A 202067-nucleotide genomic window follows, 5' to 3' on the forward strand; every position below is an offset into this window, starting at 1 on the left:
TTCATAGACTTTCCCCTTCAAGACTACAACCCTACACTGATTCAGGGCAAGAGAGCATTTGGGGCAAATGTCCCAAAATCCGTGAAAAGCTAAGACAGCAGAGAGCTGAGCTTGATTTCAATAACCGAGCTGGATTGAAGGCCAGGGCCCAAACACAACTCAGAAGAGGAGGTGCTGACCAGAGTAGCTAAGCGCCCCTATGTTTTGAGGCATCTCCAAACCAAACAATGTCTGAGGCAGACTACAAACCTGTACCCAAAGGGGGAGCCTGGGGCAAATGCAGACAACATCAGTTAGATGAGCATCCAGCAGGATGGATGTGTCCCAAATGCTGAGCTTCTCTTGAAGAGGCTGTTAGGGTCACAACGGTGGCTGCTGAGCATGTTGTAAAAGCTGGCCCTTGCCTGGGTGCCTGACTAGGAACTGGGTTCTTTTAAAACCCCCCTCTAGTTGTGGGTGCTGAGCATTTGAAAGTCTAGTCATAGGAGCAGGCCAGGCTGCTGTTTTGTGGGGACCCTCCCCCACTTTCTCACTTTGCAAAAAAATGCACAAGAAAGTTGAAAGTTTAAAAAACATCTTGGGGGTGGGGTGGGTGGGGGGCTGTGTCTGGAACTCCTTGTCCAAATGACCCCACGTTTGTACCACAGGCTCTGCCCCAGGCCCTGAACTAGCATGCCGAATTTCCAGCCAGTCTACACTGTGCATGTGGTTTACAGAGAGTTTTGAAAACTAAGCTTTAAACAGAAATCTTGCTGCCCCCTGCTATGAAGGTGCTGTTGCTCTTGTAATAATAAACTTGGTCAATTGTATCTTCTCTTGTATAAGGTGATGTACTAGCCTTGGGAGACACAAGATGGGGCTGTTAAAATGGTCTTACAAGGGGCATTTAACTGAATGCATAGGTGGTTAGATCTTGGAGATATGCTATGTTAATTGTGGTGCAGGTCTTCTTTTTTTTTTAAGCGGAGCATGTCATCAGTAAAAGGTTGTTCATTGCCAAAGTCACTCAAAATTGTTGCTTTGCTGCAGTGCTGCTATCGAGAGGATACACCCCCCTGGAAACTAACTTATTTCTTCATGTCAAAAAAATGACACCAGCAAACTGAGACACTAGTATCTCTAGCAATTCAGTAATGTGCCAAAGGAAAGAACGCTCTTGGAAAATGCTGGCTAATGGCTTCGTTCCTGCCTGCCGGTCCCCGTGCTCACTGCGCACAGAATGTCAGTAAACACAATGCCTCTGTGTTGGAGGGGGAGAGGCAGCGCTATCATTTGCTGAGCTTAGGGAGGGTGCTGCTCAGAAGGGAAAGGCCTTGTGATCCCAGCTTGACAAAGGCAGGGACAGGAGAGGTGGGATGGGAGAGTTCAGGGCAGCTCAGCTGCCAGGAAATTCATTCCAAAATGAGGACATCAAGAAGAAAAAGCCCAAGAAGGGAAATCAGCAGAGGCAGCGGGAGAAGATCAAAGTGAAAGAACTCCTTTGCAAGGGCAGGGAGTCAGCAGCCACGGCTGTCAGCACTGACACCAGGGGACTTATCAAAACTCAGGGTGCTTTCTGCAGCCTGGAGTGAAAAATCTCTTAGCTCAGCCACATCCATCTGTCCAGCCTCTCCTCCCAGAGAGGCGGGTGTCTCTGACAGGCACTTTGCAGAGGGGAAACAAAAAAACTCCAAGCTTCCAAAAATCAATTTCTTTCCTGGCCTCCTGTGCAGTGTGTGATGGGAATTTTAAAAGAGGCCTCAGCTGCCTGCTCCCTGGGGTGTTAGGCATAGGGCTCTGCTACCTGCTGAAACTACACTACTTCCAAATGCAGTGTCCTCCTCTCCATGGGCCTGCTTGTCAGGGCTCCCTGGCTGCCACCATGCTGAGAGGGAAGGGTTAGGGATGGTGAAACTGGAGGTCCCTGGCCTCAGCAGCAGCTCTACCTCAGGAGAGCAACTGAGCAGGCTTGGGGGCGGCGGGCTCTGTGTCTGGGCTGTGTGTTGGAACAGAAGACAAAGCTTCAGCAGTGGCCAGGGCAGATCCCTCTGGTCCTTGGGCAGAGCTGCCTGAGGTGCAGTCGTAGAGAAGACTCCACCACCAGAACCCGGAGACAGTCACTGACCCAGTCTCACCACCCAGCCACAGCCCCAGCCCCAGCCCCACAACCCAGTGACCCAGCAACAGCAGCACTCTGAGCCAGGCCGCTCAGCAGCTACATTTATTGGTGCTGGTGCCCCCGATGTGCCAGGAAATTACCAAGAGTTCCCTATTACTCCTGGCTCCGAGGAGCTCACAAGGCTGAGGCTGGGGGAGGGGAATACAAGGGCAGTTCAGATACCAGGGATATAGCATCGAGAGTCGCAGAAGAGGGTCTAACGAGGACGGAGCAGGGCCTTGCAGATGAGTTCAGGCGGGTGAGCCCCTGCACAGGGAGCTGCAGTGATGCACACAACCGAGGGGACTGGGCGAGAAGCCGGCGACTGGTGCCCAAGGCTGGGAGTGTTGGCGGAGTTGGGGCAGGGGTGGGGAGGGAGACTTGGCGCTCACTAAGAGATACGAACAAATAAAATTTTTTTTTCATTTTGTCGAACGGGTGTTTTCTGTGGCAAGAAGTTTCTGTCTGTCTAAGGTGCTTCCCTGGCCACATCATGGCCGTGAAGGAGCGCCTCACAGCCTTAGTGGATTTCTCTCACACACCCATGGATGCCAGGCAGGGCTGCTGTCTCCATGGGACAGATGGGAACCATGGCCCAGAGGGACCAAATGACTTGCCCAAGGTCACACAGGGAGCAAGGATCTGAGCCCAAATCGCCCAAGTCCAAGGCTGCACTCAACCCATGGCCCCATCCTTCCCTCCTTGCTGGCCCGCTCTGCCTACTGCTGGAAATTCTTCTCCGCCCCTCCCCACACTCCATAGCTCATTTCCTTTCAATGACCCACAAATCTCCAGCTGTCCACTACTCACCATTGTCACCTACTTGCTCACCTTGAGCCAGATGCCTCCCAGAGACCTAGGTACCCCACTCTCCAACCTCCATAGCTCATTTCCAACCTCCTGACATCAGTGGGAGCCATTGACTTCAGTGGGCTTTGAATCAAGCCCTTTGGGTCTGTGACATAAAATATAACATGCATTACAAACTCAGCGAGGTTCCTATGAGAAAGAAAAATAAAATAATGAATTCTTTTCCACCCCAGAACTATTTCTAAAAGATGCATTGGTCCTGGAGTGGCCTTGATTAGAAAATGCATTATCAGTACTGTTATTAATTATTATTAGCAAATTGCAATCACGTGTTGTCACGGAGTCACCAGGCGATGCTCTGTAACTGCTCCCCACCAAGCCAGGCAGGACTTCGGGGAGCCTCCTCTCCTTGGAGAAGACTTGTTCAGGGCAAGAAGCTCACACGTCTTCACCTCCTGGGTCTCTCCTTGGAGCATTCAGCATCCTCTGCCCCTCCGTGCGCTTTCCACAGCGAGCCCACCCCAGTGGGGTCCTGGGGAAGCCACAGGGTCCTGCACGCCCACTTCGCAGTCAGATGTGACTCTCAACCAGCCAGGAAAAAAGAGGTTTATTTGATGACAGGAGCAGGGTATAAAACAGAGATTGTAGGTACCGCGAGCTGGACCCCTTGGCCGCGTTCATTCTAGGGGGCAGTGAGCCAGACCCCCACGTCTGCAGCTTCACTCCTCGTCCCCAGCCTGCTCCAGACTCCAAAACCCCTCCAGCCCCTCCTCTCTGCTCAGTTCCTTTCCCAGGCCAGGAGGTCACCTGACCTCTCTGTCTCCAACACCTTCAGTTGGCACCTTTGCAGAGGAGGGGCCCAGGCCATCAGTTGCTAGGCAACAGTGCCAGGCATTTAGGTGCACTGGCCCTTTGCTCTGTAGCAATCACACACCCTTATTCCACCACCTAGATACTTAAGAACTGCCATGGGGACACTGAGGCACCAACACCGTATTCAGAGAAAACATTAAGAACATTCCCAGTTCGCCACATGTGCACACATCATTTACCCGCTTTCTTAATAGCAACATAGAAATTGTGGTCAAAGAGGATAAATATCTTACATTTAAAAGTCTTTTTGCTGCAGCTGTTGAAGTTGCTTTAGTAGAATAAAGTGTGGTGGATATTAAAAAATGATGGGAAATAGAAACAAAATATTCTAAATATCTGATATTAATCAGTGCTGCACAAAGCTGTGAATTTTCATGATTAAAACTCCTCAAGGATTTCCATCCCTTTCACCTGTACTGCATGCTCAGTTTGCCACAATGCTCTGTCTTGTTATTTTCATGAACATTTGGTGAATAGTAACTGTTTGAAATGAAACAGTAGCTAAGCTTTCCCCCAGTAGCTCTAATGTCTCAGACTTGACACTGGAGCTAGTGATTCACACTGGTTGCTCCGTAGCCTGTTATCCTGCCCCAGTATGGTTATTTGTATGGGGAAAATGAGCTTTTTCAGCTTTATGTCCTTTTGATAATTTATGAACAAAATTAAAACTACTCTCGTGGTTTGGGCCATAGGCTCCCTAGAGCGAGGCAGCGCTCCTCAGTCAGTCTGCAAGCTGAGAGTTCGCTGCCTGGAGTGTGCCTCCCTTTCTGGAGAAATGCTAACATAGAGACCTCCTTAAATGGAACAGCAGCAGAAGCAGGAGTCATTTAAAACTGGCTGAGCCAGGGCCCTGGAACATATGCTGCAGGGAGCAGCCTTACCCTGGCCCCAGGGCAGCAGCGTGGATGGTGTTGGGTAGGCCTTTTCCTTCTCTAAAGTCCACGCTCCTGAGTTGACTATTTGCTGAGCCTGAAGTCCCCTCCTGCAGGCCTTTGAGATTTTGTAACGAAAGAAACTGACACTGTCACAGAGCTTACATGCAAGGTGTGGATGTGTTGCTGGGGATTTACTGCTGCTGCTGAGATCAAGATCTGGGTCAGGAGGTTGGATCAGGCCCCCATTTATTCGGCTTCACTGTTGCTGTCCCAGAATCAGAAGGTCTAACCCCCTTGCCCCCTCCCCCGCGGCAGTGCCAGTTGTTCTCTTGCCTCAGCTGAACAGCACACTTGTCCCTGCACCTTTGCGGCGTAGCTTGTCCCGTTGCAGTGATAGTCCCTAGTGCAACTTTAGACGCCCCCAGCCCACCTTTGCTTTTCGGCAGCTGTGACGAATGGGGAATGTTCTTACTGTTTGCTCTGAATACTGTGTTGGTGCCTCAGTGTGCCCTATGCAGTTCTTAATATCTAGGTGGTGAAATAAGGGTGGGTGATTGCTGCACAGGAAGGGGCCAGTGCACCTAAATGCCTGGCACTCTGTCTCCTAGCAATTGATGGCCTGGGCCCCTTCTCTGCAAAGGTGCCAACTGAAGGTGTTGGAGACAAAGAGGTCAGGTGACCTCCTGGCCCGTGAAAGGGGCTGAGCAGAGAGGAGGGGCTGGAGAGGGTTGTTAGTCTGGAGCTGGCTGGGACAAGGAGTGAAGTACAGATGTGGGGGTCTGGCTCACGGCCCCCCAGAATGGACCCGGCTGAGAGGTCTGGTTCGCTGTATCTACAATATCTGTTTTAGATCCTGTTCCTGTCATCGACTAAACCGCTGTTTTACTGGCTGACTGAGAGTCACATCTGACTGCAAAGTAGGGGTGCAGGACCCTCTGGCTTCCCCAGGACCCCGCCTGGGTGGACTCGCTGTGGGAAGCACACGGAGGGGCAGAGGATGCTGAATGCTCCAAGGAGAGACCCAGGAGGTGAAGATGTGTGAGCTTCTTACCCTGAACAAGTCTTCTCCAAGGGAGAGGAGGCTCCCCAAAGTCCTGACTGGCTTTGTGGGGAGCAGTTTCAGAGCATCGCCCAGTGACTCCGTGACAGCAACACATGAGCCTTTCTTTCCCCAAGTGCATTCAATGATGCGCAAGGTTCGTTCTCACATACAAGACCTGCTGCTGCCCATATGTGCCCTTCTGCGGCTCCCTCCTTCAAGGAATCCTGTCTAGGGCAGTGCCAAGGAACCTACACACTTAATCCCCAGAGTGAGGATTGTTCACGTGTGTCAGGTTAATGGGGACAGGGAATATTGGTTTGCCTGGGTTTAGTTTAGAGGGCACTGAGGCGTTTTCACTGTCTTTAGTATTTCCAGTCTATGTGCCATTAATTGTTGTAATGCCTCAGGGCATCGAGGCCGGGATGCAGGCCACCATGGCTGGGACGCAGGGCACCGAGACAGGGCAGCGTGGCTAGGATGCAGGGCACCAAGGCAGGGCACCATGGCTGGGATGCAGGGCACTGAGGCAGGGCACTGTGGCTGGGATGCAGGGCACCGAGGCAGGGCACCGTGGCCTTGATGCAGGGCACCGAGGCAGGGCACCATGGCTGGGATGCAGGGCACTGAGGCAGGGCACTGTGGCTGGGACGCAGGGCACCGTGGCCAGGACGCAGGGCACACATCATAGAATGTATGTTGTTCTTGGCCTGTCATATGTATTGTGATGCAGTAGGGACTGTCTGTGTGGGGAGTGGGAGAGCAGGGGAGGACTTTAGGGGATGGACGATGCCAGGGCTGTAACCTGAGCTAGGTAAGGGAGGGGAAAGGTCAAACACCTTTGCCCGGGAAGGGGAACAAAGGAAGGGAGTGGCAGGAGGGAAGCAGTTTGAGTTTGGGCTTGGGGCTGTGTGGGTGGAATTCAGGGTATCCTAGCTAGGATCCAAGCACCCTGAAAGCCCAGAAGGACTCGGTGGAGGGGTCCTGACTGTGCCTGCAAGCCCTGCTGTAACCTGTGTTCCTGTTGTCCAATAAACCTTCTGTTTTACTGGCTGGCTAAGAGTCACTGTGGGTCCCAGGAAGAGGGGTGCAGGACCGGACTCCCCCACACTCCGTGACAACTGGTGGCAGCGGCGGGAGATACTGGACCCTGTGGACGGCGCTTCCTGCAGTAAGTGACTGGGGAGCAGTAAAACGAAGGGGTGGTTAACCCCTGGGAGTGTGTGCCCAGTGAGAAGGACTTTGCAGTAACAGGGTCCCCCGGGGGATTGCAGCGAGCGGTCCCAGGGGCGGAGGAGTCTGCAGCTCGACCCTGGCAGAGAGGTGGTGACCTCACGAAGGGCTGGTGCACTAGGGGTCCCCCTGGAAACTGTGGGGAGCGGCGAGCACCCCGGCCTGTGAGTGGCCAGCAGGAAGATGTATGCCAAGCGGCGCAAGTGTGACCTGGTGGAGCTGTGTAAGCAGAGGGGGCTGCACCCGGGGAGACGCACCAAGGACCAGCTGATTGCCCAGCTGGAGCAGGGAGACCGCATGAATGAACGGAGCCCTGTCTCTGAGGGAAGCAGCCGAGCAGATGCAGCGCAGGCACCAGTGACTGTCCCTGCTGGGAGTGGTCAGCCGGCAGACGAGGGCTTCCCGAGACCCCCCCTTCCTAGGCGTAGAGGAAGGGCGGGGAGGAGCCCAGTGTCTACCGAGGGCACCGTGACACCCCCGGCCAGCAGGGGAGCCTCACGGCGAAGCTCACCCCCCAGCAGGGGATCCTCCCGGCAACGCTCGGCATCCGTGGAGCGGATGCGGCTGGAATATGAAAGGGAGCTGAGACGGGAGGAGCTCGAGTTAAAGAGGCGAGAGCTGGAGGAGAAGGCGAAACAGCGTGAACATGAGCGGGAGGAGAAGGAGAAACAGCGTAAACATGAGCTGGACCTGGCCCGGCTGAGGAGAAGTGAGGCCCCGGCTGCGGTGAGTGAGGGGGGACCCAAGCCTACAAAGAGCTTTGATAAGCACTTGCTGCCCCGGCGTAAGGAGGGGGAGGACATAGATACCTTCCTGACGGCCTTTGAGAATGCCTGCGAGCTGCACAGGGTTGACCCTGCAGACAGGATCGCAGTTCTCACCCCCTTACTGGACTCCACAGCCGTGGAGGTGTACAGCCGACTGAAAGGGGTGGAGGCAGGGGACTACGAACTGTTCAAACAGGCCCTGCTCCGCGAGTTTGGGCTGACTCCTGAGATGTACCGGAAAAAGTTCCGGAGCCAGCGTAAAACCCGTGAGGTCACATACCTACAACTGGTCAACCGGGCGCAGGGGTATGCTCGCAAGTGGACAGCTGGGGCCCAAACTAAAGAGGACCTGCTTGACCTATTCATACTGGAGCACCTGTACGAGCAGTGCCCGTCCGACCTGAGGCTGTGGTTGATGGACCAGAAGCCAGAGAACCGGCAGCACGCAGGCCAGCTGGCCGACCAATTTGTGGACAGTCGGGCAGGGGATGGCAGGGAGGAGTCTCGAAGGAGCAGGCCTGCCTCAACGCAGAGAGAGAGTCATCATGGGACCTCCCAAAGGGGGCCTATGGAGAACCCCCCCAAAAGGGGAACATCCAGCGGCAGGTCCCTCCGACCCACTCAAGGGGACCCACGAGATATGGGCTGCTATCGCTGTGGCCAACAAGGTCACATACGGGCCCAGTGCCCCAAGCTCAGGGACAGACCAAGCCGACCCAACCCGCAGAGGGTGGACTGGGTAAAAACCCAATCGGAGGAGGGGCTACATTCCCAGGAAAGGGGGGTTGGCAACATACCACCTGTGGATGCTCCCGGTTCCGGGTTTTTGGTTTACCGGGTGGGCGCGGGGCTGCCCCTCCGGAAAGAGTGCATTGTTTCCCTGGAAGTGGATGGGAGGAAGGTCACTGGGTACTGGGACACGGGCGCAGAGGTGACGCTGGCCCGGCCCGAGGTGGTGGCCTCAGATCGGATGGTGCCCGACACCTACCTGACCCTGATGGGCGTGGGCGGGATCCCATTCAAGGTACCCGTGGCAAGGGTACACCTGAAATGGGGGGCCAAGGAGGGCCCCAAGGATGTGGGGGTACACCAATATTTGCCCACTGACGTGTTAATGGGAGGGGACCTTGAGGACTGGCCTAGTAACACCCAGAGTGCCCTGGTCGTGACTCGTAGTCAGAGTCGGCAAATGGCACTGCTCCCCGACAATGGGGAAGGTACTCGACCTGAGGTGCAGGACCCTAACTCAGGGAGCGGGGAATGCCCAGGGGCACGGTGCAGAGAGGCTGCGGCCTCAGACCCAGCCAGCAAGAGAGAGCCGGTCCCCATTCCTGTCCCAGCTGCTGAGTTCCAGGCCGAGTTGCAGAAAGATCCCTCCTTGCGGAAGCACAGGGACCGGGCTGACCTTAGTGCGGTACAGACCGTGAGGAGAGGTTGCAAGGAGAGGTTCCTGTGGGAGAAGGGGTTCCTGTACCGAGAATGGGCTCCCCCAGGGGAAGTAGAGTCATGGGGGATCAGGAGGCAGCTGGTGGTTCCCCAGAAGTTCCGTCACAAGCTGTTGTACCTGGCCCATGACATCCCTCTCGCAGGGCACCAGGGAATCCGGCGCACCAGGCAGAGGCTGCTACAGAACTTTTACTGGCCTGGGGTCTTTACCCATGTCCGACAGTACTGCCAATCCTGTGACCCCTGCCAGAGTGTGGGGAAGGCCCGGGACAAGGGGAAAGCGGCTTTGAGGCCTTTACCCATCATAGAAGAACCTTTCCAGAAGGTGGCCATGGACATAGTGGGACCTCTCAGCAAGACGACCCGGTCAGGGAAGAAATACGTCCTGGTGGTGGTGGATTTTGCCACTCGCTACCCCGAGGCGTTGGCCTTGTCCTCTATCGAAGCAGACACAGTGGCAGATGCGCTGCTGACAATTTTCAGCCGGGTGGGATTCCCCAAGGAGGTCTTAACGGACCAGGGGTCCAACTTCATGTCGGCCCTGCTCCGGTCCTTATGGCAGAAATGTGGGGTCCAGCACAACTGGGCCTCAGCGTATCACCCCCAGTCCAACGGGCTAGTAGAAAGGTTCAACGGGACGCTGAAGATGATGCTAAAAACATTTATGAACCAGCATCCGCAAGATTGGGACAAGTACTTACCTCACCTGCTGTTTGCGTACAGGGAGGTACCCCAGGAATCTACCGGGTTTTCACCTTTCGAACTGTTGTATGGAAGGCGGGTGAGGGGGCCCCTAGACCTGATGAGGGACGAATGGGAGGGGAAGGCCGCTCCCGAGGGAGAGTCAGTGGTGGAGTATGTCCTGACCTTCCGGGAAAGACTGGCCGAGCTCATGGGCCTGGCCAGGGAGAATCTGGCCCGAGCCCAGAGGAGGCAGAAGATCTGGTATGACCGCACAGCACGAGCCCGTACCTTCGCCACCGGGGATCAGGTGATGGTTCTTATCCCCGTGAGGAGAAACAAACTCCAGGCCGCCTGGGAAGGGCCCTTCAAGGTTATCAAGCAACTGAATGAGGTAAACTATGTGGTGGAGCTGTCAAACCGGGCACATCACCGTCGGGTGTACCATGTGAACATGATGAAACCATACTATGACAGGGGGAATGTGGTGTTGGCCGTGTGTGGACATTGGGAGGGGCAGGGAGATGACCCCTTAGTGGATCTATTCCCTGGGACAAAAGCTGGTTCCCCCCTGGAGACGATTCCCCTCTCTGAGCAACTGACCCCGGGCCAGCACGCTGAGATCAGAGGGGTGCTGCATCTGTACCGACAGCTGTTTTCCAACCAGCCTGGACGCACTAATTTGACTGTCTACCGGGTGGAGACTGGGTCACATCCCCCTATAAGATGCTCCCCTTTTCGGGTCACTGGTAAAACTGCCCAGGATCTTGAAAGAGAGGTCAGGGACATGCTGGCTTTGGGGGTGATCCAGCCGTCTTCCAGCCCTTGGGCCTCGCCAGTGGTGCTAGTCCCCAAGAAGGATGGGTCAATCCGGTTCTGTGTGGACTATCGAAAGCTCAATGCCATCACCGTATCTGATGCCTACCCTATGCCCAGGCCTGACGAGCTCCTAGACAAGCTAGGAGGTGCTCGGTACCTCACCACTATGGATCTTACCAAAGGCTACTGGCAAGTGCCGCTGGACGCAGATGCCAGGCTGAAATTGGCCTTTATCACCCCTCTGGGGCTCTATGAGTTTCTGACCCTGCCCTTCGGCCTCAAGGGAGCGCCAGCCACCTTCCAGCGCCTGGTGGATCAGCTACTGAGGGGGATGGAGAGTTTTGCCGTGGCGTATATTGACGACATCTGCGTCTTCAGCCAGACCTGGGAGGACCACATGTCCCAGGTTAAACAAGTCCTAGACCGACTCCGAAAGGCTGGGTTAACAGTAAAGGCTGAGAAGTGCAAGGTGGGGATGGCTGAAGTATCTTACCTGGGCCATCGGGTGGGGAGCGGCTGCCTGAAGCCGGAACCAGCCAAGGTGGAGGTGATCAGAGACTGGCCTGCTCCCCAAACCAAAAAGCAGGTCCAGGCCTTTATTGGGATGGCGGGGTACTATCGAAGGTTCGTGCCCCACTTTAGTGCCATAGCCGGCCCCATCACTGAACTATGCAAAAAGGGGAAGCCAGACAAGGTGATCTGGACTGAGCAGTGCCAGGAGGCTTTCCGGGCGCTGAAGGAGGCTCTGGTTAGTGGCCCAGTTCTAGCAAACCCAAATTTTGACAAACCCTTTATGGTGTTCACTGATGCCTCAGACACGGGACTGGGGGCAGTGTTAATGCAGGAGGATGAAAAGGGGGAGAGACACCCCATCGTGTACCTGAGTAAGAAACTGCTACCCCGGGAACAAAGCTACGCGGCCATCGAGAAGGAATGCCTGGCCATGGTGTGGGCCCTTAAGAAGCTAGAGCCATATCTCTTTGGGCGACACTTCACCGTGTACACCGACCACTCTCCCCTGACCTGGCTGCACCAGATGAAAGGAGCCAACACCAAGCTCCTGAGGTGGAGCCTGCTCCTCCAGGACTATGACATGGACGTGGTCCATGTGAAGGGAAGTGCCAACCTGACAGCGGATGCGTTGTCCCGGAGAGGGGACCCTGAACTTCCCCAGGTCACTGGGCAGAGTGACCCCGCTCAGTTCAGTCTCGAAGGGGGGAGAGATGTGATGCAGTAGGGACTGTCTGTGTGGGGAGTGGGAGAGCAGGGGAGGACTTTAGGGGATGGACGATGCCAGGGCTGTAACCTGAGCTAGGTAAGGGAGGGGAAAGGTCAAACACCTTTGCCCGGGAAGGGGAACAAAGGAAGGGAGTGGCAGGAGGAAAGCAGTTTGAGTTTGGGCTTGGGGCTGTGTGGGTGGAATTCAGGGTATCCTAGCTAGGATCCAAGCACCCTGAAAGTCCAGAAGGACTCGGTGGAGGGGTCCTGACTGTGCCTGCAAGCTCTGCTGTAACCTGTGTTCCTGTTGTCCAATAAACCTTCTGTTTTACTGGCTGGCTAAGAGTCACTGTGGGTCCCAGGAAGAGGGGTGCAGGACCGGACTCCCCCACACTCCGTGACATGTATTAACACAGGATGGGGATGGTTGCAGTTGCAGCAAGACCCTAATCCTGGCTTACCTGCCCTTGCCACATGTCCCAGCTCAGACTCGGCACAGGAGAGCTTTGGGAAGGGAAGTACCAAAGCTGCCTCCAAAATAAAGATCCAAGCGTTGATATTAGACTAGGCCAACATGAGCCCTCACCTGGCTGCTGCCTCATGCTCTGGATCGGCTTGTTCCACTGCGGTGTCTCCTGGTTGGGCGGGAGCAAGGGGGAAAATCGGCTCTCTGGGGCAGAGCCCAGGGCCCGTCGCACCCGCCTGGCTCTCTCGGGCATGGCACTCGGCTCATCGCACCCGCCCGGCTCTCTTGGGCATGGCCCTCGGCACGTCGCACCCGCCCGGCTCTCCGGGGCAGGGCCCTCAGCCCATCATACCTGCCTGGCTCTCTGGGGCAGGGCCCTTGGCCCCTCGTACCCGCCTGGCTCTCTCAGGCCGGGCCCTCAGCCCATCACACCTGCCCAGGTCTTTGGGGCAGGGCCCTCGGCCCCTTGTACCTGCCCGGCTCTCTGTGGCCGGGCCCTCGGCCCATCGCACCTGCCCAGGTCTCTCGGGCAGGGCCCTCGGCCCGTCGCGCCGGCATGGCTCTCTGGGGCATGGCCCTCGGCCCATCGCACCCGCCCAGGTCTCTCAGGCAGGGCCCTCAGCCCGTCGCGCCCGCACTGCTCTCTGGGGCAGTGCGCTCTGCCCGTTGCACCTGCCCAGCTCTCTGGGGCAGTGCCCTCGGTCCATTGCACCCGCCCGGCTCTCTCGGGCAGGGCCCTCGGCCTGTCACGTCCTTCACTGTAGCTGTGTGTTAATTTTCTGCTGTTTCCTTGCTCAGTGTTTTGAGCTGCACACCCCTTCCTTGAGCCAACAGGCCTCCACAGTAATGAGCCAGGAAGGCAGCTCCTAAGAAGCTAAACTTAGAGAGGGGTGTGTATGTGTGGGGGGGAAATGTCAGGAGTGTAGTGAGGAGCCCGGCAGAATGATCATGGCTCTGAGACAGCGCTCTCCAACAGTGGCCAGGGCCAGGACCGGCGCTAGAGTTTTGAGCGCCCTAGGCAGACGGCAATTTCTCTGCCCTGCGCGCTGGTCCCGCTGCTCCGGTGGAGCTGCCGCAGTGGTGCCTGTGGAGGGTCCGGTGCTCCGTGGCTACGGTGGAGCTGCCGCAGTGGTGTCTGCGGGAGGTCCACCGGAGCCGCGTGAGCAGCCGACCGTCCACAGGCACGACCGGCAGCTCCACCCGAGCTGCGGACCACTGGACTGCCCGCAGGCACCACTGCGGCAGCTCCCCGGGAGCTGCCTGCTGCCCCCTCCGGCGGCGCCCTGACCCAGGGGACACCCTGGGCTACCGGCTGCCGCGGCGGCGCCCTGACCCAGGGGACACCCTGGATTGCCGGCTGCCGCCGGCAGCTCAGACTCCCTCTCTGTCCCAGCAGCAGCGGCTGCTCAACCATTTAAAAAAATTTTGGGGGTGCTTTTTGGCGCCCTCAAATCTCGGCACCCTAGGCAACTGCCTAGTCTGCCTAAATGGTTGCACCGGCCCTGGCTAGGGCAGAGGGACATATGGCCATGGGAATCTGGCAGTGTCTGCTAGCGCTTTGTGCTAGAGAGCAGACGGCGTCAAGGGCGAGGTTCCACACTGCTTCGCTGCACTGATTCCTCTGTAAGGGCAAAGCAGCTGCTGGCTGAGACCCCGGCACTCACGCCGCTGGTGGACAAGCCTCTCGCAGCCCAGCTGCCAGTCCCGCAAGTTTACTCCTCCCAGCATCATGTCTCCCTCCTCCCAGCTCCCAGGCAAAGTGTCACATCAAAGAACGGAGCCTTTTGTTTATACCCCGTTTGAAGTGCTCCTCATTTTCTGTATTCATGCAGCGGCGTTTGGCTCTCCTCTCCCCGAATGAACGCTTAGTGCATTGCTCTTAACTGACTGGAGACCTCCCCTTTTAATCTTTTATTCATAATCTTCTTGCAGCTCAGACACAGAAAAAACATGTAAATTCAAAACCTCTGGGAATTGAAAATTTCATAAGTGCTGTTGACCCTTCCCTGGCAGCGCAGGATGTGAGCGAGAGAAAGGAATTCTAATGCGGCACCTTTCCTTTGGCTGAGTTAGAGGGACCCAACACTGACGGGTGCTGCTGGCCTCACTGTTCCACACACGCAGGGAGAGCAGCCAGGAGGGCTGGAGTCAGACCATCCCTCCAGGGCCAGGGACTGCACACACCCCTGAATACCTGCTCCCTCGCATGCACACTCCCCTGCTTGCACGCTTACCTGCTCACACAGATAATCACGCTCACATCCAGCTATGAGTGTGTGCACTTTGTCACCAACACATGCATACTCCCCTGCACATTCACCTACACACAACCCTGTTCTGCACACTTGCCCTGCTTACTGCTTGCACTCACATGCACACGCGCATACAGGCTAACAGTCCCAAATGCATCCTAACTTGCAGGCACACTCCTTCCCTCACACAAGCTCCCTTCAACATGCCTGTTCACTTGTATGCATGTTGGGTTACACACTCACCCTGCTGCATGCTCAGCCCCACAGCCATCTACACACATACACCATTTGCACTCACTCACTAATCTCCCCCAGTCTTTCGCACACTCGCACACTCAGGCTGACTTGCTGTCCCTTCACATGTGATCTTTTATGCTGAACCCTTGTGTGTAGTTGTGAAGGCTGGTGGGTGCCTCTGTATTAAATGATTAATACTGTATGTGCAATATGAGTGGCCCATTGCTGGAATGTAAAGGATGGTTTCTGGCTGATTATCTGGAGTTAAGGCTTGTCTCTCTCACCAACAGATGTTGGGCCACTAAAAGATATTCCCTCCCCCACCTTGGCTCTCTCTAGGTCTAGGGCGTTAAGTCAAAAGGGATTGTTAGGAGAAAGAAGCAGGAAGCAAGTCAATGCCTAGAGATAAGATGCCTCTGGGGTAAAAACCTTCATGGTCCTTCAGAGAACAATAACTGGGCTGTGAACTGGGAGAAACTGCCTGCCTTGGGACCAACCACAGAAACAAGGACAGGTATAAGCAGATTGCACAGGGGATGCAGGCAAAGGGGTACATCAGGGATACGCAGCAGTGCCGCGTGAAAGCAAAGGAACTGTTGCAGGTACCACGAGGCCAGGAAGAATGACAGTAGATCTGGTGCTGCCCCACAAGCCTGCTGTTCTCACAATGAGCTTGGCAGAAACCCCACCAGCGCTATGCAGACCACCATAGACACACTGAAGGAGCCAGAGACCCCTGCTGTGAACACAGAAGAGGAGGAGGAAAGGGGCTACAGCCATCCTGCGAGCCAGGACCTCTTCAAGACGCCACCAGTCTAGCCAGCCCCACCAGTTGTGCTTGAATGAGCCTGATAAAGAGGCAGAGACCTTCGGTAAATGTGAGTGCATTTTTCCTTACACTGTTTACATGTAAAGACGGGGCTTGGCCCATCCCCAAGTTAACAAGACACAGGTGTTGGGGTTTTTTATTGCTTTACTCACACGAAAAGAGGAAGTGATGCAACAAACAGCGGTAGTGTTGGCATCTGCTTTGCATTCCCCTGTTGGCTGGGGCGGGGCAGAGTAGTTTATGTACACCTAGGGATGACTCTTTACCTTCCTGAGAGAACTCCAGGAAACGTTCAAGGAGGAACTCAACCATACTCTGTAACTTTCCTGAAAGTTTCTAGGGACGTCAGCCTTATTTCTTCCACCACGGTGGGATGCTTTCCCACACCACTGCTTGACAAGTTTGGCTGGTACCATTGCAGTAAACAGGCTAGCAGCATACAGGCCTGGGGAGCTTTGGGATGCGAGTAGCAGCTGTGTTCTCTGTGGCAGTATGACCCTCAGGCAATATCAGCTAAAACCACCACTGCCTGTGGCACACAGTGCCCACATCCAGTGCCATTGCCCCATACTGGTGACGACCTCCAGTCTTGTGAATCCCAGTGATTTTCAAGGTGTGGCGCTGCTCGGTGTCACCACACTGATGCTTCTCTGTGAATCTAGTGCAAGGAATTTTCAACCCAGTAACTCCCAGGGTGTCACTCCAGTGGGGGTGGCCCCAACCAAAACTGCAGCGTAGACAAGGCTCCAGCACGCTCAAGACTTTTTCTCATCGTGTTTTCTGGGTTAGGCGGCCTAGTGGTGAATGCCCAGCCCCTGGCTCCACACTACAGCCTACTCTAGTGCTACCACTCCGGAAGCTGCACCCTCTGGGAACTGAGTCCAAAATGACAGATCAGACACATCCTCAACCTGAGGGGTTGGAAGCCTTTCCCTGCTCGGCCGAGTCAAGCCTTAATCCCTGTGATCCCTCCAGTTTGACTAAAGCTCAACTTCAGCTTGGTGCATGTCCTTGCTTTGGCAATTGGGCACAATGTTAGCAACTGGGAAATAACTCCAGGGTGTGGCTCTGGCCTCTGCTCCCACACCTGCAATTGCCTGAGGCTCTCCAGAGCCAAGTATGTTTCCAGCCTGGGGCAAAATGGGATTATGAGCTTTCAGAATGTGTGTATTAAAACACTGATGCCCTTTGAGGAGTTCTGCAGCTAAGAGTCAAGTCTAGCGACATTTACATCATCGAACTTATTTAAGGGAAAAGTCTAAGGTAATTGTATCTATGGAGCCAGCTTTTAACCAGTTTAATTGTTAGAACATTGCTAGTGATGTTTCAATCTCCTAACCGTTAATCTTGAGTAATCTTCTCGAACACCCAGCTAAGTGTAAAGCAAAGAGGGTATCTGGTGCTCCTTGGCAGGTGGGCTGGTGTGTGAGCAGATAGGAATAATATCAGTAACGATCAGGCAGAAATTGCCCTTTGTTCACTTTAGCCACCAAGCGTGTTTGACCTCAGAAAGATTTCATAAAACTGACACAAAGAAGAGGCTTGTGGGCACGTAAAGCCACATGGGCGATGTCACATAGGACTGCTGGGCTGTTTCAAAGTCCTGTACCACAGTGACCAAGCACCTTAATAATACTGCTGGCGTGCAGGGGTTTGTACAATTAATGACATATCCCAGCTTAGCTTGCATAGATGGCAAAGCAAATATAATGGGGTTGCCTGGTCAGTACCTAAGAATGGTACTATGCATTACTAGAGAAGGAAATCTAGTTCACCAGTGAAAGAATGACTTGCCTTGATGCCTGGTTATCACTGGAACACGATGTCCCTGCTTGGGACACAAACTGCCCTGGGGCCAAACTCGGTGAGGTGCTGGCGGGTGCTGGCTTCCACTCTATGAAAGGAATTGAGTTGGGCTGGGAGACTGGGCGTGACGCTGCCATGAACCTTTTCCCCTTTGCTTCTGGTCCATGGTGGTTTCAGTATAGTAACACTAGAGTGTTTGCAGGCTGGAGTCCCTGGCTTTCTGCTGGGGATGCTCCCAGGGGGGTGGGAGGGGATGCTGATTGCTGGGGATAGAGCTTTGGGAAGCATGGCAGATTGTTATTTGGGTGCACAAGCATCTCCATTTGGCATTATAAATATGCTGAGGGTTCTGTAGGTGCTGCTGGGTTGGGAGGGTCTGTCTGGTTGGACAGCTGGTGCCCCACAGCAGGACTGATTTCAGGAGACCCATCTACAACCCCTGGTTTGTTTCTAAGCAAGTAGACAACATACCTGGCCTGTGTGTCACTCCTTGAACTCCCCCAACCCTGAGCCCATGCAGCAAAACATCTGTTCCTGGCTGATTAATTGCCCGTCCCTTCCTGCTGCTCAGAGATGTCCTGACAACATAGGGAAATGGCAGAACAGGTGACCTGAACCTGCCAGGCCCACCTGAACATACAGTCACCTGGTCCCTTTGCCCTGCGGCCTGGCTGGCCCTTTCCCTGCAAGAACATTGGGACTTGGATAATCTGAAAAATCAACTGTCTCTTCTGGCTTCAGCGTCCAGTGGGGCCTTGCTAGTTGGGAGATAAAAACACATCAGGAGCCAGCCTCTCGGCCCCTGGTGGGCTAGCCCTGGCCAGGAGTCACAGGGACCTCTTAAAGAGGGGGAAGGAGAATGGTAATGTTACAAAACTGGAAACTCATGTCCCTTGTGACAAGTGGGGGTTTGGGGAAGGGCATTTATCTAGTGAGTGGCTATTAGCATGGACACATTTGTTTAATTCTCAGAGGTTAATAATAGTGTAGCTGTGCAGAGGGCTCTGAATAGTATCCCCATATAACCCCATGGAACCCTCACCCTGCGCGCTGCACGCTTAGCTGTCAGCCAGGTACAGTCTAACACACGTAAGCTCCTCTGGGCAGATGCTTGCTTTTGGATTGAACGCCTATGGTGAAACCCCCTACATGTGGCAGAACGTGAATGTCGGCTTCAGGAATCGATGCAATGTGGAAGTTTAACAAACACTCTACCGCAAATCTCTGCTCCCCATTTCCTGGGGCGAGTGATGCTTTTGGTGGGCATATGAAATATCTGCCTTTGACATTTTCACCATGGTAAGGGTGGTGAGCAGCATCTGTTCACAATAATGGTGCAAGGAAGCATATGCTTCTCATGCTTTAAACACACTGGTCCCTTTTTGCCCCTTCAGATCTACAGATTCCTGCGTAGCAGATCCTGGTGGCTCTCTTCTCCGTTATAGCATAGCTAAGGTCACAGGTTCATTGCCCAAAGCAGTTAGCCTGCCTTTAGTTTGGCTATTTAGAACGATTTTTGAATTTGCAGGTGGAGCCGAGTATTGTGTCTGGGTAGATCGGCAGTATCCAGAACCTACAGAAAACTGAGGAAGGCTATGATTCAGCCAGGACTGCAGATGAAATTGAGCAGATTTACTGTAGTGACTCCTTGGGCCAATGGCTCAGCATTAGTGCTTGAAATAAACCTGTTGCTGAGGTTATTCTAGGCTATGCCTGTGTGAGCCCTAACAGGAAATGTACATCCTGGAGTATTTTGCTTTTCCGTTGTGCGTTGGTCTCTTTGTCAGGCCCAGAAAGGAATTGCTGCTCTATTCCTGTGGGGCCTGTTGTAGTAACTGGGCCTACAAACCTACCCTCCTTGTGGGTCCAGCTGGAAGAAGTGAGGGGAGTTCAGAAGATGGCAGAGTAACCGATACAGCAGGTGGTGATGGGAAAAGGTATGACAGGGAGACAGCCAGACAGACTGAATGAGTCCAACCCAAGCACTGTGGTCAGATCATGCCTCGTAAACAGGAAAGTGCGGAACTGGAAATCAGTGAGCCAAAATTGCCATGTCAGAAACTAGGTGACACTGAGCTATTGTGCCCATTACTTCCTTTGTGGGGCCTTAAAGAAAGGGACTTAGGGGAGAAAAATTGGCTACTGAAGCAAGCTTCACCATCATGGCTGCCTCCCCCACCATCTCCTGGGACCCAGGGCCTTTGTCCTCCTGGTTCTCAGAGACGTCCTGACCAGACCTGGCCAGAGAGACTCCTCCATCCCACCTCCACCCAGGATGAAATGGGATTGGCCTATCACAACAGCAGCAATGACACTAACTCTTCTCTTCCCCACCCAGGCACACACACACGCACACACACGCATGTACTCACACAGATACGCACAGCCATGCACTCTCACACTATGCACACACCCACATCACACACACTCATGCTACACATGTGCATGCACTCTCACACACATGCTCATCCATCCATTCACACTATGCACACAGGCATGCGCTCACACACACATCCATAGTCACACTATGAACACACATGCACATTCATGCTATGCACACACATGCACACTCGCACTATGCACAAAATGCACATGCTTGCACTCATACACACATCCATGCACAGGAATGCTATGTACAAACACGCACATGTGCTTTCACTCACACACAAGTATGCTATGCATACACATGCACATCCACACTATGCATTCACCCACATACATGCATACACATGCTGTGCACACACAAACGCACCCATGCATACTATATAACTCATATTGGCTTTGCCGCCCCCCTCCCACCAATTTCAACATGCTCCTCCAGCAGGTAAGCTGCTCACAGAATCTCACATGTAAAATAACCGAAAGACCTGCCCTGTGCGTGTAGTCCTGTGTGTGCAGTCCTGTGTGTGCAGCACTGTGTGGGGCCAGAGAAGGGCACAGGTGCTGACTTCTCTGGGCAAGTCCGCTCGGGCAGCCCCATGCTTGCTGGAAGGAATGGCAGCAGCAGCCTGTGAATCCCTTAGCAGCTCCATCAGCCCTTGTAGCCTGGGAGAGGAGCCCAGCATGACACATTTGTCAATAAGAGACAGAGAACTGGGCAATACGAAGAGTTTTATTGTCCGGGAAGAGGTGCAGACTCTGACCATAAAAGAAGGGCAAGGAAGAGAGAGGCAAGGGCCATCTAGCAACCCTCTGTCCCTGGGGATCAGGGCCCATCCAGCAACACTCCTCTGCCGGGGACCAGCACTTGGCCAGCAACCCCCACCCTCTGTCCAGCAATTCCCATCCCCAGGGGTTGGGGCCATCCAGCAACCTCACCCCCTGTCCCTGGGTACCAGGACCCATCCAGCAACCCCCGTGTCCCTAGGGACCATCCACCAACCCTCTGCCCTCCAGGAACCAGGATCTATCCAGAACCTCCCCACCCTTATACTTCCCATGTGCCACAGGGCGGGTAAGACCCAGCCAGCACCCTCCCTCCAGGTGTCCCGTGTGCCGCAGGGGGGGTAGGGCCCAGCTAGCACCGTCCCCCCGGGCATTCCGTGTGCTGCAGGGCGGGTAAGGCCCAGCCAGCACCCTCCCTCTGGGGTGTCCTGTGTGCCCCAGGGTGGGTAAGGCCCAGCCAGCACCCTCCCTCCCGGGCGTCCCGTGTGCTGCAGGGCGGGTAATGCCCAGTCAGCACCCCCCCCCAGGCATCCCGCGTGCCCCAGGGCGGGTAAGGCCCAGCCAGGACCCTCCCCCGGGGCGTTCCGTGTGCCGCAGGGTGGGTAAGGCCCAGCCAGCACCCTCCCCCAGGCATCCCGCGTGCCCCAGGGCGGGTAAGGCCCAGCCAGGACCCTCCCCCGGGGCGTTCCGCGTGCCGCAGGGTGGGTAAGGCCCAGCCAGGACCCTCCCCAGGGGCGTTCTGTGTGCCGCAGGGTGGGTAAGGCCCAGCCAGCACCCTGCCCCTGGGCGTTCTGTGTGCTGCAGGGCGGGTAGGGCCCAGGCAGCACCCTCTGCCCTGGGAGTCCTGTGTGCTGCAGGCGTAAACTCCGAGTACACAGCCCCTAGGATTGGCGCGTGAGTGGTCTGCGTGCACAGAGGGTGGAATGTAACTAGAACCACATACTGAATCTGGCCCTTGTTCAGAAGAGCTTCCATAGGAAGCAGTAGAGTGCCCATGACATAGTCTCAGAGTAGAATTGACATGTAGATGCCCTGGATAGAAAACTCAACCAAGCCCGGGAGGGTTCAGTTTAGCCAGGATTATTGCAGACTGGAAAATGGCTTTAACCCCTTCCCCCACATCCCACCATCCTCCAGTTTATCTGGCGCTGCTGGAAGGCGACCTCGGGCCAAATCCTGCCATCACATGTGCTGATGTAAATCCAGAGTATCTCCATTGGAACCAACGGAGTGACTCTGGATTTCCTCTGCTGTCGCTGAGAGCGGACTCCGGCCTCACCTGCGAAACGGCAGCGTGGGTCCCAGACGCACGAGTAACAGCAGCGCTTGTCTCCCCTGCCCCAAGGAGTGGGGTCCCCCAGTGAGCTCCGGCTACATGCCCCCTTGAAGAGGCTTGGCAGCGCCGCCAGCCCCTGGGCTGGGCTTTCTGTGCTTTGAGACCATTTTTGCATGTCTAAAGTCCAATGTAGTAAAACAGCTTTGAACACGGTAGAAAATCATATTTACAAAGGGGAGCAAGAGGCCGGTTTTCCTCTCCAGCCTGCGCCAGTCCCTCCGCTTCGAGCACGTCTCTCCTCGGGGCAGCTCGACTCGTCCAAGCACCTCAGCGCACTGGCCTGCTGCCTTCTGGGGGCACGCTCACCAGCAGGGGGCGCAAGCAGGGAGCTGGCAAAGCTCCTGTCCGGGTGGCCTGGAGAAGCCCTCACCTGCGGGGCAGCCAGGATCTGACAGCTGAGCAGAGCCTTGGGCGGGGGCATCGCAGCTTGGCGTGCTGCTGGGAGCGGTGCCGCTGGTGACTGTCTGGAGGGGAGGCTTGGCCAGGCACTCTTAGCACAGCAAGGCAGACTGGCTGCCGGCAGCCCCTGGTTGTTTTTAGGCAACGTGAGAGTTCAGTAAACCCCCCTTAGAAGACATGACAGGACTGTGAGAGAGGATGCGGCCCCTCGTGCGACACAAGCCTGCTGGCCTCTGCTCTGTTGGGGCTCGGGGAGGAAACCTGAGCGTGTAGGCCTAAGACACATGCTCTCCCCTGACCCTGGTCTGCCTGTGCTAGGTTCAGTGCTGGTGCATTCAGGAAGTGGTGACTTCCTAGCTGGTTCCAGGTTCTCCTTTGACAGGACTTCTCACATCTCCCTGAGCACGCGCCAGTGCTTCTGGGCCCCTCTCCAAGGAAGTCTTGTCCGCTCACAGCACCAGCAGAAACTACTGCAGGAGGCTCAAGACTGTTCAGTCTTCCAGTGACCCTTTCGAGAGCAGTGGCAATGACCCTGGTAGCTTTGTGGAGGGGCTGGTCTGGAGGTCCTGGGTAGAGCAGGCACTTTGCTGTCTCTGCCATGCAATGATGTGGGGAGCCTTGCAAGGCTCAGAGATCCAGCTAAGCCTCCAGGCAGTACAACAGCAGCTCAGACACAGTCAGCAGCAACACACGGAAGAGACTTGCCCGGCTGCTCCCGCCATCGCTGTCAGTCAGTGCAACTCCCTTTGCAGGACCCAGCCTGAGCGGCGCGCCCCTTGCTGGGGCAGGTCGGTAGTGCTGCCCCCTTCTATTGCACAGCCCCTAGCTAGGCCATGCTAGGAGCCCCGGCCCAGCAGGGACACAGGATGGAAAATGAAGTGGCCTGCCCTGCTCTGGAGGCTGCTCCTACCCTCAGCCGGAGGAAGAAGCCAGCAGATTTAGCAATGTACCTGGAAAGCTCTTCCCCTTTCCCTTGGGAGCGCAAATCCCAGCAAGGCAATGGAAAGCCACAGAGGCTCGAGGTTCTGGCTCGGTGCTTCTCCCGCCGGCTTTGCCCGCCACTCTGCCAGGATCAGTGCTTTTGGAACGCCAGCTGCTGGGTCTGGGGAGCTGATGATTAGAGGTGCCGCCTGGGGACACTGGTGTTCAGCAGCTGAGACCTCATGATCTGGATGCTGCTCAGGATCTTCTTCTGGTGCCCCATGAGGGTGATCCCCAGGCTCCGGACGTCACTGTGAAAACAAAGGCAACGTCAGACCCCGGCTCCCCGTGCTGCAAGCCAGGCCAAAGGGCTCCCTCTCTACTGACTCAGTTGCACTCGTCTGCCAGCAGTGGAACTGCCGTTGTCTGGTCCTGAGGGGCTGACACGCTGTTCTCAGGAGTGACTGGCTATCAGTCTCCATGGCTCACCCCAGGGCCACTGCCCCCGCGCCGTTCCCAGGGGTAGAGGGAGGCAGAGGGGAAATGGCTCCTGACACGCTAGGAGCAAGCAAAAGCGATGCTCTGAAATTGGAGCTGCTCACAGATCACCCAGTCAGACGGACAGACAGATGGCCAGACAGCCCTGTCCACTCAGCAGCTTCTCCGATGTGCATCCCTTCATTCTGCAATCATGTGCAATGGTCTCACACTCGCTGAGCTTCCACTGTGCAGCCTCCCATCCAACCCTGCTGGACACACCATCTTGTCACACATGGAGCCCTGTGCATCCACGCATGCACACATACAAGAGCCCCGTGCACCCACGCATGCACACACACTGAGCCCCGTGCACCCATGCACGCACACACATAGAGCCCCGTGCACCCACGCATGCACACACAGAGCCCCGTGCACCCACGAATGCACACACACAGAGCCCCGTGCACCCACACACGCACACACACTGAGCCTCGTGCACCCACGCATGCACACACATAGAGCCCCATGCACCCACGCACACACACACACTGAACCCCGTGCACCCACGCATGCACACACATAGAGCCCCGTGCACCCACGCACGTGCACACACAGAGTCCCGTGCACCCACGCATGTGCACACACACTGAGCCCCATGCACCCACACGTGCACACACACTGAGCCCCGTGCACCCATGCATGCACACACACAGAGCCCTATGCACGTGCACTCACACAGACACAGAGCTTAGCATCACCTTGGTGCATTGGCTCAGGACTGACCCATAAAGAAGAGCACCCAGGAGAGAGGCACCAACGCCACTTCCTTTGGTATCTGGATTTTCTCCCCTCCAGGTGCTAACTAGGCCTAACACTGCTTAGCCTGTAAGATCTACAGAGCCCAAGGTAGGAGGGCAGCAGACAGTGATGGGGGTGACGCGTGGTGTCAGCACATCATGGCCTACATCAGTCACTTCTCCCCCTTCGTACTCACTCGATGTTCATCCGCATCACCATCCCCAGCGAGGAATACCCGGCCACAGCAAAGTTCTCCCGATACCGCCCCAGTTTGATGGACTCCAGCCAGTCCTCCACGGTAAAACAGCTTGTGAAATCAAAAAGGCCTCTGTCAAAGGGAGTTTGGGTGAACCTTGAAGACAAGAGAAACGGCATAAACTTAGCGCTAAGGGGCAGATCAGCAAGTGGAGTCAAGGTACCGGAAAAGCAGCCATAGCCCAGGCTATGCAGCAGGGGATGGCAGCCTGATGCCCCAACACTATTCTACCATTGCACAATTACTGTTCTCCACGGCTGGGGCCCTCTCTGGTCAGGCAGAGCCAAAGAGAGGGTTGCGGGAGGGGTATCCACAGTGCCAGGGCTCAGTATTGTGTATGCACTTTGGTGCCTGGGTGTATTTTGTGTGCACAACTGAGCTTTGTATGGAGATGGGCTGTGGATGTGAATCCAAGTGTGTGAAATGCAGCTGCTCCACTCACGGCTGAGCCTGTTTTCTTCTCCTGGCTGGTGTTATCCAGGCCTGTGGCCATGACTGCGCTGAAGCCATAAGCACCACTCAGGGTGGGAGGCTAATGTGCCTCATTATGGTTATGGCCTGGATTGTGTTAGCCATAAGCTCTAGCTTGGACGGCGGCTTTAAGTAGTTCTCTGTGGCTCTGATCCATCCGTTGTGTTGCCCATCACTGTGGCATGTGAGTGCCTGATGTGGCCGGTGCCAGCTCAGAGCCTGGGCTTGGCTCTGTCTCGGACTGTCTCACCATGGCAGTGAACCAGCTCGCTGTCCGCTCTGGCTTGGCATGAGGCTCTAGATAGAGAACAGGCCATAAAGTGGCCAATGTTAGCCAATGAGAAGCCATTGTTGTCATATCTGGCAAGAGAGTCTCTCACCGATTCACCGTAGCTGTGATGCACTGGCTGATGCTGTTGGGTGAAGAGTCTCTCTAGCTCACCACGGCTATGAGCAGAAGGTGCTGAGACCACCTGCAGAGCTCTAACTGGCTCGTTTTGGCTGTGGCCAGCCTTACCGGTTCCCCGTGGCTGTGGCCAGCCTTACCGGTTCACCGTGGCTGTGCACTTGAGATTCTCAGGGTTGCGGATGAGCTTGTCCAGGATGCTGACAATCTGGGAGAAGCGTGGCCGCTCGCTGCGATCCTTCTGCCAGCAGTCCAGCATGAGCTGGTGCAGGGCTGTAGGGCAGCCCATGGGGGCAGGCAGGCGGTAGCCCTCCTCCACTGAGTTAATGACCTGAAAGGAAGGTTTGCTTGGGGTGAGACGCCCTGGTTCTTTGCTCCAGAGCTCTGTGGAGCCAGCCACAGACTGAAGCTGGCAAAGCAGCTGCAGGAGTAGCTCAAGCAGCGACCAATGGCCACTGGTGGTAACAGGCATCTGTTCTCCGGATGTCTCTCGGTGAACACACCAGCCCTCAGGCTGCCTGGCTCTTTGCGCCAACCCCCCACACTCGCCAGCCCCCTCCCTTCCTTTGTCTTATTCATCTCGGCAACCCTCTAACATAACCCCACTAAAGCACATAAACGACATGCAGCGGGGCGGGGCCACCCAGTGACGAGGACCCCCAGTAACACCCAGTGGGGCAGGGACACCCAGTAGCATCCAGTAACACCCAGCAAGGCGGGGACCCCCAGTAACACGCTGCAGGGCACGGACACACACTATGTGGAAGGAAGGACTGCAAACACATTGATATTTTCACACAGGGTATTTGACAATCCCCCTTCACGGCTCGGCTGAGCTCGGTGTTGAGGCCCCAGGTTGCTCCTCCCAGACAGTGGAAAGTCTCAAGCTCCATTCCCGTGGGGTTGCAAGGAGAGGCAGCATTGCCTTTTGCCCAGAGAACTACACTCTGGCTTTGGACCCCTTCCCCAGTGGCCTCCATCTAGCCGTGAGCCCTCACGACCACTCAGTTAACAGGAGGTGCCGCCCCAGCAGAGGGAGGGAGGGAACCGGCCTGATACCAGCCCAGCCGCAGGCAGGACGAAGCTCACTTACATCCCTGTTGGTCATGTTCCAGTAGGGCCGCTCCCCGTAGGCCAACACCTCCCACATGACGACGCCGTAGCTCCACACATCGCTGGCTGAGGAGAACGTGCGATACGCGATGGCCTCGGGGGCCGTCCAGCGGATGGGGATCTTCCCCCCCTGAAACACAGAACACAGGGTAACTGTCTGGACAGGCTCCACCCAGGACAAAGAGCTGGCACCTGGGCAGCAAGGCCATTCAGCAGTTATTGCGGAGAGCCAGAGCTGGGCCTCACGGCTCCAGAGCAGGAGCTGGGGTCAGGCACGCATGGGGAATGTCCACTCGCATCAGCCTGGAGCCTGCCATTGGCATCTCCGTGACTGTCAGCATGCCAGTCTGTTAGAGAGACCCGCCATCTCTGAATCCTTTGTGCTTTCAAACACCATGAAGTCTCCCGGGTCTCCCAGCAAAAAGCTCCCAGGCCTGATCTTGCTTAGCCTAGTTCCCTGAGGCAAGGCTCTCCGTTGTTTGAGACCAAACAGGCCCCAATCCCTGTCGGTGCTGAGGATCCAACCCACAGCCACTGGGTACCACCCAGTGTCAGCCCTAAGAACCAATGGACCCCAGGCGGGGCCCTTCCCAGTGCTGTAAGACTGAGCCTAGAACAGGCAGCTTCCCACCCATGCCCTAAGAACACCCCCCAGCTTTCTGGGTCGGTGACTGGCACCAGCAGCACTGCAGGGCCTGAATGTAAATGGTCTCCCTCCCTTCCCTCGCTGGGCGGAGGAGCTCATCTAACTGGGAAGGGCATGCGGTTCCTCCTCCCTCCTGTGAATTGTTAGCAGCTCCGTCCTCTCCTGGGCGTTGTCTACACTGGCAAAGTGGGACCCATAATTCACTACCAGTAGCAACAGCAGGCAGGGCTCAGGCATTTCCACCACCGTGTCAGCTACGCCAGCTCAGAACAGGGTTAGACAGAAGACACGCTGAGCCCTAGCCTGGCTGCGCGGGTGCACTCCGAGGCTGAGCGATGAGTCCTGGCTTCGCCAGTGCAGATGCAGCCCTGCCATACTATCACAGGTAACTCTGGAGCAGTTAGCAATGGCAGCATGAGAACACAGGATTGGCTTCTAACAGTAGACTCTGGGCAGGCGCTGATGCTGAGCAAATGTGTTTATTTCAAATATGACCTGACCCCAACCGTGGTAAAGCGGATGAATTTTAAATACCATTTCTTGCCCCTGCATCGGGCTCGAGACCGGACGTGCACCCATCGCTAGCACCGCTGACGCAAAGGTGAATGGAGTGTGTCTGCCCAGGACATCTGGAAACCCTCAGCTAGTGACTCACTCAGTGGCAAATGCCCATGTTGGGTAAAGTTGTCCTAGTCTACCCTAGAGTGCAGGGCACTCTAGGGGCAGGTGGTAGATCTGGAAACTGGAGCAGGATTGACAAGGGCCAATGACCAGCTCAGGGCTTGTGTCATGTGACACATCCCAGCCCTGCCAGGATAATCTTGTTGTGTCACCAAGGCCGAGTACCGACAGTTTTGCTTGCACGCAGGACTGAACCTGAAAGCACCGAGAATTTAGCCTGGCTGCTGGAAGGTCTCTGCCCGCAGGTGTCCCAGAGAGCTGGCTATAAGGAAGACAATAAAGCAGAGAGTGGACTCATATTTAGACTCCTGAAAGCCTAGACTCTGGGCCCCTTCTTCCTACCGCTCACTGAGGAACGAAGCCTCTATCCAGAAGGTGTCTGGTGTGGTGCTGCAGGGTGTCCTGCACGCAAGCCCAGCAGGGAAAACAAGCCCGGAAATTATTAGACACTGGAGGATGCATGTTTATCCCGGGGGAAGGAGCAGCCAAACACAGAGATCCTTGGCTTCTCGCTCTCCCTCCTACTTCCCCGTTGGGTGGCTTTAGGCAAGATGTGAAAGCCCAGACACACACACACACGATCTACGTTAATAGTACGCTGTTTAGATTGCAAAGTCGAGCACTCAAAGGTTAAGAAATGTCAGCATTACAGTTACACACGTGGCCTTAATTCTCCACCTTTCTGTGTCCATCCTGTGCAGTGAATGAGGATATAATATGTGACCATGTTCCTTGGCCAACACTTCAGGTACTGGAGCAGGAAACCCTCCAGAGCTGAAAGCATGAACTAAATAGTTAGCATTTGTAAAGAAGAGCTGTAACAGCCCCATACCCCATGGGGGGCAGGCGCAGAGGGGGACACATGACACAGACTGGCACTGACCAGTGGGTTACATATGGAAACAGGGATCAAAGTGATGTTGTGCAGGCAACTGTAAATTTGGCATTTCCTAATTTTTGCGTGCTTGACTTTGTAACCTAAATCAGTGGCTCTTAACCTTTCCAGATAACTGTACCCAGTCAGGAGTCTGATTTGTCTCGCGTACCCCCAAGGATCGCCTTGCTTAAAAACAACTTGCTTACAAAATCAGACACAAAAATACGAGTCACAGCACACTAGTACTGAAAAATTCCTACTTTCTCATTTTTACCATTTAATTATAAAATAAATCAATTGGAATATAACTAGTGTACTTACATTTCAGTGTATAGCATATAGAGCAATACAAACAAGTCGTATGAAATTTTAGTTCATACTGATTTCTCTAGTGCTTTTTATGTAGCCTGTTGTAAACCTAGGCAAATATCTAGATGAGCTGATGTGCCCCCTGGAAGATCTCTGCGAACACCCAATGGTACGTGTGCTCCTGGTTGAGAACCACTGATCCAAATTATGTTTGTTGTAGCTGTGTTGGCCCCAGGATATTAGAGAGACAAGGTAATTGACTTGTATTGGTCCAATAAAAGATATTACCTCACCCACCTTTTCTCTCTAATCCAGGGATGGGCAACCTTTGGCACATGGCCCATCAGAGAAAGCCGCTGGTGGGCTGGGATGGTTTGTTTATCTGCAGCGTCCGCAGGTTCGGCTGAATGCAGTGCCCGTTGGCTGCGGTTCGCTGTTCCGGGCCAATGGGGGCTGCGGGAAGTGGCGTGGGCTGAGGGATGTGCTGGCTGCCGCTTCCCGCAGCCCCCATTGGCCTGGAACAGCGAACCACGGGCAGTGGGAGCTGCGCTTGGCCAAACTTGCGGATGCTGCAGGTAAACAAGCTGTCCCGGCCCACCAGCGGCTTTTCCTGACAGGTCGCATGCTAAAGGTTGCTGATCCCTGCTCTAATCTAATGTATGTTCGTTTAACATAGTTCTTGTTTGTAATTTCAAGATTTTCTTTAAAAGAAAAACCAAAACCTGTGATGTATAATTGTGTCAACCCAGCCATCCCACCATGCAGCACCAGCAGGATTTGAACCCTGAACTTTCATCGTTACTGTAACACATACAGACCACATTACCCACTGTACCTGCTATATGAAGAGAAGGCTGCTAGCTCAGAGGGGAACGGGTGGGCTCTCTCACCCCTCCCATGCCAAGAACCGATAGGCTCCTGCCCCATGTGGTGCCCTTAGAGTGGGGGATGGGCTCCTACCCCATGTGCCAGGTCAGGGAAGGAGTGTGGTCAGGGTGGGAGCCTTGTCCAGCTCTCATCCTCATTCCCAGCACTCCTGCTGCTCTGGTGGAAGCCGGGGCTTGTCCTTAGAATGTTTGTGCTGAGTTACTATTCTGGCAAGCTGAGCCATTCAGGCCGAGAACGGAAATGGTGATTTTTACGTTTCTGTCTGAGCCAAACCTCAACAGAATTTCATGGAACAAGCAAAAGGCACATCTCTAGCTCCAGTGCTTTGTCCCAGCAGAATGTCAAAGGCCTGCAACATATAATGGAGGGGTAAGGGTGCCTCATAAAAAGGTCACAAGAATCTTCTATACCAGAAATGTTAGGTTACCTAAATCTGGGGGTCACTGCTAGCTCTTCTTAAAATAAGAAATCCTTTGCTCCAGCCAGCAATGGGACTCAATAACTTTAAACAATTTTTAAACTACTGAACCAATCTACTTCAAACTCAGCTTGTTCTGTTGATCTCACTGAGATTAAAACATCAGGCCAAGTCTGAGACTGTATGTACGTAACAGTGTGGCAGCATTTGTGTGAAACTCCCTGAGACAGATGAGCTGTTACCTCACCCAGTTACATAGGAGATGGGAGGAAAGAGGAGATAGGGTATGAAGAGAGTGATTTGGGATTCTGCACGGTGTGTGGACTGTAATTGAGAGCAGGCTAGGAAAGGTGCCAGCTCACACTGTGCTGTAACTCCCTTCACGGACGGCTGTATAGAAAATGAGTTTGTATTATATGAATTGTCAGATCATTTATAATGGTCTAAGGGGCTCCATATTTCATGGCACCAGCACAAGAGGGTGGAGCTAAGGCTGAGCTTTATGACTTGGCTTCAGGCTGTGATTTCTCTCCCTGAAGGGTGCGTGGAATGCCTGCTGTTCTTTATGACTCAGCACAGAGAAAGAGGCAGGGAAAGCGCAGAATGTACCGTGGTGGTATACGCAGCATACGGATCATCCTCGAGGATTCTCGACAGGCCGAAGTCGGACACCTTGCAGACCAAGTTGCTGTTAACAAGAACGTTACGGGCAGCCAGGTCCCGGTGCACGTAGCCCAAATCAGAGAGGTATCTCATGCCGGCACCAATGCCCCTCAGCATGCCCACCAGCTGGATGATGGTGAACTGCCCATCATGTTTCTGGAGAGAAAACAACCCTGACATTATTCCTGGCCTCTCGCTGGGCACCTGACAAACACTGATTCTGCATGGTGACTTGGACCTCTGTGACCTGTAGGGCCAGACCCCTGTCCCCATTAAGGTACACTCAGCTCACCTGTTGCAATCTGTAATGCCCCCACACTTGGGCTCCAAACCCAGACACCTCTTGGAGCAAGTCTGGCCAGGCCCGAGGAAATGAAGGACAGTTTGTACTCCTGTCACCTCCAACCTCCAACCCTCCACTCTTCCCACTGCATAGGCCTGGCAGATGCTCCTGTGCACCAGCAGCAGGGGTCCTGCCTCTCACACTAGGATGCTCTGCGTGAGACCGAGTGCAGATGCCTTGGAGCTAGTGTTCCCTCAGTGCCTGCAGCTTTTACTCAGCGGTCACAGTGGTCATGAGGCCGCAGTGCGTGGATCAGCCTGTTCTTCTCCCTCATCAGCCACTCAGCCCTGAAGACATGTGCAATGAATAAAAATTCAGAGGAGCTGATTACCCGGAGAAAGGAATCTAGTGAGCCGTTCTCCATGTATTCGGTTACAATCATTACCAATTTGCCTGTAGGAGACAAGAGAGGTCAAGTTAATAGAGAAGTCACCTTCCTCTGGGAGCCCTGGTACCTGCCTGGTTCAGGGAGGGAAGCAAATCCAGGGCCACAGGGACAATCAAGGTGTCCCACAGTCCTGCAAAGAGCTGGTGAGGTCCCATCCTGGTGCTGTGTGTGAACCATGTCAGTGTGTGCATACAGCACTAACACAGCCTACTCACACTCATGCATCCTACTCACACTCATGCATCCTACTCACACTCTCTGTACAGGCGCCATTGTTGTTGCTAAGTCAGTTTCATTGTCTAAATGAAATTTGCATCCCATTACCATAATGCTTTGCATTTCAATGTGCCTTTTAAAACTATAACTTCACATTACAATTCAATACGATGCGGCCTTTAAAATGAATGCTAATGGGTAGTGCTTCTCCGAATCCAATAACCCTGATCTCCGTCATTGGGGTGCAGAGTGGAGTGGGGTGAGGGGAGCCACTACATGTGATGTTACAAAGGACCCTGTCAGGTGTCTCATTTCACCTCTCTCATATGAATGTTGGAAAAGCCCCAAGTAGCAGCATTCTCCTACCAGGGGTTTGAGCTGCGGCCAGGAATAAACCCTTCATTTCTCTAATGACATTAGAAGGGAAAGGAGAAAAGCAGCAGTCCTGCGAGTGACAAGCTGTCTCCCTTTCAAGATGCTAATCGGGAATGTCAAAAGGAGAGAATGTTGCTGGGCTGAGGAGCTGGCTCCTAGACTCTAGAGCCTGAAGCTAGCAGCAGAGACCCTGGCTCATGGTAGGACTTCATTCTGAGCCTGCTGGCTTGTAGCAATCCAAAGGCACTTTATTGCCAGCTCCCAGGAATTCGGTGCTGTATGTGCAGCCCTGAAAATGAAGCCCTCAGAGCAGGCAGAGTGAGGGCAGTGTCAGGGCAAGCTTCGCCCACGCACTGCCACCTGCCTGTGCCCACCCAGTCCTTCGGCAGGGGCCCCCTAGGAACATGTCCCTCTGGTAGGCCTGCCTAGCAGCTGTCTCTCTGATGTGGCATCGGCCTGTTGGGAACCATGGGAGCTCCCACCCCTGAGATGTTTACCCCCATGTTTTGGACACATTTCCTATTGGCCATCTGTGCCCCATCTCCTTAAATTCCCTCTGTAGTTCCCACTGGATACAGAAGCCTCCATTCCGGTCCAACACACTTCAGTAGCATTGCAATAGTCAGTGACACGGCTGCCACATTCCACCCCAAAGGCGGCTGCATTTGGGTTTGTTATATTGGGGATCCCTGGGGATGAACGGGGTTAGCAAAGTGAAAGGCCCCCATTAGTGAGATTATATGTTGTGCAGCAGCTGACTGGCCTCTCAGTTGTAGGAGGTCTCTGCCAGACTTGGGAGAGGAAAGCACTTCCTGAGGGCTCTGGCTGTGAGATCAGCTTCCCTTTTGTTCCTATGGTCCTGCACTGACTATGTGACTGCCCTCTCTAATGCGCTGCACTCAGAAACGTACTCCTGGCGACCACGCCCTCCAGGTGGATAATGTTGGGGTGGTCGAACTGCGCCATGATGCTGGCCTCGCTCAGGAAGTCCCGTCTCTGCTTCTCCGTGTAACCTGCTTTCAAAGCCTTGATGGCCACGGGAAGCTCCCTCTTCCCTGGCACTTTCAGGTGGCCATAACACACCTCCCCAGATTCTCCTGCAAAGCAAGAAAAGACAAGGGAAAGAGCATAGCTTCTCAATTCACTGCAGCCTCCTGGCACCCCACCAATTCCGCACTCCTTCTGCCACCAGGCTAAACACATGTCCAGAGCCAGCAACTAGGGGCCTGTTTTCTAGAGCCAACAGGAAGGCTGCAGCATGGTCCCGTGCTTGGGAAGTCAGGACTCCTGGGCTCTATTTCCTAGCACTGACTCGCCATAAGGAATCATTGCCTGGCTCGGTGCCTCAGAGGCATAAAGACTCTCACCCACCTTTGTGCTGGCATAGCAATGATGAGGTGTGCTAAGCACGTCCTATGACGAGATTTCCAACTTCCCTCACAACAATGTGGGTACAAAGCCAGGTGAAAAGCAAGAGCAGGGCTGGTTAGTGAGAATTCCCAGCACCTCCCAGGCAGCTCTGAGCCTGCGCATCCTGGCTGGTTCTGTGCAATTGCCAAGCAGGAAGGCACTCAGACTTTGTGCACCATTGGCCTACCATGGGTGTCACCAGTAGCTGACAGCTCGCTCGCTCGCCCTCTCTCTTGTGTGCTTGCCTTCCAAGCCCCTATTCTCAGCTGATATCACTTTTCAGAAAAAAAAAAATCAACATTTTTGCTGAAATGGCTGAAGTGTCTTCTCAGCCCAGACATGAACTTTGGGGGTGAAATTCAAGGTAGCAGCAGAGGAGATACTCATGCCTGGACAGCCAAACCTTCAGATGGCACAAGTCAGTGTCGTTCCATTGGCTGCAGCTGAGTTACAATGATTAACACCAGCTGAGCATCTGGCTCCGGACGGTTCACTTCATATGTTAAAAAATTCTGCACGTGCTTTTTGTGCTCAAAAAGCTACGGAATGGCTCAAACCCTCACTGAGGATCATCATAACGCTCAGCACGAGCTGTATTTATTTAGCCCCTTGCGTCTCCAGAGTACTGCACAAACATTAGCACCATAGCGCCAGGGGAAGAAATGGGTTTCTGAAGGAAGTTTGAAGGGTGTGAAATGCACAGAGCCAGGGCACTCACCGGACCCAATGACTTTCTCAATTTTAATCCTGGAGGCCTCGATCTCTCGTGTGAACTCGTGCACGGCTTGGCAGGGGTCCTCATACATGTGAGGGTCCACGTAGAACTTTGACGCGGGGAACTTCACTGTTAGAGTTCAGCGGGGAAAGAAAAAGCGAGATCATTCCAACAGCAAACAGTAATGCCCTCTGGGAGCCAGAGAGGCAGCAGGAATCCAGGCCCCAAAAGCAGTGATTCAGACTCCTTAGGGCCAGATACAGCGGAGAGATACCCCAGTGGGGGCCTGTTCTCTGGCACCCAACTCCAGGGAAGCTAAATTTCCCCTTCAGAACACAGATCTCTCCAGACCAGCCCAAGGGCCCAGATACCCAGAGGGACAAGGAAAATCACCTGAGACCAGGAGTAGCTGGCCCAGAACTCAGCCCTTGCTGAGGCTTGGGAGGCAGAGAACAGCTCACCCCAGACACATCTCCATGTACTTACCCTGGCCATTCTGATAGTGCATCTTCTCCTCATCTGAGTCCTGGAAAGCCTTGCTGTAACCACAGTGCCTGCCATGGAGACACAAGAGGCAGAGGAAAGACTCCTGACACAGCAGCTCTGCCTCCCGTCTCACACACACTCAGCTGCGGGTTACCGGGAAGTGAGCAAGGCGCAGTACCAGAGATTCACTCAGAAGCTGAGCTGGAGCTGACAGCAGGGCACAGAACAGCTGCACTGCGGATCTTCACCCCCACCTCCAGCTTTCGATTTGCCCAGACCAGGATATTTTGTGTACCAGGCCCACGGTTCAACAGCAACCAGCTCAGAGAACACCAGCCCATCCAGCCCCACGTCTCACAACGATCACCTGCTCTGGGTTTGTCCGCTGCACGTGACCTGTAGTCTGGCAGCCCCTCTGGTCAGCCTCACTTTAGGGTCCAGACAAGGTGTTTTTGTGGCTTCTGTATCTCCAGACCACACGTTACATGAACCTGCCTAATGACACTGTCACTGCTGAGTGTTTTGAAATACCGATGTTTCATCCCACCCTCGCTGGCCCACCCAAATCAGCAGAAGTTCACATGATTTGGAGCAGACAAAATCAAAGCTTAAGAGTCCTAATATATGAAATCCATGTATTTAACATTTGCAATCTCGATCAATAACAACACATATTTGACTAATAGGGGCACACGAGGCAGAGGGCTGGAGGTACAGCATAGACCTTAATTGTCATTTGAGACAGTGACTACTTTTTATTATGTGAAAAGTATTCAACAGATCATAAATGTATCTCAGGTGTCGGCAACCAATGGCACGTGTGCCAAAGACGGCACGTGAGCTGATTTTTAACTTCTGAAAGGTTGCCAACCCCTGATGTATCTAGTCAGCAAAATGACAAATATAATAATAATTGTAACCAAACACCGCATTTTGGAGTCATTATAAACGATTACTGGTGTTCTATCTCATTCCAACAACAGTTGAGCATCCCAACGTGAGTAATACAGGTAATATACTACTTGTCATCCCTGTTTTCATCTGCAAATGCTAAAGCTGATTTTGTCAGGTTATTACGACACTCCACACCTCCAGGGCATGCCCAGAATACGGTTCCTGGCAATCTGGCTCATAGATTTACAGGATCCATTACTCTTGATTAACTTCAAAATATCTGTGCACCATTGTCTGGTTCTGTTTTTGGAAATGGAGACTTCGAACTGTCATTGCGTATCCATCCATACTGCAGTGCACCTGAATATGTGCTCGTTTGACATTTCCTATAAGTGCTTCCCTTGCTGGTGGTAAGGAGCTGAGGTTTTCGTTTTGATATGGTACCTTTGCCAGTTTTCCCTGCCCATGATTTCTGCCATGCTTCTAACATGGGGGCACAGTTTGATTGTCTGTAGTGTGCAGCCAGGAATTTGGGTGCTTGTTCAGCGTCAGCAGGCATTGTGGCATTGATGTCACCCAGCAGAGAGAGGGAGTACCCAGCCTGCAGAATTTTCAACAGAGTAATTCTGATGAGGCCAAAACAGGAAGCTACTGTAGCACAGCTTGAGAGCGCCCGGACAGCTAACAGCCCTGGTATCGTGTTCCGGCGTTGCTCTGCAGTAGCATGGATGTCTATTACAGCTCTCTCTTGGACGCTGGGTTCCATAATCACTGAATATGTTAGGCTCTGTTCAAGGTAATGATGCAAGAGTAAGAGAAATACGTCAATGTTATCCGGTAATACCGACTTTTCCAACACTTTCTCTTTTGCTATCATCACTGTTTGATGTCTGAGGATGTTCTTTGCTGCCTCATGTGAGGTGGCCATATCTCCTCTGTTGACCACCACATATCCCTGGTTTATTTCAGCTCAGGTATTTTCTCTGTTTTTAATAATTCTGCACAAATGATGCCAATCAAACTCTTTCTTACTTTCATTAGCTGTCAAGACAACTTTCTGTGGAGGTACCGATGCATTTGTCCTTAAATGATGCACTCTGCTTGCTCCTGTAGCTCTGCTCCATTTTGTGACTCTTACTGTGCTGAAGGATTTGCACCTGTCTGAGACAAGACATACATCACCTGCTGCTAGCTCGTGTTCAGTGTAGATTCTGAAATTTGTCACAAAATCCTCGATGATACCACGTGCTGGCAAGTGTACAGCAGAACCGTCAGTGACTGTGCAGAGGACTTCTTAGGAAGGATGTCTAGCTGACATCTCTGTCTGCAGCTGCTTGTTTAGCTTAGATTTAACCTCAGCAATCCCGTCACCAGAGGCAGCGAACGTTGATGTCGGTACAGGAACCAATCACCTATCAAAACATTCTTGATCTCAACCTCTCATGAACTTGCTTGTAGGCCTTCAGTAAATAAGCTCAGCATCAAATATCTTGGTTGGACCAACCTGCGCATTTTGCACTGCCAGTGTCTCTGCTCCCCTCGGTATTGTGTCACAGAACACTGCGGGGGGGGGCGGGGGGGCAGCCATGTTCCGATTCTCGCATTTGGAAAATTCCAGCTGTAAGTGAGTTGTCTACACTGACGGTTGTGCCACTCTACCACCGCCAATATTTACTATGGCCTCTGAGTGCCTAGTGGCGTTTAAGGGATCAGTGCATAGGTCTAGCTTATGACTTCTCTGAATATTGCATCTGCAGCAATCCTCGACTTCATTTTGTCTATGTGGATCTCCTGTATTGTGTTTGGTGTGTGGTGAGTGTTTAATTTATAATGTATTAATGTCTATAATTGTCCAGTAGTTGAAAATTAATTTGCATGAGTGAAGATGTAAGAACTCGTTGTGAGCATGCTCACAGAGTACAGGAAGGATATGCCTTCGGTCTCAGTTTGGGGGAGAAGGGCGTGTACTAGACGGGTATACAGCTAATACCAACAGACAGCACATATGTACCTCCAAGCTCCAGCAAAAAACATGAGTGTGCGGTTTTCATTAAAAATATTTGAACTTCAATGAAAATGAAGTTCAAATATTTGAACTGGCTTATCCCACTGCCACTGGCTTGGGATAAGCGCTCTTATTTCAAAATGCTCAACAGTGACAAGGTATCATCAGGCAGTTTCTTCCAACTTAGGGTCTTGAGATTCAGAATCCACACAAAAAAACCTTACTCCAGGAGTAGTCGATTATTTTTTGTCAAAGTCTGAATGTCTTGGCCAAGGTACAGTCACAGTCCAGGTTCCAGAGAAAATAATAAACAAACCAACAATGGTAATAAATAGATGTAAAGATTTCAGGGAACGTTCAAAAGTGCCTGGCAGTCCAGATTTGGCCCGTGGTCTGCCTGTTGACTGACTACCCCCGCCTTATACTGACACTAAAACACGGTACTAGCAGGTGCTACCAGACTCCTGCTTTCCCAACAGGCCTATTGCAGATCAGCTCCAGGTCCCCCTTCTCGTGCGTCATGCTTCTGAGGGGACCGGGAGCCCTGTTCTTGTCTATCTGAGCTAACTCTCCCAGGACCACTCTGGTCTCTTAGCGCGGTGGTTCTCCCAAGACATTTTTTGGTGGCCTTAGACTCCGGCCACTGTGGCTGCTCTGACAATTTTTCCTAAAATACTTAATTAACTTCAGGAAAAACAAATAAATATGCACATATCCATGTCCAAATCATTGTAATTTATCTATGCAGGGTTTTCTTCAGATTTAGTAATAAAACAAAGTACAGTGTCTCTATTCTTTACTGGACCTAAACAGAATAGAAACAAAATAAGGTGCTTTGTACATTCTTCTCTTTTTTGTTGTTGTTTCTTTTGGGTTTTTGGTTGCTGTTTTTTTTAAGACTTGCTAGTTAAGTAAGTCTGCTCCTGTGAAAGCTGACATACTCAGCCCTGGCAAGCCAGCGGACAAATTAAGCTCTGAATGGACAGGTGGGTAGGCAAGCAGTGGGGTCCAGAGGCAGTGGAGGGCTGGGGAAGGCAGCGGGGGCCATGGGTGATGGAGGGGCGGTGAGCCTGGGGCCATTTGAGAAATGCTGTCTTAGAACATTGCCTTGGTTTGCTTCCTGCTCCCTGCCATTCTGTCTCCGCCACCCCTGCTCTCAAAGACGCTCCATTCCCTGTCAGGCAGATGGAATAGAATCCCAGGTGTGGTGCAAACGCAGCCTCTTGCCCCAGCTCTAGGGGGAGCCAACATGAAGTGTCTTTGAGTTCAGCATGCAGTGACCACCACGGGTCTCCTACCTCTTCTTGCAGATCAGAACCACCAGCAGGATTACAAGGCCAGTTATCAGGGTCAGGCAGATCCAGATGATCGTCATGGTGTCGTACCTGAGAGCTACTGGAAGAGAAACATCACAGAAGGGGAACTCAACGCACATGTGCTTGGTGTGAGGCACCCGCTAACCCACCCTCTGTGAATGTACATTCCATAATATATAACACTCTGTCTCATCGCCAGACCTTCCACTGAGGATCTTGACAGGAAAGGAATTAATCTTCCTGTCCCCCAGTGCAGGGACCTCCTTACAGATGGGGAAACGGAGGCATGGAGCTGGACCGGCCAGTGTGGCACAGCAAACCCATGGCAGAGATGAGTGCAGAACCCGGTAATGCTGGCTGCCACTTCCTTGCGCTAATCATTGCAACGACGCTTCTCAAGGCGCAAGGAGCCCTGGGTGAATTGTTCCCTCTGTCTGACAGTTGCAGTGTCACTCTTCTCCCCACAGCGACTCGGCAATTCCTGCAGGGAGCAGCAAGCACTGCAAAACCCTGCCAGGGTTCCCGTGACCTCACTGGGTTGCTAGGATTTCTGGGGGCATGTCCTGTGGTTCTTTGTGCTGCAGTCAGTTGGGACGCTCTGTGAGTCTTTCCCAGTGCATTGTGGGAGAACTTGTCTGTCCTTCTGGGCACAGGGCAGGATTGTGGGAACGCCCTGGAGGAGTGTCACACTGCAGTGATTTCACCTGCATCCTCCCTGCAAAGCGCAATCGCACTGCGGGAGGCCACTTGTCCGGTTTGCAGCCAGACAGTTCTCGTTTTGTGGAGCAGTGGCCCTGTCTGGGAGGGACACAGCACCACACATGCCTTTGTCCAGAGAAAACGAGAGAAGGAAACTGGATGCAGGAGGACACTGGTGGGAACAGGGGTGGAGGTGGCATCTCCGTGCAGAGTGATGCAGCCAGGGGTGGACCCACACAGATGGGCAAGTGGATGCAGACGATAGACGGGGGGAAGTCCTGTATTCTGGAGATGTGTCAGTGGTCACCTGAAGGTCAGAGGAGTTTGTGTGCAGATGGTGGGCTAGCTCTGCAGGGAAGGCAGACCCAATGAGGTCTCTTCTGCCCTTCTCCTAGTATGCAGTGTAGTGTCCCAGGCCCAAGATTTCAAATTGCCCCCACCCCCAGCTTTCCTTCCCCATCTCACACCCGCTTACACTGTCATGTGCCATTATCCATTTCCAGCTGCTCATAATCACTCAAGCAAACCTCTCCATTCAGATGCCAGCTGCTGCACCAACATCAGTGCCTGGGACTCCCAGCCTGGCTTCCAGGACAGCAGAACCACTGCTCCCTTCTGACTCTGCCCTCAACTCCCCATTTGCTTACTCCTCTCCCTTCAGCCTCCCACTGACTGTGCGGTGACTCTCGCTCCGGCTGAAGTCCAAGGTAAACAGCCCACTGACCAAGTGCTGTGCGACTGGGTGCTGCACTTTAACCCTCGCGCCCATGCACACACGTCCGCTCTCTCCCCACCCTCATCCTCTCATGCACTCACTTGCTTTCCCGGTCTCCACCTCCACCATCTGGCTGAACCTCCCACAGCCAGCAGAGGTCCGGGCCCGAACCTGGAAGATATAGCGGGTTGCAGGCTTGAGCCCAGAGACAGTCGCACTTGTGCCTTTGGATTTTAGCGTGGAGTAACTCTGCATTTCCTTGTCCTATTGGAGAGCAAGGCAAAGATCTCACTGAGACAGTGCAGGGACTGGGAAGGGGCCTGGCAGTAACCCTCTCGATGTGTCTGGCTGGTAACAGTAATTACATCATGCAAACTATAGCCTTTGCTATAACCCCGGTTTAATGCACCCTGGCCAGGCTGCGAGGGCTGGACCAGTAAATCGCTGTTACCTTCTCGTAGTACTTGACTTCGTACTCCAGGATGATGCCGTTGGGTTGGTCCGGCTCATGCCACAGCAGCGTGACGCTGTTCTGACCCGTGTTCTCCTGGCGAAGCACCACCACCTGGGATGGGGCTGAGAACGCAGATGACAGAACATCAGAAACTGGACTTGTCTCCAGGGACAGAGCGAGCCATGCTGCAGACTGGGAATCCCTGGATCTTTGGAGCCTGTTCAGAGTCCAGCCATTGCCCCAATCTTGGGGTCCCAAAGCAAACACCCAGAGGGCAGCCCAGCTGTCTAGCACCCTCCCTGAGAGCAGGACCTTGCTGTCCATTTGCCTGGGGCCCTGGCACAGCACTGACTCGTCAGACTCCCCCACATTAAAGCACAATCTGTCCCAGAACTCCATTCTGCTCCCTAGTGAGGAGGGACAGCAACCTCCTGCTGTCCCAGGCCATGGGCACTGCTCTCTCTGTTTTGGATTCACAAAGGTAGAACAGATTCACAAACCTTTCTGGTCAATAGGCCCCAGTTACACCCTTGCCAGCCCAGGCCATGGCACCAGAGTGCAGAGGAGCCTAGCTGGGCTCAGAGTGATTGATTTCCTTTTCAAGTCTGTCTAGCTAATCATCGGCCAGGCCAGGCTATGTGCCAGTGGCAGGAAGAGCCCTCTACAGGCACAGCTGGCATCCTCGGGCCCTGGGCGCACACACTGCGGCTGCCTATCATTTCACTCCATCGTTGTGGATGGATGCCGGGAGGCACAATGGAACATGCCACTGTCACAGAGGGAAAGCACACCAATGAAGGACTCCAGTGTCATGGTGGGTGGCTGGACCATTCTGATCATCCAGTCTGACCTGCATAGCTTAGGCCAGAGACCCCCACCTAGGGATCCTGCATCCAGCCCTGAGCACTGAAATAAGAGATGTCCACTCTTGATTTAAAGAACTCTAATGACAGAGAATCCACCACATCCCTAGGCAAGCTGTTCCAGAGGTTAATTAACCCATTTCCACATTGAATGTATCTAGCTTCAGCTTCCAGACACCGGACCTTGCTGTGCCTTTGCCGGCTAGAGTACAGGGTCCCCTGCTTGCAGAAATCCTCTCCCTGAAGAGGGGCTCACACGTGGTGATCCAGAGACAATGTGTTATGGTGGGTGCATGAGGCCAATGATAATGTTCTACCCTTGTTATGCTGGGTGGGTGGAAGAGTGGGATATTCCTCTTTTCATTTGGGTGGGGGGCAACAATAATGGACCACCCCATTGTTTTGTTGGGTGGATGGGTGGGTAGCAATCAAATATTCTATTTTTCGGGGCAGCAATAATGGAATGCCCCATTGGTGTGCCAGGTGGGTGCATCGGTAGTCCTAATGGAATATTCCAGTTTTACGGATGGTGAGGGGTGAGCAGTAACATTACACACACAGACACCCCCTCAGTGCTGTGGTGTGCAGCTGCAGGGGAGCTGCATTAGTGTTTTAGCTATGGACCAGGATGCATCATAACACTGGCTACCTGAGAGGTCTGGCTACCTTGTGGCCTGTGTCCCCGGGAAGCATTGTCCCATGGCATCACTGCAAAGGCCGGGGAACTGAGAGCAAACAAGGGGGAACCTCATCATCCTGCCTGGCTCTGCCTGCGGGATTCCCTGCCCAGGCTTCCAGCCTGTCAGCAGACAGATAAAAGGCCAGAGAACTGCATGTTGATCAGCATTAACACTGTAACCACGCAGGCTCCGAGTGGGGGCCAGGAAGGAATAGCTCACCCACCTTCAGCATTGCACGATTGGCTAGCTCATTACAGGAAAAGGGCCTTGCCATTTGTAAAGCCTCAACTTGCAGCCCCTGCTGGAGGCACAATACAGGCGAGGATGGGGCCTGTGGTGTCTGGGCACTGAAATGGTAACTCCAGGTAGCACTGGCTGCACTATTCCCATGGAGAAAAGGCACTGTCGTTTTTACCTCACTGCAGCTCATGGAGGTCAGTCCTGGGTGAGGCCTCAACTAGCCACAGTTTGCTGTGGTGCAGTAAAGTGCATGTTTTGACTGGGCTGCTTGGTGCCTCTTGCTCTAATGCACACACAAAGAATGAGTCTGTGCAGCTAATGCCTTTGTCAAAGCTCCTCGGGACATTCCTCACATGTTTCTTCCTGGCCATGAAGTTGACCCCAGGGATCAGTCTATAAGCTGCCCAACTCCCAGCTTTTGTACTGCTACCACTGGATTGGTTAGATCACAGTATAGTTAAAGCAGCACAAACTGTGTGTAGACAGGCCTTGGGGAACGCTGACCCGGAACAAACATTCAGGGAGCGTCCAGACTGGCCCGTGTGACCATATTAACTAACTGGAAGTGATGCAAGGTCAGAATCCCTAGCGAAGACATAGACAGTGGGGAAGGTGGCCCAGCCCCAGGAAGCCCTGCTGGGCACAACAGAAGGCAAGAGTAGTCAAAGCAATCCCCAAGGGCAGAGCACTGAGGCTCCGCACTCCACAGCAATCGCTGGCACCCCTGAACTCAAGGGATTGGTGAGATTCCCCAGAGAGCTCAGCAAAGATTGATTGACTGGGCCTAGCTAGTCCAGGGAGTATGGTTTATCTGGCACAGTCCCCATCTGGCCCCTCTCCGGAGTGCTGCTCTGAGTGGTGGAGCTGTCGGGATGACTGAGAACGATCATTGACTATTGCACTGAGCACGTCTCTCCACTTTGCAGGTTGGTGCCTCTTTTAAATTGCAGCATCCCTATAAACACCTCCAGCCACACGGCTAAACCTCTGTTCTTTCCAACCAACCTGTTTCTGCTGCTCCCAGCTGCACCTGTTCTACGAGAAAAGCTAACAAGGGAGCATTCATTATCTGTCTATGCAACCAGTCATTGCAGGCATTTAGTGCCCGTCCCCTGAGCATCGGTATGATAATGCTGGGACGGGGCCGGCAGGAGGGGCAGGGAAAGGGGGGATGTCCTCTGGGAGGGTCAGCTGGGAGCCTGGGCAGCTGCAGGAGACAGTTTGCAATAAAAGGCCTTGTTCCCCTTATTATGAGCTGACCCAGGCAACTCCTTTGACTTCTCTGGAGTTATTCCCAATTGACACCTGTACACGAGAGCAGAATGAGTCCTGGTTTACCGGACCCACTTACATCAATATAACTACGTTAGTCAGGGGTGTGGATCTCTGAATGACGTAGTTGTACCGATCTAGCCCGCGGCGATGTAGATGGGACGGCTTCTCTGGGGGAGGTGGAGTACCTGTGCTGATGGGAGCTCTCTGTCAGCATAGGGAGCGTCTCCACCAAGCACTTCAGCAGTGCTGTTAAGCGTAGGCAAGCCCTGAGGCTCCTCATCACATAACACTTCCTGGGCTTGTTTGCAGCTGGGGAGCACAGCTGGAAATGCACTGGAGAGGGGCCCCAGGGTCCTGCTCTGAGCCAAAGTGGGGAACTGCTTCCTGAGGAAAGAGGTTGTTTCTCAGCAAGGGATTGGAAAAGACAAGATATGCATGAGAGAGACTTTCCCAAACAAACAACACAGGCACCTGCCAGCTGCTGGCCCTTGTGTGAGATGGGAAAGGAGCACTAGACAGAGCATGAACTTTTGCGTGCCCTTTGGGAAGGGAGGCAAGGAGCAGGCCTAGGGGTTCATGTTCCACTTAGTTTCCTTGCCAATAAACAAATGTCCGATGTGCCCCCGTGTCCTGGGGAAATGGAGCAGCCTAGCGTGAGCCACAGCGGAATGGCCAGGGTGTTGGGGACGTGGCGACGAAGCGGAATGTGACAGGTTGAAAGCGAACTGAAGAAGATTAATTCCTCGCTCACCCAAAGCATGCGTCTGCAGACGGCGGCTCAGCGGTGAGCCTCAGGCAGCCCCGTCTCCCCAGCGCCGCTGCCACCTCGGCTGAGGAGACAAGGGCCATTTCTCACTGAAGCCTGTCTGGAAGCTATCATGGTCACCATGACAAGCCAGCATTTGTCACAGGCTCCCCACTCACAGTGACCATGGCTAACTCCCCTTCTGAGCGTAGGGAAAGCCAGGGCGGACTCAGATCCCTCGGGGGGCCTTTCGGCAAACGCTGACCCCCCTTGGGAGAAGGTCCAGCTGGGCCCAGCATGGAGTGTTCACATCAGTTGCCATGGGCCAAGCCTCCTGGGGGTATCTGCTCCTCCTACCTGCCTGGTTCGTGGTGATGTTGACAACAGCAAATCTCCTGGGCTCCAGGCTGAGGTGGGACACGCCGTTGACCGCCTCCACCCAGAAGGAGTAGTTCATGTGGGCCATGAGGTTGGCCACGGTGAGGGCAGCCTGCCCCAGGCTCATCTGCTGGGGAACAAAGCGGATCCCACTGCCGCACGCCTCGCACTGGCCCAGGTCCCACGTGCAGTGCCTGCAGACCACGTTGTATGTGATATCAGTGCGCCCCCCCTTGTCCAGGGGTGGAGTCCACTCCAGTGTCACCGAGGTGCCATTCACACTGGAGACCAGGTTCACAGGAGCAGAGGGGGGCCCTGAAAAGGAAGCAGACATTCATCCAGATTGGTGGGGTGCTGTGCTCAGGGGGGGGTTAAGGGGGGAGAGAAAAACCCATGGGAAGGTGATGTGATCTGTGGGAGAGAACAGAGTGATACTGGCTGACTAGAGGGTGACTGACATGCCCTGGGTGTGTGTGTGGGGAAGGAAATAACAACCGAGATACAAGCTGATCTGAGGGTGCCATGCCCTGGGTGTGTGTGGTGGGGGGGGGAGGAGGGAGGGAAGGAAATAACACAACCTAGATACAGGCTGATCTGAGGGTGTCATGCAGTGTGACAACCTGACTAGAATAGGGTTGTTGATAAATTGCAGAGTCAATTACTTGATCACACTTTGGTTTGTTATGACGAATACTCAAGAGGCTAAATGACCAATGTGTCAGGTTTATTAATCTGGTACAGGAAGAGGTTCTGTACAATACCAGTCTCCGAAGAGCAGCCTCATGCAGCGCTGGGGCATTCACCTCATGCAGAAGGTGCACTCCCCAAGTCACACATCGCAGCTGGCAATATTTATGTGATGATTTTACAAGTTACATGCTGCTACAGTCTAAGCCAGCAGTTTGTCCCACTTCCCTAACCTGCTATTCTGTTCCTTCCTTAGCTTTGTTTGGTACACTAGCATCCCAGGTACTGGTCCATGAAGGTACTTCCCTAGCTGGTACAAAATAGAACAAATTGATGTTTCTGGATTTTGACAAGTTTCCTACCCATTTATGCCAAATGCTTACTTCAGCAAATGCAAGGACTTATGGGATACTCAGCATATGCGAAAAGGATTACTGTATGGTTGGTTTGGGCTATATCACTGTTACAATATTTGTGCTGAATGTTACAGCTCTGTGCATCCTAATACACATGTATGTATATATGGTGCAGATAATGCATTTTATTGATATGATGTATATTTATAGGCTAGCCAGCACATTTTAGCAGGACCCCTACTTGTTGCCTTGATAATTGTTATTGTCAAGGCGACACCTTTGCCAAATCAATGTATAAATTAGTGGTGAGGGGCCTTTATATGCGATTTAAAGTGTTTTAACAAACTCCGTTAAGTGGCAATAGATAATTAACACAGCTAAAAGTAAGATACCTTGTAACGCAAACAAAGCCTTAAAGGCAACCGCTATCCAGGTGTGGGAAATCAGTATTTTAAGATCCCCATCATGAATAAGGTTATTCAAGGCTTGTTCTGCCTTGTGCATGTCACTGCTAATCTGCATGTGTGTGGTTTTGTCTAGTAATGTTTTTAAATTTTAAGTGATTAATATGCACATTAAAATGGGTAAGTAAGTTTTAACTTCATTGGTGCTCACTTTGGATAATAGATTCATTTTGAAAACTGGGATAGACATTATTATAGTGTGTCCCAGAGTGCTAGGTACATGAGGGATAAAACAGAAATGTGGAGTAGTGACTTTACAAGTGAGGCCTCCATATATAAACTTCTTGTAATTAGTTACTACACGGTACTGTCCGTCCATGTTATAGGTTACCCTTCCTGCTGATTAACACCCGCTGGGAAGCTTGCCTGAGCAGGAGATAGAAGTGGCCAGCTTCTCTGCCTCATACTAGGCTGAACCATTGTGACTGCACACACGAGTTGAAATGTCAACAGCATCCTTGGCATAACAAGCTGTGTGAGCAAAAAAAAAAATGAAGAGTCCTTGTGGTATCAGATTAGGCCTGAATAAAGACTGGGAGTGGTTGGGTCATTACAGAACCTAAACTTAATTTCCCGAATACCAATTTCTCCCTACTGTTACTCCCACCTTCTTGTCAACTGTCTGTAATGAGCCGCTCTCTTACCACTTTAAAAGTTTTTTTTCCTTCTTTGGTATCCTTCTGTTAATTGATTTATCTCGTTAGACTGACCTCACACTTGGTAAAGCAACCCCCATTCTTTCATATATATATATATATATATACACACACACACCTCTGTTCCTGTATTTTTTACTTCATACATCTGATGAAGTGGGTTTTGGCCCACAAAAGCTTATGTCCAAATAATTTGTTAGTCTCTAAGGTGCCTCAAGGACTCATTTTTTTTGCTGATACAGAGTAACACAGCTACCACTGAAAGCTCTGTGAGGCGCTTTTCAGGTTTGCATTGCTGCATGACACACTGCTAGTTGACAGAGCTCATTGTTTCATGTAGATGCTGTCTTCCAGATAACCTGCTGAATGATCAGTAACCAATTTATTAAATATTCCTGTGTCAGGCTCCAATATTGGCAGTGAAACTAGAAAAGAAATGTACATGGAACCAGGCACTGAGCAAGATTGTTTTAACCACACATTATCTCCATTAAGATACCATGTTACTCAAGCCAAATTACGACTGGTACTTAAAGGGAATTTGTCTACATGACTCAACGCACTGCTGGTTAGCCATAGTTTTTGTTACACACTGAGGGCAATACTAGTTAGCTGTTCATCACTAATGAGGTCAGGCAATTTTCCTTCTTCAGTGTTTCCTAATGAGTTGGCTGTGGTAGTTACCATGTAACTCCCATAAGCAGTAAAAATAATGTCTTTACCACTCTGTTTTTTCCTTGCCTTTATATCACTCGCTGCAATTAGTTTGTTAACTTCCTTTGTGTCTCATTAAACAGTTTAGCAATGTGTGCACATTGCAGATCAAACAGATAGCCAGAGTCAGAGAATCTTGAAATTTAACCAATCATTCCATCTAGATTTTGGAATCTACTGTTTTGAAAGATACCAGACTATGGAATAGTCTTTTGCCCACCCCTCGAGTTTTGTGCATTCCTGATAAGGTACTATTATACTAATTAACAAAGTAGTATACAGAAGTGATATATTTGCTTTTACACAGTAACCAAATTTAACCATATTTCACTGAGAAAGAATTAAAACTATAGGTATATGCATGAACTCACTTTTCTTAATAATATACAATTTAAACAACAGTTAGACCTGGCCCAACGAGTGATGCGTCTTTATAATGTGTCTTAGTCGATTTCATACTCAACTGTCCACGTACAGGAGGTTGAGGTGTAGTCGACCAGCCTGTTATTTATACCACACTTTATCTTCTTCTTCTGATGCCCAGGGGTTTCTTCACTGTGCACTGATATTTCCTGGTGTCTCTGGTCTATGGGATGCACCCTTAAATAGCTTCATTTGGTTTGTTACAAGGAAGGCGCTCACAGACCCTTCACTGGTTTAGGGGGAAGCCAAGATGTCTCAGGCAGAACCTCTGTTTTCCCTCCCATCCAGGTGCCCCTGGCAGCACATTGGAACAACAGGGTCAGCACTGACACAGAGGAGAGAGTCCGTCACCCACCCTCCACCACAGCACCCCCATGCCAGGCCCTACTTGAGGGGAGAGCACACCCCCTACTCAGTAACTCACACCATTCTCTGCTGCCACTAGCGTGGCTTCCCAGCCACGGGTTGGATAAGCCTCATGTTGCTTAGCTTGGGAGAGCCCAAGGGATCACTTCATCCCGTGGCACAGGCTGCAGATGAAGATGTGCTGGCAAAGCAGTGTAGGGTGTTTGCCCATCAGCAGCCAGCCCCATGCCTGGCTTGCACCCATCTGAGCACTAACATGTCACAGACTGTCCAAGGCCACTCAGCAATCCGGCTGCCTCTCTGGGGGAGCCTGTCCTGCCATGCAGTGGGTTTGATGTGACTGCTGCTTCAGCGGGTGCTGTTCGCTGATATGTCACATGCAGAATCTGAATGAAAACCGCCTGCATTCCACAGCAACATTTCAGCGACTCCTCATCACATCCAAACGTTCCCTGGACAGCACCGGAATTGCAAAGGGGACAGGATGAGCTGAGTGGGAAAGTACTTCTTATCTTGACGTGAATGGAGACAAAAGCAAACACTTTAGGGTATGAGTCAGGGAAAATGAAACAGAAAAGAGTTTTAAAGTATATTAGGAACAAAAAAAATCCTAACAAAGGTATTGGTCCGTTACTAGATGGAAATGGTAGAATTATCAATAATAATGGAGAAAAGACAGAAACATTAAATAAATATTTCTTTTCTGTATTTGAAATAAAACAGATGCTGTAGTTATATCATATGATAACATTCTTTCCATTCCACTAGTGTTTCAGAAGCTACTAAACATTAGACATTTTTACAGCAGCAGGTCTGGAAAACTTGCAACCAAGAGCTGGCTGATGAGCTGGGTGGACCAATCATGTTGATTTTCTGTAAGTCTTTGAACACCAGGGAAGTTACACAAGACTGGCAGAACATTAATGTTGTACCAATATTTAAAAAGGGTGAAAATGGGATGACCTAGGTAATTATAGGCCTGTCAGCCTGACATCAACCCCAGGTAAGATAATGGAGCAGCTGAAACAAGACTCAATTAATAAAGAACTAAAGGAGGGTAATATGATTAATGCTGATCAGCATAGGTTTATGGAAATAGATCCTGTCAAATTAACTTGATCTCTTCTTTTAAAAATGATTTCAGATTTGGTTTATAAAGGTAATAGTGTTGATGTAGTCAAGTATCAGAGGGGTAGCCGTGTTAGTCTGGATCTGTAAAAGCAGCAAAGAATCCTGTGGCACCTTATAGACTAACAGACATTTTGGAGCATGAGCTTTCGTGGGTGAATACCCACTTCTTCAGATGCTGTTGATGTAATATATTTAGACTTCTATAAGATGTTTGACTTGGTACTGCATAATACTTTGATTAAAAAACTAACATGGCCCACATTAAATGAATTAAAAGCTGGCTAACTGATAGTTCTCCAAATGTAATTGTAAATGGGGAAATCGTCACTGAGTGGGTATTTTTCTAGTGGAATCCCACAAGGATCTGGTTTTGGCCCTATGCTATTTAAACATTTTTATCAGTAACCTGAAAAAAAACAGAATCATCACTGATGAAGTTTGCAGATGACATAAAAAATGGGAGAGTGGGAAATAATTATGAAGACAGGTCACCAATATGGAGCAATCTGGATCCCAAGCAAACAACGTGCATTTTAACATGATTAGATGTGAATGTATAGCTCTATGAACACAGAATACAGGGACTCTGAAAAGTATTTGAGGGTCATGATGGATAATCAGCTGAACACAAGCTTCCAGTGTCGCTCTGTGGCCAAAAAGGCTAACGCTATTCTGGGATGCATAAACGGGAATCTTGAGTAGGAGCAGAGAGGTTATTTTACCCTTTATTTGGCATTGGCATAACCCCTGCAGGAATCCTGTGTCCAGTTCTGATGCCCACAATCAGGGCCGGCTCTAGCTTTTTTGCCACCCCAAGCAAAAAAAAAAAGAAAAAAAACAAACCTGCGCGGCAGGGAACCAACCTGCCGGCCGGCTGGAACACCAAAAGGAGGCGGAGGGGGGGAGAACCAACCTGCCACGCAGCTGGAGCAGCAAATGGGGGGAGGGGGGCTGGAACCAACCTACCTGCCGGCCAGCTGGAGCAGCAAAGGGGGGGAGTGGGAAACCAACTTGCCGCCCAGCTGGAGCAGCAAAGGAGGGCGGGGCAGGAAACCAACCTACCTGCTGGCTGGAGCAGCAAAGGGGGGTGGGGGGGTCAGGAATTCCAGGAAACCTGCCGGCCGGTCGGAGCAACGAAGGGGGGGTGTGTGAAACAACCCCCCCGGCCGGCCAGAGCAGCAAAGGGAAGAAAAAACAAAAAAACAAAAAGAAAAGAAAATACTTGTGGGTCGATGGGAGCGTGGGTGCAGGGGGACTCCCTGCAGACCCTGGGCAGCGGAGTGCACACCCCAGCTAGTTTGTGTTACACAAGAGATCAGACTAGATAATCACAATGGTCGTTTCTGGCCTGGGAATCTGTGGCATTCACATGCAGAGAATCCATGTCATTCACATGCAGAGAGACAGGCCCCATCTACACTAAGAAAAAGAAGGGTTTAAAACACGACAGCTTACATGCTTTAAAATCCTTGTGAAGTCAAGGCACATTGTAGCTTTGACATGTGAGCTATCCTGACTGAAACACACACCGTTATCCTATTGCAGACATGCCTCCGGGACAACACAAACACCCCTGGGTACACTCACAGCACTCGCCCCAGACATGCACAGAGCATGGCAACTCTCCCATTGACTCCAGTGGGGCCAAGACTCCAGCCCGACGTTTCTAACACATTCACCCCTAAGGTGTCGAGGGCCCTCTTGTCCCACAGACACATACTCCACTTTCCACTTGCATGGGAATCTCCCTCTGCTGCTGTAGCCAGGCTGATTCGGGTTCTGTTCCCTGCGTGCTGTGGAAAGTGGGCGGGCAGTCCGAGGCAGATAGGCAGGTACTTACGCGTGCAGGCCGCAGATGGGGAATCTTGTGCTGCCCGGTAGTAGCTGCTGTCACAGCGGCACACCTGTGCAGCCCGGCTCTCTGAATAGCTGTGCAGGGGGCACTTGGCACACAGCTGGTCACCAGGGGCTGACTTGTAAAATCCCAGCTCGCAGGCTAGAGGAGAGGGGGAAAGGAAGCAGTCAGAAGGCAGCACCCAGTGCAGACTCATCCACTGGCCTGGTAAACCCCATATCTAGACACTGAGCTCAATGTCCCTACGGGAAAGATACTTGCTCTGTGAGAAAGCTCCACTCCTGCCCCTCCAACCGGACCTCCCAGCTCGCTGGCTCTTCCCTGTCGCTTCTAGAAGCCCTGGAGGGCCCAGTGGCATGGGCTTCTGAGTCCCCACATGCCTCTGCATGAAACTGACCCAGGCTCCTGACTGGCTCTGCCCTGCTGCTGGCTATAGTGGCCTCCTAGTGCTGTCCACCAGCTGCTGCTTCCCAGCACGAGGCAGGGAAGCAGCAGCACAAAGTAGGCAAGACACCCAGGCAAGTTGAGGGCGGGGAATTCATTCTCTGCTAGAGGAGGAGGAATGGCCTGCCCAGGACTCTGCTACTTCTCACCATAGCACCCCCTACAGGCCTCCCCATATGGTTCATGTACCACATGCTGGGTAATAATATGAGAGGCCTTCATGCTCGTAAAACAAAACTAAACTATTAAGAGAACTATTTCCAGCAGTGCAACCAGTGCAGCTGACATTCCAGCCATGTGCACACAGACTGACTTCCTGGGGCCTCCCCCAAACTCTGCCCTCCTGCTGCAACCTGGGCTCCTCCCTCCAAGTTCCAGGCAGACTTTTACACCTGGCACATGGAGATTGGCTAATCCTTGTTGATTAAATGCAGAACAATATTTTCAGTGGGATGCAGCTGAGCTGTATACCCTGGGCTGTGCTGGCACTGCAAGGCAAGGCAGAGGGACAGCTGGGAGCTTTGGCTTCTCTTCCTCACCAAGGGCAGACAAGCCTGTGTGGGAAGGAGTAGAATTGCCCAGGAGAAGCTGTGACGATCTGGGAAAGTTCTTAATGTTTTCTCTGAATACTGTGTTGGTGCCTCAGTGTCCCCATGGCAGTTCTTAAGTATCTGGCAGAGCAAAGGGCCAGTGCACCTAAATGCCTGACACTCTGTCTCCTAGCAACTGATGGCCTGGGCCCCTCCCCTGCAAAGGTGCCAGCTGAAGGTGTTGGAGACAAAGGGATCAGGTGACCTCCTGGCCCGGGAAAGGGGCTGAGGAGAGAGGAGGGGCTGGGAGGGGTTGTTAGTCTGGAGCTGGCTGGGGTCAAGGGTGGAGGGCAGACCTGGGGGTCTGGCTCACTGCCCCCCAGAATGGACCCAGCCGAGGGGTCCGGTTCGCTGTACCTACAAGCTCTGTTTTAGACCCTGTTCCTGTCATCGAATAAACCTCTGTTTTACTGGCGGGCTGAGAGTCACGTCTGACTGCGAAGTGGGGTGCAGAACCCGGTGGCTTCCCCAGGACCCCCCTGGGGTGGACTCGCTGTGGGAAGTGCACGGAGGGGCAGAGGATGCTAAATGCTCCAAGGAGAGACCCAGGAGATGAAGCTGTGTGAGCTTCTTGCCCTGAACAAGTCTGCTCCAAGGGAGAGGAGGCTCCCCAAAGTCCTGCCTGGCTTGGTGGGGAGCAGTTCCAGAGCATCGCCCGGTGACTCCGTGACAACTGGTGGCAGCGGCGGGACGTACTGCACCCCGTGAATGGCGCTGCTTGCAGTAAGTGACTGGGGAGCAGTAAAACAAAGGAGGGATAATGAGGACCAGGTGTGCTGAAGGCTCAGAGAGGCACGGTTTCAGGGGGCAGTTAACCTCTGGGAGTGTGTGACCAGCGAGAAGGACTGTTGGAGTAACAGGGTCCCCCTGAGGACTGCAGCCAGCAGTCTCAGGGGCGGAGGAGCTTGCCGCTCGACCCTGGGAGAGAGAAGGATTTTTGCAGTAGCAGGGTTCCAAGGATTTTTGCAGTAGCAGGGTTCCCCGGGGGGATTGCAGGAGCAGTCCCAGGGGCGGAGGAGTCTGCAGCTCGACCCTGGCAAAGAGGTGGTGATCACGAGAAGGGCTGGCACACCAGGGGTTCTTCCTGGAAACCATGGGGGAGCCAAGAGCACACAGGCCTGTGAGTCCAGAGCCACTTGGGAACGGTGAAGTGATGGCCTATCACCATCTCCTTGAGAAGGACATTGTGATCCTGTGCACAAAGAGAGGGTTACACATGGGGAAATTCACCAAGGCACAGTTAATCGTGCAGTTGGAGGAGAAGGACCGCTCTGAGGAGCAGATTCCTGGCCCAGATGGGGCTACAAGAGGATCTGAGAGCAGCTGGAGCATCAGCCAGGCATCCCCGGGAGTCTGGTCCCCAATCAGACGAGGGTCTACACGACTGGGTTCCCCATCAGGAGATTGGAGATGGATGGGATGGGAGCAGAGCCTGAGAGAGCGAGAGGACCGTGAGAGAGAGCAAGAGCCCGAGGAAGAGCTGCAGGAGAAGCAGCAGCAGCGTGGACTGGTGATGGTGGATCAGAGAGACATAGGGGGCTGCCCAGGGGTTAGTGGGGAAACACGCCTGCGGGGGCGAGACCCTGGGACAGAGAGAACTGTGGTGGTGCAGCCCCAGATGCTGAGGGACTGTGGGACCTGGGTGAAGTTCCCTGGGGTGAAGCCCCTCGCCCTGCCTATGGCCCAGATCCCTGTGCAGACACAGGAGGGGTTGGGCTGGCTGGTCTTTGGGGTTCTCCAGGATATCGGCTGGGAGGCCCTGTTGGGGGGTGACTGTCTCCCCATGGGACAGGATCCAGGCCCCGCTCCTGTAACGGCTGAGGGTTTGAATTCAAATCCAGGGAACCAATTGGCTAGGATGGAAATGGTCAGTGAAAATGCAAATGACCTGGCTGGCAGGGGGGAGGGGCTGCAGGGCTCAGGATACCTGCCTACCTGTAACCAGCCCCCTGGGGCTGAGTGGGAGGGAGAGAGGCTCCCCGCCCCCTGCACACCGGAGAGGGGGCTCACGCTGGCTCTGATGCTGTGACCAGAGCAAAGAGCTCGCTGCCTGCCCCCACTGGGACTGCAAGGGCAGTGCTGAGCACAGGGGAAGCTGAGACCCCAGCTGAGTGTGGGAACACCCAGGCAGGGCAGGTCAGCTGCCAAACAGGTTTGCCTGGTGCAGATGTGCTGCTGGGAAGTGATTACACAGCAGGGAGGGAGCTACCAGGGACAGGGCTCAGGGGGGCTGTGACTCCAGGCCCAGCCAGCTAGAGGGAGCAGGTCCCACTCCCTGCCCCAGCTGCTGAATCCCAGACCGAGCTGCAGAGGGATCCCTCCTTGGAGAAACTGAGGGAACTTGCTGGCCAGAGCGCTGCAAACCCCCTTGGGGAAGGCTGCAGGGACAGAGTCCTGCAGGAGAAGGGATTCCTGTACCGGGAATGGGCTCCCCAAGGGGAAGTAGAACTGGGGGGAATCGGGAGGCAGCTGGTGGTGCCCCAGAAATCCACAGGGTTCTTCCCGTTCGAGCTGCTGGATGGGAGGAAAGTAAGGGGACCCCTGGACCTGAAGAAGAAAAATTGGATGAAAAAGGGGAAAAACCCCCAGGGGGATCTCTTCCCTAAGGTGGAAGCCAATCTCCCCATCAGGTGTTTCCCATTCAGAGTCACTGGGAAAGCAGCCCAGAACCTGGAGAGAGAGGTCAGGAACATGCTGGCTTTAGATGGGATCCAGCCGTTTTACAGCCCATGGGCCTCACCCGTGGGGCTGATCCCCAAGGGAGACAGGATGATCTGGTTTTATGGGGACTATCAGAAGCTTAAAGCCATCACAGTGTCCGATGCCCACCCCATGCCTAGGCCTGGGGAGATTCTAGACAAGCAGAGGGAGATGGAGAACTTGGCCCTGGCAGACACTGATAACGTGCATCTTTAGCCAGACCTGGGAGGAACAGGTGTCCCAGGTGAAAAGGGGGATGGGCTGCCTCAAGGAGGTGGGACTGACCTTAAAAGCTGGAATGTGTAAGGGGGGACGGCAAAGGTGTTGTGTCTGGGCCACAAAGTGGGAAGCAGCTGCCCAAGCCCAAAGCTGGCCAAGGCCAAGAGGGGGGCTCTTAAGTGCTGGGAGAAGACCCCGTCCCAGTTTGAACCCCAGAGGTATTGGGGTAGCAAAAGGGTTCAAGCCGCATAAACCTTCCTACATGCGGCCTGCAAGTGCCATCAAGCACACCCGACCTAAGGGAGGGCGTGAGACTGGACTGTCCTGGTGTAACTCACACCAAGGAATGGGAGAGATGCTGGGGCATCCATGGGAACGTTGGTGGGTTCGAACTTCCCCAGGTCACTGGCTGGAGTGACCTCGCTCAGTTCGGTCTCGAAGGGGGGAGAGATGTGACGAACTGGGAAAGTTCTTAATGTTTTCTCTGAATACTGTGTTGGTGCCTCAGTGTCCCCATGGCAGTTCTTAAGTATCTGGCAGAGCAAAGGGCCAGTGCACCTAAATGCCTGACACTCTGTCTCCTAGCAACTGATGGCCTGGGCCCCTCCCCTGCAAAGGTGCCAGCTGAAGGTGTTGGAGACAAAGGGATCAGGTGACCTCCTGGCCCGGGAAAGGGGCTGAGGAGAGAGGAGGGGCTGGGAGGGGCTGTTAGTCTGGAGCTGGCTGGGGTCAAGGGTGGAGGGCAGACCTGGGGTCTGGCTCACTGCCCCCCAGAATGGACCCAGCCGAGGGGTCCGGTTCACTGTATCTACAAGCTCTGTTTTAGACCCTGTTCCTGTCATCGAATAAACCTCTGTTTTACTGGCGGGCTGAGAGTCACGTCTGACTGCGAAGTGGGGGTGCAGAACCCGGTGGCTTCCCCAGGACCCCGCTGGGGTGGACTCGCTGTGGGAAGCGCACGGAGGGGCAGAGGATGCTAAATGCTCCAAGGAGAGACCCAGGAGGTGAAGCCGTGTGAGCTTCTTGCCCTGAACAAGTCTGCTCCAAGGGAGAGGAGGCTCCCCAAAGTCCTGCCTGGCTTGGTGGGGAGCAGTTCCAGAGCATCGCCTGGTGACTCCGTGACAGAAGCTGACAGTAGTTCTGGGGTAACAGGTGATGGGAGGAGAGGGAAGGAGGGAGCAGAGGAGCACAGTAGTTCAGGGCCAGTTCTAATCCTTTCCCTCCTTCTGCAAAGCGTGTCCTTCCAGCAGCTCTCCCTCTTCCCAAAGCTATGGTCAGCTTCTCCTGAGCAACTCCTTAGAAACATGGAGAGGGCAGCAGGGGCCTGAAGCTGTCGGAGAAGGGTCTTCTCCCTCCCCCTCTACCCCCCCACCCTGCCTCAGCTGCTGCTCCCCACCCTGACGAGTATGGGACAGTAAGCCTGACTGAGCTTCAATGTGCCATGAAGCCTGCCAGATAGCACAATGAGAGCTCTGGCCGAGAGAATTAGGGTCTTATCCCAGCTCTGTGTGACCCGAAGCAAGTTACTCAGACCCTAATTTGAATGCCTTCATTTTTGTGTGCCAGGCTTCATAGAAGATTAGGGTTGGAGGAGACTTCAGGAGGTCATCTAGTCCAAACCCCTGCTCAAAGCAGGACCAACACCAACTAAATCATCCCAGCCAGGGCTTTGTCAAGCCTGACCTTAAAAACCTCTAAGGAAGGAGATTCCACCACCTCCCTAGGGAACCCATTCCAGTGCTTCACCACCCTCCTAGTGAAATAGTGTTTCCTAATATCCAACCTAGACCTTCCCCACTGCAACTTGAGACTATTACTCTGTCATCGGGTACCACTGAGAACAGTCTAGATCCATCCTCTTTGGAACCCCCTTTCAGGTAGTTGAAAGTAGCTATCAAATCCCCCCCTCCCACTCTTCTCTTCTGCAGACTAAATAACCTAAGCTCCCTCAGCCTCTCCTCGTAAATCATGTGCTCCAGCCCCTGAATCATTTTCGTTGCCCTCCACTGGACTCTCTCCAATTTGTCCACATCCCTTCTGTAGTGTGGGAAACAAAACTGGACAGAATACTCCAGGTGTGGCCTCACCAATGCCGACTAGAGGAGAATAATCACTTCCCTCGATCTGCTGGCAGTGCTCCTACTAATGCAGCCCAATATGTCCCATTAGCCTTATTGGCAACAAGGGCACACTGCTGACTCATATCCAGCTTCTAGTCCACTGTAATCCCCAGGTTCTTTTCTGCAGAACTGCTGCTTAGCCAGTCAGTTCCCAGCCTGTAGCGGTACATGGGATTCTTCCATCCTAAGTGCAGGACTCTGCACTTGTCCTTGTTGAACCTCATCAGATTTCTTTTACCCAATCCTCCAATTTGTCTAGGTCACTCTGGACCCTATCCCTACCCTCCAGCGTATCTACCTCTCTCCTCAGTTCATCTGTCAACTTGCTGAGAGTGCAATTAATCCCATCATCCAGATCACTGATAAAGATGTTGAACAAAATCAGTCCCAGGACCGACCCCTGAGACACGCCACTTGATAGCGGCTGCCAACTAGATATCAAGCCGTTGATCACTACCCACTGAGCCCAACAATCTAGCCAGATTTCTATCCACCGTATATTCCATTCAGCCAATCCATACTTCTTTAACTTGCTGGCAAGAATACTGTTGGAGACCGTATCCAAAGCTTTGCTAAAGTCAAGATATATCACATCCATGGCTTTCCCCATATCCACAGAGCCAGGCTTGAGGCATATCAGTTACGTGCCTGAGGGGCTTGGCTTGGGCAATGTTGCAACTCTGGCAATCTCATCGTGAGTCTGGTGATGTCTGTTGTTTTCCTTAAAACATGGCGGCACATGGGAAACTGAGATTTCATTTCACAGAAGAACATTTCCAGCCCTCCTGGTGGTAGGGAGAAGCTGGAAAGCATGACCTGCGTATGCACACACCGCCTCCTTTCCCCCCGGAAGGCAAAGAACCAACAATTCTTCTCTTTGGAAATCTTGCGAGTCTTGAGCAAATCCGGTGGATTTTGGCTCATGATTTCTGATCATCAGGGCCTGGCCATGCTGCTCCAGGCACCTATGTCTGGCCTTTGGCCTTCACCTCTCTGTGCCTGTTTGCACATTGCAGAGGCCAGTATGCATCTTCCTCCCAGCTCCACTGCCCAGCTGTGGGAGATGCACTCACTCATGCCCCGAGCTGGCAGGGCTTGTGCATGCAGCGTTAGTGAGGTTGCTCATCCTCTGGATTTGTGCTTTCTGACCAAGGAGCCGGAGCTGATCTCCCAAATTAGGGGTGGTGAAATCAAAGCCAATTTGTCACTGCATGCTGCTCCCACTTATCAGCTCTGGAGAGACAGCTAGCCAGGAAAAAATGGGAACACAAAGCATGACAAATTTTCACTGAGCAGGCATTGTAATCATTTAGAATTTAATGTTGTAAAGAAATGTTAATTACCTGTGGCAATGATTCACATTTATTTTAGATGCAGTCAAGGGGAAAATTATGCTAAATTACCACTGTTTATACATGCTCCGTACAAAACACAGCACTGGGCCAGAGCTGGTGTGAATGCGACGGTGTCTTGGCTGTGACACAGGTCAGACATTCAGCCAGATCCATATGGCTGCTTGTCATCACTAGGATGCACAAAGTCCCCCGAGCAGACCAGGGAATCTTGGTCAATGTCTCTGATGGAGCCAGGACATGTGTAGTGGACAGTTCCTGAGCTAGGGTGACCAGACAGCAAATGTGAAAAATCGGGACGGGAGTGGGAGGGTAATAGGAGCCTATATAAGAAGAAGACCCAAAAATCGTGACTGTCCCTATAAAATCAGGACATCTGGTCACCCTAGCTTGAGCAGGAGTCCATGTAGTAGAACACATGGATTGTTCTGTGGGCTACATAGTCCTCCCGTATCTGCATTGTGGGCGACCGTGTAGATAATGACTGTGTCCTTGAGCTGGCACCTACTGGATCAAAAGCATGTTACGATACCTATTGGGATGTCCCATTCTCACAACCCGGTCCTGCTAGGAAACGCAGGATCATAGAGTGTGGGAGAACAGACTCTCACTCAATGATCAGAGGTGAGAAGAACAAATCAGCAGGGAATTGCCATTGGGTAAAAGAATTTAACAGGCTCCACAGACATTGCTCTAACACCTACAGAATGCATTAAAGAACGAGATCTCATCTCTAGGTTATTTAACCCACCCTGTAGCAGGAGAAGAATTCCATAGAATGGTCCAAAACAACTTATAGCAAAGTTCTCCTGCTCTATACAATGCTCCTGGATATTTCCATTTCAGGAGAACCCTCTGGGAAGTGGTCCAGGAGACCATGGGGATTTATTTTGATGTATATCAATGCTGCCCAAGGTGTGCCGACAGACAGCTGTAGGCAAAGAACATGCACAGGGTAGCATGGATCAGGAGTCACAAAACACTCTTGTCTGCTCCATCGCCCCGCCCAGGATATCTCCTCCCACATACACTAGGTCAGCTCACCCCTTCCTGGACTCGCAGGCAGGCCTAGCAGTGTATCCTAGGCTGGAGACCAGTAAGCTTGGCTCTAAACTGGGGCCTGGCAGCCTAGCTGCTTCCACTGAGCTGAACTGCCATAGGAGGAGAAAGTGAGTTCCTTAGGTCACTGGGACAGGAACTGGGTTGAATTCCCTGAGTTTCCATATATCCCTAGAGTCTGATGACCTGAGGCTGCCATGACCAGAGCTCAAGGGACACTGCCAAATATAGTCATTAGAATCCTTAAATGATCACATTCTGCTCCCTTCCTAGGGCGGGGAATGGCAGCACTCCAGTATCCATTACTGAATATTCACGGAAAGCCAATGTCAAGTTCTGCTGGGCGCCCTCATGCTGAGAGGTTTGTTCATCGAATGGAGAGTAGGGACATCATGTGACCTAGCTGTCCAATCTGGTCAAAAGAGCTTGAATTCTATCTTTCTGCCACTAAAAGAACAGGATTGTGAAAGAGCTACAATTCGATCCCAACACACCCCTCCCTCCCCATGGACGGCCCTCCACCTCTCGGAAAATCACAGTCTGCCAAAGCAGAAATATTCACCCAATAAGGCGTTGTGAATTACAAGCCCAGCTCTAGCTTAGATGCAGTGCCACAAAGTCAGGGCAGGACCTGGGATGATCACAGGGAGCAGGGTAATTAGAGCAGTGGGGATGAGAGTGAGGAATGTTTATGTGGGTCCCCTTCCTCCTCTACTCACACACATACGCAAGCATGGAGCACATATGCATGACAACCCTCAGGGTGTGTGTAGGAAATCTCTAACCCAAAGTGCCTCTGCCTCAGGCTCTCAAAGCACATACACGTGTATGAAATATACACTTGCTTCCAAAGCCATAATCGGCCATTTTAATGTCACCTGTAAAGGGAAATCATGTCTTGCTAATCTATTAGTGTTCTTTGAAGGGGTCAACAAACATGTGGACAAGGGGGATCCAGTGGACATAGTGTACTTAGATTTCCAGAAAGCCTTTGACAAGGTCCCTCACCAAAGGCTCTTACATAAATTAAGTTGTCATGGAATAAGGGGGAAGATCCTTTCATGGATTGAGAACTGGTTAAAAGGCAAGGAACAAAGGGTAGGAATAAACAGTAAATTTTCACAATGGAGAGTGGTAACTAGTGGTGTTCCCCAACGGTCAGTCCTAGGACCAATCCTATTCAATTTATTCATAAATGATCTGGAGAAAGGGGTAAGCAGTGAGGTGGCAAACTCTGTAGATGATACTATCTTGAGCAGTTAGTTAAGACCAAAGCAGACTGTGAAGAACTTCAAAAAGATCTCACAAAACTAAGTGATTGGGCAACAAAATGGCAAATGAAATTTAATGTAGATAAATGTAAAGTAATGCACCTTGGAAAAATAATCCCAACCATACTACAATATGATGGAGGCTAATTTAGCTACAACTAATCAGGAAAGAGATCTTGGAGTCATCACGGATAGTTTTCTGAAGACGTCCATGCAGTGTGCAGCAGCAGTCAAAAAAGCAAACAGGATGTTAGGAATCATTAAAAAAGGGATAGAGAATAAGATGGAGAATATCTTATTGCCCTTATATAAATCCATGGTACATCCACATCTTGAATATTGCGCACAGATGTGGTCTCCTCATCTCAGAAAAGATATACTGGCATTAGAAAATGTTCTGAGAAGGGCAACTAAAATGATTAGGGGTTTGGAACGGGTCCTATAAGAGGAGATTAAAGAGGCTAGGACTTCTCAGCTTGGAAAAAAGGAGATTAAGGGAGGATATGATAGAGGTATGTAAAATCATGAGTGATGTGGAGAAAGTGAATACGGAGTTATTTACTTGTTCCCATAATAAGAACTAGGGGCCACCAAATTAAATTAATGGGCAGCAGGTTTAAAACAAATAAAAGGAAGTTCTTCTTCACACAGTGCACAGTCAACCTGTGGAACTCCTTGCCTGAGGGAGGTTGTGAAGGCTAGGACTAGAACAGGGTTTAAAAGAGAACTAGATACATTCATGGAGGTTAAGTCCATTAATGGCTATTAGCCAGGATGGGTAAGGAATGGTGTTCCTAGCCTCTGTTTGTCAGAGGGTGGAGATGGATGGCAGGAGAGAGATCCCTTGATCATTACCTGTTAGGTTCACTCCCTCTGGGGCACCTGGCATTGGTTGCTGTAGGCAGACAGGATACTGGGCTAGATGGACCTTTGCTCTGACCCAGTACGGCCATTCTTATGTTCTTAAAATGATACCAACATCACATGGCTTCTGCTCCGCGCGTGCCACCACAGTGATTGGAATCGGTGGCTTTGCTTCTGGCACAGCCCATCCACACATCCCAGCCTGGTGCTGCAGCTCCCTCTCTCCACATCCCAGCTCCTGACGCCTCCTGGCAGCCGCTGCCTGCACTGGGAGGTCTCTAGAGCTGGCAGTCTTGTATCAATAAGAGAGAGTGTGGGGCAGGATTTGCCAAGCCATCTGTAGCTTGGGCCATTTGTTTACCTCCTGCTTATCCTCTGGGAACAGAATAACATCTGCTAATAAGCTGGCAGGGTAGCAGAAATGATAGATGAACCTGTCAAGGAAATGACAGCCAAGGATCAGCCATGCTACGTGTCCAAGTTGGTGTTGATGGGGGCTAGAACTCTGCCTAGGTAAGCGATTTGGAGAAGGCAAGGCAGCTTTGGCAGTGGCGGGAAGCAGAAGTGCAGCCTGCTTGGAGTTCCTGGCTGGGGTCCTTCCATTTTCTGTTCTCTTCAGGAGCATGAAGGCAGGCTGCAGTCAAGAGATGTGTGTGCAGGAGTAGGGGGTACGGCCAGGAGTAGCAGCGACGCTGGGTAACCTTCTTGTGCTCAGCACTGGGAGCCAGGCCTCAGGATTGCTCCATTCACTGGTCATGCAAGGAAGCAGCTAATGGTGGAAGTCAGCAATGGACAGGACAAAAAACACTTCCCATCTCTAGGGACTCAGGGCTACCATGGGCACATGCCAAGTGCCTGCATAGCCCCGGAAGGCAGTTCTCTTCCAGGGATTACAATGGCATCAGAGAACATTCCTAGTGCTGATATCATTCCTGGAAATACACTGGGATTGACGGAAAAAAAACAAATGGCACAAAATACTTTCCTCACCCACTGGGGCAGGAACCCCCCAGTCATGAGAAATGCCACTTGGTATGTATCAGAGGGGTAGCCGTGTTAGTCTGGATCTGTAAAAGCAGCGAAGAATCCTGTGGCACCATATAGACTAACAGACATTTTGGAGCATGAGCTTTCGTGGGTGAATACCCACTTCGTCATATGCATGGTATGTGTGTACGTGAGACAGACTGGCATGGAAATGCCACACAGACAACCGAGCTCAGCTGCCAATCTGCTTTTCTTCTGCATTTCAGAAGCTGCTCGAACATGGCGTCAGGGACATGGCAACGGAACAAACTCTCACAGGACCCAGAGAGACCCAACACTGATCAAAGGCAGCAACAAACCCCCTCTCCAAATGCAAACGCTCCATGATTGATCCACGCGAGGTTTCTGGGAAAGGGACATGGAGCACAAGGAAGAAATTTGTGTTAGATGGAGTCCTGTGTGACATGGCTTTGTTGAGTTAGTTGGCGTTGCCTGTGTGCACCTCCAATAATTCAGGTGTTGATTTCTGCACCTTGAAGCTGGCTGCTCCCTCACACCCACAAATATGGTTCCTCCTGCTCCTTCCAACCCATGAAGTCAACTCTTACTGCTTCCTCAACCCAACTGTCATCACTCCTTCAACCCACCACTGCCATGCATCGCCACTTCCCTCAACCTACCACTGCCAGTTGTCGCCACTTCCCTCAACCCACCACTGCCAGCCGTCACCACTTCCCTCCACCTGACACCGCCAGCCATCACCACTTCCCTCAACCTGACACTGCCAGCCGTCACTTCCCTCAACCCACCACTGCCATCAATCGTCACTTCCCTCAACCCACCACTGCCAGCCATCGCCACTTCCCTCAACCCAACTGTCATCACTCCTTCAACCCACCACTGCCAGCCATCGCCAATTCCCTCAATCTGACACCGCCAGCCGACACTTCCCTCAACCCACCACTGCCATGCATCGCCACTTCCCTCAACCCACCACTGCCAGTTGTCGCCACTTCCCTCAACCCACCACTGCCTGCCATCACCACTTCCCTCAGCCTGACACCACCAGCCGTCACTTCCATCAACCCACCACTGCCATCAATCGTCACTTCCCTCAACCCACCACTGCCAGCCATCGCCACTTCCCTCAACCCAACTGTCATCACTCCTTCAACCCACCACCGCCAGCCATCGCCAATTCCCTCAATCTGACACCGCCAGCCATCGCCACTTCCCTCTACCCGACACTGCCAGCCGTCGCCACTTCCCTCAACTCGATACTGCCAGCCATCGCCACTTCCTTCAATCCAACACCGCCAGCCGTTGCCACTTCCTTCAACCTCTTTATAAACAGCCCTTAACATAGTTGAAAACTATTACTAGGTCCTCCCTCAGTTTTTTTTTCTCAAGACTAAACACGCCCAGTCTTTTAACCTTTCCTCATAGATCAGGTTTTCTAAACCTTTGATCATTCTTGCTGCTCAATATTGGACTCTCTCCAATTTGACCACATCTTTCCTAAAGTGAGGCCCCCAGAAGTGGACACAATACTTCAGCTGAAGCCTCCCCAGAGTTAAGTAGAGCAGTACAGTGACCTCCTGTGTCTTATGTAGGACACTTGTTAATACACCCCAGCATGAGCTTTGCCTTTTTCACATCTGCGTCACATTGTTGATTCACACTCAGTTTACGATCCACAATAACCCCTCTGGCCTTTTCCGCAGCAGTCTGCCTTGCCAGTTATTCCCCATTTTTGTAGCTGTGCATTTGATTTTTTTTCCTTCCTAGGTGAAGTACAGTGCACTTGTCTTTACTGAATTTCATCTTGTTGAAGTCAGACTAATTCTCCAATTTATCAAGGCTATTTTGAATTCTAATCCTGTCCTCCAGAGTTTCTGTAACCATGCCAAGCCTGGTGTCATCTGCAAGTTTTATAAACATACTGTCCTCTCTGTTATCCAAGTCATTAATGAAAATATTCAATAGATTATCTGGGACCCTTCCCGTTTCTTCTCTCTCCCCATCCAGCCTTGCACCAAATCCTGTTGCTTCCCCCTCTATAACATTTCTAAATCCCACCTATCCTCTCTCCAACTCTCCTGCCAACACCCGGGGTCATGCCAGGGCTGCCTCTTGTAGCTTCGACCTTTCCACTCTCCCTCACACACCCCTATCCAACCTTTAGTCTATCCAACAACTAGAATAACCTTCCATCCCCATGCTACCCCATGGGCCCCAACACTGGCTCCATCTCCTTCCACCCACTCTCTGGACCAAATTCACCATGGTGTAGCCACACAGAAGGAATCACACAAATGGTGGAGTGGGCCCATTTCCATGCATATTGATTCAGCTATGTCTGGGTCTGACCCCTTGTGTGGCAGTGGGACCCCAGGCACAGTGGAGGCTGGGACTGAACAGGAGAAGTACTTTGCTAGGCGCCAGCACCCGTACGAGCAAGAGACAACATAAGCCAATGAAAAGTATGGTACAACCCCCCCACCTCCCCTGGCCAAAGATAATGAGAACACACTGACCCAGGAGTGGCACCAGGGTTTTTGGTGCCCTAGGTGGGGTTCCTTCCGCGCTCCCGGTCGTTGGAGGCAATTCTGCAGCGGGAGAGGTCCTTCTGCACTCCCGGTCTTAGGGGCACTTCGGCGGCGGGTCCCAGAGTGAGTGAAGGACCAGCCGCAGAATTGCCGCCGAAGACCTGGAGCGCAGAAGGACCCCCCCGCCACCAAAATGCCGCCAAGGATGGCAAAATGCCACCCCCCCCAAATCCTGGCACCCTAGGCAACTGCCTTGGTCACCTAAATGGAAGCGCCGGCCCTGCACTGACCCCTCCTAACGATAAGGGCAGGATGAGAATGTGATGGATAGAAATGTTTTGATCGAACCAACATGTGCATGATAATGGGTGGTAACCAATCGCATCAGAGGGGCAATACATCACTTATTTGTACTGGGTGTCGGTGTCCAGTCTAGAGGGCAGTGGAAAGTCCTGCCACTGACTGAGCTGCTCCACTGTCACAGGCAGACATTGATCCGGGGAGCTAGGACCACGCTTCAGTGACAAAACCTGACCGAGTGCCTTTGCTAATAAACCCGGTCTCATGGTCTCTATGGGCAGTTTGACTGGCCAGTGCAGCATGGAGAGAGAACACACACACGCAACTAACATATGACAACACTGCACAGAGCTCTTCTTCAGGTCTGGGAAAGGTACTGAGTAAATACAGATAGTTCAGCAACAGTATGAGCCACTTTACCTTGATCGGTCCTTTAGAATACGTGCTAACTATTTATGCTAAACTGTCTGTTCACTCTTGTGTCCAGCTGTGAGACTGGGAGCACCTTGCCAGGCCTGAAGAAGAGCTCTATGTAGCTTGCAAGCTCGTCTCTCTCGCCAGCAGAAGTTGGCCCAATAAAAGATATTTCTTTCCCTCCCCCCATGTCTCTCACATACATTATTTACTGCGGAGCAGAATTCACCCCAGTAGGAGAGGAGCTGGTGTCAGTAAGAAAGACAATGGAGAATTCTTTCCAATATGAGTTTGGCCAGGCTGAAGCAACCCTGAGTGTGGGATTACCAGCCAGTGCAAGCAAAGGGCATCAAATTCAGCTGCATGGCAAGTTTATAGGTTTTGCAGCCGACTAATGGAACAGGTCGAATCCCACAGGGCCATGTGCTAGCAGCCAAGAACGGAGAAGCTCTTTGCTTTTTCTAGTTGTGCAAATTGGGGCCCTGGCTGTCCAGGCTGGCAGTGTCTGATTGAATTGCAGTTGCGGGTAGTGTTCCAACAGGAAAGGAGGAGATGCAAGGTGTGCGTGTTTTTGTGTTTCTGTTGTGAAGTGAACTGTGGAGAAAGTGGCAGGATTGACAGGCCTCTGGTGGGCGACACAAGGGGGCAGCACAAACAGCACTCATGCAGCTCCCCCCAGTGTCACTCTCCACTGGCCTGACCATGTTTGCAACGTGCGCACCCTGCCCAGTGGGAGCTAAACACATTTCCCATGTGGGTCATCAAATAACGACCGTCAGTCAGTACCAAGGGCTGATCTGAATGGGCGGCTTCCCAGAGACATGAAAGATTCCACTGGCCTGATTCGCCTCTGCTCTTCCCTTGTGTTGTCAGTTATACCTCTGCTGCAAAGCAGGGTACAACACCCCCAAACCACAACCCTCTGGGCCCATTCTGCGGACTCATATTGCCTGGGTGTAACTGACAACACAGGAGGCAGGACAGTGGCCCATCAGTGCAAGAGGGAGCACAGCACATAGTGGAGCGGGTAGAATTTTGCAGTCAAAATGTAATTATGGTGGGACATATTCCTCACAATGGCTTTTGGTGTGTGATTGATTTCACAGCTGAGTGATGTTGCACGTTGCTATTGCGGAAGGGAATTTCCAGAGTGCTGAAGTCTCCTAATTTCCTGGAAACCTGAGGCAGGTGCAAAGACTTGGTGGGCTCAGAACAGAATCCTGTGCGCTAACCGCATATGACACAGCATGCAGGAGATGAGCCAGACCCATGAATTACCTGGTAGGAGTCTGGGTGAAGGGACTTCTAGGAGAAGGTCCTTTCCCAGGAGCCACAGAGCCAGGTTATTTAGTCCAATGGTCAAAGAGGCCCCCAAAGATTTGAAACCAGAAACATGAATGATTTGTCTTCACTCTCCAGGCCCGTCTGGGTCTCTCCCTGTCGTCTCTCACACACTATCAGCCCCATTGCCAGCTTTCAGCGCTCAGTCATTAAACATTTTCCTCCCAGTTCCATTGCACTTCCCTTCTCCTGTGGGAGGAGTTCAGTTAACATCCATAAAGCCAGCAACTCCCACCCTCAAACTCCTTTTGCCGCCCAGCCTACAAAAATCTTGACAAAGCTGGGCAGCCAGTGAGCCGTGAACACAGCCCCCTACGCTGACCTGAACACCTGTGTTCCCCTCGATGTCTACCTGAGCCCACAACTACTTTGTCTCTTGTCTTAGACTCTGATTCTCCGCTCTTTGGGGCAGAACCTACCTGTTTGTTTCACATTTGTACAGCGCCTGGCACCACTGGGCTCCAAGGCAATGCAAATAAATATTGGTAAGAATTCAAGAGAAAGGTCAGCAGCGCCCTGGCCTGGGTAGGGCAAGGGAAAGCTGGCTATCTGGGCCCTGGTCCAGCGGGGTTCTTACTATGAAGCCACGTGGGGGGTGGGAGGGCGGCGCTTTTCTTCTTTTTAATAAAAATATCTCCCTGCGTGTGAACTGAATTCCAGGCACATCCTTGCAGGTTGGAACCCTGACCCAAGCTGGAAGACTCTTGGCCCAATTTATTGGAGCTAAGCCACCTTGGGAAGCACGAGGGCAGGGCCCTGTGTGCCCCAAGTATTCCTGGGCCAGCTGTCCAGTTGCCTCTCTGCCTCATGGGGGCTGGGCTCTGCTGTCCTGAAGGAAGCCCTGCTACCACAGGGCACAGGCAGGTGACACTCTCTGGTGACCAACGGGAACCTCATGTTAAACCGCAGAAGTAAAGGCCTTTCACGTCCTCCAGGATTCTCTGCCCTTCCCCGTGGCTGCTGTGTGCCTGCCCCCTCTCCAGGGACCATTTGTACCCTCCCCCTTACTCAGGGGCTGGCGGCAGCCATGACCCCTCTTCTAATTCAGGGGCTGCCTGTGCCCATTCTCCTTCCCTCTGATTCCAGGACCAGCTGCACCACAGTCTTCTCAGCTGCCCAGTGAGCTGGCTGCATCCCTGCCCCCAGCCCTGACCATGGAGAAGGCTGTGACCCCTCGGGGTGGCGAGGGCCATGCTGGTCCGGCCCCAGGTCTTTCACTGCTCCAGGATGTCCCACACCTACTGGGAAGAGGGTAGGTGGCCAGAACACCACTGTTCTCACGACAGCTGCCCTGTGCACTTGCCATTCAGTGCAGGGACAGCAAATCGATCGAGGACTGGGATCCTTTGGAGCGGGCGGCAGCCCAGACATGAAGCCTGCGCTGTGTCTGCGTGACAGGCCGTGTCTCAGGGGACCTGAGGAAGGCCAGTGGCAAAACTGCTCAGGCAGGAGCTGCCGTGCGTGAGGCTGCTTGTCTGACGGATTCCAGTCTCAGAGGGATTTGCAGGGGGAGCGAGAGGGCAGGCTCACCAGCCTTGGGGAGCAGGGTCACGGCCCTGTTACGGTGCTGGGCAGAGGGAGCAGACAGCCTTCAAAGGGCTCCCAGCCAGAGGAGAACGAGAAGGGAGATGCAACTCCCATGCAGTTAAGGGAACAATAACCAGCCTATTGCCTGTAAAACAGGAAACTCTCTGGAGAGAAGGCAAGCAGCAGCCGGCCTAGCACGAGCCAGTGCCACTTCGCCAACAAGCGCCAAGCCCATCTACTGAGCTGGCCAATTCTCGCTTTGCCTCTGGTCCGCATTACTGGGGAGGTCACATCTCCATTTCTGAGCAGATCCCTGGGGCCTGAGTCCAGCTGTTCCCTCCCAGAGTAATTGGATGGGCGGGGGCAGGAGAGGGGACCCCAGCCCCAGTGTGCCAAGAGGGAGAGTGTGCAACGCCACTGCAGCCCCCCAGCCCCAGAAAGGCAGACGGTGTGGCCCCAGCCCCTGGAGCCCAGTGGCATAGCCCAAACAGGGGTCTGGGGGCACAGTGTGGGCAGTGCCACGCCTGGCTGTTTGGGGAGGCACAGCCTCCCCTACTCGTCGCCCATGAGCCCAGGAATCTGCAGCTACCCATCTGTACTCCCCAGCAAATGCCCTGTGACTGTCTCGGAAGGCCTCTTTCCTCGGCATTGCAAACCACAAGTCTCACTTTCAGCTGAGGCTTGTGAAAACACCAATGCGTCGATATCCACTGGGGCCGATCACATTGCCCAGCATTTGGGCGAGACGAGGAATGTCAAATTTCCAATGAGCTGGGATTTCCCTGTGGAACCTTGTTTGTGCGCACTGCTCACTCAGCTTTCTAAGCACCCACCCCCTCAGCACCTATTTGCCTTGCCGTGCAGCCTGTTACAGAGAAGGCACACACCGTGCTCTCTCCCGGAGACCTTGAGCTTTCTCCTTGCTTTCCTGTGGCTAGAATAAAAGGCATTTTGAACTAAAAGCGCCTCAGTGATCCCCGTGCCCGGGGCGCTCGGCTGGGGCCAATCCCTGTGCCCGGGGCGCTCGGCCAGGGCCGATCCCCATGCCCTTGGATAGGACTGACCCCTGTTCCCAGAGCAATATTGTGGCATTTGCCACTTGTCCATTACCAGAAATGTCAGCATAGAACGAAAGGCAGTGCTGAGCCCATGGCACGAATACATGGCTGTGATTGAGCAAGGCCGCCAAGCAACGAGAGCTGCTGACTTCTCCCACCTCTGGTGCCTTGGAGCTTGGCACACAGCTCCCCTCTGGGCAGCTCTGAGAGTCAGGAGTGGTGCTAGGGTTTCTGACGCCCTAGGCGGACGGCCATTTCGCCGCCCCCCGCAGGTCCAGTGGACCTACCGCAGTAACGCCGGCGGATGGTCCACTGCTGGAAAGGCTCCAGTGGAGCTGCCGCAGTGATGCCGGTGGGTGGTCCGCTGGTCTAAAGGCTCCGGTGGACCTGCCGCAGGCATGACTGCAGTAGGTCCGCTGGAGCCTTTAGACCAGTGCACCGTCCGCCGAAATGACTGTGGCAGCTCCACTGGAGCCTTTCCAGCAGCGGACCGTCCACTGGCATGACGGCGGTAGGTCCACCGGACCTGCGTGCCGCCCCCCCTGGAAAAATAGCGCCCCCCCAAAATTCTGGCGCCCTAGGCCATTGCCTAGGTCACCTAAATGGTAGCGCCGGCCCTGCTGGGAGTTCGGTCTCAGAGCAAGACCTCAGGAGACAAAGATCCTGGCTTGTGAATAATGCAAATGAGGGAAGAAGAAAAGCACAAAACAGGGAGGGTTGGCCCTCCTGCAGCTGGCACACTGTCCTGGAGGGGCTGCCCAGGATCTGCCCTGCCGTGGAACTCCTTGGGTGGTGCAAGTCTGGCATGGGGGCTGCGGACCAGAGGGGGCATGGCCAAATGCGCAGTGCTTCACCAGATCCTCATCAGACTGCAATCTGCTGTGTGCAAATGTAGGATAATGTGACTCGTGCGAGGTTGCAGCTGTGTGGGTGTGAGGGGAAAGGAGTAACACACACACACACACACACCCTGCCCTGCTCCAGCTCCTTCCACCTCCCGGGGCGCTGCAAACATCCATGAGACTAGCCTCGCCATGCCCCTGGGAAGGTGTCGTCATCATCATCCCCATTGACACAGGGGCAAACATGGCATCATGGGACTTGCCCAAGATCACACAAGTCCATGGTGAGGCCTGGGTAGGCTCCGGGTCTCAGTCCGGCGCGAGAGCGCCCTCCTCAAACGAGCTCGTTAGAGGACAGAGCCTCGTGGTGAGCATTCTCCACTCTGGAGCTAGAAGGGAAATCTCCCTTGTGCGCTAGGCCCAGGCCCAGGCCCAGCGTGAGCTCAGTGAGGGTTAGGTTTACACTGCCCTGCCCCTGGGCTGCTTGTACATACTGGCACCAAATGTGAACTGCTAAAACTGGAGCAATTTACACCTACAACATGCTGGTGTCCGTGGCCAGGCAAGGTGCAGGGCAATGGAAAACCAGGCCCAATGAGCAAACTCAAACTGAGCTGCAGCGTCGTCTCTCCAGGCCTCCTGAGCTACTCTCCACACCCTACACTTGCCCGGGAGTTTAGAAGTGAAGTGGCCCTGCCTGACCTCAGAGAGTCTTGTGTGAGCTCCTAGTCAGTTACACCTACCACCGACATCCTGCTAGGACACAGCCTCTGCCTCATTCCCTGAGGAGAGAGGCTCTGGATGGGCCTGGCTTTCCCACGCACCGAGCGAATGCTCTGCATGCTCCGGAGCCCAGAAGCCCCTTTCCAGGAACCACTGACCATCTCCCAGTCTGTCAGACTCCAGTGATTCTGCTTCACTACCCAATGCTGATGGCTGAAGGAAAAGAAACATTCAAACCTCAAACTCTTAGTCCCCAAACCCAGTGAAGGCAGCTGGGTGACAACAGCAAACTTGTCTCTCACAGCACTGACAAGGCCCAGGTGCTTAAAATCAAGGGCATGCATTATTCTCCCAAGTGGCAAGGTATGTTTATTTAATCACAGCACAATCTCCTTAACTCTGACCTGAAATTCACACCAGCCCTTCATCAGGACTGTCAACATACAAACAACTCAAAAGCCTCAGGAAAAAGACACCAGTAGTTCAACACGTTCCCATTAATGACATGTCCTGGGTTTGGTTTTTATGTGGGCAATGTAAGATTTATGATTTTAACTGGTCTTCGTGTTACTTTCAGTAATAAATGAAGACACAGGTTTACATTTTGTATAAATAAAGGAGAGTGGCCATATCACCGGATTATTAAATTAAAGGGGCGAGTGTTGCTGGCCAAGCTAATAACAGCGCCTGCCGAACCCAGCCTATTCCAAAGCACACCTGATGTGCTGACCCAGCTAAATTAGCCAGGCAGACACAGCACAGCCAGCTAGCAGAGGGCCTTGGCCCAGAGCCCAGATCACTAAATTCCACAGACACTGCTAAGCATACAAATCCATGGGGCCTCTAAGCAGATGGGCTGCACCTCTCTGAACCTTAGTTACTGCCTCTTGGCTATACGGCTAATAATGCTTTGCCAATCCATCTGCAGCTCTCGGAGTCCGGGATGTAAGTGGGGAAGCACCAGCAGACTGAGTGCAGGAAGTGGGCCCACCTCGCTGTGGTCTGGCGGAGATGCCAGAGGTTTCTCTCTCAGAGGCTTGCGCTCTGCTCCCAGCTCCTTAAGCAAACATCACAAAGTCTCTTAAATGCTCAAGTCTTCAATTACTGCATGCCTCTACGCATTTCCTTCCAGACGGGGGCTTCGAGTGGTGCACAGAGGGAGAGGATTCTTCTTCCCAGATCCTGGGTTCCTTCACTTTCAGAAACCGACCCAGGCCAGTTCAGAGGCCAACGATGAAAATATTGTCAGCCAGGTGGCCTGTTTGTTTTCTCCCAGTCACGGCACTGACAGAGAACTGAGTCTCCTTTTCACAGAGCAGCTGCTGTTTAAACATGTTAATGCACCGTCCCTTGCACTCTGCATTTTGCATGAGAAAATACAGAACTCTCCCCCTAGGATGTTCCAGGGTTGTGGACTCCTGTGAATCCATTGGGCAGATCGAGGGATACAAAGGAACACCCAGGAATTTGCAAAACACTGATAATCGGAACCATTTGAAAGCGTTTTACTCTCAGCCAGTCCTCACTCAGCATAATCAAAAGTGTCAGAAAACAGTCAAGGTGTCAATGAGCCTCAACCCACATTTCTGAAAGCACCAGCGGGTTTTTCCTTCTTGGAATGGCGGGCTGGGCAGGCAGGAGGAAGGATGGGAGTTATAAGGGAGATCAAATGATAATGAGAGTTTGGTTGCAGCCTTAAAATGGGATTTAGTGTACAGGAAAGTGTGTTTAAAATGACAAACTATCACAAAGTGTGAGGGATTCCCTGGCCCTGCCTGCAGGCTAGAGGACTCTGGGGAAGCCAGATGTTCTGAGTCAGTTACAGTAAGGTGACGGTGAATTGTGCCTCTGTTTCTGGAAGAAGCCTGCCTTGTCTCTATCTTTTGGGTTCTTGTGTGTCTTCGTTCCGAATGCTACGGAACAGCCATGTTCCGTTACAACCTTCCAGCAAGACTCTTGTGTTGATCTAACATCTCTGGGTGTCTCCAGGAACATTAACAGTGAGGTTATCCCCTCTCCATAAGACAGCCCGACACACCTGCCGAGCAGAAGCTAGACCGCTGGTCTGTCAGCACAGCCCTCAGACACTTGAGCTAAAGGTCCTAGCTGGGTAGCACTTAAAGAAACGCCCTTGCGCTCAATTGAAGGGAATGTGTTCACCCAAATACAGTGCCAGTTCTGCTCCCATCGAAGTCAACGACAGCAAGATTGCGTCTGTAGCTCGCTCGTCCTAGATAGCAGGCCAGAGCCAGCCTCAGTCACAGAAAAGCTGAGGGTTTCTGCAGGCATGTCTGGATCTAGGTGTGCTGTTTCAGAGTCACAATGATACACGATTTTAATGCCCATTTCCCTCTCTGAGCCGCTGTGTCACAAACACACAAGCGCTCCCCGAGGTTTGTGTGGGAACGAGCACACGGCAAAGCCTCATCTCCAAGGTAGACCAAGCCTGGAAAATGCCGCTGAGGTGCCAGGAGCCCTTGAATCCAGGTAGCTGCACCATTGACTGGACATGATAACACGGTACCTGTGATGCATGCACAGTCCCTATGCAGTGATGTGACTAGCTGGGACAGAGCCCCCAGCACAGGAAAACAGGGCATGGAGACCAGTGCCCAGGCTCCATCGGCGTGGTCAATCCAGGCTGCTTCCCAGGCACCCGTAATACCCCCCTTCATGAGCCCGAGGTCACGGTGCGAGGCTGCTCACTCAAACCAGCAGCATGAAAAGGGTGTTAGAGAAAACAAAGGGCCCAAGCCCGTGGGACCCTAGTTCAGCCCCTCATGCACACATAGGCTTGTAAGGAGTCAATGCCATGACCCGCTGCCTCGTTCACCAATCCACCCACGTCAAGGGCAGCAGGTCTCCTGTAGAACAAGCAGCGTGTGACCCTGGAATTAGAGACTCTATCAGAAGAGCGACAAAGAGTCCTGTGGCACCTTAAAGACTAACAGGTGTATTGGAACACAAGCTTTCGTGGCTGAATACCCACTTCGTCAGACGCATGCCTCTATCAGAAGAGGTGACTATGCCGAGCCCTGAGAAACAGCACAGCAAAGCCTCCACAGCACACTGAGGCATTGGGCCTTCTGCTCAGGGTCGAGCTAAAAGGCTCCTTCCATCTGCAGGGAAATTAATGCTCCTGCAAACTCCTCTCTTGCCAGTTTTGCAAGAATCCCCCATAAAGTTGGACTCTTGGAACTGTCCTGAAAATGTCCCAAGTGCCTCAAATGCTCCGTGGGGCCAGGACTATTCTGTTTGCTGAGTGCAGCAAACAAATATCCTGCCATCTGTCCTCGCAATCCTAACAAACTGCGCCAGGGTTCTCCACCACTTCCCATCTGCCAGAAACACGTCTCTGGGTTTGCACACATCACCCGCCCTCTACAGTAGCCAAGAACTCCCTGGAGCCCTGCAAAGGAGAACTTTCAAAGGCCACTGCTGTGCTACTTCTGTGCCGATGTCTGCACCCATTTACGCCAGCTGGGGATCTGGCCCATGACGTTTTGCTCATACGTCTAGTGCTTCCCAGGTTTCCATACGGGAGACAGTTGTGTCACTGGCATTCCCAGAAAGCATCATTCCTCAGCAGTTACCTCACACAGGACAATCCGATGGTCCTCCTCCCCTACCCTCCCCCACACTCCTCTGCTCCGCCCATAGATGGTCAGAGATGAAGAACACCCAATCCTCTACCTCAGCAGGAAACTCCTCCCGAGAGAGCAGAAGTATGCCGTGGTTGAGAGAGAGTGCCTAGCTGTGGAATGGGCCATGGAAACACTACGTTATTACCTTCTGGGATGACGGTTTACCCTTGTGACCGACCATGCACCGCTCCAGAGGATGCAGAGAAATAAAGAGAAGAACCAGATGGTTCAAGAGTGACCAGATGGTTCCTGTCCCTACAACCTTTTCAATTAACCATAGAACACCATACTGGAAGCCGCCATGGCAATGCAGATGGCTTGTCACGGGTATGCTGCCTGACGTTCCAAGTCGCCCAACCCCGTGGTTTGAGCGAGGCAGGTGGGTATGTGTCAGGGTCCGGCCAGATGGCTACAGGAGTGTGTTAGAAGGCAGATATATTAGTCCCAGATTAAGTAGATTCTTTTTCCCTGGGTAAGGTAATAGGGGCAGTTCCAGAACAAGCAGGAACTTGCTGGAATCAATTAAAACAGACAGGCTAATTAGGACACCTGGAGCCAATTAAGAAGAAACTGCTAGAATCAATTAGAACAGGTTGGCTAATGAGGGCACCTGAGTTAAAAAGGACCTCACTTCAGTTTGCAGTGTGCATGCGAGGAGCAGGGAGCAAGAGGCACTAGGAGCTGAGAGTGAGAAGACATACTGCTGGAAGATTGAGGAGTACAAGCATTATCAGATACCAGGAGGAAGGTCCAGTGGTGAGGACAAGGAAGGTGTTGGGAGGAGGCCATGGGGAAGTAGCCCTGGGAGTTGTAGCTGTCGTGCAGCTGTTCCAGGAGGCACTCTAGACAGCTGCAGTCCACAGGGCCCTGGGCTGGAACCCGGAGTAGAGGGCGGGCCCAGGTTCCCCCCAAACCTGCCAACTCCTGATCAGACATAGGAGGAATTGACCTGGACTGTGGCTTCTACCAGAGGGTAAGGTCTCTGGCCTGTTTCCTGACCCACATCGTGAATCTCTGAAGAGAGCAAATCCGCCAATAAGTGCAGGATCCACTAAGGTAGAGGAGGAACTTTGTCACAGGGCACATCTCTAATGAAGTCAAGGTGACTGAACATGGCCTGTTCAACAAATAGAAGATTATACTGAGCCAGATGGTGATAATTTTGCTTGGTGAAAATCAGGAGGGGAAATCTGAGGATGCTATAAAATATGTACATTCGTCAAAAGGGAGCAAGAGCGAAGAGACTGAATCAAACCAGAAACCTCAGCAATGTGTCGGCAGGTGGACTGCAATGCAGAGAAGTGCAGTGAATGCTTTTCAAACCGCAAGGCCCTAGTAGCATGGCATGAATTAATCGTAACCTCTCCTGAGACAGTTCTAGTGCAAATGTCAACATGGCCAGTTCAGTAGAGGACTTTTCCATGCACAATGTCTGCTAAAAAATGACAATCAACTGTGAGCATTGGGAAGGAGGTAGAGGAGAGTGGAGGATATATTGGAATGGTAATTTTAGACATGGATGGTTTGATGTTACCTTGAACATTGCGATCAGCTTTGGATTCCTCATCTTGAGAAACATCAGACCAGAAAATGGAGCGGTCAAGAGAAAGACAACAGAAATGGAGGTGGACTTAAATACAAGGTAAATGAAACAGAACATAACCAGTTAGTCTGGGAACAGGGAATAGTAAAAAGCAACAGAGGTGAGGTATGTGCAATGATAAATTGTCTCCTGTCTGCCCCATCCCCTAGACAGAGGACATGGGAAATCAGTGACATTAAAAAGCAGCACAATGGGAATGGATGAAAGTGAAATCAGTTCCAGCAATATGATACTGAAGCCAGTAACTTCCAGCCAGATTCTCGCACCTTCACAGATATGGAGTAACACCTCTCTGTGCAAGGATGTCTGCAATCTAGAGAGGCCTCCCTGTTCCCCCTGCCACTCCATGTCCTTCTCAAGAACTTCTTATGTTCTTATTAGAGTAGAAAGATCCAGTTAACATGCTTCTCCCACAATCCCACACTGCCCCCACGCCTTCTGAGGCACCAATGTAGAAACAGAAATCAGCAAGTGCTAGGCTAGTGCTTTCTAGTATCAAGCGTTTACCCCAGAGTTAAGGTTTGCTTTGGGTCATTATATTTTGTAAACTATGCCATATTTTAAGGCTATTGTGACACCCTGGCACCCCCTTATTCACCACTGTCACATAATTAGGATATGTTTTGCATAAAGTATGCCTTGTGAGGTGTCATTCTAAAGGTCTTGATCTGCTAGACGTTAATATCTTGTTGGCTTCTATGTGTTATCAAATGTGAAGTTATGAAGTTTGGCTATGTATGTGTTACTGAAACATGTTGTGAGGTTGAACACACTCTCAAGCAGCTTTTCGGGTACAACAGTAAAAAGGTCAAACAATGTTCATGGTTTATTGAGGAAATGCACACAAACACCAGGACTACCCCAGGAACAGCGTACAACAGAAACCTCTCAGAGATATCACTGCATAATGGGAACTGTTTGACCCAGGTCACAGCAAAAGAGCTTTCCTGCAATGGGAAGAAGATATAAAAGAGGGAAATGACATCATGATGGCACCTCACTCTCCCTATAACATCACACCTGGAAACACCTGAGGAACGAAGACTGAACTGGGGGAAGTTTGCCTGGGATCTGTCCGTGAGGAGGTACGCTAAGTGCTGCATTAGGGGGGCTGTGTTGGTGAGTATCTGAGTGTCTGTTGCAGGGGACAGTTTGTCAGTTTGACTGTGTGCTTGATTGTTTGCTTGTTTGTTTGAAAAGTGTGAATTGGGAGTGGTTTGTTCCAGGTGGGCCTTGAGTGGGCCTGACTGCTATAAAAAGGCAGTCAGCAGCGAACCAGCTGAGCGGCGAACAGCAAAGGCTAACAGAGGGAGTTTGCCTGGGGAGAGCCCACTGAGGCTCTCATCTCGCGGGCTTCTGTGAGTTGCTGCAACAGCTGAGGAAGCTCTTAGAAGCAAGAAATTATGGAAGGTGAGCGTTCAGCTGTTGTAACCTGCACAGGTTGTGCCATGTTTGTCTTATTTCCACAGGACAGAAGTGACTTTGTCTGTACAAAGTGCAAGCTGGTCTCCATATTGGAAGAGAAGGTTCGCGGTCTGAAGCAACAAGTATCGACCCTGCGTTGCATACGAGAAAATGAAGATTTCCTGGACAGACGTCAGGATATGCTTCTATGGGCACAACGTCCTGAAGAATTGTAGCAGGCTGTGCAGAGGGGAGAGAGGGACGGTGAAGAAATTTGGCAGCATGTGACCTCCAGAAGAAGAAAGAGAAGCGTCCATGTACCAGCAATGGAGATACAGATGAGCAACCGTTTTCATGTTCTTTCCACAGGTACTAATGCGGAGAGTGGACTAGATGGTACATCTGAGAGAAAGGAGCAGAAGGAGACTCCACCCAATTGGAAGGCACGAGATGCACTGTCCTAGGGATGGGGGTTCCACAACCACCGTTCCCAAGAGAAGGAGGAGGGTGATGGTGGTTGGAGACTCCCTCCTCAGGGGGACTCAGTCATCTATCTGCCGCCCCGACCGAGAAAACTGAGAGGTCTGTTGATTGCCAGGAGCTGGGATTCACGATGTGACGGTGTAGGGGACTGTGGAAGACTGTGGAAGACTGTGTCACGGCCTAGCTAGGGTATCTCCACTTTCTCGGCGGCCTTGTGAAAAGCCCCTGCTTGCTAAGTGGCCGGTCATTGTAGGACACGGCATGCCAGTTATAACTTGCTTTTAACTGGTTGAAACCAGTTTGTATGGCCTTAGGCCAAAGGAGAGCATAGCCTGTGGAAAGTCCCTTTTTGCATATGTATAAGTTGCTTTTGTATTGTGTATATATAGCTGTATGCTCCTGGTCCCACCTTTGGACTCCGACCCAGGCCGAGCTGAGCTTCGGTGCTGGGTTCCCCGCCAAATTGACAGCAAAGCCCAGGGTCCCCATTGCAAATGTGTCACTTTACCTTCATTAAAGCCAAATAACTCACAGTGTGTGTGGGCCTTGTTCTTGCAGAGCATCCAAGCACGTTACAGACGGAGAGACTGCCGAGACTCATCAAGCCCTCAGATCGCTACCCCTTCCTGCTTCTCCATGTGGGCACCAATGATACTGCAGATCACTGCAGACTACATGGCTCTGGGAAGAAGGATAAAGGAATTTGAGGCGCAAGTGGCGTTCTCGTCCATCCTCCCTGTGGAAGGAAAAGGCCTGGGTAGAGACCGTTGAATCATGGAAGTCAACGAATGGCTACGTAGGTGGTGTCGGAGAGAAGGCTTTGGATTCTTCGACCATGGGATGGTATTCCAAGAAGGAGGAGTGCTAGGCAGAAACGGGCTCCACCTAACGAAGAGAGGGAAGAGCATCTTCGCAAGCAGGCTGGCTAACCTAGTGCGGAGGGCTTTAAACTAGGTTCACCAGAGGAAGGAGACCAAAGCCCTGAGGTAAGTGGGGAAATGAGATACCAGGAGGAAGCACAAGCAGGACAGTGCAAGAGGGGAGACTCCTGTCTCAGACCGAGAAAGTGGGACAATCAGCGAGTTATCTTAAGTGCCTATACACAAATGCAAGCAGCATAGGAAACAAGCAGGGAGAACTGGAAGTCCTGACACAGTCAAGGAACTATGATGTGATTGGAATAACAGAGACTTGGTGGGATAACTCACATGACTGGAGCACTGTCATGGATGGATATAAACTGTTCAGGAAGAACAGACATGGCAGAAAAGGTGGAGGAGTTGCATTGTATGTAAGAGAGCAGTATGATTGCTCAGAGCTCCAGTATGAAACTGCAGAAAAACCTGAGAAACTCTCTGGATTAAGTTCAGAAGTGTGAGCAACAAGGGGGATGTCGTGGTGGGAGTCTGCTATAGACCACCAGACCGGGGGGATGAGGTGGATGAGGCTTTCTTCCGGCAACTAGCAGAAGTTACTAGATCGCAGGCCCTGGTGCTCATGGGAGACTTTAATCACCCTGATATCTGCTGAGAGAGTAATACAACAGTGCACAGACAATTCAGGAAGTTTTTGGAAAGTGTAGGGGACAATTTCCTGGTGCAAGTGCTGGAGAAACCAACTAGAGCTCTTCTTGACCTGCTGCTCACAAACAGAGAAGAGTTAGTAGGGGAAGCAAAAGAGGATGGGAACCTGGGAGGCAGTGACCATGAGATGGTCGAGTTCAGGATCCTGACACAAGGAAGAAAGGAGAGCAGCAGAATACAGACCCTGGACTTCAGAAAAGCAGACTTTGACTCCCTCAGGGAGCTGATGGGCAGGATCCCCTGGGAAAATAACATGAGGGGGAAAGGAGTCCAGGAGAGCTGACTGTATTTTAAAGAACACTTATTGAGGTTGCAGGAAAAAAACATCCTGATGTGTAGGAAGAATAGTAAATATGGCAGGCGACCAGCTTGGCTTAACAGTGAAATCCTTGCTGATCTTAAACACAAAAAAGAAGCTTACAAGAAGTGGAAGATTGGACAGATGACCAAGGAGGAGAATAAAAATATTGCTCAGGCATTCAGGAGTGAAATCAGGAAGGCCAAATCACACTTGGAGTTGCAGCTAGCAAGAGATGTTAAGAGTAACAAGAAGGGTTTCTTCAGGTATGTTAGCAACAAGAAGAAAGTTAAGGAAAGTGTGGGCCCCTTACTAAATGAGGGAAGCAACCTAGTGACAAAGGATGTGGAAAAAGCTAATGTACTCAATGATTTTTTTGCCTCTGTCTTCACAAACAAGGTCAGCTCCCAGACTGCTGCACTGGGCAGCACAGTACGGGGAGAAGGTGACCAGACCTCTGTGGAGAAAGAAGTGGTTTGGGACTATTTAGAAAAATTGGATGAGCACAAGTCCACGGGGCCGGATGCGCTGCATCCGAGGGTGCTAAAGGAGTTGGCGGATGTGACTGCAGAGCCATTGGCCATTATCTTTGAAAACTCATGGCGAATGGGGGAGGTCCTGGAGGACTGGAAAAAGGCTACTGTAGTGCCCATCTTTAAAAAAGGGAAGGAGGAGGATCTGGGGAACTATAGGCCAGTCAGCCTCACCTCAGTCCCTGGAAAAATCATGGAGCAGGTCCTCAAGGAATCAATTCTGAAGCACTTAGAGGAGAGGAAAGTGATCAGGAACAGTCAGCACAGATTCACCAAGGGCAAGTCACGCCTGACTAACTTAATTGCCTTCTATGAAGAGATAACTGGGTCTGTGGATGAGGGGAAAGCAGTGGACGTGTTATTCCTTGACTTTAGCAAAGCTTTTGACACGATCTCCCACGGTATTCTTGCCAGCAAGTTAAAGAAAAATGGGCTGGATGAATGGACTATAAGGTGGATAGAAAGCTGGCTAGATCGTCGGGCTCAACGGGTAGTGATCAATGGCTCCATGTCTAGTTGGCAGCCGGTTTCAAGCAGAGTGTCCCAAGGGTCGGTCCTGGGGCCGGTTTTGTTCAATGTCTTCATTAATGATCTGGAGGATGGCGTGGACTGCACCCTCAGCAAGTTTTCAGATGACACTAAACTGGGAGGAGTGGTAGATACGCTGGAGGGTAGGGATAGGATACAGAGGGACCTAGACAAATTAGAGGACTGGGCCAAAAGAAACCTGATGAGGTTCAACAAGGACAAGTGAAGAGTCCTGCACTCAGGATGGAAGAATCCCATTCACTGTTACAGACTAGGGAACGAATGGCTAGGAAGCAGTTCTGCAGAAGAGGACTTGGGGTAACTGTCACGGAGTGTGGCGGAGTCCGGCCCTGCACCCCTCTTCCTGGGACCCACAGTGACTCTCGGCCAGCCAGTAAAACAGAAGGTTTATTGGACAACAGGAAAACAGGTTACAGCAGAGCTTGCAGGCACAGTCAGGACCCCTCCATCGAGTCCTTCTGGGCTTTCAGGGTGCTTGGATCCCAGCTAGGATACCCTGAATTCCGTCCACACAGCCCCAAGCCCAAACTCAAACTGCTTCCCTCCTGCCACCCCTTTCCTTTGTTGCCTTCCCGGCAAAGGTGTTGACTTTTCCCCTCCCTTACCTAGCTCAGGTTACAGGCCCTGGCATTGTCCACTCCCTAAAGTCCTCCCCTGCTCTCCCACTCCCCACACAGACAGTCCCTACTGCATCACAGTAACAGTGGATGAGAAGCTGGATATGAGTCAACGGTGTGCCCTTGTTGCCAAGAAGACTAATGGCATTTTGGGCTGTATAAGTAGGGGCATTGCCAGCAGATCGAGGGATGTGATCATTCCCCTCTATTCGACATTGGTGAGGCCTCATCTTGAGTACTGTGTCCGGTTTTGGGACCTACACTACAAGAAGGATGTGGAAAAATTGGAAAGAGTCCAGTGGAGGGCAACAAAAATGATTAGGGGGCTGGAGCATATGACTTACAAGGAGAGGCTGAGGGAACTGGGATTGTTCAGTCTGCAGAAGAGAAGAATGAGGGGAGATTTGATAGCTGCTTTCAACTACCTGACAGGGGGTTCCAAAGAGGATGGATCTAGACTGTTCTCAGTGGTACCCAATGACAGAACAAGGAGCAATGGTCTCAAGTTGCAGTGAGGGAGGTTTAGGTTGGATATTAGGAAACACTTTTTCATTAGGAGGGTGGTAAAGCACTTGAATGGGTTCCCTAGGGAGATGGTGGAATCTCCTTCCCTAGAAGTTTTTAAGGTCAGGCTTGACAAAGCCTTGGCTGGGATGATTTAGTTGGGGTTGGTCCTGCTTTGAGCAGGAGGTTGACTAGATACCTCCTGAGGTCCCTTCCAACCCTGAGATTCTATGATTCTAAGTGCTGGTCCCAAGCTAAAGGGACTTTTAGCCTGTGAATGGAACACCTGGGGATTCCAAGCTATAAGGAAAGTGCAGCTGGCCCCTTAAGAATCTGCAGCTGCTTGTATCATCTCTTAGGGTGAGAATCTGCTGTTCATATCTGATCTATGTAGTATATTAAGTTTAGTTTGTTTTTTGTTTATTTGCTAGATAATCTGCTTTGATCTGTTTGTTATCACTTATAAACACTTAATCTATCTTCTATAGTTAATAAATTTATTTTTGCTTTATCTAAACCAGTGTGTGGGAATCATAACTCATGGGCAAAAGGCCACTGCATATTCCTCTCCACACTGAGGGAGGGGGCGAATTTCATGCACTTACGCTGTACAGTTTCCTGTGCAGCATAAGATGGTATAATTTTGGGTTTATACTCCAGAGGGTGTGTGTGTCTGAAGAGCTGATAATTACCCTAGCAGTAGCCTTCCCATGCAGGGGCTGGTCAGAGAGCCTGCATGTAACTGCAGCTGGGTGTGTCCCTACCTGTATGTATGCTGGTGAAAGTGCAGGCTAGAGAGAGCTTTGCAGCTTACCATAGCAGTACAGGGTAAGAGGGAGCCCAGGCTGGTGGGTCGGGGGGCTCAGTGGTACTCCAGTTCAAGGTGGCACCCTGGGGGGAACCCATCACAGTTATGTCTACACTACAAATAGAAACTGTCTTGTGCCCTCTCCCCATCTGGTTTAGCCCCAGCAAGGTTCTAACCAAGGAGATGGTGGTAGCTTACAATGAGCATGGGAACCAGATTTCAGGAGTGCAACTGTCACGACTACTCGGCTAGCTGAAATCTGCTAAGACACACTGATGACCTTTGGGTGACGTCTGATGGAAAGATCCAAGTTCAGTGCTACTTCCCACCACCCCCATCTTCAACAGCACACAGTGGAGGAACGCATCATGGGGTGCCGCGGTGCAAGGCAGGAAGAGGTTAATGGGCTACTGAAGGCCCAATTAGCCCAAATTAAGACACCTGGAACAGGAAAAGGCTTCCAGGGAGGGGCTGAAAAAGATGATCCCTGCTCAGCTGGAGGAGAGCAAGCACAGAGCAACTGTGGGGCTCTGATGTGGGAGAGGGCTGCGGGGGAGGAAAGCAGTAGCCTAGTAGATTCCTTGGGGGTAAGGGAAGAATTTGTTTATGTTGCTTCAGACTTGTTCACTTTGAATGCACCTAGAGGGCAGACCTGTCACTGACCTCACCTGAGGGCTGAGTCTCTGTGTAGGGGGACTGTTATCCCCTTACTAACATTTAGTGGGGGTGTTTGGTTGCTAGCTCCCAGCACTAAAGGGGAAGGGATTGATGGCAAATCAGGACCCTGAGACTGACAGTCTCCAGGAACAATGGCGAGAGGCCAATGCTCCAGATCAGCCTGACTGACAGGGCAGGCAGGCTAATCAAAGAGACAGAAGGCCAGGGTGGGTCACGTCCTCCCTGTGAGCTGGAATTGCCTGGGTCAGACAGAGTGGGGCCGAGCTAAGGAGAGAGCAGGGGCCCAAGCTGAGCTGATGAGAGCAGAGCTGCAGCCCCAAAGCCAAAGCACAGCCCAGAGAGAGCAGACCTGCCCTGGGAGGGGAGCTGCAGCAACCAGAGCCAGAGGGGCCAGACAAGCAGCCCAGGAAGCAGGTGAGAACCGAGAGTCACAGAAGCAGCCTGCAGAGCAGACCTGCCCTGGGAGCAGAGCTGTAGCAACTGGAGCCAGAGAGGCCAGAGAAGCAGCCCAGGGAGCTGGAGGCAGAGCAGCAGCAGCAGCCGTGCTGAGGCAGTGTGGAGCTGGGGCTGGAGCAGTCCGGTGCAGGGAGCAGCCCGGGAGAGCGAGGGGGACCCTGGGCAGTGGGCCCAGCACAGGGAGACGCCTCAGCCAAGAGGCTCTGCAGGCCAGACTTGGAGGGGGATCGTAACCCTGACAGAGTGGGGGTGACACTGGGGAGAAGAGTCCCTGCCACCCAGAGCCTGAGAGCGTGTGGCCACCACCAGAGCAAGTGTCCAACCTGCAGGGTCCGTGCAGCACAGCTAGGGCCTGAGAAGGAGGCCTGGGACCTACAAGGAACAGACTGTGAAGTGCCCTGATGTCCAGAGACACTGTTTGTGATGTTCCCTGCCACAGAGCAGGGTGATGTGTTTTCCTTTAACCTTTTCCATTTTTCCTTATTCTTTTTTTAAATTAATTGTTAATTAAATAACTTGTATTTGCTTTAAATTGTATGATGTGATCAGTGAGTCAGGGAGGTGCGCAGTGCAAAGAGAGTACCCCGGAGTGGGGACAGCCCCTGTCCTAGGTGACCACAGCAGAGTTGGGGGTTGAGCCCCCCAGGAATCCTGGGCCCAGCCTTGTTGGGGTTACGAAGACTCTGCCAGACAGGAGAGTGGAAGGGGAGTCCTCAAGGGCAGGGAGGCCTCTGGGTAAAGGAAGTGGGAGCAAGGACTCAGATCCTTTCGCTAGCCCACTTCACCGGGGTAGTGCAGAAGCCAGGAAAGTTCCCCACAATAGCGGGACCATTCCCCCACTTACATCTGCAACCTAGAAGGTGAGGGCGGGTGGGCGGAGCAGTGGAGGATCGAATGGGAAACCGGGATTGAGGGGCTGCTGCAGCACATGGTGCCACAAGGGGGCACTCTGATAAGGAAGCGCTGTAACGAACGTGCAGCAAATCCCAATATTAGTGCAACAAGAACACGGGCAATAACTGACTCAGCCAGTCAATCACCCCATTACCAGTGTCAGCCTGGGGGAGGGTGTATTCAGGGACTATATTTACACACACAAGCAAACGGATACAGATCTTTGGATCTAAGATTCGCATGCTGGATACGTGCAGAGTTCATTTTTCATAGTGAAAAGGGCCTTTCTGGAAAGATTTATAACCTGAATGGATCTGTTGAAATTGGGAATTAGCCGTTTTAATTGTCAGGCGGACAAGAGCAAGATTCCAGTGGCTGGCACCCCAACGATTTTTCATTCTCTGCCACTGGGCCGAGATGATATAAATCACTCTGCGGAGGCCTAATCATCTTTCTATAAATATCAAGGAAATTCCGTTTTGGCTGGGAGAAGATATGAAAGACGAGATCCTTTGCCTTTACAGCAGTGTTTAAAATGTGATTCTGGATTAATTTCCTTTTTGCCTTTCACAGGCAGATGCCTTATTTGTCAAAGCTAAAGCTGTTTGAAGAGTGGAGTGCTTCTCCCCACCCCCATTTTTCTAAGTACCTGCCACAGTGACGGAAGCCAGGTCCAGAAAACGGATCATGGCCAAAGATTCCTGAGCCTGTCAGTACTGGGGGATGGGAGGCTGGAGCAGCAGAGCTGGGGACCGATGAACCCAAGCCCAGGTGTGGGATGAGGCAGATGGGCACCCAGCTTGCTACTTCATACGCATCATTCCCTCCTACCCTCCGCAGTCATCTTTTGGGGTCCCTTTAGCCTGGGCCTCAGCCCAGACTTGGCCTTCTGTCTCTCGAGTCATTCATGTTAATCTGGCCTGTTTGCTGCAGGCACCTCTGTACGCTGCTGACAGCCGCCAAGACCCACATCTGCCCTCTCATTGGAGGGAATCACCGAATGCCTCTTGCTGCAGCATACCCACCCTGCCCCAGTGAAGTCAATGGGAGCTTTACCATGGCCGGCAGCGGGGGCCTGATCCATGCCAGCAGGGTACTATGTTCTTCCCCTCCCACAGGGCCCTGAGGCTGCAGCCCCTGCTCTCCCCGGGTTCGTCCCTGGGGAAGGAGCCAGTTTTTAGTGCAACTGTCCCACCCCACTTCTCCTTCGTGTTGAAAATAATTCAGAGCCAGAAACTTGTCTGACACCAATGGGGTGTTCAGCAAGAGCCAGAGGTGAGGCCTGCAGCCCTCAGCACCAGTCCCTGCGGCAGAGGAAAACCAACTCTGCCAGTGTCCCATGGAGTGGGTTCCTCCAGCAGGGTGATGTGATCTGGTCACTCCCCTCCATGGCACCCCACCTGCCACTTCGAGGCTGAGCACTGCTCTGCCCTCCACCGCCATCCTCCTTTGGCGTTGTCCCCTCCCCGCCCCTTCCACTCCGCCACTGCTCCAGCTTGGCTCCCTCTCTGGCCCATCGCACACGCTACCACTACTCTGGGCTGGTCCCCCAGCCCTTCCTCGTTATCCCTCCGCAGCAGGGGTGTTTGTACAGTGAGGGGCTGAGGGTCATTGAACAAAACTGTAAACCCTGCATACGATGGAAACCACTTTAAACCAGCGCCCCTAGTTCCAGCCCCGCTGCTCTGTAGTGTGCCGCTGCCAGAGAATCCAGCCAACTGTGTAGACATTCAAGTATCAGAGGGGTACTGTCACCCCACTTCTCCTTCGTGTTGAAAATAATTCAGAGCCAGAGCCTTGTCTGACACCAATGGGGTGTTCGGCAAGAGCCAGAGGTGAGGCCAGCATCGCACGTCGGTGTTTGGAAAGTGCCCAGCATGCAGTGGGCGCTGGTGCTAACACTAATTAACATTCATCATGATGATGATGGGTCAGCTCCTAAGAGAGAAACATCCAACAGCAGAACTTCCTCCCTGGCCAGCAGGGTCGGGATGGAATTCGGACCCTGGACGGTGGTAGTGGAAGAGCACAGCTGAGCTGCGGACAAAAGCACTGAATTCTGTTCCTTTGATATGTGTGAACAGAGCCTAGGTTCAGACTCTGGGGGCTTCAATGGAGTTGGCCCAGCAGAAAGCCTGGCACAGGGTTTTTTGAATCCCCAACGTGTAATGCATTTCAGCAAAGAACGATTCATTCTGCAACATAGTCATCACGATTCAGTATTGCCCTGGTTAAAGCATGTCAGCCTGCTCCAGGCAGCCACGAGCGACGAATCAGCGCAAACAGCTCACAGGCTGAACAGAATCCGTCCACGATGTTTAGCGAATAAAATCGACATTGGGATCATTCTCGTTTTGTATATAACTCTGCCGCACAGACTAAACCCAGACACTCCCTGCCTGGAAGAACTTAATGGGCTCCCGACCGATCTGCTAACTGAAAAAGGGGTCAGCTTTTCCTAAAGAACAGCTCATCTACCTCTGCACCTGCAGTGAGGCAGAGACAGCCCGGGGTAGGAGAAGTGGAGAGTGCTGTCAATTCCTGTTCATGAGAGCAGCCTGCAAGAAAGAGCTTCCCTTTCCCTCTGAGCTCTCCAGGGACCGCGAAGGGAGCCATAAAGACAGTGCAGAACTAATACCCGGCTCTGACATCTATGGATGTGACATGTTTATAACCTTGACACACGAAGCTAGAAACCGCGTCAGCTCTAATTAAGTGCTCCGAGACCCAGTCTACATGTAGATTCACAACCCTGGGAGATGTAGCACAACAGACCTAAGCCCTGGTGTGGACACTCCTCGGTCAATGGAAGAATTCTGCCATCAGCCCAGTTACTGCCTCTTGTGGGGATGGATTCCCACCACCCCAGAAAGCCCCCTTCCATAGCTGCAGCAAGTGTCTCCACTGCAGTGCTGCACTGACACCATGGAGGAGAGGACGGAGGGTCCAGGAGTCCATCTGTTCTTCTAATGGATTTCTCCCTGGGAATCAGCCAAGGGAGAGCGAGTCTTGCTGAGGCTGGCACCAAGAATTACATCCAGCCACAGAGTGAACTACTGTTAGCTAATGCAGACACCAATGCTGGCCTCTGCATACACTGTTGTGGCTCTCTGTACCTCCAAGCAGCACCTTGGAGCCCCCATATTCACCCCTGTCACATAATTATGATGCATTTCATACAGAGAAGGCCAGGTAAGATATCATATGAAAGGTCATGATCTGCTGAAACCTACTGTTCTGTCCAAATATGTATAGCACCAGTGTGTACGCAGTTATGAGATTTTGCTGTATGGTTATTACTGACATATGCTGTAAGTTTGAGAGTCTCTACTATTAGGAGGTGAACCACTCCCAGGAGGGTGTCAAGTGGCCATTAATCAGGGAGGTGTAATTGAGGGGTTTGCAATTCAATGACACTGGGGCAAGCACCACACAATGGGGACTGCTCAGCTCAATGACTCAGCTGCACAAGACCACTGGGGGGATTTCTCAACCCTGCGATTCAGCAAAGCCCACCAGGGCATGTCTGTGCTAGGATTTTCCAGGCACATGGTCTGAGGGTATAAAATGAAGGACAGGGGCATCATGCCTTTGCCTAGCTCCTTCTCCACCTACGCTGGAAGCAACAAGAAAACTGGAAAGACAAAGACTTCAACTGAGGAGACTGGTCCAGGCTCAAGGGAGAAGCTAGTGTATTAAGAACTGTAACATCCAGGGGGTGAGCAAACTGCTTGATCTAAATACTATCCAGTGTAACAAGGTTTAAGACTTGGACTGTGCACTTACCTTTTATTTTCTTTGGTAACTAGCTCTGACCTTTTATGCCTCCCACTTACACTCACTCAAATAGATCTTTCTGTAGTTGCTAAACCTGTTTTCTATTTTACCCAAAACAGTATGTTTGGTTGAAGTGCTTGGGAAATCTCAGCTCAGTTACAAAGGCTGGTGCGTGTCCTCTCCACACTGAGGGAGGAGCGGACTGGGTAATAAACCTACACTGGCCTGGGGAGCAAGGCTAGGGAGCTGGGGAAACCGGCTGGTGCCTTTCCCTGTGTGATTTGTGACTGGCTCAGGGAGCGTTCGTGCAATCTAGCTGGGTGTGGGGCTCCACACACTGTTGTGCTGAGTGATCACAGCAGCTGGAGGGGTTTGTTGGCTGTCACTCGCAAAGCATTGTGAGAGACAACCCAGGCTGGAGAGCTAAGGGGGCACTGCAGTACCCCAGTTCCAGGTTGTACCCCAGGGATCCCATCACAGCTGTATCCGCTCAAACACACAGCATACATGTGGCAGCTCACCACACAGCACTGCAGGGTACATGGCAGACATGAGGCCAGAGGAGGCAAGAAACTTGGAGGACACAATCACAGCTTTCCTCTAGGCTTGCTGCAGGAAGCATGGACCAGCCACTACTCGGGTTCAGCTGTAGAGCCCCAGGGGGCTACTCCAGTCATGCCATGTGTGTAGTCGAGGAGAGTCACAAGGCAGCTGCATAGAAGAGCAGCCCACAGATTTAGGGGGAAAGGGAGGGTCTACTGACTCTAATCTCTTTGCTTTGCCAAGATAAATACAGATTTGTTACTGCTATTGCCTGGCAGAGGTCTGTCTCAGGGCCCGGCACCTGGGGTGGAGGATCTGACACTGGAACTGCACAATGGACTTCCGATAAGAACAGCAGGGTTAGTTACAAATTACCTAGCCAAAAGTGACCTTCAGCCTTATCCTCCCCCACCCTCCCACCCCTTTACACACGCCGTGGCACTAGAAATCCTTCGCGAGTAGCAATAACTGCCCCGAGACACCCACGGAAGGGTTAAGCCAACGATCACATGTATCCCAGGATAACACAAACTTCAAAAACAGACTCCAATGATAATCTGCAAAACTGGAATTAATTTGCAAACTGGACACCATCAAATTAGGCCTGAATAAAGACTGGGAGTGGATGGATCACTACAAAATCTAATTTCCCCCTGCTGCTACTCACTCCTTCTTGTCAACTGTTTGAAATGGGCCACCCTGATTGCATTGGCCTCATTAGCACTACAAAAGTAATTTTTCCTACCTTGGTATTCACCCCTTCTTGTCACCTGTTGAGAATAGCCCACTTCCACCTTAATTGAATTGGTTTGTTATCACTGACCCCCACTTGGTAAGGCAACTCCCATCTTTTCACGTGCTGTGTATTTATACCTGCTACTGTATTTTTCACTCCATGCATCCAATGAAGTGGGTTTTTAGCCCACAAAAACTTATGCCCAAATAAATGTGTTAGTCTCTAAGGTGCCACAAGGACTCCTTGTTGTTTTTACAAAAAATCAAAGACACCAGGAGAGGTGGAATTTAGGAAATTAGCTCTTATTCTGCCTATTCTCCCAACTCTGCAGTACTCTGGGCTCCCCAGGACAGATAATGGTTTCAACAGAGCCTGGGTCTTTTCCAATGTGACTTTGAAAGTTCTAATCTTGCGTCAAGTCTTGTAAGAGGAACAACACCATTTGCCTGGCCCCTAAATTCAAACAAAGCCCAGCGTCCCTGTTTGCCGAGTCGAAGCTCTGCTCCTCTAAAAACCTTGCATGAAGGAACCAAAAGCAAACAAACCTGCAGAGAGGGGTCTCCTGGGGAGCCCAGCGCGTGGAGTTCTGTACACACACGGCCCCATGCCAGCCACACAGCCGGCTACACGACTACTGCTGGCTCACCAGAGCTCCTTATCACAGTTTATACAGTTGGCAGCCTGAACCCCTTCCAGGGGAGGGGGGGCTCTTAGGGAAGTCTCCTCTACACCCCTGGGGGTTGCAGTGGCAGCTCTTGTTGGTGATGGGATTAAGGCGATAACCTTGTTTTATACATCTCAGCATCTCTCTTTTGTTCACTTTGCTGTCAACTCCCTGCCAAAGAGAAGTGAGAGATGCAGCGCTTAGGTGTGCAGGAGGGGGGTCTCTTCTCTACGGCTGTGAGCTGCTACCAGCGAGTGCACCGAGCAGTTCTCAGCCGCTAGAGGGACACGCCTGGCACAAAGTAGTAGCTTTCTACAAAGCAGGTTTCCTTGCTTGTGTCACCAATAACACTGACGGGGATAACCCCCTCCAGCTTTCCGACCCGCTCACACACTCAGCCTTTCACACGGCTGGTTCGCTTTTAGGGCTTTTCTCAGCTCGGAGAGGAATACAGACCAGAATGTTTCACTTCTGTTTGGTCTGTTTCCAGCCAATGTCACTGTCGTGCTCCTGTGCCCTAGCACAGTGCTGCAATGTCTGGATTGCAAATGCTCCAGGGTAGGGTGACCAGATGTCCTGATTTTATAGGGACAGTCCTGATATTTGAGGCTGTTTCTTATATAGGCTCCTATTACCCTCCACCCCCTGTCCCAATTTTTCACATTTGCTGTCTGGTCACCCCACTGCAGGGGAATGTCGATTTGTTAATAAAAGACCAAAATAAAATCCCCCCCTTATCCACTGGAATTTATATGAATGTTCACGGGACCATTTCTGCTGTGAGAAGTCATTGTGCAACCCCTATATTCTAAGGCCCATTCTGACCTGTTGGTATCTTTGCCCCCTTTGAGAGCTAATCCGTAGGTAAAGAGAGACTTACCCACACAGGAATCCCTCTGCTCTTGGTAGCCAGCGCTGCACACACATTTCCCAATGGGCACCAGCCATTCCCCCTCCGCACTGCAGTACATTTTGGGGGTGTCTCTCTCCTGAGAGTGCCTCACACACTCGCCCCGCACCTCCACCAAGGAGGAGGAGTCCGCCCCGGTCACCACCTCGGAGAAGGACGCCAGGTTCCTGACCATTGCGGGGCACTTCTTGTAGTATACCCGGATGGAGACGATGGCAATGCAGGCCCCTATGTCCTGGAAAGCCAGGTAAAAGCCCCGCTTGCTCAGGGGTCCCACGCCCCGCACCTCGGTGTTCAGCTTGAGCTGCCTGACCCCCAGGTCTACGCTGGTGAAGCTCTCGTCGGCTGCTATGGTATCGATCTTCACAAACTGGCTCTCCCGGGTGCTGGTGCCCAGGTCCCGGTCGGACTCCAGGTAGTAGAGATTGAACGTCTCCTTGCAGGTGCCCAGCACCCCTGGCATACTGTTACAGTCCCGCAGGGTGAACTTGATCTCAGCATAAACCCGACGGGCACCATCCCGCTGGACCCAATTGCTGCGCAGCCAGTTGTTCTGGTTCGGGGTCATGACATTACAGACCTGGTAGGTGTGGATAGGGCTGAAAAATTCATCCATTTCGTTGATCGAATCCCACTGTGGGACAGAGGGAGAGAGGTTAGTACGAACACGTATGTCAGCCATTTACTGATACCAGCCCTCAGACGGGAGCAGAGGTGTGAATGTGAACATGCACTTCATCCCCGCTCAACAGGATGGTCATAACTGCAGCTGGTTGAATTATCTGTTCTGAATAAAGCAGATTATGAATTTAGGGGGGAACTTTGCTGGGCTATGGGATTTAGGTGCACAAGCCCCATTTAAAACCGCTGGGATTTGTGCTCCTAAATCCCTTGAGTGCTTCTGACAAATCCCCCTTTCCCTGAGCCTTTTTGCTATTTGCCAACTGTTGGCGAACCCACCCCGATTTCCATGGGCATGTTCCCTGTTTGTGAGGATTCGCCAGAGTTCCTGGGAGCAGATCTCAGGTTCTGGGAAGCTCACAAACTGTCCACTGCAGCTGGACACGGTTATTAACGGCATGTGCTTAGTCCCTTCAGTTCCAGCTTCTGCTCCCTGACTGGATGAAAAACAGTTTAAAGAGGTGACTGTTGAATGACAAACAACAAAGAGCAAAAAAATGAGCAACGCACGAGCTACCTTTCCTGCAGCGTTCTGTGACATTGGGGCTGGAAAGTGAATTCTTGCATCGATTAGCCAAGTTCCCCTTCCTGCCAACACACCCGTCCCAGCTTCCTTCCTGTCCCTGGCACCGGGAGCTGGCACATGAGGCCTCTGGCTAATCTCCTACCCTGTCTTTTCTCCTCCCTAACGAGAGCACATTGCAGGTTGCTTTTTTTGGAGGGGGTTCCAGAAATCAGCCAGAGCCAGCAGAAGGGGCCAGGTCCTGGCTTAAAACAAAGGTTTGAGCTCCAAGAAATCTGTAGTAATAATCCCTGCTCAAGCCTCCCTCTCAGAGATTTGTGTGCTGTGCCTAGACTGAGGGGCCCTAGACTGAGGGGCAGCACAAGATGTCCTGCTGGCATCTAGCAAACACTGCGGCTGCAATGTGACAGCCTGACCGGAGAGGTGCCTTGGGGCTCTCCCGTATCTTCCTTGCACACTGCTCCTTGGGTGGCTGCCCCAACCAGTGATCCCCCCAGACTCAGCCATCAGCCCTGCTCTGAATACAGCCGAGAACTTCACCAGCGTAGACCTGGGGGTCAGGCAGCTCAAGCTCAACACCGAGGTGCGGGGCACATGACCGCCTGGTCCAGGGCTCCTCCAAACTTACCAGGTCTCCTGCTTTGCCACCTCCCTCTCTTGTCCTCCTCCTCTCTCTCTCCTTCCACCCAGACTACCCCATTCTTCTGCCTTCCCTGGTCTTGAGCCCTAGTCCCTCTCCCCAGCCCAGAGACATCCCAGCGCAAGCCACGGTGCCACTCACGCAGAAGCCCCACAGAGTGCAGCAGTGGGGCCCAGCCAATGGGCTGAAGGGCCTGTCATAAACAGATAGCTAAGGGTTAATGTCTCTTTCACCTGAAAAAAAAGTAACCTGAAACACCTGACCAGAGGACCAATCAGGAAACCAGACTTTTTCAGGTCTGGGTGGAGAGAAGTTTGTGTGTGAGTCCTTTGTTCTTGGTCTTGAATCTGTCCCTCTCGGCTTTGGGAAGGATTTTTCTGTTTCCTGCTTTCTAATCTTCTGTTTCCAAGTTGTAAGTACAAATATAGTAAGGCAGTAAGGTTTCTATTGTTTTCTTTTGTATTTACCTGGGTATAGTTGCTGGAGTGCTTTGAATTGTATTCTTTTTGAATAAGGCTGTTTATTCATATTTCTTTTAAGCAAATGACCCTGTATTTGTCACCTTAATACAGAGAGACCATTTTTTATGTATTTTTCTTTCTTTTTACATAAAGCTTTCTTTTTAAGACCTGTTGGAGTTTTTCTTTAGGGGGGAACTCCAGGGAATTGAGTCTCTGCTCACCAGGGAATTGGTGGGAGGAAGAAGTCAGGGGGAAAGCTGTGTGTGTTAGATTTACTAGCCTGACTTTGCATTCCCTCTGGGTGAGGGGGGAAGAGAGATTAGCTCTCGGTACTTCTGTTTTCCAAGGCTGGAAACGGGGAGGGTGGAATCCCTCTGTTTAGATTCACGGAGCTTGCTTCTGTGCATCTCTCCAGGGACACCTGGAGGGGGGAAGGGAAAAGGTTTATTTCCCTTTGTTGTGAGACTCAAGGGATTTGGGTCTTGGGGTCCCCGGGGAAGGTTTGGGGGGACCAGAGTGCCCAAAAACACTCTAATTTTTTGGGTGGTGGCAGCTTTACCAGGTCCAAGTTAGTAACTAAGCTTGGAGGTTTTCATGCTAACCCCCATATTTTGGACGCTAAGGTCCAAATCTGGGACTAGGTTTATGATAGGGCCCAATCCCCCAAAGGGAGGGATCCCCTGTGTTTGTGTGGGGAAGGGTGGGAGGGCAGGAGGGAACCAGAAGCTTTGTAGCAGAGACTCATTTGAATGTGGAAAGGGCTCAGACCCTGCTGGGAGAGGGCTGGAGCTCTGGAATGATGCTGCCCCTGCCCCAGACACCGTACTAGTCCCTTGCATGACCCACCAGAGCGTGACATGCAGCATGACATTGGGGGCAGGCCCCTGGCCCTTGCTCACGCCTTGCCTGCTATGGGAGGCCTGGACTCTGTCAGGACACTGGGGCATCTGGCAGATCTGCCCGAGTGCCACCCACACATGGGACTGGGGCTGAAGGTGGGAGCCTGGCAATTGGTTTTCCTGCTCTGCATATCTCCACCGCGGCTGTGATTGGCCATGGTAGGGCAGTGTCGGCAGCAGAGATAACCAATCTTGTCAGGAGCTCTGCAAGAACACGAAAATAGACCCATTGCTCTGCTCTAACTGGACACAAACCTTGTTTCCCATTCTAGTGATGAACCACAGTTCATTACAGACACAAAGCCAACAACGGCTGAGAGAGAGCATGGGCCTGATTCCCACTGTGCTCACACCAGCGTAATCCCACTGACGTTACACCCGCATACATGAGAGATGCACTGCACTGCAAACATGAGGGAATGGCAGGCCAACGGCTCATGCAGTGTCACGCTGCTTGGCAAGGGACCCCTCTGCACACTGCATCCTGCATTGCTCACGCAGCGACATGCTGCACAAGGGCTAGGAATGACCCTTGGGCTTTACTACTACAACACGCCCCCACCCTGTGTTTCAGCAGTGGCGTTTGAACCAGGACCTTCAGATCCATAACAGAGACCTCGGCTACTAAAGTCAAAGGAGTACTAGAGTAGCAGAAGTAGTAGGCTGTTATCCTGTACGTGGAGGGGCCACTCGAGAGCAATATGACACACATGGTGCAAGCATGTTTCACAAGCAAAGATCTTTCAGATCTGAACCAAGCCCTTAGAAATGACACTTGAAATGTTTCAGAATCTGACCCTAAATTCATGTGCGCCTCCCCTGGCCTGCAAGGCCTCTGCCACCAATCACTTCAGCTCAATCTCTTTCCTTTAAACCAGACACCAAGCACATCGAAATGGCCTTGATCCTGTCACCCCCAGATGCTGGAAGCAGCTGCACGGGCCCTGCTTTTCCAGGCTGCAGGACATGCTGGTTCCCGGAAGTGCAGAGCCACTTACAGCTGAGAACTCTTGGCTCTGCTCTGCCAAACCCCATAATATGCAGTCTGGATCCTGTCGCACTGGCTCCTTCTGCAGCGCATCACGTGAGCACGTGGTTAGCAGGGATGAAATGACATTGGGATTGTTTCAAATCCATGAAACTATGAGCCCATAGTTCACGCTTCCTACTGCCTCTAACTCCAGCAAAAACAAACCTCCTTCCTGGCAGAAATTTTGTATCTCTAGTCTCCTGCTAGAGGAGAACCTCTTTGCATCTTACAAGGTTGAAGGTGGATTGGACCTGCCATTTAGGAGACCTGCAACTTGCAAAATGCACTCACTTCTGGAAAAGTCTCCAAACTTTCTATTGCTGTCCCAGAGCTCAGACCTGCCTGAAAAAGAGAGGAACTCCCTGTATGTTGCATTCATTAGGCCTCAAGGAAAATGAGTTCAAAGGGGATATTGACATATGCTGGTGCATAATTGAAAAGTTAGTCATTCGCTCTGGAAAAATGAACTTCTGCTTACTATAAAAATCACCTCCAAAATTAGATAGCTACATTGAGGCATCTTGTGCATCCACCCCACAGACACCACGTGACAGGCATGTTAGCAGTGTGCTCAGGATGGCATTCAGAAAGGCCTCGTGTCAGCTCGGTAGGACCATTTTCCGACCCTAGCACTGTGCAGGACCAGACAATGGGTATGTCTACCCAGCAGTTTACGGGCTGATTGTAAAACAGGGAGCTATACCCTGCCAGCTTTCATCTACCTACCTAGGTAACCAGGTAGCAGTGAAGAGGTGCAGGTTAGCTGCCCCCGTACAAGCTCATCAGCTTGCTAGCCTGCGCAGGATCCATGCCAGCACACCTTCACTGCTATTGTTACCCAGGCTAGATTAATGCCAGCTCTGGTATGCCTACCTGTACTGCAATCCGTGTAAAGTGCAGTCGACATACCCACTGGGTGCAGGACTCCTGCAGAGTTCATAACCCCTGCCGCTGGCTACCCCGAATTGTAGGGATTCCATCTCCAGCACACTTGGGGACTGTGACGAACTGGGAATGTTCTTAATGTTTTCTCTGAATACTGTCTTGGTGCCTCAGTGTCCCCATGGCAGTTCTTAAGTATCTGGCAGAGCAAAGGGCCAGTGCACCTAAATGCCTGGCACTCTGTCTCCTAGCAACTGATGGCCTGGGTCCCTCCTCTGTAAAGGAGCCAGTTGAAGGTGTTGGAGACAAAGAGATCAGGTGACCTCCTGGCCCGGGAAAGGAACAGAGCAGAGGAGGAGGGGCTGGAGAGGTTGTTAGTCTGGAGCTGGCTGGGGACAAGGAGTGAAGCGCAGACCTGGGGGTCTGGCTCACTGCCCCCCAGAATGGACCCGGCCAAGGGGTCCGGTTTGCTGTCTCTACAAGCTCTGTTTTAGACCCTGTTCCTGTCATCGAATAAACCTCTGTTTTACTGGCTGGCTGAGAGTCACATCTGACTGCAAAGTGGGGGTGCAGGACCCTGTGGCTTCCCCAGGACCCCACCTGGGCGGACTCGCTGTGGGAAGCGCACGGAGGGGCAGAGGATGCTGAATGCTCCAAGGAGAGACCCAGGAGGTGAAGCCGTGTGAGCTTCTTGCCCTGAACAAGTCTGCACCAAGGGAGAGGAGGCTCTCCAAAGTCCTGCCTGGCTTTGTGGGGAGCTGTTCCAGAGCATCGCCTGGGGACTCCGTGACAAGTGCAGTCGACATACCCACTGGGTGCAGGACTCCTGCAGAGTTCATAACCCCTGCTGCTGGCTACCCCGAATTGTAGGGATTCCATCTTCAGCACACTTGGGGACTTGGAGTGAAACTTAACAAACAAGCATCGGACAGCTGAGCAGCCTGGCTTTGTCTTCACTGCAGGGTTTACCTGAGTTATCTGCATTTGAGTTAGGCCAGCTCCAGTGAGAGCGGTCACACTGTGAAATGACACTGGAGCTGCACAGAGCGATTGGGTCAGCAGCCAATGAGCATTAGCCTGCACCCCCAGCCAGGGCAGCCAACTCGAGGTCTGGCTTGTCTACCCTGCACCACAGTGCAGGCCACGGGAATTGCAGAGCGCCCCAAAATGGTGCAGTTTAGCTGCCCCGTGTGGACCTAGCTCCATTAGCACAGTCCTGTTTGCTAAGGTGAACTAGGTACCTTTTAGTTTGTGCCAGCAGCATCCACACAGGACAGTTCGAGTGCAATGCTCTGGGGCGTGTGGCAGTTCACATCCCCCCTAGGCTGCACTGTGGCACAGTATAAGCAGCCTCAAAGGTGCAACACGCTAAAGTGAAGGGTTTGTGTGTGGACGGGAGACAGGACAGAGCCGACACTCAGGTTAATTCTGCAGTGAAGACAAGGCCTCAGCAGGGTGTAACTAGAACTAGCAGGAGTTTGGAAATCCTCAAAGAAAAACGGAACCTCAATCTTCTCTCTGGCCTTTTGCCCCAGGCACCACGTTCACTTCCCATTGCTCGATGGCTCACAAAGCCAGCCCGTGATTACAGCCCCTCCGCCATCATCCTGGTCCAAGACTCTGATGGCCTCATTCACTGATGCAATAGCTCCCAAGCCAATGCTCCAGACTGGCCAGCTGAAATTCTTCACATCCGCCATGAACACATGGAAAACAGCCCCCGAGCCCCGCAGCTAGGGAGGCCCCTTCCCGATACCCTGGGGAAGAGTGAGGGGTCGTGTCACTGCACCAGATCAGGCTGTTGTTATTCACATGAACATAAATGCCTTGGTAGAGTAACAATGTGGGGTTCTCTCTCTGGGGTAGGAAAAGGGCCGAGTTAAGGTTGGTAAGTGAACGTTTCCAGCCTCTGTTTGCCCCAACCCTGCCAGCCCTGTCCAGGGCCCTGTCCTACCAAAGCAATAAGAAGAGTCAGCAAACCCAGTGGGCCCAGGGTGGAGCTGAGGGGACAGGAGCCAGGACATGCACCGTGCAGTGATTCCAGGCACTGTGTACAGGCCAGCACAGCACTGGAAAGCGCAGCATGTTACGCTACAGCACAACACAACACAGCACTGGAGAGTGTGGCACATCACACAATACAGGAGAGTGTGGCACATCACATTGCAACACAACACAATACAGCACTGGAGAGTGTGGCACTTCACACTGCAACACAACACCACACTGGAGGGTTTGGCACATCACACTGTAACACAACACAGCACTGGAGAATGTGGCACATCACACAACACAGGAGAGTGTGGCACATCACATTGCAACACAACACAACACAGCACTGGAGAATGTGGCACATCACAATACAGCACAACAGGGCACTCCTGCAATCTCAGCCTTTTCATTCTCAAGCATGTCCCCTCACTGGAGTGAGTGGAAAGCCGTTCTCCATCTTGCTGGGAAATGTGTGGGGGAGGATGTTAAAGCCATTGTCGCAATTAATTGGGCACAAATGACACCAACATCTTTTTTCTGTCTTTTCCCTGCTGAGCCCATTGAGACATTAACTGCAATTGTGTGCTGGAAAAGGTTCCTGCCCACCCTACTGTCAGTGCCATGAGGTGCAGCACCAGGATGGCTCACCAGATAGCGCGTGAGCTCTCTGCTGCGATGTGTCACTGGGAGGGGGGCTCAGGGCAAGCAAAGAACAGGGCTCTCTGGGGAACGTGACAAGCCAGAGTCCAGCCCCTTCTCCACTGAACACTCATAGACTCACCAGGTCTATGGTTCCCAAAAGAACAATACACTGCCCCTAAGAGTCCTACCCTAGAACACAGCTTGTGCAGAACACACAGCACTGAGATATATTTATAATGAAAACACCGATCCAGGTTTTATCAAAGACCAGAGAGTGAAGTGAGAGAGAGTACAAATACTGGGAAGAAATGGCTACATATAAAATAAAATCATAACATGCTTCCTAGAAACTACACTTAACTCACAGGCTAACCCTGTCTCAGACACTTCTCTCATCCAAAGTTCTCCCCAGGGTTTTCACCCAAGCCTGGCTGAGATCCTTTTCTCATGAAGCAAACTTACTGTCCATTTCCTTACTCGGTGAAGGGTGCCTTCTTTGTTCCCTAAATACACTTGACAAAACCTCTGATGTGCCCCTCCAGATAGGGTAACGTCCCCCCATCGCTGCTTGCTTCCCTGTAACTTTTCTGTCTTTGAAGTTTTCACAACCTTTTGTTAGCATTTCGTTCAGATTGGTGGGTGGAGCCAGCCGTGACCCATGCAATACTTAATTCACATGTAAACAGCCAGCTAAAGAAACACTTGTTGTCTGATAGCAAACCTGGGGACCTGTCCCTAGGCACAGACCTTAAGAACATAATATTCAGCCTACGTACCTCACTACTTATAATAACCATACATGTGTCTTGCCATGATTTTGATGACCAGTGTGACACTGGCTTTCAGTTGACACCTCTCATGACACTTCTTGGATTGTGTACCAGACCCAGAAGATCCCTGTTACCCTCTGCACCCCCTCCCCACTGGCACTAAGAGTTTCCTGGGTCACACACATTCACCCTGCTCGTGCCATGCACGCTTGCTGCCCATGGCCGATGGCAAGGCCTCTCTACATTATTGCTGAGCACCTCTCGGGCCTGCTCAGTTGGGTGGCCACTACACTGGTGACTGAGGGTGATGCTGTTAGCCCAGTCTGACCCCTGGCTGGCCTCAACCCAAGGTCAAACCTGCAGGGGACCTTCCTGCTTTTCAGATGGTCTTTGCTTGCTCTTTGCCCCTGGCCCCCTGATAAGGCCACTTCTGTGGGGTCAGACCTTGCCCCACCTCCACAGGGCCTCTCCTGTGCTGCCTCTGCCCTCGGCACCAGGGCTTGGCTCTCAGAGCTACATGGCTCATTCTCTGTACTGAAGGCTGGCACTCACATGAGCTTGCCGGCCAGCAGGCCCATGACCTTCCCAGTCTGGCCTTCCCACACCTTGCTCTCTCCTCCCTTTGCAGGGGTCTAACGGCTCCTGAGCTGAGTTCTCACCCTTGACACACAGGCTGCTATCTGAAAGCGGAGGCAGGTCGGGGGCCTGGGACGTTTGTGGGGAGCAGCAGGCAGGGAGGCTGGGGTAGCAGAGCTCTTTGACTCTGACCTATCTTAGAACTGGAGTGCGAAGCAGCGACTGGGCTCTCCGTGATGTAAACAGGTTTCCTTTCTCAGGGCTCTGCTTACGTGCACCGCTTTGCCTCTGCGGCAGCCACCAGTGCGCCTGACTCAGTGTGCCACTCGCTTTGCTGCCTCTGAGCGCAGACTGCAAGGGGCTTCTCTGGCAAAGACTTCTCCAGCCTAACGTGTGGAGCCATGGAACGAGCACAGGCCTGGCTGCAGGCGGCACACACGGGAGCCAGCACCCGATAACAGTGCAGAGATCCTGACAGGTAACAATGAGTCAGTCGAGTCTTGCCTGTAACAGGCAGCGCAGACCCATCCTCTCTGGACTAGCCCTCCAGAGCCAGGGTCACTGGGAGGATCACACTGTAGCTCCAGCAAGGCCCAGAGCCCCTGGGAGGATTCACCAGGAGGGGTGGCAGGAGGGGTCCTGTGATCCTGGCCTCCATTCTAGGGTCTGAAACCACGGGAGCAGCGACAGACACAGAGCAAGGAAAACGTCAACGGAAAGCACGTCAGGACAGCCAAGCTCTGCTTCAGCATCACTTAGTGTAGGAAGATCCTAGCTCCTGGGCTAAGGATTCCTCCTGCCCCGACCCCAGCTCCGGGGCAGACGACTGAGATGCTACTGCTGTGCTCAGCCCTGCTTCCTGGGACCAGCCAGCAGCCTGTTCTTCTTCCCTGGCCTGGCAAGGCTGCCACAGCCCCACTGGGTGCGCAGACGCCGATTTTCCAATGTGCTGAGAGTTGCTCTGCCCCAGGCCCCACCCCAACTCCACCCGTCCAATTCCCCCCGCCTCTTCCTGCCCTCACCCCACCCCCACCTCTTCCCACTCCGTTTCACCCCCTCCCCCGAGCGCACCTCATCCTCACTCTTCCCCCCTCCCCCCACAAGCCTCCTGCATGCTGCAAAACAGCTGATTGCGGCAGGCAGGACGCACAGGGAGGGAGGAGGAGGCGCTGATCAGTGGGGCCAACCCGTGGGTGGGAGGCTCTGGGGGAGGGAGGAGGCGCTGATCAGTGGGACCGACCGGTGGGTGGGACGCTCTGGGGGAAGGAGGCGGCGCTGATCAGTGGGGACGACCGATGGATGGGAGACTCTGGGGGAAGGAGGAGGCGCTGATCAGTGGGGACGACCAGTGGGTGGGACGCTCTGGGGGAAGGAGGAGGCGCTGATCAGGGGGGCCGACCAGTGGATGGGAGGCTCTGGGGAAAGGAGGAGGTACTGATCAGTGGGGCCGACCAGTGGATGGGAGGCTCTGGGGGAGGGAGGAGGTGCTGATCAGTGGGGCTGACCAGTGGGTGGGACGCTCTGGGGGAAGGAGGCAGCGCTGATCAGTGGGGACGACCGGTGGATAGGAGACTCTGGGGGAAGGAAGCGGCGCTGATCAGTGGGGCTGACCAGTGGGTGGGAGACTCTGGGGGAAGGAGGAGACACTGATCAGTGGGGCTGACCAGTGGGTGGGAGGATCTGGGGGAGGGAGGGGGCGCTCCAGCCTGGAGTACCCACGGGGTCAGCACCTCTGCCTCGGTGCCTCATGTATCTCTCTGTGCCTTGGTTTTCCCCTCTGCGAAACCCTCCCCTGCCTGATGGCGAGGGCGGTGGTGTAGCTCCTCCACGGTTTGGTTTCCTAAGCACTTTGAGCTCCTCTGACGCAAGCTGCTAGAGAGCAGCCGGTCGTCACCATTATCCACTGTGCTGTGTAAATATGCCGGGCACAGGGTGTGGCTCCCCGGTCCCATCCTCCATCACGCCGAGCTGTTGGGGATGGGGGCAGGTACGACACTGGGCAGGTCAGTCGCTCCCTCTACTTACAATGGGCAAAACAGCCAGAGCCCAAACTCCCTTCACTATGAGAGTCACAGTGGGCGGGAACGGCTTTGTGCTGCATCTCTGCAGGTGCTGTGAGTGATCAGCACCACGAAGGGGGAAGCGCTCCGAGGCTCAGCATCTGGAAACACCAACTCATCAAACCCCAAGGACCTCACTGCATTCACAGGCTATTTAGATTGACAGCTCCTTGCGGCAGCTTTTTGTCCAGTTTGTGACGAACTGGGAAAGTTCTTAATGTTTTCTCTGAGTACTGTGTTGGTGCCTCAGTGTCCCCATGGCAGTTCTTAAGTATCTGGCAGAGCAAAGGGCCAGTGCACCTAAATGCCTGACACTCTGTCTCCTAGCAACTGATGGCCTGGGCCCCTCCTCTGCAAAGGTGCCAGCTGAAGGTGTTGGAGACAAAGGGATCAGGTGACCTCCTGGCCCGGGAAAGGGGCTGAGGAGAGAGGAGGGGCTGGGAGGGGTTGTTAGTCTGGAGCTGGCTGGGGTCAAGGGTGGAGGGCAGACCTGGGGGTCTGGCTCACTGCCCCCCAGAATGGACCCAGCCGAGGGGTCCGGTTCGCTGTATCTACAAGCTCTGTTTTAGACCCTGTTCCTGTCAGCGAATAAACCTCTGTGTTACTGGCTGGCTGAGTCACGTCTGACTGCAAAGTGGGGGTGCAGAACCCGGTGGCTTCCCCAGGACCCCGCTGGGGTGGACTCGCTGTGGGAAGCGCACGGAGGGGCAGAGGATGCTGAATGCTCCAAGGAGAGACCCAGGAGGTGAAGCCGTGTGAGCTTCTTGCCCTGAACAAGTCTGCTCCAAGGGAGAGGAGGCTCCCCAAAGTCCTGCCTCGCTTGGTGGGGAGCAGTTCCAGATCATCGCCCGGGGACTCCGTGACACCGTTTTCGTACACCATGCCAGCTGGGCCAAGACTCCAGTAATACATAGTAACAACAGAGGAGGGGCTGTCTCTCTGCTGAGGGGTCTGTTGGGCCCCAGACCAGACCTCCATGGGGAGGGGGGGATGTCCCACCACTTGAGATTCCCTGAGACTATTCCCTCCGGTCGGAGGGGTTCATCTGGAGAAGTCTTTCCCAAAGGCTACTGAGAGCTTGTCCAAACCAAGCATCTGAGCGCCTGGTAACGTCGACTGCTGGGAAGCTGGTGTCACTGATGAAAAGAACTATATCAAAGCTAGGCCCTTTCTTATTAACCCAGCATGTGTCCTGCCTGAAGAGGGCCTGGAGTGATCTCACATCAACCTGCGAATGTCACTAGATCCCTTAGCTCCTGGGCCACCAGCGTGGGACACACTCCCGTCCTGTGTGTGTGGAGATCCAGCACGCAGGGTCAGGCATTAGGCAACTCTGTGACTTTCAGGGTTTCTCTCATTTACTGCAATTACAGGGCCACATGGCTAGTTGCCCTTCCCGGGAGAGCCTGGCAGAGCTGATGCTGAGCGGGGGCCTGAGGAGAAGGGGATAAGGATCAGTTCAATAACGAGGGCGCTGGGCATGCACCTGGCCTCTCCAGCTGCGCTTGCCTTGGCCTGCTCCTGGCTGCCAGTTTGATGTGGCTTTTACTAAATGCAGCTCGGCCCCCATCACTGTGATAAGATCCCCTAGCGAGACGAAAATGAGGACATCATAATTAGCGCGGCGAGTGCGCGGCGGGGGGAGGGAGCGTGATTCAATCTGCATTCAGGGGCTCCTTTAATAGTTTAAATTAAAGTCAACACAAGTTATAAAGAAAGAAATACCAGATTATAAAAGGGAAAAGATGCAAACAGCAGATAGCTGTGCGGCTGAGCAAGGGCTCCGAAATCTCCCCAGGGCCTTTGCAGTGCAATGGAGAGGGACGAGGAGGAGGAGGGGAAGTCATACGGAATGAACACACAAGGAGAAAAGCCTGGCTCCATGAAAGGGCCTCAGCCTTGCTATTTTCCATGACAATCCCCCAAACGGCTCCCATTCCCTGGCTGTGCCAAGCCATGGGACCTCAGACCTACCCAGGCCTGGGATCCTGCCCACAGGGGACAGCCACGGAGCCTTTCACTGCTGGTCCTGCAGCACAGAGGAGCTGTCACTGCCCCCAGAAATGTCCTGAGCTCTTCCCCGAAGGGCACTGAGATGCGATTCCTTCCCAGGAGCCACCCAGCACTGTCAAGTGGAAGAGGAAAAAAAAACCTCACATTATTGTAGCAATAAAGCATTAAATGGGGTTTTTAATAGCGACAATCCCCATGAAATCAGTCACTGTGATGGCTAACAAGGGATTTGTTAGGCAATTAAATACCCTGAGCTCTACCTCAAGCTGTTAACTGCTGGTAGTGACCGGCATCCGGGGAATTAGCAGTAAGTGCTTTTATCTTGTTTAAATCTTTATTTTCAAAGGCTCCGCTCCTCCTGACGTACCCATTTTTAAATGAGTATTAGCTGCACTGTGGCTTGTTCTGTACTCCGCTCTCAATGCCAATATTCACACAGGCAGAGCCCTGACCTGCCGGAGAAACCCCTGGAAATCTCACAGCAGGCCAAGGGGGTTCCAGGCAGCACATTCCTGACCACAGTCGCCTGAGACTCTGCTGCACTTGCAGACCCATGGCTCAGGGGTCGCATCCGGAGGGGAGGGCCCCACCCCCATGTTCTGTGCTAGGCAGTTACATGTAATGCAGATGGGAGTTCCTGCATTCAAAGGCGGTCTGACAATGGCCACTGTCCTTGTAGGCCGCAAAGCATCTCCGTTCTACGCCCATGCCTTCCAGAGCTGTGAACTCTCCAAGCCAACAGCACCCAGGCTAGTGGAGGGGTTGGCCATGGGGTAGGGAGCGCCTCGCCAGTCATGTGATGGTACAAATGCCTTGCAGAAAAAAAGTCGGCCTGGCTCACTCCGATCCAAGAGCTTTTGCCATTGACTGGCTGTCTGGTGGGAGGGTTCAGGTCCCAATCGCTCACTGACTTTCCTGGCAGCGGGCTCGGGAGAGAGGCCAAGCCAGAAGTGGGAGAAGTCTGTGGCGAGGTAGTGAGCCAGACGCTCCCGCTGTCTGTGCTGTCACTGCTCCATTGATGCAGGAGATCAGCCCCCGGCCACCCGCTGGTGCTTCACCAGCAGGAAACTTTCATCAGTAACACTCAAACACTCTAGGCAGCTTCTCCTGTGGCGTGCATCTCAGCTGGTTGTTTAAGCAAATTTGGTGCAATTCCACTGCATACTTTTTGGATTATTCCAGAGTGAGGACAAGCTGGTTTTTTTGTTCATGGGCTGCGTTCAGAGCCCCCAAAAGCAGCCACACAGTTGAACTGAGAGTGACAGAGAGCGAGGCACCTGCCACTTACCAGGAAATCAGTCTGGAAAAAAACAAGCAGCAATTTCTTCTGAGCAACACACTGCAGGCAACTGACTGTTACCCAGACAGACGGGCAGACAGACAGACAGACGGAGAGATTACAAACTAGGCTCCGCAGCCAGATCTCCAATAGCGTCTGCGTTCACAGAGCAGTTGCCAGGATCCTCATTAGCAAGCAGATGACAATAACCAGGATATTTATCCAGGATCCAGGATCTCACACCACTTGTCAATCACTGAGTGACTGACCCTCACAATTAGCCCCTTGTGGGGCAGGTCTGTATTATGAGCCCTATTGTGCAGAGAGGAGAGATAAGGCATGAAAAGTTTGAGCATCTTGTCGAAGGCCACCTGGTGAATGGTAAAGCTGGGGATCTACCTTTCCCCCTGATCTCACTACTAGAGCAAGCTGCCCTTCAGTTCTCCCCAGACTGACGGGAGCAGGCAGCCAGCTCTTCTCAGAGCCAAGAGCCTTCACAAAGGCAAATGCATCCATGTTGGTGCACAGTGAGACTGCCCCGCCGTGTGTCCACGTGTGTGTGCGTCCAGGTGCGGGGCTGTGAGAGGGAGTGGGGTCAGGTGGGACCCTGGGACAGGTGATAAAAATGTTTTGGCTGCCATGACAGAGAGTGTCCCACATCAACCACAGACTGAGAGTTACACGAGAACCAGCACTGGCCACACTGGCAGTGCGAGAGAGGGTGACCCTTTGTTCACTAGTGAAGGGGCAGTTTTTCAGTCTGACTGGAGGCTTGCCTAAGGCTTCTGGAAGTATCTAGATCCCACCGGACATGCTTAGGGATTTAATACAGCTATTAGCATAATCTTGTATGACATCAACTTCTTTACATTGTCCTGTCCATACAAGTGGCTTGGTCCTTTCTATCCCCTGGGACTGAGCAGGGCAGGAGAGCGGAGGCTGCAGTGCCAGCTGCCAGAGGTCCTGGTGGAGGTGCAGGGGACACCACGAGGAAAGGCGGGGGGCTGCGCCATTGGTGCTCCAGGCGCTCCCTTTGTAATTAGCATTGCAGGAATCATTCAGCCTCTTCAGATACTCGATGTCTGAACAAAATCATTTCCTGTTTGACTTGGTAAATCAAAGGAGACGATACAATAATTATTATTAATATGTTGACTCATCTCATCAGCGTGTTAATTGGTCAGTAGAAAAGCAATTTGCAGAGCGGCTGATCAGGCTCTCTCTGATCCGACGGGTCACGTGCCATTAGGGCGCAGGGGAGGAGGGCACTGGGGCGCTTTGTGGCAGGGGCTGGCAAAGGGCAGGACGAGATGGGGGAAGCAGGGCTGTTTGACAACACTGAGAAGAGTTTAATTGTCAGCGTGAAGGGAATGGTTCCAGGGAGGGAGCTGCCCATGAATCTCTCGGGAGCGCTTTGAAGTTTTAATTGAGAGGAGTGGAAGCCTGCGGGGACAGGGCTGCCCCCACTGACCCTTCCTCCCCCTGCATTTGTCACTGAGATGGAGGGTGACCATCGGTGTAATTAAGCCCTGGCATGGCGATTACAGCCAATTACGCACCTGCTAATCACCCAGAGAGAGGAAACATTAAACCAGACCACAACACCTCCCGCTGGCCTGCCCATCACTGGGGTCAAAGGGCGCCCAGCCCGAGCACACTCAGGCAGCTGGGTTTGTGCTTCCAGGTCCTGGCACCTCTGCTCTGTGAGGCTCAGACAGAGCAACCCACCAGCGCCTCGTCTTACCTGTTGCAGCTGAAAGCGAGGGAGGAGGTCCCTTGAGGCTGCCAGCCCAAATCCAATCTAGGGCAGCGATGACTGAAAGTTATCACCATCTGCAGCTACAGCCTGCAAGGGGCCTCCTGGAAATATCGTTAGACTCTTGGTCCTGCTTCTAACAGATAACAGTCCGCATGAGAACACACACCATCCCCACTGGCGCTCGCTGGCCCATCCCAGCCTAGAGGCAGGCACTGTTTGCAGAAAGCAGTGATGGGGAAGCCAAAGCTGCCATGACACTAGACCACATTGAACAGCAAAGAAAAACAAAGCCCAGTTTTCACAACCCCTTGACTTCCCTCAGAAGATAATGAGCTTCCTGAAATTCGGCATCCCTCAGCTCATTCCTGGGTAGAATTTTCCTGGGAAGTCAGGTAAACATGACAGTGTTTTGAAGGGATGACATTTTAAAAAATGTACTTTTAAAAAAAAAAATTGCCTTTCCAGATTCATCAGAGTTTCAACCTGGCTGGGCCCAGAAGCTCTGGGTGTGTTTGGTTTCCTCTTGCTCAGGATAAACCAGCCACTGTTTTGGGGGGAGCATAAAAAGTAACAAGCCGTTTCAAACTGGGTAAAGCGCAAGGCATATAAACACGGTCTGGTCTAAGCTGCCTTTCCGAGCCAGTCTGCTGGGCTGAACCAGGACGTGGAGGATAGGAAAGCCATGGGAGATGCAGCAGGCCAGGAGGCCTGGAGGAGTCTGAACAGGTGCCCAGAGAAGTAGAGGTACATGGCACTAAGGAACTGCACTTCCAACAGGCAAATGCCATTGGTATCAGGCTGCCATGGTCCCCTGGGGCATCTCATGGAGCTTCCGCCTTGTAATTAGGCAGAACCTGATAGATGATGCTAGTTTGGGGTTATCCATCCCCTGTGCCCCCAGACGATGGCACCCTTTACAGTCTGGGGCTCTGTGCTCTTGTAGTGCCACAGGGACATGCAGGCAGAGCACGTTCATAGCCCACCAGGTGCCCGTGCTGAGGGAAACCCACCAGCACTTGGTGTGCGCCTGGGGGCTGCACCTAGCAGCAAGCTTAGGGCACGGCCCTGCTGGGAGCAGAGGGAGGCAACGAGCACCCTGCAGGACGTGGCTTGGGGGGTGAATGATGTGACGGGCTGTCTCTTGATGAAGGAAGCCAGCGTGGGAAATTCCGTCCCTCGACAGGAGGTGTCTGTGACAGATTAGTCTGGCCGTGAACCGTATTTCACACGGGACAGAATTAATGCTGGGAATGAAGGCTCACCATTAGAGAAGCCCTGCATCTTCCATGAAGGCTGAGATGCCTTCAGGGTGACTCTCCAACCAAGGCAATTAACACCCTGAAGCCTGGTCATTCAGGCCAGGACCACAGGCAGCCAGCCCTAGTAGGGAGAGCAAGGGCTTTATTTAGTTAGGTAGCTTTTCAGAGAAGAGCCTGAGCTTAAGGTGCCTTTGCCAAAAACAACCAGGCTCAGTAAAATCCCTGTGTGACAATATTCCCCTTCCCCAGGCAAACAGCTGCCCCCGCAGCCCCTCCCTCCCCCAGCTTGGGTCAGCAGCTGGCTCTGAGAACAGGCCCTGATGCCAGTGTGGGGGGGCAGGGGTTGCATTCTAAGGTATCTGGCCCTGACAGAGTCTGCCCTGCCTCTCTGTTATGCAGCAGGGGAGGGGGCGACTCAGACGTCCACACTAATTTCAGCAGGGGCAGGATGGCACACGGAGATGAGCATCTCTCAGGCAGGCAGGTCCCAAACTACTGGGGACTCCATAAGGAAAAAACAATGCTTTAAATTCTACCTCGCGACCCAGGCACCACAGGGATGCTGGAGCCGGCACAGTGGCACGGGCGCCTTCTGAGACACAGTGCTCCATAAAGAAGCTGCAGCGTTCCGCACCTGCTTCTGTTTCCAGGTTGTCACCGGGTCCATCTACACGGCTGCTGGGAGGTGCAGTTCCCAGTGCATGGCTAGCACCTAAAGACAGCAGTGGGACCATGGTAACGTGGGTGGCTCAGGCTAGCAGCCCAAGTACAATCCCACCTGACCCCTGGGTATGTTTCGTGGGTGGCTAGCCTGAGCCGTCTGTGCCACTGCAGTCACACTGCTATTTTCTGGTGCAGGCCGGAGCACAGCTAGAGGATGCATGTCACTCTCTCAGCAGCTGTGGAGTCAGACTCTTGGAGTGCAGCCCTCTGCAGCATCTGTGCAAGAGGTGACGAAAGCATGGACAATGCAGTAAGGGCTGTATCTGAAAGAAATGGCTGCAACCGCCTAGCCCTGCGTGGATGGTAGAAAGCCCCCCAGACAGTGCTTCTGCCTGGCAGTACTTTGTTAAGACTGGTCCCAACTCCCTATCCCAGGTACCCTGTCTGGACCATGTGTTCATTTAATCCCGTGGCTTACAAGTACCCTTCCACCCGAGTTTCATGGCACTACTCGCACCTGGCAGCTTCTATGTTTCCAGGTTGAGGTAGCTTGGCAGGCATGGACCCTAACTCCCAGCGATAACATCTTAGCCCCCCCTCTTCACCAAATGTTATGCATTGAAGTAAAATATGATCCCTGGGTTGTGTCTGACGGGGGCACCTCACCATCCCCTAGGGCAGGAGTTCTTTGTTCCACATGTAATCACTTTAATGTGCAGTTGCTGCCCCCCTCCTGCTCCGCACAAGAATGCGAGGTGCAGGGTGTTCTTTTAGCTGCCCAACATGTTGCTAATGCCCACTCTGCCAACAAGCAAGTTGTTTTAGGTATCGATTCTCAATTTTGTTTAGACATTTTAATTGAGCAAGCCTCTCCCTCAGCTTTTGTTAAATTGTGGGACCAAATTTTTGCCCTAATTCGTAAATTCTCTCACCCTTCGTTCGTTACGCACTGTCCCTCCCATCGACCAGACTCTAACCCCCTGCATTCCAGTCTTGATCAAAGAATGAGAGAGCTCTCCCAAGTTCATATGGCAAATCCCGCCGTACAGGCAGACCCGCTGTTGCGCTGGCTCCACGAAGAATGGGGACACTTACCACCCACAAAATTGTACGGCCTGTTATCTAGCTTTTCTAACCAACAGCCTGACGTTAGCCGCAGTCAGTGCGAGCTCATTGTTCAGTCCTGCTTGCAGTGTGTGCAGGTAAAAACTATGAATCGTCCCCGATATGAGCGCTCTGCATACGCTGCAGAACACTTTGCCCCAGGTAGTACGTGGCAAGTTGACTTAATAGGACCCTTGCCAGGTGCTCGTCGTTTTCCAAAAGCCTTAGTTACTGTCGAGCTGGGGTCTCGACAAACCTTTTGTGTTCCTCTTAATAAAACCAACGCTGCTTCTGTCGCTGTGGCTCTTAAGCAAACCGCAGCTGCCTGGGGCACTCCCACTGAAGTCCAAGCAGACGGTGGACCACCCTTTACCAGCAAAAGCGTTGAACAGCTCATTTTCGGATGAGGGGCTTCCCTTCACATCCACACTAAATATCACCCTCAAAGCAATGGTGTGGTAGAGCGAAAAATCGCAGTCCTTAAAACTATGTTGCGAACAGCAAACCCCAACCCTGATTTTAAAAACTGGAGCTCATTTTTACCCCAGGTACTTATCGCACTCCACAAGAGTTACTCTCGCTGGCCTCACATTTCACCTACACCTAAGCCGCCTTGGTCCCCCATGTTTAACACCGGCCAACAGGTTTGGCTTACAGAACCCCAAGCCTCTGGCCATTGAAAACCTATAAAAACCACCATTCTCCGGGCCGGCAAGTACCCTAACACCTACTTAGTGGCTACAAGTACCCCCGGTAACAAGCTAGTTCATCATAACTGGCTCAGCAAATGTAGTTCTTAACAAACAAACTAATGCCCCTGAGCAGGGCTCCTATTATTCTGGTTTACAGGTTATACTGCCCTTCCTCACAACATCTTTGCCCACGGAACCCTTAGGAGAAGGTGGTCTACAAACATGGTTCGCCGCCTACTGGGTGCAGGAGGTCAGCGGAAACCAGTCCCTGTCAGCGCTGAATCCAGAAGATTGTCTTGTTTGCTCTACTCAGTTCTCACCTAAATATCCATTACCCTTTCAATTTGTACCAACAGTTTATAATTTTTCTTCATTTAATTTGTCTAATGTAAATTGTTCTTCCCCCTATGTGCAGTGGGCTGCTTCTAGTGTTTGGAATAATTGTTCTTCACAATTTAATTCTTATGTGTTTCCAGTTCTTAATGCTTCAGGTCGAAGTGATCATAGCTTTCCTTTAATTGATAGTATTAGAGTTCCAGCATCTCATTGTTGGGTTTTTGTTGGTAATAGTTTAACCCCAGCCCCTACTTGGGTGGGTACTTATTCTAATTGTTCTATGTGGAGTTTCTTTTATGCTAATACCTCCCTAACTAAATCCACTCTTACTTACACCTACTCCCCTCCCCTTCATTGTTCTTATCGTCTTAATTATAACATCCTTTTTGGAACCTTTTATACCTCCATAACACATACATATCTGTTCCAAGCCCAGCACATGCATCATGCTGAGGCTGCATGTATCAATCTTGCATCCAGCTTTTTCTCCATGGACAATAATAGGTGGAGCCAGACCACAATTTCTTCCTTAAGATTCGGTCATTTTTGGATTTGCTGTAATGTCGCATTTGCTGTGCTTCCTCCCAACCCCCGGGGTATATGCACCATTGGCACCCTGTATCTACAGGGGGGAGGTATTTATACCTTGCCATCTAGCCACCAACACCGTCGTAGTACCCACTCGTTTTGGACTCGTTTGCAAACAGCAGCTTCCTCCCTCGCCTCCTCTGTTGTTAGTTTTAACCCTGTCGGTTATATGATGTTACGTGACCAAGTGCTGTTTCAATCCCTTGCTATTGAAATGCTTGCTAATACTACAGCCAAAGGCCTCTCCTTAGTTAATCAGCAGTTAAATTCCCTTGTTCAGTATAGTATTCAAAATAGATTAATAATTCAATATTTGTTACAATCTCCCTCATTTTGTACTAAATTTGCTGAAGTATATCCCGAGTTTGCTGATAAATGTTGTGTTTCTTTGCCTTCTATTTCTCCTTATTTGTCCTCAATTGTTAAAGACCTGCAAACGTTGAGCTCTACTGTCAGAGTCACGAGAGTCCTTCCAGTTTTGGTCATGGCTCGATTGGTTTGGCCTTGCGCCCTACAAATCCTATTTCCAATCCCTGTTTGTGTCCCTTCTGGTTGGGCTCGCTCTTCTCTGTCTCGGATGTGCCTTCATTAAAGCCTGCATTCACAAGTTTGTTGCCTCGGCCTACATCGCTTCCACCCCCGAAGCGCATCCCCTCGTAGGTGGGAATGAGGAGTCGGACTCGGAAGTTTAGGTTTTTGGCCAAACTATTTCGGCCAGGGCACGGGGGCATGTTAAGATAAGTTCCTGTCTGCATCCTAAAGACTTGCCCATACCGGTATTGCCCTGGCCTCTTCCTTTGTCATTCAGTGTTAAAGGCATTCTGAACTATATGCATTTCCTCACCTTTTGGGGGCGAAGCCAGACTTTCAGGCACCTGCTCCCCTAATTGGTGTAAACTTTGCTTGTACCAATCAGAAACGAACACACACAGTTTTTGGGCCCCGTCCCCTATGACACTTCTATGATGTCATAGTGGGTATTTTAGGCTGGTCTGCCATGTGTAGGCAGAAGAGGAGAAAGAAAAACGAATCCTGTGTACCTTGTGCACAACCGTAACCGAGCCTGATCACCTCGAAGCCTCTCTCAGCTCATGTGTTTTAAGCAGAGTTTCTACGTTTGCCGGTCGTAATGAGTTGGTTTGTATTCGTAAGTATTGTTTATTATTAAATGCTGCATCCGTGTTTATAAATATTGTTTACTGCATCTTTGTTTATAAATATTGTTTAATAGTAAATATTTTAGCCATTGTATGTTTTAAGTTCCATTAACCCTATTAGCTAATCATACGCTGCTCCCCTACCCCTTGTAACTATCCCCAATAAAACTTTTAATTAATTAATTTTAGTTGTGTGCGTGTCTGCAGTTTGCATCGTGACCCAGACCCTCCTTGCATCCCTTACCTATACAGTCTATTGCCACATGCAGCCTGGTAAATAACAGCTCTGCATTTTTCTTTCGCCCCTGAAAGTACGTGGCAATCTACATGCTTCACAGCAGACCCAGCCTGGGAACTAATGGCAGACACGTGCCCTCACCGTGTGGGACAGACACAATCCTCAGCTACCTTCTGCTTGCTCCCCAACCACAAGCCACTATCTTACCTAGATTGATCTCAGCCAACCAGCTCTCACCTGTGTGCCAGTCTCACTGTGTGTCCGGTGTCAGGAGTTCTGGCTGGGCTGGGTGAGGCAGTGATGGAGAGTTGGGTGCTGTGACGAACTGGGAATGTTCTTAATGTTTGCTCTGAATACTGTGTTGGTGCCTCAGTGTCCCCATGGCAGTTCTTAAGTATCTGGCAGAGCAAAGGGCCAGTGTACCTAAATGCCTGGCACTCTGTCTCCTAGCAACTGATGGCCTGGGCCCCTCCTCTGCAAAGGTGCCAGCTGAAAGTATTGGAGACAAAGGGATCAGGTGACCTCCTGGCCCGGGAAAGGGGCTGAGCAGAGAGGAGAGGCTGGGAGGGGTTGTTAGTCTGGAGCTGGCTGGGGTCAAGGGTGGAGGGCAGACCTGGGGGTCTGGCTCACTGCCCCCCAGAAGGGACCCGGCCAAGGGGTCCGGTTTGCTGTCTCTGCAAGCTCTGTTTTAGACCCTGTTCCTGTCAGCGAATAAACCTCTGTTTTACTGGCTGGCTGAGAGTCACGTCTGACTGCAAAGTGGGGGTGCAGAACCCGGTGGCTTCCCCAGGACCCCGCTGGGGTGGACTCGCTGTGGGAAGCACACGGAGGGGCAGAGGATGCTGAATGCTCCAAGGAGAGACCCAGGAGGTGAAGCCGTGTGAGCTTCTTGCCCTGAACAAGTCTGCTCCAAGGGAGAGGAGGCTCCCCAAAGTCCTGACTGGCTTGGTGGGGAGCAGTTCCAGAGCATCGCCCGGTGACTCCGTGACAGGCGCCATCAGCATTCTGCAGACATATCGCATTGCAAACCCTTCCAGCAGCCCCATACACACTGAGAAGGAAGAGGGGCGCATGCCGTGGAGCTCCACACGAGAACACCCTTGGGGAGGAGGAGCCTGCTCCATGCCGCACAGTGATAACGTGCTGCTTTGGCCACTCCCAGGGCTGAAGGCAGCTGAGGTAGCAATCCTGGCATGGGCACACAATCTTAGCCCATCACCAGGAGGGGAAGGCCTGCCAAGGCTACCAGTGCAGTACCCAGCCCTGAAAGCACAAGGCCAGGACTTGAGGCTGCCAGAAGCATCAAGTTGGTCTGAAAATTGTTGTGCCACAACCTTCTATATACTCTGAACCAAAACTGCAAGACTGCACATGGGGCAGTAGCTAGCCAGATCATCAGTGCGACAAGCGTCATTTTCTGGACACAGCGGCTGGCCTCCCTATGGGCAGGAGCTGACAATCCCCACCAGAATCAGACCCAGCTCCCCTCTGCTGACCCTCACCAGCCAGGACAGACCTGGGCCCAAAGCACAGGCTGTTGGACAGAGGGTAGTAAGATGCTCATATGGGGTAATGCTCACTCGTCAATGGAGAAATCGTCGCAAGGGCACAATCTTCAAAGGATATTTTAAGTGGCAAATATGGAACAGGAAACACAGGAAGTGAAACTGCTTATCCAAAGCAACAAATGGGTTTAGGACGGGGTGCCGGAAGAAAGGGAGCCAAGGGGCCAGGCCCCTCTCACTTTTTACCAGCCATAAGGGCAAGTGACGGGGGAGAGGGTGCAGGGGGCTTGGGGAGAAGGGGCAGATTGAGGATGGGATCTTGGGGGAATGGGCAGCATGGGGACGGGCCCTTGGGGAGAAGAGGCGGTGTGGGGGTGGGGCCTTGGGGAGAAGGGGAGGAGCAAGGTTGGGGGTTCAGGGAGAAGGGGTGATGCAGGGACCGGGGCACAGTTCAGTGCCACTGCCCCCTGCACACTTTTAGGGACCTTCTGCCACTCCTGGTTTAGGAGGCCAGGAGCTGGGATGGTAAGAAACCACCATCATTGAAACCCAGACAGCATAAAGGTGGAGCTGATCAAAAGTTTTTCAACCAACCTTTTTTCCAGCCAAATAACGCCGCTCTGTCTAAACCAAAATGTTTTGCAGATACCTCTTGGTTTTGACAAGCCAAGCCTGGCACTCACCGAGGTGTTAAGAGACCTACCTTCAGCTCTGCCTCATTTGGCACAGAGACTTGAACTGGAATCTCTCACATTGCAGGTCAATGCACCGCCCACTGGGCTGTCTCAGCCCTGCCCCATATTTAATTATTTATACAAAGTAAAACACTTTTGATAGATTGGCTCTAGAGCCTTGTGGTGACCAAGTGGGAAAGAGGAGAAAGATGAGTCAAGGACACCACAGTCACAGGCCTGGGGGACAGGAAAGCGAGCGGAGTTGTCAGTTGAAGAAGTTCATTCTGGAGAGAGTGAGTGTGAGTTGGATGCAGGATGCCCGAGAGAAGCCACCAGAGGCTACAAGAGAGAGTGGAGGCTGGAGTGGGAAGCTTGGACATTGTCAGCATCGAGGGGGTGGCTCAAGGTACAGAGAAGAGGAGGGAACCAAAGACAAATGGCAGAGGAGCAGAAAGAAGAATGCAGAGATGCTGGATGAGTCTTCAGCACAGCAGGAGAAGAAGCAGGAGCCAGGAGACGAGCGAATGCAAAGGCAGATGATGTGCTCAGCTGTGTCTCAAGCAACAGAGGGACCCAGGAGAATAAGAAAATTAACTTAGGATGCAAAACTACACATCAGGGCAGATCCTCAGCTAGTGTAAATGGGCAACGTTCCACTGCAGTTAACAGAGATACTCTGTTTTACACCTGCTGGGGCCTGGCCCCAGAAGATTAACCAAAAGGATTCATTAGAGAGCTGGTGGGAGGGATGGAAAGGGCGGAATGCGGCAGGTTCAGCTTGGCAAAGGAACAGCCACAGGGCGAGATGTGACTACAGTCTGTGAGTGTCTGAAGGGTGTGACTACCTAGGAGGGGAAGGAATTGTGCAGGACATTACAAAGGGGAACAGAATGAAAGCGAACAAAGGAAAATTGACTCTGAATGTCAAGCAGCACCGAAGCAGGGTTTTACTGGATGAAAATGTGGAATTGTTTCCTGAAGGATGTGGCAAAAGCCTCATTGCCTGAGTATTTAAACCTAGGCTGGACAAACCACTGGACACCATATTGTGAGGAACAGTCTGGGGCTTGTATGCAGATAGGCAGCATGGCTGGAAAGGTCTAACCATCTACAATATATTCTCTTTGCAGGTGTGACAAAGTTCCTCCTCTACCTTGGTGGGTCCTGCACTTATCAGCGGATTTGCTCGCCTCACAGATTCACCCTGTGGGTCGGGAAACAGCCCACAGACCTTCTCCTCTGGTAGAAGCCACAGTCCAGGTCAATTCCTCCTGTGTCTGATCCGGAGTTGGGAGGTTTGTGGGGAACCCGGGCCCACCCTCTACTCCAGGTTCCAGTCCAGGGCCCTGTGGACTGCAGCTGTCTAGAGTGCCTCCTGAAACAGCTGCGCAACAGCTACAACTCCCTTGGCTACTTCCCCATGGCCTCCTCCCAATAGCTTCTTTGTCCTCGTCACCAGACCGTCCTCCTGATATCTGATAACACTTGTACTTCTCAGTCCTCCAGCAGTATGGCTACTCACTCAGCTTCTCACATGCCTCTTGCTCCCAGGTCCTCACACGCACTTCCTCTCCCCTGGCTCCCTTTGGCCTGACTGGAGTGAGCCCTTTTATAGCATCAGAGGGGCCTTAATTAGAGTCAGGTGCTTAACAGCCTCACCGGACTCTTAGCAGGTTAATTGGGGTCAGGTGTTCTAATTAGCCTGGAGCAGCCCCTGCTCTGGTCACTCAGGGAATCATAGAATAGAATCATAGAATCATAGAATATCGGGGTTGGAAGGGACCTCAGGAGGTATCTAGTACAACCCCCTGCTCAAAGCAGGACCAGTTCCCAACTAAATCATCCCAGCCAGGGCTTTGTCAAGTCTGACCTTAAAAACCTCTAGGGAAGGAGATTCCACCACCTCCCTAGGTAACCCATTCCAGTGCTTCACCACTCTCTGAGTGAAAAAGTTTTTCCTAATATCCAACCTAAACCTCCTCCACTGCAACTTGAGACCATTATTAATTTGTCTAGGTCCCTCTGTATCCTATCCCTACCCTCCAGTGTATCTACCACTCCTCCAAGTTTAGTGTCATCTGCAAACTTGCTGAGGGTGCAGTCCACGCCATCCTCCAGATCATTAATGAAGATATTGAACAAAACCGGCCCCAGGACCGACACTTTGGGCACTCCACTTGAAACCGGCTGCCAACTAGACATGGAGCCATTAATCACTACCCATTGAGCCCGATGATCTAGCCAGCTTTCTATCCACCTTATAGTCCAATCATCCAGCCCATACTTCTTTAACTTGCTGGCAAGAATACTGTGGGAGATCGTGTCAAAAGCTTTCCTAAGTCAAGGAATAACACATCCACTGCTTTCCCCTCATCCACAGAGCTAGTTATCTCCTCATGGAAGGCAATTAGGTTAGTCAGGCATGACTTGCCCTTGGTGAATCCATGCTGACTGTTCACTTTCCTCTCCTCTAAGTGCTTCAGAATTGATTCCTTGAGGACCTGGTCCATGATTTTTCCAGGGACTGAGGTGAGGCTGACTGGCCTGTAGTTCCCCAGATCCTCCTTCTTCCCTTTTTTAAAGACGGGCACTACATTAGCCTTTTTCCATTCATCCGGGATCTCCCCCGTTCGCCATGAGTTTTCAAAGATAATGGCCAATGGCTCTGCAATCACATCCACCAACTCCTTTAGCACCCTCGGATGCAGCGTATCCGGCCCCATGGACTTGTGCTCATCCAATTTTTCTAAATAGTCCTGAACCACTTCTTTCTCCACAGAAGGCTGGTCACTTTCTCCCCATACTGTGCTGCCCAATGCAGCAGTCTGGGAGCCGACCTTGTTTGTCAAGCCAGAGGCAAAAAAATCATTGAGTACATTAGCTTTTTCCACATCCTCTGTCACCAGGTTGCCTCCCTCATTCAGTAAGGGGCCCACACTTTCCTTGACTTTCTTCTTGTTGCTAACATACCTGAAGAAACCCTTCTTGTTACTCTTAACATCTCTTGCTAGCTGCAACTCCAAGTGTGATTTGGCCTTCCTGATTTCACTCCTGCATGCCTGAGCAACATTGTTATACTCCTCCTTGGTCATTTGTCCAATCTTCCACTTCTTGTAAGCTTCTTCTTTGAGTTTAAGATCAGCAAGGATTTCACTGTTAAGCCAAGCTGATCGCCTGCCATATTTACTATTCTTCCTACACATCAGGATGTTTTTTTCCTGCAACCTCAATAAGAATTCTTTAAAATACAGCCAGCTCTCCTGGACTCCTTTCCCCCTCATGTTATTTTCCCAAGGCATCCTGCCCATCAGCTCCCTGAGGGAGTCAGAAAACTGCTTATCCAGGGGCCAGTAATCTCCCTTCTACTATTCTGCTGTTCCCAACTGGCCTGGGTACTCATCACTGCAGTTTCTAAGTGCTAAAATTGGAGCTGAGCCAATGATTTGATCTACTTACATATTTGATAATATTTTATATAAAATCTCATCATCGTTATTATTAAGAATTCACAGTTTGGATCACTCCTTCTCAAACAGATAGAGCAGAGAGACTCCAGCAACAGATCAGAGAAAATGATTGGAGGCTTGGAATGATTCCTCTATGAGAAGGAATTGAAAAAATTAGGGCCACTGAGTTTAGAGAGGAGAAGAAAAAGAGGGGAACGTAAAAACTCAACACTTTTGAGAAGGCCACTCCAGCAACCCAATGCTGCACATTTCAGTTACGCTAGAAGCTGTGTTGCTTCATTGTGATTGGCCACATAAGTCGAGTGGGACTGTTTCTGTTCCCCGATTGGATGAGCACAAGTATCAGGGCAGGCACCAACATCACCACAGCCAGCGCAATCACTAGTTCTAGGCATAACAGCCCCTCCCTGACTCACGGACGTGCACATGTATGGCCAGATGCTGATCCCATCTCATCGTGAAGTGTGCCCAAGTCCATGTCTGGCACAGAAAAGTGCTATTCAGTGTGAGGGAGGCTCAGTGTGCCCAATGCAGACAATGAAACCACAGGGCTACGGCTAAAACCTCAGGAGAACCTGGCACTTTCCAAGTCTCATTTCCATCTTGTGACACTGGCCCGCAGTAGTGCCCAGCATAATGCCAACAGGCAGTGGGGGCACTCGGTGACACAGCCACCTGGGGAGGAGCAGATGGGCTGCAAATCACAGCTGAGAAGGCACAATCTGCAGAAAGGAAACAGTAACTGGGCAAACAAATTGGGGTTGGTTTGTATTTCGCTCCCAGGCTGGGTCCACTATAAATGTGTGTTGTTAGGGGTGCTGTCCATGGGTGAGGGAAGTCGAACATGGGGAACTGTGTGTGTGTAGTGTGTGTGCATCCATGTGAGGTGCAAGGGAAGGTGTGCCCATGTTTGGAGGGCAGTTGGTGCGTTTGAATGGTGGCTTGCTTGTGGGTAGGCGTGATGGTAACAGTTTGTGCTGTTTCCAGCTGCAGGTAGGAATCAGTGGCTTGCAGTTACAGCCCTTTCATAGCCTGTCGAGGTGTGTCACCAGCTGTGCTATCTTACAGAGTTGTCTTTTAACAATACCAGTTTTGTGCCACACAAATACCCAGTGCTCTGTTAGTGCCAATTGTGGTAATCTTGAGGCTGATAAGAAACTGCCGTGTAACTCCAGCCTCCTGGGTTGTGCTAGACAACAAGCAAAGGAGACTCCAACTCCTGCGCATGCTCAAACCAGTATAGCCAAGTAGGGCCTGAGAACACCTCACCAGACACCCACTCGTGCCAAGGAGACATCCCAGGGCAACAGCGCTGTGCCCCAGACCCATCAGGCAAACTCTGCCAAGCTCAGCTGCAGGCTGAAGAGGCTTATACGTTCACCAGGAAGAAGGCATTGCTGTCTCCTTTCCATTTACACCGAAGCTGCCCAGAAGGGCCACAGGCAACATGCACTGCTGGTTCCCAAAGACCCCGTTTCTTCAGTGTGCCGATAGCCTCATACTCACCCCGTGCGACGGGTAGGTCAGCCAGCCCCAGTCCCCGGGGATCATTGCTGTGTCCAGCAAGTTCACTGGAAAACATGAGAGTAAAAAAGGCATTAGAAAACTGCTAACCTTTCACAAACAGCCTGAAAAGCAGCACACTCCAAGCTACACCGTGAGACCGTGTGCTCCCACCTCACAGCACAACCCAAGCTACACCATGAAACTCTGTGCTCCCACCCCACAGCACACTCCAAGCTACACCGTGAGGCTCTGTGCTCCCACCCCACAGCACACCCCAAGCTATACCGTGAGGCCGTGCGCTCCCACCCCCCACAGCACACCCCAGGCTACACCGTGAAGCCGTGTGCTCCTACCCCCCACAGCACACCCACCTATACCGTTAGGCTGTTACACCTGGGGGAATTCTGCACCACTGCGAACATCTGGAATTTATGTCCCCTGCAGTTTCTTTGCTTTCCCGCAGAAAACTGACTTTCTGATGGGGAAGCAAAGGGAAGCGACAAGAGCAGACATGCAACTCTCTCCAGCAGTGTGTTTGGGTACCCAGCGCAGCCAGCAGAGAGGTAAATCACTGTGAGGCAGAACTGGGGAAGACCTGGCTTGTGACTCCTACCCCGTGCCAGGCTCAGCTACTAGTTCCAGCTAGGTTGGGGAGGACGGGACTTCCTGTTCCCCTACACAGCATCTGGGGCCCATGTCAGACCCACTTCCAGATTTCTTCTCCAGCAGCAGGAAGCTCTGCAAATTCCCCTCTCATTCCCACTTCCTGCGCCCATCACTCCTCAGCTGAAGGGGGAGGGATCCCTCTACAGGGAGCTACTCCCCCATCCACCCAACCCACATGCATCCAGACCCCCTCATACCCAGACCCTCCTGCCAAGCCTCACTCTCACACTCAGAACCAGTCTGATGAGCTCCACTGTCCCTGCACCTGGACCACCCTGACGAGCCACCTGCACCCAGATCCTCACCTCACTGAGCCCCAACCAGCTGCACCTGGACCCCCACCCCACTGAGTCCCACTCCCCCAGCATCTGGACCCTCCTGCAGATTCCCTTTACTATTGCACCCAGAACTCCCCAACAAGCCCCTGTGCATCCAGATCCCCCACACACTCAGATTGCCCCACACAGAACCCTCTCAACCAACCCCTAGATCCCCTCCACACTTGGATCCTGCTGGGCTGAGTCTGCCGGCCCACACCTGGTGCACGTGGCACAGAGGGGCCAGCCCTGTCCTCCCCTGTCTGGGCTGGGTGCAGCCTCACCGCTGAGTCTGTGTCCCGAGGGGAGCTGTGCAATGATCTCCCACCCTGTGCAGCCAGTGGCCTGTGCTCTCCAAGGCCATGCTGGAGCCTCGACATTGATTTGACAAATAAAATTTGCAGAATTTTGCAGATTTTAAAATATTGTGCACAAAATGTTTATTGCAGGGGTTGGCAACCTTTCAGAAGTGGTGTGCCGAGTCTTCATTTAATCACTCTAATTTAAGGTTTTGTGTGCCAGTAATACATTTTAACATTTTTAGAAAGTCTCTTTCTATAAGTCTATAATATAACTAAATTATTGCTGTTTGCAAAGTAAATAAGATTTTTTAAATGTTAAGAAGCTTCATTTAAAACTAAATTAAAATGCAGAGCCCCCCCGGACCAGTGGCCAGGACCCAGGCGCTAAGTGCCACTGAAAATCACCTTGTGTGCCGCCTTTGGCACACGTGCCATAGGTTGCCTATCCCAGGTTTATTGTATTGGTGCAGAATGCCCTCAGGAGTACTGTGTGCTCCCATATCCACCTACACCAAGTGTGCTCCCATATCCACCTACACCTCAGACTGGGGGTCGGGACCCCTCAGGGGGTTGCAAGATTATGACCTGGGTTGCGAGCTGTCAGCCTCCACCCCAAACCCTGCTTCACCTTCAGCATTTATAATGGTGTTAGATATTTTAAAAAAGTGTTTTTGATTGATAAGGGCGATTGCACTCAGGCTTAGTGGTCGAAAGAGGTCACCACTGCAAAAGTCTGAGAACCACTGACCAACACTCGTAGCTTCATGGATTCCAAGGCCAGAAGAAACCACTGAGATCACCTAGTCCGACCTCCCTTATAACTCAGACCAGAGAACTTCCCCAAAATAATTCCTAGAGCAGATCTTGTAGAACAATGTCCAGTCTTCATTTAAAAATTGTCAGTGATGGAGAATCCTCCACAACCCTTGGAAAATTGTTCCAATGGTTGTTTACCCTCACTGTCAAAAATGTACGTCTTATTTCCAACCTCAAATTTTCCAGCTCCAACTTCCAGCCATTGGATCATGTTAGACCTTTCTCTGCTAGACGGAAGAGCCACTTTTAAATATTTATTCCCCATGGGGGCACTTACATACTGTGACCAAGTCACCCCTTAAGCTTCTCTTTGTTAAGCTAAGTAGATGGATCTCCTTGAGTCTGTCACTCTAAGGCTGGTTTTCTAATCCTTTAATCATTCGTGCGGCTCTTTGCTAAACCAGCTCTAATATATCCACATCCTCCTTGAATTGTGGGCACCAGAACTGGACACAGGATCCCAGCAGCAGTCACATCAATGCCAAACAGAGAGATAAAATGACCTCTGTGCTCCTACTCGAGAGTCCCCTGTTCTTGCATCCCATAATCAAGTTAGCCCATTTGGTCACACAGTCGCATTGGGAGCTTGTGTTCAGCTGAGTATGCACACACACCCCCAATCCTTTTCAGAGTCCCTGCTTCCCAGGAGAGAGCCCCCCATCCTGCAGTCTTTGTTCTAGAGGTATAAAGTGGTGGGATGTCAGAAGAGGGGACAAATGCCCCCGGACTCCTCTCCCAGCACCTCTCCCCACTTACCTCCTACAGGAGGGGACAGTGCACAGCTGGGAGAAGTGAATGGTGATTGCAGAGCAAACGAGAGGTGAAGCTAGTGTGACAGATCTTTAGGGGAGCTGTGAGTGTGGGGAAAGGGTGTGGTGGGTCCGATTCCTGTTTGGTCTGCCCTGTCCCTCACCATCCCTGCACAGGGCAGCACTTTGCACCTGATTAGAATCACAGAACATCAGGATTGGAAGGGACCTCAGGAGGTCATCTAGTCCAACCCCCTGCTCAAAGCAAGGCCAATCCCCAAATAAATCATCCCAGCCAGGACTTTGTTGAGCCTACCTTAAAACCTCCAAGAAAGGAGATTCCACCACTTCCCTAGGGAACCCATTCCAGTGCTTCACCACCCTCCCAGTGAAAAAGCTTTTCCTAATGTTCAACCTAAACCTCCCCCACTGCAACTTGAGACCATTACTCCTTGTTCTGTCATTGGGTACCACTGAGAACAGTCTAGATCCATCCTCTTTGGAATCCCCTTTCAGGTAGTTGAAAGCAACTTTCAAATCTCCCCTCATTCTTCTCTTCTGCAGACTAAACAATCCCAGTTCCCTCAGCCTCTCCTCATAAGTCATGTGCTCCAGCCCCCTAATCATTTTTGTTGCCCTCCGCTGGACTCTTTCCAATTTTTCCACATCCTTCTTGTAGTGTGGGGCCCAAAACTGGACACAGTACTCCAGATGAGGCCTCACCAATGTTGAATAGTAGGCTCAAGCCCCTACTTATACAGCCCAAAATGCGATTAGCCTTCTTGGCAACAAGGGCACACTGTTGACTCATATCCAACTTCTCTTCCACTGTAACCCCTAGGTCCTTTTCTGCAGAACTGCTGCCTAGCCACTCAGTCTCTACTCTGTAGCGGTACATGGGATTCTTCCGTCCTAAGTGCAGGACTCTGCACTTGTCCTTGCTGAACCTCAGACTTCTTTTGGCCCAATCCTCTAATTTGTCCAGGTCCCTCTGTATCCTATCCCTACCCTCCAGCGTATCTATCACTCCTCCCTGTTTAGTGTCATCTGCAAACTTGCTGAGGGTGCAGTCCACGCCATCCTCCAGATCATTAATGAAGATATTGAACAAAATCGGCCCCAGAACCGAGCCTTAAGACACTCAGCTTGATACCGGCTGCCAGCTAGACATGGAGCCGTTGATCACTACCTGTTGAGCCCGACAATCCACCTTATTGATTCAGCACATACTTCTTTAACTTGCTGGCAAGAAAGCTGGGGGGGACGGTATCAAAAGCTTTGCTGCTGTCACTAGGTTGCCTCCCTCATTCAGTAAGGGGCTCACACTTTCCTTGACCACCTTCTTGTTGCTAACATACCTGAAGAAACCCTTCTTGTTACCCTTAACATCTCTTGCTAGCTGCAACTCCAAGTGTGATTTGGCCTTCCGGATTTCACCTCTGCATGCCTGAGCAATATTTCTATACTCCTCCCTGGTCATCTGTCCAATCTCTCACTTCTTGTAAGCTTCTTTTTTGTGTTTAAGATCAGCAAGGATTTCACTGTTAAGACAAGCTGGTCACCTGCCATATTTACTGTTCTTCCTACATATCAGGATGGTTTGTCCTGCACCCTCAAGAAGGATTCTTTAAAATACAACCAGCTTTCCCCATCATTTTATTCTCCCAGGGGATCCTGAGGGAGTCAAAGTCTGTTTTTCTGAAGTCCAGGGTCCATATTCTGCTGCTCTCCTTTCTTCCTTGTATCAGGATCCCTGCTGAGGGTCTCACCCTTGGGGCACTGGGTCCGTGGCTGTAACTCTGCTCACAGACAGGGAGCAGATGACTAAGGGGAACAGGCCAATTTGCAGGGGCTCTTCTTTCCTGGAGTCACTGAGAGTTTGTAGTGCAGGTCCCTTGCTGGGCTGGGGAGGGACAGGGCTCTAGCCCTGGTGATGTTCTGCTAACAGGGAGCTGTGTGCTCAGCCAGGCTCTGCAAACTGCTGCAGACCAGGGTCCTCTGCACAAGGATCCATGCACCGTCCAGCACATTGGCACTCCCATGTATCAGCCCCTCCTGAGGAAATGGGAGGTGGGACATGACAGAGAGCAGGAGGGGCCAGGAGAGGAGGGGAAGGACTTCACACATTCTCCTGAGCCTGCCTTGGCCCAGTGCAGCACTCACCTCGCTGGGCTGGCAGTTTCTCATCATCTTCTGGAGGCTCAGCTGAGCCCTTTCAACTCACTTCATGCATGGTGTGATTGGGGTTTGAAGTCTGCAGACCAAATGTTGCCCTGCTGTCCAGCCCAAAACAGCCCCCAACATGCCTCTGCCAACACCACACGAGAGATTGGGGTTCCCACGAACAGACTGCAGGGGAGAGGCTGCATGAGGAGTGCCATCAAAGTCACCCCTTCTAATGCCCTCCTCCAACGGGGAATCTAGCTTAAGGAGGAGAACCAGACAAATCAATCCAGGGAGAGGAAAGCTGCTTAGGCCAGGGGAGGGACAAGGATGTCTTTAAACACTCTCAAGAGTTTTCTATTTAAGCCAGTTCAATGTCTTCGGGGAGAACAGAGAGGAAGCCAGCATGGAATAAAATCAGAGAGGGGAGAGCTGCCTGCCGGCTGCAATCTGATACGCTCGGCTCCCATTAGTCCGATACTGATGTGCCCAGCAGTTCAGCAACTGCTCAGAATTAGCCACAGGCACGGTGGCAGCAGGAAGCGCACGCCTGCCCTAGAAACGCTCTGCATCTGGTTTGTTTCCCTGGACGCTTCAGTCAATAATGCTTGTAAGGCAAAGAGGAGATTGCGATTCCCGGAGTCTCTCAGCAGGCTCAGCCTTGTATCAGAAGCAGGTCAAACTGACCTTCCATTGCTCCTATCGACCAGCAATCGACCCTCCCACCTGCTCTCTCCAGCCTCTCCCTGCTTCGCTACTGCTTGATCTTTGGCTTGGACAATCTCTTAGCCCTCCGGCATGGAGCCACCCCTGCAATGGCCTGTAACCCTCCCTGCACTTCGCCAGCATCAGGCCTCTACCCCCGCACAGCACAGCAACACACCTCAGCACCGCCCACCACCAGCTCAATGGCCCCTTGGTAGCAGACACCGTGAGCATGTGGGTGAAACGCTGCTGGCTCGAGCTTGCTCTGCGATGTGGCAGGCAGGGGAAAGGTGCTCAGAAAGGCCAGATACTGACTCCCTAGATAGGGGTGTCTACAGCCCTGCTTTGCAGGAGGGTACCCAGACTCTGGGTAGGGCTGTCACGCATTCGGGTTTTAGCCGGACAGTCTGGTTTTTGACTTCTTTGCCCGGGTGCCAGTTAGGGATGCCAGGTGTCTGTTTTTTTTAAATTGGAAAGTCAAGTCGAAAAGGGGACCTGGCACTGTCCAGTCAGATGCACTGACTGGACACCAACAGTCTGGTTACCACGGGCCGGGGGAGGCACCGGGTCATTAACCCACACCAGCCCCTGCTCAGCCGGGGCCACCTTCTACCTGCAGGCCGGCTCCTTGTCAGGCTGCAGCAGCTCCCTGAGCAGAGGGAGCCCAGCTGTGGTGGGAGGGAGGTAGAGACAATCCAGCAAGGGGAGGGGAGGGAGAGGGGAGAGAGGTGTAAGCAACAGGGGCGAGACCTTGGGGGAAGAGGCAGAAAAGGGGGCATGGCCTCAAGGAAACAGGTGGGGCAGGGGCCGGGCCTTGGGGAAGAGGTGGGGCAGGACCTCAGGGGTCCGGCTGCCAGCAATTAGAAAGGCATGGCAACAAGGCACATTGGCCAGAGTGTGCGCTCCAGTGTGGCCACCCCAATTGCAAGGCTTTGCAGAGGCAGCTCAAAATATCAGCCGGCACCTGCAGGCACAGAAGCAGGGACCTTGGGCCACTGACGATGTCATCAGACAGCTGCCAAGCGTCCACCCTGATCCTTCTCGCCTCCCCAGGATCAGGCTCCTTTGCACCAACATACCTGTGTCCACACTGGGGGTTGCACTTATTTCACTATGTCAGTAGAAAATCACAGCCCTAAGTGAAATAATTCAGTTGGCACAAAAGTGGTGTGGAGACCAGACCTGGGCAGCAGGCGGGCCTGATCCTGGCTGGGGACTATGGGAACTGTAATACAAACAATAAACACCACAGCTGAACCCGCCGCTGCTGGGCTCCCTCAAGGCCAGGACGGAGACTCCAGCAAGCAGGGCATTCTCCTCTAGCAAGGGCGGGCTCCATGCAGCGCTGCCCATGCAGCCAGAGGAACAGCACCACCTTCACTTACTATTACAGCTCAGGGAACGAGTGGCAGAGGCAGGTAGTGGGGAAGCGAGCTGACTGCGACAGGCCCAGGGATCACGCTCCTGACAGAGCAGATTAGGGGCTTTGGAGCCATTTATTAATCTTAGCAGAACAATTGGAAAGAATTTCCAGGGTTTCATTGGCTCGGCAGCAGGATGAGGCCCTATGCTCCCGGTGAGGCGCTGCGCAGACTGCCAAAGAGCTGCCTTGCCCTCAGCACACAGTAATTACCTCCGAGATCTCACTTCCATTGTTATTTGTTATTGTTAATCGGAAGATTTTCTGCCTATTTGCCCTGGGTAATTTGCCCAGCAAGGGGCAGGGTGCAGGAGATTTCCTCCTTGGAATGGTGCAGCAGGCTACCTGCATCCTCGGCAACATGCTTACTCGCCGGCCAGGCAGCAGGGAGGTCGCTGCTAGCATAGGCCCTGCTGGGATCCACCACGTGGAAATCGGCCACTGTGTTTGAAAACAGCTCCCTAGGCCAGCAAAGACACAGCCTCAGATCGCACCGTGAGAGACATGGAAGGCTTTGGAAGCCTGCTAAGATCCAGGGTTAAGGTTCCATGTATGCCTGGCAGCCTCTGCTTGTGCTGCATGGCTCTTGCAGTGCAACTCTCCTGCGGCACCATGCCTTGGGCAGTGGCAGGAAATGAAGCAGCTACATTCTGTCCAATCTAGGACCCATCCGGAGTTGTGTACCCAGGTCCCCGTGTGCAGGGGGAGAGGTAACGAGCATTTACGTTATTAGAAAATAAATGGCTATTGGACACATGTGTAGCTCCCATCTAGCCCTAAGGATGCAGTCTCCACACCATGTGCTCATGTATGGAAGCAGATACTCTGTTCTTATGGCATAAAAATGAGGCTCACAACCCCATAGACGTGCTGCAGGACATGATGCGACTGGCCCAGTCTGCAGAAATCTGACTGGTTTTACTTGTCATTGTAATAGTGATTATATTTTACACTTAATCTGTGGCTCGTAAGAGTGAGTAAACAGCCTTATCCCTACCTTACATGTGGGGAAACTGATGCAGGGGGTGCTGAGTGTCTTACCCAAAGTGACACAGTGAGATATTGGCTTGGATAGGGACAGAGGTCAGCTCTCTTGACATGGATTCATTTGCTCTAACCACTAGACATGCTGCCTATAGGTAGCGTGTCAGGAAGCTGTATTAATTGAAACATAGAAGACTAAACAGTCCAGTTAAGGGAAATTGCTCACCGTGGTGAGGGGTGACTCAGCCACACAACACCCACTGGCGTTAATGAAAGGCACAGAACTAAAGCCCACAAGAAGCACAGAAAATACCTCCCACCAAGCCTTGCTCCTGGGTTCCCAGTGGGAAAAAGAACATAGGACAAGACCTGCACCACTGCAGGGAAGCTGCACTAGACCCGCAGCTAGCGGGGACAGCACAGAGATGGCGCAGTCAGCCCTGCCCCAGTGCAGAAGGTCATGCCAGATGCCTCATAAGGGGCCCCTTTCATCCAAAACGTTTCTAGGCATATTCAAGAGTGGCAAGGGAGCAAGAGGAGCTAATTGTTAACCTGCTGCAGTCCCCAGCCCAATGATTAGATCCTCTCCCTCCCAGGCAGACATCTCGGTTGCACACACACGGAGAGGAAGGGTCAATGGGACCAGCCCTGTCCCCTTGGGCTTCAATTCTTCACCATTAGAACTTCAAAGGCCTCCTAAGATTCCCCAGCCAGGCTCCATCCCTGGAACAACGCCTTTTGCACTGATAATTCAACTCTTTGCCGTGTTTTCCCGACACGTCTGTTCTCTGCCTCTCAATTACTAACCTACTCAAACAGCAGAGCGGTAGAACTGAGCTCCCTTCCCTGGGCACCCTCGGCAATCAGGGCTCCCAACTCCTCCATGCTCTGGGTTCTCCCCACTACTGGATCCATGAATAAACCAGAGCAGAAAGCAAGCATCAGAGTCACGGCCTCTCTACAACTGGCCTTTTTTGAGTTAAGATTGGATTTTTTTCTAAAGTATCTGCTCTCATTCCAGCAGGAATTATGGTGGGAGAGTTCCAGAGGGTTGGACTGAATGATCACAATGGTCCCCCCTTTAGGGGGGAGGGATAGCTAAGTGGTTTGAGCATTGGCTTGCTAAACCCAGGGTTGTGAGTTCAATCCTTGAGGGGGCCATTTAGGGAACTGGGGTAAAAATCTTTCTGGGGATTGGTCCTGCTTTGAGCAGGGGGTTGGACTAGATACCTTCTGAGGTCCCTTCCAACCCTGATATTCTATGATTCTGGCCTTGGAATCTATGGGGAATGGGCAGGAAGTGGCATGCTTTTCCCATAGACTGAAGCAGTATTTTCAAGAGACAGGTGTGGCCAGGTATCTATAGCCAACCAGTGAATCAGCAGAGTGGCCAACCCCGCAAACCTTCAAACACCATGAATCCGGCCTCAAAACATTATCAGACTGGCTTAAAAACCAACAGATTTTAAACAATAATAAAATGTTGGGTCTTCTTCTTGGCCTTCTGTTCTTTAGGGGTGCCACACTTTCAAGCTTTTCACCACAACCATGAGGTCTAGAAATGTACCTTCTCTTGAAAAGAAAGATGAAATTCTCACAACTCCAGGATTTAAGAAAAAAACAGATCAAACCCTGAGAAACTCACAATAAAACTGGGAGCATTGGTATCACTGGAATATGGAGTTTGTCCTGTCCAGGAACAACCCACGAACGGCTCCGGATCGTTCGTTAGTTGTGATTTTGCAGTGGATCATGTGTCCACACCAGTTACAGCCTCCAGCCTGGTTAGCTGAATCACATGCGCTTCTTACTGACCACGATGTCCAAACTTGGATGCCTGAAGTTAATCACCTCCCAATGGGCCTGATCCAGACAGGTGCTGAGCACCTCAGGCCACTACTGCCTGCAACAGGAGCTACAGCTTCGCAGCAACTTTGCAAACCAGGTCTACCCCGTAGCAGCCACAGCACTCCTTGGAGTTTTATTTTTCACCGGGAGAATAATGAATGACAAATAAATCACCGCCACCAACTCCAGGCAGTGCTCTGTCCCCCTCTAGTGGCGACTGGGCCGTATTGAGAGACGGAGGAGCCTGCTACAGAGCAGTACTAGAGCTGGCCTTCAAACTCCGACAGCCAAGTCCCCTCCATTGAGCTCCAGAGTGCCTGGGTTTGAATCCTGCTGCCAGCACTCTAGCCAGGGCAAGACATTGCAAATCCTTTCGCTGGCCTGTGAACACGGCTCTTTGCAGACGAGAGGGGCTCCAGCAGCTGTAGGTCGGGGCCAGCTGGATGCTGCCCGGCGCACTGCTGGAGCCTGGCAAACACAACAGGATCACAACGCTGAATAACAGCCACAAGGGGCCTGAAAGGAGCATGCGGACTCTGGGAAGGGCTTGACCAACATCTGCACAAATATCTTGTCCGATTGCTCCCCAGCTCTCAGGTAGGAGTGCAAGTTTCCCCTATGTCGGGGCCTGCTCCTTCCCCTGCCCAACTAGCTTGTCAGCGTGCCCCTGGCTGGCGAGTGCGGGAATCTGAAGAAGGGCTACGGTTGTTATACGTTCAGGAGGCTGAGGAGCGAGTGGGAAAACCCAGTGGGCTGGAGGTGAAACTAGCAGCTCCATGGAGCCGTTCAAGGCCCAGGGGCATGAGATGAGGGGAAGGAGCAGGAATCCTTGGGAGCCATGGGAGAGGACAGGCATTGTGGGAGCAGATGGAGCCAGAGAGGGAAGAGCTGCTGAGAGTGCCAGTGAGCAGAGGGGTCGCTGCTGCAATTGCCCCATCAGCAGGGAGAGGACAGGGCTAGTACCCATGGGATGGGCAGCGCTTTGTGATGGGAGAGCCCAGCAGCAGGCCACTGGGAAGGAGGATGGGTGGATGGAGGTAACAGCCCTGCACTCTGGGAGCATGCCCTGGGAGATAGTTATGTGTGTCCAGGCAGGCTCCTGAGGGGAGAGCGGAAGGGAGGAAGCCTGCTTTGGGGACTGAATCTGTTGGGGCAGGAGCCCAGAGAATGAGATTCATGTCTGGCCAAACCTGTAAAGTTGAGCCACAAGAGGGAAAGGCCGCGGCTCAGAGCTGGGGAGGGAAGGGGGCAGGAGAGAGGCTGAGCCGGGGACAAGGGAAGCAGCTAGCAGGAATGGGGAGTGGATCTCCTCTGCTTCCCCAGGGGAATCTCCTGACTCAGGTCATTGGATCCAGTGCCTGTGAAATATGGGAGCAGAGACTGCCCCAGTGAGGTGCTGATCAGGAGCTGAGCTGCCATGTGGTGTTCCTCTTGCTGACTATGCTGTGTGAGGGGGATGCAGACCCCACAGGGCAGAGGGCCAGCAGAGACCCAGAGCACTGGATGATGCCTGGTTGAAAGTCAGAAGAGATGAAAGAGCCCTGGGTGCTCTCAGGAGTGGCTCCTTTAAGTGATTATGAAAACTCTTGATAAGCAGCATCTGCCACTGAGCTTGCCAGGAGAAAGGCGCTTGGAGCTGCACAGGGCAGCATCTCACCCTAAGAGTAGTGCACTAGCAAGAAGAGGGAGCTCTCGCTAGTGAGAGCACAGACAGCTCCTCCCAGGCACGCGGGCTCCCCAGTCCCACTGAGTGCAGGGAGAGCACTAGCTTGAAAAATGAGCCGTGTTTGCTTTACTCTCAGCTCCACTGGGATGATCCCACTTCTCTCTTTTCTAACAGAGCCAGGCCAGCTCTGGGCTGTGCGCGGCTCTTTGACAACATTCAGCTCTGTTCCATTCAGAGACTCTTTGCCTGCCAGCACCATGAGTTACACACTGTTTGGTTTTCTGGTAAAGTTCTGCTGAAAATATTCCAAGCAAATGCTCAGCCTTAGCTCTGCTCTTTGTCCATCCTTCGCAGGGCCGGCTCCAGGCACCAGTTAAAGAAGAAGATGCTTAGGGTGGCCAATACCAAGGGGTGACCTTCCAGCCGCTATTGGGGCAGCAGGTCCGGGTCTTCAGCGGCGGGTCCCTCACTCCCTCTCGGAGCAAAGGACCAGCCGCAGAATTGTCGCTGAAGAATGGAGTGGTGCTGCCGCGGCTTTTTTTTTTTCTCGCCGCTTGAGGCGGTAGAAAACCTGGAGCCGGCCCTGATCCTTCAGCAGTTCTTGCTGCCCCTCTGCATCATGCTCATGCAGACAATGTTTTCAAAAGAGGCCACAGATTTTTGGTGCCCAAGAGAAGACACCAGCCCTGTGTGTCATCAGTCATGCTGAGCACCCCAGTGCCCGCCAAAGTCTGGGGGAGCGGTGGGATCTCAGAACATGGGGAAGTTGAGCCCCAGGTGTCTTGAGAAAAATCGGAAACACCCACATTGGAAACCCCTTTGAAATCAATCCCTTCCCGCCCGGAACGAGATTCATTTTGGGGGCATTTTGTAGGTTTGGCTGAGAATCACTCATCTCAATGTCACCCCTTTGCACAAATACAAATGATAGATTTGCAAATACGCTGAGCACAAGTGTGGTATTTATCCACTCCAGAGTGTGAGAATAATTTCTACCACCATCTGCTCAGTTCTCCTTCCTCCGATGGCATGGGGATCGGCTAGATAAGGTGTGACCCCTGGTCCAGGATGGTGGAGTGGCAGGAATGAGAACACTCCTTGCATGACCTGCACCACTGGGGATCCTGTTTTACTGGAAATATCTTTATATTAATAACAAAGTGCAGTTCAGCTTTACTGTCCAGCACCATCTGCTGGCAAGCCTGTCAAATCTCAAGGCTTCTCCTGCAAACCTACACATGTGGAAGGTTACTTGAGTAGTGCCAGTGGGGTCACTCAGCTGCGGAGTTTCATCTATCAGCATTTGCAGGATTGGGCCCATTACTGGTCAGTTTTTCCATCTGCTCTCGTTGCTCAGTCCGGGGGCGGGGGCGGAGATGGAGTACTGATTTCCCTCTAAGCAGGACCCTCTCTTCAGTGACAATCCCCACAAAACTCATCCTCTGCAGTTGGTTTTGGTGCAGCCCACGCACTAAGAACTACCGGGGAGATTGAAAACCGTTTTTTCCCCTAGGTCCTTGAGTTACTGATTGGCAGCATCTCTCCGTATGCACGGTCTGCCTTGTCAGGATTCGGAGAGGTCTGTCTCTGAACTGAACAGGTTTGCCTTAAATTCTTTTAACCAAACCTCTTGCTGGTTGATCCCGAGCAATACAGAGATGAGGCTTTTCCAAGGTGCCTAACTCCCATGGGATTTGGGCTCATCACTCCCTTGGGCTGCTTTGGAAATCTCAGCCTTAGTGCATCAGTGCTCTGGGTCTATGATCAGGTCAGCTCCCAACCAGCTCCCTTTATTCTCTCATTCCTCTCCTGCCTGATGGCAATACTGCTACATTTGTCACCTGGCACTGATGCTGCACTTTCCCCTGGATTTTGGAGCACTGTGTTGAATGGCCAAAGGTGTAAGAGTGATGAGTGATCTGGGATGCCTCCATTTTTGGATGTCCAAGCCTGAGACACCTAGGATCAGATCTTCAAACATATTCAAGGCACCTAACTCTCATTGGACACAGTAGGAATTAGGCGCCTAAATACCTTTGAGGATCTGGGTCCTGGTGCCTGATTTTCAGAGGAGCCCCACAGGCTCCTACTGGCTTTGTCTGGACTTGCTGATGCCTGGTATCCACTTGGAGGCAATCAAACTCTGTGGCCACTTTGCAAAAGTGCGACATCCATGTTTTCAGAGCCACGTTGCTGGGCTGCGATTTACATTTCCTGGACATGTTCATACCCAGTCTTTCAGAAGTCATTGTTATAGCAGGCACTGGCCCTGCTTGAATTCTGTCTGATCCAGGTTCTTATGCCACGTGGTTCAGTGTTACTACCACACACAATCTGTATGTACATTATCAAGCGTGCACAGCAGTTTCTGTAATCTGTACAGTTGCCGTGTCAGGATCTTGGCAAAAGATGTGGCAGTAAGTGGCTCATCCTGCATGACCACAGCTGTTAAATGCATTTCCGTGGTTCTGTTTTAGGGGTGATGCCTGCCTGGTCCTTCTGCCCAGATCCCCATGAGAAGGACAAGCTGGCATGTTTTCAGGTTGTCCCAATATGTCCCTACTATGGATGCATCCCACAGTAGAATTTCTTAGAGCTACTGCTCTTTTCACTTTGCATGTGCAGTACTTCACAAATTATTCACAATGCCCAGAGTTCTTGCCCAAGACCAATTTTCCCAACAGGTTGTTCCCGGTAACTTCCCGTACCGCTCACGGCTATTAGCTTTGCGTACACACAGATCTCTCAGCACTCCTTCTAACATTGCACCCAACCCACACATAGAAGCCCTGGCCTTTTATACCTGCTATAATCCAGCAGTTTTTCTCCTGTCTCTAGTCTACAGATGTGGAGGTTGCAAGCCAAATTCAGTACTGGTGCAAGGCAATTCAACCTCCAATGATGTTAATGGGAATTTACTCAGAGAGGTGAATTTGGCCCTGTATGTTTCAGCTAAACCATTTAACTTAGGGAAACAAAAATCATGTTACACTTTTATGAACCGCTGAAACTGCATTTCAGCAGTCTTTGTTTCAGGAGCCCCAAATTTCTGTAGCAGCGTATCCCAGTGGTGCCCCAGGAGAAGGGGCGGCTGGGCAAATGGTACTGTGACTGAGCTCACAGGGAATATGTTCCTATACAGCAACGCACAGGAGAGTCCCCTGAGAACACAACTCCTGGTGGTCAGGCTCACACGCTATGTGGATAAAAGAGAGGGGAGACTCTCCAGCCGAGGGAGACCTGGGTCCCTGTGGAATGGGGGAACATGAGTGACTGGAACTGTACACAGTATTCCAAAGGTGGTTTTACCAGTGACACGTGCAATGGTGTTAATACTTCTCTATCTCTACTGGAAATGCCTCGTCTGATATATCCTAGGAACATATTTGCCTTTTTCACAGACACTTCACACTGCTAGCTCATAGTTATCCTATGATCAGCCCACACACCTCAGTCTCTCTCCTCCTCTGTGGATTGTTCACTGAGAAATTTAGATTTTTTCAAATGTGTTTGTTAGTCATCATCATCTGAAGGACACGTCTTGTGGACATGATTCAGGCCGTTTGGGGTTTGTTCACTTTTTGCTTTGATTACACCTTTAACTCTGTGCTATGTGGCATTCATAGTCCGATTTGTCACCCTGTGGTGGTCACCCCATCGGGGCGTTTCTACCTGTAGGTTGGAATTTTTAGAACTGGTTGAAATTTTTTCAATGGAAAGGATTTTTTCCTCTGAAAAATAAATTTGTAACTGGCAATTTTTGTAAAAAATGTCAACACTTAACAATTTTTAGGATTTTTTTGCAAAAATGTTCATGTTAATTTAAAAAGAAATTCTATTGAATGATTGAATTCATTATCAAAATGGTTATTCACGTTTCATTTATTGAAAACTGGGGTTTCGGTAACCAATAAATAGAACACTTTTGGTAACAAATTTAATTTCTCTTCAAGGTTGATTTAAATTTATATTTATTATTATATATGTTTATATTTATTAAAATAGTTATTCACATTTGTCATTTACCAAAAACTAGATTTTCAGTATACAGCAAATTGTAATAATTATTTCGATAAAACAAAAACTGTGAAAAAAAATCTTAAAAACTAGGTCCATTTTGAATTCTGCAAGATGAAAATATCTTCAAAAATTTTGTAAACATTTGTTTTCAGTTTCGAACCAGCTCTAGAAAATACTATTAACAGGAGAAATTAAAGAGCTTTCAAGATGTGCTCAGACCCCATTCCAGCATGAACCCTTTGGCACCCCCATATAATCACACCAGTCTCTGCTTTCCACCGACATTCTCGTAAACAGCAAACAACAAAATAATCACTCATGCAAGCATTCACAGAAAACAAAGAAAAGGGTTTGCAAATTTTGCCCAAGACAATTCACGTTTTTTATTCAAATATTCACAAGTCCCTTCTGCACTGTTCATTCCTCTCTAATGATCTACATGAAGAAAATCTTTGTTATTTTCCCTGTTCCTAAATGCTAAAACTGACCGTAGCATCCTCAAAGCATTCCAGCCGTAAAAGCCATTCCCTCCCTCTTTCAGATATTTCCTAGGCGAATGATCGCTCCCTCATCACCGCTGGAAGCAGGACTGACAAAATAATGCACACTGAATAAATTATCGGATGAATTTTGCCTTGTTTTCTATTTGAGCACAGGGCCCATTAATGAGATTACAACGGGAAGATTAGGAGGGGAGAGAGGAGTCCGTGAAATGATCTCTCCATTAAGCTGTGGGCCGCACTACGCCCCCATTTAGGCACCACAATAAAGCGCCAAGTTTTCAGAAGAACATTGAAAGCTGAGCTCTTTTGAAAATATGACCCCAGTTGTGCGAAGGAGCTGACCACTTACAAATCTGGGGCTGAACACTTTGGAAAATCTGCTCCTGCAAGCAAAACCCATTAGGTAATTCGCATAATCCCTCTGCTAGCTGTCTAGGGGGTTTCCTCCTCTCTCTCTTTTACAAGTTAGATTTGTACAATGGGAATTACCAGGATCACTCTCCCCTTCTTCTTTGAAGACTGGTACCTGTATTTGCTATTCTCTAACTCCTGGCACCTCACCACTTTTCTTAATTTTTCAGAAATCGTTATCTGTAGCATTTTGTCTTGTTTTCCTCCCCCCTTTCTCTTCTCCCCTATGACTGGAGGGGTGTGACTGGGCCACTTCGCCTCGAAAAGTCCCTTGAAATGTGTGTTAACTACTTATGCTGAACAATCTGTTCCACCTTGTATTTAGCTGTGACACTCTGAGCACATTTCCCAGACCTGAAGAAGAGCTCAAAAGCTTGTCTCTCTCCCCACAAGAAGAAGTGGGTCCAATAAAAGATATTATCTCATCCAATTTGTCTCTCTAATATCCTAGGACCAACACGGCTCCAACGACACTGTGAGTATCAGTAACACAATAAACTTATCTGCTGCTTCTCTAAATACCCAGGCATGCATTTAATCCCATACAGCTAATTTGTGCATGTTCAGATTATACAAATGCTTCCTCAACTAGGGTGTGATTACGCTAAGAGTTTTGAAGCAGACTGCAGATTTGAAGCACTCATTGATATCAATGGGGATTTCTGATTAAAACCAGATGATAGAATAGGGCCTATATTCTTTGTCAATACTTATTTTTACAGGCTCTTCCGCACTCACTAATTGACCAAATTACTTTCCCCTCTTTTTCTGCCTGAAGATAGATTTTCAAACAAATTCTGTATCTCAGCTATTTTAGAGTGATCATTAATTTCTTCCTCTTCCTCTTTTATCAATGGATCTAGTGCTGTCCTGTCTCCATCATGTTTCCTTTTCCCCTGATATATTTGATAAATGCCCTCATTCCCCCATTGGCTGCATTAACTCATTCTGATCACTGGCTACCTGTATCTTTTCCCTACAAGCTTTAGTGGACTCTCAGCTTTCCTGTTTATTTGTCTTTAACACTATCCTGGTCACTCCTGGTTCCTTGCACAGGGAGGGTGTTATGGTTATGTCCAAAGCAACATAAATATGTAACATCACCGAATCCTGATACTGCATGGGAAGGTCTAAAAAAATCAGGGACTCTGTGAGCCCAGGTTGGCAACCCAGGATCCCTGGACAATCAAGCCACTTGGGCACAGAGTGGTCTGCACAGCCTAATGACCATTGTTCCTGCAGTACCATCCTCTGCCATTGGGACTCTGTTGGGGTGCAGTGATCTCCACCCTGAGCGCGGAAAGCATTGAGCAGTTAGCACCTTGCTTATCCATCAGCAGAGTCTGCAATGGGTAAACATGCTCCAGGCTGCAATTGGAGCAGATGGAGGAGAAAGCTAGGCAGCTTAAATGGAGCTGCTTCCCTTGCACAGAGATGCCGAGAGGTTCCATTTAGGACCACTTATCAATCACTCCCTGTCGCAAAGGGAAGCATGCATGGGATGTCCCACAAGAGATGTGATGAGTGACACAGACACACGTATGTGGCACACAATCAACTACACAAACAGACATATAATAATAATAATACCTTCCACAAAGTCACAGGGGATGCAGAGGTATTACAAACACATTCATGCCTATGGAGGTAGCACTTTAAACACCTCTGTTGGTTTGAAAGACTCCACTGCTCTGACAGATCTTTCCTAAGCTTGAGAGAAAGAATGCAGGGCTGCTGGTAGCTCTCAGGCCAGAGGAAACACTGGAAGTAGAGGGGGTTGAAAATCTGACAGAACAATTTTCCATATGAACATGCAAATTTGTCAAAATCAAAATATTTGGTAGGAACGTGTCATTATTGAGGAAATGTTTGATAGAAAAAAGTCACGATGAATCTTGCAACTGTCATTTCATTTTGAAAAGGTTTTATCTTACTGAAGCTTACCATTTCAAATGTTTCATTTCAGCTTTATTGTTTTGATTCACTTCATTTTGACAGTTTATTAATTATATTATATTATCCAAACAGAAGATTTTATTTTATTAAAACGTTATGGGTCTATGATGCTGAATCAATATTTTTCAGAATTTTTGCTCTGTGGGAAAATTTGGCTTTTAGTTCTGTTTTGGAACAAAAATTATTTTTCAAAATGTCAGAATTTCCTACAACACAACAGAAGAAGAATTTGCCTTCTCCAAATAGCTTGTTTGAAGTTCATCACCGAACAAGCAATATCAGCACTCCCTCCCCACAACCAAGGGTGGCTCCAGGCACCAGCACACCAAGCACATGCCTGGGGCGGCAAGCCACTGGGGGCAGCGTGCCGGGCGCTGTGAGGGCAGCGGTCAGGCTGCCTTTGGCAGCTTGCCTGCGGGAGGTCCGTCAGTCCCACGGTTTCGGTGGCAATTTGGTGGCGGGTACGCCAAAGGCATGGGACCGGAGGACTTCCCGCAGGTGCGCCACCAAATCCGCGTTACTGACAGACCTCCTGCAGGCACACCGCCGAATCCGCGTTACTGGTGGACCTCCCGCAGGCGCGCCGCTGAAGGCCGCCTGATTGCCGTGCTTGGGGCGGCAAAATACATAGAGCCACTCCTGCGCCCAACACACATCCGAGAGCCCTAGTCCTGCAAAGACCTAGCTAGGGGAACTACTGACAGACATAAAGTTACACACGACTGTCAGTCTTTGCAAGATTGGGTCCTCATACCTAAGCAGAATCCTTGAGCGCATGGGGAAGGAACCTGCCAGTGGAGACTTGAGCTCTTGTTAAATCCCTTTGGAAAGAAAGAAGTTGTTAGGTTTTGGTGGAATGGAAGGAAGAACAGACGGGGCAGCTTCTCCATCTTACACACACAAACACACCCAAGACTCTCTGCACGCACACACCCAATGCGACACATTAAACTAACTGATGCAGATGTGACTGAGAAGGACTCTCTGTCCTGCAGCTGCACATTCCACTTTCTGGATTTACACCAGGTTCTAGTGCTCAGAATAAAATCAACTCGGACTCTGAACAATTCACCCCTCATGCAGTGCACACAGGGGCAGCGATGCCAGGATGCCCACCGGTGCCCAGCAGGTTGGTCACTTGGGGACGGTTGGAAACCATGCCACTGCTGCACCCCCTGCTGGGAAGTGGTTTCCATTCTATCCAGGGCTTACAGTTTGGCCCATTGGCTCTCAGCACCCCCACTATAGCAACTGTTCCAGCGCCCCTGCCTATGACTGTGAGGCAGGATTATGGGGTTGGGCGGGGGGCCTGAAAGGGGGCACATGAGGGCTTTGAGCTGCAAAATGTGGGCAGTAAAAACCCAACCGCAAAATTGTCCCTCTCTAGAACAATCCAACCCTAATAGACCTACCCCAGCCTAATAACCCCATTCCAGGGAAGTACCCCCGCCCAGTATAACCCTGCTGCAGGGAACTACCCCTGCCCAGGATAACCCCACTCCGGGGAACTATCCCCACCCAGGGAACTACTCCCATGCCAGGAAAATACCCCTGCCCAGTATGACCCCGCTCCAGGGAAGTATCCCCACCCAGTATAAACCTGCTCCAGGGATCTACTACGCCCAATATAACCCTGCTCAGGGGAACTACCCCCATTCCAGGAAACTAACCCCCACCCAGTATAACCCCACCCCAGGGAACTGACCCCGCCCAGTATAACCCTGCCCCAAGGAACTACCCCCGCCCAGTATAACCCACCCCACACCAAGCATAATGCTGGCTCCACACACACATGCCTGCCCTGTGTATCATGAGTGCCACACACACGTCAATGCCTGCCATAACCATGGGAGGCAGGACATAGCACTGTCAGGCACAGACATGGCCCCACGAACCCACCACTGCCCAGTGCCCTTCCAGCTCCACTGACACATCCCTGCTCTTTGTAGCTCTGGCACTGCTTCCCTGTGTGCAGGCAGCACAGCTGTCACATCCCTGCCCTCAACTACCCTGGCACCAGGAACAGATTCTCACTCAGTATAACCAGAGCTGAATTTAACTGTGCCACCACGGTTGTACCCCAGCCTCACATAACCACAGCGCCATGGGTACCCATCATACACTGGGCATCACAGGCTCATCTATGGCCAGGCATCCAAAACACATCAAGGCGTGTTGTATCCCCTGCATCCCAGACCGTCATATCCCTGGCATCATGGGCACATACGTGCTCAACGTAATCTGAAAAGACTGACATAGCTCTGTCCATTGTAGTTCCAGAACCGCAGTCACATTCCAGCCCAGTGTAACCCTGACATTACGCCAGCCCCTGGCACTCCATTTATTGCCTGCTATGATTCTGGCAACACAGCCATTGCTGCCAGCTGTTACCCAGGCACCACTGACACATCTCTGCCCCAGCATAAATCTAGTACCATGGACATTTCCCTGACCCACGTCATCCTGGCATCAATCACACTCAGCTACCAAGCATATCGCAGCACCAATCGTTGCCCAGTGTATCCCCAGCACCGCTAACAAGACACTGATGAGCAGAACCCTGGAACGACAGACACTGATATCGCCATGGTCCCATAGACAGCTCTGCCCGGTATTTTCCCAACACCACTGACAATGTGCTGTCCAGTCTGACCCTGCCAACACAGACCTAACCCTGCCTGGCATTCCTCCGCACCACTCCCATATCGCTGACCACTGACATCACAGACACCGCGCTGCCCAGCAGCATATCTCCCCAACCCGTGAGCCGTGCGTAGCCCAGTCCCCACAGTCCAGCATTCTCTAGCATGAGCCCCACAGCCACAAATCAAAGCTCTCCCACCATTTCAAAGCTGCAAACAAGCGGTGGGGTTTGGGGCGAGAGTCTGGGGTCTGAGGACAAGGGAAGATGTCAGGTCGGTCCCTGCTGGATCAGAACCCAGTCACTGGTCCCAGAGAAGTTAGCAGAGTGAGCAAGAAGCCTGCCAATGGCCTCGACTCCTGGTACCTCTGTATCTGACCAAAGGGTGGGGGGGTGCCTCTGTCTGAGCAGCCGGGCAGCCAGCAGCGCTGTGAGATCTGCGGTGTGGGGAGAAGGGCACATGGGGCCAGAGGATGAACGTGGGCCAAGGGATGAGTGAGGCTGGGCTGCGGGAGAGTTCACTTGGCCATAAGACAGTCAGTCTGGCAGGGACACAAGAAGCCCTCCCAGCTGGGGAACCCAGCCCAGCACACAGCTGTCTCCACTGGAGCTTCTTCAAACACCTGCCAGCCCGGGAGCCATTTGTGTGGGGCTGGGTTCAGCAGCGACTCTGCTAAGAGCTGAGCTGCCCCGTGGGCACAGCAGGGTGAGGGCCCCTGCGCACAGGCCACCCCTGGGGCAACGAGGGGTCAGCTGAAGCCCGGTAAGGGTATGGTGACGCTGCAGCCCTGGGAGAGACTCACGCTAGCACACGGAAAAGGGCCTTGTGGACAGTGCGGCTGCGGCTCGGGCTCTCACACACATCCGAGCCCCTACGCATGAGAGCCTGGGAGGGTGAGGCTCAGGGGGAGGGCAGCCCAGCCCCAGGTTGAGCCACAAGGCCAGGGTGACAGGACCCTGTCGATATAGGGCTTGCACATTGTTATCTGAGCAAGACAGTGACCGACCCCCCAGGGTGAGCTGGCGACAACGTCCCTGACTGCTGGGGGGCCCAGACCCACAGTGGTGTTGGCGAGGGTGATATGTGGGGAAGAACTCCAGCAGCAGCCGTGTACCTTCCCTGCACCACAGCCGGACTCCAGCACATCCAGCGCTGCCTCCTTTCCAGAGGCCCTTTCCCAGGGGGCAGGCTGCATGGGTCCGTGCCCCAAAGGACCTAATCTCCTCCCTCCATGCTAAACTGGGTCCCAGCCAGCACAGTCTAGAGGCAGCTGAATTTCCAGCCCCTGCCTCACTCTCCTCCCTGTGCGGTTACTGAAATCAGCAAATGGGAACGTTCCCAGAAGCACAAGGAGAGCAGCTTCTCTGGCTCTCACTGCCTGGTAGCTGAGATGCTCTGTTCGGAGCAGGGTTAGCTGAGGTGCCCAGCACTAGGCAGTGCAGCCGCAGGGCTGCCCGGACTCGCTGGCTGCTGAGAGGGCAGGGACAGCCCAGCCAGCAGCTCTGTGTAACGGGAGCTGGCAGGGGCTCTGGGGGCAGGGAGCTCCAAAGTGTGTCGGCGAGGGGGGGGGGAAAAGGGTCACACACTCAGCAAACAATGTAATTAGAAATGGAGCCGGGGGTGGGGCCACAGGGCACTATCTGACCCAGGCTGCAGCTCCCAGGTTATGAGTGATCCACCCTCCTCTGTGCACTTTTTCCCAGCCCACTTTAAAGCACCACCTTCGGGGAACAGGAGAAAGTTAGCACTGGGCTCCACTGCTAGGACTCCTCTACGGCAAGGAGAAACTGGCCCAGCCGCAGGGAGAAGTAAGAAATCAGCTGGGCAGCAGGGGGGCCAGGGACAGAGGTGTGACGGGCTGAGGGGTGGAAAGATGGGCATGGGGATGAGGGAATCGGGCAGCAAGGCTAGATGAGTGCTGGACCAAAGGGAATGAGGAAAAACACTGCTCCCAGGGTGCAGAAGGCGCCAGGTGAGGCTGGCAGATGGGGCAGCAGGGACTGGGGAGAAAAGCTGGGGAAGACGGGGCAGTGAGGCTGTCATGGAAAGGCAGCCCAGACCCTGCGGTCGGTGCTGTGGGGGCGATAGCAGCTGGAGAGTCAGAGATGGTGCAAGGATGCCAGGGCTGCAGGGGACAGAGGCAGCAGAAAGGCACTGCCAGTGTGCTGGTAGCAAGGTGGGCAGCGAGAACTCTCTGACAATACTGAGAGGCATCTGCCTGCACAGGTCTGGTGAGGGACGTCTGGTGCCCTGGAAAGAGGCAGCAGGAATGCTACTGTCAGCGCCCAGGGGAGCCGGGCAGCCAGCGCCCAGGGGGGCCGGGCAGGGGGGCCGGGCAGGGCTGGACGGGGGACCTGCGCTGCAGGGTACCTGGAGGCTCCCAGCTGGCCACGCGAGAAGTTTCTGTCACTCCCTCTGTCCGCTACCCCCGGAGGTGCCGGTCTGCACGGCCCGCACCATCCCTCGAGCGCCCCAGCCCCACGGTCCGGCGGCTCCCGTCTGGGCTGTATGCAGCGCGGGCAGCGGAGAACGCCGCGATTCCGGCTGCTCGGCCCGGCCCAGCTGCCCGCACAGGGCCCGGCCCGGGCCGCCGGCCCTTGGCATGTGCCACGAAGTCCTCTTGCCCTGCGCTGAAGTTGCGCCGCCCGGCGCGGCGGGAGCGCAGAACTCGGGCAGTCGGGCGCCCGGCGCTGCCCGGACAGGGGCGCCCGGCGGAGCGCGCGGTGCCAGCCCGGCCCCTGCCCCTGCCCCGCCGCAGACACGCCCGCCCCGCGCCGGGCCACCCGGGCTCCTACCTTCGCTGGTGGCGGCCGCGGCACAGGCGGCGATGGCGAGGAGCAGGGAGAGCGGGGGCGGCCGGGCCATGGTCCGCAGCGCGGCGGGGGTGGGGTGGGGACGGGGCAGGCCGCCCGGCCGGGCTCCTGCGGGCGCTGGCGTCGGGGGTTCGGCAGAGCCCAGCCCAGCCCAGCCGGCTGCACTTTCCACACTCTTGCTCGCGTCCACCCAGGCAAGCTGCATGGGGGGCGGGAGCAAACTGCCCGTCACAGCCTAGAAGCCAATTGGCTTTCTGGGTTTCAGAGAGCCCCCCCCCCCGGCCCCCATAAGGTGCATCCATCCACGCGTCGCGCTCCCTTTCCCCCAGGCTCGTGCTGCCTAAACAGAGCTCGGCTCCGGCGCGGGGCAGGCTGCAGGCACACCCCGTGTTACAGCCACCGCCGCCTGGGCAGAGCCGCAGAGGTCGCTGCGCTGCTCCCTGTCCCGGGTGGACCCGGAGCAGGGCAAGGGCTGGCTGGGAGCGAGAGGCAGTGGGTGGACGCTGGACAGAAGAAGCCAAGCTCTCGAGGCGATCCCTCCTGTGGCGAGCCCGGGCTGGGGTGCAGGGAGCGGGGCGCCCTCTGGGAGAGGCTGGAAAGTTCTTGCAAAGCTTCTCCTGAGGCCCAGGACCAGCGTTTCTTCTGCAGCTGATGGGGAGGGAGTGGCCCTCCCAGCTAAATCCCACACGGCTCCGGGGGTGGTCCAGAGCACACCTGCAGGGTGGACTCTATGGGAGGGTTTTTTCCGTAAAACATCCTTAGGCATATCGCTGTGCAGAGTGCAGCTGCCATGTGCTCTGAGCCCAGCACCCTGCTGCACAGGAGCTGCACACTCTAGGTGGGCTCTCACTCTTCTGCATCTGCTGTTCTCTTTGGCCTTGTCTAGACTAGGAACAATGTGTGAACTGACAGGATATAATGAAGTGCAATTTAAAAAGGTGTCAGCCCAACTACCCTGTGTGGAAAGGTGGTAGGCCCCATCTCTACTAGGCGGGAACACACTGTAAGCAGCGCTGAATCAGCATGTATTAGCTGGGACCTTTTTCCTGGCCTAGGCAAGATTCCAGATTCCAAACTAAAGGCCATTCTGCCAGAAGGGACAGGGCAGCACTTTGTGTATGGAGCGGCCTTGCGACTGCTGCTGGAGCCACTGTCGCGGCAGCATGCTGGGCCAGTAATACGGGTGCTGTGGTGTTTGTATGGTGCAGCTATCAGATGGTGCTGGGAGAATGCAGACCCTGGCAGATACAATGGTCAGCCCTGAAAACCCAGCATTCGCCAACAGCCACCACAGTTGTTTCCTAGACTAAGCATGGGCCTTGGTCCTGCTTTGGGTAGTGGTGGGGGACTAGATGACCTCCTGAGGTCCCTTCCAACCCTGAGATTCTGTGATTCCGATCTGTGTGAGTAGTAACCATTGGCAAATCCTGACTTTTGAATGCATTGTTGTTGTGACTTAGTATTTAATGTGCTCAGCATTGTCAGCCAGACACAAACAGCAGACTGGCCATCCCCAATTGCTTAGTTCAGACAAGACAGCTGCAGACAGCTGGACACAGCCAGATGCAGATGGGGTGCTAGGATGCCCAGAGAAGGGAATGGCTGAGGTCTTTAGTCCAATGATTAATGTCCCATTTTAAGCCAATTTCAGCACATAGCGTCAGCTGCGGTGCCACTCCTAGGACCCATCTTGGTCATTGCCCCAGTCCCGGTGGGTAGCGTGGAACATGAGTGTTTTGGAGGGATCTGAGGAGTCACCATTGCTCATGAAGGAGGGGCTGCTTTTCAATTCTTCCCTCTGCAGTTTGTACTTATGTAGTGTGGGGCCAGTCCACCCTGGAGTTACCCCATGGCCATCAGGGCACTGCACCAAGGACAATGAGACCATCCGCCAGCTCAGGCTCACTCACTGACATACAAAATCTTTCTCTTCCTCTTGAATGTCGGGGGCAGGGCAGATCCCTCCTGCCTCAGCTGAGAGTCCCCTCTTGACCTGGGTTAGGTGTTGGGACTGGGAAGACTGCTGTTGTCTGGGTCTCAGGGAATAGAGACCTGTCTGGCCCACTCCTCCAACCCATGATGTTTTTCTTGCTGGCCAAGACATTTCCCTTCAGAGGGCCCTGGTGATGTTTATAGTGCATCCGCAGCAAGTGAGTGGGAGTGCTCCAGCCCCACAAGGTGCTGTGTGTGGGGGCTGACAGGACCTGGTTCCCTGCTGCTGGATGCAACACCACCATTGGCTTCCTGAGGGCCTCATCCCTTTGAACACCTCATGGGGGAGGTGCCCTTGCTGCAGAGAATGCTAAGCCTTTCCCCTCCCAGCATGGTTTCAGCAATTCCCTATTCAGGGAAATGACTTCTGAATCTGTCTAGGCAATTCCCCTGCCCTCAGTGTTGGAATGGCCTTGCACTACAAGCCTCCACCAGCTGGTTCACGGCCTCTCCCCCTGGGAAGCCGGCTGTCTGGAGACATGCTCTGGAGCAATCCTGTCATCGGAGCTTCATGGGATCACCCTACAGTTTAACTCAGGGTCAGGGCTATAGCCATGGTCAGGTTTAGGGGCAGGGCTCCAGTTGAGCTCAGGGGCAGAGAGAATTAAAAGTAAGGACAATGTCATGGTTAGTCCCAGGGTTAGGATCAGGATTGGGGCTGTAGCTGGATGGGTTAGAGTTCAGATCACACGAGAGGGGAATTTGGAGCTGTCTCGCTGTGATGAGACTCAGGGTGCTTTCCCCTAGTGATGCCGGCCTAGATGGGGTCAGGTGATGAGTGCCCTCAACCCCTATGGTCACTTTTCTTACTGGAATCACCTGTTCCCCAGGCACTGGGTAGCGCTGAGCTTAGTTTCAGCATGTACAGCACAAGGAAAGGAAGAGCTCAGCCATCCCCAACAATGCAAGGTGGCACTAGCCATTAGATGCTAGATTACTCCTGGGGGAATTCTGCACCAAAAAATTAAAGATTCTGTGCCAAAACAATTCAAAATTCTGCATTTTTTATTTGTCAAAATAATACAATATAAACATGCCAGTTTCAATTATGTTGGTCGTTTATTTCAAAATATCTGTCAGCAAGTATGTCTGTAACAATACAGACAAAACAAATTCAGAATTTTTATCTGACAGATTCCTTACTAGGCATATTAATACAGAACTCTGAGTAATTCATTTAAAGTATACCACAGAGCCGTATTTCTGCACCCCTCAGAAGCTGTGCAAAGGCTTGGGGGAGCCGGGGTAACAGAGGCATGTTGGAAGAGGAAAGGACTGGGAGCAATCCTGAACGGTTGTTGGGTGTGGGTGAGAGAAGTATAGAATAGTTTATTTGGGGGGCGGGGTTGTAAGGGACTTGGAGAGCCCCCCCCCATGCAGAACCTGGCTGACCCTGAGCCTCTCCCATTCAGTCAGGCATATTGGTCCCTGTCCCCATGTGGTCCTCAGTCCCCCACCTCCCATCCCCATGTAGCCCTGGAGTCTCCCTAGTCCCCATCCCCATGTGGTCCTGGAGCCCCTGCTCCCTGATTCTCATGTGGCCCTGGAGCCCCTCCTCCCATTCGGCCCCAGGTTTAGTGCTGGCACCTCACTAGCTCCTGAACCAGTGCCCCAGTCTGTCCCCCCACTAGTCCTTCTGAACCCATCTGTGACACTCCTCCCAGCAGCCCCATGTGCCCCACTCTGGCTCCACCAGCAGGCTGCTGTAATGAGCGCAGCTGGCTGCTAGCTGTTACTGTCGGTCAGCCAGCTGTTCTGGTGCCACAGCAGCCTCTGGTAGGCGAAAGGTGGAACTGCAGCCTTCTTGGGCAGAATGTATTTTCTGCGGGGGAAAAAAATGCTGCACCAGACATGAATTCTGTACATGTGCAGAATTCCCACGAGTACTGAATGCTCCTTTGTCATCATCCTCAACATCTGGGAACAGGAGATCCCAGAGGTACTTACACTGGATGGAGCATCGCTGACCCTGGCTCCTGCCAACCCTCCCTTCCATAGAACTAGAAAAGAGAGGTGCCTGCCCATGGCAGACTGTGGCACTGGCAGTCCTGCAGAAGAGAGGCATCTGCATATCACTACCCCAGTACACCCATCATTGACAGTAGTGGGGGGATGAGCCACCCCCAGCAAGCCACTGGCTCACTGTGCCATTGGACAAGTCACATCCATGCTCGCACTATCTGGGCTCCTCATGGGTCTGTGCCGGATGCTCACAATAACTTCCACATCCCTGTACAAACAAGTAGAGGTGCCCATGCTGGATGGTCTCTTAGTGGCGAGTCTTGTGGGTAACCTGTTTTCTAATACTGCAGAATCAAAATGGTGTCTCCATGGCACCGTGCCCAGATGCATTGGGCAATCCCTCCTTCACCTGATTGCTCAGGTGAAGGTTTTCAAAGTGCAGATGCGATTTCAGAGGCAATGGATTAGGTTAGGTCTCCAGGTAGGGAAGGTTGGAAGAAATGGTAATGAGTCCCTGAGTCACGGGTGTAGGCGCAGGAAAGCTGAGAACGCTGGGGTCAGAGGGGGATGAAGGGACAGGAAAGCCGGGAGCCCCAGGGTCAGAGCGGGGGTGAAGGGGCAGGAGAGCCGGGAGCCCCAGGGTCGGGGGAGGTGAAGGGGCAGGAGAGCCGGGAGCCCCAGGGTCAGGGGAGGGGTATAGGTGCAGGAGAGCCCGGAGCCCCAGGGTCGGGGGGGTGAAGGGGCAGGAGAGCCAGGAGCCCCAGAGTCAGAGGGGGGTGAAGAGGCAGGAGAGCCAGGAGCCCCAGGGTTGGAGGGGGGTGAAGGGGCAGGAGAGCCAGGAGCCCCAGGGTCAGAGGGGGGTGAAGGGACAGGAGAGCCGGGAGCCCCAGAGTCAGAGGGGGGCAAACAGCAGGAGAGCTGGGAGCCCAAGAGTCAGAAGGGGGCGAACGGGCAGGAGAGCCGGGAGCCCCAGAGTCAGAGGGGGGTGACGGGGCAGGAGAGCCAGGAGCCCCAGGGTTGCGGGGGATGAATGGACAGGAGAGCCAGGAGCCCCAGGGTCAGGAGGTGAAGGGGCAGGAGAGCTGGGAGCCCCAAAGTCAGAGGGGGGTGACGGGGCAGGAGAGCCTGGAGAGAGGTCTGCTGGGCTCAGCTCTGTCCCATTGGGAGGGATTAAGTGGCTCTGACAGTGCCCTTCGGAGACCCCTGTTCCTGCCCCCAGTGGCTACTTCCTGTGGGCTCCCAGCTCCCGTAGGCCAGCACAGTGTGTTGGAACTCTGCAGACCCTGCCTGGACCCAGTAAAACTCCTCTTCCCCCACTCAGCGGCCAGCTCCTCCAAGAGCCAGGAGCTAAGCCCTGAGTCCTGTGCTTGGGCAGGGGAGGTGCGGTGGGTGCTGCCTTCACCCCAGCTGCCCCTCCCCCCAGCAGCGAGCTCTCGCTGTCACTGTCACACGTCCTCCGACTGTGGCTTTCTCCATTTCACATGCCTTCTGCCACTCCCTCGGGGTGTCTTTGCCGTCCGCATCGTCCCCTGGACGTGGTTCTGCACCTGGCTGTCACGGAGACAGGGAGGATATTTCTAGATGCAGGAGAGAAAGGAAGACATTTGATACTAATAATTCCTCTGGGGGCCCCCTCCCTTCAGGACGGTTAACACTTAGCACCGTAGCAGCTCAGACTGGGTCTGCCACACTGCTGCTCTGAGCCAGGTGTGGGCAGGGGGGGGCCTCAGCCATGGCATCGGCCAAGCTTTCCACCAAGGGTCCAGCAGTCACACCTATTGATTTAAAACAAACAAAAAAAATAGTAAAATAAAAAAAAAACAAATTAATGTTTGTAAACCCGGGGGGAAAGAATTTTCAGCACAGTACAGAAATTGAAAGCATTCCTTTCTTTAGAAGGGTGTGACGAAGTGGGAATGTTCTTGATGTGTTCTTTGAATGCTGAGTGGGGAGTATTGACCTGGGAAGGCTGCAGGGGAGTTTTGCTGGGACTGCCAGCATTGGGGTTGGGAGACTTTCCTTGAGGGAGGATACCTGAGCACATAACATGAGAACCCAGGAAGGGGTTGGAGGCCAGGTGACACCTTTGCCCTGAAACTGGACAAAGGCTGGGGGAGGAGCCGGGGGGAGGCTGAGTGACACAGAGTTTCAGTTTTGGAGCTGTCTGGGAAAATGGAGGGGAGCCCAGATTGGGCTCTGGCCTCCCAACGGGGCTCTGGCCTGCCTGCCCCCAGCCAAGATGGACCTAACTGAGGGTTTCTTCTTGTCTGTACCTGCAAGACCTGTCTTGGACTGTGTTCCTGTCGTCTAAATAAACCTTCTGTTTTACTGGCTGGCTGAGAGTCATGGTGAATCGCAGGAAATCGAGGGTGCAAGACTTTGTCTCCCCCACACTCCGTGATGACAACCCTCCCCCAACCTTTGTCCAGTTTCCTGGCAGAGGTGTCACCTGACCTCCAACCCCCTTCCTGGGTTCTCATGTTATGTGCTCAGGTATCCTCCCTCAGGGAAATTCTCCCATCCCCAATGCCGGCAGTCCCAGCAAAACTCCCCTGCAACCTTCCCAGGTCAATACTCCCCACTCAGTGTTCAAAGAACACATCAAGAACATTCCCCCTTTGTCACAAAGAGCCCTTGGGGGCAACCTCCCACCCTCTCAATGCATCCGGGTCAGTAGGGTCAGGCCAGGGACAAACTGCCGGGGTGCAGCTGCATCTCCTGGCTCCATGCAGCCTCCCACTCTGCTCTCTCACTCCCTGAGCCTGGGTTGCCAGTTGGTAGCCAGGGGCCAGCTTTCTGCAGGACAATGCGAGTGGAAGCTGGTAATTGAGTCATTAAGTGAACAGCACCACCTCCAGGAGCACTCACTCAGCTGCTCACTGCCCAGGCAAAGCCTGGGTCCTCCATCCCTCACCTGTTTCCTGGCTGCAGCACCGTGGGCATTCCAGCCAGACTCGGTTCTCTGTCAGGGGGGATTTATGGCTGAATGGCAGCCCTGAGCTTTAGGAGGGACGGGTGCAGCGCACTGCGGGGGGTTAAAGTGGTGCAGGCACAGAGCTAGAGACCACAGGTGTGAGAGGCGAATGTCTTTGCAGGGCGCTGGAGCAGACTGAGAACCTGAGACATGCCCTCGGGTTCGAAAAAGCACCAGGGCTGCACATCTGTCAGGGTCTCTCCTGCCAAGTGCCCTGCCGGAGCCCCTTCGGGTCTTTGTGCGCAAGGAGGAGTTTGAGAAGCAGCCGCAGCATGTATTCCACAGGACCAGACTCCAGGCAGCCAGCACTGCTCTTACCTGGTCACTGGGAAACAGTGTGACTGCCCCTCCCTGGACACAAGACATGGCTTCAGCTTGCTTCTGAGCTTCCAGCTGGGAGGAGGGAGGATAGGATGAGAGGAGGGAGGCTGTGAGAGTGAGCTGCCCTCAAAGGCTTGCTGCACTCAAAGATTCTGAAAACTCAGCCCCTGGCACCTCTCCACGCTGCCGTGGGCCTCCTTCACAGGGTGAGAGAAGCAGAGATATCAGCCTGTGGAGCTGGAGCACAGAGAGGCCCTCCAGGCTCTCTCTCTCTTTTCCATTCTCGTGCATACACTAGGGACTGTTTTAAAACCGAGATTTTATTAAGCTTAGTATAGCAAACCAAGCCCCCAGCTTGCACACACCCATCCCATGGCTGCGAGTCCCTCTGGACGGGAGTACATCAAACTCTGCTGCTGCCACCGGAGTTGTCCCCTTTGGCCTGCTGAACAGCTCCAGCCCCTAAAGGGACAGGGCGCAGGTCCATACATCCCCAGCAGCCCCTTACTCAAAAATAAGATCATCCTGACATTGCTTTTAACACACCATAACATTCAGTTCATCCAGTCGACCCACCAGCAGCGGTCCGTGAGTTGCACCCACTCGTAACTGGTGCTCTCAGGTGAATCTTTGGGTCTGTCTCTGTCACGAGTTTGGAAGCCAATGGTGGACATGTCTCTATCTTCCTTCAGTTTATTCCACATTATAGGATGTTTCTGTGGCGACTGTAGTTCCACTGCCTGGAAGAACAGAGTGTTAGCAGTTTTAATTCCCAAAGCTATTCATGTCTTATGAAATAACAATCCCCATCGCTCAGTAGGACAGCCATGGAATTCCAAGTCACTGCCGGGTGGTACACCAGTTACAAAAATACCCATAATAACAAACTATCCAGAACTGTAAAGCCTTCCATTTACAGCAGCAGCCACACCATAAGTCAGTATCACTTTGTTTACCTAAATTCCATCAATCTTGGCTCGAATGCTGAAGAACCTACCAGCAGAGCTGAACCTGGGCAAAGAAGTTACAGGGAAGTAAAAGATTGCGGAGAAGAACTCTAAGACCTCCTTTTCCATCTTCTCTTCTGTTCCAGAGACTGGACTATCCCCTTTCCTTTCCTGTGCTACATGGATTTTATTGTCCCAATAGGATCTTAATTTTCCTGCTCCCTCTCTCGGAAAGATTCCAAGGTTGCCTGGTCAGGGTGCAGCACCAGGCCCCTTTTGACCATGGTGATTCTGACCACAAACCCCGATTTCTGAGAACTTTTTGATGTCAGTTAATAAGCTTTCATCTACTCTTTCCATTTCACAGTGTAATCTGTATTGTCCCAGCTGTGGATTCAGAGTTTATAGGGAAACCAAACACGATATCAATGGGAAGACATGGGGACCTTTCACAGAGTAAGCAGAAGGGTGGGAATCGTCTCTCCCCCCAGGTTATGCTGGCCTCTGTCACACTCAATTCACCTTCGTCATCTGTCTGGAGCAGGCCTGTGAAAGGAAGCTCCCCTCCACCCCCCCGCGATGGCTGGTGTTGAAAGGAAACCTGAGGAGCGTATTCACTGAGGCAAAGGCAATAAACCCCCAAGTGCTGCTATGGGGCTTTCCATACCAGGATGCCTGAGGGAGATGAGCTAATGAGCCCCACCCCACCATCCAGACCCATTCAGCAACCAGCCTAAAGAGCCTCCTTACTCTTCATCATTTCCCTCTTTGAGCTTGTTCCTCCCAGGATCTCCTAGTCACGCCACTGCCTAGTCCCTGCTGGAGCTATGAGGAGGAAGTCATCACTGTGCCAGGCTGAGCCCTTGCGGGGCAAGCAATGTGCCTCTCCAGCTCTAGGACGGCTAGGAGCTAGCTGGGGCCCTAGTACAGGTCAGAGCAGCCCTAGAGTTACTTCCCTTGCACACAGACTGCAATGACCTCAATGGGCCACCAACTCTGCGATAACTGGAGTTCAGGGATACTCCTGCCTCCCCAGGTGCCTCTGCCATGAAGGTTCCTGCGAGGACCTGTGTATTTCTGGTTATGCCAATGCTGTGTCTGCCAGGGAGGCACAGCTGCCAGGGGTATTCCCAGGGGGGCCTTACAGCAATCGCAGGGGTATATTCCCCCAGCTCCAAGCAGTCCAGGTGGCTGCTTCACGCCCTTGAACAAGGCTCCACCTGTGAGTCCCAGAACATGCAGTTGCCGAGCGCTCTCAGCTCCTCACGAAGGCAAGAAGGCCTTTCAATTACCCTGAGTAGGTAGCGTGCTCCTTTCATTAACACCCCCCCAGAAAGGGGCCTGCCCCCTTCCCTATGCCCCTTGGTGCACTGTCATTAAGGGGCGTTGAAAGTGGTGGCCTCTCTCTGGAGCGCCAGGGGCCCTTGGCAGGCGCAGCAATCAGCACACGATTAATTCAGGTCAGGGCTGCCAAGGCCTGGTGCTCTCTTCTCCCTTGTCATTACCAGAAATGCTGTTTATTAATATTCTTTATATTAAAAAAAATCTTATCATAATTTTGCCTGGTTAACGGAGATGATTTGGAATTGGAATTCAGACAAACGTAAGCCAGGAGTGCTGGCTGAAGAAGGGGGTGAGTTTAAGAAAGGCCTTATGGTAATATCCCTCATTCCCTTATCAGTGAGGATATTAAACGTATTGAAATGCTAAACAGTTCTTTAATGGCTGGCTCTGATTTTCATTAAATGGGCGGAGGAAGGGGAAGTGAGAATGGGATACTGTAGTGTTCTCTCTCGAAGAAATTCTGATTGCTGGATATTAAAGGCATTAATGTCCTTTGCTCCACGCATGCCTGGCTGGTGCTTGCTGCCTGGCTTATTTTCTCTCTGGCTAAAATGGAACTTTCACAGGTGGCTGCAATAGCAGAGATGCCACGAGTAGAGACTAGGGCACCCAGCAGTGGGCCCTGACAGAGGCTGCTGCTGGTGCATAGAGACCAGGTGTCTCCATGCCCTCAGCCCCTCCCTACACTGTTAGACACTGCACGGCTTCCTGCTCAGAGCCCACTCTTCACTTGCCCTCCCATTGCTGCTCCAGCAGATTTCCGAGTGCAGACCGGGCCATGGACTCTTCCAGCGTGAATCAGAGCAAGGGCTGATGCTGCTCCAGTGCAAGAGGTCTGCAATGGTCCAGGGGAGGATCTCCCGGGGGAAGCACAGTAGGGTTGAAAGGGTGTTCTGTGGGCAGGTGGGGGAGTAGCTCTCATGTGCTGTGCTTCGGGAATTCTTGACTCTGATACAGCCGTCAGGCAGCTGGGATGGGGCTGCCTGAAAATACATGGGGGCTCCATGCAACCACTTCAGCAACTGAGAATTCAAGCAGAAAAGATGAAACACCACTGCACCCCTAGCCCCAGTGGCACCTTCTGCGTTGCGCTGCTCAGGAGGGCAGCTACGACACAGAATCTGCTCCAGGATTCCTCAGGTAACAACGCAAATATTTGATCCAACCCTTCCAGGCCTCCTGTCTCCATCACAGAGAAACACAGCAGGACACAGCCCAATCTGCATCCTTTGCCTGTCAGCTCCAAGGAAATCAGAGTCTGGGAGGCACCCACCACCTGGCAGTAACTGACCCAGCCCTTCCACACAACCAAGTGCAGCTCCAGTCATGGCCCCTGTGATTTACCAGCCACTGATGCAGTCAGCTGTAACCCAATAGCATGATTCTGTTACTACATTGTATTGTCAATTGCTTGGCCCCAATTTATACTCAGATTAATTTTGTATATTTACAATGTAATAGGGGACTAATCTTTTATGACACAAGCTATGCTTCTGTTCTCATTTTCCCAGGTCTTTACCTGTTTTAGATGCTTTTGCAGTTTTTGCTTAGACATTTACTTTTTACTTCCTTAACTTGTGCATTACTAATTTTCCATAATAAATAGAGGGCTTGACTGCTTAAAGGATGCTCACAATCATCTGTAAAGTGTATTGCTCTCCCCTCTGAGCATTCTGTTTGAGCAAAGGCATTAGCAACAGAATTTTTACCCAAGCTTAAGAGTTACTTTGTCTGTGATGGCAATTAAACTTTTGTTAAATAAAGTAACTCCTCACTTAAAGTCATCCTGGTTAACGTTGTTATGTTGCTGATCAATTAGAGAACATGCTCGTTTAAAGTTGCGCAATGCTCCCCTATAACATTGTTTGGCAGCTGCCTGCTTTGTCCACTGCTTGCAGGAAGAGCAACCAGTTGGAGCTAGTTGGTGGTGGCTTGGAACCAGGGTGGACTGGCAGGATAGGCGCCGACACCATGGGTGCTCCAGTGCTGGAGCACCCACAGGAAAAAAACTGGTGAGTGCTCAGCACCCACTGGCAGCGCCCCGCCCCTCCCCCCTGCTCCAGCTTACCTCCGCCTCCTCTGCAAGTGTGCCACCGCATCCTGCTTCTCCCTCCTCCCTCTCAGCGCTTGCGCCATGAAACAGCTGATTCGTGGGGGAGGGAGGGAGGGAGGAATGCGGTGCGCTGGGGGAAGAGATGGGGCAAGGATTTGGGGAAGGGATCCAATGGGGCAGGGATGGGGTGGAGTTAGGGTGAGGACTTTGGGGATGGGGCTGGAATGGGGTGGAGTCAGTGCAGGACCGGGGGTGGGGAAAGGGGCAGGGGGGCACGGGCACCCACCGGCTCCAGAGAAAGTTGGTGCCTATGACCGGCAGCCCCTCATCAGCTCCCCATTCCCCTAAGTTCCCTGTGCAATAGCCCCCCAGCAGGCTATCAATTGCCGGCAGTTCAGCTGTTTCTCCCCACACTGCCATGTACTGTTCCTGCCCTCTGCCTTGGAGCTGCTCATTGGAGCCTCCTGCTTGCTGTGCAGGGGGGGAGAAGAGGGGGACTAATGTCAGGGTGTCCCCCTCCCCTCTGCTTCCCGCTTACCCCATCTCCATAGAGCTGGGGGGCCATGACTGGAGGGAGCTTCCTGGCAGCAGCTGCTGTCGCAATTTGCTGATCTACTTAAAAAGGCTTACTTAGAGTGGGGTCAGCGTACTTAAAGGGGCAATGTGCATCTCTCTCTCTCTGTCTCTGTCTCTGTCTGCCATGCTGTCTCCCCTCCCTCCATTCGTGCTGCCTTGTAGAGTATGAGGCTACATTAACAATAATGTGTTAATCCTTGAGGGCTCAGCCGAGTGCTAGTTTATAATTTAGCAGTAAGGCATTTCCTGGGAAATATCCCACCCTCTGACTTCAGCACCACAGCCAAGCTTCACAATCATCATCGCTGTGTACAGTATTAAATTGTTTGTTTAAAACTTATACTGTGTGTGTGTGTACATATATATATATATATATATATATATATATATATATATATATATAGTCTTTTGTCTGGTGAAAAAAATTTCCCTGGAACCTAATCCCCACATTTACATTAATTCTTATGGGGAAATTGGATTCGCTTAACATCGTTTCACTTAAAGTTGCATTTTTCAGAAACATAACTACAATGTTAAGCAAGGAGTTACTGTATTTGAAAGCACAAACTTTAATAACTAATTTTTTTTAACAAAATAGAAAAGAATAGTATAAAAATTAAAGAAAAATGAAGTTTAAATGCAGGTTCATGCAAACACTGTGAGGGTACTAAACTTTCAAGACACTTGGGTGTGCTTGGGAAAGAGAGGTAGAAACCTGCTGAAATGGTTTGGTTAGCTTTAACATTTTGAAACATAACCAGACAGAATATATATTGTTATATTTTAGACATTTTGGCTACAACATACTTATAACTATAGTTTAATATTTAATAAAGGCACAAACAAGTTTACCAAAACCTTTAAAAAGTTATGATTTTATTAATATTACCTTTCATTAATGCTGAGATTTTCCCCCTAAGGTTTTTTTACTTTTGAATAAAAGCCTTTTATTAATTAAAAAAAACTTTTTTGTTTGCAATTCCATTATTTATTAAGTCAGAAATCTATGTACATATACTTAGAAGTCAGGCCTTTTTCAGATTTGGAAAAAAAAAAGAACTGGTGTTATGATGGTTATGACCCCACCATAATATTAAAATGTAGATTTATAATTATGAGCATAAAACTGGCTTCTGTTGCAACAAAATAAAAACAAAAATTAGTCCTGTGACACAACATACCACACAGGACAGCATACAGGTCATATATAACAAACCTATAATTAAAGATGAATGGTGCCAAAATTGTATTTATAACTATATAAGATATGACATTAAGAGCTTAACATTGTTCAGGCAATGCATTTTGGAAAATAAAAAAGTAAAGACAAGAATTAAATGTTTAATTTAATTAAGTTGTCATTTAAAACTTTTAATAAGAATTGATAAAATCCCTATTTAGTTATTTGCCCACTTTGCTGTATTAATTTAGTTTAGTTTCATTACTTTATATTACTTTTATCTTAAGAATACTACTATATAGTAATAAGAAAAACTCACATTTCAGATGTTAGTGGCTAGGATTAGAAGCAAAGTTAGCATTTCTGTTGCTTGGCAACCATATCTTCAAGAAAGTTAGGTGTTTCTTTAGCTGTTGGATTCCTGAAGGGTTAAAATCATTTATTTTACTGGGCTTATTTAAAGTTTTTATCTAAAGCATTTTGATGGTTTGTTTCAGTTTCTCCATCTCTTTCTATGATGGGTTTTTCTGTAATAACTATAATATTTAACTTTTAAAACAAAGAGAGCAGAGAAGCGAGGTTAAAGCAATATAGGAAGGGAGGGAGACATGAGAGAGATTAATTAATTCTTTGAGGACATTTCAAAGTACAGGCAGCAGTGACAAAAGACATAAAGGAAAGATTTGACCTGTACACAGGGCCGCCCAGAGGATTCCGGGGGCCTGGGGCCATCGGCGGCAGGCGGCTCCGGTGGACCTCCCGCAGGCGTGCCTGCGGGAGGTCCACCGGAGCTGTGGGACCGGCAAGCGGCAGGGGGCCCCCCGCGCAGCGAAATGTCTAGAGTCGGCCCTGTTCGGCAGCGGGGGGGCCCTTCCGTTCTGGGACCTGCTGCTGAAGTGCCCCGAAGACCAGCGGCTGGGGCCCCCCGCCACCGAATTACCACCGAAGCGGGACCCACAGCAGAAGTGCAGCCCACTCTTCGGCGGTAATTCGATGGTGGGGGGCCCCCGCCGCGGGTCTTTGGGGCACTTTGGCGGTGGGTCCCTGAACGAAAGGGCCCCCCGCCGCCGAATTACCGCCGAAGACCAGGTTGCACTTCGGCGGCAGGTCCCGCTTAGGCGGTAATGCGATGGCAGGAGGGGTCCTTCCTCCCCGGAGCAGAAGGACTCCCCCGCCAGCGAAGACCGGGAGCAGAAGAAGCTCCAGGGCCCGGCCCCGCAAGAGTTTTCTGGGGCCCCCGAGCGAGTGAAGGACCCTGCTCCAGAGGAGCCCGGGGCCTGGGGCAAATTGCCCCTCTTGCCCCCCCTCCCCAGGCGGCCCTGCCTGTACATAACAATATTAGAATGTGAAGGTTATATTATTAGCTTTGAGAGGTGAATGGGGTTCTGTGGGTTAGAGCAGGGGGGCTGGGAATAATGACTTCTCATTTTTATCCTAGCGCTGGGCGGAGAGTGTGGGTTGCTACCTGTTCCCACAAAATCTGAATGTGTTCCCCAAGTGCCTGTTGCTTATGTCTGCACTCCAAGTTAATTACAGGAGTGTTTTTCCTCGCTGCAGTTACGAGACACCTTCAAACATATTGTGATGGGTTCCTCCTGGGGTCCAACCTGGGACTGGGGTATCACTGAACCCCATCATCCTGGGCTCCCTCTCACACTGTACTCCTGTCACAAGCTGCAAAGCCCTTCAGCCTGCACTTTCACTAGCATTCATATGGGATGCAGGGGCAGCTCCAGGCACCAGCACATGCACATGCACATGCATATAGGGAGCAGGGGCAGCTCCAGGCACCAGCACGCCAAGCGCGTGCCAGGGGCGGCAAGCCACGGGGGGCACTCTGCCGGTCGCTGCGAGGGCGACAGGCAGGTTGTCTTTGGCAGCATGCCTGCTGAGTGTCTGCTGGTCCCGTGGCTTTGGCGGACCTCCCGCAGGCGTGCCGTCAAATCCGCGGGACCTGGGACCTCCTGCAGGCAAGCCTCCTAAGGCAGCTTGCCTGCCGTGCTTGGGGCGGCAAAATACTAGAGCTTCCCCTGGTAGGGACACACCCAGCTGCAGTTACACACAGGCTCTTTAACCACTAGCTTCCCATCCTGGGACCCCAGAGCAGTACCATCCTGTCCTAGTCAAATCTGGCTAGTATACGGGTTTAATACCCAGTCTTCTTCTCCCTCAATGTGAAGAGAACAATCACAATATATGGATATCAGTTGAACACAATGTTTTATTGATATACAGTAGAACCACATGTATTTGAGCCCCCATTATCTGTCTCTCCATATTAACTGAACCACCACCTGCCTGGGGCTGACAGTGGCTGGGGCTTGCACTGTCAGCCCCAGGCTGAGCCAGATAATGCAAGCTCGGATAAATGGGATTCTACTATACGTGTTTTGACTATATAAGATTCTCTGTAAAAATACAAATACTGTGTTTTCCCATGGTAAATGAATTTCTAGGATCCCTGATGAACACTAGCATCTCACTTCTTATGGGATGTTATTCCTCTCCAAGCAGTTAGGTCGCCTCCGCACTGTTTGTCTGACATCTATGCTAGATGGCTCCTGGCTGGCTCTCCAGTTAGTTGATAAATTGAATAGTAAATTGCTTGACCATATTTTGGTTCATTGTGAAATATATTTATAAGACCAAATAACCAATGTCAGTCAGGTTTATTGCTATAAGTCAATAATAATACAGTATAGGAAAAGGGCTCCATATAAAACCAGTCTCCAGAAAGCCACCTTGTGCAATCTTACATAGAAGGTGTGCTCCCCAAGTTACACATTTCAACTGGCATTATTTATATGATGTTTAACAAGTTACACATCTCTTTACATGTCACTAAAATTCAAACTGTTTGTCCCAGTTCCCTAACTTTTTCTCCCGTTCCTTCCTTTCTTTGTTTTGGATACTGGCATTTCAGGTACTGGTCCATGAAGGCACTTCTCTGTCTTGTATTAAGACATAGAATGAATATATTTTGATTTTGATAAGTCTATCTGCTTATGCCAAATGCTTACTTCAGCAAATGCAAGGAGCTACAGGATAATTAGCATAAGTGAGCATGATTATGGTATAGCTCAGTTTAGGCTATATCCTGTTACAGTATTTATGCTTAATGTTATTGGTGTTTAATGCATACTAATACATATATATGGTGAAGATCAGACATATTAATATGATATGAGAGAGAGAGATTATATATATACTACCCAGCATGTATTGGTAAACAATTCAGAGTCATGAGAAAGACCCTCAAGCCACCATCCAAAACTGGCCCTGCCCTGCTGCCTGCACCGGAATGCGGTAACTCAGGAGAGAGAGGGACACAGCTTGCCAGACCTGCCAGCTTTCCCATTCCACCCTGTTCTGCCTGGGTTAGTAATCCAGCTCCTAGTCTGACCGTCCCAGCCAAAGGCCAGGCAGTGATGATGAACACCCTTTCCATACAGGACACAGGGCACATCAGAGAGGAAGCCAAGAGCAAAGCACCCCTCATTCCAATCCCTGCCTCAGCCTCTCTGCACTGAAAAGCAGTGAAGGCCAACCGAGCAGAGAGGGGAGGACTCAGCCTTCAGCTGCTCCAGCCAGCATCAGGGGAGTCTCATCCCATCTCCATACTATGGTAAGAGAGGGAGGAAGGTGTGGGGAGAGCAGATGGAAAAAGGGCTCTCAGAGAGACCCAAATGGAGGGATGTGAGATTGGGGAACATAGGAAGGGTGGTGGGGGGGTGGAGGGAAGAGAAATAACACACAGAGAGGAAACTCCAGGGAGGAGGAAAAGATGGGTCACCCTGCATGGGAGAAGCCTCACATAACCAGGGAATGGGAGACCCAGGCACCTGCAGGTCAGAGAGGGCTGATGCTCATTACAGATGCTGTGAGGACAGGGACAGGTGTGCCTTCCTTCCCTGCAGATATCCATGTGCTGCAAGGGAACCCAGAAACCCAGAGCTTACACATGTGCCCAGCAGCCCCCACAACCCTCAGCAATGATCACCGTTGGCAGCCGTGCCCAGTGACTCTGTTGTAATGGAGGGACAGAGTAGAGCCAACAGCAGGATGGATCTGTCTCTTTGAAACAGGACAGCTGGCCTAATGCTGGCCACAAGTGCCAGGCAGCACCTGGGTGCATTCCAGGTGTGGAGAGGGTGTGTTTTATCCCTGGGAAATAGAACCTGCTCCAAAGTGGAACCTTGGCCAATGTGCCCACTATGAACCTGCCCAGCACAGTCCTGCTCAGTCAAACACCCTGTAGCCTCCTAAGAGGTCATGTTTCCCTCAGTGATCCTTCCCCTGGCTCTGCAAAGGCGGGTGCTGCCCTGCGGGCCAGCTGGGCTGCATTCCATGCACAATGGTGTGTTTTAGGAGTGCAGTTGGTGGCGCCCCTCATCACAGTGGAGGGGCAGGGTGGGGGCATCATTAGGTTAATGGGGATTGGGCATTTACTGAGGCTGCTCTTTGGCTTTCTAGCGCCACAGCCCGAGCTGCCGTCACCACCTCTTCAAAGAAACTACCTAAATCCTGGCCTGGATTCTACAGTCATGGAATGGATTGCCGCGGACCCCACACGTTTAAGCCAGGCTGCTCAAATCCACCCAGGGGTTTAACACTAGGTGATGTGCTGGAAATCTCTCTCTGGATTTCCTTTTAAATGATCCCAAGCGGTTCTTTTAACAATGACATTTTACCAGTTGGCTAAGGAAGGAGAGACACAATATTATCAACCCCAGGCACTGAAGATCCCTGAGTCAAGTGCCAAAAATCAAGAGATGTTTTTAAAAATTAAAAAATTCAAGTTATTTTTCTCTGCCTGCACAAAAGGTGCATGTGGTTCTTGTTTTCAGGTTTTTCTATGCAACCACAAGGGCTAGAAGCTTGCCTTTACTTAAAATGAAAACTGAGATTCTCACCTAATCCTATGCATCCAGGAGTTGGAGATTTAAGCAACACATCAAATATCACAAGACTTACAATAAAATCACAAGCGTTAGCAACACAGGCGATAGACTCTGCCAAACAAATTGATATCAGTCTGCTAGCTTCAGTCCTTGACGCTCTCTCCCTGGGAAGGCACACACACTGTGTTAATTGTGCGTGCCAAAGAAGGAAAGGGGGCAGTGTTCTGGGGCACTACGGAGCTCCGAACCAACCGACCATCTCACACGTCCACTCCAAAGACACCCAAAATTCTGCAAGGAAGGGAAAATATAAACAAACAAAAATTAGCCACGGCTAATAAAACAATAGTCGTAATAGCACAAACGATTCCAGCATGTATTTCCTCAGAGTCCCCAGAGCATAAGGATAGTGATATCACTGGAGAGGATGACTGTGTGGGCTAAGCAGGTGGTTTGCGATATGCAGACTTCTTGAAACCACAGGTCCCTTGCAGGGCTGACTCAGCCTTTCCATCTTCTCAGGCAGATCAGCTGAGCTCCTGCCACTTTGCTGTGTGGGGTCCTTCTGGTGGGATCTCAACACTTTCTCCTCTGCACTAAGGGTAAACATCCCATGGCACATTTTGTAAGTGTCTGGATTTGTCCTAGTATCCTTGGCCAACATTTGCCTTCTCTGACCTTCATTTGGAAATGTCATGGCTCAGCCTGCACTGGGACCTACTTATGCCAGAGGGCAGTGGGAACACAGTCACTGCTCTGGCTGCAGCATAAAGGTGTGTGTACGCTTTGAGCTGGTGGTGGAATTCCCAGCTTAAGGAGACCTGCCTGTGCGAGCTCTTATGGAGCTAAAAATAGAGTGTAGCTTTGCAGCATCAGCTGCAGGAGGAGCTGTCCCCAAGTATGCACCTGTCTGAGATGCTAGGCCCCAAGATGATAAGAAAATGGCTAGAGCAAGAAATAATGCTGTGACAGAAGACTCCAGAAAAACAACTGCCATGGTTTGGACACATGTTAAGAATGGACCAGGAAAGGATACCATACATGGTGATACATACCAGAGCACAAGGAACTTGCAAGAGAAGACGACTGAGGACGCATTGGATAGACATGGTGAAGAATGATATAGAAACAAAAAAGGCCGAATGAAGCCATGAACCTGGTGCAAGACAGAAAGTGGTGGAAACACTTCATTCAGCCCCATCATCGCTGCTGAGCTGATGGAAGGGAGTAAAGAGGAAGCAGACGACACTGCTCTAACTTAGGCAAGCTGAAAATTGGCAGAGCACAGATGTGCTCCCCCTGCTTCCCTCCAATATCCCCTGCTCCTTGCTCCTAACATACCCTCTGACTGGGAGTTCTGGGGCAGGTGGCATAGGAACTGACTTAATGACAGCTGAGAGGTCCACCATGCCAGGGAAATTCTCAGACAGGCAATCAGGGCCACCCTGATTTCAGCTCGCAAGGGGCCAGACAATGGGGAAAGATTCCAGCACAGAGAAGTCTGAAATTTCCCTCCATTAACATATCACCCCAGTGTGGCACGTGGGCATATGAACAATGCAAACAGCAGCATTTTCTTTCCAGGGTCACGCTGAGTGGGAGCTAAAGGCGCAGCTGTGGAGTGACATTCAGTTTGCTGAGTATGCTCTGCAAAGAACGCGTCTTATGCCTGCCAGATTCTGGTTAGCTCTGGCTGAAGACTTCTCTGATCACTTCCCTGTTTGCTCATGTTCCTTTAAGGGAGCTCATGTAGAGGCTTCACACCCAATGGCCTCACCACGCAGGCCTCCTGATATGAACTGCCGACTTTTTCCCTTGCATGTAGCTTGTCATGTGATCACAAGCATTACACATACCCCCCCGACCTCCCCCACTAATTTGTGCTCTTTTCATATCTCCTTTCTGGTGTTAGCCGTGTGCATTGAGAGGCCCTGGCTTATTAATAACCAATGGTGATGGATGGCTGCCAGCTTGTGCTTTGTCTAGTTGTGAATTCCCTCAAATAAAACCTTTCAGGATTCCCCATCTTTAGACTCACTAGCTTCCTTTCCCACCAACTGTAATGAAACAGTTCAATTACCCTGACGAGAGGCACCGCTACATGTGACAGTCCTGGCACATGCCCCTTGGTGGGGTGTGTGTGTGTGTATATGTAAGTTAGGGTGACCAGATGTCCTGATTTTATAGGGACCGCCCTGATATTTGGGACTTTGTCTTATAGAGGTGCCTATTACCCTCCACCCCATCCTGATTTTTCACACTTGCTGTCTGGTCACCCTAATGTAAATGTAAGTCTGTTGCCTACCTCATAGCGTGGGAATTTTGAAAGATACTGCTGCCCCTGTCTCCCTCATGATCAGACATCCACATGATCCTGGGAAGATGGTGAAGATTCTGTCACAATGACACTGTTTGTGAATGACCCAAATTATTGATCCAGCCCTAACTATAATACAAACTGGTATAAACAATAATCATTGACCAATTAGATTATTACAACCTAGTTTCTTCAGATGTAGCCTGCTGACCTGTTTTCAATGAGTTCTGACTTTATGGGAAGTTAGAAGGCGAGTAAGAATCCATCTGTTAGTTAAAGGGGGCTGAGAAAAGGTTAATAAACAAACTGAAATGTCTAAAAGGCCTGATTTTAATTAATTTTAACTCAAACTAATGAACAGATTTACTTGTAAATGGTCAGAAAGATTAATATGTGGTTAGAGAGGAACTGCTGAACAAGGACATGCTGTAACCGTCATACAGGAGGAAGAACTTGAATCCCAGCTTCAGCTAAAAAATGGAACCCAATCTTTAGTAAGGAGATGACCCAGTGCTGCTCCATCACAGAGCTCCAGCAACAGGAGCCAGCTTAGCAAAGCTGTGCTGATGCAGGAGGCTTCTCTTTCTCCCAGAGACCTGCTCATGCTGCAGGGCTAGCGGGAGGCAAATACAGTTCAAACTCACTTTCCGTTCCCTAATGTGCCTCTGAACCATGCAGGGAGCAGAGCTGCAGAGTGAGCAGCACCATTTCTTCTCTGAGCATAGTCACTCTGACTCAGGAAAAGCTAGGGCTATTCCTTAGGGGGGCTGTAGGATTGAGGTGTACATGTGGAGGTAGCAGGCAAGGCAAAAATAACCCACCTCCAGTGCTAGCTGCAGTGCCCAAGAAGGACACAGGTGGGCCAGGTCACACCTCTCTATTACACTGTGTGGGAGGAGGCTTTCGCCACTGCCTGCCTGTCTGGATCTGAGGAATGCCATGGCTGTGGGATACTCCAAGTGCTGGCCTACAGGCACATTCCCCTCATTTCCAGCCCCTATGCTACGGGTCTAGCACCTCAGAGATTGGGGTCTGTTCCCAGTGCTGCCACAGGTATCCTGGTGTATAACCCCAGGCAAGTCTCCTCACCCCACACGGAAAATCCCACTGTGCCCACTACACTTCCCCACAGACGCTTTGGCAGGGCAGGAGGGAGGATGTTTTGCCAAATCCTGCAGTTGGTCTGAACAACCCCAAGCATTCGAAACTCATGAGACGCCCCAAATAATCATGAGATTGGCTTAAAAATCAAGATATTTTAAAATGTAATTAACTTGGTGTCTTTTTATTCACCTTCTGGTTTTGAGTCCTTAGGGGTCATGTTTTCAGTGTTTCCTCTGCCACCAGAAACACTAGACACTGAATCTTAAACAGACAAATTGAGATTCTTACGTAACCACCAGACTCGAGGAGCTGGGGCTTTAAGGGAAACACCAAATACCACAAGATTCATTATATAACTGAGTGTTGGCCACACTGTGGAGTTTTGCAAGGCAGCCCTGGCTGGATCGGAGATTGAAGATGGAAATATTTTTCATCTCGTTCTTGTCAGGCTCATGTTAAATGACAGAGAGTCGTGTCTAGTTTTCAGTTATGTCAATTTCTTAAGCATTTTCCTGTCCCTGCCCTTGAAAATAGCCTCTTGCCTGAGCCAAAATCAAAACCTAACCACATTACCAGGTTGTGGGGTAGTTTCAATTAGTTAGGCAGCATAAGGGGTTTCAAGAAACAAATAGGCTCTTGGGAAAAAATGTCCAGAAGGAGCCATTTTAGAGTGTTTTCTTCTCAGAAAGTCCACACTTGATGTACTCAGAAGCACCAGAACACCAGGAAGCTGCCAGGGAGCCTTCACAACGCCTTGCTGGGAGTGCAAGAACATTTCTTTTTGGAGCTACCTGGGGGGGGGATCGAATTCATCTTGTAACAGGACTGCAGCTGCCCCCTTCCCTGCTAAAGCCCTACGCAGCTGCTGAGCTGAGGCCAAAGCCTGTTCTTAGAGCTACAAAGACACAAGCCTCAAACCCTGGAGCTAAAGATCCCTCCGAGCTGCTACTCCCACAAATCAAGCCTTTATGTTCTGTCTAAGCTGCCACTGACCGATAGAAGGCGACATGATCATCCACACATATGATACCGCCTAATCCTGAAGACGGTATATTAAATATTATAGTAAATATGAAATATGCCACTATCATGAATGGAGGCAGCATTGAGTCCATAACTCCCACTGAAACCAGCAGGACTAGGACTGGGACCTACAGGATCCATGGCAAACGTTGCTTAATTATTATGTTTTAATTACAACTTACTTTCCTCAAACATAGCTGCTGGCCATATTGTCCAGGGGCTTTGACACTCTGGGTGGTTTGAAGGGGGCAGTAACTGGCCCTTGCTGAGCTAGCTGGTGACAAAGAAACTTTAGACAAAAGTCATAAGTCGGGTCTGTTACATGCCTAGCCAGACCCGAATGCTCACACAGCCCTGGGTCTGCCATATTCCCATTTGGATCCAGCAAGCCATGGATTGACCCCAAATGCCAGGCCTCTTTCCTTCCTATGACACAGAGCTGGCACCACCTGCTCTTAGAGCACTGATTGGGCACTTTCCCTGTTTCGCCGCACCCAGATACCCATCCAAGCTACGGGCAGGTTAGTGCTCTGCTAGTTCCCTACCTCCAGGACCCAGCCACACAGGCTGCCCTCCTGCTCAGTGAGCAGTGTCAGGGATCCAGCCAGCCAGCACTCCCCCTCCTCCTTCCAGATCACAGCGGGGCTGCCCCCTTTGAAAAGTTGAGATCTCTGTCTCAGGCCAGGGGGTTATCGCTCATTATACCCCGGGCTGCTCCAGCCAGCACTGGGAGAGATAATTGCTAGTGATTACTAGATTGATTACTAGATTCTTTAATGCCTGTAGCCAGTATAAGCCTGGCTTTCATTAGGAAATAAGAACCAGGCTGCATCTCCCAGGTGGTCTCTTCCCCAAAAGAGGCTTCACCATTAGTGAGATGCATTCCTAAGCAGCAACATGACAGCTGGGAACAGGCCTGGGAGATTTCCCCACAGTCCACCCACTCGGTACTGGAAGGATCAGGGAAGCTGGGGGAATCATTCTGGGGGCTAGTCCCACCCCCAGGAGAGTAACCCCTTATCACACCCCAGAGAGAAACCTGCCAGCCTCTGAGGAAAATCAGTGCTGTAGCTATAGGGAGACAAATCTGCCAGGTATTACCCCTGCTCCAACACTGTGAAGCACACTCAGCACCTGACGAAGTGGGTATTCACCCACGAAAGCTCATGCTCCAATAGGTCTGTTAGTCTATAAGGTGCCACAGGACTCTTTGCTGCTTTTACTCAGCACTTAGACATTATTAGCCAGAGCTCAGCTTGCTCTGTAAATGGAGGTAAGAGCCAGCAGCTACACCTTAGAGACAGGGAGCAGGTCGGCCAAGGGGACACAGACAGCTACTGATAGGTGCAGGTCTGGAATGCACAGCTCTTGGCTCTTAGTACAGTGCCCTACCCACCAGCCCATGCCACTGCCCTGCTGGGACTGGCTCCCAGTCTGTGCCCTGAGTCCATGCGCCTGATGGGCCTCTCCAAGTACAACTGGGGTGTTTCTAGCATGATGCTGCCACTCAAGGGGGCCTGTGCACAGGTGAACCCAAGGAATTGCCCCAGGCAATACAAGGTGAGGACGTAGATAAACTTCTCAGCAGTCAAATGGGATAGACTAGAGTCATAAGCAGGAACCGACTATACAGAAAGAGGCAGATGTAACAGGGCCATAGAGGAGGAGGAGGAGGGTACAGACAGATAAAGGTAACAGTCCCATGTGGCACTCCAACCCCTAATGTGTAACACATCAGACAAGTGCCTGTCTCAGGCTAGTGGCTGCACCACATAAAAGGATTTCTGTCTGCTACTGGTCCCCACTAGATGGTAGCTGGCTGTACTTTACAACTGGTGTCTTCAGTGCAGTCTGGCCTCTTGACAGAGCCAGCAGATCAGTCCTGATTCAGAGCTCAGCTGCAGTGGTGACATTTTCCTGGCGTGACAGTGGATTTGCTGCAGTGTTACTGAGAAGCAAATGAGGCTGTTATGAAAGATCTGGACTTGACATAACCTGCAGCGGGGAAATCTTGTGCACTTAGCCACCATAAGCTGGAAGAAAGGATGCCACATAGTGAGAAAGAAGTTGGCCTTGCTTAGGTGGACAAAACCAGCTGTACAGCTGTGGTGTTACAGAAGGAAGGAGAATGAAAAGGGAAGGTAGATAGTTGACCTTGTCTGGGTACCTGAGCCTGTAAGTTTCTTGATAGACTTGCTTTACTGATAAGTAGAAATTATGAGTTCTTTGCTGTTGCTATGGAAATGGTTATCCTATTAGTTGTTCCTTTGAGTTATGTTTGTGTTGAATTACTTTTAAAAAGATTAGTTAGAGAGTGTACTTTGGACAAGTTTAGATTTTCGATGAGCAAGAAGACACTGATCTCAATCTACCCAGCAGCTAGGAGGAAGGCTGACCACTAGAAAACTGCTCCTGCCACTCAACACCACCTCACACTTTGGGTAACTATATTTTGGGGTGTTCTAGACTATTGCTATTTTAGAGGTGTGCTTTGTACTCCATCAAAACAAGAGCTTTTGAGTGGAAGCACTCTTGTGTACACCAATCATTTATCAGATAGAGGAGCTGTGTCCCCCACGGATTTATTTCCTGACACTGCCTGGAAAGCAGAGACTAGTTACAATGGCTTTGGGTTCAGTTAACCCCTGGGTAACAAGGCCCCTGAAAGCCAGTGTCCCTGCGGTCCTTCCTGAATGTGCCTGTGACAGGTTATGAGCTGAGTTAGCTCCTCCCAGAGTCCTAGCGTGTTGCTGGACAATGCCAAGGCAGCAGCAGCAGCAGCATCATGGGCCTGATGCAGAATAAATTAAGTAAAACACATTGTGTAGCTGAGCAGTCCCACTTCCTCACCCAGCTGAACACAGCCTCAGACTTGGCTCGAGGCTGGGATTTAGGATATAGGATCCTTTATCCCTGTGCTACTAACTTAGCTCAAAAGGCTGCTCATGGCTCCACCACAGGGACAATGACACAGGGCCTTCCCCCTGCAAGCGGCCTGGTGTCACGATTATGTGCCGAGCCCCTGTTGGTTGATCTCGAGGACACGTGCACCCTTTGCTTTGGGCAGAACCATGTGGTCCAACCACTCTGGGCCTGAGTCTGTGGTCATCAGTCTCCTGTTTCTCAGCCATGTCAACATGATAGGCCTAGCTGCATTTGGTATATGTCAGCCCTTTCCCTCCAGGGACCCGTGACCAGTGGCTGATGAAAGCGACTCAAAAACATCTTCCAAACAAAGCATTATTTATTGATTCATCCCCCAAAGGTGCAGAGCATGAAGAGCAAAGGGTAGAATCAATAACAGGCCAATATGCCTGGGTCTTCCTCACCCCTTTATCTTTCCTGGTCAGTTTTTGTATGTTACCCACAGCCCAGCTTCCCCCATCACTGGCTCGGAGAAACAGACTGTCCTGTTCACAGCACATTTTCTGGGTGTGTTCTCTCTGTCAGCCCTCAGTGACACTTCCTGGGCAGCCTCTGGCCACTCACTCAACCCACAGCCTTTTCTCAGCCCCTGGATGTAACATTCCCTTTGACCTCTCTCTTCCCAGCCTGGGTAAAACAGCCCTGCCACCAGGGTTGGGACCTAGGCATTTCCTCTTCATAGCTCTAAACCCGGCTATCATGTTTGTGTTCATCACATCTCAGTTCTCAAAGGCCACCAGCATTGCCCTATTAGCCTGTGCGGGTATCAGATACCCAGCTCTCTCTGGAAGAAGCTGGATGGTTTCAGGATGCAGCAGCTGCAGATTGGATTAAATAGTTGACCTGAGCACAGACCTGGGGCCCAGATCTCTGGAAACCAGGCTGATAGGCCTTGTCCATTCAAATTCCTAAGATTTCCCCAAGCCCAGAGGCTGAACCAGACCTCCTCATCCCAGCTTTTCCCCAGGCAATGTAGGACACATGATCCCTGGGACAGCATTCATATTTCCCTTTTTGCTTTTCATAGACTTTAAGGCCAGAGCGGACTGTCATGATCATCTACTCTATTCTATACAGCTTCTTATTGCATGCTTATTTTCTTAGTACCTGGCTAACATCTGTCACGTGTTTGTTCTCTCATCCTCTCCCCTGGGGAAGAAGCATGGGCAGTAGTATCTTGGTTTGGTTGTGTTTCTCTGTATCATGCCCATTAGTCTGTATTTATGTCAGAAAAGGCAAAGGCCAAGAAATGGGCCTGGCAGCTCTAGCGGAATGTGGGGAGGTTTGTCATGGTCCTTAGTTCCTGGGGCTGTTTCCACAGCCTGGATTGGCAGAGATGAGCTATACCCTGATTGTTTGGAACGTGCACCTGGCATGTTCTGTGTACTCCTGCAATCCAAAGAGTGAACAACAAGAACCCCCAGCTCCAGCCCAGAGCACGGGCTCAGCTGTGCTGCCCAGCAGTAAGATCCCCAAGATGCTCCCACTGGAGGCTGCATTTGGGCTGAGTTTCCTGGAGGAAACAGTGTTGTGCATTTCCCTGCCCCTATATTAGAAGCTACAACTGAGCAGGGCTTCCCTGGGAAAATCCCTGGCCTGCTTCCCCTTACCTATTGTTGGGCCTAAATAAAAATATTGCAAACAAAACCAGGTATGCCAACCTGACCAAAGTCAGGCTAACAGAGGTTTTTGGGTAATTCCTAAGTGAAAAACAATGAGAAGCAGCAGCATGTCTCACAAACGCTGGGAAAAAGTGAGATAAGGGAGAAGCTGCATTCCTGGCATAGTACCAGATGTGCTGTGTTCGGGCAGCTCCTTCGAAGAACTGATAAGAGCCCTAGTTTCCCAGCCTCCTTGTTTTTACTTCCTGGTTTTGTTTTTTGTTTGTTTTTGCCGTTGGGTTAGAGTCCCTGACACTATCCCCAGATCCCCCTGCCTCCCTGCAGAATTACCGCACCCCCAGCACAGGGGCAGGCCAGACCAAGACACTGAGTGCAGCCCAGCTACCCTCTGACCTGACCCCTCCAGACACAAGCCATGAAGCCATCAACTTCCCTTGCTGTGCTTGGTCCCTTTCCCCTTGGGGGTGAGGGAGCAGAGTGGGAGGGGGACGATGGAGCCCAGCGGGTTTTCTGCGTTCCAGACTATGCATGTGCAGGTGCAGCTTTGCGTGAGGTGGCTGCATGAGCGGCACACAACTGTTCCGTGACTGCCAGACCCCCCTGCTGGGGACCAATCTTCAGCTCTTTGAAATACGCATTAAAATACATGAGCCACACTCCCTGGCCAGGGCTCCCAGCCCTGGATAATTGCTTCTTAAGTGCTTTCTAAATGCAAACTGCACATCATTCCTCCTGCCATGGCTGCTCCCTCCCCTGCACCCAGCCTTTGATCCGCTGCCTGTCATGACAATATTGGAATTACCCGGTCAGTCGCAGAGTCCAGGAACACTCCCACTCAGACAGCACAGGGGCCAGGGACAAGCCCTGAGAGGCACATGCACTGGGCCGTCTCCAGAACCCCGAGAGTCCAGGCTGTCCCAGGGCCTGTCGAACTGCCACAGCCCTGGGATTGCTGGAACAGCCCAGCCCGGTCTCCCAGCAGTTAGTGAGCAGTGTTCAGATGGGAGGAGATGTGGACATCGGGCTCGTCCCCTCACTGGATGCTTACATCAGCCCTGCCAGGAAGCTCACATGCAGGAAGACACGTCTGAAGATCAAACCACTTCCTTGGCAAGGCACTTGATTGCACCAAACTACAGGGATCGCGCCAACAACACACGCTCTGAGCCCCCTGCGTTCCCCCGGGCTGCCAGCCCTGCTGCCCCTGCTTCTAATGCTGCCCCATTTCCATGCTGGCCCCAGGACATGCACACCCACACCAGGCCCTTCAGCTCCATGGTACTTTCCGTCCCTGCACCCCCTTGGTCATTTCCTTGACTCTGCAGGGCCAGCAATCTGCAGTGACAGCGCATTCACTCCGGGAACTGGGCACTGATACCAGGGGAATCTTGCTAGAGGGCTTCCCAGCCCGGGACCCTTCTGGGTGCTCGATGCAGAGCAGCTGGCCTGGTCTCGGACCTGTGGCCTTATGTCTCACGCCCAGGGAGGACAACAGTAGCTACCTACTTGTACCCAGTGTGCGGCCAGCCACAGGAATTAGAAACCCTGAGTTCAATTCCCCGCTCCGCCCGCCACAGATCCCCTCTGTGACTTTGGGTCAGTCACTGTGTCTCTCTGTGCCTAGGTTCGCCATCGGGAAAATGAGGGTACCCCTGAGCTGTTGTGAGGATACATGCACTAAAGGCGGTGAGGCTCAGGTAATAGGGGACTATATAAGTAGAGCTCAGAGCAGCCAGATTTCTTGGGGCAATGCTGGTTACTAGACTGCATCACAGCAGGGCTGGCTGGAGAACTGTCCGAGTGCTGGATACAAGCACCTTGGACAGGCAGGCACCTGTGTTCTGGAGCCAGGAGCGTGGTGTGACAATGTGCTGGCAGCATCTCAAAGCCAGACTGGGGCACGGTATCCCCAGAGAGCAACAGAGCCAGGCTGATGAGCTAATGCAGTACTGTGATGGCAACAGCACCCTCCTATGGCTGTGATGACCGTGGACCACTCTGGCCCCAGCGTTGTGTTGCTGAGCATGGCTGCAGCTTGCCGTGGTGCTGGGAATGAGCCAGTGAGATGCTTTGGGTCTTGTTGAGCACACAAGGAAGATACTGTTGCCGGCAGATCTATCTGGCCCGAAACCCACTGCTCTGAGTGACAAATGCCAGGTACTTGTGCTGCTCTAGCATGGGGATTGAGGGCATAATGTAAATGTCATACATCAAAGTAAGAGAGCCTTCCTGACTCCTGTTCTAGCAGCCTCAGGAACCGCCACATTAATTAGGTGCATCGGCTGTGATGGGGTGTAAAGGAGCAGGAATCACCCCTGTGGCGCCTCCTGCTGGTCATCTCAGGGAATTAGCTCTTCCAGCATGCTGGAGCACCCCCTGCAGGTTGGTGATCCACCTTACTGCTGACCCCCACATCCCTCCCAGACCCAGTGCCCCATTATCTGGGATGCTGCCCCCTGGCCATACACCCTGTCTTAGGGTCTCCTCTCCCCAGGGAACCCCACCCACTATCCCCACCTCACCTCAGTATACAGCTATTGCCAGCCATTGTCTAGCCCCTGAGCCCTGGGGCAGACTGCAGTATCAGCCACTCATCACTGGCAAGGTTGAGTTTGGATCTGCTGCCTTTGCCTGCTCCTGGGCTGCCTTCTGCAACCCCCAGTACCCCATGGCCTTCTGCTAGGCCACAGCCTGGGGCTTTCCAGGCTGGAGCTCCCCAGCTTCTCTGCCTTTCCCCAGCCCTGCTCCACTGAGGTACCCTGTCTCTAGCTCCTTACAACCAGGCCCTTCTCCCTCTACAAACAGAGGGGAGCTCCTGGCTCCCAGCATTTTTATACGGGCCAGCTGTGGCCTGATTGGGGTGTGACCCAGCTGCATCCACTTCCCCAATCAGCCCAGCTTTTACCACTGCAGCCCTCCCACGCAGGAGCAGGGAAGCACCCCGCTGCACAGAGAAACATATAAACACAAATCCTAGTAACTGTTTCAAGCCAGGGCACTGAAACAATCTAAACAAACCATGTAGACAGCAGCAGGCTGCCTACTCCATTACATTTCACTCAGAAAGGCAAACTTTTGCTACAGCTGCTGTTTAGATTGATTGGATATTGCTGTGCCTGGTACCTATCTGTCTAGTGGGTCACAGGTTGGCACCCACTCTGGCTGGTGCACTAGGGGTTTGATTGTTCTGGCAGAGTAATGCTCCTAGAAGGAGACTCAAGAGAACAGATGATTTTCTGCTCTTTGAGATGAACAACAGTGGGAGTGACAGAACTCAGAGACTTCAAGGCCGGAAGACACTGCTGGGTAAAATATTCAAGGCTGCCTAGGCGACTAAACCACCATTTTCAAAAGGTGACTTTCAATGTCTAAGTCACTTTTGAAAGTGGGCTGTAGGCTCCTAAATCACTTATGTGCTTTGGAAAGTTTACCCCGTTGTAATCATGCAGTCTGACCTCCTGCTTAGCACAGCAGAGTGAGTCCTGCTTCCAGCCCTGAGCTTCTGGGTGTGCTCAGGGCCAGATTAACCCATTGCTGGGGCCAAACACCCTCTAATGTGAATCACCACAAAGAGCTGGACAGTCACCCACTGTGCTTTGGGTCTGCCAGGTCTGGCTGCTCATCCTGCTGCTGCCCGGGGTTCTGCTCAACAGGATGAAGAGGTGGTTGGGCCAACTTTGAGTGGTGCTGCGACCCGTGTGCCATGCCACAGTGCCACTAGCTCAAGTCTTTCAGTTTGCATGCAAATCTGCATCCCGTCTATGAATTTGGGCCCTAGGCATGTCCTACTTTGCCTGTGCATTAATCCACTCCTGGGTGAGCAAAAGAGGTTTTAAAATGAGGTGTCCAATCTCGATCACATGTTCTGGAACCCATCTTTTCAGCATTTCATAAAATCACAGAAATGGAGGGTTGGAAGGGACATTGAGAAGTCGTCTAGTCCAACCTTCTGCGCTGCGGCAGGACGAAGTAAACCTGGACCATCCTTGACAGGTGTTTGTCCAACTCACTCTTAAACATTTCCAAGGATGTGACTTCCATGACCTCCAGAGCTTAACTACCCTTGTCATAAACAGATAGTTAAGGGTTAATGTCTCTTCTACCTGTAAAGGGTTGACAAACAGGGAACCAAACACATGACCAGGGGACCAATCAGGAGACAAGATACTTTCAAATCTTGGTGGAGGGAAGCCTTTGTTTGTGTTTTTTGGGTTTTGCTTTGTTCTCTCTGGGCTCTGAGAGTGACCACAGGTACCTACAGGCTCTCTAATCTTCTATTTCAATTTTGTGAGTACAAAAGTAGAAAGGCGGTATAGTCTTTTTATTTGTTTTCCTTTATTTGCAAATGTGTAGTTTGCTGGAAGTATTTTAAATTGTATTTTGCTGGGCGGGAGGCTTCTTTCTAGTTTCTATAAGCTGACAGACCCTGTAACTTTTTACCATCTAAATTGCAGAGATAAACTTTTACCTTTTTTCTTTCTTTTTATTAAAAGTTTTGCTTTTAAGACCTGTCTGATTTTTCCCCCTTGTTGAGGCTCAAAGGGAATTGAGTCTGTACTTAACAGGGAGGGAGGGAGTGGAGAAGGGGGAATCCCTTTGTTTTAGATTCACGGAGCTTGAATCTGTTTTGCCTCTGGGTGAGGGTGAAAGGGGAATGGGGGGAAGGGACATTCCTCCCTGTTTTAAGATTCAAGGAGTTTGAATCATGGTAATCTTCCAGGGTAACCCAGGGAGAGAAATCCTAGGAAAGGCAACGGTGAGGAAAGGGGTTTACTTTCCTTGTGTTAAGATCCAGGGGGTCTGGGTCTTGGGGGTCCCCAGGGAAGGTTTTGGGGGGACCAGAGTGTATCAGACACTGGAATTCCTGATTGGTGGCAGCTTATCAAATCTAAGCTGGTAATTAAGCTTAGAGGAATTCATGCTAGTACCCATATTTTGGACGCTAAGGTTCAGAATTGGGAATTATATTATGACAACCCTAAGTTCCCCAATATCCAACTGAAGTCTCCCTTGCTGCAGATTAAGCCCATTATTTCTTGTCCTAACTTCAGTGGACAAGGAGAACAACTGATCACCATCCTCTTTATAACAGCCCTTAACATCCTGGAAGACTTATCAGGTCGCCTCTCAGTCTTCCGTTCTCAAAACAAAACAGAGTTTTTATAACTTTTCTTCATAGGCCACATTTTCTAAACCTTTTATCATTGTTGTTTCTTTCCTCTGGACTCTCTCCGGTTTGCCCACATCTTTCCTAAAGTGTGGTGCCCAGAACTGGACACGAGACTCCAGCTTGGGCCTCCCTAGCACTGAGTAGAGCAGGACAATTACCTCCTGTGTCTTACATTCGACACTTCTGTTAACACACCCCAGAATATTAGCTTTTTCTGTAGATGCATCACACTGACATCTCAGATTCAGTTTGTGGTCCTCTATACCCCCAGATCCTTTCCAGCAGTGCTGCCATCTAGACAGTTATTCCCCATTTTATAGTTCTCATTTGATTTTTCCTTCTTAAGTGAAGTACTTTACACTTGTCTTTGTTGAATTTCATCTTGTTGAATTCAGACCAATTCTCCAATTTGTCAAGGTCATTTTGAATTTTAATCCTGTTCTCCAAAGTGCTAGCAACCCCTCCCAGCTTGGTGTCATCCACAAATTTTATAAGCATACTGTCTCCTCCATTATCCAAGTCATTAATGAACATTAGGGCTGGCAAGAGACTAAAAAATTAATTGTAATTAATCATGCAATTAAAAAAATTAATTGCACTGTTAAACAATAATAGAATGCCATTTATTTAAATATTTTGGATGTTTTCTACATTTTCAAATATATTGATTTCAATTACAACACAGAACACAAAGTGTACAGTGCTCACTTTATATTTATTTTTGATTTAAAGTATTTTCACTGTAAAAAAATAGTATTTTTCAATTCACCTAATACAAGTACTGTAGTGTAATCTCTTTATCATGAAAGTTGAACTTACAAATGTAGAATTATGTACAAAATTATGCTGATGACGAGTTCTGCTTGACAACAATCCAAAGCAGTGCAGACCAACACATGTTCATTTTCATCATCTGAGTCAGATGCCACCAGCAGAAGGTTGATTTTCTTTTTTGGTGGTTCGAGTTCTGTAGTTTCCACATCGGAGTGTTGCTCTTTTAAGACTTCTGAAAGCATGGTCCACACCTCATTCCTCTCAGATTTTGGAAGACATTTCAGATTCTTAAACCTTGGGTCGAGTGCTGTAGCTATGTTCAGAAATCTCACGTTGGTACCATCTTTGCATTTTGTGAAATCTGCGCTGAAAGTGTTCTTAAAATGAACAACATGCTGGGTCATCATCCAAAACTGCTATAGCATGAAATATATGGCAGAATGTGGGTAAAACAGAGCAGGAGACATATAATTCTCCCCCAAAAAGTTCAGTCACAAATTTAATTAATGCATTATTTTTTTAACAAGTGTCATCAACATGGAAAAATCTCCTCTGGAATGCTGGCTGAAGCATGAAGGGGTATACGAATGTCTAGCATATCTGGCACATAGATATTGTAAATAAGAAGAGGGCAGCATTATCTCCTATAAATGTATACAAGCTTGTTTGTCTTAATGATTGGCTGAACAAGAAGAGATTGCATGACAAAGCGATCGCACTACAGCACTTGTATGAGATGAATTGAAAAATACTGTTTCTTTTATAATTTACAGTGCAAATATTTGTAATAAAAATATACACTTTGATTTCAGTCACAACACAGAATACAATATATATGAAAATGTAGAAAAACATCCAAAATATTTAATAAATTTCAATTGGTATTTTATTGGTTAACAATGTGATTAATTGTGATTAATTTTTTAAACTGTGATTAATTTTTTTGAGTTAATCGTGTGAGCTAGCTGCGATTAATTGACAGCCCTAATGAAAATATTGACTAGTACTGGACCAGGTCTGTCCCCTGTGTCTCCCCATTTGACAGAAAACCATTGATAACGACTCTTTGAGTACAGACTTTCAACCAGTTGTGCACCCACCTTGTAGTAATTTCATCTAGACCACATTTCTCTAGTTTACTTATGAGAGTATCACGTGGAACTGTGTCAAAAGCCTCACTAAAAGCAAGGTACATCACATCTACTGCTTCCCCCATCCATTCAGTCAGTAATCCTAACAAAGAAGGACATGAAGTTGGTTTGGCATGATTTGTTCTTCACAAACCATGCTGACTATTCCTTATAACCCCGTCGTCCTCCAAGTGCTAACAAACTGATTGTTTAATAGTTTGCTCCAGTATCTTTCCAGGTATTGAAGTCAGGCTGACTGGTCTATAATTCCTTGGGTGTCACGGAGTCACCGGGCGATGCTCTGGAACTGCTCCCCACCAAGCCAGGCAGGACTTTGGGGAGCCTCCTCTCCCTTGGAGCAGACTTGTTCAGGGCAAGAAGCTCACACGGCTTCACCTCCTGGGTCTCTCCTTGGAGCATTCAGCATCCTCTGCCCCTCCGTGCGCTTCCCACAGTGAGCCCACCCCAGCGGGGTCCTGGGGAAGCCACCGGGTCCTGCACCCCCACTTTGCAGTCAGACGTGACTCTCAGCCAGCCAGTAAAACAGAGGTTTATTCGATGACAGGAACAGGGTCTAAAACAGAGCTTGTAGGTACAGCGAACCGGACCCCTCGGCTGGGTCCATTCTGGGGGCAGTGAGCCAGACCCCCAGGTCTGCCCTCCACCCTTGGCCCCAGCCAGCTCCAGACTAACAACCCCTCCCAGCCCCTCCTCTCTGCTCAGCCCCTTTCCCGGGCCAGGAGGTCACCTGATCCCTTTGTCTCCAACACCTTCAGCTGGCACCTTTGCAGAGGAGGGACCCAGGCCATCAGTTGCTAGGAGACAGAGTGCCAGGCATTTAGGTGCACTGGCCCTTTGCTCTGCCAGATACTTAAGAACTGCCATGGGGATACTGAGGCACCAACACAGTATTCAGAGCAAACATTAAGAACATTCCCTGTTCGTCACATTGGGTCTTCCTTGTTTCCCTTTTTAAAGATAGGTGCTAAGTTTGCCCTTCTCCAGTCTTCTGGGACCTCACCTGTCCCCTAGGAGTTCTCCAAGATAATTGCTAACGGCTCCAAGATTGTTTCAGCAAGTTCCTTAAGTACCCTAGAATGAATTACATCAGGCCCTGCTGATTTGAATACATAGAACTTTATCTAAATATTCTTTAACCAGTTCTCTCCCTACTTTGGCTTGCATTCATGCCCTCTGTTGTTAATATTAATTGTGTTGAGTATCTGGTCACCATTAACATTTTTAGTGAAGACTGAAGTAAAATAGGCAACATGCACCTCAGCCAGATTGAGATCATCAGTTATTAGCTCTCCTCAGGGCCGGCTCCAGGCACCAGCTTATCAAGCAGGTGCTTGGGGCAGCAACTCCGGAACGGGGCGGTACTTTCAAGTATTAGGCGGCAATTCGGTGGAGGGTCCCTCACTCCTGTTCGGAGTGAAGGACCTCTCGCTGAATTGCCGCAGATCGCGATCGCGGTTTGTTTTTTTCTTCTGCTTTGGGCGGCAAAACCCCTGGAGCCGGCCCTTGCTCTCCTGCCCCGCTAAGTACAAGACCTACACTTCATCTTTCTCTTGCTCCTAATGTCTTTAAAGAATTTCTTCTTCTTGCCTTTTATGTCCCTTGTAAGATATAACTCATTTTGTGCCTTTCTCGTTTTCTCCCTACATACGTGTGCTGTCCTTTTATACTCCTCCTTAGCAATGCGTCCGGGTTTCCACTTCTTGTAGGATTCCTTTCTGATTCTCAGGTCATGAAAGAGCTCCTGATGGAGCCATATCGGGCTCTTTCTAGTCTCCCTGTCTTTCCTTTGCATTGGAATAGTTTGCAGTTGTGCCTTTAATATTGCTTCCTTGAGGACCTGCCAGCTCCCCTGAACTACTTTTTTCATTAGATTTTCTTCCCATGGAACCTTACTTACCAGTTTTCTGAGTTTTTTAAAGTCACCTTTTTTGAAGTCCATTATAATTATTCTGCTGCTCTCACTCCTTTTCCTCAGAATCATGAAATCTCTCATTTCATGATCACTGTCACCCAAATTGCCTTTCACCTTCAGATTCGCTACGAATTCCTCCCTGTTGGTCAGAATCAAGTCTAAAATGGCTGTCCCCTGGTTACTTCCTCCACCTTCTGGAACAAAACGTTCTCCCTGATACATTTCAAGAATTTATTTGCTTCTTCTATAGTTCTAGCTGGTTTCCAGCGACTGTCCTCTGGTCTCATGCTGAATTGCCAGAGCTCAGCAGAGATTTGCCAGAGAAATGCTTTTAGTGGTGTTGTTTGCCGTTGCCTGGTGGGGATTCGTTGCTACAAGGTTCCACTTGTGACACTGGCAGATGAGGTGCCAGCCCATGTCAAAGCCCCAGGCCTATTCATGTGTGCTCATATAGATCAAAGCGATTGTTAAATGTGTGAGTGTAGTTGGTGTTTAAACTTCATGAAAACTAATGGGATGTTACTTGCATTGTTATCACATATATGTATCCCACTATAATGTAATAGCAAACATTCACATTGTACAGGTCTGTTGCATCTTACGCTGGGGTTACGTTCCGCAGTCATCGCACAAAGTGAAAATCGCGTACAGTCAAAATTACATTGAGTGTAATGGCGGGCGGAATCGCCCGCACTACAGGTACAGTATTAAAATTGTTATTTTCCTCTTTTGTTTGTTTGGGTTTTTTTTGCTGAAATCACACGTTAAATGCGCGTAAGGTGCGACAGACCTGTATACACCCCTGTATATATCCCCTGTAACTAAATAACCCATCAAACAAGAAAGAAATCTCGTGGAATGCAGATGAAGAACTTTCACAGAAAAGTGCTCTCATTTCAAATCAAGTGGTCATTGTGTGTGATGATTGGAAGTCAAAGACTTTAAATGCATTCCTCACTCTCCATCCTCAAAGGAAAAGCCCAGACGGGTAGTGACTCTGGCAGCTTGTTTTCTGTGAGAAGAAGCTAAAAGTAGGGATTCAGGGAAAGAGCCTTCATCTCTGGACTGTTTTGCTTCTAACAGAGCAGAACAAGTGAAAGAGAAACTGGAGATCCCCAGAGTTATTCTAGGTAGCCCTGAGAGATTTTCGGAAACCAGCAGGTTGCTACATCTTTGCTACTATTTGGAATTATAGACTGTGACTCACCCATAGTTTATCTGCTTTAACCTCTGAATAACTCTCATTTCCTTTTCTGGGCTAATAAACCTTTAGTTTGTTTACTATAGAATTGGCTTCCAATGTTGTCTTTGGTGTAAGATCTAGGGTACCAATGGATCTGGAGTTTTTTGGGATTGGAAGATTCTGACTGCCACAGGAACTCCTCCCTCTGTTCCACCGGTGAGGATCTCCCAAGGTCAGTAATGGATTGACTTATCCTAGTGGCCACTCACGTATGATGCACAACACAGACTCTTGATCTCTGCAACTGGAGAATCAGCTGCCTGATGTTGTATGGTGTTTTTTTTTTTCCAGGACCAATGTGAGGGGAGCATGGGTCTCAAAGCCAGGTCCTCAATCAGTCCTCAGACCAGCAGGCCACATGGGCTCGTGGACCCTAGCTCACCAGAGGTACCATCCTCGAAGCCCCTGATTGGAGGAGACGTCCGGCCTCTCCTGTTGGATAAGACTTGCTATTTATGCCAGAAGGAGGCACAGGAAGTTGTCTGAGCAGCTGGGTGAATTGCTGACTGGCTGCTATACTGGACCTGCCTTCTTGTCTGACTCCCGAGTACTGCCTTGTTCCGAACTCTGCTTCACTCCAGTTACTGACTCCAGCTCTGAGCCATGGCTTGACTGCTGACTCTGGCTCTGATACCTGACTTTCAACGCCTGCTCTGACCACAGGGCATGACTGCCTATGTCCCCATTCATGACAACTGGTTCGCATGGTTTCTGATCAGACTCTCTACATATGGATGAAGGAATTTGGAGTTGGCTGCAGTAGTGTACAGTGCCATTTCGGCTTGTGCACAGGGCCACTCTGATGTGTAATATCCTGGGTGGCCTTCTGAAGCTGCACTAAATTAAATCCAATTTTAGCCTCAGCTGCTTGCAGAGTTAGTGCTTTATTAGCAGTAAAATGGGCAACCCTGGCCCTGGCTCTTTTGTGCTTAGGCTCTTTGTATTCTGCAAAACAACATAACGTGTCTCTGAAATGATCCCATTATGTTGCATCAGCAGCTCTCACTGTGGCAATTGAACGTCAGTCATGCTGGGGAGAATTTGAACAAATATACCTGGCGCTGACTCTAGTTCAGCAAGGCCCAGGGTTGTTCGAGGTGCTTTGTCTCAGGGAGGTTAGTGGGATTAGATGCACTATCTACCATGAAATGGTCGCTCAGTTCCAGAACACAGATCATGCTTTGCTGAGATGAGCACCTTCTTCTAGAGCACAGCTCAACACCTGCCCTCACCTCATACCCTGGAACAACAGGTGGGACTTGCAGTGCACCCGGAGGGAAGGAGATCCTAACCCTGGCAGATGAGAGGGGAAAGTAGACTCCAGTGCTGAGGCCATCTCATGGAGAATGCCCTGCTGGAAGATGCCCAGGAGGCACTAGCTGACTTTAGTGGTATCGCACGAGGAGAGCAGCACACGCTCTCTCTCTCTCTCTCTCTCTCTCAGGTAGGCAGAGGCTCAACCCACTGAGGTTAAAACCAACGCCTTGAACTCCACCCAGCAATCTCCCAGTACAGCTCACAGGTGCGGAGTGGCTCCGATGGGAAATGCCATGGAGCAGACAGTGAATGGCACGGTGCCTTAGGAGTCTCTGTCTGAGTGCTGGGAAGGGGCAGCTCCTACAGAGCACAGAGAGCCCTCCAGGAGGGGACATCCACAGCCAAAAGTAATGACTATAGCTTTCTTGCTACACATGGGTGATATAAAGGGTTATGGACCAGAACCACTCCCTGAGCATCCAAAAATGGCTAGGGCACCCAGACGTATCTGGTCTGTATAACAAATGGCAAGTGGCACAGGCTGGCAATCAGAGCTGCTGCTGTCACCTCTGCTATTTCTTCATTTGCTTTCCCTAACCTACAACCATTCCTGAGCCTCAGCCAGCCTAGCCCCTGTGACGTTATTGATATAATCTGGGACCATACAGGATATGGTTGCAACCAAGGTCCTGTAGTGGCACCAAATCTTATGTAAAGGGGGTCATATGAGGTGTCTAAGACCAGGTTATGAGTTGCTGGTTATAATTATGCTGTCTGTGTGCATGTGTCATTTTTTAGTTGACGTTATGAATATTGGCTCTATACTGTCTGCACTTCAGACTTATGCTATGCTTCTGGGTGACATCCCAGAAAGGTTGGTGTTAGCTCTGTCTAGCCTGCTTGATGGCCCATTAAGGACGATCAGCTATACAATTGACCCATTGTGAGAAGGAAGATACGCCTTGTAACTCAGCAAAGTATGCAGGGACTTTCCCATGTGACTCCAGACTCTATTTTGCTGTAATTTTCCACAGTAAGAACAAAGAAATGTTCTTACACCTGGAAAAGCCTATAAAAGGCTGATGCCCATCTCCATCTTGTCTTCAATCCTGCTTCTTACCTCTGGAGGGACTTTGCTACAAACTGAAGCTCTGAACAAAGGACTGAATGACCCATCCTAGTGGGGGATGTACTATACTCCAGAGACTTGATTTGAACCTGCAGTTTATTCTATCTCTGCTACAAGCCTGAACTAAGAACTTTGCCATTACTGTATGTAATTGATTCCATTTAACCAATTCTAGCTCTCATCTACATCTTTTTCCTTTTATGAATAAACCTTTAGATTCTAAAGGATTGGCAACATCGTGATTTGTGGGTAAGGTCTGATTTGTATATTGACCAGGGTCTGGGGCTTGATACTTTGGGATCGAGAGAACCCTTTTTTTCTTTATTGGGGTGTTGGTTTTCATAACCATTTGTCCCCAGGACGAGTGGCACTGGTGGTGATACTGGGAAACTGGGGCATCTAAGGGAATTGCTTGTGTGACTTGTGGTTAGCCAGTGGGGTGATACCAAACTCTTGTTTGTCTGGCTGGTTTGGTTTGCCTTGCCTTAGGGGTGGAAAAAACCCAGCCTCGGGCTGTAACTACCCTGTTAAAGCCATTTGTCCTGAATTGGCACTCGCAGTTGGGTCGCGCCAAAACAGCATCATTACAGCCCCCAATCTCTGCTAGAGCCTGGTTAACATGCGAGTCAGACTCTCATCAGTCTTGCATTGGGATCCATATTGCACTAAGACATTGCCAGACAAACAAGTGAGAGGATCTGTACTGAGCACAGTCTGTACTGGGCATGGCAAGTCCCGGTGATGCAGTTCCCCAAAGCACCAATTGTGCATTTCACCCAACACCCAGAAGCTTGGCTGCAATGTATCTCTGGGGGCAAAGGGTAACAGTATAATGAATGGCCTGGACTTGACATGACTCACAGCCATCTTGTGTATGGACCTACAATAACCCACAGCCATCTTGCATGCTCAGCCACCACACACTGAAAACACACACAACAGAGTCAGGAGAATTCGGCCTGGATGTAGGCAGACAGATAGAAAAGTATCATTTGCAGCTGCAGCATTACTGACAGGGATAGCTAGATAGTCACAAGTCATGAGAATGGGGACAGAATGGACAAACAAGCCTTGAGTTACTGCAGCTCCTTTCTGATAATAAAAGGGATACAGTTTTGCTGTTGCAAATGTATTCCCCTAACAAAGCATGGGGGCCATTGCACCCTGTAAGCATGTGGACTCACCCCTGCGGCACCTCTTGCTGGTCATCCAGGGAATTAGCTCTCCAGCCATCAGAGCACCCTCTGCAGGCTGGTGATCCACCTTACCGCTGGCCTCCATGTCCCTCCCAGGACCCAAGTGCCTCTTTCTCTGGGGTGCTGCCTCTCTGGCCATAATCTCTCAGTCTCAGGGTCTCCCCACCCAGAGTGACCCCCACCCCCTATGCCCACCTTGCCTCAGTGTAAGGCTACTGCCCATCACCAACTAGCCCCCATTCCCTAGGGCAGACTGCAATGTATACCACTCATCACTAGCAAGGGGGGGTTTGGGCCTGCTGCTTCTTCTACCCCCAGTACCTCTGGAACCAGGCCCTACAGCCTGGGGAGTCACCAGCCTGGAGCTCCCCTGGCTTTTCCCCAGTCCTGCCTCACTCCCAGGTACCCCTCAACCTTCCAGCAGCCAGGCCTGTCTCCCTCCACAGCTAGAGGAGAGACTCCTAACTCTTGGCTGCCCTGGGCTTCTTATAAGGCCCCGTTAGTCTGTTTGGGGTGTGGTCCCAGCTGCAGCCACTTCCCCCAGTCAGCCAGGGCTTTTCTCCCTTCCCCAGCCCCACCCCTCTACAGGGCTTTTCAAACCCCTTCAGGGCTGAAGTGGGTGCTCACCCTGCTATACATCCTAGGGGGAGGAGAGAGCCCTATATTGTGCAGGTAACAGTGGGAGGGTCTTAATGCTTGGATGAGGTCACAAGGATGCAGCCAGACTCTGAGTTTGTCTCTCCAGGGCTTTTCTACAGCAATGAGTATGTGAATTCAGCCTCCGCTCCCTTGACTGAGGAGTGCTACATGAGCCATGCCCTAGCTCCTGCAAGAGGCAATCACAGAATGCAGTGGTACCTTCCTGCAGCAGTAGGAAAGTATCTCATGAAGAGAGCCATTTGGATGAAAGCAACTGTCTCCTAGGTACAGCCGGTGCCCTAGGCTTTGGGAGGGGATGGCTAGCACGAGCTTCGCAGGCTGGACCATGGGTTGGAATCTGCAGTGTGCGCTCACTGACTGCATGTTCACTTGGGCTTGGTTAGCAGCAAAGCATCTGCCTGTTCGTCTGGGAGAACGCTGCTGAGCTGACAGACTCTGCCAATGGGCTAGAAGGACCCCTGTTCTCAGCAACCCATACGGTGGCCCCTAACAAGCTTCTGCCATTGGATCCATTCGCACTAGGCCACCATGAGGTTGAGATGTCCTGAGACAGGCCAAGTGACGGAGGAGACGGCTAGCAGACTGGTGTCGGTGATCTCGTGCCAACTCAGACCAATGTATTGGAAGCCAAGAAAGGATTCTTCACCTCCACCATAGGGCCTGGAAAGCCCCAGGCAGAGGGAAAACCAGGTGTCTCCACTTGCTGAGAGTTGTTTTCTTGCTGGGAGGAATTTCCATGTTACCTTGTGGTAAGTTTCCCCAGATCTGAACTGAGCCACCTGCCTCCCAAGGAGCAGAGCAGGATACAACATCCTCTCTGCTTGAGTTCCTGCTAGTGTCCACTTGAAGTTCTGGAGGTCCTGATCTAGCTTTGGGCTGCTTGTCCTGGAGATTCTCAACATATTTCAACAGGGCAGGGTGCCAAACAGTTCCCTTATGGCCACGAGTGTGAGGGCCCTGCTGCAGAAACCATGTCCTTGGAGGGGCAGTTTTGTTACTTATCCTGTTTCAAACCTCCCCTTTCAGGGGAAAGTGGCTGAGCAGGTCAGATTGAGGCAATTCTGGCAAGACCTGGAGGCCTCTGATTCTCCTGCCCCTGTCAGTCTGGTCTCGGCCCTAGGTCTGGGCTAGCTGCATGGACAGGTGATCTCCTCCTGGGGACGGGTGAGGAAGAGGCATTGGTGCTGAATCTTCTAGGTCTGCCATTGGCCTGCTGATCATGTGCTTGTGGTGACACATTTATGGTTATAGCAACACAGCTTCACCCATCAGGTGAGAGATCCCAGGGGGTAGAACTGGGCAGTGGCTAATGCCCCGATGGCTCACTGCAGGTGTGCTGCAAGGCTCCAGCCTGTTCAAAGCAGATGTGAGGCCGGCCCCATGGGTGGCTTAGAGCCAGACGATACACTGGGGGGCTTCTTCTTGCACCCCCACTCAGGGCTGGGTACTGTTACAGCCCACTTCTCTGTAGAGTAGCAGAAGACTGTTCCCATGGGATGGAGCCAGAGAGGCTCAGATACATAGCACTCAACCCCCAGCCAGGACCCCTGAAATCCCTGCAAGACAGCACAGAAAAGCTGCTGCATCTCCAGTCTGGGTTCCCAGAGGGCGGGATGAAGGGACACCTGACAGACTGGGCCCCCAGTGCTGCATTTGCAGTGAGGCACATGGAGGGCTTAGCTGTCCGTGGCCTGAGGGACGTGGCCACTCCTCTGCAGAGGCTGTTTGACTGCGGTTGGGATGAGCTCACAGCGCTCTCTGGGGACATGCTGAGTACCACTCTAATCAGCCACAGAACAGACTTTGCTCTATTGCACAATGACAAATAAATAAATAACTGTCCATGCTGATAACTCCTCAGCGTGACTCACTGACAAGGATCCAGGATGGACCTGGACTTCCACCAAGCCAGTGGAAAATGTATTTTTAAAAAGCAGATTATCTGGTGAAACAGAGGGCAGGGGGCTGAGCTGGGAGATAATGGGGGTGTCTGTGACAGCTTTATTAAGAAGTGACTAATGTTGGAGTGATTTCACGGCAGCTCTCACAGGGACAGGCTCACTCCAGGCGCTGAGGTCTCCCCCTGCAGAGTCGCAGCACCACTGTCAGGTGGGCTTAGGAGAGAGCTGACCTCAGTGCTTTACTCTGAGAGCCAATCAAAGCAGTGAGGGGTCTGCATTCCCATCCCCAGGGGGCAAGGCCAGGCTGATGAGTGTGTGTACAGAGCCCAGAGATCCTGGGATGGGAGGTGCTATGGGAAAGCAACAGATTCATTGATATTAATTAGTGCTAGCACTAGTATCCTTCCCGGTGATCTGGAATCGGAATGTGCAACAAATACACCAGGCTGTGCAGTTCCTCTTCCTATGTATCTTGGCAGACAGTGACAGCAGAGGACGTTCACTCCCACTGACCCAGATAACTAACACTGGGGCCAAGCCCATTAGAACCCATAGCCAGGGGTGTGGCTCCAGGCCTCAGCACGCCAAGTGCGTGGCTGGGGTGGCATGCCGCAGGGAGGTGCTCTGCCAGTCGCCGGGAGGGCAACAGGCGGCTCCGGTGGACCTCCCACAGGCGTGCCTGCAGAGGTTCCGCTGGTCCCATGGCTCTGATGGACCTCCCACAGGTGTGCCTGCGGAGGGTCCGCTGGTCTCGTGGCTTCAGTGGAGCCGCAGGACCAGTGGACCCTCTGCAGGCACCCCTGCAGGAGGTCCACCGGAGCCGTGGGACCGGCGACCGGCAGAGCGCCCCCCGCGGCATGCCGCCATGCTTGAGGTGGCGAAATGTCTAGAGCCGCCCCTGCCCCTGGCCATAACTCCTTTGTTCACAGCACCTTGAGTCTGGGCCCGTCCTGATCCCTGGCCTCTTCCCTGCACTCTTCTCTCTCCCAAAGTGTTTGCTGGCTGCTTCTTTCTGCGCTGTGCTTCTTGCTGGCATCGGTGTCCTCCCAGATGGCATAAAGATCTCTGCAAAGCTTGACCTGAGCCAAGGCTGGGCCTCACTTCAGCAGAGACCATGTCCAGGAGCCCACACGCTATGGCGATTTCTGACCCATCTCTCTAGAACTGCTCCCCAGCACTCAGGCAAACCCTACCCTGCGGCATTGTCTCTGCAGCTTCTGCTGTGGGTTCTAAACCCTTGCAAGGCCCCAGAGTGCAGATCCCCAGATAGAAGGTAGGTGAGGCAGAATGGAGGAGTGGGACAGTGCTACTGCCCCAGTAACTATGCTGGTAAATGACTGGCACAGAACTGTGGTTGGGGAGCTTTGAGCCATGACCTGGGACTTGGACCCACATCCGAGGCTCAGTGCAGGCAGGAGAGAGGATGCTGGTTGGCTGGAAGAAACAGTCGGAGATATGGAGGCAACATCTGCTCCAAGATCTGCATTTGCTGCATAAATTCACAACCTCAGAGTCCTCGGTCACCTGTGGATGCACAGAACCAAGCACTGTGTCCCTCACTCAAACAAAACTATTGTTGCAGGGTGCCCTGGTGTCTCAGCCTGCCCATCCTCAGGGGGCCTGTGGGGCAGATCTTCTCAGTGAAGGGCCCTGGGCTCTGGACCTGTCTCTCCTCCTGGCCCAACAGAGCCCCAGTCAGTGGAAGCTCTGAGCACTTTGCAGGGCCTCTTTCTTCCCTGGGCATTTCTGCAGGGTGGGTTGGGTGAGGGTCCCAGGGATCCTTTGTGGATAGCACTGGGATTCTGCCCTGCAAGAGCTCGGTGGCGGGAAAGCTGCACTCCATGTATCAGCCCATGACCAAGGAGAACCTGCAGCCCACATTCCAAGCTTTCCTGAGTCCCCGTTTTACTCTAAGAGAGCTCCCAGACCTGCACAGAGGGGACCAGGAGAGGCCGTTGTCCCTGGACAGCCTTGAGGCATTAGACAAGCTAGGGGACGCCAAGCCCACGCAGTGGAGCAGAGGGAAGAGACACCTTTCAATAAGTGGCATGAACTCAGGCACAGCCCATCTCCAGGGAGCAAAAAGCAGGATCTGGGGGAACCCTGAGCCTCAGGGTGGCTGGGGAGAAGTGGGGATGGCACTTTCCCAGTGGTTGCCCTGTGTCCATGCAGGCCCATACCCCTCATGCTCTCAGTCTCCAAGGGCTGCTGCAGTCTGCAACAGCGGGCACGTGGCCTGCTCTCTAATCCTAGATTCTCCCCCAGCCGAGCTGAGGCCTGATCGGGATGCATTGTGCTTACCGGGGGATTGACAGAAGCCTTCAGGCTGCTCTCACGCTGCCCATCAGAGCAGATGCCCCCAGCCTGCGGGAACAGCCCCTCCCGGGCTTTGAGTGGCTTTTCTCATGCAGTCCAGCACGCCTGCTAATCGGACGTGCAAGCTCTGCAGAAGATGATTGATATTCTGCACCGGGCAGCGGAGGCCAGGCCAAAGCTCCTTTCCTTTGGATCAGACGCTGGATGTGGATCTGGGTCTTGGGTAACAAAAGGCCAGGGCTCCCCTGCCCCCGAAGCTGCTGTTGCAGCAGAGTGGGCCTCTCTCAGACGCGGGGGATGAAGCTGTCTCTGACAGGGGAAACTAAAGATATTAGGGAAGGCGTGAAATTGCCTGTGACAGCCATAGCCACGGCAGCTCCAGACATTACGTAGGGAGCAAATCCTGCTGCAGATACACCTGGGGCACTTGCTCACCCACCAGGCCCCTCTTAAAGAGATACATGCTCATAACAAGAGGTGTGAAGCACCAGGGGGCAAGCGGGGAAATAAGCCACATTGCACCCTGTGCCAGCAGGGAGCACGGGTCTTCAACACTCCAGCGTCCTGGGCTCCTGGACAAGGGCATGTGGGCACAGCAGATATGAAGATCCAAAGCAGAGACAGGTTGAACTGGGGAGGAACCGCCCCTGCTCCCTACTAACAACTCCAGCTAACCGAGTAGTAAATTCATTGGAAAACGCATTTTGCAGGGCACTGAAACTATCAATGAATTTGACACAGAAGGCTGGTCCCGTCGGCCGGCGTCTCTCAGCTCCGCGCTGGCCCTCTCCAGCTTCACACCAGCCCCATAGGCTGGTGCATCTCGCTGCCTCTGTGCTGGCCATGCTGGTTGGAGTATCTCATTGATTCAGGTCTGGGTCTGACCAGCATCTTTTCCAATTTTGGTTTGACACTGGCATACCTCCCAGGCTCCAGCCACTGTGTTCCTTTTGCTCACTGATCTCATGTGTTGCCTGTATGAAATGCATGAAAATATCGAGTGCAGCCAACGTCCCATGGGGTGCAGGCTGGGGAGATTTGAGCAGGCACCTACCGTTCCCATGTGAGCTGCTAACCAGCACTAGCACCCGCAGCCTTCCCTCCCTGCACCTGCTCGTCTGGCCACCGTCACCTCCTGCTCTGATTTACTCAGATCCCTCTTCCCAGCCCAGCCCTTCTACAGTCTATTTTCCTTCTTTCTTCCCTCTCTATCATCAATTGTCTATTTCTCCTTGGCGTGTGAATGCATACACACTTCATTCAAGCCACCCTCTCTTTTAACTTTTCCCTTCCCTTTCCCCCCGCCTGTAGCAAAGCAGCACAACGAGGCAAAAGATAGAGGCGCCAGTGACAGGTAGCACTAGTTCTAGCCTCTCTCCACAGCCACTGAAATTCAAATTAGAGTTTTGCTGAAGCTGCTAAAATTCATCAAAAGGGATCTTTGAAGTCCCCTGGCAGGCTGGTCATTTCTTTTAAATTAGTCCCTGTTGAAATGAAATTGCAGTGAGATGGTGCATTAGCATAGCGGAGAGTCAGAGGCAGCACAATGCTCACTCCCAGGCAGCGCCGCTCGTTTGAGTCCGCACAAAGAACACAGGCAAATTGGCCTCATTGCATTAGTGCAAATGAACAAATCATTTCAAAGCTGACAATTAATGGGGCCGGGCAGGCTTGGTGGCAAACACAGCGCAGCCCACAGCGTTGGGGTTTCCAGGTATCTGGCTTTTGGCCAGAAAGTCCGGTCAAAAGGGGACCAGTCCAGTGTCCAGTCAGATGTACTGACCAGGCACCAAAATCCGGTTACTATGGGTGGGTGAGGGAGAGGCTGGTTAAGGTTTCATGGGGCCCTGGGCCAGAGCAAGTGAGGGTCCCTGCCCCTTCTGCCTGTGATCCCACCCCCATTCTGCCCCTTCCACCTATGGCCCCACTCACGGCCTGTTGCGGAGTGTGGGGAAGTTAGGGCCCTGCACCCCTTTTCCTGAGATTCACCGTGACTCTCAGCCAGCCAGTAAAACAGGTTTATTAGACAACAGGAACAGTCCCAAATGGAGCGTGTAGGTACAACCAGAACCCCTCAGTTAAGTCCTTCTGGGCAGGGCGGGTGCAAGGAAGTTTCGCGCCCTAGGCAAAACTTCCACCTTGCGCCACCCCCCCCAGCCCTGCAGCAGTTCCCCTCTGCCTTGAGGCACCCCCCTCCCCTGCGGCAGCTCCCCACTTCCTGTGGCAGCTCCCCACCTCCAGGCCCAGGGAGCCCTGCGGTACCTCCCCAGCCTAGCTCACCTCTGCTCCGCGTCCTCTCCGAGCACACTGTCCTGCTCTAATTCTCCTCCCAGGCTTGCAGCGCCAAACAGCTGTTTTGTGCTGCAAGCCTGGGAGGCAGGAGAAGCGAAGCAGCGACTGCGCGGTGGAACCCCCGGGCTGCCGGCGGCACACTGACCCAGGGGAACCTCTGGGCTGCTGGCTGCCGGCGGTGGCCCGCTGACCCCGGGGAACCCCCGGGCTGCCAGCTGTCAGGACTCAGGGGAACCTTTGGGCTGCTGGCGGCAGGGCACTGACCCAGGGGAATCCCTGGGCTGCTGGTGGCAGCTCAGACTCCCTCTCCCTCCCAGGACAGCGGCCGCTCAAACACTTAAAAAAAAAATTGGAGGGCACCGCTTTTTGGCTCCCCCAAATCCTGGCCCTCTAGGCGACTACCTAGTCCGCCTAAATGGTAGCACCGGCCCTGCTTCTGGGGGTTCAGGGAGCTTAGCCCCAGCTTGGGGTTCCCTGCATTGCACCCTCGAGCCCAAGACTGAAAACAAAAACTCCTCCAGCAGCTCTCTCCCCCCTCCCCCTGCTCCTCGTCTCCTCTGTTCCGTCTCCCAGGCAGGTGTCACTTCTCTCAACCTCCTTCCTGGCTCAGGTTACAGCTCAGGCAGCTTCCTTCAAGGGAAGTTCCTCATCCTCAATGTAACTCCCCTGCAACATTCCCAGGTCAAATCTGCCCTGCTTCCTGCTCCATCACACGGCCCCACCCCATTATGCCCCTTCCCCTGTGGTCCCATCCTGTTCCACCCTCCCGACTGCGGTCTGCAACCGGGGCGGCTCCAGGCACCAGCACACCAAGTGTATGCTTGGGGCGGCAAGCCACTGGGGGCGCTCTGCTGGTCGCCGTGAGGGCAGCAGGCAGGTTACCTTCAGCAGCATGCCTGCAGAGGATCCGCTGTCCCGCGGCTTCGGTGGACCTCCTGCAGGCTGCTGCCGAATTCGCGGGACCGGGGACGTCCCACAGGCAAGCCGCCAAAGGCAGCCTGCCTGCCATGCTTGGGGTGGCAAAATGCCTAGAGCCGCACCTGTCTGCAACCCATGTGCTCCTTTCTGCCCCCCTGCCCCTGCCCCAAGACCAGAGAAGCTCAGTACCCTCCCAACTACCCACCCACCATGGTCCTGGGGCTGCAGCGGGGAGCGAGAGCTCTCTCAGCCCTAAGGCCCTGGCAGGGACTAGAGCTTCTCCAGTCCCAGGGCTGCAGCCAAAGTCCGGGCACTGCAGGTTCACCTGCTGCCCTGCCAGGGAGCAGAGTCAGGGCATGGGGGCGGCCATTTTTCCAGAGCCCCCCAATTGGCCGTGTTGGCTCAGTGGTTAATACACCACTGGCCTGTTCGGGGTATTGCCAGTGAGGGAGCCACTCCAGACTTATACCAGTGTAAATGAGAGCAGAATCTGGCCCACGACATCACCAGAGCCTGGGCTAATCTTCCATCAGCCGGGAGAGAGCCAGCTCTAGGTGAAATCATAAGGGAAAATGCCACTGATTTTAACAGGGAGGGTGGGAGTTGCAGGTGATGCTGAGATCACGGGATACTTGATCGCACCACAAATTCTCAGCACACAGAGACGAGACACTTGGCCACAGTTCACCCCGGCGCCTCTGCCCAGCAAGTCAATCTGGCTCAAATGCACAATGGATAATTTCATCATTTCTTACACGTGTGTATTAACTACATGTGTCTCTAGGGACCCAGGAAGATTCCAGTGGCCAAGATTCTGGGGAGTCATTGTTCTCCCACCTTCTACTGTGGCCAATTGTCGAGAGTCTGGATGTGGGGATCGGGGAACAGGGCCCTTTGGGAGCCAGTTCCCCCTGCATGGCCCCTTCGGTATCGCTCAGCCACATCAATAGAACAGATGCTGTCCAATCCTGTTCTAAGTGGGGAGATTGCACCACAGCCAGCCCGGTGTCACCTTGCAGCCATCGGGGCTTGTTGAAGAGCTGTTGCACTAACAGGCTGGTTGGGCTCACACCTTCACCAAGGCGCCATGGCTCAGAGGCTGGAGCATGAAAGAAGTTAGAGGGGGAGCCATGCGTTTAGGTCTCCAGGTGAAATTGCCACTTAGAAGAAGCCCAAATTCCAAATGCTTGGACTGCCAAGCACCAGCTGCTGGGTGCAGAAGTCTGACACTTGAGTTTTGAAGTACTACCTCTACTTTCCAGTATTAGCAGTCCTATAGAATTTAATCCAGCCATCTAGCTTCTTGAAAGCCTCCAAAAGACAGGCTTCGGGACCATAAACATCAGCTTTGGGAACATGTAATTACTACGTTTTTGAGAAACAGCTGAAATACTAAGTGCATGCTAACTATTTAGCAGCACCAGAAGCTGTATCACCTTATCTATATGCCTGCTTCCAAATCGTATCAAGGAAGAGATTGGGGATGTAGTAGCCAGCTGAAGGAGAACAGGTGCCTGGTATCTTCCTGCTCTCGGGGGGGAGGGGGCGCAAAGGGGGGCTGCCCTGCCTGCCCGACACTCTGGGGATTGGATAATCTGCCCATGGGTGGGCGAGGTGCTGGGTCATCAACCTGTGCCAGCCCCTGCTCAGCCAGGGCCACCTCATACCTGCATCTCATGGCCAGGCAGGTTCCCATCCCAGCCCTGGAGCAGAGGTGGAGGGGAGGGAGGTGGAGAGGGGGAAAGACCTTGGGGGAAGAGGTGGGCCAGAGGGAGGTTGTGACGTGCCTGCAGTAATGTCTGGTTTTCAGAAATTAGAAGGTTAGTACCCCTACACAGCATGCGTGCTCCAGACCCACGCGCACATCCGCCTGGCCTCGCACCAACGCAGGTGCCAGCTCATTAGCTGAGTCTGCTTGGGGATGTGGAGGGAGACACCCAGGGGGGTCCCATGGCCCTGGCTGGCTACATGACAGAGTGAGGCTGGCACGGGGGGAGGCGTTCAGAGGCGTTAATCTTGAGGTCACCCAAGGAGCCTGGCTCAGGTAGTGGCCATTCAAGCCCTGCATGCAGGGAGCTGAGGGTTTCAGCCCAGTTCTGACTAGGCAGGGGTCACATAATCGCTGGCTCAGTCTCAGCAGGGATCTTGCACCTGCCTCAGAAGCAGCTGGTGCTGGTCACCGTCAGAGATCAGACACTAGCCTGGGTGGACCTGGGGTCAGATTCCACCTGGCCTCGCCTATGCTGCTGTTTTTAGTGTGGGGTCTTTGATGAACATGCAGCATTCGCTGACTGGGGCCTGCCAATCACAGGAGAATGGGAGTCAGGCTCTTTCCTGAACAGGGTGGAAATGCTATAAGGAGGACGTTGGCGTCAACACTTCCAGCCCCCAACAATACCCGGTTGTGTGTAACAACCAGGGAGGAGCAGCTACCCGGCTGTGTCTGACCCTCAGACACTGGTAGCCAAGCATAGGCAGCAAGTTATATGTGTAACCCTTCTGCCCCTCTAGTTGGCAGCAACAAGGGCCGGGTTCAGTATCCAGGGGTTCCGTTTCAGTAACACAATGCATAACCGGCTCGAGCCCCCACCCAGTGACCTGGGACACTCACATACCACACCCCCCTGGGCGCCTCTAGGAGGCAATACTTCCCCTCTCGCAAGCACGGAGTCTGAGTGTAGCAAAATCTTTTTTAATAAAGGAAGGAATCAATGCGGCATCCCACTGGAGAAACACCACAAACAGGGTTATAACACAAACCATAAACAAAAACCCACCTCCAAGTACGTTTGGCACTGTCCTTTTTCCCCTTAGGGTTTTAAGTCCAATCACCCCAAAGTCCAACAACCCAAAAGTCTCTGGTCAATGCCACCCCAGAGTTCGAGAGTCTATCTGTAGAGGTCCCTCCCCCCAGCCTGGGTAGAAAGGGGCACCTTACGTGGTCCAGGGCCAACTGCCCTGCCTCTCCGTGGGTTCTGCTTCCGCCTTCTCCACGAACTGCTCCACTTCACCAGCCGCTCCACTCTGCTCCTCCAGCCGTCCTCAGGAACTGCTCCGCTCCACCAGCTGCTCTGCTCCATGAGCTGCTCTGCAAAACTGCTCGGCTCCGCTCACTCTGTGGGCCGCTCCACCCGTCCCACAGCTACTCCGCTCTGCCAGCCGCTCTGCTGCCACCAGCTGTCCCGTGATCCGCTCCAGCCGTCCCCGCAACTGCTCCACTCCGCCAGCTGCTCTGTTCCACAGCATATCTTCAGGCTCCCCCACTAGCTAGCACAATGCTCAGTGCTCTCAGCTCAGTCATTTCAGCTTTTTTTGTGATTTCAACTCTTAGTGATCTCAGCTCTTAGTGGGGGAGCCCCAGTGCGAGTGCACCATTAGCCCAAAGTGCGTTCAGCTCAGCAACCTGTATTTAGATTCTTGAGGGAATAAAAAAATCAACTCTGACATTCCACAGTGGAGAGAGGAGGGGGTGCAACTGGTGCTTCTGGCTCCACAAGGAGCCTGCACCACCAGGCACAGATACCTGTCCCCAACCTCTCTACTTCACTGGGTTTTGGAACCCATGACCCTTGTCTAGCAAGTACCACCCAACTGAGGGTGAGTCATTTGTCACCAAGCAGTCCCACCGCTCAGCAATCTGGGATAGGGTAGGCGTGTCTATGCAAATAAACTCTCTGACATTCTTTCCACCAGATGTCAGGGTAGAGCTTATCCTGACTCTGCTTACATCCTTCCCCCAGCCAAAAATTTGTCGTCCCGACAAATCACATTCCCTACTATACCAACTTATTGGTCCCCTCCAAAAGGCATTAGATAGCCCACTTTAGCTTTCACAAACCTGTGTGCTAAATGTATAGGCTCCTCACTAATCACCCCAGGTGCATCGTAAGTTAACCGTTTCACTGGTCTTATTACCCTGTCTCGCCTATTAAGAATCTCTGTTGCTATGGTAGGGGGGACATCCTCTTGAGTGCCGGATGGGGAGGTTTCCTGTGAGTTCCCCTCAGATACTGGCATAGGCTCCTGCATTTCTAGTTCTAACAGTGGAGTGTCGCAGGTGCTCTGGACATCCTCCATCTGTATGTCACCATTGTCCAATAGCCTGTGTAAGTCATTACACGGGGGTCCCACCAGTGGCTCAGGGATGTCAGGAATGGGCCTAAATACTTCTGCCATAGGGTTTAGGGCGGAAGAGGATGTGCTCTCTTCTGATTCAGCGGATCGAGACTGAAATCTTGTCTTCATCCCAGGATACACCATGGTTGTGTCTTCCTCCTCAGACTCACTGTCAGATGTGCCGAGTAGGGGTAGGTTAGCTGCAGGAGGCCGGCTGTCCACATTGGAAGGCAGCTTTGGTACAGCACCTTTGTTCTGCCCAGTTGCCCTGTTGTGGCCCATCTCATAAGGGCTGCTTACCAATTCTCCCACAGGGAGCAAAAGGTTTCTATGCACGGTTTTGGTCTGCCCTGGACCCTCTTCAGGTTTTATCTTGTAGACCGGCAGGTCTCCTAGCTTTTCCATCACTAAGTAAGGTATTGCCTTCCATCTGTCAGCTATCTTGTGTTTGCCAGCAATACCCAAATTTCTCAGCAGGACTCTGTCCCCTGGCTGGAGCTCTTGCAGACGTACCCTAGCATCATATCGATGTTTGTTGCGGCCTGCATTCTTCTGAGCTGCAGATGTAGCTAAGTGATAAGCATCCCGCAGCTTTTCTCGTAGACGGGATAGATATTGCTGGTGAGTTTCATAGCTATCTCCATCCTCGGATACACCAAAGCACAGGTCTATGGGTAATCTTGGTTCTCGCCCAAACATTAAGAGATATGGGGTGACTCCCGTAGCGTCGTTCTTTGTGGCGTTGTAGGCGTGCACTAGAAATGCGACATGTTGGCTCCAGGTTGCCTTCTGCTCTGGCCGCAAAGTCCCTAACATATCTAACAGGGTTCGGTTGAACCTCTCTGGCTGAGGGTCACCCTGTGGGTGATAAGGCGTTGTCCTTGACTTTTTAATTCCTGCTATCCTCAGCACCTCCTTCAGAAGGTGACTCTCAAAGTCTCGTCCCTGATCCGAGTGTATCCGGGCTGGGAATCCATAAACTGAGAAATATTTTTCCCACAGTACTCGAGCGACGGTAGTGGCCTTCTGATCACGTGTGGGATATGCCTGCGCATATCGCGTGTAATGGTCGGTCACTACTAGGATGTTCCCAATATTCCTCTTGTCCACTTCTAAAGACAAGAAATCAATGCAAACCAGCTCCAGAGGTTTGTTGCTGGTGATGTTCTTCAGATATGCAGCCCTCGTGGGCAGAGTTTTCCTTTGCACACATCGCGCGCAGGTCTCACATTTCCGGCGAACATCTTCAGCCATCCGTGGCCAATAGAATCTACTGCGGATAAGTTCCAGGGTCCTCTCCATCCCTAAATGTCCAAAGTCATCATGCAGGGCCCTCATGGCCAGGGCTCTGTAATCTTTTGGCAGCACTAGTTGATTCCGTTGCTTTTGTAGAGGGTCTGTGGTCGTGCGGTGTAGCACTCCCTGAATCAGTTTTAGTTTGGTCCATTCTCTCAATAGTAGTTTGCCCTCTGGGGTAGGTGGGACAACCTCAGCTGGGCCTCGCCCCCCTCTTTTGGCAAGTAGTGTATCACGAATGTCAGCATCTTGTAGTTGGGCCTCTTGCCAGTCAGCCGTATTGAGCATGGGCAAGGGAGATTGGTCCAAAGCAATATAGTTCACTGAAGCAGAAGGCACGCCTTCAGGGGTAGGCCCAAAGCTTCAGCAACACATCCATGAAGGCTCTCAGGGGCCTCCGGCTCTCGGCGACTCACACTGCAAATAGCTCTCACGCCATCCGTGGGTATCACAGCAACATCAGGTGCCTGCGGACGTCTGGACAAGGCATCTGCATCTACATTGCTCCTCCCTGATCGGTATTGAATGCTGAACTCATAGCTAGCCAAGGCGGCCACCCATCTCTGGCCTGTAGCATCCAATTTAGCACTTGTTAACACATAGGTCAGTGGGTTGTTGTCTGTCCACACCTGGAACTGAGCACCGTACAAGTAGTCTCGGAATTTCTCAGTGATGGCCCATTTCAAGGCCAAGAACTCCAGCTTGTGGATGGGGTAGCGAGTTTCACTGTCAGACAGTCCTCGGCTGGCAAAGGCTACCGGTTTGCGTTTGCCTTCCACTTCCTGATACAGTACTGCTCCCAGACCCTCCAAACTGGCATCAGTATGCAGGATAAACGGTTTGCTTGGGTCAGCAAAGACTAGGACGGGAGCATGAGTTAAGCGAGTAATGATTTCCCGAAAAGCTCTCT

The 202067-nt window shown here is 51.8% G+C and overlaps 1 protein-coding gene across 5 annotated transcripts; it reads right to left on the reverse strand.

The window, feature by feature from the left end:
* Nucleotides 1–21368: 21368 nt before the first annotated feature.
* Nucleotides 21369–146647, reverse strand: EPHA8 (EPH receptor A8). Of its 5 annotated transcripts, none has more exons than XM_050931190.1 (17): nt 146568–146647; nt 122605–122669; nt 93179–93842; nt 52150–52305; nt 45492–45827; nt 41329–41453; nt 40979–41048; nt 39446–39542; nt 35249–35316; nt 34766–34891; nt 33549–33734; nt 31990–32051; nt 31262–31471; nt 26814–26963; nt 25861–26051; nt 24784–24939; nt 21369–23620 (listed from the first exon to the last, which is right to left on the reverse strand). In XM_050931190.1, exons 1-17 carry the CDS (start codon nt 146635–146637, stop codon nt 23506–23508), a joined length of 2847 nt encoding a protein of 948 aa, XP_050787147.1. In that variant the 5' UTR covers nt 146638–146647; the 3' UTR covers nt 21369–23505. The 5 variants fall into 5 exon arrangements, with proteins under 5 accessions (XP_050787147.1, XP_050787146.1, XP_050787148.1 ...); XM_050931189.1 differs by having other exon boundaries at nt 40979–41141; XM_050931191.1 differs by lacking the exons at nt 122605–122669; nt 146568–146647 and adding an exon at nt 109401–109795 and having other exon boundaries at nt 40979–41141.
* Nucleotides 146648–202067: the final 55420 nt, after the last annotated feature.

The sequence above is a fragment of the Gopherus flavomarginatus genome, chromosome 21 (assembly GCF_025201925.1).
Source record: "Gopherus flavomarginatus isolate rGopFla2 chromosome 21, rGopFla2.mat.asm, whole genome shotgun sequence".
Classification (NCBI taxonomy): domain Eukaryota; kingdom Metazoa; phylum Chordata; order Testudines; family Testudinidae; genus Gopherus; species Gopherus flavomarginatus.

Coding starts and splice junctions, on each gene's coding strand:
- EPHA8 (XM_050931189.1), bottom strand. CDS start 146,637: ATGGCCCGGCCGCCCCCGCTCTCCCTGCTCCTCGCCATCGCCGCCTGT. Junction 45,828..52,149: donor CCCATCTGCGGCCTGCACGC/GTAAGTACCTGC, acceptor CTTCCTTTTCAG/GGCCCCCCTCTGCTCCTGTG. Junction 41,142..41,328: donor AAGTCAAGTACTACGAGAAG/GTAACAGCGATT, acceptor GCTCTCCAATAG/GACAAGGAAATGCAGAGTTA.